We start from the raw sequence: 272293 nt of genomic DNA, 5'->3' as shown, positions 1-272293 counted from the left end.
GGGAGCAGCAGGTGTTCCATGTTACAGGTGACTCCCGAGATGCCTACCCTAAGGGAGAGAGTATTTTCCTGTAGCAATGCAGACATGGGCTTTCCATCACAGAATGGTCTGACCTCTGCTCAGATCTTTACAGACCCAAGTATTAAATATTCTCTTAAATGAATATGTGACAAACTGAGATTTCATTTTCCTCTGCACGGTTACTCGAAGAGTAAAAATGAACAGTACCACACGTCTCCTCACTGATCTGCCTTCTCCACGACAGCAGAGTTACCGGTGCCATGATTCATCCTCTGTCACTCTGAAGTCTCCTGCTTCGAAATACGCAGCTGCGCATCCTTTTGTATTCTCGGTATAGCAGCGGTGTATATAAGCACGGAGTTGGTATTGTTAACCAAGATCAACGTACTAATGAAAAAGGAAGCAATTTTAAGTAATTGGGTTTTTTTAATCCCTATTATCCGTATTTCATTAATCTAGAGATAAAACTAAGAAAGCAGTTCTGCTTGTTGTGATGTCAGTTTTAATGTAACCTTTGTGATTAACAAAACGAGACAGCAATTAAACAGCGATCAAATTAGTCTTTATTGGTTCATTATATATAACACCTCTAAGGAAACTGCCTGGAAATGTAAGGGTTGGATCTTTTGTCCCACGGTACCACCAAACAAAACTAACAGCGAAAAGTGACAGGCTATTGCATGAATATTGATGTACACAGCAGAGGGGATAACATTCTAACAGAAACCCTTAAAAAAGGGTACTTTAGTTTTGTTTAACCAAAATTAGTATTTAACAACAAATACAGTTTTCTGCAAAAGTCTTACACTGCCACATGCAACCCCCCTGTTACTTAAGTACATCCTGTTTGGGCACTTTTAAGTTTTTCCAGCGTCTCAAGATTACTTTGTATTTTTCACTTTCAGTTTTGTTCAATACTTTTTTCAAGACTACTCGCATTACTACAGCGGCTCCTGTTTCTTTATCTTCACCTACTATGAGATCCAGCGTGTCACCAAGTTTCACCTGGAAACAGAAAGAGAAGATGAGTGACTATAAACATTCCCCGGGGAAAACAAATTCCTGCTGTTTATGTACTATTTAAATTTTGTTCCTTTCTTCCTATTTAATATTCTAATCTCACAGGAAAGGTGGAAGGCAGGCAGCACTAGACCCGTGATAGATCCTGCAGCTATGAACTTTTAGGAAAGCCCTGGCAATAAGCAAATGTCTCATGACTTTCTCTGCCAAGAGCTTTACCCTTCCTGTTCTACAACCAACACTTAACTCTGTGAAAAAGGTGTCATGTAGTACGTTTTTATTCCTGAAGGGTGTTTCCTGCCAATCTTTTCATATCTATACAGACACAAAACAGCAAAATGCAGAGTTCTCCCTCCTTCCTTTAAAACAGTTTGAAGCACTTTAAGAAACAGAGTGCTGGTCAGCTGCTTGCACTCCTTTCAAAAGCCACAAAAGCGGTATGCCTCTCAAAAACTAGCCTTAGCTTTAGGGGATCAGGAATTAAAACTTCTCTTCTTTTTGCCGTTTGCTGACAGTAACCACCACCTAGGATCACCCTCACATAAAGGGTGGGTGGAAGTACATTTGTCACCATTCTGGTGAGCTCTGTTGTGAAAGACTTCGGCCTGCAACCCTTCTGGCTCTGCCCCTACCTGTGTTCCTGCGTGCTCTGTCACAGATACAATAACCTTTCCTGAGCTCAGGAAACCTTTCTATCAAACTTTCTCTTTTTTCTTTAATCACGTGCCCACTCCACCAATATCTCAGATTTAATCATTCTTACTCCACCAACCTCGCATCTATCATCACTTCCTTCGGCAAGTCCTGTCCTTGCTGCCGTCTGCCTTCTCCTGACTTTCAGCCTTAGATTTTACTCTCCAACACCACAAGTCTCCTGTCTGCCTTCGGGAATAACACCTTACCCAGGGAATCGCAGCCACACACACACAAAGCTGGAAGTGGTGTTAGCAATGCTATTCATTCACCTTTGCAGAGCGATTTAGAGGGAAAAGAACAGGTCATGCCTTAGTTATTTTCTTGTACTGTATTAAAATATTTAAATTTTAAAAAGTCTTACAGTTCTACTTTTCTTCCATAGTTTTTCTCCATTCAGCCTGAGTTCATTATTGTAGAATGCATCTTCTACTTTACTGAAGAAAAACAAGGTTTTATTGCATTTACAGCATGCAGCAGACCAAATGCAATTGTTTCTTTGCAGATACACAAGAACACCACTCACGTGCAAGACACATTTCCACAACTCTAACTTGCGCATAAAAGGCACCTTTATTTAAGGTCAGGACAGACCTGAACTGGAAGTAAAGAAAAAGTCTTTCATAGACATTAAATGAAATAATAGAGTACAGTTGCTCTGTGCCACAGGTGCAAAGAACAAAAAGCTGTTTCTAAAGACCTGTCTCCTGAATATCTGGCAAATAATGTCCCCCCTCCTGCACCAGCCAGATTAATAACCTTTAATTGATCAAGTTACACTAATATTCTGTTCTAACAACAGTGCAATATGAGGCTTCCGCAGGTTGCATTAGCTCAAACATTACCAGATATTTATCAACTGCACATTTACCTGTTTGACCTAGTACCTTAGGCCTATACTTAACCTCACCTATTTCCACAGCCATTAAGTAGCATATTATTTTATTCCCTCAATCTCAAATTAGATCTTTCTGTATTACTTAGTACAGCATTTTGCATTTTCTTCATGTTAATAGTAATTGATAGAAAACGCCTCCTCAGCAATCTTAGAAATACTGTAGATAACAAAAAACAGAAAACAAGCTGTTTCAAAGGAGGTAAGATGAAACACACAAGAATACTCAAACATCCAAAACGTATTTTAAACAGGTAAAATAGCTACACCAAAACCCCCTCAAATACTGAGTTATTCCAGCAATAAAAAGGTATAAAAACTAAAATTTTAGATGCATGACATCTTTCTCATCAGCAGGTTGGTTCTTTCTTTCATACTTACTTTCTTGCAACGTCTAGACCAGCTTTCATGACCACATCATATCGAAGAGACTGCACTACTTTTTCAAGGTCCTTGTAATCTTTTACTACGTTGGGGTCATTTTCAAATTCATTTTCCAAATCACTTTCCTCTTCATCTTCATCCTCTTCTTCTTCTTCTACAGTTTGTCTGCTCCTTTTAGAACTTTTGTTACTTTTGTTCCGCAGAGAAAGTACTGAGATATACTCTGGAGAAAGTCTTAGTGCACAGAGTTTTACTGGGGAAAAGCTTAAACATCTTCTGTAGTTTACTGTGCTTGCTTGACAGCTACAGAATACATTTCTCCTCCAAGAGAGATACAGTTTATTAGAGGGAAATTTCTCCCACAGTCCAAACCAGATATTTAGTTTTCTAAAAGTAGTGACGGGGAGTCTGAAGCCAGTCATAGCATACCCTAAAATAAAATAAACATTCATATGTAAAAATTAGCAACTGCTTTGACATTGGAAGGATTTTTCTAAGTACAGCACAACAGTTACTACAAAAATATGATTATCTACTTCCCTATAGAGCAATGCATCATCTAAAAGCACAAGGCTCTACTGGCTTTATGATCTTTCTCATCGCTGTCCACGATTACAAAAAGCTGAAACACCAGAAGAAAAACAAACACTAAAAACTCCAGTGGAACACTCTGTTCTCAATTCCTTTTCTGTTGTTTCATATTAACCATCCAAACACACTTGTGGCATTTTCCTCCCTACATCAGAAATACAATTCAGAAAAGATACAGAAACAAACTTAACTATGCCATAAAAAGCATAGAGAATAAGCATTATCATGACTTATTTTCAATAAAAGCAACTTGCTCAATAACGCAAGTGAGTAAACCCCCAGAAGAGTCAAAAGCTGCTTCGCTTCAGTCTCCGCTCAGGCCACAGCACTCCTGCGTGGCAGCATGCTGCCCAACATTCCCGTTTTTCTGAACGGCAAACGGCAGAGAGAAATTCTGGAGAAATAACGCTGCTCTGTGTACTGCAACAGGACTGATGCCAGCAACAGCTGCCTCCTCTGCAAGCTCCCCAGTCCTGCTCCTTTCTGGGGCCATCTCTAACCTGGGACAGGTGGGTGGAAACACTCCCCCAAAACCCAGATGTCCTTCAACACTCTTAGAAATCGATTTACAGTCCTTCCTAGCTAGGTGGAGCGCTGGCTTTTATTGTGGCCTTATGCATGCGGAAACACGTGCTGACTTCAGGAGACTGGAGTTTGTTTCCCCTGCACCCAAGTGAACTCTGCCAAAACCTGAATGCGGAGGGTTGGGGGGGGGGGGGGGGGGGGTTTGGAAGAAGGCCAATTAGTGGCCATAGGAAAATAACCACAACTCCCTTGGCTTTTTTTTTTTAAGTTTAAATTATGTGAACTTAAAATATACGACATACAGTTTAAAATTTCGGATGGTGCAAAACCCACATAAGACTTACGCCTCTCCTCAGTCTGGAGGCAAATTCCTAGAACGGTTATTTGAATGTGTACACAATTATTATTGCTTATTTTTAGTGCTCGACCTTACTCTGCTCTCCAGCGGGCAGAAGCGGCGGCGGAGCCAGCCCCCGCCAGCACGGCCCACGGCACGGCCCGAAGGCGAAGGGAGGCCTCTGCCCCTCACGAAACCGGAGCGCGGACAGGGACTCACCCACCCACCCCCCGCCCGCCCGGGGGGACACGGGGCTGACCGCCGCGGAAGCCCGCGGAAGCCCGCAGCCCCGCCGACGCCAGCTTTCGCGGCGGGGGCCCGCAGGCCGCCCCGGGGCCGGTCCCTGCCCCCCCGTCACGGCCCTGGCTGGCGGGGCCGGGCCGGGCCAGCCCCGGCTGCTCCGGCCGCTGCCCGAGCGGAGGCCGCGGCCCGCAGGCCTGGCCGACGCCCGGCCCCCCGCAGCTCCCCCGACCTTGGAGGCGCGGCGGTGCCCGCCGCTGCCCCGCCCTTGCCAGAGGGGAGGCCCGGGGCGCGGCGAGGCGCGGCGCCGTTACCTGGGTCCCGCGGGCGCCTCGGGCCCCGGCCTGCCGCTGCCGTCCCCGTGCCGCCGCTCGCAGGCCGGAGGCGGAGCCGCCTCAGCCCGGGCTCGGCGCCCTCTGGCGGGGCCGGGGCCCGGCGGACTGGCGGCGGGCGGGACCCGCGCCTCGGGGCGGGAGGGTGAGGGCGGGGAGCCGAGCTGCAGCTGCCTCTGCCTTTCTCCCGTGCCCGCCGGCGCCCGGGGAAATGCCTCCAGCAGGTGGTGAAACTTCCTGACCGCTAATTAATTGGAAAGGCTTGGCCGTGACCGTCTAATCCGAATCCCTCTGTGGCCTGGGTTTCCCCTCTCTTTTATCTTTGTTACTTTCCTGCACCTCGCTCTGTGCCTCTGAATGCTCTGCTCAACATTTGGGAAATTCTCTACATCCATTAAAAAAAAAAAAAGGCGGGGGGGGGGGGGAACAAAACGCAATTCCATCAGATTGGCAGCGCCTTGCCCTGATGGAAATGGCTGTGCAAGGCTCAGGATGATTTTGGCAGATGGGAGAGCTCTTCAGCTTCGAAGTTCTGCTTTAAAACGCCCATCACCTCACCTGACAGACCAGTCCTCCCCTGGAAAATCATCCGCAAATGGGCAAGCCGTGTAACTGTGGAGCCACTGCTGCACAGCAGCTGCGCAATTAGCCCCGGCATTATAAGTGATTGCTTAATTTTACACCTGTATAAACTTTGCCATAAAACACTTGAATGAGAGGTTTTTATGTCAGAGATATTTTGTAATGGAGCAGTTCCTTGGCAAGGCTATTTCTCCTCCTCAGAAACCTTACTGGGAAGGAAGCTGCAAACATCTTTACATATTTTTGAATGTTCCCGTGCCCGGTTCTGTGAGATTCTGACCAATTTCAGTTGGGAATGTAGCTGTTAGCTTTTTATCACTTTTCTTAAAATATATACACATTCTTACTGAGGAAAAAAAATGTTGGTAAGAATAACTTTCTTGAATTCATAGTGGCACATACTGAGTCAGAACAGAAATTAATGTCTGAACAGCGGGGATTCCCTGAGCAGAAATGCCACCTCATTTATGGGGGGAAAAACCCACACCCAAAACCCAATAAAAAACCCCCAAACCTAGCTTTCCATACACTCGATTTTCTTCAGAGCTCTTAGAATTTGATTTGTCTCACATAGGATTAAAGACATGCTCTAACTTTGCTAAGAGTGAAGATAACTTACCCTTAGTAAACCAAGTTGTAAGTGCTAGTGCCTTTCTAGGTTAGTCGGGCATTACACATCGTTATTGCACCTTCATATTGACAGGTGAGCTAAAGAACGTGCCTGAAGTCGCTCTGTCTTTTATATTCTTTAAATATGATGATATGGTGGCATCTGACAAAACCAAAAAGTAATCACTTCATCATTCAGTGTCCTTTCTTGTGGGCCTTACAGTTTGCAGAAGGTGAGTAGCGTGGCACTCAAACAGGCCCGTCTCCAGGCACAGAGGAAATGTAGCTCGGACATCACAAACAGGCATTGTGCATCTGATTTATCTCATCATTGCGCAGCTCCAAACAGAGGCATCACCTCTGTCACACTTGCTTCGTTTTCTAGTCCAGCTACGTGGTACTAGGAAGAAGGTACAGCGTGTCACTACTACATCTCAGTCACAAAAGCAGATGCTTACCAAGGTTTTTGTTAGGATTCCTTCAGCCCTGGACTGTAGAGGAACTTCAGTGTCACACGGGGTCTCCTTGTCATCAGATTCCTTCCATGGCACAGAGTGAGAGGGGCCAGGAAAGCACTTGTCTTTAAGAATTGTACTCTAGTGGTGTGAGGTCTTGGCAACTCCCAACCTGGGTCATTAAGTGCATTTTTTCATATTAAATGAAGTTAATATTCACCAGTCCTACTTCAGTTATATCTGAACTGTAATTATAACCAAAACATTCTGATGGGGTGGAGACCACAGTCTCATTTTCCTCTTCTTCCAGTTTACCATCAGATGGCAGCGAATAGCTCCCTCTCAAAGCTGCCACAAGCTCGGGCTGTGCTCTGGAGAGGCGTTGCTCAGACACAGGCTGGTCACACGTGTATCTGACGAAGGTGCTCTTTACGCTGCTTCCAGGTGCTTTGAAGCTCTTCTTGGTTGCAATCATATGACAGCTCAGCAACATACAGTCAAAAGTTTCAGCTTTGGTAAGAAACAGTGATCACTCATTTCTGGCAGATTAGTGGTGGGCTCTGCATCCTTTTGAAGTTAGGGTGAGAAATTAGTCTGACCAAGACGTATTTTTTCCTCCCATGGCTATTCTCATAGAGTCGCTGCATTTTTTTTTCAGTGGAGTTATCTCCTGTCTAGGAAAAGTAATTTCTCTCTTTTATGGTTTATGGTTTTCGTATTGTCTGTTTCAATTTACTCCCTATGATAGTCACTCACAAGGAGATTAGTCTTTTAGTTTGGATAGCTCAGAGAGAAAAATTCTTAATAGCTTTTGACTTGTATGTTGAAATCTGTGATCGGAAATTCCCCCCCTCACTCCCCACCTCCACTGCCTACGTTTTTTTGTTACCTTTATTTCCCTGTGGGGTCAGTCAAGTGGCAGCAGTAGATCTGCTGACACTCATTGCATCTCAAAATAAAGTCAAGAGCACCATGTTGCCATTCCAGCCCATTCCAGCGAGTAGCTCTGACTAACACTGCAACGCCATCTCACCAGATTACTTGTCACTGCAGCATTACCTTGTTGGAACCACACACCTTTTAAATTACACTGCTTGTTTCAAGGTGCGCTGAGGAGGTGACTGGACAGTGTCCCATGCATCTTTATGCAGCCTGAGAAAACAGAGCGTCCCTGTGTGAGCACCATCATTATGTTTGCCCATGTTCATTTGAATAATGAGCTAAATCTCCCTGACTGCTAATTTATCTCTTCCAGTGTTCCACACCTATTGTAACTGCTTAGATGTTCTCTTTTCTTAGTCCATAGTCTGGAGACAATGCCTCTAGCTTGTTGTTTGCATTCATTCTGTGACCAAATAATCCTGCCATCTCTTCCTCTAAAGCACATCTCTGGAAACTAATCTCTCATCCAGCAGAAGCTCTTCTCCTGACCCTTCCACTGCTGCCTTTTCAGTTGGCACACTGCTCTAAACAGGTTTCCCTTTCTTACACACTTACCCATATCATCCACTGTGCCATTTTTACTGTAAAACATTGATTTAATTCTCTTCAGGATACCTTTAATGTCTCCAACGCCCATGTGCACTGAAACTTGGCTCTTTCTCTCTCCCCATACGAACTTTTTGTGTTGCTATTTCATTTCTTGCAGTAACAACCACATTATGAACTTCTGTCCACTTTTTCCTGCAGTCACGTTGGTGTCCTGCACAGAGAATCCCTTTCCAGAAGTGAGCGAAGTCTTTGCTTGCAGCCTACTTTTTCCTTGAAAACTCATCCTGGACATTACAGATGGATAATTAGATGAGTAAGGTAAGGTGGATGAGTTTCAGGTATTGTTTTGTATTTCTTTAAGTGATGGAGATATAGGCACTTGCTAAAGTAACATTGGGGTCTTTTCCCCCACTGTTTTCACTAGCTGACTAATTTGGCTTTTGTTTGCCTATCCTCTTTTACAGTAGAAGGCCACATTGAACCATAATGAGAAAGAAAATGGAGGTGGGCCGTGTGGACTGATCTGACCAGTGCTGAAGCAGCTGATAGAGGCCACTCTAATAACTCAGAGCATGGCGACCCACCTAAACCAGAAATACACACCTTCCTTGCCAGTGAAAATCGGTGTTACATCAGTGGTTAAGCAAATGGGAGGAAACCAGCGAGTAACTTCCGTCAGTCAGCCTGGTATTCAATATGGCTACTCGGAGATTAAAGGCTCTTCAGCTCGCCCAATCTGGGGCAATGAGATTTGTTTGTTTGTTTTTCCCTGACTTTCTTGTTTGCCAATTATCTAAAACATGATTTTTTTTTTCTGTAGGAAAAGTTAATGTGCTGTTTTCGAAGCTGGGCTCTCAGACTATCATTCATTCTGCAGTGAACATGCTCAGGTCCTGCTGGTTTTGGTTGCTGCTCTAGGATTTATCTAGGTACCACTAACAGTGGGTGGTGAATGCAATAAAAAGGAAAAGCAATCAATTAAGCATTTGTTATTTGAACCTTACTTATTAGCCATAAAGCTACACATTCCATGAGCAAATGTTAATTAGTTTGAATTATTTGTTTACTTCTGTGTTTCCTCTGTGTTCTCCTCAGATTAATGACTTTACTATTCAGAATATAATGTTCTTTCTCTAATTGAAAGTAGCTAATTCAAGATACATGCATGCAAATCTAATGTAATTATTTTCCAATGAGGAAATTTAGATTGTTCCTCCATCTGTGTACAATGAAAGTTTTCTTGGTTTTAAATTATGCTTTGTGTCATGTTTGCTTTTAAAAGCAGAAAAAAGGGCTGTTCTAAGTACTTCAGCTTCCATTGTGGCTAAAGGACAAAGTTGCCTCATCAGCATTTATAAACATGACTGCATTAGGAAAGCAAAATGTATCTGTAGGTTTCAATACACCTTTGGTACTAAAAAAAAATAATATAAACAAAGGGTGGAATAGGGAGGGATAGAATGTCAGAATAATCATCACATCGTAGGAAGATACAGGATGATCTGTCTCCCAGGCAAGTGTGTCCTTGCAACACTTGCTATTTAAGCTCTGGGTGTTCTCATCACTAGGTGACCACTCCTTCTCTGCACCTTGCCTAATGATACCCTGTGACAAAGAGTTCACCATCTAAAAGATACATGAAGTCTTAGCACTCTTAGTGATACACGATACCTGTTTCCTATCAGCAGTTAATCTTTTCAAATCCTAGACTAGTCCCTTTTCCCATTATGAAGCAGGAAGAAGAGCTGCTCTACCTTCTAGAACTTGACCATTTATGCACCTTTTAATCCTATTAGTTCTTATTTTATCTTCTAAAATAAACAGCTCCAACTTTCTCTGTTCCTATTTATCAGATTTCTCCATGGTTCATTTTTGTTACCTTGTTATCGCTCCCTGTCCAGTACTCAAACTAGAAATTACCCAGAAAAGGTTACAAAAGAATAAGTACTTCAGGATGCCGTGCAGCAGCCAGCATTCCATGACTAGGAATGAATTCTGAAGCTCCCTTTTTGTATAGGCTATCTTTTTGACAACTGTGGATAAAAATCTGCCCTGTCTAGTGGCAAAAAAGAAGGCAGTAAGTAAAAATAAAAAATAAGCAAACAATAACAAACAAAAAGGGGAAACAGAAGAATATTAGATTCAAATTGCAAGATACAGATTTTCGATGCTTCTCAAGAGAAGATAAAGACTTCCACTGTTATCAGAAAAAATGCTTGGCAGGCAGGACTAAAAACACAGATCTTGAAATGTGTCAGGGACAGAAGAAATCCCAACAGTCATAAACTAATGATGATGGTTAAAATGATTAATAAGGATGCCGAGATTTTCAGTGAACACTTTTTCATATGTTTGGAAAAAAGCAGGATGAAGTAGTAGTATAATATCAGGATAACTGACTAGCTTTTCATCCACTAGCAGGAGAGGTAATGCAGAACATCACACCCAATGGGAGAAATCACAGTCTTACAGAGCTAGCACTCATGCTAATGGTAAGAAGAACTTGGTTACACTAATTGCAATTCGTAATAAGTCTTATCATGGAAGGAAACTTCAAGGAGATGGTAAAAGTGCTAACATTGCACTGTTGTTCAAGAAATTGAGTGAGATATCTCCAAATTGCATCAGACCACAAACATTATGAAGCTGCTGCTGCAAAAAAAAAAGAGACAAATTTCTTCATCAGCTGATCAACAGAATTGTTGAATGCTGAACTCTCAGCACAAGTAGAGCATGCTACATTGGACAACATGATCTAATGAAGACAGATTTCAGAGAGTACAAAGGGAAGTGACAAAAATGCATAGAAATCCTCTGAAGAAAGGTTGAAGGAACTGAACCTGTTCCTCAAAATATGGGAAAACATAGTGGCAAATGTCTGAGCTAATCATCTACACTCTTTTGATAGTCAGTGAAGAGATGTAGGCATCTCCAGGGTGTGATTAATCTGTTTCAGATATCTATGTTGAAACAAGACAAACTACATCGTAGAAGCACTCGTTTCCCTTCATCATCTATCAAGCGTTTCCAGGGAGACTCACTTAGATGTAGACGGCTGCTGTCATGTGATCCTTCCTTCCTCCTCTCAATGTGAAGCGCTTGATACGTTTTCAACCAGTAAACACTTTGTTAGAAATCTGGCCATCATTATTATCAGTGTGCTTTACTACGGTGATGTAATAAATCATTACTTTAAATTTGCAGCAAAGAAGACTTTGTATTAAGAGAAATGTTCTGCAAAGATAGTTTGGCAAAGAAGCAGAAGGCCTATGGGCTGTGGAATACCCTTCACTGTTTTTTTTTTTTTCTGAGAATGATGTTTAAACCTGCCTCAAATCAGAAGATGGACAAAACTACCTTTGATCATTTTTGCTTCTTCATGTCCATAGACCTGTTCTCCAACAGGTTCTCATGAGTTGAAGGAAAGCTCTGTCTTGGTTTTGTCCCATACCAAGTAGCATGATCCCAAACAATTCCTGAGCATGATTCAGAGGTTGGCCCAAGCCAGGGACAACTACTTACCGACAGGCAGTTTAGATTCAACCACCCTTTTCTGGAGGCTGGGAGAGTTTAATAGTATAGACGTGGCTAGACACATCAGTTGGCCTCAGGGCCAAAGAACAGGCTGTGCTACCATTTAATTTGTTTGTATTGATGTCACCCTAGAGTTTGGTTGACTTAGAGAGAAAGGTGTGCTTTCAAGCAGATCTGAAACCACACCTAATTGTGTAAGCTGACACCATCCCTTGAAGTCTAGCCAGAAGTGAAAAGATCCATGGATATTAGGGCAGCAACTCTTAAACATTTCTTCTTGAGACTGTTTCTGGAATCACAATTTCACTTCTGCTCAAACATCCAGGCTAATGATTCCAGGGCTGGAAAACATGGTTTTGTTTACTCCCATAACTATATACCTCTAATTATGTAGCCTGATGCTTTTTGCCTCTGATCGACACAGAAGGGAAACAGTGGCACTGATGGAATCCTGGTGTAATGAGAGTCTGGACCGTGGCAGCAAGGCCCACGTCTGGAGACGTGTATAGCTGAATCCAATCGAGTGGAGATTTACAGTGCCACCAGTCACACCTTCCATTAAAAGGCCTACTAACATAATATTAATATAAACCCTCCACTGGAAGAGGGAAGGTAATCCTCGATATATATTTCAAGTTCTTACCCAAGACACATGCTAAACAGCTTTGTCCAGTTGTCTAAAATCAGTTTCAACCAGCCAGCTCCCATCAGCTTTTCAGTCTTGTTCTGCAATGATACTGAATGTGCACCCCTAAGGAAGGGTGCTTCAAAAAAGCTGGCAAGTTCTGATTATATGGCTGGAGCTCTGATGCTGCTGCAAGATAGGTCCTTTCTGCTAAACAAGCAGCAAGAGAAGAGCCAGCCTAGCGTATGAAAAGACAGTGTTCCTATACAGTAGAAAATATTGACCTGAGTTTCTCAAGGCAAAATCCATATGGCAAAAAAGGACATGAAAGAAACTTACCACCAGATGGTGTCAGCATAGCTCAGCATGTACAGGCTAGTCTATCGCGCTGGAAAGCTGGATTTCTCTCTTCAAAGTTCTCCTTTGAAAAAAGATGGAGTTCTAACACATACATGCATAACATGGTCACAGATGGGGGTTAACCAAAATAAACCATAATATAGGTCATACCTACAATCTAGGTATAACCCAGGTGAGTACTGAGGGCTGCAGTGCACTCTAGCATGAGCTTAAAATGGGTGAAGAGCCTGGAATGGGCAATAAGTTCCAGTCTATGTACAGCCAAGGAGAGTGAAGAGCTGGATGGGAGCACAGGATCCAGCGATTCTCATTGGTAGTTGATGCTCCTAAAATATTTAAGCTCAGACGGATCAAGACTGGCAGCAAACAGTAACAGTTTACAAGAGTAAATTAATGGTTAAGTCAAAATGAGTTCTCATGAATTCCACTCAATTCCCTTATTTTGCTAAAGCTTGTCCAAGTTTAAACACATTACTTACACATCTCAGAGATTACTTCTCTGCTTCTTTTTATAGATGACTATTTTTTTTTATTTTCTGCCAGTCATTTTAGCTGATCTTGTTTGCTAATGCATTATACAAAGCAGCACACGTTTTGCTTATGATTGCTAGATTGGAAGTTATGACTGTTGCAAAGTTCAACCAACTTAAAAGTCACTGGTGGAATATACAGATGAACTTACATTTAACCTGAAAGATCAAAGTAGTTTTCTCCCTTCTCTTTGTCAAGCTTTCTCATCAAGTATTATGTATTTAACGGGGAGAGGTGCTGAGTAGTATTCTGACCTAGAAAAAAATAAAGGAAGCAGAACAATGAGGAGTTAACAATAATATTTAAGAATGTATCTCAGCATCGTGAAAGCTCTTAGAGCACACTGCTGTCAAGGGATACTTAATTGAGAGAGTATATTGTCTTTTCTGACAGAAAAAAAATCAGAAGTGCCTTTTGGCCACCAGATAGCAGTGCTTCACTTTGTACAGTTCTCAACTCAATTACAGTGTTTCTCATCTCGTAGAAAAATCCATATATTGGGTTCTGGTCTCTTGCTCAGATACATCTTTCACAGACTTCATCATAGACTTCAGCTGAAAAAAAAGTAAAGATTTTGGAATTAAGTGTGCTGATGATTTATGTCTTCAAGAGGAATCAATAATATTGCAGCTTTCCTGAATGGTGAGAGTGGGTTGTAGAAATATAGTGGAATGTAGGCATTATAATTATAATTTCCACTGACAAAAGTTTCAAATAAAATCTTGGGCTTAAAATATTTTTAGCGCTTCTTCCCTGCTGCCAGTACATTTCCTTATTTGCATTAGTATTTCAGGAATATTTCAGAAAGGCATGTTTTTTGGCCTCAGAACATAAACTTAACATAGTTTTATTATTTCAGTAATTTATCATCTCTGCCAAATGTTTTAAAACTTCTGCATTTTTCTTTATTTAAAAGGAACAGACTTTATAATATTATTAGCAAAAGTAAAGATACCCCCATTTTCAATGAAACTCGTTAAAATGCTAAAAGTGCAATATTCTATATAATGATAATTAGCAGTTGTATAATGCTGTGTTGGCTCATGTCACCTTACAAGAACTGTGGATCATCCTTATTTTTTATGTAGTTCCAGACCTCAGATAAGATAAGGTGCACTGGGTAGAGAGAATGGGAAAGGCCATCTGATATGAGTTATTCTCTCATTCTCATCTGTCCCTGCTTTGACATTAACTTATCTCAGCTGCTGCTTTAACCAGCAACAGCCAGTTAAGATCCCTATGGGATCATGCAACAGCTGTATCACTTCCTTTCCTCCCAAAAAAGGCGGGAGAGATTATAATGGAAACCATTTCTGTCAGCTTTGAGGTAGGATATCTTCACTTTGGCTATCGTAGAGCCCTGACTGGATTCCCTTCCTTTTGCATCTCCTCCAGGGGATCTGGTGTTGGAACAGCCTGAGCCCTCACTTTATCGCCATGATTCACGTGACCTCTCACAGGGAGCTTCGCCTTTTTGCAGAGTTAGGCATGTCTCCTGAGCGAAAAGGTGACCTTCCCTCCCGTTTGCAATTTCATTTTAACTGTGACAACTAAAGCAAACTATTTGCAAGGAACAGTAGAAACAGGAAAATTTTCAGCTTTCTCACCTCTCTTTTAAGTCAATCACAGTTTCAAAGAATCATAGAATGGTTAGAGTTGGAAGGGACCTTCAAGAGTCATCTAGTCCAACCCCCCTGCAAGAAGCAGGGACATCCCCAACTAGATCAGGTTGCTCAGAGCCTCATCCAACCTGGCCTTGAATGTTTCCAGGGATGGGACATCCACCACCTCTCTGGGCAACCTGTTCCAATCTTCTACAACCTTCATTGTAAAAAAAATCTTTCCTAATATCTAATCTAAATCTACCTCCCTCTATTTTAAAACCATTACCCCTTGTCCTATCGCAACAGGCCCTGCTGAACAGTCTCTCCCCATCTTTTTTATAGGTCCCCTTGAGGTACTGGAAGACCGCTATAAGGTCTCCCTGGAGCCTCCTTTTCTCCAGGCTGAACAGCCCCAACTCTCCTTTTCTCTCTTCTTATATTGCTATAATAATGAAAACCTATCTTCTGCTAACCAGCTTTCAGCAGACAACGAGAGGATGTTCAGAGACATAAGACCCTCCATTTGATGACTATTCCCATAGTTGCTCTATAGATGGACTATGCCTCTAATAGTTAGGAACTGGACTCTAACTATGACCAGGGATTTATAAAAAAAAAAAAAACAGGGAAATGTTACTTCAAGAGTCCTTCAGGCTTCATGTAGCTCTCAGATCTCTCATCTCGGTACAGAATAAAGATTGATATTTTGGGTGGCACAGCTTGCAAAATGCCTTTATTCCTGGAAAAACAAAGTAATTGTAGCTCTGTCAGGCATTCTGAAGCAATTAGTGTGGGACTTGGTTTAAAATTACATATTTCGCCTAACACAAGTCCCAGCATTCAGTTCAGTGGTGCATCATTGACTGTGCTTTGGGACCGAGTTGTAGCAATGCCCTCGGAAACTTCTGGAGAGCAGTCCTGCCCCTGCAGAGGGCAAATGGGCTACGTAGAGCTGAACGTGGATATCTCCTCCTCACACTTAGTTCTGAGATAAACATGAACGTGTGCAATCTTGAAGTCCATTGATTAGTCTGAGCTAACAGGACATCTTCCTCTTCTTTTAAATGGAAATAACCACTTTGTCACAATAAAATCAGCACGTCAGTGTCTCTTTTTGCAGTTTATAAAGTGGACAGGGAGTATTTTTATTAATCTGTCTGTACACTGAGACACCTGACTGATTTGTTGAGGCACTGAGAGAGTCTATTTTCAGTCTCCTAAGGGAGGAGATACAATAGTTCCTGTGCCAGAAGCTAGAATCTTACACAGGCAGAGGCTACAGCTGGGAGAACCTTCTGTTCCACTTGTTTACCCAGGTTCCCTACTCTTTAAGAATAATAATAATAAAATATTTAGATCCAAAGAGTGCTTGAAATGGCAACCTGTGGTCTGAAGTCTGAGCAGGAGTGGTATGGCAGCTCTGAACAAGATGGGATCTTATCTCCCTCGCCTTTTCACCCACTGTTGGCATCATTTGGAAATACTTACAGCCTTCTTTGCCTTTCTTTACCCGCTTGTAAGCCCTCAACGAGGGGGAAACCGAGCTCCCGTGCCCGTCGAAGAGAGGCGATCAGGGCTCCCGGAGCAGCGGAGCCCTCCGGGCGGCGGGGCCAGGGGCGGAGGGGGAGGCGGTGGACATGGAAGGGCGGGAGCAGAGGTGTTACGGGGAGGAGGAGGAGGATGAGGAGGAGGGGGAAGGCGGCGGCGGGGCGTCACGTCACGGGAGCCCGCGCTGCCATAAAAAGGCCGGGCGCGGCGGAGCGGTGCATCCCTCTCGCCCGTGGCCACGGCGGCAGGAATAGCAGCGGGAGCAGCGCGGTGGGACAGCAGCGGACGGGCAATGGGGACGGTGCTGGTGGCGCGGCTCGGCCTGGGGCTCCTGCTCCTCGCCCTCCTCCTACCCACGCAGGTGAGCCTCGGGGAGCGGCTCGGCGTTTCCCCGCCGCCCACTCCCTCTCACGAGTGTGAGGAACGGGAGAGCGGCCGCTCCGAGACCCTCCCTTGGCCTCCCCACCCGCGGCGGCGCCCCTCGGTCTCCTGAGAGGCGAGGGGCGGGTTTCTCCTGTGGGGAGCCGTTGGGCGCGCGCCCGTTGGGGCTGCTGCCACCATCTCGTCGCCCGGAGCCCGCCGTGGCGACCCGCCCGGGGCGGCCGTGGGTGGCAGGCAGCTCCTCAGCCTCCGCCCCGGAGCGGCGGAGGGGGCGAGAGAAACGAGCCCGGGCCGCCGTGACTGGGCAGGGGCCGCGCCGCCCGCGGGTGAGCTCGGCCCGCGGCGAGGGAGGGAGGTGGGCTCGTCCCCGCCGGCCGCCCGAGCCCAGCTCCCCGGGACGGCGGTGCCGTAATTACCCCAGTCAAATTGAAAAATAATGGAATTGGAGTTCGCCGCCTTTCCTCCCGTGGGATCCTCGAGGGAAAGCTGTGGGGTGAGCGGCGGCAGAGAAGCGTTCATTGTTCCCCTCGCTGAAAAGAAGGAGAACGATCCCTCCAAACCCGGCTTAGCTCTGGGTTTTCCAGCGGGAGGACAACGAGACCCTGATCTGAATCCTTCCTGGAGCGCGGGGTGCTTTGGGTCCGGCCCGAGGGCTGGGGGCACGGCAGGAGTGGGGGGGTTTCGGGAGACTGGAGGCAAAGGGGTCAGTCTCTTGCTGCTGTGCTGGCCGGCCCTCCCCCGTAGTGCCAAGGTGATGAGCGCTGTGGTGGTTTGCTTTTCTGTAAGCAGGGGAGCCGAGCGGGGCTCCCATATACCGGATTCTAGAGACCACCTTTTGAAAAGGGTCAGTAATATAACATCGTAAAAATAAACAGCAGAGGGATCGCTGGAGATCGTTTTAAATATTTTTCCCCCTCTGCTTTGTCTGTAAGGAGGGGCGTTATCCCTTCTCCCTTGCGCTCAGTGGAGTCTTGCCCTTGGCAGTGATGAGAGCAGGATTGGATCCTTTGGGTGACCGGTATTTGCCGTACGCTCGTGAAGATCTATCTGGGGTCCCATCTACCGTGATGTTGTGGAACTTGGCTCTAAGCCCTTCCTCTTCCACAAAATAATTACCTAGAAACTAGGCTTTCTGTTTAAGAAAGCTTTGAAAATACATAACCAAGTGTGAAACAGCGATGGAGACTTTGTATGAAGACTGAAAAAATTTCAGGGTGGGTTGAGACTTGCCTCAGCTCTAGCTTGTGGGTTATTAACTCTGCAATTCATTATTGATCACTTTTGGACTGGTTTCAACAGAAACTCCCACACAGCGGTTTTTATCCTGCAGTCCTAAATTGCTTCCAGCATGTTGCTGGTTGCCAAAAACCCTAGCTACCAGAAGCTTTACACTATCCTAATATTTTTCTATTATATACTTTTTTTTTTTTCCAGTAGAAAATAATTAAAGAAAATGCTCATGCAATTTTCTAAAACTTAACATTGACTTCATGGCTTCAGCATTGGGGGACTATAATAATTGTTTCTGCTGAAGAAAACTAATTTTCACAGCAACACTAGAAATATGATACAACAAGGACACCTTTTATGGAGAGAATTCTTTATTAAACTAACTGCTCTTCTTTTTAAAAAGAGATATTTGTTTTTACTTCAGCTAACTCTCAGATCTTACCAGAAGGCTCTGGTGTAATACAAGTTTGCTGCCACAGAGCTGAAGCCAAGCTTACTAAACTATGCTCATTTTTGGGGAGCGGAGGATGTGTGATTCTCGCCCTTGTTTTTCATCCTTGTGTATCACGTACTTTTTTTTTTTTTTTCATGGGAGGAAAAGAATACATTAGCTTTGGAAGTTGTTTGTTTGTTTTACCTCTGTGTGTGTAGGAAATAGCTTGATACTGAAGTTACATAGAGTGCACACTTTTGTTCTATTGCTGTCATCCACAGTTATGGGAGAAAAAATTATTTTTTTTGATTTTTTTGCTTTCTGTCAGCATTTTTAAAAATTGCTAATAGTCTTTCCACTGCGTTTCCTATTTGTGTGCTCTAGCAGGCCGATAGGTTATGATTTAATCAGTATAGTTCCCTTGTGTGAAGTTCTGTGGTTCAGTACTACCACAGCAAAATAGAAGACAAGAGAGGCTGAAATATTAAGTCCGCTCACATAAGCCCCACAATTGCTTGAAAGGAATCTCCAAGCCAGCCACAGAAGCAGTATCAATAGTTTCTTCATATTTTTGTTTGTGGTTTAGTCTGCAAAGTCAGTGAATTCATGCAGTTGTCTGAAAGTTTGTGTTTCTTTCTTTTTATTTTTTTTTTATTTTAAGGTTTGTCTTTGCATAGCTTTACATTTGCATTTCTTCTAGTGTGAGGTTTTTTTGAAACCTACTTCTTTATTCTGTCCTTTGTTTTGGTAAAGTGATAGTTATGTAAGAACAGAAAAACACTTAGGAAAATGTTAGATTTATTTGTTTAACAAATCCCTTTCTCTTTGTCCTTAACTGCACAATGAGAGGCATGAGCAATTGTGTGTATCGTATCTGAGTGCTGTGACTGAGTGGTGCTACACATTGTTCATTACTACTAATTTGTCTTCTGTTTAAAAAAAAAAGCAAAATAACAAAAAACCACCTACAAAACCTCATTTTTGTTATTCCCCCCACTGCATTCTAGATCTACTGCAATGCCAATGGAACCAGTCCAACACCTTCAAACAATTCTTCAGCGAGTTCCATTTCTCTGTCAACTGTCACAAATTCAGTGAACAATACCACCACTCAGGGACATGGAAATTCCCTCCACTCAACCACAAGTCTTTTCATTCTCTCAGTTTCTCTTCTGTATTTTTGCTGTTAAGAGACTCTGGCATGGAAATGGCTACCACTCCCCGCCCAGTTTCCTGAACCATCTGAGATGGCAAGATCTCCGACCCAGCATGAAAATAAATCGGTCCAAACTCTACATCAAACCAGCTTGGTTCCACTCCATACTCAAATTAGTACCAGTCTGACCTAGAGAAGCACTCAGTATTCTGACTTTCCAAAGCTAACCAGTGTGAAAAGACTGACTTCAGCAAGGAGGTAAAACAACGAGCTCTTTCACCAAATGAGTTGGAATTTGAAAAACGAGATGGAAGCAAAAAGAGACAGTATTGACAACCCCTGATTTAAAGCTGAGAAGAAATGCAGTATCTGGTAGTAAGGATGGATGATAACACTCCACCAGGAAAAAGGCTAGAGGGTTTACCTAGCATTTAGAATAAGGACTTGAAGATATTTGATTTTTCCATTTAAATTTGTTAAAGTCAACAGGCTCATGGAACCACTAAAAAACACAGAAAAGCTCAAGTGGTTCTGTTTCTCACACAGCCTATACAGTTACAGCCTATGGGTAGTAAGATGTATATACAAGAATCAAGATATCAGTGAAAAAGGTTTCTTCTAGATTTCATTTGTATAAAATTGTTACAAGGCTAAAATAGAATACTAAATTTTTGTATGAATCCTCTTATTTAACTTCTGAGTCCTAACCAAATGGCTAGCCAGGCAAGGGTAGTTTTGAAATGGCTGAAAAACAGTTTTCAGAAGAGTTGAGTTATTTACAGTGGGAATTTGGCATTTTATTTAAATTGTTTGTATATTAAACCATATGTGCCAGAGGATGGAGGTGTGGAAACATTGGGAAAAGTACCAGGAGCTTTTTGTAAATGACGTTCAGACAAAAAAAGTCAAGGGATAAATGTCTCCTCTTTCCCCTGTTTCTCCTCCCAAGTTCTACAAGTTGTATAAATTCTCTTTGCTCCTGGAACTTTCCTTGATTATGAAGGATATTTATGGAATCTTCTGAGTAATATTCTAGTGCTGCTTTTTTTTTTTTTTTGGCACAAGGTGAATAACTTACTGGGGTTTTTTTTGTTTGGTTTTTTTTAAGTATTTTAATTGTGATAGTTTACTTTAAACATGGGCTAATATTTACGGTGGGGAGAAGGAATGGGGAGAGGAGAGCAAAACGCCAAAAATAAAAAATTAATTGATTGGGTGTTTGGAATATGAAGACTGGAGTCTTAATTTAATTGCTGAATTTAAAAGTTACCTTTGTAAATACTACTTTTTAAAAATTTTCTGAATCAAAATTGCTACACTTGCACAGATGGTTTCTGTATCATCCAATACTCTAGATAATAGTTTCTGGTACTTGATCAAAACAAGCTTTGTTGAGGAGGTTCAACTACCTTGATGATAATACCTTGTCAAAAAAAAAAAAAATTGATATGATCACATGTGAGTATACATGATCATATCACTGTGTATAGTTATGTATCTCAGTATAAGATCATGTCAAACATGAGTGGCTCTCTAATTTTTTTTTTAAATACACATCTGTCTTTCAGTTACATTACCAGCAATACAGAGTATCGTATATTAATAGCAAACTAACACAAATTCATGTTGGTGAGTGTACATGGACATTTCCTTTGCTTATCATTTGTATCCAGTAAAATGTTAATGATTGTATTTTTGTGTTTGTGTAATTATGCTTTGATTTATTAGCTACTGATTTTCATTGGAAAAAAAAAAAAAAACAAACCTGTAAATAAAACAGTGGACAGGCAATGCATTCTGGATGCACTTCCAGACACTTCTATGAAAATTTGTAACTTGCCTGCATAAAGTGAATGAACTGTTAAGCAAGACAGTATACGTGATTAAAAACCTCAAGGTCTAGAAATGCTGAAGTGTAATTAGTTTTATTTCTCTGGAAGGTTTATTGACTCTGGGAGTCTGGATTCCACTCGGAAATCAATGAGTGAGATTTAGTTAACATCCCTAGTAACTGTAGTAAGTTTTCTATACTCACTACAGTCCCTTCCCTTTCAAAGTATTATTATGCTTTTGTTTTAGACAAATGGTTCTTAAACAGAGTTCTCCTTTGTTTCTTACTGTGGCAATGAGTTATTTTCCTTACAATGGCTAAAGCTGGTTTTCAGCTTCTGGTTATCAAGTATGTGAATTAACTGCTTGAGGCTTCTGACTCCCACAGACTCTAATACAATAAGAATATCCTAATAATTCCAGTTTCACTATGCATGATGAAGGACAGAGGCTGGAAGAGGTAGGAATTTGTGCAATATTTTGCTGAAAAACAAAGATTAACTGGGTGAGAATTCAAAACCAAATAGTGGCAGTTTGTGACATTCCACAGCTGTGTCTTCATTATTTTTTAGGTGTACTCCTTTCCAGTAACCTGTAAAGGCCCAGCGATATTCTGAGTGGTTATCTTTGCTCCCTGGACGTGGAGAAATGTATTTAAAAATGCCCAGCTACTTAGGCGTGCCACACCACAGTCTGCATTTTTCAGTGGGGGAGAGGCCCCTGGAGAGGCCTCCGGAGGGAACGCCGCGCGGCCGGCCTCTCATTGTGTTCCTTTTCCAGGAGGCTGAACAAACCCGAGGAGCAGGGTGGATTTATCAAAGCTCCCTGTTTGAATATATCTTGGAAGCTGCAGGGAGTATGGGAGCACATTGTTCCTTTGTTTAGCTTCTCTCTGAATGCTCCAGAAGAAAGCATGGAGTTAAAATATTAACCAACCATTACCTGGCTGTGTATTTTTTATTTCTTTTTATTTCTTTTTTTTAAAAAAAAAAAAAACAAAAACCAACAGAAACAGAATGGAAAATAGACTCTCTCCAAAGAGAGAGAGAGAACAAGAAAGGCTGCAACAGTGGACCTTAAATCCATGGTATACCAGTAAAATAAATGAAGTATAGGAATATGTTTGAAGTTTAAGTTTTTGCAAAATATTCAAATAGCTTGTGATGGTTGGCTTATTTGGTGGCATGCCTTTTTTCCTCTTTTTTTTTTTTTTTTCTTTTTTTTTTTTTTTGCTCCCCCTCCCCCCCCCTTTTTTTTTTTTGATGAGATAGGGCCAGATTGCTTTTTAATAGCATCTAAGCATATTTAAACTCTCTTGAGTTTCCCCCAGCCCAGATGAGTGATTTAGAAAAATGATCTGGTAACCTTTGTTCCATTCCATCACAGAACAATTGAGTCAGTGATGAAGAAATCCACTCAGGGAAAGAGGACATGATGGATTTATTTAACAAAATGGGAAGGCGGGAGGGAAGGGAGGAGAACGGAGCCTACGCACTTCACAACTATTTAATTTTTTAAAATGACACCTATAATAACTGGAACCAGCTCTTACCTATGCCTCTCACTTTCATGAATCTGCCCAGCTGGCATGTGTCTGGATAATGTATATTGCAATGACCCTGAAACAATTCAGCTTCTGTTTAATGCATGGCACTGCTTTCCTTGTAAACATATGCTGGCCACATATGTCCTGAATAAAGTACGGTGTTATCATTTGAATGAAATACCCTAAAATGAGCACTTACAGTTTGTGTGCAGCCTACTGTGCATTCCCTCACAACATCATATTCTGAATAGCCCTTAAGGGTTTTTTTAAATTGCAGTTTCAGTTGGTTTAGAAATCTGCAGGGACTTTGAATGAACAACTTTCATTCAGCAAAAATCTCCACAAGGTGAAGTATTTTGGGCCAGATCCAATGCTGTTATACCCATAAGCTTCTGCTAGTGGCTTCCTTGTTCTCAGCAAAATGAAATCCCTCGGCCACTTAGCATTTGCCTGCACAATGCATATACTCTCGAGCTAGCTGGAGACAGTAGTGTAGTCCCAGATGTCGTTAGTACGGTATTCCTTAGGAAGTCATTTCTCCCGAGAGCAGTCCTTACGCAGCCCTTGGCCTGTGGAAGGATTCATGAGCAGGAGCGCTTGCAGGGCCTGGCTCTTTGTCACGCACCTTTCCAAGCCAGTGTTTCCCTGCGCTCAGGTTACACCAGGCTCTGCAGCAGAGCTCACAATGACACCTTGTATATGAAAGCCAGGACATACATAAACACGCATATATTAGAGGCAGTTTGGAGCGATTTGCACTTTGTGTGCCTTTGGGTTTCGTAGGGATTTGGTTTCCCATACATGACTGAAATGATTTAGGTAGCAGGCTTTATCATCCAGCAACTTTATTTTAATAGATACAATTCCTGGTTTTGCATTAAAGATAACTTTGAAATAGTATCTGGCAGCTCTCCCTCTTAGGAGCACAAAGCTCTTCATTATAGAACACATATTACATTTTGTGCACTGTACAGGTCTACCGTGCCCTGGCAGATGAAGAGGCTAGTTGCTTTAAATCCATCATTTTACCTGCAGCAGTTTAAAGAACAGCACTAGGCTTTCTGCAATACATGCTCCAAGAGACGATGTTTTCATCCTTATGCAGTAGCCTTGGGAAAGACACTTGATCCTTACTTTGGTTATCAGCCTTCAGTGTTCCAAGTGAAGCCCTCAGCATCCTGCTGATGACTGCATAATTGCCCTGGCTTAGTCTCAGCAAAATGTTTGGAATGAATGACCTGGAGCTGAAGAAAAATCATGATCAATTTTATACAGCCCTACCAAAATCCTAAACTAACAAAATCTCATCTATGAGGGGTCACTCAATTCTCTCTTGAATCCAGCAATGCACCCTGCAATGTATGTGCTACAAGTACGTGAACAAAACATTTGGAAGCTTTTCAGAAGCGACCCGGGACTCTTTCTGTTATGTTTTCAGCTTAGCAGGAGCTGTGTTTTAACAACTGATGGGTGTACAATATAAAAATTGAGCATGCAGCAGAATTAAATCGTGGTCGCTTGGTTTTGCTGCATAAACTGAATGATCACATTCCACCAAAATCTCTCTTGAATGACCTAGTGTGAAAAGTATTCTTTATGTGGCACAACGGTTAAAGGAAGCAATGCCTCTAAAGCAATTGTTCTGTTTCCCTCTTTTCAACAACTCTCACTGAGAACACAGCCTGGACTTTTTTCAGATCGCTTAGTGTGCATAGTTTAGATTTAAAGTTTGTGTTCATTATACTGAAATATGTAAACTGCACATGACAAAACCTGTGTATTTTTTCTGCTGAGTTGTATAAAACACAAATGTTTTTGAGGGGTAAGATGAACTTTGACACTGGAGGAGTATATGTACCAGACTATAGTAACAAATGCATAGTCTGATTGATTAGACTGGTAGGATTTGAGGCTGATTGAGTACATCCAGCTAATTATAGCATTCAGAGCCATAATAGCAAGGATTAAAACAATTTTAAGAAAAGTAGAAACCATGTTTTGAGGGCCCTCATTGTTTTAAGCGTCCCAGAGAATTTCCTCTGCAGCAGATTGCCTGGTGGCTGTTCAGTTACGAAGCCATTCTGAGCCCTGTTAATAGCATGAAAATGGACTTGATGGCATCTTTGCTCTAACATGGCAGTTTCAGTGTCTTAATGCTTAACTACAAAGAAGTTTTTGAATACTGAGCAAGAAAAGTCCTTTGGCAAGACTGTGAGAGTAATGCAAAGCCCTGATGGCATTATTAACCTGAGACATGATGATGATGTTTGCTGATGACATTTGCTGTCCTGTATCTACTATCTACAATTTTTTTTTTATGTCTTCTAAAACTTGCTGGCATTTAATATCTTTTTGTAAGTTTCCAGTAGCATCTTCAAATTCCTTTTTAAGGCTGTTCTCACGACTCTGATTTTGTTATCTTTCCTGTTTCAGGAAACTAGCAGAGAACTACATGCAACGCAGCAGATTTCTTCAACATGGAATTAGTCATTGCCTCCATTCCAAAATTCTCAGGCTTCCGTAAGGTGTGCCCTCTTGCAAAGTGCTACCAGTAAATGAGCCAATGTGAAGCATTACTGGGATGACAGACTTCTTTTTTTCCCTGCTGCTCTGTGTTTTTACTGAAAATAAATTATCAAAACAACACTCAGTCATTTTCAGGACACAATGCAAACTCTGCACTAATTTAGCCCTGTTAATCTGGTGCTGATCGAAGCCCTTTGCCACAGTATGACAGTGAGCAAAAGCACATTGCTGACATGGTGGAGGAACTGGATGACAGGTAAAGCATCTGCACCGACTCCGGTGACCTGACCGACATGTCAGCTTTGATCCCAAAATGTGGGATCTAATCTGCTAGGGATTTGTGGATCTCGCCAGGTAGCTGATAGGGGTCTGTCACTTTAGTTGGCATTTCGATGTATTTCAGCGTTACAGGTCTGTTTGTACTCAGCAATGCAGGCTGATGTTGTTCAACTTCTGCTTCACTCTTTTTTTTCCTCCAGTCTTTATACCATGTGTGCCTCAGAGCAGAGGCAGTCATTGCTGAGCGTCTGCAAAACTCCTACTGGGCATTAGCTATTCGTCAGCAGGTTTTACACTGCTTGCCGTAACAGCAGTAATTAAAGCCCAGGTCTTCAAAGGTAATTTGGTGCCTGACTTCCAATTCCTATTGAAATCAGTGTCCTTGTGGGTTGTAGTCTGACTACTTTCTATGTAAAATTAGTGTCTGCTACTGAAAGCTTTCACAGACCTCATAGGAGCTCTGCTTATTTTTCCGGGAAAAAACAGCTAAGCCGTGCTCTTTTTTTTTGCTTTACTTGCCTGCTTCTTTCTAGAACCTGTGATTGCTATAGCAGGAGTGTTTGGAAATATCCTTCCATTAAGGTGGTGATATTCATCCTTGCTATAGCAGGATGGAAGTTTTTTCAGAGTTCACCTTTGCTTGGTCTCTGCAGCCTTCCTGCACTCCTTCCATGGGGAAAGGCCTGTCCCAGAGTCTCACATGTTGGGGTCAGCACCGTCCCAGAGCAGCCACGCTCCTTTGGTGGTTCAGCCCAGGGACAGCCAGGGGCCTCAGTCAAGCCCCAAGTTTGGGCTTGAGCCAGTCATTGTGCTGAAGACCCGAATGATGGGTTTATACTGATTTCTGAGAAGAGAGAAGGAGGGGCTGAGCGAGAGGCTGATGAACTGGGAATCTGGTAAATGGCATTCTCTTCCATCTGGACTTTTAACATTTTATTTCCAGTAACACTGAAATACTTGTACTTACTCTTACTTATCTTTTATATTTTTGTAACACTATAGCCAAGTGCCTTGAGATGGTCTCAGCTCTGAAAAGCCTGCAGTTTGTCTTCAAAAAAAGATACAGCAGATGTGTAGACAAGGAAAAATGTGATTCCTCATACACTCAGCACACCCCAGCCCTGGGGATGTGAAGGTGATGGGTGCCCTCTCCCCTCCTCACCTCCTGTTTGGAGCAGACAGGTCTCCCTTGCCATGCAAGCCACCCTGAGGCGAGAGGGAGCTGCTGGCTGCAGAGAAGGAGCAGGGCAAACACCCAGGGTGGGGATCACAGCAGCAGCGGAAGCTGAAGCCAAGGGCAGGGAGTGCCCAGGTTGCGCGCCCACAGGGAAGCCAAGGCCCATGGTCATGGCATGCACTTCTGAACTCATCGCTGTTCTTTACTCGCCTCCCATGCGACCACATTTGCAATAGAGTGTGCAGTTTGGGGACCCCCCGGTACAAGAGCAGACGGGGAGAGGCCAGAGGAAAGGCGCAGCAGTGGTCTTGGCTCTGCAGTGTGTAACGTAGGAGGAGAGGCTTGGGGAGCTGGGATTGTTCCGCCTGGGAAAGGGCGGAAGAACTGGGATTTAATTGCTGTCTCGCACGACTTAATGGTGGGGTGGCGGTTGTGGATGTTGGGAAGAGGACAGGGCTGGGATGGCAGGTAGTGTGAAAGGGCAGGGTCATGGAAGGACTGAAAAAGAAAGGTCTGAAAAAATGCTTATAGCAAACTCATCAACAGAAATCTTACAAGCCCCAAAGAAGGCCTGTGTCCAGTTTTGGACATTGCAATAAGCAGATAAGAACTGGTAATTAATTTTACCAGTTGAATTGAGTAGAGCAATGAAGTTGTATTGTAGATACGAAAGTAGAAAAAGTGGAGCACTTTCAATTGCTAAAAGAGAAGTGGGAAGCATAAAGAAACCTGCACGTAAAAGACATTTAGATAGGGACCAGCCTGTCCCTCCTGTGTGCTCTGAAGTCACACACTGAAGCATTGAGCTAAATTGCTGGGGGAGCATGTGGGTGTTTCTGAAAGCAGGTCAGATAAACATCATAGTTTAGATCTGGCTGATGGTACCTTTGGGCAAGGGGAGGGCTGGATGGCCTCTCACAGCCCTTTCCCCCTCTCTGATTCTAGGATAATAGTGTAGATGCAATTCTAGAGCATGAAGAGCACTTGTTACGAATCCCTCCTTTTCTCTCAACAGAAATTTTATTCTGTGTAAAATGTCCCTTTAAACCAAAAAATTTGAATGGAAAATGCAGAGTCACTCTGGTTTCCCACTTTTTCAACTGCTGCATCCCTGAATCAGTTGCTTGGGTGTTGAAGTTCAGATGGATCCTCTGAAGTTTCGTAAAGGTCTTGTCAAGTGGATAACACAAACCAGCTTACATGTGGAAAGATGGGGAAAAACTCTTCAGTAGGGCCTGTTGTGATAGGATGAAGGGTAATGGTTTCAAAATAGAAGGAGGTAGATTTATGTTAGATATTAGGAAAAAATTTTTTACAGTGAGGTTTTAGAACATTGGCACAGGTTGCCCAGAGAGGTGGCAGATGCCCCATCCCTGGAAACGTTCAAGGCCAGGTTGGATGAGGCTCTGAGCATCCTGATCTGGTTGGAGATGTCCCTGGTCCTTGCAAGGGGGTTGGAGTAGATGACCTTTAAAGGTCCCTTCCAACCCTAACGATTCTATGATTCTATGATTCTATAGTGTCTGAGTGAGACTTTATCTGTCTGTGTGTCCAGCATAGAGACAGGCTCTTTTTCTCCACTGTGTTAATGTAATAAATACAGCCACAGGTTCCTGCAGGTTTGTGGTTTCATCATGTCGTTTTGTCCCCTTTGGTGTCAGTTGTCAGCAGTCAAGGGAGGTTTGGAAGTACCTCTCCTCAGCTGGTGATAGCAAGACTTGTGGATATCTCCAACTCCAACCCATGCCTCCAGTTAGCAAACCCTAATAACTAGATTGTCCATCCAAGTGCTTGGAGTAGCGCTATACTGGGTGTGTTTGAAAAAGGGCTAACACAGCTCCACTGCAACCCTAACCACCGGAGGTGCTGGGCATATAGCCATGCATCTCTTGCACAAGCAGATGCTGGTCTTACAAGACAGGAGGATAAACTTCACCTTGCACAGGATTCCTTGGAGTTGGAGCTCTGCAAAGTGTATGTCGAGGAGGCTGGTGTCTCCATAGCTGATGGTAAATGGATTCCGTCTTTACCTTGGGTCTGAGGTGAAGCTAGTGTAGTGGGAGACAAAAGGGCAGAGCAGCCAAGGATTTGGGGGCTATGGAGAAGGGTTTCAGCAAATAACATGGTCATGTGGGACTGGCAGAGTTGTTACAAGGACAAGGGGAAACAAAAGATAGCGTGCACGGGTAAAAGTCAGATAATTTTAATGGCGCTGCAGAGGGGGGATAAGGAATTGTTATCAAATTACAATTTCACTGCTTTTGAAGTTAACTTCATTGCCCTCTGATAAACAACTCCATGAACACTGAAGGTAAGGGAATTCTGGTGCCTAAGACACCTTGCGTGTGAGCTGAACCCTCAGAAAGGCTCACTGTCTCTCGCATGAAACAAGCGTATGTTGTTCTCAATTTCTTAATTGGCATTTTCAGAGGACGTTTCTCTTTTCCCCAGACCTCTGTTTTCATGAGGTGAGTGGGAACTTAATTCTGTTTGGGACTTTGACCATGCTGTTAAAGCCTGTTGAGATGGACCAGTGGGTTTCAACATATGAATTAAAGAAATGTGAAGATGTATGTGCACCGCATAGTCACGTACGCTAAAAGTCAGTTAGCCGGGCTGGAATTTATGGGAGTTTTAAACAATAAAAAAACTATAATCCATTTGATGGCATGGGGAGAGGTAAGGAACAGAAAAACAAGTTCAAAGAAGTTGTTTCTCAATGCAGCTCTCCTTGAAATATGCTTCTGTAAGTGGCAACACTTAAATAAAATGGTGATAAGGCATTTGTCAAACGGCCCAAATTCACTGTGCTTGAAATTGGAAGAGGAGTTACTGAAATTTTAGTAAATGCGCAGGAGACCTGGAGATCATAATATACTATTAAAGATTTGTTTGTTTTGTCTAATTTACATCTTTCAACCTTTCATTTTCTGTGGAAGGAGATAGAGTATGAATTACTTTTTTAATGCAGCAAAGATTCTCTAAAGGTTACTACAGTCTCTGTAGTCCATTCAGCATATTCAGAATGCAAATGAGTTCCACATCAGAGTCTTTTTGAGAGGCTTTTCATTACAGGGGGACAAGGAAAGCACTTAAATGTCTTTTTTAATTTTAGAGAAAGGTGGATCAAAATGTGGATAGATCTCTTTATTTGTATTTGTAAGAGCCTTTTTAATATTTTTTCCTATCAAACATGAAAAGGAAAATAGTTATATTTCTAGGTATTTGGGGACCCCTTTGAAGCAGTGAGCAAAGGAATGCTTAATACTTTGAAACTATCTATTATTGAAACTATCAGTTATTTTAACATTTTTTCAAAGGCAAAACAGGATCCTCACCAGACCAGCTCTGTGTCTCATTTTTCTTGTCCTGACAGATTGTCTATGTGAAGTGTAATGAGAAGATGGTCAGACCAGCTTTATGTTTAGCACATGATACTTTTCATCTTCAAAACACTTTGTGAACATCAAGCAAGCATATCAGCTTCTGTTTCTCTAGTGAATACTTGTGTTGAATACAAGCACCAGATCACAACTTTTTGTAAAATCTTGTGGGAGTCTTATATAGTGTGTATAACTAGTGTTAATTTAAAAACCTTTCAAATATTAAGTAGGGCAGAATTAGACTTTTTTTTTTTTGGCAAACTAGACTAAGACCTGTTGGATGTCTAGTGATTTGTAACTTTGTCTGCTGAAGGTTTAGTATTACTGAGGTCTGGTTTTGTAATTTTAACTCAGGTTTTTGCTGAAGTAAAAGATTGCAGCACTGAATTCCGATCAAAGCAATTGTTTTATTATTGTAATGTGAAGGAGTTGATTAAAGCTTTTGTGATTCTTCTTCTTGTTCTTGGTTACATTTTACTACCATTTTCAGGATGCATCAACAGGGGTGAAAAATCTACCTAGAATATCTGCTGGGCCCTGACAAGAAAGGCAGGGAATATGCCATGAAAACCTTGTGTCTTTGAGGTGGGTTGTGAGAAAACTGTGTTGGAAGGTTGCTTGTTCTTTAAAGAGCTCTAATTTATCAGGGATTATGTAAATGTTGTGGTGCCAGGAAAGGTGATAGAGAAGAAGAAATGGACCAGTTAATTCTTCAGATACTCCTAGATGCTTATTTAATAAGACTTGAGTCATGATGTGTGCAGTGGTTAGAAAAATGAAAACCTCTTCATCTCAAAGGAAGAAATAGCTTGGAAAAGTAAAGGAAACTGCACTTGGCAGATTTCTAAGGAGGAACAACACCCTTGCATGAGTTCATATTGTTGAACGTTCAACAAACATGTTTGGTTTTGACTCTTTTGGAGCTAGCTGTAATGCCCTCTGCACCCCCCCCACCCGCCTCCCATCTTAAACTCCGCATATTTCTGAGAGGCTTTTTTATTAGCTAGAAATTGGTGCCATAGCTTAAAGATTTGTTCCTCTTTCTTTTTGCCTCACTCCCAGGACTTGTTTTTTTTTTTCCTAGGAGAAATTCTTACTTTTAAAATAATCATGTAGAATTGATCCCTCTTACAGATTTCTGTAAAAATTATATTATCTTTCTCTGTTTTAAAATCATAAACTGATAATGCAGACATTGAAATATTCTCAAGTTATTGAATCATTACAAAAGCTCTGTAATTACATTTATTATTAATGGTTTTCATTAGTAAACTCTTTGAGTTTACATTGGTCCTTTCTCCAAAAAGGCTTATGGCACTGTATTGTAAAACGTCCATTACATCTTAAAATATCCCTGGAAGACAAATGAGTCCTCAAACTTGTCTAGAGGTGTGAGAGAGGACCTGAGGCAAAGACTGCTTACAAGACAGGAGAGGTGAGCTGGTGTCAGAAGGAAGAATAATTCTCATGAGGCCTGACTTCTCCCCTTACGTGTCAACCACCTGAATTTCTTTGTGCAATTTTGAAAGAGCTGTATCTACACCTCCTAATGTTCACAAGCATTGCTGCAAAGGGAGCAGCCTCCTTCTGCCCAGGAGAGAATGAGACAGCTGGAGAGCAAGAAAACTGAGGATGTTTCTGGTCAGACCCTGAACAACGGGGCCTGCGGTCACAGAAGCTTGCGCTTAACAGTGTGGTCGTGTGCATCTCCTTTTGCTCAGCTCCTGGTAGACCAAATTGTCAGAAGCTAGAGGCAGTGTTACTTGAATATGCACCTGAATTTCGTTCTGAGTTTAAGCTCATGATACAGCTCTGCTTTGGCAGCACTCTCTGACCCCTTTCAATGGAGAAACACACATTGTGGTACTAACATCAGATATCCCTAACCTGTGACTAGAAAAAAGAGGCAGAAATGAAGTAATCAGAATTAATTGTGTCAGCTATCCTTGAGGTGCATTTTTTTCTTTCAATAAGAGAGAGAAAAGGTGTTCACAAGACCTTGTTTGGTGCTTTCTACTCACCTTGGCACTGGAATTCTGAATAGCTTCCAGCTAATCACTAATTTGCTGGAGCTAGAGCAAAAATCAACATCTACTGTTCTGGGGAAGTCAAATGCCTCAGCTGTTTGTCATGAATGGTTTTTGCTAATGGCATGGTCTTTAATCTTACAAATAACAGAAGTGTGCATTGATCCATGGGAGTAAGAGGGAAGGACAAGTTACATATTATCATAGAATCATAGAATAGTTTTGGTTGGAAGAGACTTTAAAGGCCACCTAGTCGAACCCCCATGCAACGAGCAGGGACATCAACTAGATCAGGTTGCTCAGAGCCCCATCCAGCCTGGCCTTGAATGTTTCCAGGGATGGGGCATCTACCACAACCCAGGTGCAGGACCTTGCACTTGGCCTTGTTGAATTTCATGAGGTTCACACAGGCCTACCTCTCAAGCCTGTCAAGGTCCCTAGATGACACCCCTTCCCTCTAGCATATTGACCGCGCCACACAGCTTGGTATTGTCTGCAACCTTGCTGAGGGTGCACTCAATCCCACTCTACATGTCACCAACAAAGATATTGAACAGCACCGGTCCCAATACCGACCCCTGAGAAACACCAATCACCAGTCTCCACTTGGACATTGACTTGTTGACTGCAACTCTTTGAGTTTGACTATCTACCACTGAGCGGTCTGTCCATCAATTCCACGTCTCTCCAGTTTAGAGAGAAGAATGTTATGCTTTGCACAAGTTCAGGTAGATGACTTTCGTTGCTCTTCTCTTATCCACCAATGCTGTAACCCTTCTTTGGGTGCACAGTTGCTTTTTTCACCTGGACTGGAAGCTTCTGTTTCTTTTTTCAATTCATCATGTTAGAGCAGCTTGCCTCTGATGTTGGAGCTAAAACAAAGGAGATAACACAGCCTTTGAGCTGCTTTCCTTCCAGGAATCTCACTTTGCATCTGCTCATGGAAGAAGAGAAATTTCACTGTTGCTAATGGAGTCACTCCACTTCAGGTGGGGGTAGAATTATTCACCTGTTATTTCCTCCTGAAAGCAAGATCCTTTGATCAGGCGAAATAATAGCAGCATTTCTCATGGGCTTGGAAGTAGTGTTCTACAGCAGTTGGACTATCTTCTACTGAACCTAACAATTTATTTGACTTTCCAGACATGCTGATGTTAGGCTGCAGCCATGCTGCTTAACCAGTTCTGTTACTAGTCAAGGTGGCACTAGGAGCACTACAAGTGGATTATAACCCTGCTACCTGTTGTGTAAACATCAAAGAAATGCACCTGCTGTAAAGATGTTACCCTTGAAGAAGCTGCCTTTTGTTGTTGCTGGTTTGGGGCAGACACCTGCCTTTTTGTACCTCGCTGCTCGTTTTAATTTTTAAATTTTAATCTCAGTCTCTCATATCTTATGGATTTTTCTATCAAAATTCATAGAATCATAGAATTATAGAATGGTTTGAGTTGGAAGGAACTTTAAAGATCATCTGTTTCCAATCCCCTTGCCATGGGCAGGGACACCTTCTACTAGACCAGGTTGCTCAGAGGCCCGTCCAACACTTCCGGGGATGGGGCATCCACAGTTTCTCCGGGCAACCTGTTCCAGTGCCTCACCACCCTCACAGTAAAGAATTCTTCCTTATATCTGATCTAAATCTAATCTTTTTCAGTTTAAAGCACTTAGGCCTTGTCCTATCACTACATAATCTGATGGGAGTTCTTGATTTTTTCCCCTTTCAGGCTGACCATATTCTACCAAAGAGGTGGTCTTGTGAATGGGTATTATCCCTTCACTTTAAAAACTATGACATATTGGGGTAGCCATGTAAGTTATGGGCAACAAGAAAATCCTCAAAAACTTTCAGCAGCTTTGCACTTGCTGTCTTCTTGTACTTCACTGCTAGAAATGAGCCCTTCAATCGATGACATCCATCCATTTCTTTGTTTTAATGCAAATTGTTTGAGGATACTAAAAATGGTGAAGCCTTTATCTGACAGCTCTTCTTGGACATTTATTGAGCGTCATTCACTGTAATCCTTTTTGGTTGTGAGCACATGTTTTAATATGCAGTGCTATCTGAACTGAAAGGGGGTGTAGAAATCATTCTGGAATATTTCTTCTGCAGTGCTCCCGCCTGGGACAGCTTCAGGCGTTCTCAAGGAACGTTGTTTGGCTTTAATTGCTTTGATAGAGTAATTTCTTATCAATTTCTTCCCCTCAATTTGTTTTGCTATTCTCAATCCAAAATACAACTAACTCACTACTTCAAGTGGAAAATCTCTGTAGAATAAATCAACAATACAGGAGATACAAAATAATCTACTTGTGCATCATCTTTGACTCAAAACTATAAATGATTTCCTTTTGGAATCTAGCTTCACCCTTCTGGGCTGAAATAATCCAACGTGCCATTCATTCCCATTAGAGGATCACTTGGCTACAAGCAAGCACAAAGCCATTGATGACTCAGTAGATTAATAAGTTCAGGAGACTTGAAATAAAACACTTTTGTTATATTGACTGTAATTTCATATGACCACATGAACTGGCTGCAATGTAATGAGGAACTGGGAGAGTAACACAAGGGCCCACCTGGCAGAAGAAGAACGTGGTATCTGTTTAAAAGGAAAAAAATTGTGGCATCCACTTACACTCTGTCCTGATTTCAAATGCAAAAGGCTGAAAGGTAGATAGAAAATGGAAATTCTTTTTTTTGTTCCTGAAAGTGCACGTCATGCAAAAGCAACATTTTCTGAGTCTTATTCACACTTTTGACTCTAATCATATCAGTTTCCAAGGGAAATAATTTATTTTTCAGAACAGTCTATAGTTCTTGTGATGGATAAAACAGACACCTAAAGTGGTGGGAATCATCATTCAGCAGAGGGACTGTGAGATATTATTAGTCTGAAAAGTTCCCATCCAGTAAGAGACTAAATTATGTGAACTAGATTGACCGTAAGGAAAACTGAGCCCTGACAGTAAATGTCAGGAAAGATACATCAATGTAGAGTAATGGAGTTAGAAGATAGCAGGTTTTTTTTCTTCTATTGCAGCTTCAATAATTACTTGCACAAAATGTCTACTAAGTGTCTTTCAAAAAGACATAAACTAAGCTAGACTATTCCTTATATAAAACCTTGAAGTAAACTATTTAAAGACTATTTGGACACGTGTAGGAAGAGAAACTGATACAAGAGTTTCCTGAACACTTTGTAATCATGAAACATGTTTTAATACAGTGATTATTATTTTTTTCTTTTGGCTTTTTAGGAGAATTAGGCAAAATATTCAGTAAGTTCTTACCTTACTTTATTGCAAATTTTTGAAGGAAAACAAGGAGGATGACATGCATCATGCTTCCAGTCACCAGTTGAATGACCAACATGGTTGACGTGAACGCACCCTCCTGAGCCCCTCTCCTGTGAAGTGTTAGAACAGAACTGGATGAAGAACAGCCATTCCCTCCCATGGCAAGTTCTCAAGATTTTTGAAGTATCTCTGTATCTTTTGTGGGAACAAAATACAAAGCAGCGCCTCTCAAACGCCTTTGTGCAAGAGGGCTGCGTTGAAGTGCCTGGTTTGAGATCAAAGGCATCAGGTATCCAATTGGAGGTCTTCATTTTGGTCACAAGCAGAACTCTTGAAATGTTCATGTTCCTCTGAGATGTTTCATCTTTGGTGTCGTGGGATATTTGACTAAGTATCACTTTGAAAATGTTCTGACCAGGTCTAAAGCTTTGGCACCTTTGAGCTGGGAGGAGAAGAACTTAAAGAGAGGAGAGCTGACAGATGAGGAGCTACGAAAGGCCTGGAAAAGGAGCATGAACACTTAATAAGGTGTTAGGTCTGTGCAGGATCCAGCCTGCTTAAACTGAGACTTAGGTGCCTAAAGCCTAAGGCTCAAAGATTAATCTAGTCTGTCTGCTTCTTGCGCTGCAAGGTGTCTCTATACTGCACTTGAAAATATCCTGGGCACTTACTGTAGTCACTTATTCATGCCTAAAAGCATCTGTTAGACAAGAGGCAGGCACCTCTCACTCCCCAAAGCTGTCACAGTTCAGGCAGGCCGGCACATGGATGGCGCAACTGCTCTGGGGTGGCCCGAAGGCCCGGATGTGGCTGGGGGTGTGACTCCCTCTCGCCAGCTTAGCGTGGTGGAGGGATGGGACAACCTGTTCCTGAGGAAGAGTCAGGCTTGGCTGCGGTGCCCAAGTCCTCATACTGCATGCCTGCACGCAGTGACCCACACAGGGAGTGGTGAAGGCTTTCTAAGGCCCAGGGGTCAAAAAGCGTGTAGAAAGCCTAAATTCAGCCTTTTTTGGGCTAAGCAGGGGTTAGCCTTATCTTTTGCCTTATCATCGTGAGGGGATGGAGACACCTAGCACTTCCCATCCGGTCTCGCCACTCGCAGCAGAAAGGAGCAGCTTCGTACACAGAAAACCTCTCCGCACATCTCCAGAGACCATGCTGGGAATTTACGCGGTGTAGGGCAGGCGGACTGACCGGTGTCCTGCTGAGGGATCTAAAGCACATGGGATTCTTGCAAGGCAGTGTGTAAAACAAGCGCTGAGGTCAGGTCTGGGTAACAGCTCTGTGTTTGTATTCTCCAGCCTTCAGCATCAGTGGTGGTGTTCAGACCAGGCTTTTCATATGCAGCTGCCATGCATGTGTGTTCATAATTGTAGGTGATGTGATACGCAGTGCGAGTGACACCTCATCCTGCTGCAGGTGGTGAGTGTCGAAAGCAGTGATTGTTTTGAAAGATATCTGCATTTGTGCAGATTATATTAGTTTTGTATTATACAGGTAAGTGGAATGGAGAAAGTACAGTCTTGTGGAAATGGAGGTAAAAATCATATTAAATGCTGAATGGGAGACTTTTCATGTTCTGATCTAGTGCAATTACAATACCTGCTCAGTGTTAGGGAGAAGAAAAAAAGAAGTGGCAAAGGTGGTAAGGTTTGGAAAGTCATGGCTCTGTTTTCCCGGGTACAGTAACCTGGATCAAAAAGCATCTCTCTATGAATCACACCTTCAGGCACCAATAATAAGAGGAAATCAGGAACGTAGAAATAAGCTTATTTGAGATGTTGCACCACACACACACACAAATGGAGCATCTGGATGTGAACGCCACTGTCTATGGTGCATCCTCCCCCACAGAGGCTAAAAATATTTAACTTTCCTCAAATGGACAGACAGATATAAAAGCTCAATTACTCTTGGAGATTCATGTGTAGTGAACGAGGAAATTAGAAACTGCTCTTCAGAAAGAATCATACATAGAGATGGAATTTGTGGATCCTGTACATCCTCACAAAATCTTTCAGTTTTGTCCCAGGGTTTGTCTTAGAAAGACGTCGTGCCAAAGCTACTGGCAAGTATTTGTGGTGACTTGGTTCCCGCTCTACCCCACACACTTTTCATTAGGTCTTTAGCTGAATGGTTATTTCTGTGTTCCATTCCTCATCTGTAGAAGAGATGTCATCTCTCTTTTTCCTCCTAGAATGTAAGTTTCTTTGCTCTGGTACTGTTTTTTTATGATGAGTATGGAGGAGGCAATCTCGTTTTGTGCCTCTGAGCTTCCACGCTATGCAATTGTCAATGTTAATGTCCTCAAATTGAAGTAGTGATTTGATCTAGCAGACTGCTTTGTTGTTTGTGTGTTGGGTAATTATCAGCATTCATCATAAACAGGTATGTCTAATTTTTCCAGCTCTCAGCAAGCTGACTACAATGATGGGATTATGGGTTGGGTTAAACTGACTGGAACTGGTGAGTGAAATGGCTGCCCTTCTGCTATGAATAAATGCAACAAACACAGAGGTAGGCAGATTTTTAAAAAAGGGAGGAAAAAAAGACTTGTTCAGTGTGTGAGCTGTGGATTTGGACTGCTCACAGAGGAGTTGAAAGCACGGAGCTTTGGTGGGATTTCCCAGGGTATTGTTTAACCATGTGCACACAGCTCTCTTCAGTGAGCAAACAGTAGATGAGAGAGAGGCACAGAAACCAGCAAAATTGAAAATATGGTCTAAGAAAATGTCTGCAAGAGCAAAAGCTTTTAAGCAGCGTTGCTAGAAACCGAGAGCAAGGAGCAAAAAAGCACCTGCAGTGCCCAGAGATAGTGGGGTTTGGCCCACCTGTATGAATACAAGGGGGTTGTTTCAAAGAGTTTGTCCTCAGCTCAAGTGCTCCAGCAGTTTTATTTCATTGGGAAGCATTCTTGTTCGAGCACGCTGCTGTGTATCTTCTCTGTGGTGCAAATGAGAGGCTGAAGCTGTGCCGCCAGTCCACCTGTCAAACTGCTCACAAGCAAGTTTATAGTCAGTGAGAAACAATACCTAGTGAGGAAACATTTTGTAAAAATGAAACCCCCCTCATACCTAGACATATCTAGGGATGTTAATGTTTAGAAGAGAGGAATATAATCATTCAAGAGGATGCCTGGCCATTGGTTCACCTTTTCCTGTATTTTTCCTGCTTTGCTTTGGCAGAGGTGTCACAGCTTGCCAAGGAAATGAGATGTGCTTACAAGCCCAAAATCACAGCCTGTGTTTTCAGTCATGCAGGCAAATCACCTGGATACAGAGCAGCTCATACCATGTTGGGTAGCCACCAGTTTACAAAAAGTCACCATGACCCCGTGGTGGGAGGCCCTGGGAACGCGGGGAGGGAAATGGGCCGTGCGTGCCTCAGGTGCCAGGAGGGGACTGGGTGCATTCCGCAGGAGACTGACAGCTTGAAAACAAGTCTTGCTGCTCGGTGCAGGCACAATCGTGCCTTTGTTTGCTGTGGTGGGAAGGAAGGTAGCTCCATGCGGAGGATGCCGAGGGGAGGGCTGGCAGGTGGCAGGCATGGCCACTGTGATGCCTTGCCCAGCACAGAGCTGCTACCATCACTGAGCATAGGAAAGAGAGAAAAAAAATCAGAATTGAAAAGCTCTTTTGAAAGAAATTCTCCAGGAAAATGTGCGTAAACAGGCACTGGCACTGTTTTGAAATCCGGGGCAATGTTTCACTCGGTCTCGATAGTAACAGGAGAAAGCAGAAAGTGATAGTTCTTCATTCATACGCTGAGGGTGGCTCGGCTATGGGGGAGGTAGAGCCCTGCTCTCTGCAAGTTTATGTAGGTTACTGTGCCAAGACAAATTACAAGGTGTCGCAGAAGGGCAGTTAGGAGAAATGTAATACTCCTGTTAATAAAGGTAGATGTTACTCATGTGTCACTACAGGTATTTCTCACATGCCATTTTGCACCTCAGAAGAAGATAAAGCTCAGCCAGCAAAAGTATTATCCGGGAATATACAGAAAGATAATCTTTGTTGCGCAGTTATTCAGCTGAAATGGGTTTAAGCCCTTCACATGGAGTAGACACCAGTCTTTGTATTTGCACACAAAGAAAACACTTCTAGTTCACACACATCCTGAGTATGGTATAAGAAAAATGACATTGCAACTATGGATTGTTCATGCAGCTCAAGGTCTGAAATGCAGGAAATAACATCACATTTTCAAATGGCCACCAGTGATGCAGAGTAGCCATCCAAAAGCACATGTGAGAATGAATTTCAAAGTTTCCTTGTTTGCAAAAAGAATAACTAAATTGTGGAGAGTTTGAGGAACTATTTGGTGTTGGACTTAGTTGGGCCCCACTAATGTGTTGTTTGGTCACCGCAGTCATTTCAAAAATTGTATCCTAGGCACAGGGCAGGTGACAGAGAGAAGAATGACCCAGTTAATCCTATATAAACGTTGCCAAGGCTGCAGCAACGGTGCTGAGACAGGTGTTTGACTGTTAGAAAATGTCAGAAGGGGTATTTCCCCTGCAGGTTTTGTTCTGCCATTCATTTCTGCTTCTGTGTGCCGTTAGTGCTGACGAGCACTGGCCATACTGGGATGTTACAAACCACTCCCCACTTCACCGCAAAGAGTGTCTGTAAGTCTGGTTGGGACTCTGAGGCCGGCTTCTCAGCTCTGTTGCGATGAAGGAAATGTGGGAAGCATTTACTGGACTGCCCAGGGCTTGCTCCTGCACATACAAAAGGAGGAGTGGGCAGAGCAGAGGGCCAAAGAAACAGCTCATGAGGGGGACAGTTGAAAGAAAAAAAAAGAGAAGAAGTACAGCAATAGTTCTTTTTATGCATAATGTTTTATTTAAGTCTCTTGATGATGATTTGTGGGTGCTTTCTTTCATTCTTATTTTTAGTCTATTATCATAAGAGCAGGTTGTGTAAGGTTTTCAGGTCTCTCTGTCACAGGCTCTGCTTAAAAAGATGACAGATTATTTTACCCTGTGCTTCTGTATATTTTGCTTCTGTGCATACACTTTGCTCTGCAGACAGTAGTTAAAATTCTAGTGGGCTGCCCTCCTATTAAAATACCTTTAATGTTTTTATTGGAATTAGCACATAAAGGTGCTTTGCTCATTTCGGGAGAAAAATTAAACTACATTTTTAGCGCAGAGGCAAAATTGTTTGGGCACCTCTCCTGTAGATTGCTCTTTATGTAAATGGTGCCTTGGGAACGGGCAGATGAAAGTATTTCAGGTTGGGATGGCGATGCAAATGTTTCATCTACCTGCCTGGGAGTGCTCTGCTGCAAGAAGAGAAACAAGCTCTCCTGCACATTGCTGACTCACATCTTTCTGTCTGAAAGTTCAGTGTCTGCCTTAGAAAATAATTATTAGTTCAAAGTAAGGAAGGAAAGTCCAGCGTGCCTGTTTCTGAGCACTTTGCCTTACGAAGACAAATTCAAAAGTCTGAATCAGTGTCTCACTGAGGATGGAGAGAGGAAGAAAAGACATAAAACTGGAAAGGGTGATGTGAACTAAAAACCAAGAAAGCAAGTGAAATGCTGAATGTCAAGAAAATGTAAATCTCCACAGGCTAGCTGTCTTGAATGACTAGAACAAAGTTTTCTACGACTAGGAAAACACACGGAGTAGTTGCTCGTTAAAAAGAGCATTCTCCAAGCCAGTCTAAGCAAAAAGAAAGCTCTACTTTGGTAAAGGGAGAAGAGACCAGACCATCCAGGCTGGGAGCAGAGAGGAGCAAATAGTTCAGCTCCAAATCTTCTGATTAAACGCTTTTCCAAGGATCAGCCTTGGCTGCCTTGGCTGAGCTTGCTCAACCCTCATTTTAACACAGTTCTTGATTGTCTGCAAAAATCTTTCTCTAAGTGTTCCTCTTTTTTTTTTTTTTTTTTTTTTAATAAAGCCTATAGATACTGAAAAAAAATGTTTTGTGTGTTCAAAGTGCTGCACACACATAACGCTGATGTCAGTGTGTAACTGCTGACAGAACTGTGGTGGGACATTTGGCTGCCTGGGCTATTCCCGCCATGGCTACTTCCAGCCCTCGGAGTCTCCTCCAAGCTCCTGCCTGGACGTAGAGCTGCTTGTCTTGGGAGGCAACATGGCCTCCTCAAAGGGACAGTGGAGTGTGCTCTGTGAATTCTGAACATCTCAGGGAGAACCAAAGACCCTGAAATCCACCTGACAAGTCTCTGACAGAGCTGGAAGATTTTTTGGGGTGAAATATAGTTAGCTCCAGCTCTGCTCCCTGCAGGGCAGGATTTTCAGCAGAGGCCTGATTTGGTACCAGGCTTCACGCCTCAAATCAGCACTGTTTATACTCCATGGAGATGTCTGCAAGGGGTTGACTGAAGGGCAAACTTTATTTTTCATGCCAGTATTTCAAGATGACAAAGGAGAGAATGGCACCTGGGGAGTCTGTGGATAATTCGAACACATGAGCGTGTGTAGAAAAACCTTGTTGTAGCTACCAGTAACCATGGCATGAATTTTCTGTTTGCCATCTTTACACAGCATTTTCTTTGTCACTGAATCGGTCTCCAAACAACTTGTTTTTATCCTGGTTGTCAGTGCAGCAGGAGATTAAGGGAGGCACTGTGAAAGACTGAGACACCACAGGTATTGCAAAGAGCTAATGAGACTTTCTTCATTGGGAAGAAAATCCTTCTACTGCCCCACAGAAATGGCTAAAACCTTTTATTCAGCCTCTCTGCGAGGAGTAAGATGTTGGCAGTATCACTTCTGACTGTATTATCCCAAATGGTGTCTGTAAACCAGACCTCTGCCACTACTATTTTGGGATGTCTGTGTAATAAATATCTTTCCAGCTGTATAATTGAAATATTATTGCTGTATTTCTCACGACCTTAGTTAACAGTCTGCTGTAAAACCAGAGTAAACTTGCAATTCCAGCACTATGGTACAGACCTGCTATGTACACTTAATTTAATAAAAATGTCTGGAAAACAGTCAGTATCTGGAGAACAAAATGCCTTTTGCTGTTGTGCACTGACTGTTACTGGAATCTCTTTAAGCGCTACTGAAAGAGAGCAGACACTCACGTCTTCCATTTCCCCTCCCTCTCATCCATCCAGAGGAGGAGAGTCCATTTCCTCTACTGATTCAATTAAGGACTGAAAATGCAATTTGAAAAGGAAGAGTGGAGCTGAACATTTATTTTGATACACAAAAATCTGGGGGTTTGCTTATTGGTTGTGATTTTTTTAAATTATTTTTCTGCTCATGACTGGATGAGGAGGGTCCTCTGAGGGGGTGATGGCTACTTGGAGCAAGATTTGGCAGATACATACTGCCCATTTTCCAGACTGGAGTGCTGACAAGGCAGACAGGGAATACGATGGCTTGAGTGCTGTGAAGGGGGTAAAAGTAATTGTGCCAAGGATGAACAAGCCATCAGTCCCAAACAGAAATAGATCTCCATATTTTCTGCAAAGCACTGTTCAGAAAAGTAAATGGAAAAAATAAGAGGGAAGGGAACACTGCTCATACTAACAGTGAATTCCACTGTCAGTACACATTTTCGACTTGAATTAAATTTTCAGGGCAGGAAAATGAGAGGGGAGAAAAAAATTATGGAAGTATGGCATATTATATTAGCTACATCAGAAATAATGAGTGATCAAATCTGAGCTGTTGAGGAAAGTTAAAGGAGAAAGTTATTAGCAGAACACCAAGGGAAGTGTCTTTAAACCAAAATTTTCAGGCCTTGCTGAAAGGTGTTATACAGGTTATTAAGTACAAGTAGATGTGCTCAGTAATGAAGTATTGAAGTGGAAGTATTTAGTGTGAGAACACTCTGGAAGCTGAGTAAGATGATTGTGTCATTCCTTCCCAGCCTTCATATTTCAGAGATCGCCTTTTTCATAATTAAGAACTGAAGGCACGGAAAAGGCAGCTGGTAGCTCACTGTAGTCATGCGGGGGTGAAAAGCCAGTTGTAAGGAGGAGGAAGAAATCCAGGTGCCTGGGGCAGGTGGACACACCAGTCGGTCTGCTCTTTTGGTGGCAAACGAAGTTGCAGCAGTGACTTTCATGCCACATCTCAAATGCTGCCAAAAGCACTGCAGTCCTAGTTCAGCCTACGGTAAACAGCGTTTGAAAGGGGCTTCCATTTAGGAAGGAAAGAATCCTAAACACAGATGCGTCCTGTGGCCAGCAGACATCTCACAATGACTGAAGGTGTTAGTGACTTCTCCAAAGGAGAGAGGGTGACAAGCTGAAATTAAGCAGTACATTCATGGCCATCCTGCAGGCTGGCAGGTGCCCTGGCACCAAACATCACCTGCAGCACCGCTTAGGACTGGGATTTCTGAATGGGGAATTTACAAGCCATCTCAGCTGTCAATTTAAAACTAAACAAAATGAAGCTGCTGCCTGTGAAAATGGCCAAAAAAGCACATTCTGAAAGATGGGAATAAAAAACTATTGCTAAAATTTTGAAAGGTTATTTGTTTTGTGTTTGGTTTTTTGTTGTTGTGGTTTGTTTGGGATTTTTGTTTGATTGAGTTTTTTTTTGCTAGTATTAAACAAGAAAGCAACTACAAGAGCTAATTTCTTTTTCTTCTGCTGCTTAAAACTGTTGCTGCTTGCACTGGCCATGTTCTTGTTACCTGAAAGCCCAGCTTGGACGAGACTTCACACAGAAGACGGCTACAGAAATGACTCCAAAGGTGGCAGCATGCTTTAGGCTGCAGGGAGAGCAGGTAATGCTTACACCTTCTTTGTACCTGGCTCATATGTCGGTGATCAGGGAAGCCTGGAACAGTGTTTCTTATTAGGTTTCTGTAATATGATGCACACTCAGATAAGTAAGCCACTCCTTTTTTTTTTTTTTTTCGGCATCGGTTGTGAGAAAGGAAGGGGGGGAAGTCTGGGTGAGTCTGGCGGGATTTCTGTCCTCCCTTTTTTTAAGGTTAGGGGCTAAGAAGAGAAGACTGTGATGGCTACAGGGAGGCAGTGATCAAGAGCAGTCAAAGGTACTTCTGTAAGCAGTGGTTCTGCCATGTCTGCTACCTTAGAGTGAGTTTCTGACACGCTGTGCTTACTGATAAGATTCAGCCTTCTTCATGTCTTGAAAGGGAAGATCAGGGGATTAGGGATGCTGCTGAAGGCAAGGGCGGAGTGCAGATGCAAATGTGTAGATATTTTGAAGGAGAGGGAAGAGCAGCTGCATAGGTGGCTCAAAATTTGCCCGGCAAGAATACCTACAACATGAACAGTTTCACAAGGAGGGTGGCCATCCAAGAAAGAGGAAGATATTATCTAGTGGAGTAGATTGATCTTGAAATATAGACTATCACCAAAAAAAAAAAAAAAAAAAAAAAAAAAAGAGAAATGGCGGTGAAGGAGGGAAGACACTATGCACATGAAAAAGATATGTAATTCCTATCGAAGGTCCAAAGTTGTGCAGGGCTTGTGAAGAGAAGGCGGCTAACCATGAAGGTTGCTAGACCAAACTGAGCATCTCTTAAAAAAACCACCCAAAAGCCCCAGGCAGAAGGTGGAGAGCTTTTGAAGAGTGAACCAGTGGCTGTTCAGCAAAGAGAAGTTCCATTTTGCAAATTCAAAATTGTAGTGATGAATTGAGACTTTCTGAAAATCAAGCCAAGACTTGCAAAGGATGTTAGAAATAAACCATGAAGGATCGCAGCCATACAAGTAGAGGGGAGGCAAAAGAAGTTAAGCATTCACCTTAGCATAATATTAGGAATGTGCTGATGAAACTTTTTTATGATGTGAAGGAGAATGAGAATGTAATCTGTTAAACCTTAGATGACTGTAAGAACTAAAGAAACATAAATATAATGAAATTCGCTAGGATGAGGTAAAATTAGTGAACAGTGACTGCTAATAGCAGTCTATGCTATACGATAGGGTTGTACAAAATGAAAGAAAGAAAAAGATTGGTTGTCTGAGTGGTACAGTTATGAAAGAAAGAGTAAGGGCATCCCAAATTTGTCAGAGGCAATATTTTCCCTTTCATGTAGAAAATATTCATATTGTTGTAGAAAGTACTTGCAATGCCTCCTTCGCATAGTATCTGGAATTCTGGATGCTCAGAAATAGGCTGAAATAGATATCAGAGGAGTAAACTTATCATAACTAGATTTGTTTATTTGTAATCAGTAAGTAATCATTTATAAACAACAATAATGTTTTTAACACTTATGCCGTGAATAGACTAAAGATAGGATTACAAGTTTATAACTGTCTGAGGGGGGAGAGTCTGGATGCACCCCAGAATCCAATGAGAGCAGCGAGGACAGAAAATGTTACTAGTTCTCTGAAGGAGACTGGACATCTTACAGAAGAGTATTAAATGATATCATGCTCTGGGAAAACTGGATTTAATAGCCCTTACAGTCTTCTGTTTCTGGGAAAGAAGATAAAAAAGAGGTAGAGGGAAGCAAAATGCCGATGTCAAAGCACAACAGAGAACTACTCAGGAACTAGGAATCCTGGTGGTTTCTCAAAGTGAGGGTCATGTCTGGAGTCCAAACTGAGATAACTGTGTGCTTGGGAGCCAGTAATGAGTGGGATGATAGTGGATTTCCTTGGTACCTGCTTTTCCCTTTTCATTGCCACTTGACTACAGAAAGGCTTTCAGCTTCATAACTGTACCATATTTGGTACTTTTTTATCTCTGGAGAACAGCAAATATTGTATCTTTGAAATTGTAGAGGTGGATAAGGGTGGCATTGGAAATGTAAGCCAAAATCTTGGTAAGTGGAATGTGAGAACCTTCATGGGCTACTTCACCTGGGCTGCTCCAATGGCTCAGGTGTTCATGGTTGACCTGAAAGAGGAAAGGGGACCCTGCTGATACACAGGGAGAGTGAGTGACTGTGTGTGTGAGAAAGAGCTTTCATGCATAGAAACTCTCCCTGGGGAAGAGTTTTCATGCCTAGAAAAGAGGGCCACATCCTGGAGACGCTGGGAGAGGCAGCATAGTTTGATAAAGCGTGTGATGTCACATGGAGGTTTCAGGTGTGGGTGCTGGGCAGGTGGTGGGGCAATTCATGCTGACCAGGAGATGTGGTTGCAATGAGGAGCCAGTGGAGTTCAAGAGGTCTGTACTTTGACACATGCTGAGTAGCATTCCTGTGCTGTACACAGCAGTGGTCTAAAGGCTATCTGTAGGCTCTTCTCCTTTTGTAACAGAAATAACCATCTCCTCCTTTATCACACTCCTGCTGCCTGCCTAGAGTGGTGTTTTGGTGCTGGCCAGAAATTATATTCTGATTCTTGAAAACATCTAGAAGGACTGCAAGGTTTGCTCACTCATAAATAACAATTTTGTTAGTGTAGTTTCTTCTTTTTGTCACTTGAAAGATGAACTTGAACTCTTTAGTGTGTTCATAACAACACTGATGCCAAATTCAGGTATGCTAGATTACATGGGAGACTGAGGCACGATTCTGACTGGTCACGATTTATCTCAGCCGGTCCCTCTCTGTTATCCCAGGGAACAAAAGGATGAGGGAGAAGTGAGATAACTTGGCTAAAGCAAAATCAAGGATAATGCAAGACCTTTGTATATTAACAAAATATTTACTTGGGTTCTGCTGACTATGTTCGTACTTCTCAGATTCATGTTCTGCCTATCTGAACTAGGTTAAACAAGGGTTAAAATCTGCTTCTGCTCTGGAGCCACTGTTTGGGGCATCCCAGGAATGCTGGATCTCATTTGTGTTTGTACCACAGCTGGCCACAACTCAGTGCAGTCAGATGAAAGTCTCTAGATGGTATGTGATAGACCCGACGGCTGTGGTGTGATACTCACACAGAATATTTCCATCCTTGAGGCAGAGGTAGCGTGGAAATGAAGGAAACTATCCCTTCCCATAACGTGCCCTGGTGTTCCTCTGGTATAAATGTAAAATATTTCCATTTAGAAAATATAACCTTGGCATTGAAATAAGATGTTAATTTAGCAAAACATTAGCTTCCAAGTTTCCCATGGGCAAGCACTGGGCAAAAGTGGTTGTCAACGTGGTACAACCTTCCATTTGACTGTGGATCTCCTTCTGTGTGCTGGAGCTCTGCTCCTGGGAGGCCCTGTACCCACCACCCTGGCTTGTTTTGGGACAGGCTGAGGGAAGGCTGGAGGCTAGTGAGAGCCCGCTGAATACACAGGGCCTCTCTCCTCCCTCTAGCTGGTGGCTGGCAATGCATTCTCACAAGAAAGGTTTAATTAGAAACTTTTTGCCTCAGGAGTGAGTATATATGGAGCTAAACTTACTTCCTGGCTTCAGTGAAGTTTCGCTTTCTTCCCTAATTGTTATTTTCTTTCTTCAAACAGGTGCTAGATGCACTCCCTTTTTGTACATCTAAATTGTCATGGAAGAATTAATTGCCTGTAGTGCACAGTCCAGTGCTACAATGCCTTTTCAATGTGCTAATTGGGCTGGTGAAATTTTTGGGAGTGTAGGGGAGGTTTTCTGTACCTGCTTTTGTACAATACAGTACATTCCTCTCAGATTAAACATTTACTGGAGAAAAAACTGGGTTACTGTTGCATGGATCAGCACACTCGCTACGCTTGGCAAACTGCAGTAAGGGCAGGCCTGGCAAGCGTCACCTCTTGATGAGAACCGGGAGCCACACAATTGTGTTCAAACCCGTGGATTTCTGTGACCCGAGCACAGCTTCTTCACAGTTCTTCAGGGATGTAATTCTATTTTTGTTGATGGTTTTACTGCAGTGTTAAAGTGCAGGGATTCCTCTGGCATACAGAGCTAATTAGGCAGAAATGTAAAAAAATCAGGGACAAAGCCTCTTTTCCCTGAAACCCAACAGTCCAACGAATGACATATAATCAACTGGTATTTAGAAAGCCTTAGATGGAAAGGAGAAGCTAGCTGAATGGCTGTCACATTTGCCATCTGTATTTCAGGCCACATTGAAGAGAAATTTGGCAAAAAAAAATCTGGACTGTGCATATTTAGTTTCTTTCTTTTGACAGAAAATTTGCAGGTACCAGCTTTTCACATAGCTAATGGCAGTGTTATTGATACACACTGAGACTGGAACCTTATTTATGCTATTTCTTTTTTCTTAAAGCCTAGTATTTATGAAGATTAACTGCAACACATATAGCTCATAAATAATCAGCATTGTACATTCATGTATTGCCAAGCGTCTGCATACAGAGAGAAACTGCAGTTGATTGACTGCTGTCCCTTCCCAAACAATGGAACTGCTTCATCTAATAAAAGAGAAAAATTAAACCTGCCATCTAGTGAAATGGGGTTTTTGTTAAAATTACAAGAGAGAAAATTAGAGATCCAGACATCACCTCATTTGTGAACATACAGACATTGCTGGCTGTTTAATAAGTGATGCAATGTTTGTTCTTTCAATAAAGTACTTTAAATGGGTTGTTAAGCCGTAGTTGTAATTCATATGAACTACAGGGAAAATCAGAATGGCTGCAGCACCTCTTCAGTACCAGGGCTTTTAATTGTGCCTAAGCTCTGCAGGGCACCCAGCTCACACCAGTGCTCGTGTGTTGCACAACACGGGGAGGAGAAACGATGCGATGATTTTCAGATCACTGCAACGCCTAACTTGGAGTGATTTGCAAGTCTGCCTGTCGAAACCTGCAAATGCCGCATCCCTCGGGGTGCTGCAGGCCAAACACACGCTGTGTGTATCTAAGTGATAACAGCACGGACTCCCTGGCTCGTCGTGCTGATGGCCGTGGCTCACTCTGCCATGGGACCGAACACAGACCTCTTGCTCTGCTTTCCAAGGCTTCTTCACAACTTCAGCTGTTCCTACATTGTAAAACTGGAAGAGCTGTCCCAGGCAAGCTCTAAGCAGGGCACACTAACATAGAAGCGACTTAATTTTTTACCAGAGAAATAAACTGTTCTTCGGGAGCACACTAATTATTTTGGAAAATAAATGAATATTTTCTTCCAGAATCTTTCACCCACCCAGAGAAATCCTCGTCTCTGTGCCACTGGCTTCAGGTAGCGCTCCTGGTTCTCCCCAGGCAACCTTCTCCCCTCCAAGCTGGATAGTCCTTGCCATTCAAGGGGCTGCTTGTGACCTGGCAGTTCCTTCTCTCCCCCTTCTGAAGGTTTTTTCCCAATGGTTTATTCTCATGTGGAGGGGTAAGCTATTTTTTTCCCATGCAAAAGAGAAGAGCCTCTGCGTGGGCTGCTGCGTGTGTCACGGCGGAGCAGCTGGCAGGTGGTAACTTGTTTCTCCACAAGAAGGACAGCCACTCCCGAACCTTCCCTGCCTACCCAGCTACATCTAGGCTGGAACTTGCCTGTGGAAACAGGGTGGGAGTCAGAGTTTTGGGAATTGGAGGCTCTAAGGGGAGAGAGGTAGTGTGGGCAAGGGTGGATCAGGGCTGTGATTGGGCACTTGGGACGTGCAGGACTACGAGGATTTGTGGGAGAGATAAAAAGGGGAGTTGAAATGATGTGCGTTGGTTTGGGTAAACCAGCGTAGAGAGACTGTGAGGGAACAGAGGACAGCCAAACTCCTTACTCTTCAGAATAACGCTGCAGCCCATGCTGCCTTGTTTCCCACTCAAATGTGGGGAAGAGCTGGGCCCTTCATGTCCACCTAGGGACAGATGCGTATTTATACCCTGACTGTGGCTGTCCATTACAGCGGGAGTTTCCTGGGGCGGAAGACATACCCCCACTGCCCCTCTGGTCTATTTGGGGGAATAAGGTCCCAACTTTATTTCTGGGGTCTTTATGAGAGTACTGTGTTTTTCCTACTGCCAATAGTGACTGGAAGATTGCAGTTGCTGTTAAAATCAGTGAGTCAAAATCTTTTAGAGACTATGAGTTTGGCAAGATTTACTTCTGATCTTTCATTGTAAAGGAAGGCCAGCCTCACAGCTCAGGTGTGAGCCGCATTAAACTGCTTCTGGTGTTTTCTGGGAGGTGACCCCCACTTTGGCTTCCTTAGTTGCACAAAGCCCTACCAGTTCTTTTAGATTACAGGAGCAGAGGTTTTTTTGATGTTGCTACTTGAGGCTCTTGTGGGTTTGGTTTGCTCAAAGTTTTTAATTCTTCTAGAAGGCTCCAGCGAGTTTTTTACAAGAGCTGGGATTTCCTCAGCAACCTCTGCTCTCCGACAAGGAAACACTCTTAACAGATCCTGCCTTCTTCAGGCAGGAAAGACAATAGGTTTGCTTGTGTTTGAATGTTTATCGGGTATTCTAAGTTCATTAAATAAAATGGAATGGGGTTTTTAGCAATATTATTAGCAAGCTGAATATAATTTAAGAGAGTAGGAGAGTGCTTCATTTCCTACCTTTAGCAATAAACGGAAAATAAAATGTAAATGCCAAGTGGTAATGTGGTAGTGTGCTTAGCAACCAGATGATCAAATGTTATGAAAATGCCAACAGCGGTAAGTCAGAGCTGCATGCTTGTGTGTGTGTAAATAATCTTCCTTCCCTTCCTAGGACCTCAGTGTTGGCAAAGGTTATTTTGTTCCTTTCCGCCTCTCCGTTTGAGCGAAAATTAGCCTAATGAGATTAAAAGACAGCAGAGAGCCAATGTAACTGATAGAAAGGCAGGCACGAAATCTCCAGATACAATAATATGCTTTTACATTAGCATGGCAATCAAAGTGGTATTATGCTGTATAGAAATGTGGCAGACTTTTCAGGCTCTCCACAGGCTGAAGTTGGTATGAAGAGTGGATATCTGATAAGCGTGACATTATAAGAGGTGCCCTCAGGCTTTGAGATAAAGGTCAGCTATGTTTATGGGGATTTAGATAAAAAAAAAAAGTATGTAAAGGGACAGCCTCCTACCTTAGGATGTTTATGGCCCCTTCATTTCCATCGGAAAATCTTGAGAGACAAAGAGAAGGCATTCCTAGGCTTTGGGAAAAACTTGTTTGACCCATCCCGAGGAAACAAGGGAATGGCTTCACAAGCTCTCCAAGCTTTTGTGTGAGGCATTAGTATGGACTCGCTGACCACCATTCCCCTGCCTTAATGTTTTCCTGATTATACCATATTACATTTCTTTACTTTCTCAAATATTTGTAGAGTGTGACCTACAAATGTGCTCTTAAGAGTTTTTCTTGCTTTTTCTATTAAAACAGTCCCTCTAGGGCATTATGCATTTTTTGGTGCTTTTCACTGAACTACTGTATTTTATCAAAACCTTCTTGGCAATAAAGCCAGGTCTCACTGTGCTATCTGAAGAGTGATCTCACGAGAGCAGTAACTATAGCTCCGGAACAGCTGCATTTTATAAAGCAAAGAGGTTTTTTTTTTTTCCTCCTTCAAGCCATTTCAAGCAGCCTACAAACACCAAAGGACTGAGCTGCTCCACAAGAAATCTCTTCCTGTAGCCTTGGCGATGTGCAAGTTTTGTCCATGAGCATGCAGCTAGATGTGGTGATAGCAAAATGTGAACATCTCTGGGCATTGCTAGCAGAAAAGGGCACTGAGCTTTTTCCCAGGTAGCACGGAGGTTTTTGGAAAACCTGTTATAAATGTAAGGTTGATGGAGTGCCTGCTACTGTACAGCTTCCTGTTGCAACTGCTCACTGGTTTGGAGGGTTTGTAGACTGAAAAACAGGTCCTGGATAAACACAGTGCCTTGTTTAGCTCTTTGTAACAGTTGATTTGATTAAATTTTACTCAGCACAGTCTGCCTCTCCCTGGTCATCCTCCTATATGGATTTTCCTGGTGTGGGGTAGGAAAGCTGTGTCCACCTGAGAGCGACAGCCCTGGCCTGCTGCTGTCCTGCCCGCCTTGGCTCGCAGCCCGGGCGCTGCCTGACTCCTTCCCGTTTCGGTCCCTCTTCCTCCAAAAAAAGCCACGGGCTGACCAATGTTTTGTGCTGTTAATCATCACCAAAATAAAAAAAAGCCAAAGCTCTCGCTGACTTCACTGAGCACAGAAATTCATGTTACTTTAGGGCTGGAATATTTTCCCTCCTTTTTTAATAGAAAATATATTATTGGATATATTGTGCCACCTGTGTTGTCTATACATCCAGTTGGATCGAAACGAAGCTTTGGGTCTTGAAAGTGCAGTTATCATCTCTTAACATAAAAGGGAGGCTGGGACCATGAGTATCTAACATCTTTTTTAGTCTTTCATCTCCCCTGTGCCTAGGCTCCAGGGATGTACTCTTTGGTAATGACTAGATCTAGGCAGGAGCTGGGTTATTCCTCTTGTGAGAAATTCCAGGGGTTCCCAAACGTTTTCTTTGTTATAAAATTGAGGGGGTTTTTTTGGTTTTTTTTTTTTAATCCTTTGCCAATGGAAAAAAAAAATCTGAAAGCAATCAACAGGAAACTAAAATGAAACTGTTCTGATTTCCATAGTTGTCTTAAAGATTTTGCATGTTCAATTTTTAAAAGAGTGGAAAGTTTTACAAGTGTTTTTGCCATGGTAAATGAAAGAGTTGTGTTCCAAAAAGGTGAAAGAGCATATACTGTAAAAAAAAAAAAAAAAGTAGATGCAACTTCTAAAGACAATACTTACCTTACAACTTTCTTGGCATGGTCCTCACTGAAAATGCAGTGCGTTGGCTCGCTTGCTAGAAACCAGAGAGGAATGGATTTTTAATGAATATTACTACTAAAAACATCAGACCTTTACAGAAAAAGGTAGTTTCTGAAACCTAATTGACTTCTTCCACTGAGTTAATGAAGGGAAAATAGCTGTAGCCCTCTTCTTTCGCTGTCGTTGCTGTTTAACACCACATCAGCAGTGACAGAGGACTCTGGTGAAATTCTGCTTTCCTGTATTGACTTCCATTTAAATATCCATCCCATATCAATATAATGACGAATTTATGTTACAATGATCTGAAAATAGCAAATATAGCTGACTAGCAGAATTACTATCTGAGCGAAAAGAGATCTGTTGGCAGCGCTTAAAAACTCCCCTCAAGTCTTTGACTTTGGCAGCGTAACTATAAATTGCCATTAGCCTTGCTTTTGGGGCCTTCTGTGCATAAGGGTTGGTAACCAGTGCAGTATACATACAGTTTGGCGTAGTGCTGTGGTTTCTGCTGCCTTATGTTAAGTGACGTTTTGGCCCCGTTGATACCCATCCAAATCTGCTCTGAGCTATAATGCTGCAATTCCATCGCCTTCACAAAGTTGCACTGGGCGCAGACCTGGATCCACAGCCCAGGTAGTTTTATTCCGTGTAATTGATTTGTTAAATACCAGCGAGGCACAGATTACTGCATAGTCTCCAATTTGCTGGAAAAACTCGGATCCAAGGAGGAAAAGTGAGCTAAACAGGGAGCTTGGAAATTTTGCCCAGACATCAAAGTTGGGAAGAAGTTAAAGCATCAAAATATCTGGACAGCAGACATAAGAGAAATTCCTGGAGGCCTGAACACCGCTGCTTTCTGTAACAGTGCAAATTACTTTTGCTGGCATTTTTGCTGCTTAACACCACTTGTACTCAATTAATAGTGCCTACGTGCATAATATAAGTTAAATTGCAGTAGGCAAAACCATAATAATGAGTCTGCTTGCTCTTTCCACTCCCAACAAAGAAATGATGCAAGCCATTAATTTCTCCTTGATGATTTGAAAGCCCAAATAGTGCATTTGTACACTCTATGTGTGTTTGTGTGTATTAAATTATAAAATTTGCATTAGATGGATGTTTATGAAATTGTATTTTAAGGATTCATGACTAATCTTGTCATTTTTTTCCCCAAATCTCTGTAGCTTTGCTTATATTCTTTTTGAATATAGGAAGACTCTTTTAGAGATTAGATTCAGCCTCACAGCCTGGGGATTTTTTTAATGTGCTTGCTGGCTCATGTTTCACAGCTCCGGTTTGTTGGTTTTGTTTTTTTTTTTCTGAGAAGATTTAAAGTGAGTACAACTCATACCAGACTTCTGAGTGGCAATAAATTAGTTCAGTGCAGTTGTTTTCTATCATTAATTTTAGCCTGTAATATCTTTACCAAGACCTCTCTTCACTGCTTTCTAAATTGCAATTACTCTCCTGACCAGAAATAAATGTTACCTACCCAAATTCTTCTGTATGGTTTTATGTAGACTTAATTTAACATATTGATCTCATCTCACTCTAGGCGAGAAGCAGAGCAACTCACATGTTCTCACATTTTTAAATTAGTTCTACCAGATTCACTGTGATTAATTTTTCAAGAGAATTTGACTTTCAGAAATAGGGGAACTATCAGAGGGTTTGTCTTAATGAAGCTGTTTCCATTCTGCTCCTCCATGACTGATAGGTTTTATTTTAACTAGTTAAACAAAAACGCTGTGATGAAAAAGGAACTTTAGGGAGAAATAATCTCTTAAGATACTCAGTGTACCAGAATTAGGTCTCTTCTTGAGAAGGCTGCATATGTGAATATATATATATAATATTTTTCAGTGGGTTTTTTGTCTTATTGCAATGTTTTGCACAGAACATTTCAACTGTCATTTAATCAGCTTGATATACTTTCTTAGGAAGATTAATAGATTTACAAAGTTCCTAAGAAGATTTAGATACATTGCTAATCACAAAGCTAGGAGACTGGCAGTAGTTACTTTTTAAAAACCTAATTTAGCAATTGAATGAGACTGCGAACATCGTGCTGGAGAGTTTGCTCTCTGTTGTATGTGTGTGTGTGAGGAGAGAAAGAAAACATTTTCTGCCAAAATCTCTGTGAAACAGTGCTTGCTGTGTACATGGTACATGGGCTGCATCTAGGCTGTCATGTTCAATGTCTGGCCCTATGGTCTTTCTAACGGGATGGGGTACATATGATGGGTGCTGTGAACCCAGGGCCAGCAATGGGCAATTCACAGCGAGAGCCCACAGCAAGTTATAGAACGTTTTCCAATCTGTTTGGTCAACTCTTTGAAAAAACAAACAAACAAACCCCAACATTATGAAATAGAAGAGGTGTAAAATTAAATGTCAAAAAAAAGTCACTCTTTTCTCTTGGTTCCTTTGATTGCAATGATACATCCAGACAGGTTGGAGTGTTAATGGCTTCTCTGCTGGCACCCACCTCATAGGCAGGTGGGCTTATGGGGAAGGAGGGTGAAGAAAGGAATTTTTTAGGATTACAGCTGGAGGTACTTCTAGAGCCAAAGCGTTAAAAAGAGGTGGAATCCTCTACAGAAAGTTAAATACTTATCAAACTCCAAAAAGCTTTTGCATTCGCCTACTCTGGCCTTACAGTTGGACTTTCCTTAATTCCCATTTGGAGTCAAGCACATTTTTAGATGGAAATAATTATAGCTCAATATTTAAAAAAAAGTGTTGAGTGATAGAGATGCTACCAGAAAACTCCATATCCGACAGCAGGTACAACTAAAACCTTGCACCTTTTTATTTTATCTATCTTTGGGTTCCCGCCTGTTATACTGAATGGCTCTGTATCTCTAGTCTTGTTCTGTATGTCTGGTATTTATAGACAACTACACATTATGTAGATATGTAGCAACCTGGGACTTGATCAAGATGCAGAAATCCAGATATCTGTGTTTAAAGTGTATTTTCCAGTCCTTCAGTTGTTCTTATGGCTTTCTTCTAAATCTCGTCTTGTCTATTAACCTCTGTCAACCTCTTTCCACAATTACGGGCACTAGAATTAGTCAAAGTTCTCTAATAGCACTCATATCCCATTAAAAATGCAGATGTAAAATAGCATCTTTGATGCTGCCCCGTACTCCTCTGTTGCTCAGCATGGGATTGTGCTGTCTCTTTCAGCTGGTTGCATCTGACATCCAGCTCAGCCAATGGTCCCCAGCAATACCCAATTTCTTATCAAAGCTGCTCTTTCCTAGAAGAAAGGCTCTTAGGCCATGAGTCTGGCTTGCTGACTTTGTTTCTAGATGTTTGACTTCACGTTTTTTGTGCCTTTATGTTCAGTTTTCCAAATATCTCTGGCATTGTGCCCTGTCTTCTCAATTGCTCCCCTTCTGGGTTCTTCAGATTACTTGCATACTTGGGTCAGTATCAGTTTTAATACCTCCATTTCATGGGTAAAAATGTTGCAGAATGAATGCACACATGAACTTGTCAGAAACCCACCTCTTCAGTTATGATTTCTTGCTTATAGGACCAGTGCTTGTAATTTTGAATCTGGTGTTCAGTGTTGATTCTTATCATAGAATCATAGAATAGTTTGGGTTGGAAGGGACATTCAAAGGTCATCTAGTCCAACCCCCCTGCAAGGAGCAGGGACATCTCCAACCAGATCAGGTTGCTCAGAGCCTTGTCCAACCTGGCCTTGAACCTTTCCATGGATGGGGCATCCACCACCTCTCTGGGCAATCTGTTCTTTCCTCTAATTTTTTTTTACTGTATTAAAATACCTTATACATACCAGAAGTCATTATAGCAGTGCTACTACTTTAACAACCAAACCTGTAATATCACAAAAAGGTCATCAAATTTATTGGGCAAAATTGATTTTCTGTAAATCTGTATGACTAGCATTAGTTGTGTCATCTACTTTTAAATCCTATTAATTTTTTCTCCTTTCAGCTGTTCAGTTATATTGACTAGGATTGTTGCCCAACTGATGATCCGACATTTATTTATTTTAACTTCCTTTAGAAAGTCTTGGCACAATATTAGGTCTCTTTTGATCCTTTGGAACTTCTCTAATATTCAATCAGTTATTGAAAATTGACATATTGTCTGGTTTGTGTAACTCTTGGCCAACTCTTTTTGATATTTGGATACAATTTTTCAGGATTAGATTTTTTTTTAATTTATTTTGTTTAGATTTAATTATTCATCGTCCTTCTCACTTACAGATCTAATAAAAAACTTCTTACTAGCCTCTGATTTAACTATGCCATCTGGCTTTTTTTGCAAATTGAAACTCGGCAAGGAACTTTTGGACTATAACTTCCTATATAAAAGATGCAAAAATGTTCTAAAACCAAGTTAGAAAATGGAGCTGTAAGTCAAATACAGTTAACTAATTAGAAGATATAAACAGAATATTTGGATAATGCCACAGAGGGATAACGAGTCTCCAGAAGTCCTGTAGAAGTCATGTGGCTGAAATCTGCTTGTATGTCCTTGGAAAGACGTAAATGTACCCTTTTATTTCAGAAATGTCTTCATCAGGTTAGTGGAAATACAAAATGCCCAATTTGCTTCATGACAGATATCATGAGATTCTCTGCTCTCAGGCAGTGTTTTCAACAAGAGAGAGAAAGAAGTGCCAGCAGGAGGGAAGGGTGGAAGTGGTGGCACTTGGTTTGAGATGTTGCAGTATCTCCTGCCTGCAAGGGAGAGGACGCCTGAGGTCCCTACCCAGCAACCATGACAGGCACGAGAGGAGCTTAGGAAATACCCCAACCTCGTGGCTGACCTCCCACCGAGAAGCTGGTGATGTGAACAACCGGACTTGCAAGGAAAGGTGAACGACGGTATTGCGAGCACTGAGAAGCCCTCAGGGAGTGTTGCAGCCTGCAATTCTTTGGATCAGCAGGGTGGGAACTGTGCTACTGCCACGTAGCCGTGGTGGTAAATGAACCTATCTAAAAATGAAATCAGGCAGTACTTGGAGGGGAAGTATGAGACCCTGCATGTCTCTTTCCCAAGCCCTTGGATGTGCTTCTTGCAGGCCAGGTGTATAGCGTAGAGGAATACACAGGTGGCGAGGCAGAGAAACAGAGCATCATTTATGGCTCACTCTCTTCTCCATATGGCATTTCCTCACCTTCCTCACCCAGACCAGGCAACAAAGGAGAGAACTTACTAAAAGCCTTGTTTTCCAGAGTAGTTTTGTGTTTTCTGCCTAGTATCAGCACCCTAGTGGAATAAAACTTCTGCAGCCGAAGGTAAATTTGCTTTTGTGATAAAAATGGTTTTACAGAGAAATTCAGAAATCAGGAAATTAGACTCCTCCTGTCAATTAGTCCTTTTTTCCTCTTGCCCCAGATAACTTTTGAACATATTGGCCAATTCCACCTGACAGAAAGACATGAGATATTAGACTCCTACTGACTTTGTCAAAAGAGATGCTGCAGAGTACTGAGGAACCACCCCAGGTTTGATGGAAGCTGCAGCACGAGCTCAACCCTTGTTAGCCATCAGAGAGTCCATACTGTTGCTTACCTTCAGGCTGTGAACCACAGGACATCAGGTTTCCATGTAGCTCACAGAACTGCTGCCTGTTGCTCTGTTTGTTTACTCCACATCCCTGTAATTCTTAATCAAAAACATAAATGACAGAACGATTTCCTGTTTATACCTTTATTTATATAATTTCCTGGACCTGAAAATAAACCTGCACTTACTCTTTTTCAGTAAAACAGAATTTTTTTTTATTGATAAAGATTCCTGGAAGTGTGTAGCTCAGTTTGTCTGTAAACATTTTTGGTGCTTGTTGATGTTTATGCTTCAGCACTCTACCCTCAAATGCCCTGGGTGAGGTGGGTTGGTCTCTTGTCTGCTCCATCAGTAACACTTTTTGGGATAAAGCGGGGGGATTGGTTTTACTAATCAAAAGCTAATCTACCATCTTCCAGATTTCAGAAAAAAAAATTATGTTCTGCAGTGTTACAGATCTGTTACAGATCTCTTTTTAGGACCCATTTTTATCCCCAAAAAGATGAAAAGAGAAAGAAGTTTAGACTACATGAATCACAGTCCCAAACACCTTTATGAAGACAAGATTATTCAGTTTGTTTTCCAGGAAAAATGTTTATCTAGGATTATTTCTTCAATTATGCTGAAACTCCAATTTGTAATGTATCTCAGCCGAGCAGTTATAGAAGTCCTGTGAGCAAACACAAGCCACCCTTTGTCCAGGCGCAGTGTTAAAAATGACAGCAGTGTTGACCGGGCACCTTTTTAGAGGCAGTGAATTGGTGTGAATTACCTATATCATAGGCACACCTTCTCTTTCCAGCTGTGGAGATGAGAGGACAAAAGAGGGGGCTGAAGGGGCCCTCCGTAATGGCTGTGCCCCTCTCAGGGCTGAGCCCGAGCCCGCTGCAATCCTGCACCTGCCACAGACGCTGCCACTTTGGAAGAGCATCATCTTTGGTCACACTGTGTTCGTCGCATCTCAAATGCTACTGAAGTTCATATGCAAATAGCTAAGTTAGTTAACCAAGAGCCCCACTAAAAGTATTTTCTTACTCTCTGTATAACTTATTTATTTAAGGGAAAGTGACATTTCTTTTTATTTTGATGTAATGGTTTCGCTTAAACCCTTGGGTACATTGATCCCAATTTACTGAAATATTCTTCATATGCCTAACATATTCTTTCAAGGACAACTTTTTCAAAGTGTAGAAGTCAGCTTAGTTACCATCAAAGCAGTAAAATCCAGTATTTCAATTTTCCTGTTAAGGCTTTATTAAGTCGTTAATTGTGCTGCTGCCAGCAGGGTATCCTTGCAAATTTAAAGAACAAAGGCAGTTATTTTGTAATATGCACATTCCAGGACATTTAAATTATTGACCAGGTATGTAAATAATTGATGGCTCACAAGCATATCAGTGTAAGAGCCCTGGAAAGCGCTGCATTCATTTACCAGGGAGATGGTGAGGTCAGGACTTGTGTAGCAAATAATGATTCATTCTTTCCTTCCTGACTCGAATGCCATTATCCTGCTCAGCTGCGTGAACAATACATTTAGGCTTGAAACAAGGAATAAACCCTTGATGCATGCACGAAGTACAAGGAACATTGTGTAAAGGTGCCTTTTAGTGATAAACACGTGAGGCTGTTTTCTTTTCTGTCCTGGTCCCAAGCTAAAGTGGCCTTGGAAATGAGGGAGCCCTGCGAATTTCTCAAAGTACGAGCTGGCAAAAAGAAAACAACTGTTTCTGTTAAGGAAACCTGACCTCTATGTGTCATTTCGCTGCCAGTGCTCTGTGCCATGCCTCCCGTGGACATGGCAGCTCTGCCCTGGCACAGCCATCATGGGCAAGATCCCACTATGGGCAGTGCCACAGCTGCTTGGGGCGCCACGGAGACGTCAGCTCCTGGGCGAGGGTGTGGGAACATGCCCCATATCCAGCCTGCGTGGACTACGGGAACCAAGGTGTTCTTGGCTGTGGATTACACACAACAGTGCAGTCACTGTTGGCCAGCTGCAATGCCAGGCTCTCCCATCAAGGGACACCAAACCATTGGTGGCACAGGAGCAAGCAGTGGTCCTTAGGCAGTGCCCGGCACTGACAGGCTGAGTTCCCATCCCCACACTGAGTCTGTAGCACAGGGCTTGCCAGGGCTGTGTGTGTGGCTGCCGTCTGGTTGTCCTTTGGAGCCAGCCAAGGGAGGATCTCGGCTGTGAGCCAGCACCTAGGGTGGTCCCCCCTGAGGTGTGGGGGGACATGGTGCAGGAAGCAGTGTCAATGAGCTATGGATGCACAGTGCCATAAGTGAGCAAAATCCATGCTGCACAGTTTAGAAACATGCAAGTACTTATGAACTTGAGCAGCAGGATGTAATATCCAAAAGCATATATGTCACTTGAGAGGCAAAAGCCCTCTGTCCAGCCTCTGGAGTGGGAAATTAATCCCTTTCCTAAAAGCTCATAGCTGCTGTTGGAACCATGCCCACATAAATACTGAAACATTTTAAAAATTCAGTTTAAGTCATCAGTCTTTGAGGCTGATGCTTTTCCTCACCTGGCTTTTGCCACAGACTTGCTGACTGTTTTTTCATACACCAGCTGTAGCCTGATGCCTAAGATGGAAGAAGGGGGGCACTGAAACATGAGAGGTGATGGGTGACCTAGAAGCAGAGGTGCAAGAGCATGATGAAAGGTGACCTGAGCTCACTCTGGGCAGGTAAGTGCTCCAGCAAAGGGTCAGAAGAGTGAAAACAGACAGTGGGAAACTCAGAGGAGAAAACATCAAATGAAGTTAGAAATCCTTCATTAGGAGAAAGTCATAGTGTGTCCTTCCTCAACAAATGAGAAAAAGGAACAATTTAAAGGTCAGGAGCGATGTGGGAAGGTGAAAGGTAAAGAAAGAGCCTGAGACTCTAGTGGAAGGAGACAGCACCTGAGGGGACCAGCAGCCGCAGCAGCCTCAGTCAGTGCTTACCCAGAGCAAAGAAGCCTCGCCATGCACTTTTCTCACAGGTCAGATTTTCCCAGAACTAGTTATTCCCCTCTAAATCTCTCCAGATTGGCCTCCCCTTTGTCTTCTCAGTGCATCACTCCAGAAGGTGCTTCATACAGTAATTTAGAGTTGAAGAGAGTGAAGTTGTGCCTTCTGGCTCTCACAAATGGTATCCCTCTCAGTGTGCCCCAGGCTTACACATCTTCATGTTGCTGATATTTGAGTGCGTTTGGACCCATTTTACCTCCCAGGTCTCTTGCTAGTCAGGTGCTCCTCAGTTTGTACTTGTTTTTTTCCTCCTTATTCATCTTTGTTGAATTTCTTTGTAATGATTTCAGACTCACCGTCCCTCCAGTTTATTATGGATTACTTTTAGCTGTAACTCTATCTGCCAAAGCATTTACAACTTACAGTTTGGTGTCATCAACTCTGTGTGCCATAATTTAGTTGTTAGTGAAAATATTGAGCAAAAGAGAGCAAATACCACCAGGACTCTGCCTGACAGTCTCTCTCCCCATCTGACAGTGACTTATCAATAACCCCTGTGCTAAACACAGATTTTCAACTCCTTGTGCCCATGCCTAATGCTGGTTACAGCCAGACTGTGTTTCTAAAGCTTGTTTACAAGGATGTCACATGAGATGATTGTGAGTCGTGTATATAGCTTCCCCTTAGTCCAGAAGGCTGGTTACTTTGCCAGTCAAGGACACTAGATTTGTCTGGCATAAGTTTTTGATAAAACCAAACTATTTGGGCTGTTTGCTTAATCCCTTTGTCATTTTCTGGGTACATGCAGACTGATAGTTCCCTTGTTTTCCTGGGACCACAGTCAATCTGTTCTGTAATTCTCACATCCTCCTTGATATTGAATTTGTCTCTCCAGACCTCTCCCCTCTTCCACACAGTATCAAAAATAACGAGTAGTGATTCGAAGGTTTTGCTGGCATGGCATTATTGTAATGACGAACTTCCATGCACACCCGCCCACCTGGGCTGAGTGATTTCTCAGCCTGAGTCCCATGAGAGTTTCGACAATTGCCAGATCTTCCCCAGCTCTGGGAAGGTCAGTGATTGCTGTAATCCAGTTATAGATGAGAAATAACCTCAGGCAGATGTATGTGAGAATAGGGGAGGGAAGAATAAGGGCTCTTAATGACAACAGTGGTTTTGGCTAGCTGATGATGGCACAATATACAGAAAAATTGTTCTAAAAACAAACCTGCTGTTGTGAGAAGGTGGGTCTTCCTAGTAGCCTTTCTTTTTTTTGCTAATAGCTGTTTGCAGACACAAAATGAGAAGTAGGATTCAAACCTTCCTTTCCAGAGATGTTTTGTTTAGGATGATCCTGAATCTTTCAGTTCCTCAGAGGGTTATTTTCTCAGTCCTGGTTACAGATGATGTCCAGAAATTCCTCAAAGTCAGGGAAAGTGACGGTGGTTTTCTTCCCTTTGCGACTCCAATTCCTCCTAGATGTAGGGATTTTGCTGGGAGCAGATGTTACTGCAAGGGTATCAGCAGGGAAGACAATAATATACTTACAGTACTTAAAGAGACTGAGGTAATGAGTAAATTTGAAGTCAGACAACCCTCCTCTGCTTCTGAAGGTCTTTTCTTAATATGAAGTGCTCTGATAGATCTATCATACATATTTTCAGAAAAAAAAAAAAGGAAAGTAGATGTCACCAAATGTGTATATTTGAACATCACCTTGCTAAGTCTAAGCAGGTCTCCCTAAGCTTTATTTACATCAGTGGAGAGAAATAGACCCCTCTAGAAGGTAACTAATCAGATCCACTTTATTTACATCTCATCATGAGTCATTCTCTTGAAGTACCTGCAGCTCTCTATTGAGTATAAGCAGAGCCCAGAAAAACTTGAATGACTTCAAGATCTTCGTGTTAGATGAAACAACTCTTCATCAAGGATGCCTGAACTTGTTTTAAGAAATACTAAGAGGTTTTGTGTTATTTCAGTCTTTGCTTTAAAAAAAATCCAGTAATGGCACTAATAGAAAAGCCTTAGAAAGCAAGTTAACACGCTTTAGTTGGAGGCTGTTGAGCCCAGGAGGATTCAGGAATATTCAAATTTCATTCTTCTGAAAGGCAAACTAATTACCATCATCAATTTTAATGTTACAAAGCTTCAAGCAAATGCAAAAGCATTCAAAGATCAGCCATTTACGCTTTGCGTTCAGTACAGAAGTAGCTGAACATTTGTTTTCCTAATCTTCTATGCCTACTTTATTGTCATATGTTGTTTGACATTCAGGAAATAACACAATGTTTTAATCAACAGTGTAGGATTGCATTAAAACTTGATGGCCCATGCCTTAATGGCAAAAATGAGTAATTAAAGCTGTGGCGTAAGTAATAGTTGGAGGCAAGTTCTGGTAAGATTTCTTCTGCAAACAAGGGAACTTCCAGGACTTACCCACCCACATCCAGGGACACAGAGACAGAGGAGCCACCTGTATTGCTTTCGTCTGTCTGGGCTGTGTAGTGAGTCCACCAGTAACTAGACCTCCAAGTAGTCATGCATAATGTAGTACAGCGCTCTTTCTGAGGTGCAGCCCATGGTGACGATAGTAGCAAGGCTCTTCCCTAGCTTGCGAGACACGCTAGCCGTTGGGCTGATAGACCTGTAGTTGGAAGAAAAAACAGTGAGAACACTGTTATTGCTAAATATCAAAGCTGCTTCTGGTGCAAGCAGAGGAGGAAAACTCTGCCCTGACCAGTCCCGCATAGATACCATGTGTCTGACAAGTTAATGGGAGGGTTTTGATTACAACCAAGAAGAAAATCCATACTGAAACAGTGTGGTATGAGATGGTTTTCCTGTTGTGTCCTGGAGCCCTCTTCCTCCTCTATCACTGTCAAAGGTCATCTAATATGTCAGATATGAAAGACACCTTAAACTTTAGCTTTGCTCTCATGTCTGATGTAAAGCATGTTTTAAAACTCATGTCACATTTGTAACACCTTCCAGACATACGTAATAAAGTAAAAAACAGTTCTGGTACCTTGGAAGAACATTGCCTTCCCAGAAATGTTTGTCATCCATATGCTCACACCCTGTAGGTCTCTTGGGTTTGCCTCTGGTATGTAGTGGTTAGAAAAGAGAGCATCGTGGGAAGGAAGAAGGTGACACCATGTTCTCTCTGCTGGCTCTGCTTTTCGTAATGCTATCATCTCATAGGTTTGGAAGTGTTTGGAAATGAAGGCCGTGGAACAAATGCCCACGTGGCAAAGCCCTTTGAAGGAGTCAGGGAGTGAGATGGCATAAACATGGCTCTCTGAGGACAGTGTGTTACAGAGCCGTGAAACTTGGCCAGCTCTTAGGAAGAAGAAGGAGAAGCGAGGCTACACCAGCCGTGTGCTGAACGATGCCTCGCACATCTCTGGGGCTGCATTTCCACCAGCAAATTGAACAGCATGCTTAGAGCTCTTCCTTTGTGAAATGTAATTGCATTACTTAATAGAAAAGCTTTCTCTGTAATGTTTTTAATCTCCCCATAGAATTCAATATACATTCACTTTGCTTCTGAAAAATGAATTTTAAAACCCATAAAGATAAGACACGCTTTTGGTTTGTAGCACAGTGGCTGTAGCATCCTGTGAGTTCTGTCCCTCTTCCATGGGGCATTTCCTCAGGGCAGTTTCTGAAAGACTTCACTAATTTCTGTTGTTTTGCAGAATTATTTGGATTTGAGTATGGATCTCAGGGATTGTTAAATAAAAAAATAAAATCCTGAGCAACGTGCACTCATGTTCACAGTGTTTCCTTCCAGTCACACCTTCCTCCTATAGCCTGAATTAAGTTTTTGGGTTTTTAAAATGAATACTCTGATTGCAGTAGCAGTACAATGGCAGGCAAAAAGAAACCTGCAATCCACATCCCTTTTGTAGTTCAGTGTAGAATGATTAAGAGCAGAGGAGCAGGTATTTATCACTGCGCCCAAACTTGACCTTATGTTACTTGATTTGGGAATTAGAAAAATTTCCTGAAAGTCTTGTTTAAGATATTGTATTGTTCTTGATCCAGAGACAAATTAAGTGAATTTAGGTCTTACATGGTACTTCTCAGTTGTCTTGTAAATATGGTATTTTCCTACATTACAGTGTAATAACTATTCTAAGTAGTAATAATAATGTAATCCCTCTTCTTCCGACTTCTTCTTTTCTTTGTGGGATGTAGCTTTGCCCTCTGTCTGTCTGACTATTTCTGCTGGTTAATAAATAGGGAAGGAGGAACCACATCCTTGATCTTTATGGCCTTTCTCTTAGAGGCTCAGCCCTGAACACAGGATCCTTCTGTCCCTCAGAAAAGAAGCTTAATTGTCATTCTCTTCACATATGCATTAGAGATACTCCACAGTCAGTCTTCAATTTCTGTACATCTGAGATGGACAGAAGAGATAAAGTAACTATGCACTGAAATTTCAAGTGCAGTTCACCTCATCAGTCTGTAGCAGCAGAGATGAGAAGCAGCCCACCCTTACCTGAATAAAAAGATTGCCCTGGCTGTAACAGCATTCATTTGTTCATTCATGTTGCTCCTTGTACAGAAAGATCATCCAGGAAAGAAAAACTGATCTAGAAGATAAAAATAAATGCATTTACTGAGCAACTAACTGGATGTATTCCAGTACTTGCTGAACCCTCTTTGGAGCAATTCTTACTGATTTGTAATGGAACCTTTTCCACTGTGGATGTGCTGTTGTGAGACTGAAACTGGTGAACTGTATTGTATTCTGCTCATGGAAAACTTTCTGCTCCTAAGATCAAAAGAAAAATTGAAGTATTTTACTATTCTCCTGTCCTTTTCATATGCTAATATCTCATAGCTCAAATGATTTAGATGCTTCTCAAGTGGAGTTGGCAAAGGATTCAGAGTGAGAGAAATTATTTACTTGTGCATGCAGGTTTGCTACTAGGCCATGTTCCAAAAAATAACCATGCTAATTATGGGCTGAGATAAGGTCTACATAGTCTGGCTTATGTTAATAATAAACTGGGTTCTATTGAGTTGATTTCTGACTTTCACAACACTATTAAAAAAAAAAACCAACAACCAACCCCCTCCCCCACCAACCAACCTCTTTTGTAGTTCAGACGAACCTTTCAACAGGAAAGGAAGAAAGGTCCTTGTACTGAGAATGGCTGTACCATTGACTGCTTCTGTGGATGCAGAACTGTGGTCAGGTTTTGCTTAATGATCTCAGAAGGCCATCTTGTAATGGCCTGATAGCATCAATTTTTTGGTCTGAGACCATTTAGATGTCCATAGTGATAAGTAGGCAGGTTCCAGGAAAGGCAACCCCTCCTCCTCCACCACGGTAGTATTTGGAGAGTTATTCAACCAAGAATGGGAAAAAACACACTGAGAGCATCTTATAGAAGAATATTGAGTGATCTAATTGATGGAGAGAGAGTGAGCGGTAAAATTGATGTAACAGAAATGATGGGAATAGACATGTCTGAAAATACTTGAAATTTATGGTGTTCTCACTTTTTTTTTAAAATACTCTAGAGCATCATGATTTACATTCACAAAGCCTGGTAGGTTTAAATTTTAGATGAAGCTGGCTTAGAATTATGAATAAGGCCATTAAGTATTGGCTTAATAACCTTTTATTGCATGGAAAAACTTCTATAATTGCAGAGGGGAAAAGAACTTCAAGCATTTGCATTGAGTAATTGATGGGCAATTTACAATGTTTGTTTTCTATTTTCTGGGGAGAAATGAAAGGGCTCTATTTCTGTTGTTGACATTTGTTTTTTCTCTAATGGGATTTTCAGAATGCAGTCCCATTGATTTGGAGTAGTGTGCACGGCTTCTGGAAGTAGCCAGCCAGACTGAACCTCGGAAGAGGGAGATGGCAGAATTTTGTGGAATGAGAAGTGTGGCTGTAGTTCAGGCTAAGTAGCTTACTGCTGCTCTGTAGGGTTGTCAGCTCCACCGGTCTTACTAGAGTTGCATCTTGCAACAACCCAGCCACAGAGTCTGAATACTAGATATTTCCCTGAGGCTTAGGAAATAAGAAATAGGACTGTGAAGGAGTTCTTTAGAAAAACATGCTGCAATACCTGTCCTTTACATGGGGAAATACACAGTCCCACTGGTAAGTGTGAATCAGAGCTGAATCAGAGCAAGTACCACACAGAATAGGAGGGTCAAATTGGTTGGCATCATTGTGGCATTGCAAAGTGGCATTCAAATGCATCCATGAAGATTAAAAGATTGCAGTGAATCAGAACCTCAGTTGACCTGAGTTGTGCTAGAAGTTTGACTTCATCCTTATAATGCTGCCTTTAAACATCTCTTCGTGGATTTTACATTCCTTTCCAGGTTCCTTCAGGTCAAGGCTAAGTTGTGTTTTACTGGTGCTGCCCATGCAGTCCTTGTTTGTGGATAAATATTATGAGTGTTCTTAGCCTGGCAGTTTTCACAAGCACTAAATAGTTCCTAATGTTTTAATTGATCTTGGCCAACAAACGAGGAAAGCAGAAAAGAAACTAGCATGAGGCAGCGCAAGACAGAAGTACCAGTATTCAGATTCCTCTAATGCAGATGAATTTCTTAGGAAAAAAAAGTACTCTGGTTGAATAGCAGCTTGAAATAGTTCAATGTGGAAGTTGCAGAACGTGAGTAACACCTAATCAAAGGCATCTACAGTGACAGAAATGACATTTGATAAGGCACAAAACAGAAACTTCAAATTCCTCTGAAATGTCCAAATGTCAGGAGTTCGGGAGCTTACTTTTATTAATAGCACATTATGTTTTCTAAAGGAGCTCAGAAATGAATTAACTGTGATGCATGACCTCTTATTTATATCCTCATCAGTATTTGAAGAAGTGATGGTTTTGATTATTACACCAATTTTTGAAGGTTTTTCAAAGGAGATTTGGGAAACTGCGGATAACTACATCTGTGTCTGTACCAGGTAAATCACTAGAAACTGCAATAAAGAAAACTGTTAGTGTACACATGGGTATGTATGATTTATAGAGGAAGAGTAAACAATGCAAAAGCTTATTCCTTAGAAATGTATCAGAGCTTTTTTTTTCTTAAAAAATAATCAGCAAAGGTGTCGATATAGGAGATCCAGCTGCTTAGATTACCAAAAGGTGTTCGATAAAGCTTTAAACTAGGTTGCTATGAACATTCATTGCTGCAGTTAAATGAAGAAGGAAGAGAAGTTAGAAATCTTGGATAGTTTTTGTACTGAAGGTCAGTTAGCGGAGGCTTATATTACTTTATGCTGGGGCAGAGTGGGGTTCAAGTTCAGTGAAGGGTCTGAACAGGCAAAGTCACCAAACTAGCAGTAAGATATTCAGGATAGTAAAGGCAAGGGCTAAATGTGAAGGATCTCTTAACAGTGTGTGATAAAATAGCAGGTGAGATTCGACATAGTGGCTACAAACACTTCTAATTTTGCAGTGTTGGAACCTGAGCTGCCCTTTTTCATGCAGACATGAGACATTGGGGTTATTGCAGAAATTGCTAGGAAACTTTGGAAAGAGGAACTAAACAGATTTTTTGTTGTTGTTGTTTTTGTTCATTATGTTGTTGCATCCTCCTGTTGTACTCCAACAACCCTGTTCCAGCTCCCAGAAAGTGTATAACAGAACTGGGAAAGGCAGAGAAGAGGGAGTGAAGGGCTGAAACAAAATAATGAATGACTAAATAGCCATGGACTTTTCAGCCTGGAAACCAGATGACTGAGGGAGGGTCTGGCAGATACCTAGAATATTGCTAGCGGGTATGAGGAAGAAGGCTGAGGAAAAACTGCTTGTTGTATCTTGCGGCACAATAGCTAGGAGTCCTCAAACGAAACTTATAGGCAGCATGTTCCAGACAGACAAACCAAATAATTTTTAGGAAATGCACAAATAAACCGGGGAACTTCTGACACAGGATGTTGTGGAAGTCAGAGGTTTATATTTGTTAAAAATACAGCTGGATAAATTCTGGGGAAAAAATATGCAAAGATGCCAGCTTTGACCCCAGAAGCCCTTGAGTGGGGGACTGGGGCATGTACCAAGGAAGTATCCAGGTACAAATACAGCTGCTCAGGGCATCAGTGTGGGCCAGCAATGGAGATGGAGCAATGGGGACTTATGAACCTGTGAGGTCCCCAAGTATGACTGTTCTGCTCCTAGATCAATGTTCTTCTGCTCTTCAGACAATGAAAAATGTAAAAACAATGAATGTGTTTTGCCTCTGATTCTCACTGGAGATTAGACCTGATGGAAAACAAACTTTGGACACAAGAGTGCATCCAGACCATGTGACCTCTGGTTATGACTTGCTGGGACTGGATTCACTCTAGCAGACCTTACACAGCATGCTGTTAAAAAGAAAATTTTCCTCTGATTGCCATGACATTCTCTTTGGCAAGTACTGCACAGGGTGTCTCTGGCAATGAAATTTTAATATATTCACTTTAGATGTCCAACAGTTTTCACAGACTGAGCCTAAGAAAGCTCAGCACTTTTGTTTTTTCCCTGCTAAAGCTAAGAGGTTATAGCACATAAATTCAGATGACAAGTAGCTTCTGGGAAAGTGTACAAGAAGGTAAGATGTGAAGCTGAATAAAGAAACAGAATTTTAAATGGCTTTTGTTTTTCCTCTTACCAATCTGTAGTGAGTTGCCTTTTTATACCTTCAGGTGTGGAAGAACAAAAAATTCATCCGTCCTTTAAAAAGATAACCTCAGACTTGTGTTTTAACACTGAAACAATTTTGAGTTACGGTAACCAATACTCAAGCTAGACTTGCTATTTACATGCCACCATACTACATGTCTGAGTGCTTCTTGTGGAGCAGCCTGCTACAACTGAGGCAATTCTTTCCAAGTTCTAGACTTAAATGTGCATTTCTCTTTCAGCAGATGCTATCTGAGCGCAGCAGCACGAAGTTCAGCCTGCACTGATTGTAGCCTGTGCTTGCCGGTGAGTCCCTGTACGCACAAGCTACACCAAGTCAAACTCTACACCCATGCTGCTTCTGATACATAAACCAGCTAATTTAAAGCTTCCTTGGGCATCTCTATTTCCTGGAAGCCTTAAATGTAAGTGTAATGTCAACTGAAAAAAAACCCCTGTAACTTGAAATGAAAGCCATGTCCTGGGGAAAACTGCAGGCTTTCTCCTTTAGTGTCCTTATTCACAGCCAAACATTGCTGCAGGAATAGCACTCTGTGATTAAAGTCCTGGTTCATGAGTAGGGCCACAATTTTCAGTGGCTGTGGCAGATGGATCAGACATGTTGTGTAGACCATCACTGCAGAGGGAAAGAGGAGGATGCTCCGTGCTGTACGGCAGGCCCAGAGATTGAGAAGGTGATCACCTTCCTGTTGGAGCGACAAAAGAGAGGCAGTCCTGGCTAGGAATTAAGTGCAGTTTTCCTTGTAAAAACATGTTTATGTAACTTCCAGCAATCCAGGAAGATCGCAGAAAACAGCTGAGAATGGGTATTTTGGAGCTGCCATCTGCAGATGACAGTCACAGGCTGTGCTGGAACAGCAGCTTGTGTTACAGATCCACTTGTGACACATTTTTGCCTTTCTTCCTGTGCTTCTTTCTTATTTTTCAGTGTTTCATATGAGATCATTGTTACCCTGAAATGCCTGCTAAGATCCTCTATAGGTCTTATTTTATAAAGGAGTATAAGTTTAGATTTTATAGTTGGTTTGTGGTTTTTTTCCTCCCCTCCCCCTATTTCTACATAAAAAAGAAGCTGTGGCACAAAGGTTGCACACAGCAAGAAATAGGAACAGGTCTGGTTTTGCTCATTTCCCCCTACCTTGGCATCCTATCTGATGACTTGCATTTGCTCTCACACAATAAACAACATAGCCAATGCCAAAATCAGCTCTGTGCATCAAGGCTTGCCATGGGATACTGCGCTCTTCATACCCGCTAGCCACTTCATTCGAACCTCTTACCCATCTGTCATTTCCTAGAGTCCAGTTCTTGTGTTTGCTGTACAAAAACTGACATATTTGTTATTTACTTTCAGAGTTGGATATTCATAGCTTTGATGTGTTATTCCAGTCACTTTCTGGATATCTGTTCAGGTAGAATGAAGGAGCCTTCTTCAATGTCATTGCCATCATCAGGACCAGCAAAGACAGGGACAGGGCAGGATATGCTGTGCGACTGTGTCTTTTTCTTTTTCCTTAATGATGCAAAAACACTTACAATATTTTTTTTTACTCCACATTGGAAAATTCCTGTCAAGCAATCTCTTCAGAGTAACAGTAAATGCTCACTTAGAATGTGTACCTCATGTTGCAACTGGTTGGAAGGATGGCTTGGTGTCCAGTGTGTGTGACTGAAAATATCTTCTGATGCCTCCCCTCCCCTTATTCCCCTACCCATTTTAGTAATAAATAAGTCACAAACTGAGCACAGAAATATTTTCCTACTATTTGGCTCCCCTCTGTTCATAGCAGTGCTACTCTATACACCTCACTCTATGCCTTCCCATGACTACAGAAGGTTTTTTTTTCAATAAAATATGCTCAAGCTAAAACCAAGTCAATGCATCATGGGCCTTAAAAAAATATTAATAACATTAGTGGAAGCAAATTGCTTCCTACCATCACTTCCTACATTCTAAATTGCATCTTAAGAACACACCATTGATACTGCTCTTTTTTCATCTCGGCACTGGCAGATGTCACTGGAATAAATGCCTTGACAAGCAGTTGTCATAACTTTTTTTCCTCCTCCTTTAGATAGTAACTGACTAGAGAAATGCCAGTTTTCCCACACACTCTGTCATATGTTTAGAATGCATTATGTATTAAATTACTTTGAAATAGTTGGTACAAACTACACTAGTTATCTCTGATAACTCCTGAGGAAGCCAAACATAATGTGCATGCACTTTTAAATTATCTATAAGCAGTTCTGTTCTGTTTTCAAGGATGAATGCTCAGCTGTGTTTCACTTCCAATACATTTTTGTTTAAAGCTCATATTTAAATGTGAATGTAATAGTACATGGGGGGAAAAAGGAAACTAATGTATATTGTTAGCGTTTCCACAAATTTGAATAGTTTCAGTTTTTATACTTCAAGTAAGAAAATGGAGCACAGAGCTAATTAAAATAACAACAACAAATTTTGAAGGGATTTTAAAGTAAGAACTAAAACAATATAGTTTTAAAACAACACTCTCTTGAAAGTGAATGTGAATTCTAACTTTTAATGGCTTTTTGCCGCTTTGTCTTTAAGCACTGTTTTTTCTCTATCAACACCCAAAAGACTTTGGTAGGAAAGGAGAAATGGAGAAGCTGTCACTGCAGTCAGAGCTCTGCTTTCTAATAATGAATTGCCCCTGGGTCCATGGATAAAAGGTGGTAAGATTTTCTTGAATTTGAAAATGACACTACTTACTGAGTTTTGAGTTTTTTTATTAAAGTGAGAGTTTAAAAAGACCTAAATGACTAGCTATGATAAAGCTTACAGTGAAGCTGGGGAAATACTTTTGCATGAAAGAAGATCCTAACATGACTGCACAGGCCAAAGAAAAATATGAATATGGGACCCAAAGTGTGGCCCTGCAGAAATGCTCCACACTGATGTGAGGAGACCAGCTGTTGTGCTTACCCAAACATCTGTCCATGGAGACATTGCAGGGTGTGTGATTAGGAAACTATCCAGTAATGATGTCCCTCACTATGACTGCCACATTTATGTCTTTAGAAAGGCTGTAGGTGTCTGTTTCTCTGATTTTCACCCAGGCCAGATCTTGGGAGACACATTAGCAAAGATACCTCTTGAATAAGCTGCAGATTAGCATGATTCAAGAGCAAGGGGAAGATTCGCAAAGAGTTTCAGAGAAACCCCAAGAAAGGACCTGGTAATTGAAAAGAAAAGAAATAACAGGATCAATAAGACTGAGACTCTCTCCTGAGCTTGTGTCTTGAGGGATGCAAGAAAACAGCGAATACTCATATATAGCTGGTCTGATAGATACATTGAGAATAGTTCAGTAGATTAAAAGTGTTTCTTTCATTTCTGTATTTAAAAAGCTTTTGAACTGTCGTATTATTTTCAGCTTCTCCAAATAAATGTAAAAGCAAATGAAAGTATTTATCCTGGCTTGTACTAAGAGTGATTTTGGGGTATTAGTTAACATCAGGTTATCCCTTGGTTATCATGATAATCTCTGGAATACAGAGAGACCCTGGAACTTTAGTGCTTTACCCCAAAGCAGGGAAACTGAAACACGGCGCATTCACTGAAGATGTTGCAAAGCCTATTTGAAAGATGATTGCATGGAGTGTTAGTAGGTGTCTCTTCAGATGGCAACATGAAATAAAGAGAATCTGCTGAACCCCAAGCAAATCTGTAATCAGGACTTGCCTTGAAAACTGTAATCAATACATTGTAAATAAATGATTGGGAAACTCTGCCTTGGAGAAAGTAAGAACCTGCTACCTCAATACTTGCTCTAAATAAAAATGCTTGTTGTCATGACCTGATTGTGGTAATTTAATTTCCATCATACACAGAATAAAATAGATAAGTGATTTGCCAATGGGTCTTGGGCATGAAGAAAAATACCAGTCATTCTAAATAACTAGTGTAACCCCTTACTGTACTTAGACTTTACTCTAAAGATATCTCACAGTCTATGCAAAATGGCTGACAACCAGGAGGATGCTTCACAGCAACTCTGGCTGAGGGCTACTTCCCATACAGTGTTCAGACTCCGTTTATAGAAGAGAAGCAGGATTTCCCTCTGTAGCCCAAACCTTTGTCAGTCGCTTATATCAGGGCTTTTTCCTCTCCTCACTTCCACGTCGCCATTCACTGCCCCATAGAAGAAGTGCCCCGGCACTTCTCACCTATCACTGTTTGCTGACACACAGCTCCAGAAAGGTCTGGCATCCTTCAGCATCATACAAACTCTAGGTAGAAATACTCTTTTTTTTTTCTTCCTTTATGTTCCTCTATATTTGCTCCTACAAACTGTTCATCTCTGTTGCTTGTCTGGATTTTGTAAAGAGATGCTTTTATTTGCTTTTAATTTAACCTTGCTTGCCTTAAAGAGATTTTAAAGTAATTATCTGAACTCTTATAATACCTCTGCAATCTTAAAAAATAAGACACTAGCTGCTTCTCAGGTTCATAAGCTCTGTAATATGTTCCATGGGTTATCTGAATTCAAAGAGCCTATGTCTCTCTACCTGTCTTCGGAGGACATTTTGAGAGTTGGGTAAAGAGGGTTTGGGAAGAAGAAATGTTTCCCACCTGCCTTTGTCAGCCAGGAGGGATCTCTAGCATGTAGCAAACAAGGAAAAGTACACCTCATGTCCAAGGGCACTTTCAGTTTCTCCTTAATAGATTGATTTATCTTCTGAAGGGAACATCATGTGTGTTTTGAATATAGGACAGCAGTTCCTCGTTAAGTATTGGCCATGATTTAAAAGTGCATGAACAGTTCCATTCTTTTAGGTCATCTTTTCTTCATTTAATACATTAAAGTAGGAAAAAAGAGACGAGGAGGCTGTGATAGAAAAGCAGAAATTACATAAATACAGCTTTAGGCTAGCTAATTGAGTATAGCTGACAGTATAACTGTGGCAGCATGGCATTGAAGAGCATTTACCCCTGGTCTGAGGAGGGTTTGCAGCGTATTACTTCACGTACTTCACCTGTAGCAGCTGAGCCAGACAGCCAAGGCCATTTACTCAAGCTGCACTGTAGCAACTCACATAGTGATAGCTCTCATTTAACAGGTAGTGTTTTGAAAAATTCATATGGAGCTAATTCTACTTCCTGGAAAATAAATGGGGTGTGACTCTCGGCTCCATTGACAGGCAATCACTCACCTTCCTTTGAATATTCAGTAAGATCGTATAGCTTGGAGTGTTGTATATGGCAATTTTAACAGAATATTTGGAGGGGGGTGTGGATTTTTAATTGGTAGCAAAGTAAGCAAAAAGCTGTGGTAGGGCACTAAAAAAAAAAAGTAAAAATACAGTTGGTTAGCTTGTCATTCACAGACAAACTACATGCCTGTGGTAGTACAGAACTGAACTATCACCACATTACGTATACTTATTACTGGGAATCAGCCTCCTGACTGGTCCACGGCAAATGATTAGGCACCAAGTTTCTACTTAGAAACCATTCGCTCTCACAACTGCATATCCCATAATCAGACACTGTGGAAGGAGGGGTGATCAGAGCTCCCCCCATTCATTGTACTGAATCTCATTGTTTAATCAACCACGGCTGGGAAAGGATAAGTACTAAAAAGAAATGTTTCTCCCTTTCTAAGTATCAACTGAGAAGCCCTGATTGTGGTGTTGCAGATGGCTCTTTTCAGCTAAGTAATTAAGTATAATATGTAAGAAGTCGGTATTATATACAGCAGTTGACTAAACCCTAGTGAAGAGCAGAGGAACATTTTTTCAGTTCCCAAGAGCTGGACTAATTGCTTTGAAGCATTCCTCAAAGGTGACTTTATGAAACGTAGCCACTCCTGATAGTGGTGATTTTCCAGTTTCCTTCTTCTGGTTCTTGTGAGGTGGGAGGAAAGCGATCCCAGGCTCATATACTATAAATTGCTCTTGCTCTGTTGAGTCTCAGCCTCACTAGGCCAGTCTTTGCCACCTGACCAGCGGACCTAAATGAATTTTGTAATTATTACGAACATTTAATTGGACTGGATTCTCCTGTTTCACAGATGGATTTAATTCTGAAGCAGAGATAATAAAAAAAAAATTGTCTTAGAATAGATAGAAGAAATTTGATGTTATGTTATGCCCTTGAAAATCCTTTTCATGAAGCTATAAATCATAATGCCATAAAGGCAGCATGTATGGAAATTTGCTGATTATTCAAGATATTGATCTTGCAGGTTAGTAAGCAAGTTTAAAAGATTTATCTGACTAAATGTAGATGTCTACATCTGAGCTACTCACCTTCAGCTTTATAGTGACAGAGATATAGTTGAAGATGAAAAAGATTCATGATTAATATGATTCATGTCATCTGAGAGTAGACTTCCAAAATTAATTCAGAGGAATTGCTCCTTCAAATTACCCATTTCCCTCTGTCAGATATAAAGGAATTCCGGAGTGTCTAGACATCTGCAGTATCATTATCCACATCTGACCTAAAGTGAAATGTCCCCCACTGTCAGTGACTTCAAGTTTCTGGCTGCAATCACAGTAACAAAAATGACTGGGCATCCATATGGGTGCAAATACCAAAACTACCTAAACTGTGATACTGCTGAGATGCCCTGTGTCTATACTGTCTGTATTTGCATTGCAAACTCATGAAAAGCAAAATCATTTTGTGAAACCCTGTAACATCCCTTTTCCCTCAAACGCCAAGTCAAGGTTAACCACGTTTAAGTGCAAAAGACCCTTCCAGTAGGCAGCTGTGTTGACTTTTGCTTGCTTGGACATGACTTCTGTTTCCTCAACACTCCCCATAAGGAACCTAAGTTATTTTCCAGGAAGCCTCATTTGGAGCATGCGTTTTGTGAGGGCTGTCTGACTACGGTAATGTTAATACTGGGTTTGAGTTTCTAAAATACGAAATACTGAATACTCAGCTTCATTGCTTACCCTGCAAAACTCACTGGCTTATGGCTGAAGGTGATGCTGAAGCAGAAACAGAGATTTATGCTTTGTTTTGGTGCAGGTTGGAATCTGCTGGCTTCCTTCATCTAGTTTATAGCATCTTCATAATAAAAAAATACTGCCAGTCAAGACTCTGTATGTCTGTAGCAAAATAGTTTCTTTCAACCAATAGACTCTGCAAGGCTTACAGTGATGCACCTAGAGTTCTAGGTTCTAGGAGGCAGCAGATATTAAAAACTCTTCTGAAGACACTAGCAGTCACTGAGTTTTATTTGGTGCCAGGGCTGGAAATAAGAGCAGGATATAGGTTTGGAAGATGAGTATTGACAGGGCAATTTTATTACTAGGCCTGGCCAGATACTCATGTTTAAAACTGAGGTATGGTGCCTGAAAAGACGGATTAATAATGTAGAGTGTTCTGTGGGGTAGGGTTCACTTGGGGTGTAGTTAAGATTATGCTTTGGCTTCATTTACTGTTCAGATCAGTCAGAGCTACAAATGCTAGATATTTCTGGACGACAAAAATGACTTTTGGAGGGAAGCTGGAGTGGGACTCTGATGGCAATTTCAGGGGTTAAAGTTAAGTTTGGGGTCAGTGCTTTGCCTCTCCTTAAGGTGATGGACAGCTGGGTTGGACCGCTAGGCTTTTAGTTGTAGAAGGAATATTGCTCTGGCCTAGGTTATGTGCTGGTTTCGTAAGAGAAGATTATTTTTTGTCTTTCTGTGGCCTGCAGCTAAGGCAGAGGTTATGGTTAGCAGGGCCTGATGGAAAGGAGATATCTATGTGGCAGTTCAGGGTTGGGACTGGTAGTCAGAGGAGAAGAGCTCATTTGTTTTTCAAGCTATGATAAGTATCTTGGGACTCTAACTATGTCCAGACATTAGGTTAGTGCAATAGACAGCAGGGCCAGAAGAGTGAAGTTTAAAGGTGCAATACAGAAGACACTGTGAACTAAGATATGGGCTTGTGCCAGGAGGCAATACTTGGTTCTTCTCTTTAGCCTGCATAAGGGTTTCGAAGATACAATCAATTTTAAGGTTGGAAACAGCAGAGCCTGAAATACTAGTTTGACTATTTGGATCCTTAAAGGTGCCATATCTAGGAATCACGCAGGTATAGATTTAGTAGACTAATAATCAAGTCTAATTATACCAACAGGAGCTTAGATTTTTGAGTACCAGGCCCCCATGAGTTTGGCTTAATCCAAGAAGATGCAGACCCTGTCTAGGATGAAAAGCTGTGCAGGAGGTGCAGAATGATCTTCATATTACTTCAGCCTCCTCCAGAAGGCTATACACACATTATAAATGATGTGTGTGTGCATGTACTTTATTTATTTTCTGTGTTTGGGTAAAGGGCTAAGAATCTGCCTTGTGTTAGGGCTGGTAGAGTTACTAAGCTGAAGACATATGCCTATGACTATGATCTTCAAGGCTTGACCTTTTACAATGTGGACCATTGCTAGAAGGGAAGAAGAGTTTACAGATTGCTTTTTTTTTTTCTAGCTAGGCTTCTTTGTGTTAAGACTAAAACCTAAATTTATAAGTGAGAATGAAGTTCAAGTTTTAGTGTGTAGAACTATATACATTCAGTATATAGGACTAGTCTAAGGCCAAGTCTTGTTGATGAGTCTTCTAAAACACTCAAATATAGAATGAATAGTAGAGAGGAATTGTTTCCCCACCACTGTTGTCCAGTAGCCACACGATAACTCCTAATGCTAATTGTACCAAGAGACATGTCCCAGTAGCAGATGCATTCATAAGGAGTTTGCTTCCTTTTGGTACCAGTCCTCATCCTAATCTGCTAGGCCTAGCAAGATCCAAGTCCTGCAGTCTCTGCTCTCTATAACCCAACCTTAACTGTAAACATAACCACAACCCTAGCCACAGGCATAATTATAATAAACAACTTATCCAAACAAGAAGAAAGATCATGCTTTCTTATTGGTAACAGTCCAGTCCACAGGCATTTCAGTATCTGTAAATCAAACTAGCTCATCAGTTGAATCCTGGCTTAATCTTATAGACAGAGCTGCCTCTTCTCTTTAGTTCTCCCTTGAACTTAAGCTAACAAAGAAACCATTCTTGCACATGGCCCCACATCTCATCTTCTGTCATTGAACCTTGCAGCACTAAATTGAGATCTTCAGTCCTTTTTCCAACCCTCATCCTCTCTCCAGTCTTAATCTTAGGTGTAAATAGTTGTTGAAGAGACATAAAAATCAGTTTAGCTCCTGAGATAACTTGTCATGGCTAGCCAGTTTCTCTCTTCAGCACGAATCTCCATCCCACTCCTTTGCAAATGACAAATCCATGACAAAGCTGCTCCTGCTTTCAGTATTTGTAACCCTAAGGAGTACCCTAACCTTTCTTCACAAGCATTCCAGAAGTCTGAAACTAAAGGAAAAACAAGCAAGACTCTGCAAATGTCTTAGCAATTTGATCCTTGCCATCCACAGCCTCACATCTAAGCCCATCCTGAATTTAGACTTGCCTAGGGCTGGGGAGATCTCTGTTACAGTAAGAATAATTTAATTTCAGCATTGACCCTTATTCTGGCTCAGAGTGCCTTGTACTTTACTTTGACCTTCAGTTGCTTGCTCTTTGCAGCCCTATCTCCAGCACCAGTTCTAGCTGTAAAATTAACAATAGCCCAGAAATATCTACCTGGACAAGAAAAGAAAAAAAATGTCCTTCTCTTGACCACATTTGCTTTCCATACCAGTGACCCATGCAGAAATGAGCCTTGCCTCCACCACTGCATATGTTTATGCCTTATCTCTGTTCCAGCTCATTCTCTTCCTGGCACCAGAGGTGACACCACAGTTGCTACCCTACCTTTGAGTTTGGTCTTTGGCCAAAGACACTGTGTGGGAGAATGGTGGGCTTAATCTTACAAGCACAGCAGGTGCTCCAGGAAATCACCCCAGATGAACTGCTTGCAGACCTCCTGGACATCCTTTTGTTTCAGGAAAAAGACGTGGACAATGAGTTCCTGGGAGTGTTTGTGCCCATGGCTGCTTTGCTGCTGGCCAGCTGGAGGATCTGGGCCGAGGAGAGAAGTTTGGTCTGGTGGGATCACATTGTCCTTGAGACTAGGTATGATCAGCAAGGGATGCAAAACTGCAAAGGTCATAGGCAAGGGTCCATGCTGGTGATACAATTTCATTATTACTGGATAAAGACTTGAGATCTGCTTCTGTGCTCCAGAGAGTGGCTGTTTCCCCATGAAACTTCATGGCCACTGGCTGTTACAGAGGGTGTCTGCTGAGCAGGCAGGAGCAGGCAAATCCACTTTGGACAGAGTTGTGTTAAAGATCTCTGAAGGTATTGTCCAAACTCTACTTTTGGGTAACGAGAGTGGGAAATGACTATGAACTCATCCAGGCACTAGCTTTCCTTGAATTCTCAGAAAATACTGGTGCTTTTCATGGGATCCAGTCCAGCCGGTGCCTGACTGGGAGCAGGCAGAGCTGCATCAGCCTCCATATCTGCTACAGCCTCTGTGGCTCACCAGCCGAATGAGGACAGAGCTGCCAGCTCTTTGTGGAAGGTGCAAGCGAATCCCTACAGTGGAGGAATAGCTGTTGTGGCCTACAATCAGGCTTCAAAGTGCAAATATGGTGACACAGAGTCACCAGTCAGCTAGGGTGTAACTTTCTTATCAACAACTACGGACATGTGACATCAGCTTTGTATCTGTTACAAAAAGGCAAAACTGTAGTTAAGTGAGAGCTGATCAGATTTTACCCATCACCATAGAGCATCCCAGATTCTTGTGTTGTTTCCTGGCAATGCTTCTTGATGCTGGATCCTGATCTTCTTTCTTTAGTTTTCTTCTCCACTCATCTCTCCTCATCATTCACTCTTTACAAGCTCCTATGTGCTACTCCAAACTGTTTTTTACATCCAGTCAGAGGTTTTATCACATCTACTATGGATATCTTACTCTCACTTGGCATTTCTTTTAACTTGCTACAGTCTCTGAACTGCCTCCATCCAGTTTATGTTCTTAGTGAGATAGGTTAAATACAAGCAAGGCTTTTTCTGTTCCAAGGTCAGCTTTTTGTCAGGTCCTTGCATAGTAGTTTATCCCACCAGGTTGTTTTGGGACCCACAATACTATCTGAATAACAATGCCTCCCATTGCAGCTTGTGATTTGCTGCTAAAACTTGTTTAGGAATCTCCAGGAACAGACTGTCATGCAGACCTTGGTGCATTGGCAAGACAGAATTACAGACCCACATGTCTGCTTTAAGGGTGGGACCACACTTGTTTTATACCAGAAGGGGACCTTTCAGGTTCATTTTGTCTGAAAGGAGTCATGCACCAAAGCTGTGTGTAGTACAGCCCGGACAGTGGGAATGGTGAGAGGCTTAACTTTAAAGTACGTTATAGCTTCGGTTAAAAAGCTATTTTAGACTCACATGGTAACATCCTTAGACCTACTCCAGTAAGCCTCACCTGGACCAACTCAGATATAAGCCATTCTCCATCCCAATAATGCTGCTGCTTTGGTCCAGCAGGCAGCACACTTACCTCCTCCATCTTCCATGCCCTACATTTGAACCTTCCCTAATTCATTAGCAAGAGGGGAGCAGCAGTCCTCTCATCCCTCTTGCAAACAGCAACAGTTTTCTCCTGCTTCTCATCCAAACTGTCCATGTCCCTGATGTCCAACCCCTGTTACCTCACATCAGCCCACAGGCAAATTAGCCTATAGGCTTTAGCCCTCATGTACCTTGTGTTTTTCAGGATCTGGCTGCAAACTTGGGACCCTGCTGTCAATAATCTTAACCCCTGCTCAACTTAAAAGCTAAAGTTAAATCTCCCACCCTTCAGGCTATTCATATCACTTTCTCCTTACCATAAACCAAACTCTTCACTCTCTGCTTTCCTAAATACAAAGTCTAAACCAAGCCCTAACCCCAGTGCAAGCAGTAATCCTGTTACCCTGGCATGATCTGGTGCTTGTTTTATGCCAAATAGCTGTGAATCTTTTTGGAGAGCTGAAAGGTTTGTCTTTAACATTGGTTGTACAGATGTCTCTGGGCTGTAGGCAGTGCTCAGAGTATCCCAAAGTTTGGATTTGAAGTTAGACCCTCATGTACTGCAGAGATTGGTTTGCTGCTGGATCCAGTAGAGCCTGCATGGGTGGTCCAGAAAAGGTTGTCCCTGTGAAGATATTGCCCACACCAGCACCCAGTGCTCTGCTGTGAGTAATGAAGGGACTTTGTGATTCCTTTCTTGGGTCTAGCTTGGGGGGCAGTTTGGTCAGAGCCATGCTGTCCCTGGCATAGCCCAGGGCACCCAGGTGGACTACTGGGAGTGGTGGCAGTGGGCAGTGCATGGATTGAGAACTATACGCTACAAATCCCTCTGGAGTGTTTTTACTGCAGAAACTTGTCTGAGAGCAGACGAGGTGAACCCCTCCTTCAAGAGACACGTTAACTGAGATTTTAACTCACAGAGAATTAATGTTTACACCATGGTAGGGCCACCAGTGAAATGCAGGCTCTAGCAGTCTTGTTCCCACAAGGGCAGGAGAGAGTTAAGGTACAAGTGCCTCCTTCATCATCTCTGTTAATTTAAATGAGCACCTGAAACTCACATACCATGCAGGCAGGCCTGAGCCAGCATAACAGGTTCTGCTTAAGAGTTGCCCTAGCATCTCGTTTAACCCAAAAAACAACAGAGCTTGAAATTTTCTTGATGTGGCAAGAGGCTAATTTTGCTGAGACAAAAGGCTGGCAGATAAGCAGGGATCCCATGACAAAGATAAAGTGACATTTGCAATAATGGAGGTCTTTAAAATGGTCCTATAATAAAAAAAAAAAAATATACGAACGTATTAACAGGGTACCTTTAAAAACTGAATGTAAGTCTTGTTGAAACATGTCATATTGGCAAGCCTAGAAAATGAATTCACCGGTTATGTAGGGCTAGCAGCAATTTATTTACCAGAATTTACAACGCAGTCCTGTGTGAAGGCTGGATTCATCGTGGTGGGCTTAAAGGGAGACTACATACATCTGATGAGCAGTTGGATTTTTCTGAGTGGTGACGAAATCGAGGATTTAAAAGGCAACTTCCGTTCACATTTAAAAAAAAATATTTGTATTTCAGAACCTCTCAGTTGCTGATGGAGAGAGGGCAGAAGGGCTATGCTGTGTGGCTGGGTTTCAGCCATGCGCGGGGTGTGTGGCTGCGTCTCCGCCTGAGACATTACATACAGTGTCTAATCCTGTAAACCATAAAATCTCACGTGAATAGTGCCATTGACGAAGCTTGCAGGTAAGGTCTGCTTGTGTGAACGGCTGCTTGAAGGACCCAGCCCTCTAATTTCATTCCATAGGAAACTTTCCTAGCTGTGTTTTGTGTAAAAACACCTAAAACTCAGATCCTAATAGCATTCCTGGCAGACCTGCCACTGTGGTGTAGAAGGTATTGCTGATATTTCGCTGACTGCTGTGACTGTGAAAAACGATGAACGGATTAAGGCCCTGGCCAGGCTCCCAGCGGAGCCGATTGGTTGCAGCAGGAGCAGAAGCCGCTCCTAAATGTTGATGAGGCTGAACTCTGGAACTGGGGATAGAAGACAGAGGCATCTCTGAAAACACTCTGAGATTAAGTGAAGCTGACCTTCCAGTCTTAGCTTTATGCCCGAAGGAGAAGAAAGTGGGAGGCAGGGAAGGGGAAAGACTGTAGTTAATAAACTTGTGTTAATAATGTGAGTAATTTCTCCAGTGTCTGCAAAGAAGCAGTTAATTTATCTGCCGGGAATAAATTAACACTGTAACTGCTTTGCCAGTCTAATTACATTGCAAGCTGAAAGGAAATGAGGGCTTGTTGTTCCTTAATAGCTTTTTCTTCAATGAACTGCTTCAAACATTTGCACTAAAAATAATGGAGATGAGGAGGTGTGCGTGGAGCGTGTTTTGCTGTTAAGCAGCAGGGCTTGCTCATCCTTACGGAAACTGGAGGGAGGAAAGTTTTATGCCCTAAGCTAAACAGATACATTAGATATATAGAATCATAGAATGGTGGCAGACAACTGTCTCAGGGTAAGATACCTGGAGAAAGAGTCTTCTTCCTTGCCAAGGCTGCTCTGTTCCATACAATGAAGATTTCATTCTCCTAAATATTTCACACGAATATGAACTGTTGATCATTCAAGCCAGCAGATACATAGACTGTTGTTTTTTGTTTTTGTTTTTGTTTTTTTTTTTTACCATTCTATATCCTCCTCTGTGCAAGGTATAAATGGAGAGGTAACTCACTTCACATAATCGTTTGGACTTATATTCCTACATTTTTTGTCATTAAACACTTTTTTTCCAGTGCATCCAAGGAAGGAAATATGAAAAGAAATATTCTTAGGAAACTGAATTTGAAGGTTCTAGGTATCCAAGGCTCAAATTCTGTGTCTATTTGCTCTTCTCAGGAAATTTCAAACGATGCCAAAGTCTGGTTGTGGACCCTAGCTGTGGAATATGTCACTGGCTACAGAATATGCAATTGGATTTGAGGAAAGTCAACACGTAGTCATTTATCACACAATAACTTTGTTCCTATAGGTTTCTCTGGGCAGAATCAAACACTTCAATATGATTATAAAGACCTATGAATGATGAATTATGATAAAGACCTCTGCAGGCAAGTATTGTGGGATTTAATATTTCAGGCTGAAAATCTCACAGGATGAAAATGTCACAGAACTAAAATGTTGCAGTGTACATAAAGGAGAGATGAGCTTATGTGGAGACAATAGTAGAAGAAGCAAGAATCAAGAAACACACACTGGGAATATTTGTCCCTGCAGCTCCCCACTCAAAACCAGTATTTACTGTGAACAGGCTGTCAGAGACCGTCTAATGTGACAGTTGGTTGGATTAAGTGCCAATTATTCATTACTTAGTCACCGAAATGTCTGACAGTGCATCAGTTTCTTAGCAATTGTACAGCTGGTTAGAAAAAAAAAAATCAATAGAACACCTACTCAGCAGAATTTATTGATTTTTGTCAAAATTAAAAAGTTATGTGGAGATGGTTCTGGTTCAGTGAAAGCCACAAACAGGTGTTTTCTCCCAGGACCACTGTGCTTGATGAAAGGGGTTGTTGCAGCTCCTCTGCTACTGGCTGCTCCCCAGGTGAGCTTCTGGCCAAGTGCTCCCTGATGCCTGTCCTGCAAAATCAATCAAAGGGGTGGATGGGGAATAATGGGGTGGATGAGGAATAACGGGCTTGATTGTTGAAATTTGGTTTAAATGAATGAGGCAGTGCTGAGCCAGGAAAATCCTGGGAAGCAGTAACCTTTTCCACCTGTATGGGTGGGTCTGGTGAGGACACCTAGAAGCCTGAGTGGCTGTGAAACGTGGGTCCCTGTAAACCAGGTTTCCTCTTGTCCTTTTGACTCCAGACAGCTTGTTTTCCTGGTTCCTCTGGCAGGTACCCAGCAGTAGGGCTTGGGGATGTCCAGGTGCCACAGCTCTGGGGCACTTGGCCAAGCAGAGGCTCTTTGGTGGTATTAGGTGGAGATACTAAGTATTTTAATAATGGCAGAGAGTTTTGAACTCTGCTGGTAACTCTTCAGGGAGCAATAATTTCAGTAAGCTTTTGAAAATTTTATGGGCAATTTAGAATAGCCTCTATCACCAGTCTCTTCTTCCTTTGTTATGTCTCCAAAATAGAAATAATAGGATAGAAGAAGGTTCAGTATGAAGTAATCTTCACAAAACCTGCATGAAAAATGTACTTTGGGGCAAATAATTGAATGGAAGCAATAGAAAACTAGTTTGCCACAAAATGGCTGGAAATATAGTTACGGTACTTCTCTGAATTTCTTTCTTCCTGAAGAGCCTGTTTGAAATATAGAACCTTCCTGTGTTACTACAGTAAGGCAATGAGTCTCCCACATTTCAGTCATATAGGGTGGAGATGCTGCTTGGGAAAGTTGCTCAGTTTTTTGTATGTCTATGAAGTGCATGGTTTCTATATGAAGACAGCAGCATATCACAAATAAGGTATTCTGTAGATCTTAAACTTTTGTCAGAAATGTAATAAGAGCAACGGAAGATCGTTTAATCATCAAGTCTTTTATTGGTGGCACTAATTCAGAAGATTAGATACTCAAATTTTGAAATTCAGATTTAACTGACTGGAAAATTTGTGAGTTTTGGGATAAAATTACTTGAACCTTGTAAAGAACTGCAGAAAGAAGAATGTAACTGAGTCTTTGTTTAAGACTGTGCTTTCAACCTGTATTTAAAAACATTAAATGCTGCCACCTAAGAAAACCCATTAGTCTCATGATTGTATATTTTCAATTAAATAGTGGTCTTATTTAACATGTTTTGCTTTCATTAAATTCTCTTTCCAATTCTTGATGTATGTTCCTATTAAATACTTTCTAAAACAATATTGATTTTTGAAGGAGTTGGCCAAGGAGAGAGTAAGGAATCATAGGAAAAGTAGTGAAGAAGAAATTTGTTTGCTGTGTTTTCTATAAGATAACTAAAATTGCCCAAAAAAGCAGAGGATTAAAACTTTACTTTGTAGGTAGAATTTCAACAACAATGTTCTTGTGCATTGATTTTGTTTCCTGGCAAATCCTACATTGGCTAGATGTGACCCAAATTCTCTCCTGTTGATTTTGAATTTGCAGAGATTTTTATAACCAACCCTACGTTGAGGGAGGAAGAAGAAGGAGTGCTAAAGAATTAAATTATAGCCGAGTATGGTTGATTATATCTGTAATTTTTTCTCTTTGTTTATAATGTATTTTTCTCTTAGAATAATTTCCCTTACATGCCAAGATGTCAGTAAGATGTTTGTATAGTAGTTATAAATCTTATTTTAAAGCTAGAGAAGGAAATGAATAAGTAATACCAAATATATCTTAACTTTTTATATGCCCTCTCAGTTACTGAGGACTTCCATGCAAGGTTAGATCTGCTTATATCTCCAAGATACATTGGCATGTTATACTTTTAACCTTGTTATCTCTCTCTAGTATGGGAGTAGATGTTCAGTAGTTCAAACCATGCATAAACATCTTGAACATTGCTCTGCAAGTATTAGAGCATTGTACTAATCTGTGGAGCTGCTTTTTGTGTGTACTCAGAACCTTGTTTCTCAAAAGACAGGAATAGTCACAGACTTGAAAGTGTAACAGGAGAAGCACTGAACTGACTGCTAAGTGTCACTGATATCCAGGGTTTCTTGGTCAAAGGTTTTGCCTCTGAATGCAAGCAGGAATGAACATATAGCTGCATGCGTGTGTGGTTGTGTTGTTTTTTTTTTTTTAATTACTAGAATCCAAAGATCTCTGGATAGATATACTGGGTTTATAAGGTGGTGTATTTATGGAGTCAATTGTTAAATTTCAGATGCTGGAAAAAAATTATTTCCTCAGCTGCAGCTTCACATAAGTTAAAATGAATATATAGGCTTGAATGAGAGCAAAGACCTCCAAAATTTATCATGGTTGCATGCAGGCAGAATTCTGTCACCAAGAGACATTTGCCACTAAACCAGGGCAAGAAAGCTCTGGAGAACCTCATCTGGGTGTTGTGCTGGGAGCTGAGAGACTTCTCCTCATCTTTCTTGGAAGAGGAGGTTGTCCTCCAGGCAACAGCAAGGGATCTCCATGGGGACCTCTGCAGTAGCTCCCTTCCATCAGGAGCAACTGCATGGGGACATATTTGCATCCACTCAAACATAAGGGCCAAGAAGTGCATCAGCTGATCAGCCAGCACTCTTGGGGGAATGGGGGGAGTTAAACAAAAATTTAATGAAAGTAGAAGATAAAATTAGTAAAGTCAAAACTCAGTAATTCATTACTACTGTCTACAGTATTGGTGGTGTTGCACCTAGCACACTGGTTTTAACAAGTGTGCTGTCGAGAAACTCTCATTACCTCATGGAGACAAGTGTTGTTATAATAGAGAGTTCTTCAGCCTAGAAGGTGATCATAAGAAAGTTTAGTGCTGAAACTAGAAGAATTATACCAGAAATAAAATGCACAAGGTCGTTGAAAATGCTTACATAAGCATAGAGTGGTTATTCAGTTATTAAAAGCCTTTAATTTAGTAAAATATCTGCTATTTAGGAAAGACTGGAATTCATATAAAGGTTGCTCTGGGATTTAAAATCTGTTAAAAAGAATTGTGAATAATTACTTGCAGTAAATGTTACTGACCTCAGCTCATAAGGCCTGATGTACATTGGTTTAATGTTCCTAATAACAGGTCTTAAAATCCAGATTCTTCTACTTCCAAATGTCCATAATATCCTGAGAAATTAAGTTTTAGATTAAGACTTTGTTGGATTAAAATAATCCAATATGTGCTTTAGAATCTGCATGACTCTTAGAATAAGAGGTTGGTGATTTTTTTTTCCAGAAAATCACTACAGAAATAATTTTAAAATGTTGCAATGTAATGATGCATTTTGGAAGTCTGAAACAATCTGGAGTCTCACTTTCTCGTGACATCTGAGAAATGGATTCGTTTTTCTTCTTTTAGCTTTTCCTTTCTTCTTGTAGCATCATTGCATCTTTGCTCACAGAACCAATGCTGCTGTGCAAAGACAAGCATAGGGTATTTGTCTGTCTTTAGCTCAGGACATGGGTAGAAGTTGTTGCAGTCCATGGAGACAGTAGAGCAGGAGAAACCTGACTGGAAGGGCTCAGACATACCTTGGAATGGAGGCCTGCTACTGCCAGCAGTATGAGAGTTGACCAACTCTTGTACATGCAGCTGAACAAAAGACAGAGCTGCATGACAAGAGGGCTTGCAGAGTCTGTTAGGGCTGATCTGGGCTCAGTAGGAGAAAGTACTTCTGTGTACTGAGGATGTGTGGTCAGCCACTGCTTATTTTCAAGGGCACTCCTTGCTCCACTTCTTTGTGGATGAAAGTGGACCAAATCGGCCTGTTAAGCTCTGTCTAAGGCATGCTGTGGTTACAGGTTAAGGATCTATCTTCAGTGTGATCTATCTTCTCTGAAGGCACTTGTGTTTAGTGTGAGGAGCCTCAGTCTTTGGATAAGACCAAGAAAATCTGTCTTCTAAAGAAAAAGCTCTTAAATCATAGCTGAGGATGACAGATTTACCCATGAAATGACTGTATTACACTATGCATCAAGTGTTTTACCCATACCCCAGGTAAAGAAATCTTCTGTGAGAACTTCTGAAGTTTTGTTAGTTACTATGTAAATGTTAAATATAATATGCGTTATTGCAAAAGTCAGCTCAGCATTTCATGAAGTGTGTTGTGCTAGAGTGTGATGACATGCCAACTCACTCATGCATGGCATGGAAACTTCTGCGCAGAAGTCATAACATGACCCTCTGGAAATGTTTGTCTCACAGCCTATAAACAGGTGAGGCCCCTCAGCCCATAAAGAGTTACTACGTTACTGGCACTCTCTGAGCAGGGAGGGAAGTCATAAAATGAGGATTTGACGACTCAGTCGTGGAACTAGAAAGAGAAAAACATTACTTTCAGAGCTGGGGAGAAGAACTGAGCGAGGACTCAGAAAAGATGTGAGAGGGAGGATGCCTTCAGAAGACCTGGAGAGGAGGCTCCATGGACAGAAGGCTTGTGCTTGAAGGCTGAAGAGCATGACTGGGTGAAAGACAGAGAGGGTTTTACTTCTCCAGAAAGGTTATCTGACTTTCTGTCACAGACAGTGCCAGAAGGTTGAGTGTCCACTACTTGTTGTAGTAGTCACCAAGTAGACACCAAGTCTTTAAAATTTGATCTAATGACAGTTTACATTGCAAAGGATTTGAAACGTTATTTCACACCAAATGTAATTCCACACCAAAAAAAGTGTTTTAAATTAACTTTTGTCTCCAAAATAGCTATAGCTTATGTAAAAGACTAGAACTTGTGATTATGCTTAAATGCTTGAGTTTCCAGAATCTAGAGGTCACTTTAATCCCATTTCTCATGACTTAATATTGAGCAAATAGAGTACATCCATGTCCTGCAGGCTGATTATGAAACAAGATCAGTTTGAAACACTAGTGATGTATCATTGGTTTGACTGGTCTGCATGGATTGTGACTGTAAGTACAACGGTAGTGTTTCCCCCAATGTGTTCACTCTTGCTTGTGGTGGATGAAATGCTCTGCATTGCCTTGCTGAGCGGTGGAATGACTTTGCACAGATCAGTTCAGGTGCATCGACATGAGGCTTATCAGCAGATGCAGAAAATATTTCTTAATGACTGGTGGGGTACTGTTGGATGTAAGAGAGCAGGAAAACAGAATAGATTAGAAAAAAATAATGTAATATAGCTTCTACAAATGAAACTCAATAGATTTGTATAGAGAACACAAAAATTAGTATTGTAAAAGTGCCAAACAACAATCATGCTCTCTGCAGCCCTTCACAAAAATCTCGACTATGACAGCAAATTCAATAACATTTTCTACTCATTTCTGAAGCAGCCTAGCTTTTTAGAGTGAGAGCTTCATTTACTATGAGTAACAGGATCCTTTTTCAATTTAGAAAACAATCAAAGATTGTGGCTACTGATAACTCAAAACCCTGGAAATATCCAAATGTCTCCAACATTTATTGTTGGGTAGGTAGAAAAGAAGAGCGTGCTCTCTAAACGAGTATTTTCAAGACCTCAGTGAAATAGCATTATGAATGTCTAAAAATGTAACAAATGCACTACAAACAGATTATTTGGGCTTTACTGATGTACCTCTGCTTGCAGTTGCTACAGCTAATGTTACTATTAGAATAACGCCATTTCGTCTGCAAATTAGCAGACAATAAGAAGCAATACTTGCTTCCAGCTACTTTTCTAGATCGTAGACAGCTTAAATGAGGGGACAAATGTAATCCTGAAGTTGATACAGCAAACTCTTTTGATTACTTTTCTGCAGGTCCAAGAAAAAAAAAAAAAGGGAATAATTCTGTCAGCTCTCAAAGCATGGAAATGTTGAGGTACACGCTAGTAAGATGTTTGTCTCTCTAACTTACAGTGAACAGGATCTTAAAACATTTTACGGCTCCTTTAAGTTATTTCTGTGCATTAGGTAAGTCTACAATAATTAAACTTTGTTTAGCAAGGATGATGAAGAGACTCTTTCAGTGATTGCATAATGCTTCCCTTTAAGAGCACACCAAATGTTTTATGATAGCCTTAAAATCAAAATAGTCACATTTTGACTGGGGTATGGCGGAAGAACTGCTATAAATACATTAGATCATTAAAGAACTGATGATAAATATTTTGGGTATAAGTGTACCCTTGCAAAAACACATTATTGCCCAGTAAGATACAAACACATTTTGCCTGATAGTCTGTACTAACTCTGAAATACCTGACTTCCTTCTGATTTCAGAAAATAATTGTCTTTTAGTTTAATCCAATCACTTTCTCCAGAAAAAAAATAACATAGAGTTCAGGCAATTCTACTGCTCGTTAATGATTACGGATTTGACAGAAGGCTGGACACTGTGTGAGTGTGAGGGGTATTATGTACGGAGAGATCCAGAGGTATGTGTTTACATGCTATGGGAGTATTGATTTCAGAAATGGTATCATTTTCTGTCTATCTGTAAAAGCTCATTTTCTTGGTTACTCAATAAAATCTATAAATACTACATTCATATCTACTCCTGATGTAATAGCTGAAAGAATATTTCCCTTGGGTAAACTGACTTGGAGATACTGTGGAAAACAGATAAATAATCGTGGTACTGAGGCTAACTTTGAACTAATTTATATTGAAAATATAAGAAATGGATTTTCAAAAAATCTAAAATGGATAAATGTTACTTCAAGTAACAGATAATTGTATTTGAGTGCATAAAATGTACACTTGCTAGGAAAGTACCTGATCTGTTGAGAAACATTTTCCTAAAATCCCTCTTAAATTAAACTTTGTCAATGAAAAACACTTTTGCAAAGAGGAATGAATAGTTTGTTCTGTCTGGCGGCAGACATGACAAGAAAGACACCTCACCTTACAGCAAGGTTAGGCAATGGGAAAAGCTTTCCAATGGTAAAACTAGGGAAGTAGTGAGGCAGATTACCTGAGAAGTCCATCAAAATTTCTAGACTTCCAGCTGTGTAGAGCAGATTAGACAAGTATCAGGAATTAAATACAGGTACTGGGTTTAACTCTGGAGGAAGGCTGGTAAATTAGTTCCTGGGATTGTTTTAGCTTTGTTTTCTCTTTTGTCCTCCCCGCCCCCCCCCCCGCCCCAGGTTGGTCTTTAGTCCTTTTCAGAAAAGGAGCGAGCTTTCACAGACATTCCTGAAAAATCTCTGCCACCTGGATTATAGTCCTGAGGTTTCTGTATTGCTAACAATGAGTCAACTATTAAACCACGTGCCGAGGCACCTCATGGAGCCGATGCTTGTTCATGGGCCTACTTTCCTCTCGCTCTCAGATTGTGTGTGAAAATCCCCAAATGCAGGCTCCATGGCCCAACTGCGGAGTCAAAGCAACTTTCAAAGTGGCCTTCACTCTCTGGAGGAGAATTGAGCAACCACTATTGGCTTATTCCCAGGGAAAGCAGATTCATACAACCAGCCTTTAATGGCCATCTGGATTAGAGATGGGCCAGAATAACCAGGATGAATTCAGCTACCTCTCAAATATTAAAAGAAATATGTATGCCATAGAGTTACGTGGAGTCTCACGTGCCCTTCTTAAAGCAACTTGTCTTCGTGTGATTTTCATTTCAAGCAGAGAAGTGCTCACAGCTGACAGTCAATGTCTCATGTTGAGATGTTCACTGTCTTTGGCAGGATGTCATTCTCAGAGTCACGATCTCCCATCTCAGGATCAGATTTTAATCTATTTGTTTCTCTGTTTCAAAGAGCATGCAAAAAAAAAAAAAAAGATGAGGTAACTGGGTCAAGCATATTAATTTTAAAATACAGTCTAAAGCATTTTTATGTTATTCATAGTAATAGATCTTGTGCTTCACCCACACTTCAGCGGGTGGCATCTAGCTGTACTGATCGTGTTCTGCCAACTTCCAGTTATCTTGTGATTTGCTGGACACTTCAGATTTTGAAATTATGCTGAGTGGCCTGTAACTTTCTCAGCTCATACATAGTAGCCTTCTTTGGCAATTAAGCAATTAACTCACTGACTTTGTTTTAGGGCTCAGTGCAATCTTGTTGTATTTCTGTTGTGTTTAACTAGGGACAATTGCAAGATCATCGTTGTTCCTTTATACTGTACGCTAATTCGCAATAACACTAGTTATAAGAGTAACTAGCTTAGAATCATAGAATCATAGAATCATAGAATGGTTAGGGTTGGAAGGGACCTTCAAAGGTCATCTAGTCCAACCCCCCTGCAAGGAGAAGGGACATCCCCGGCTAGATCAGGTTGCTCAGAGCCTCATCCAGCCTGGCCTTGAACATTTCCAGAGATGGGGCCTCCACCACCTTTCTGGGCAACCTGTTCCAGTGTTCTTTAACTCGCATCGTAAAAAATTTTTTCCTAATTTCTAATCTAAATCTACCCCCCTCTATTTTAAAACCACTACTCCTTGTCCTATCGCAACAGGCCCTACTGAACAGCCTTTCCCCATCTTTCTTGTAGGCCCCTTTGAGGTACTGGAAGGTAGGTACCCTTGAGGTACTTGCTTGCAAAGAGAGCAAAAGAACAATCTCTTTGAAAACATCAGAATGAGTGAGAATGAATGAAAATTTACTGATTGATTTATAAATGGGGAAATTAAAATTAATTTATAATGGTTTATTTAATCTCTAACTGAATGTAGGCAGTAACTTTTTAATGAGAACAAATATTCATATTAATATAAAATTTAAAAAATACAGTACAGATGTTTAGGGATTGGTTGGTCAACCAGTTTGGCTTTTTTAAGCAGTGACTCGAAACTAATAACAAAATAAGCATGTTCTACAGTGTTACAGCTATAGGACTTTTAATGCTGGCAGGGGAGTGCTTAAAGGGAAGGGAGAAGTTGCTTTTGCCTTCAGACCGGCTGCAGGCTGTAGTGTGGGTAACACAAGGACCTTGGCAACTGCTGCTAGTGCAGTCTTAACGGGAGGCTATGCTGAAGCAGAAATCCAGTTCAGTTTGGATTTATATTGTATTTTCTCTCCCTCCTGAACATTCATCCTGGAATCTGGCACTGCATCGGAGAGGGCAGACTCTGTCTGAAGGACTCAAGATACATATAGGGATCAATCAGATAAAATATAGGATGCAGAAACAATTCACTGAAAATTAGTTACTTGAACCACAGCCACATCAAGCCTTTCTCCTTCTCATAGGCAACAGTACATCTATAAAAATTAAACTATCCTTCCCATCTCAAATCTTGCCAAGAAGTTACACAAAACTTCCTGATCAGCATTTTTCTCAATGCTTTTCGCAAGGCTTGGTGTTATAACTCATCTTTATTTAAGCCTGGGACAGTGCCAGGAGTGGTACTGAGGAATTGCACCTCGGGTGTTGCCCAGAGCAACAGAAAAGCTTCCAAAAAAATGTAGTTGCAATGACGAGATCACTCCTTGTGACTGCAGCCGTGGCACCAGAGAGTATGGAGCCTGCTTTGGGAGGGCACGCCATCCCAAAGGTGCAGGGAGGAGTTGGAGCTGAGGTGGCACTGCCTCCCTCAGCATTAACCCAGGGTGTTGGCTGGCCTTCAAAGGACAGAATAACATATTACCAAAGCAGATGGCAAAGCCCAGCTTTTCCTTCTCCCCTCCTCTGCACCTCCTGCATGCGTACCTGCATCCTTTGATACCCTTCAGATCAAAGGGAGCTGCTGAAAAGTCTGCCTAGGACTTTCTAAAATCCTCATCAGCAGTCCTTGCAGGTCAGGAAAGATTGACAGCTGGGTATGCCCCTGGTTTCATCTTTTTTTTATCAATACAGTTACATCAGAGGCTGCTCATGCCCAGAGGTAGGGAGCTGGGTGAGCTACAGCCCACGCCCTCGCATCTAGATGAGCTGTGCCACCAGAAGACAATGGTGCGGTGTGTTTGGGATACACAAACCCTTAGAAACAAAGACTAACAGTACTGAGAAAGGATCTCGTTGTTGAGAAGAACCAGCCAAACAGCTCTGCAGGTTTTCGGAGGTTATGTTTTCAAGCCCTTATGTTTTATGAGCGATGCTTAGGCACGGTAGAAGTGGCCAGGATGTGAAAGGAACAAACAGTTCAATGTCAAGAGCAAATCATGTGGCCGCGAGTCAGCGTGCTTGCTCACTGCACTAAAAGCACAGCCAGGTTATGGCTGGAAATTCCCAGTCAGGACATTACATTGAAAACTGTTTTGCACTGAAAACAGCGGGGGCGTGGGGGGAGACAACCATCCACTACAACAGGGAAAATCCCATGTTCTCGAGAGGGTTTCGAGATGGAAAATTGGATTTTGGGATGAAGGTGAAGCAACAAAGCTACCTTGAGACATCATGGCAGTCCACTGAAAACCTTGAGCTGGAGCCAGCTATTGACTATGCCACTCTGCCGCCCTGCCCATGCCTGCCTCCAGGCTTCCTCCAGCAGCCACTGCCCTCCTATTTGGGCAGCCCGGTCCCACCGGCTGTGCCCACTGCTCTGCCGCCTCCAGGCAGCCACTGGCACACAGCGGGTGGTCACAGTGTGGCCCAGTCAGGCAAAGTCAGTGGGGACGTGCTGCCAAAGCCTGATTCACACAGGCACATGCTAGCAGAAGGCAGCCAAAAAGGCCTGAGGAGGTTTTTTTCCTGTAGAAATACTCTTGCCTTTCTTGCTTATTTTTGGCAAAGATATCCCCTATGCTCTCTTTAGCAGAGGATTGGCGATATGCAACAATCCCTTTATGATGTTATGCTGCTCTCAGGGCAGCGGGACTCAGTTCTGCTTTCTCTCCCTGTTTAACAGTTAATGATCTGGAAAAAGAAACGAGGGGTAAGGTGACATTGGCAGCGCTGCAGCTCCCTGAGGAGATGGGCTCTCTGTGGGAGCTCGTGCCCTGTTTGGATGTTGGTGGCCAGTCATGCCAGACGTGGTGCTTGTGCTGGGGAGGCCTGTCTCTCCTTAGGGCCACCTAACCCAGGGTCTGCACTGGCCACACAGCGCCCTGGCAGCTCGACTGGGGGACAGCTAAAGGCTGGTGGGGTGCTGGTGCAATCCAACTGGCAGGGCATGGGCTGGACATCCTGGGCAAAAGGGGTTGCAGCCAGAGAAGGTGGCAGAGGGACCTCTACGAGTGGGTAGCAAATTGGAAACAGAGTTTGGGTGGTGGCAAATGTGGCGCTGTTTGCCCTTCAGCAGGGCTCCGAGTGCAGGGCTCCTCCAGGAGCCCCCCCGGGAGGAAGCTGCAACCCAAAGAGGGCTCAGTCCTGGCATTTTTTGTCTTTGTAAGAAACGACAGTAACAGCAGCAAGGAAGAAAGGGGGCTGCACAAGCTGGTTTTGGCAGTGGGCATCTCTGCACATTGCCAGCCTTTGCTGCATGAGCTTTAGCATTTCTTGCTTGATGGAGCATCACTGCTGTTTGCTATGAAGGTACGGATTTCCACCAACAGCATGTCTGCATGCGCCAGCCTGCCACTCAAGCCGCAAGACAGGCAGACAAAGATTTTGAAGGTTGAAACAGTGATGGAGAGCGCAGCCCTCGTGTAGGACGCAGGCAGAGGCTGCTCTCCTGTGAAAATGGCCTCTTTCTGCTGACAATGTGGCAAGGAAGATGTAGAGGACTGCAAGAAAGTAGCTAATGGTGACTATTGAGCTTTCTGCTGCAGCTAATAATTACCGATGAAGTGCCAATTCAAATGAAATTAACATACACTTGAGGTAGTTACTTGGTGAAGTTGCTGTCCCCTTCATGGAGAGTCAAAGCTGCTTCGATACCTGTGGGAAGACTTGACAGAAGCGCACTGGGTCTTGCAGTGAAACCCAAATCTGGACAGGGCCTGAGATGAGAAAGGAAAGTATTACAGTGTAGTAACAGAGATTCAAGACGGCATCTCTCTTGCCCGAAACAAATGTCAAAACTTTCAAACTCAGGAGCCTAAGCCTGAGGTCCTAAATCCAAGCTTTAGCATGTAAAAAGGGATCTGAATTTTAAGGTAATGTTGAATAGCTAGTAACTCCAAATGAATTTATTTAATTACTAATTTCTCACATCTATGCTATCACCTTAAAGTAGCTGCTAGTGTTCCCAAAAAGCATCTGGTTCGCATTACATCTCTTATTGTTGAGACTGGGATGGCAAGGCAGTACCAGGAACTGCAGAATATCTGCTGTGAATACCATTTCTGGGCCAGGCTTGACTTCATTGGCCACCCGGGACTTTCAGAAGACGCATTTTCAGAGAGACACCTGCGCGTGTTTGTGCGATATAAACAGCCAGCTGCTGTTGTAAAATTGGCAACACGTCACGGCTGCTGAGGTGTCAAGAATGTCAGCAAAACAGCAGGGCAGTGGGAGCAAGGGACTTTGCCTCCTGGCCTGGATAAAAATAGCATCATCATACTCACAATATCCAGATTCTTCAGTTTATAGCTGAGAACAGAATCAGAGGTGCCAAGGAAGCATATTTCAGTTTTATGCTCTCAAAAATATTTCAAGTACATTTATGTTTTTCAGTTGGGTGAATTGCTGGAAGATTAAAGGCTTTATCTCTTCCCTGAATCCAAGTAAATGTGAAGCATTGATTTAAGAATAAATAAGCATTAATCCCTTTAGTCATTGTCACTTTAAAACTCACAGTGGCAGTGCTGCTTGGAGAAGGTGAACGATGTACTTTGTTAGCTTTTAAGTTGCACAGCAGAGAAGACTGCTCAAATTCTTGATGGTGCGCTGCAAAATGATATGATAGTTACATCACACCGAGTGCGTGTTCACAAAGTCAGCAGCTCAGTTTTGCTTAGCTTGCAGCACGCAGTGGGCGCTTAGGGGATGCTTTTCCATTCGCCAGTGGGATGGGATGTTTTGCACCGGCGGTACAGCTTTGGGACTTCGGAGATAATCAGAAGGTATCTGCGTGGTATTTTCAGTTAGACCTTTTCCTTCTGCTCCTTCAGCCAAATCATACATGTATGCTCTCAACACTAATTATTTCTGCTTTGGGGTCAGTCTTTTTTGTTCTCAGCCTTTTTCTGTGAAAAAGAGTCCTACTGCATTTTTGCAGAGCGATGATCAAAAAATGCAGGTCCCCAGGCTTCAGAAGCATAAAAATGTCGTTGGTTCAGGTGCTTCACTTCAGAAAGGTGAAACCATAGCAATTCAGACTTCTCAATTTCCCTGCATCCCATCATGTGAGACACCTCAGGTCAGGTTATTTGATCTGGAAGGGCAAAACGCTTGTGCAACCGATCACATGCGGGAGAATGCGATGAGGACTGCTGGGGCACAAGGACGCACGGGCTGGTATGTGTGCACCCCTGCACCCCCAGGGAAGGGCCTGAGGCTTGGAGATTGACGATGCTGCAATGGGGCCATGGCTGCACCCAGCGTGTGCGGCCTGGGAACAAAGGGAGGCTGCGACACAGCGCTGCTGCCAGTGGTACCAGCGGTGCTGGAAGTGGAGTACAGAGCTGTGGCCATCAGGCAGGTCTGATGTCTGAACATGGAGCTGAGTGGGCCATGATCCCAGTTCAGGAATGGCATCCATGGGGTGGGGGCTGCTGGGGACTGGCTGCATCCTCACTACCAGTGCCAGCAGGTTTCCTCATGTGAGCAGTCCCCAGGAACTTTGGTGAAGGATGTGGGTGGGCAAGGCAGGCTGATGGGAGCAGCTCTTTGGAAATCATTAAAAGCTTTAGGAAAAAAAAATCACCCTGTCTGTGAGCTGGCCATGGAGGAGGCAAGGAGTAACTGTTGCTTAAAATGCAACTCCAAAATGCAGGAACCTGTTCTAGTTCACCTTTTATGCTGCTTAGGACATACCTACAGCTTATTCTGCTACGGCCTGTTAGGGAAGATAAAGTGGTACAAGCTCATTAATGTGACTACAGTGTAAAGCAAGCAAGGTTTGCAAGGGAAAGTATTAACTCTTGTTAGAGCAACAGATGCACTGGAAAAAAAAACCAGAGACAATTTCAGGCACTTGGGCCTTTTTGCAGATTGTCTGCTCCTTACACAACCACAGATACAGACATGGTTACCACAACACTGTGTAAGTGCTCTGTAACACATAACTGTTCCCACGCGGAAAAGGAAATACACACAAATTCAGGTAAAACAGGTAACGAGCCCTGCAGTGGATTGCTGTATTAAAACAATCCAACAAAATAAAAACAAATGAACCATTCCCAATTCTGTTTGGCTTTAAATCAAGCTTTAAAACCTTTCAGTTCATCCTGCCACATATTACAAGCACAGGACTTTGCAAACAAGTCCAGATTCTCCATCTACGCTCCTGCACAGCATACAAAAGCAGAAGCCTTTTTATTAAAATGTAAAGCTGATAGTTTCTTTTGAAACTCACAGACCAGTTTACACAAGGCAGGTACACCTGGGTGCCTGGTGACAAGCAGGATCTGAAGGTTCCTTCAAGGCTCCCAATGGCCACAACATGAGGTCAGGGCAGGCTGGAAAGCCCAGGCAGCTGCTCAAAAATTGATGAGTTTCTGCACAGTTGTGAAAAATATGTTTGGGCATTTGCTTTCCTGATGCTTCTTGTATATTCAGTCTTTTATGCCGTGTCTGGATTCCATATTGTCTAAAAGATTCATATTGCCTGTTCATCGATATGCCATAGGAATTGCGAAGGATGAACCCAACGGGTTTTGACCCCTGGCTGGAAAGCAACTGGTGTACAGAGAGGAATACGTTTTCTCAGTGGTTTTGGTAGCACAATCGGTGATGAAATAGCTAAAAAACTCATTATCCAAACGGTTGTCCGAAGCTTGATCACCAGGCAACCCATTGAAATGCATGAGGCAGTTCGCGCTTTCCGAAGACCATTGATTTAGTCTGGCTGCCAACTTTGAGAATTAATGCTGTAGTGATTTGCACTTCTTTAATGTTTTGATAGCCATAGATCTGGAGACATAGATCCAAAAACAAAACCAAGCCCTTAAATTTGGGAGGACTGGAGGATCCTGAGCTCCACGGAGCTCTTGAAGAAAGAGTATAAAATCCTGGATGTCATTCAGCCACGCTTGTTAATGCAGCCTTTACCTTTGTTCTTGGTGGCTTTTTTATACTCTTTTTTTTCTAGTTTTTTCTTAATATATTTCTTTTTCTTTCTTCCAACAGACTTGCAAGGAAATCTTTTAGGCCCACAATATCCTTGCAGTGGTATTGGTTCTGAATTGAATCAAGTTTCTCTACGCATTTGAAATAATAATGAGGTCATTAAATGTGAGTTTTGTATTGGGCTAAGCAAACTGAGTAAGAAGCCGTTACAGAGAATGCAATAAACATCTCCTAAGCAAGAAAATGCTTCAGATGTGGGAGGAAATAAGTCCTGGCTTTTCAAGTGGCTATATAGACAATAGTTCCTTTAGGACACTCAACTGAAAAGTCGCTTATTTGATCTCCCAAGATGATGTAAGATCTCTCAGCACAAAATGCTGAGCCATTAGGCGATTTGGATTAGGAAGGAATAATTTCTGAGAGTAAGGGAGTACTGCAGCTGAGAGTTTTCTTCTACAAAGACATATAAAGGGCTAGCAGCAGAACATTGTGCTACTGTATTGGCAACATGACAAGATTTGAAAGTGGCAAACATTAAATAAATAGGTGGATGTGCAATTACTTTGAATAAATTGCTTTTCCTCTTTTTCTTTCACTTTTTTTTTCTCACTTCCTTTCATTATTGCTGCTAAGTACTAATTATGCTACGATTTGTATTACAATCTGTAAGAATAATTGGTCCTGTTTTATAGGACATCCTGTAAAAGGACCATTTTGCAAGGCATTGACAGGCAATTGCTAAAGCTGTTCTCATTTGGCATCCAATACATCTCTGATAGGACGCGGCACTGATTTCAAGAATGAGCTGCTTGATTATTTGTGCAGGATAACCATCCTGATGAAATTTTGTATAATACTAAAAAAAAATTAAGGACATGACTGCATCATTAATGCCTTAATTTATGTGCAATAAAACAACTTCAACCTTTAATTGACCTCTGATATTTTTAATGCCACATTTCCTATAAAACAATGAAAGCTAAGAGCAAGGATATGGATACACACAAAGAATGATTTTTGCCTTAAAGATTAATTCCTGACTATCTTCCTTTGAGGTGCAAAACTACTCATGGGGAAATGTATTGGGGTTTTTTAAGGGGGGAGGGAGAGGCAAAGCCACACATGGTCAAGTATTAACTAGAGTAATGACAGACACGGCTTGTGCATGCCAAAGAAAGGCTGCAGGCGTAAATACATTTAATGTCTCCTGCCCTTAGCCCAGGGGGAGAAGGGAGGCTCCTCTCGAGGGTTTCTGGTGAGTGGGCAGCCCCTGAGCCGGCTGGGGAAAATCCACTGCTCTTGCCCTTTGTGAGAAGGGGACAGACAGCGGAAAGCGTGGGACCTCTGGCAGCCCTGGCATTAGGAAAAAGTGAAAAGGAGAAACAAATTTAACCCCAAACTGTGCCATGGTGAATAAAACCAACTCAAATGCCCAAGGACGTGATAAGGAGAAATTATTTAGCTGCTTAAACCAATGTGAGGGCCCTAGATAATAAACAGAGGAAGTGCAATTGCTCATTTGTGAGTATAAATTCAATAGAGATGGCATTGCTGGAAGTTGATGGGAAATTTCTGGTGACAGAAATCTTTAAATCACTAGTTATAATCTCTTAAGAAAGGTTTACTGGACAGAAGGGGATAAAAAATGGCACACTATGACAAAAAAAATAGTATAATTTATTTACTAGTGACAAATGAGAAAGAAATGATCTCATGGATTGATTTCCCACCACAAAAAGTGCAAAATGGAGTATGAGTTGCTGTCTGTGAGAAAGCAGCCATTTTTACGGAGGAACAGATGATTGGCTTCTTCAGCTACGGTCTGTAATCTATAGGAGGAAAAAGAAAGTTGCATTTTTGTGGGAGATGTTAACTCAAATGACATATGCTGGCAGTCTCCTGCTGCCAGCATTGAAGCATCTACAGAATCACTAAATAACATTCTTAATTTTCTTGCTTCAAAAGTATTGCACTGGAGAGCAGGGAAACTCTAGACTAGACTTTTGCCTCAGCAGGGGGGAGGAACCACAGTACTAAAAATTTAGCAGTACAATAAATAAATAAAAATGTTCATAACTTGATTACATTTGTTGAAGGCAGACAAAATGCAAATCAGTAGCTTTAGCTGAGACAATTTCACAAAGTGGAAAACAATTCTGAACTAAGTCAGCTGGGGGGGAAACATGTAAATGGTAATTGGAAAACATTTAAGAGTATTTTACAGGTTGCCTAATAAGCCATAACTGGGAAAAAAATAAGAGTACATTAGTTTCAAGAAAAACAATAACATCCTGACTGAGAGGGAGCTGTTAAAATAATAATCCTCCTTTCTGTGAATACATAGTAAGTAGAAGAATGGGGAAGCTGAGCGACAAATAGAAGATGGAAACTTCTAATTGGAAAAGCTTATACAGCTCTTTCCATAGGATGAGATGCTAAACACTTGAGATAAGGTAAGATATTAAATACTTGAGCCCTAGCTTCTTATGAACAAAAATGGACCTTCCCTTCTCAGCCCAGCTGTGCTCCTCGTCATCTACCAGTGCCATTGGCAAAACTAAAGCTTTGACGCTAACAGCAGAGAAATGACTGAAAGATATTTATAGATACAAATCAGACATGTTACAGCCATGCCATACAACCATATGATATCTTCCCCTCCACTAATAATTTGGGAGAATGCTAAATTGCAGCTACACGTTGGAAAATGCGTAACTTCCCGCCAGGAAACTGAGGGGAGGTGAGGGGCTGTGGTGAGCATTGGCATGGCCACTGAGGAAGCCCCAAGGAAGGAGAGGAGGAAGCTCAGGTGTTGAACCTGTTAGCATTTCCATGGACACAGCCAAGCATAGTTCTGCTGGGTCTTAGTCACAGGAAAAATAATAGAAACCGTGATGGGGGGACTGGACCGGCAACACTTTGAAACCAGTATAATGAGTGTCAATAGGCTGATAGAAAAATGCTTCCCATCAAACTGACCTGAGAAATTTGTAATGTCATCGTAAGACGTGGCTGATAAAAATAATGGTGCTATGATATATTTAGAGCTGTAGAGGGATTTTATTTTTTTTCTTGGATGATATTTGACACTTGTGTAAAAAGTGGGAGTGATACAAAATCGGAATAGCACACTAAAGCAAATATGAGCATATTTACTGCTTCAGCAGAATAGTAAGAAGTATTTATCACAAAGTGATGCAGGTATGGCTTCTGAGTATTTGCCTTGTCCTTGTAAACTTTCATTGGGCTCCTGAAAGGCAACATCAAGTCTGATGGCTGATCAAGCTTTCAGAAAGGGTGCCATGAGTACAGAGCTAAGTCGTTTCTGAAAAAGTTCAGTTTGAAAATGCTGTCTTCAATTTCTCTATGCAGCTGCTCTTCCTCAGTAAAGCAGAGAAAACCAGTGCCTCCTACCTGGTAAAGATTAATATATTGAGAAATAGAGAAACATAACAGATGTTATAAAAGTGGCATATGGGTAGGGACCTGACAACATCAACATTATAGAAAGGGTTAGATAGCTCCAAAGGCTACTCATGAATAACAAAACTCATTGTCAGATTTCATCTTCATGTTCAGGGAGTTCATAATTTTTCAGGACTGTTTCTTGTCAATGTTCCTTAATGGTAATTACAGATAAAGGTTAGTGCTTGCCACAGGTCCTAGAAAAAAGACTTTAAAATGTAATAGGTCAACAGAATAATTAAGCAATATTTAGTCTTCCTGTTCCCCACCCATTGACTGTGCTAACTGATTCTTAAGGCTATGACAGCCATTTCTGACTGTGAGAACTGGAGTTTGGGATTACTTAAATTCTCATCACTTGAATAAGGTTGAAATCTGTTCTAAAGTGGCTTCAAAGTGTTCTTAATCCATTAGCACTTTTGCTCTGCTATTACTAGACTGCATGGAAATGTGATGTTTGCTTAGCGAGTTTGCTTGTGAAAGCCACAGGCGATGGTTTAGGGAATGTCTGTGCTTTCAGAGTGAAGAATGGCCAGAGAAGGAAGTTTTGGACACCTTTGTTAGGTCAGCACACACATTACTATGTTTATTGATGTCTCTTCTTGACAACAGCACATCCATTCCCTTTATAGCAAGCAGAATCAGTTTTCTTCTCACTTTTAAAAGATTTCTTCCACTATCTCCAGTCTATCAATGAATTCCATGTTTACTGGCCAAATTAATTAGGAAATCTTGTTTTTAAATGGAATAAATTTAGTGCCAATTGAGTGTCAGACTGGAACTGCAGGAGTCAGAGATGCTCTACACATAAAGTGGGAAGGTTGCATAGAGCAGAGCAATAGTTCCTTGAAGTTCCTCTATGCCATAACTTGTCTTAAGTGTCACTTTTAAGAAAGAAAGAGAAATAAGTATCTTCTTCATTTTCAGTTGGGTTGCAGTTTAGTGTGGGTTCCACTGAAGTCTGTTTTTCACCAGGTTCAAAGCATGTTAGATCAATTCCTAATCCTTCAGCTCTCCACTTTGATCTCGCTGGGATGATGGAAGTGGAGGAAGGCATCTCCCTTTCATCAGGCTGTTGGCAAATACAACTGTGCTTGAAGAGTAAATGCATTGGAATATTTTGCTGACTTCTTGCAAAAATCATTTTGTTCTTTGCTATCCCATTTCATCTCCTCTTATTTTTTAAGACATGCTACAGGTTCTCCCCCTCGCCCCACCATTTCGTCTTGTAGCATGTACCAGAAAAGGGGAATCTGATTGTCAAGAAAAACATGCTGGATGGGAGAAATACACTTGGCATCTGCAATGTCTCAGTATATATTCTGGGGACAAAACAAAGAGTATTTTTGTCTAAGAGTAGTCTTTCACTGAGTTCCTCCTCTGGGAGAGATACTAGGAGGTGCGGTCTCCTCTCCCTTGGCTGAAGATCAGTATGGCCTCTTTGCTCACTGTGTGAGGGAGTCCCTCCTGCCAGGAGGTGCTGCGGTCCTGCTGGGCTGCCCACAAGTGAGAAGGTCTGATAGCAAATGTGTGCAGCAGAGGTAGCTACAACATCAATTGAATGTTTTCTGGCTTTCAAGCTGGTTGTAGAACTAGCCTTTTGAGGTGACTCTGGTTAACTGAATGCTGTAAAGTCCCTAAATCAAGTGGATGTGGGCAGAGTTGAGTCCTTATTCCTCCCTGAGGACGTTTAGGCACATTCCTCAGGGCAGATCTCATGCCTTGGGATGTGTTATTGCCTCAACTGCATAGTTAGTGTTTCACATAGACCTCATGGCTTTTACATGTTCCTCACACTCGCCACGAGCATGCTTCGAGCCACATGATTAAGTCAAGATTCAAGGCTTCAAGGAAATGAAGAAACACAAATTTAGCATTGAGTCCTTGGAAGCTAAGAAGCCTAATAACTATTATCATCACTTTGCTTGAAAACTGTAAGTACAGATCTATTTAAAAATTGAGCTGAGAAATGCCCTTCTCCCAAACTTGATATTCGCTCTCCTATGGGCCAAGACTTCTGCAGAGGCACCAGGTCTGCCCTCATGTCTCCCCAAAGACAGTAGTGGGAGTAGTAGTGGGCACCCCTCTCAGTTACAGGTTTTCCTCCTAAATATCTTCTCTGACTTGTTGTCGTGTGGCCAAGTTGACCGTGCCTAGCACCTTCCCACCACTGCTCATCTGCACAGCAGGCAAGTTGGTGTCCCCGGGAGTTGGCAGATTGACTCAGAGCCAATGCCTCTCTCTGAAAGTCTTTTGCAGCATTTTGTGCTCTCCTGAGCCAGGCTGTATGAGCAAGGTCTGCATTGTCAGCATGGCTGTGTAGCACAGGGAACTGACACAAATATGACCTAAAATCAAAACCCCAAAATGAAGTGTAGCTTACAGCTCAGTACAACACGGACACACCCCTGCCTGTCACATTCCTGACTGGGGCTGCAATAAAGGATTTTGTTGCTTGTCTGTTTAAATAGACTCATAGAATGGTTAGGGTTGGAAGGGACCTTAAAGATCACCTAGTTCCAACCCCCCTGCAGTAGGCAGGGACACCTTCCACTGGACCAGGTTGCTCAAAGCCCCATCCAACCTGGCCTTAAACACTTCCAGGGATGAGGCATTCACAGCTTCTCTGGGCAACCTGTTACAGTGCCCCACCACCCTCATAGTAAATAATTGCTTCCTTTTATCTAATTTAAACCTACTCTCTTCCAGTTTAAAGGCATTATCCATTGTCCTATCACTACTTGTCCTTGCCAAAGTCCCCCTCCAGCTTTCTTGTAGGCCCCCTTTAGGTACTGGAAGGATGTTTTCTTCTACAGAAGAAATGGCATTGTTTTACAAGCCATATGAAAAAAAGCACAAGGTTTGCAACACAATTTTACTTTTCCCCTGTTTTTTGAGTTAGTAACTACCGAAGTGCTATGACTACAACGTATTTTTAAATTAGTAACATCTTCCCTGTTCAAGTGATGTCATTTTCCTTCGTGGTTTATCCTGTCCACTCCTCTAGGGCTAGGTCTTAATTTTAAGCATTAAACAAAATTCTACACTTTGTGTATGAAAAATAAAGTACCATAATGGCCCCACCTTCTAGCCCCAGTTGCAGTGACCATCTGGAGACTTCCCTGTTCAACTTTGGATGAACTTCAGCTGAAGTATGAGAGCCAGTTTGGCTCCACACAAACTGTTCCAAGCCTCATTGTTGCTATTAGCAGTTTGTCTTCATGACAAGGCTGCATTTTGCCTATTGAAGGTTTGGTTTTAGTGATTCAGCGTGTTTCCATTGTTCACAGTTGAGAGTAGATCATTCAGGCTCTTATGTTTCCAGTGCTGTGGATACAAAGCGAAAAGGCAGCTCTTGTTCACAACAGCTTATTATCCTGGGGTGGTTTTTGTGTTGCTGTTTTTATGGGGGGTTTTGGATGGATGCACAATAGATGCAAGTTCTTTTGAGGGGAAGGTTCTTTTCTTGATAGCCTTGCACAGTGTTTGTAGCAACGGGGTTCTGTTTGCTTGTAGCCTTCCAAGCAAGCCAGTTATGGAATAGGGCGAGGACCGAACGCCCAGTTTTTTGTTAAGGGTGGCTCTGCAGCTCCTCAGCCTCTATCTAGCTGTTGTCAACAGGCAGTGCATTGTCACAATTCATCAGGGCACAGTGACACTTACAGAGGCCACATAGGAGGAGCTGGGTTTTATTGTCCTCTAAGTCCATTGGCAACAATGGCTTTGAAAATGATTGCAATGAGGGTAAAGTTATGGCGATAAGTAAAGTTATTCAAAGGACACATTCTTTGCTTCTGATGACATGAAGCTGAGAGTTACTGTCAAAACAGCAGAGAGTGGGGCTCTACAGGAAAAACTGGAAAACATCAATAATTTGAATAGCAGTAACGAGAAGGAGTGCAGGGTCATGAACGTAGAAGCTTAATAGTGAGCTCTCAGCTCATACCAGAAATGCTTGCCCATTGAAAGCAATGGAGAAGGATAAAGTCCTGAGTGCACTGGTTAATCATCAGTTGGCTTTGAGCTACCGGTGTGTTCTAACGTGGCTGAGTAAAAGTGAGATTCCAGAGTGTACTGGGGAGGAATTTTTCAAGAGCAACAGGGAAATATTAACACAGTTGTGCTGGTAAAACTGCACCTGTAGTTGTCTTTACAATATTCGTCACCCGTGTTAGAAGGCAGATGAATTCAGCTGGAGCAGGTGCAGCGAACGGCCACAGGGATTAGGACTGCACCCTCTTAATATACAGGAGTAAGCTGGAAAAGCTCCACTTATTCATCATAGCAGAATAAAGGCTAAGGAAGAATGGAACTGTGCTCTATAAATACAAGAGTGAATTAACCACAAGGAGTGAGAAGGCATATTTAAACAAAAGAACAATATTGCCTTGAGCAAACAGGTGTGTGTGGCTTGGCTGTGATCAAAGTTCCTAACAAAAGGTTGTGGAATACTAATACCAGAAAGAAACCAAAATACTCTTTAGATAGATTTTAATAAATTTATGGATATGACTGTATGAAATAGTTACCTATAAAGAGAAATAAAGCCCACAAGGTCCCTTTTGCAATGTGTTCCTAGTACACATTGTTAATAACGTTTTCATTTTTATTTTTGCTACACATGTATTATGTGTGCCTGAATAGCACTCACTTTGGGACTAAAAGCTTGCAAATGCAAGTCTTAAATACTCTGGTCTTGGACTAGATCAAGCAGACCCTCTGGTTCAGAGAGGTACAATTCACAAAATTCACCTTCAAAGATTTCAACTTGGGACCATGAAGTCGGGGCCACTCCTTCACCAGAATACTTCTGTTTCCTCATCCCCATGTCCTTCTTCCTCTCTTCAGTCTTCCTCTCCTAAGTCTCTGGCTTCTCAAATGAGTTACCAGTTCCTATGACAATTAATCCTTCCCCTCTTCTGTGTGTTTTCTACCTCCTGATGTTTCCCCATCTGCCTAGACAACCTTTCTGTGCTTCTCTGTGTTTCTTCCAAAGCTGAAACATCCCCTCCTGGGTAGCACAACAAGGTGCCTCCTGTTTTTACTCCACACTGCAGTGCAGGACCTTGTCACCCCACTGGGACTGATGTCAGCCAACAGCAGTTGCAACCCAGCAGCGGTCCCAGTTGACAGGACAGTGCTGGCGGGTGCCTGGCTGCAGCCAGCTGCTACTCACCACCTCCCCACCTTTGCTCCTGCTCCCTTATCGCTGCATCTTTTGCACCCGCCTTTCAGCAGCCTTTCAGCCAGTCGCTCCTCTGCTGGTAACTCCAAGCCCTTTTTCTCTCCCACCACCATGCACGCTCCCCTGAAGAGGGGCACCTAACCCAGGAGTCTCCTTTGCCACCCCAGCTGTCTTGAGTTGGCGCAGGTGACAGCAACCTGTCCATCACATGCCATGAGCAGCACGGCGAGGCAGGCCACACAAATCTGTTCACCAACCAACACAGCGATGTGCAAGAGCAGTCCCTCTAGCTTAACAGATTTCGGTTCCCAGCGCTTTGAAGTCCATTTCGTCACATATTGTGCCACAGCATTTGCTTGCGACTCTCAACAGCACTTACGCCCTACTTGTACGGGCCTCAGACCGTGGTCCAGGCTATAAAACTGCACGCAGAACCAGGCAAAGCCCCCTGGCTGGGTTCCTGCTGCTTTCCCCGAATGCCCTGCACCGCTGAGCTAAAGACACCTTTTATTGCTGTTCAACAGTGAGCACAGGATGGATGCCCATTCTGGGTGGGAAAAAATCTCTTCTGTTTACAAAAAAAAAAAAACGGTTAGCTTGGAATCCGTTAATTGCATCTGGACATTAGTCAAGCAAAGGTGTGGTAAGCTAATTAAGATGATTGTGAGTGTTTTTCATTTCCTGCCTCTAACATTCCTGTAATTGGATACTTTCCTCTTTAGTTGAGAGACAAACTGAAAAATAGCAAACTTAGACGATAAGCTTTTTTGCTCCTCTGACTTCTTTGCTTATTTCCCTGGCCTCTCTGGTGGCATCGTGGGCACCAGTTTAATATGAAGTATGACTGCCATGTAACCCTAGCAGAGATTTTTAGACAGGCTGTGCATACCTCTTCATCCTTTTTCAGTTGCCCATCTCCTGTATGAGAGTTCAGTGGCATTGTTTTCAGTATTCTGAGGGGCGGAGCTGAAGGGGGGTGCCCCTGGGACACCCCAGGTAGGCTACAAAGGCCATTCCCCATTGCAGCTTTCCAGACAAATCAGTTCCTAGGTGAATCATAAAAGTGATGGAGATGTGACTAGCACTATGTAAGAGGAAGCTACAATGAAGTCGCAGTAACTGTTGAGTGCCTGACGCCTGAAAACTGAGAAATGCGGGAATAGAGAAGTAGCAGCAGTCAGGTTAAATTTTGCTTTGAATTTCTCCTTACTATGAGACAGTTAAGGAGGGTGAGGGAAAAACAAATATATGGGAACCGCATAAACTGCAACATCAGATTGCAGTTGTATTTAAAACCATCTTACAGTAAAAGCTCTTAACAATTTTCTTCTCAGAAATAACTTTTCCATTATACAGTTTCTCATTACCTGAAGAAAAAAATTTTGCACCCACAAACATTTAAGCAGATTGCTTGTTTGCTAAAGCTCTCGCTTTTGTTTCCTTCAGGAAACACTGGAATTATTTGGCCTCACTGTGTGCTAAGGTTACATCTACCCCCTGCTGTGGCTCTGCTGCAATGCCATAAAACTTTCAACTCTGTCATTTCAGTGAATTGTTTTTAAGCAGCTTAACAAAATGTTTGTATAGGCAGGGTCTTTTTTTCCTTTTTTTTTTTTTTCACCCCCCAAACCTTCCTGCTCTCTGAAGTTCCTCTACTTCTGTAACAAGGGGTTTTAAGAGTCTAATTATCCATCACAGAAACTTTACTTTTTATAACTCTGGAGTCATGACTTGGCAGTGGTAGCAGCTCCACAAAGCTCAGCTCTCTCTCAACTGCTAAATCTACAGGTAAGCCAGGTGTTAAGCTACTTCAGGAACTGCTGAAGGGCTCAGAGTCAACGACTTCAGAATAGAATAGAATAGAATAGAATAGAATAGAATAAAATAAAATAGAATAGACTAGACTATTTCAGCTGGAAGGGACCTACAATGATGATCTAGTCCAACTGCCTGACCAAAATTCAAAGCACGTTATTAAGAGCATTGTCCAAATGCCTCTTGAACACTGACAGGCTTGGGACATTGGCCACCTCTCTAAAAACCCTGTTCCAGTATTTGATCACTCTCTTGGTAAATAAATGCTTCATAACATCCAGTCTAAACCTCCGCTGGCACAACTTTGAACCATTCCCACACATCCTATCACTGGATACCAGGGGAAGAGATCAGCACCTCCCTCTCCACTTGCCCTCCTCAGGAAGCTGTAGTGAGCAATGAGGTCACCCCTCAGCCTCCTTTTCTCCATACTAGACACCACAGTCCTCAGCTGCTTCTCATAGGACATGCCTTTCAGCAGCTTTGTTGCCCTCCTCTGGACACATTCAAGGACCTTAACATCCTTGTTTTCTAATACGAAGCCAGCAGAAGTCTCTTAGATACCTGCTTGCAGAACTTGAGGAACTCTCACTTACATCCTGAAGCTGCTAAACCAACCTAGTTCCCAAACTCACACCTCTGGCGTGACAAAATTCCAGCATTAGACAGGAGAGGGCAGAAAGAGCACCAAGTATATGGTCCCCAAAAATGCAGAATAGCTGTGAGTGGGAGCAAGGTGGGAGCCTTGTTGGGGCTGCCTTGATTCTAATAGCACAGAAATTTAAGTATCTACCCAGAAGTTTTGTTTTCAAGTCTTTACAATGTCTAATTTGAAGATAAGTCTATTGAGTTGTGGGACAGATGTCCACTTGTCTCATTTGTACCTTCTCTACTGAGTATTTCACTGCATAGTTATTCTGCACTCAGAAATCTACTAACAGAAGAAACTCTGAAGGACATGTGTCAGAACAGTCAATTGCCCTGGTCATGTGGATGCTCATTCAGAGGATGCTAGGGACTGGAATCAGAGCCCTGCTTTAAAAAAAGAAAGTAGTGTAGGTATGAGAACTCTTTCCCTTCACCTACCCCTCCTCTAGCTGCTTGGGAAACACGGAGTGGGGATCTTTCAGTTTTTCCATTAGATTCCCCTTAACATCAGGGAAAGTTTCAAAAGAAAGAGTGCCAAACATAAGCAGACATTTTCCACTAGGCCCAGAAGTCAGTTCAGACTTTATTTCCAAGGGAGAGTACAATTCTGCTTGTTCTATTCTGTGAGTAACACTCCAAGGCTCTTCATGTCCCTCCAGGAATGCTCTCCACAGTCAGGATTTTATCTCAAATTCTGGCCTTGGGACGTGACTGCACATCAAAAAGCAACTTGGATATGGGTAACCCCCCTGACAGCTCTGGCCAGTAAGCTGCTATGAGACACGATGCGCATGCACAGTGACAGTATGATCAGAGTGTATCTAAATTATTGAACAACAGTGAATATAATCTGTTGGCACTCTCACTTCATAATCACCCACTGACCGAAAAAAACAAGTTCCCTGAAGACTCTTCTATGAAAAGAAGCCAGATGGCATCAGACTAGGAAAAAAAAAGTGTACTTTGTTTTTTTAATATTTAAATTAAAATTTCCATTTTACTTTTAGAACTTCAATCTTGTGGGATTTTTAACCATGTACCATTTTATTTGTGTGGGAAAGGTACTGGAGTAGCTTACGTTGGGGTGTGGAAAATTCACCAGTTCATCAGCAGTTTTTAGAAATAAGGTGATTTTTTAATATAGGTGACAGTACAGTCTAAGACAAGATGTAATTCCGGAAGATTCTGATGTTACTGTATTGTTTTCTCCACTCTACACTTTTTACATCTGTGCAAGCTGTAAACTACGACTGAAAGCACATCTGATGCAAAAACAAATCTACAAACTTAATCCTTTGTACTTTTCTGACTTTTGAAAAACGGAAACTACAACATTCACAACAGGTTATTAATTGTAATAGTAGGTCTTCCAGTCTACCAACATTATGGCTTGGAAATTTGTTTCAAATTACTCTTGTGTTGAATGACTGTCCATGAAGGAATAGGTGGTATTACTCTTATGGAGAATTACACTGAAGAAGATAAAATGAATCCTTACTGAGAAAGAAATTAAGTGCTGATTGTGATGAAGGAAGAAGAGAATAACTACTCAAGGTCTACTAGGTATCTTTCCCCAGAAGAAATCTGGAATTCATCACAACAGATGTAACCAGACTAATCTGCATGATTTGTAAACCTAGAAGTTATTTAACTTCCTTCATGAGTTTGCTAGAAGTAGGTTTTAGGGTTGGGTTTTTTTGGGGGGGGAAGGGGTGGGAGGAGGGTTTTGTTGTTGGGTTTGGTTTTGGGGTTTTTTTTGGTTGCTTGGTTGGTTGTTTTTTTTTAAATACAATGAACTATCTATATGTTGCTCCCTTGTTTCCTTTTGTATTTACCTGCTGGTGAACAGATTCTTGATAGTTTTGTTCCACTGCAGCTCGTCTGGTTGCTTCCACTACAAAAGCCTATGCTCTAGAAGGAAATCAAGACCTTTGGCAACAATGCCATTTTCACAGAAAAGTTCAGGTTAGTTCTGTAATAGGCCAGATACCTTACACACCCTTTGGGGATGAAAAAAAAAAAAAAAACAAAAAAGGACAGCTCCACAGGCATAAGACTCATAATTCAATTTGGTGTTTTTAGTATCAGTTAGAAATGGTTCTTAATAACACAGATGTGTTTACTTAATGACTCACTTTGCCTTAATTACACAGTAACAAGCTATGATGGTTTCATCTCTACATTACTGCATATGGTCTTCTCAAAATGGATTATTATTTCTGCAAAAGAGAATTAACTGCAGGAATACATGTTAGACCATCCCCACAGCTTTCTTGCTTTAGCTGACTAGCAAGCCAGTGTTACGAAAAAGAAGCAGATTTCTGATGCTGAAAGACATCATGATCATGCCTCTTCACTTCTTCTAGCTGGATCACTGGGAACTTTACTTGTTTTTCAAACCATTTAGCAACACTGAGAAGCTGCTTCTCCTGGAATGAACGTCCAATGAACTGAAGCCCTATTGGTAAGCCTCTCTCTGAAAGAGCTGTAGGAACATTTATGGCTGGTAGTCCTGAAAGAAAAAAAGATACACATGCAAAGACTTACTGTTAAACAAATCCGGTTGGGAGTAACTTTTGTAACTAAGAGAACCAGAAAAAAAAAATATGTAGAGGAAGACGACTACTTAAAATAACTTGAGTCAATGAACTAAGGATACTGCTAGGTGATCACAAGAAACTAATCAGAGTGATTTAAGGAGTCAGTATTTTGGCCTCTGGAAGTTGAAAGGATTAATCTTATCTACAGCCCATACTCAGCTCCAAGGTGCCCCACTTTAAAATGTAGTTTTACATTTTAAAGCATTTAATAAATAAACTATCCTTACACCCGGTTATCATTGTAAGACTTACAACACAGAGTGAAATATTCTAAAGAAAAGGTCAAATAGCTGAAGGGAATGGACATTAAAAACGACTAGGCAGGGGAAAACATAGTTGAATTCCTATCCCTACTCACCAGCCATGTTCGCAGCCTGTGTTAGGATGTCATCTTGTGTGCTGCGGGTTCTATTGTCTTCTTTGATAAATTCCATATATGGTGCTGCATCACTCAGCGTGGTAGGAGTGAGTAAAATTTCAACACCACTCTGGAAAACCTTCACAAAGTCATTGGCAATGAGACGTCTGACTTTCTGTGCCTTGATAAAGTAATTCTCATAGTTCCTTGAAAGAAATATGGACATGAGAGCCTGATACTTTAATTAAAAAAATACAGAACTTTATTTCTTAGTTACTGTAGAAAAGACAAGGCCAGTATTCCTTCTGGTTAAAAGACTAACACTGGTACTTGAGTGAAGCTTTGTCATCAAACAGTGTTTATGCTCTCAAAACAATGAAGCTGTCAGAGAAGGAAGAGATGAGGGTATACTGCTGAAGAAATGTGAAGGGAAACCAAAAACCCTGGTTTACAGTAACTAACTAAACATTAAACAACACTTATGACCATTCTGAAGCTAAACTGTGTATTGAATTTCACCGCAGGGCAGCACAGCAAAGCCTAGAAACAATACAGAACTAAGCAGGCCTGGACACAGGCATCAATCACTCACAGGATTCAATTCAGCAAGATACTTAAAGCATGTGAAAAAGTCCCATCATCTACAAAGGACTCCAAATGGACGTAACAGTATATCAGAATACTATAAAGAACTTATCTTTCTCTCACACTTTTTTCTCATGTAAACATGTAGTCTACAGATTTCTAAACTGTCTTTGCACAGCTCTGAATCAGAAACAAATTAGTCAGCTTTATGTCTATTGTTCCTTTTAACTTCATACGCAGAACTGGTAAATGTGGAATCCTTAAATTCAGATAAATTCAGTTTCAAAAGTACTTGCCATCTAAAACCACACCTATTTTAAAAAAAAAAAAAAAAAAAAGGGCAGGAAGGTATTAACAACTGCTACATGCCAGAGTGTTTGTAGATCAAACAACTGAAACTGACCAAAAGCCTCTTTGCTAGAGTAATCTAAAGATTTATGTTTCTGAAAAACTGCAGTGAAAATGGTTATAACCAATAATAGGCAGCAGATTAAAGTGAAGAAGTTACATCATGGGAATTATCCCTTTTTTTTTACAATAATTTCTGAAATAATCCTAGCTGTTAACTTCAGGAACAACAGTAAAAAGAAAAAGGACCTAAAACAATATTTTAAACTAGAAAGACTATTTTGGGTTTGAAAAAAAAAATAGTTCTAAAATACCATTAAATCAAACATGTACTCTCTGTTAATTCTGACACAATGCTGACAAGCTTCCATTGCTTCCTGAACAATCACCTAGTTATTTTACAGGTTTCAAAAGCAAAATAAAAATAACCTGTAAAATGCAACATTTCCAGGAGACACAGATGTTTTTTTCTCCTCTATTTATTCTAAGAATGCTTTCTGAACCCTGGGTTCTCTTCTTCAAAAGTAATTTACTGTGCACAGGAACAGGACTCTCCTGTTCAATCTTGATGGAAACTGATTGTATATTCCCTCACAGAAGAGTCAACTACATCAATTTTAAAGCAGCCTTAGGAAAGCTGATCTGGACACTTGTAACGAGAAGGAGCACACTTGGCAGGAATATCGGCACTCCATAAAAACTGGTTGTTAAATACTGACTGACAGCATTCCTGTCCCTGAGAGCAACTAGAAGTCACATCTGATGACTACTCTTGCTGACAGAGCTCTTTCTGTAGTGCACTTGCTTTGAGACTGATTACACAACTAATATTTCTGTTAGTATCTGAACAAATTAAGATAGAGAAAAATAGCAGTTTTACTAACATAAATTAAGACTGCTGAATAAGGAGTGAAAACTAAGAAAAAAAAGTAAAATTGAATGATGCACCAGCTTCTCTATATGAGCTGGATAAAAACCTGTCTTCTGTAAAGAGTCAGTTCAGTATCTTTGCCAGAGCTTTCCTTTCCCTGTATACTGAGGCAGCGAGCTACAGTTAATCTAATTGCGGTATCTTCTCTAGGAAGAGCTCACTAGACTGTACCAGCAGTTTTTCTACGTGGTTTTAATTAGCTACAGAATGTTTAACACCACGACAGTAATGGCTTCAGTATGATTTCAATATCATACCATTGGATAGATTTTTGCTTACTTTTAACTAATGAGTGCTAATAATAATCTGGTGGGTGGGTGGGGGAAGAAATCATAAAGTTGTTTTACTTATTTAATTCAGGAGGCTGACTGGTAAGACTAAGGAAAAACATTTTCATTCATTATTAACAGTTCACTACATATTACATAGGTAAAGCAATAATACCAGTAGCTCCCAGTGTAGGGATGAATTTTTTTTCATGTCATGATGAACTACTAATCACCATTTGCTTAACAAATTGTTGTCAAATTTGAGTTTCAAGATGTTCTGCTTACTGTTTCAACAAGAAATAGTTTCCTGATAGAATTCTTCCTCTTACAACATCATTAAAGCCTTCTCGTCGTGTTGCAGCATACATACTTTCTGTGGATTTGTTCATGTTAGAACGGTGCCCTGAAAAGAAAAAGCAATTTGGAAATTAATACTTTTTGTAATCCTTGAGATTTAACAACATAAGGTAACATTACACATCGTAATACAATAGCCCACTGTTTGCTGCAGGCTGACATGCTACTATTCTGGAAAAACAAAGCATATTCCTGTTCTATTACATAAATTTTAAGCTCAGACTCTCACACATCTAGAAGTGAAATACATCAAAATAACTATTTATTTACTTATTTTTATTTGGACAGGGTTTTTACTCTATTCTACCTTGGAGAAATAACACCAAACATTCAATCATGAAAAGTCTATCTATTAAAACCAATATTTTTAATGGCATCCAGAAATGTTTCTATTTTCTGAGAAAAAAGTGAAGGCCTTACCATATTCCAGTCCATCAAACCTGGCCATATTTGATGCCACTTCTGCTGTGCACAGGACATGATAGCAGACAATTGAGTAACGAGTGTGTGGTAGACTCACTTCAATTACTTTAGCACCTGCATTCTTAAAGAGGTCAGCAGCCCTTGACCAGAGAGCCAGAATTTCACTAGAGAGCCCTGGTGCATTATATTCCTTAGAGAAAAACAAGAAGGGAGTGATTTTACACACTGATTTACCAAAATGGCAACCAAAATGCAAATACTCCTTGCTAAAAATGTATTGAAATAATTACCTCACCACTATATGATTTAAAGAACTGATTAAAGCTTCTTGCTTCTACTAAATATTATACAATCAATTTATACATTGATTGCATCACTACACAGTATTCAATATACAGATAGCAATATACAGTATTAAATTAACAGGACTCAGTCTTCTTAATACTATGCTCATCTCAGTAGGATCAACCCACATTCCACAGACCATGGAATTTCAGCAGTTTCTTCTGAAGAAAAAATTGCCCAGTTATCCACTTATTTGCCTTCTCTGCAGTTTGGGGGTAGAAACTCTTCAGGTTTAAATCCTAATACTAGGGCTACTGTGAGTAGGAAAAATAAAAAGAAATTACAGCCACAGTGTATCAGTGGCAACTGGCATGAAACAAACAAAACAACCCACCAAAGAAAAACTATAATCAAGAGGTTGGGAGAAGACTTAGAAAAGTTATGTTCCTGTTTAAGAGCTAAGTTAAAAGATATTCTGTTAAAATGCTCTACTTTTGAAGATACTTGCTTTAGTTCTAACCCACAATATCAGGGTCATAACATTGTCTGATTTCTGAGAGCTATGACCCATGTTAAACATATGCTTGTATCTGCTTAGGATGATCCGTAGCAGTAGAAAACATCTGTCCAAAGGATAAGAATAATTAACTGATACCACTGTTTTAGATTTATCACAATCTAAACAGTATGTTGATAATTAATTTTCTAGGCATACATTTTTTACATTTCACAGATCCTGAATAATGAATTTGTCAGTGGACATCTCTGTTCACGGAATTAAATCTTTTTGTATACTTGTTCCAGGACAAATTCAAATACCGAGAATCAAACCAATAAATGTTATTCACATTGTGCCTTTGAAGGCAGAGTCTTTACTAAATTATAATAGGCAATGAAAAATAGGCTGAAGTTCCAAACGTTGTGCCTTACAGATACAAACACAATTAAATCGCAGATTATGGCTGTCTTTCAATCCCTATTAGAGCTCTCCAGATCACAGCTCCTTGTGCCACTCAAGTGCCTTTAAAATCCTACTTCGTATGAACACAGTGTCATTTTTAGACAAGTATCTCAAAGCACTGGACAAACCAGCACTAACCTCACTGTATGAGAAGGCACTAAGAGCAACTTGTTTGAGGTTATGCAGCCGACTCATGAAAGGGCAACAGAGAGAACCAAGAACTGAAGCTCCCCATTTCCCTTGGAACTTCCCAACAGTACTTCCCATGACGATGACAAAATGTTTTAGATGAAGCATTAGTATATGCTCACTCTGAGTCACCTGGACAGGCAACAGAGCACATACTGCTCTTTTCCAGAGCACTGTTTTAAATCACGAGAGACTGGGAAGTGGTGGGCAACACACAAGTATTTTTTTTTTTTAGGTGTCCTATTTGCTGTTCCTATCCACAGCTGTTGACAGGATTTAAACGTTACCTTTGGAATTCCTATAGAGAGTTTGCTGATATCAGTCAAATTGGGTAGTTCAAATGGCTTAAAGTTGTCCTGAATCGTGGTAGAGTCCTTAGGGTCATGTCCAGCAAGTGAACCTGAAATATGACATGACAAATGAAGAACAGGAAAATGTACACTGGGTAGCCAGAATTCAATTTGTTTTGGGACAATGCCGTAAACGAAGATACGTTGCATAAAAAGGCACGTGAAGTAGCAATACCTAACACAACTGCTGCGTCATCCACACATCTGGTTAGGATTCCTGGCACATCCATGGAGTTCACTAGAGGAATGAGACCATGGCGAGAGATCAGTCCATATGTTGGCTTTAAACCTACTACACCACAGTGAGCAGCAGGGTTTCTGGTAGATCCTCCTGTGTCTGACCCTAAGGCTCTACGATTTCAAAAGGATTATCATTAGTAAAATAATTCAGAATATTTCCAAATAATAAAAATGTATGGCTTTAAGATGCACAGATTTAAAAACATGTGAATTCTTCCAAATTAGAAGTCATAAACACACAGCCTAAATTCCAGTCTGCTCCCTACATTTGCTATTTTTCATCTGTTCTCTTATTTTCTTTAGGGCCTCTGAATTAGTCATCAGGAGAGCCCAGTTCTCTCCACAAAGCAGAGGTAGACAGGCAGAATTTAGGCCATCTGAACATAAATATCTACATCCGCCTTCTCTGTTGGTCTGTTCCAATTCTGTGGACTCCAAAAGATACGTCTCATATGACTCAGTGTACAATTTTCTGACACCGATATCTTATTTATTCAGTAGCTGATACACTAGGAAGCAGCATTTTCCAGTATACAAATAAACACCAACATGATACACTTTTTGCTCCTAAATAATAGGCCATACTTCTCAAAATCTAGGATGTTTTTCCTGTTTCCAAATCTACAAAGCATAGCATTAGAACTCCCAGTTTAGAGTAGCTTAGGTGTATTTTTAGAACATAGTATTATTTTTTCTTTTTTTTTTTTTTACGTTGACTTTTTTGGTTCTTTCACAGGTGAAACCTTGTTTTCTCTAAACCAAAATTTTTACTTCAAAAATTGCAATAGAACTGGAAATTCATATTGAAATGAAACCCGCTCTTCTCTTGTTTTTAATAATTTTAACTCATGCACCATTTAAAAAATAATACAGCTTTCATCCAGATCTTTGCCAAAAATAAATTAAACTTCAGAAGGAGGCATAATTTTATTGAAGTGGGTATGTGACTTTTTCGGAGATGGCTGAACCAATTCAATTGACTTTGCTGAAGTGGGATTTTTTTCAAAGCTTTTGTGTAGATATAAAACATCCTCAATTTTGTAGCATTTCTGTACATCCAAATCTCAGATTGAAAAGACAAAGACTGGCAGCATTCCTGATACTTGAGTGGATACACAATAGGTTATAGGCAATAAAATAGCTGGACAAAGAAGCTCCCTGATCTGACAAAGTGCTGAGCAGTGCAAAACTGGAGTTCGGCACATCCAGCAACTTAAGAGAAGGTGCCAGATCATATCAGGATCAGGCCCTTCTAGCTCAGGACAAGGACCAGTAATCCTTGGGAATGGCTGTACTGAGTTCAGTTTCAACAGTATTAAAATGTTGAGTACGCTACATCCTAGCAAAGGGCAATGAGATGAAGAGAGGTACCATTAAAAAAAAAAATCAAAATAAATTGGGTTTTGTACATAAAAACATAAATTTTTTTAAAACTGTAATCGACATTAGCAAAAAATATTTTAACAATAAAAAGACAGATAATATAGTCTATGCGTAAACAAGAACATAGTAACTAAAGAGCATTCTTAACCACCTTCCAGTTAAGAGCACAACTGAAATAATCTTCTATAAAGTATGCTGCACTATGGAGCTCTAAAAACTCCATAAAATGAAAGGTGTAAAGTTTTAACGAACGGATTTCTTTCAACAGTTGGATGGAGAAGATAGTACAGACAACTGATTTGTTAAATAATGTGTTGCTATTTCATGCAGATAATTTTTGTAAAAAAAAAAAATCCAACTTGTTTAAATTCCTTTAAAAAAAAAAAAAAAACAACAGCAGATCAAAACTCAAAAAACTAAAACTGTCTTCTAACTTTTTAAACCAGAGAAGATTGTAAGTATATGTGTAATAAGTATCTGTGTAACCTTTTGTTAAGTCAGGGATTTGAAAGCTTTTACATCCCAACTCTCATGTAGTATTAGATAACCCTGCTATAAAAACAAAGGAGGGGAGGAAAGATTACCATACTGTTACAAATTAAGGGATCTCCTCATCTGCTGAATTACATTTTCAGCATATATTTGTCACACATTTACTGATGAAGAGCATGTGTGAGAATAACAATAAAACAATAACAATAAAACTGTTCCTTTACTGCCATTATAATTTTATTTCATGCAGTGCAAAGCGGTCATATCAGTACGCTGAATAACACTCAAAATGAATATGCATGAATTGGCTTACATGGATTCACTCTGGCTTTGTGATATGCCACAAATAAACCAGGGATGCTGAAATAACTTCTTGCATGCCAGTACAAATAACCCTCCCATTTCAAACTAGATTATGAGAAAATTATAAAATTAAAATTTTGTAACATATTTTGAGACATTTAATAAAAAACAATTTTTAAAAGCCTCTTACGCAAAACATGTGAAAGATGACACAGCAGCTGCGCTGCCTCCTGAGCTCCCTCCTGATATTACCCAGTTAGACTCTTCGTCCTCAGACTGGGATTTTAGGACAGATTTTTCCTTGTACTGTCTTGAATAACTCCAGGGATTTCTGACTGGTCCAAATACCCCATCCGTACTCCCAGACCTAAGATAGTCAGACAGGATAAATACAGACAGAAGTGACAGGTGACACACTGCATTCACCAAGTTTTTTTTTTTTCTTTATCCAATTCCTCATGCTTCATCCTAGCAAATTCAATTTTAACACAAAAAGACTGGTGTACATAAATCCTTGTGCAGTTAGCTTCAATGTTATGCAGAACTATAAAGCTTATAGATCTCCATCCCTTTCTGATGCAGAACCTGAACTTGTACCTCTTTAACTTCTGCTAATGCTACTGAAAATAATGTCATCACAAAAATATAAAACTGATTTAAACTACATAACAGTAAAGCTGCATGTCTGCTTCAAAATGAAGGTCTTCTGGTTTCCTAACCCTGCATTTGAAAAAGGCAAGAGAAAATGACCACAGTCTTGTGGAAAACCAGGCTGCTAGCAGAATGGGGGGTGGAGGAGGAGGGTGTGGAGAAAGCCCAGCAATAGCAGGAACAAGCATTTCTCTGTAAGTAACATGCTATTACTCACCCTGTAGCCCTCACCTGAGGCCACAGTTCACTGGTTGGTTCAGAGTGCTAGACTGGCTTCTCAGAAACTGGTTTCAGTCAGCTTGTGGTCAGCTAAGTGTGAGCTGCCACCAGCAGTGGTGGCGGGGGTACTTTCCTCCTTCCTCACAACCTCCACCTCATGTTCCACTGGCTCCAGGGTGCCAGTGTTATCAGCCAAATCATCAGACAAAGGAAGCAGTTGACACAGCCTCCTTTGGTTGAAAACCAACCTTACTGAGACATCATTACCTTTCAGCTGGATCAGCTCCCTGATCAAGCTTATGGTGCAGCCATGCTGCTACTAGCATAAGAGACCACACAAACACACAGGCTAGAGATGAGAGGCCCACCGTGGGCTAAGCCTTTTAGGAGTATCCTGTGCTTTGATGAGCTTAGACCAACTGTAATACCATATAATAAGTTTTTTTCTGTGCTTTTTCCCTGTTCTTCCTCTGAAGAGTGTCTCTGACACAGAAATAACTTTATCCAGAACAATGCAGTCAAAGTATTTCCACTCCATCCATGTGAATTCCCAATCAAACCTCTGTCTTTCGTTTACATAAAAACAAAACACAACATTTACTATTTCTCATAGGTAACTAAAGTTCCAGACATTCCTTTCCAGACCCAGCAGTCGTGGTGACTGAGTTCCCATCCCTAACGGCCCAATGCTTTTCATATATACAGCTTGGCTGCCTTCACTGATTTGCTGGGGAATCAATTTGTGAGAGCGTTTTCCAATGTGCTCCTGACAAAAAGTGACCAACATTAACTTGAAGTGTTGCTATAAATTAGCCTGTTCGCAGCAAATCCAGGAGTACTCATGCAAATTACTCCAGTGGCTGATCAGCAGAGTCAGTGACTGCCATCGGGGGCATGATAATAATTAGCTAACGGCAAAACCCACCAGGAAAGGGAGAGAAAAAGGCAGCAATTAACTGCTGGTGTAACAAATTCTACTAACACACTACTGGATTTGGAAGAAGTCTGCTTGTCCTTGGCCTTATGTAAAGACCCTTCTTCCCTCTCAAACACAGCTATAGTCGAACACTATGTTCATAAAACTCAACCTTTATATCATTTACACAACAGTATAAATGCTCAGGGAGAAATTCACGCAGCTCTATACACTCTTACAGAATCATAAAATCATAGAATGGTTTGGGTTGGAAGGGACCTTTAAAGGCCATGTAGTCCAACCCCCCTGCAAGGAGCAGGGACATCTCCAACCAGACCAGGTTGCTCAGAGCCCCATCCAACCTGGCCTTGAACGTTTCCAGGGATGGGGAATCCACCAACTCTCTGGGCAACCTGTTCCAGTGTTCTACAACCCTCACTGTAAAAAAATTTTTCCTAATATCTAATCTAAGTCTACCTCCTTCTATCTTGAAACCGTTACCTCTAGTCCTGTCACAACAGGCCCTACTGAATAGTTTCTTCCCGTCTTTTCTGTAGGCCCCCTTGAAGTACTGGAAGACTGCTATAAGATCTCCCCAGAGCCTCCTCTTCTCCAGGCTGAACAGCCCAAACTCTTCACAGGTAAGGATTCATTATTTTCTAACCTTACAGAAAGAGGAATTAAGGATTACAGGCAGATCAGGACAGATGGCGTGTATTCTATTTAATGTACAATCACACATTAAAAATAATAAACATCACTCACCCCATTGCAAATTCATCTAGGTTTGTTTTTCCTAAAAGCACAGCTCCCCGATCCAGTAATTTCTGAACTACTGTAGCATTGTAAGGAGAAATATAACCTGAAAACAACCAGAATAATTAAGACCAATTGGTGAGAAACAGCTCATTTTTAGAAGCAGCTACTCTGAACACTTCAAAATTGTCATTATTTGCGCATAAGCATTGTTAGTTCACAGTGCCAAAATTTTGCTTCAAAATAATGTGAGTAATTTCCAAAATTTAGCAAAAGTAAACCAAATGCTGTTTTGTGTGCAGTGTCTTTTTTTCTTCTCCCAACTTGCAACCAGTAATTCCGGATTATATATCTCTAGAGCGTGGAGCATAGGCTTCACATAAACAAGTTATCACAAACAAATCACTACATTCAGCTAATTTGCAGGAACTGTCTAAAACTAGAAAAAATGAGAAAACGCTCTTTACAGAAAAGTGCTAAGCTGTCTTGAATTATCTCCCACTACCATGGGATAAAGGAGCATATGGTTAACCACAAGCTGAAATACTAACTGGCTACCCTGTGATCAAATGCGCGCACCCTTGACCACTTACATAAACTAGGATGAGAACTGCGATGCTTACATGAGATCATCTTGGGTAGCAACCAATTCTTTTTGAGAATATTGACAGGGGATTCTCCACCCCCACCCTCAAAGGGAACAAAAAGGACATCAGTCCTAATACTCTCAGCTATGACACTGCAATCAAGCACAATGGGTCTGAGAATGTGCTTTAAGGAAAAAGCACCTCAGGTAATATAACACTTTTTAAAAAGGTAAAAATCATATTTTGTTTCTTCTGCTATTAAAAAAAACCCTCTATAATCAGATTAGGGTTCTGCTACTTTACTTGAGCCATCTTCCACAAAACTGTTCACTTTTACATTGTGCAGAACAAAACAGATGTAAGAAATATTTTCTCCTTTTGCTTTTACTACTTTTCTAATGCTTTGAAAAGTTTCATGACATGTTAATAGAAACCATAAACTTAGGAAATTAAAAAAAAATTAAAAAGCCTTACAGAATGTGTTTGTATATCAGGAATATATAGAAAAGAATTGTTTATGCCTACTCTTCCTACAGCAGCATGAAAAAACTACTAAAGTTAAAAATTATCAACAAATCAAACAAAAAAAAAAAGACTGTCTTTGGATTTTGCTAGACAGAACAGCAGCAAACAGCGCTGACTGCTCTGTTGTAGACCTAGAAGTAACATGAAGCAAAATGCGAACTATAGAACAATTCTAGTTTAGTATAAGGGCTATAATAAACACTGTGTTGTCAAAAGCATGTAACTATAGGAATAAAGGAGATCACAGGCTTAGACAAGAAAAAGATGCGTCTGTAATACCAAATGAGCTTGGCAGAAGAAATTAGATAAACATATTTTCTGAAATGAGTTCAGCTCATTTTTTGAAAATATTTAGATTTCTGGAAGACTCTACTCCACAAACACTCTAAAGAGAAGACCAAGAGCTCTGAAATGAGATTTAATTTTACTTTAAAAGCTCTACTGTACCTTTTAGCATGTTTGATGCACATGTTGTCTCAATGCCAGCTGTATTAAAGTTGTCCTTTACTGCAACAGGAATTCCATCTAAAACACCCAGTGGCTGACCTACATTAAGAATTATTGCAAAGACAATACAGATTAATGCAAAGTGTGCTATATGTATAGTCTACTCATCGATTACAATTTATTTCACATGTCCCTTTGGGTGTTTTTTGGAAGCAAGAACACTATTCACTTAGCATTTGTCTGTTACATTTTCAGGAACCACCTTCCATTCTAACATTGAGCATTCTGCCCAGACCAGACCTGACCCTGCAAAGCAAGCGTGCCTAAGCCTACAATACAGACAGCTGCTTTAGCTGTCCTAAAGGAGTGCTTACCTCTTCAAACGTGACCATGTAATGCTTATTTCAGCCACAGGTGCTGCCTAAACCTACTCCATTCTTAGGCTGGGAGCCATAAATTCTGCCTACCTGATATCCACAGTAGATATGATCTAAAAAAATAATTTTTTTTTTTAGTAGTGAAAAAAGTAGAGAAAAATCTTCCCTACATGACCGATTATCCACCACCCAGCAAAAAAATAATTTAGAATGCCTATGTCAGGATGCAAAACATTCTAGCTGGCAATTTTCTTAAGCTGTCAGAGGACAGCAAGTGTCACCCAGGAAGGAAAACAAGTACCCTGTTAGGTGAAAATTTCGCTTTTCTGTCTTCCAGGAAATGTAAAGGAAAATGAGGATGGTCAGCCTCTAAATTCTGCAGATGACAGGACTTAATGCCATTCTATCCACCAACTCATAACTGCAATTAACAAAGTTGCCTTATTTTCACTTGCTGTCTTAATTCAAAACCTGTTAGGCTGAGCCAGATGTTTGTCCACCTCATCAACAGGCCTGCAAAAGACCTCTGCATCTTCCTGTTGATGGCAACTGTCGGCTACCAATTTAAAATAAACTGCTGAGGGAAAGAAGAGAGAACAAGTAGCAGTGCTGTTCAGGAAGCACTGAGCCCGTTTAATCTGCAGCACTCACCTGGTTTGGTCCAGGTTTTGCCTTTGATTTCAAAACTGAATACAGTAGCGGGTGCCAAGCATGCACCCACGACTATATACCCACAGAAGCCTCAACTGCCAGCCTCATCCCCTAACAGTCAAACGAGTGCACCTCCTTTAAAAAGAAAAGTTGCTTCATCTAATACATAGAGCTCCTCCACGACAGCATTTTAAGGACAAACACCAAGGAGGCGCAAACATACCTGTTCTGTATCTTTTCTCTGATTCTTCAGCCTGCTTCAAAGCAGTTTCTTCCGCTACGGTAATGTAAGCGTTGAGAAACTTGGTGCTTTTGATGAGAGAAAGGCATCTCTGGCAGAGCTCCGTCGGGGTGACGCGTCCTTCCTTCAACGCCGCCGACACCTGAAAGCGCCATCCCCCTTCTGAAGGCAGCCGGGTGACAGAGCCCGCTCCGCGCCGTCAAGGGGATAAAGCGAGATCCCCACTGCCGTTTCAAGAAGGAGATGGCGGGAAGAGCCCCTCCACCCCGGGCCTGTCACCGCCCCAGGCTCCGGGGAGGGGGGACGCCGCGGCGGGCCCGCTCGTCCCGGTCACCTTGCGAGCGAGCCCGCCCCGCCGCCCCCCGCCCCGCTCCTCGGCGGGCCCTCCCCGCACCGCGACGGCTCGCAGGGCGGGCTGGCGCCACTCACCTCGCGGAGGGAGGCGCGCAGCATGGCGGGCCGCTCCCCGCCGCCTCACGCCCGCCGGCCCACCGCTGCCACCCTTCTCCCGGCGCAGCTGCTGGGCGCCGCCATCTTGCCGCAACATCGAGCGGCACCATTGGCAGGGCCGACAAGAAGACGGCCACCCATTGGCCGTGGGTACTGGCAGGGAGAAGGAGGAGGGCAGGCCGGGTGTGCGGGGCTGAGTGCTGAGGCGTGCGGGGAGCACCGCGTCCCGGCCCGATCCCGCGGGGCGCCGGCTGCGGGGCCTGGCCCGGCCCGGCTCGGCTTCCCCAGCCATGTTGTCGCGGGGGGCGGCGGGCGGGAGAGCGCTGCTCGGGGCGGCGCGGGCGGCCGGGCAGCCGCCGGTCCGCAGCCTCCGCGCCTCTCCGCAGGCGCGGTCCGCCATGCCCTCCTGGGTCATAGACCGGTACGGCCGCAACGAGGTGCTGCGCTTCACCAGGGAAATGATGTTCCCCATCATACACTTCCCCAACGAGGTCATCATTAAGGTTCACGCCGCAAGCCTGAACCCCATCGACCTCAGCATGAGAAGTAAGTGCCGGGGCCAGGCTGGCGTGCTGGCAGGGGCTGCGCTTGGACTGGGGTTTCCACGTGTTCCCCGGCGTCCAAAACCCTACAGATGTTGTCACCTGCCTGCCCCAGTGGGCACCTGTCTCGGCGGTGCCCAGGCCTCGAAGCACATGTCGCCCCCGGACCTGTGGGAAACCACCTCTTGGAAACTTATTTTTTCCAAGTTCTTGGGGAAGAATGGTACCAAGAGCCATTGCCCTTCAGAAGAAAATGTGTATGTGTGTTGTGGGGGGGGTAAGCTTTTAATGTAAATGACCAATTGCTGTCCTCCACAGGCTTGCAGCTCGCAAGTCAGCTTCATTTTCTAAGTAGCATAACCACGGTGGGGTTTATTTCCTGGCCGCCCCCCCCATCCCCACCATCTGGGCGGTGGTAGTCTCTTGGTCAAGAGAGTAGTCCTTCCAAGGAGCAGTGTTTTCCCGTCTCGTTGAGGTGAATGGGGCTGAAGGTCATTTACCTCAAAGTCAGCACCTGCGAGCTAATCCGAACCATGTTGTTTGTTGCCATGCCTCTTCCTGAACTGGCACCTGAGTACCTGCTATCACCTGGCTCAGGAAATCTTGCACTGACCAGCTCTTTGTATTTGACACGTTTAGTCTGATTTTCTTCCTCAGTTTCAAAGTTTGAAACAGAAGGAGGAAGTTGTGGTCGTAGAAGACCTTGTACTTCATGCTGAGAACTGACCTTGCGTATCAAATCAGATTCAGTAGCACGTGCAGAGATACCTGCAGGAAGCCTACTGACAGAGCTGTAATTTGTGGTTTGGGTGTCTAATAAATTAATTTGGAAAAAATCTTTGTATGTAATTGTAAGTTTGGTTGTGGGACATTTACTGTCTGAGGATTCCAGTTGAACGACCCACTTGAACTGCAGGGCTGCTACTAGTATTTTGAGTCAGTATGAGTATTTCAAAGAAACAACATTTTCATTCTGCTTTCAAGGTGCTTGTTTTTCTGTCCATTTCTCTTCAGTATAAAACCACTTTCTAGCATAATAGGGTACCTTGGCATATGTACCTGAACGCAGACTTTTTTAGGCTGAGCGGAATTATTAGGTAGGTAATTTGTAGCATTTAGTTATTGCTTACTGAATAGAAGTTCAGGTTACTCATCTTAAGATATGCGCTTAATAATTTTTACAGTTATTTTCATGTTGCTTTGTTCGCAGTACTTAATTTGAAAAGGCAAATGGAAGGCTCGGAGTTCTTTTGCATTCCTAGCTACATGATGCTGTTGGAAAATGGAGCGTTTCTAGCAGACTTCTTAGAATTTCTGACAGTGTTATCACATACTAAATATTTTTATAGTGGAGAGCCCATTTTGTGGGCAAATAAGCCAGAACTGAGATTTGCACTTTATTTGTAAAATCTGTAAAAGTATCAAATATTGCGGTTTTTTTGCATGCTGAAGTTATAACAGAAATGAGGCACATTAGGTACAGACAGTGCTTTCTAACTGGAATTGTTCTGTTAATAAATGAACAATCAGTACAGTATGTCATGGTTAATTTCATGTTTTGCAGGTGGTTATGGTGCAACTGCGTTAAATATGAAACGTGATCCCCTGAAACTCAAAAGTGCGGAAACTGAATTTCCACTAACACTTGGTCGAGATGTCTCTGGTGTTGTTATGGAATGTGGACTGAGTGTGTCTTACTTCAAACCTGGAGATGAGGTGATGCCACCAATCTCTTTTTTTTTTCCTAAAATGTATAGTTAAAATATGAGATGTTCAGGTTTCATTTTCATCTTAAGAAAATTCTTTTTTTTTGTTTTTTAATATGTTGTTGCACTGTGAATGAGGACTATCTGGCAGTAAATGTCTAGAATGCTTTCTTCCCTGCCCTTTTTCTCTGGAAAACATGGTATTTCCCAGGCTTGCTTCTGCAAGTTAATTTATTTTTAATTTTTGGTCCATTTTAGTGGTAGCGAGAGAGGAATGTGTTTGTTTATAAGTGCACACTCAAGATGCTGCTTCATTTTTAACTGAAGATAGACTTCTAATAGGAAGGCATTAGTTGGTTGTTTTGTTTTGTTTTGTTTTTTCTTGAGCAACTTATTTAGGATAGGAACTCCGGCATAACCCAAGAACCATTTTGTGAGTTCCCACATAGATACTGGTATTGTTTGCTTTCACCTTCATCAGTTACTTTCATATTTTACCAGCTTCAGTATAGCAAATTCTGATTCCTCCCTGCCCCATGCCCTCCAATCTAGGCTTTCCTGGCATGGAAGTAGTTGAGTTTTTTTGAAAATTTATGTCTTATAGACAGTGTGTTACAATTTATTTACATAGCTCTGCAGTGCTTCATTTAGTCAGTCTTGTGATGATTTTTTTTCTGTAAAGAGAAAGCTAAACTGGATTCTGATAAGTAATGGTGAAGACATTTTGCAAATTGGAAAACAGATTAATGAAGAAAACTTCTGTGTAGGTACAATCGTGTACAAAGTCACAAAAACTGACAGAAAATTGACAAAAATTGTTTTCTGTTTGGTTTTAGGTGTGGGCAGCAATTCCTCCATGGAAACAGGGCACTCTGTCAGAGTTTGTGGTAGCTAGTGGAAATGAGGTAAACCTTCAAAAATGTTGTTAACAGACAAACCCCCCAAACTGTAAAGACTGGCTTTTTTATTTTTCTTCAATGCCTGAGTAACTGTCTGTTTCTTGGTGCTTCGATTGATTTAGACCCCTGTTAGCTGTGAAGATAGTTGAAAATGTGGAATACACCATCTGCAACTCAGTAAAGCTTGTTTAAATATTTCAGTGTTACGTAGGATCTGCTGTGTAACTTACGATTGATTTTATTTCAGGTTTCTTTTAAGCCGAAGCGTCTCAGTCACACAGAAGCTGCCTCCTTACCATACGTAGGTCTCACAGCTTGGTCTGCAGTTAACCAAGTCGGAGGGCTGAACCAAAGTAACTGTACTGGGAAAAGGTAAGTAAATAGTTCTGGTGCTAAAACTTAGTGCTTCATTTTTATACTGATTAGCTGTTTCTAAGACATGTCCGACACTGATGAAGACTCTTATACCATGGCATTCACAAAGACCAGCTGGACTGGAGATGCTGGGTTCAATCTACACAATTGCTGAGAGGCTTCTTTAGAGGGAGACTTGGGGAAGGACCCTGACTGAAGTGTACCTAGCCACTTGCTACTTGCTTCCTCTCTGTAGTGACTATATAGAGGTAGTCCAATGTGTATCTAATCTATAGGACTATACTGAGGATTTAAGGATGGTACCTCTAGGAATTCGTAGGGATTTTGTCTTTCTGCCTGCTAGGACAGCTATCCAAATGTAATATCTTATATCTGAATTATTTTGGCAACTCACAAAAAGCCCTTTCAACCACAGAAGTGTGGTTCACTCAGTTCCTGCATGCATGGGCCATTTGGAGCAGACTCGTTTTCCAGCTTTTTTAAAAAAAATGAGCAGGTGACTGGGTCTTATTTGACCTCTAGGCTAGAACTTTGACGAGGTCAGGAATACAGAAGAGAAGAGGAAAACGTGCAAGACAAGCAGCCAAATGAAATAGAAAAATTGGCTTTATTTATCAGTCTCTTAATCTGACAATGGCAGATGGAGGACAAAAGAGGAAAAATGCATTGAAAGATTGGAGCGGGTACCGTTTTTCTCCTGATAATTGAAATTTGCAGTTATTTTGGCCTTTGGATGTTTGTATAAATAGATAGCAGACTGTTCAGAGTGGAAAGAAGGGCAGAAGTAAAAATACTGGAATTGAAAAATAAAAATAAAAATTACTATGCTGCACCAAAAATTTAGGTCATAAAGTAGTTATTGGACAGTAGGAGTCTAGATACCTGACCTCCTCTTATCTTGGAAGTTACTGTTATAATACAACACATTGCAAAGGGCAGTAGATTTATTGAAATTCCTCACCCACATCTTTAGAACACAATTGAGGTGGTGGTGGTTAATATGTAAATTTCATCTTGAAAATATCAAGTAATTGTTTATTCTAAAGATAAAATGTTTTGAGAAAATGAAACTGCGAAATTTAAAGCTATTTCAAGGAGACTTCATTTTCATGAACTTCCAGCTAGTGATAAACTTTTAGATATGTTGCTTTCCTTTTTGTTTTTTACTACTTAGACTTTTTAAAATTATATTAACTTTCACATGTTAAAGTCTCTTTACAATTTTTAAGTAAGTGTTTAGAGTGTTAAAAGTTGAATTCAATCTGCATTTCTCTCTTTGCATTTAATATTTACTTTTATGTTCCCAATAAATATTTAGTTACTCTGTCAGCAAAAACCATTTTAATGTACGTACAAAATTCTGATGTTTCCCATCTAGAAGTTTTGAATTATAAAAAAAAAAAAGCATAGAATAACTTATGTGGTGGTAGCTTTTTTTTGCCCTGAAAAATTTCTTGTAGGAAAATGAATAAAATGCATTGAAGGGGCTGTGCAAAAGTATATTCCATGAACTTTACATTACTCTCTCAAGGCAATAATTTTAAAAGACAGGGATTTATATGTTTCTTGCTTTCTTGAAATAATTTAATTTGTTTGCCAAGAAGTTACCTACATATGTGATTTTATGTTGGTCTTTTTGTCTCCTGTAGGTGTATGTAAATAGCTATATAGAAGGGTGTATATACACACAAGAGTGTGTCTTATTTTGAAAGAGCAGCGGTATTCCTTGATGAAAGCTACTTCACTGATACTTTATTGCAGTGTTAAGACATCTTAGAAACAGCGAGATTTTTCTATTGGTGTGTATTGTTTTCTTTGCCTCTTTGTGGTTGAAGGGTGGGCTAACCAGAAATAGTAACAGTCCAACATCTGACTGGATGTTGATCTGACAGGAGTATCTGCTGCATCTGCACACAGTTTCACAAATTTTGTTTTTACAAGTTACCTGAAGTGTGCTCACATTGTTTATGATGTCTCCTGCTTCACTATAACTCCAGTTGTTTCTGCATAACCTCTATTCTATACCACTGTAATTTATGTCAATATTCTTGCACAGGCTAAAAGTGAATGTTCTTGTTATCCAAAATGTTCAGGACTCCGTTGTTTTGAAGTTCTCTGTGGGTAGTACCTGGAGAGCTTCTCATATGTGCCACTGTCCTGTTTCAGTAGAAAGAGGATGTGCATGTTAAGCAATAGCTGTTAAGTATGTTGCTTGCTGTATTCACAAAAAGTATGATAAAACCAAACCTGACAATTTGAGAAGTTCTTGAAAATGTTTACATTAGTATTAAGTAAAGGTCTTTTATATAAATACGGAGTCAATATTTTATATGTTTAAGTATGCAGGGTAGAGACATGGGACTCTGTTACTCTAAGCTATTAAACATACACTTCTGGTTTATATTGTTACAATGAAAATTTGAATGATATAATACCCAAGAAAATGTTTGTTTTTTTTTTTCAAAGTCTGTGTGTTATATCATAATTTTATCTGCTGAGAAATACGAAGTGAGTATAGGTTGTAAAACTTCTTGACAGGGTAAATGCTTCTTGATGCAAGAATAAATCTCGTAGGGACATTTTGTTGGCATAATCAAATGTAATTTCATTTTATATATATAAAATTGATATATTTATTTAGTTAAAATGTGTGTATTATTTGGCTTGTAGCTGAGTCATAGAAAATTATTAGTTGTTTATAATCTTGAGAAAATGCTAGTCCTTGTTTTGTACACCCACTCCCCACCCCCTAACTTGTGTCTTTGGTGGAGGGCACAGCTGAAACAAGTCCTAGCTCTCTGGTGCTCATTTCTGACCACATCATAGTTCAGAGCAGGGCCCAGGGAGAAGGGCTGAACTCTCAAATCCTGTGGTATGCTCATCTGGAGAGATCTGCTGACTGCAATCATTTGAACTGCGAAAGCCTCCTATGGGGCTTGGTGAATGCTGTCTTGAATTATGTACCTCTCTCAGAACCAAGCAGAGCCTGGGGTATGAACATTTGTTTTGTTCTTTTGAGATGATTGATTCTTGTGGATCTCTGTTCAGGTCAAGTAATGCGTTAGTTTGTTCTCCCACGCACATGCTTGTATGTTAGTTTACTCCTGAGCTCACCTTTGCAGTGAAAGTGGTGGTTTGTCTGATATGTTTTCTTCTGTCTGTGTTTTCCCAAGGCAATGCAAACAAAACTGTGCCTGCTTCGGCACTTTCCACCATCTGTGGTCCTTCAGTACTGTCCTAACAGGTCCTGCACCTTCAAATGCTTCCTGACTTCCTTGTGGTATGCCAAACAACGTGCCTTGCTGTCCTCAGTGCTGTAAAAATGCTGTGGCACGTGGATCTCCTGTGCACCTTGAGCTGTGGCACGTAGATCTCCTGTGCAGACATAGTTCGCCTCTGAAGCAAAGAGCTTTCTTAAAGTCACAGTGTATGGGGAGAGTTTTAATAATTAGAAGGTTTGGTAGAAAGTAGCCCATGTAACATAGGAAGAAAGCAGATCTGGAAAGTATTTCTACCTGAAGAATCTTAAGGGCTTTTATTGAAGGGGAAAATGAAAAAAAAGATTCCTAGCACAGCAGCTCCCCCAAACTGAAAATGGCACCAAAATCCTTATGCAAAATGTACATTTAAACATGACAGCTTTCTCCAAAATTTGTAGTGGGAGAAATGCCTTTTAAGCAAGGAATAAAATTGGAAAGGCAGTTTGACAAGGTTTTTTTTGAAAGATTTAATTGTGACTCTCCTTTGTAAGGATAAAGATGAGCTTAACCCAGTATCTTCAGGATAGCATCCCTGGGCCTTTTCAAGTGTAATATAATCTAAATATGAATGTTGCTTCAGGCATCTGTCGTTAGAAGCATGGTTCTGAGGATAAGTACTTTTTGGCAGATTTAAAAGCTGCAGGCATTGTGGTTTCAAATTCTTAATCTGAATTTTGCAGCTTGGATCAGTGAAACAGGAGGGAACAGAATTTGATCAGTTACAGAAGAGGAAGTATTTTAAAATAGATACTGTGACCAAAGCCAAGTCTCTTAGGTTACTTCAAAGAATTTTTTTGTAAGCTGAGACTCCAGATTGTGTAGTACAGTTTTGCACTGTAAAAAGCAATTTCCTTCAACATACAACAGAGTGAGATTTAAAACAGGAACATAACCAGCTTCTGAAGGTACTGTAATTTTTCTGGCAAACAAGTTCTGAAAAACATGATGTTCCTCAGTCCTGTGCCAAGATTTCGTCTTGGATCTTCCTTTTGTCCCAGAACTGGAAAATGGGTCCAAAGTCAAAGCACTGTTTGTAGCTTCAGCAGCAAGGCTTTTTTACTAATTGCCTTTCTGAAGTTCAGTTATTTAATAAAATATCCAGATTAAATTTTTGAACAGTGATTAGGCTGCTAGCAGTAAGGTTCTCACACAACTGAATTTGCGTTGATTTTTATTAAATTTAGGGTAGTGTGTTCAGTTAAAATGAATGCTGACTTGCTGATAATTTGGTAATAAACTCTAATTTTCTTGCTTGTGCACCAGTTTCCACAACCTGGCATTTACAGGGTCTTGTTGAGATGCACTGAACTGGAAAAATTCTACTGCCTTTTTTCTAAAGAAAAAGGCGAGTATCTTAATTTAGCAGAACTCAAACTTGTTTATGGTAAGGCTACTTCGTTGTATTTTTGTATTTCTTTGAGATAAATATTATGCAATATGGGAAAATTATGTTCCATATATTCCGAAGTTCCCAGTCTCCCTAGATAATGTGATACTAAATGACTTTTTCTCTTAGATCACCAACATTTTACACAAATTTGTGTTAATCAGATTTTTTTCTTTAGGAAATACTACAGTGGAGTCTGAGAGACAGAAGGGCTCTTAACCGATTTTATCCTAAACTGAACAATTGTGTTTGGGAAAGTGAGCGAAAGGACAGGATTTTGGGGTGATAAACCTTACTGCCTGGATTTAGTGGAAAGCACATAGGAGGGAGACTCTTTGGTTGTGCTGAGATCATGCTCTTGGCACAGGAAACACGATCAGCAATGTGAAGTCACATTATTGGCTATCTGAAGAGTTAATCACTAAGTAACACTGAGTGACAAATACAGTCTTTTGCTTAAAATAATTTGGTGCCAGATATGTAGAAGAAGCATTAGAATACATAGTTACTATAGAGTTTATTTAAAGAACTATTTAATGTATTTTAATTTTCTCTTACAGAGTATTAATATTAGGAGCTTCAGGAGGAGTTGGTACATTTGCTGTACAGGTAATATAAACCAGCATGCCCAGGATGCATCTTCAAACTATTCAATATGAAAAAAAAATATTAATGGAAGGGAATTGAGGGAAGGAATAGTGAAATAGCAAGCTACTGATCGATCTGGCTGATCTGATCGATATTTCCAAAAGTGAAATATTTTCAAATTTATTGCTTTCCATTTGTTACATTGTATTAGTACAATGCAGGGACTTTCAAAGAAAGGAGCTGTGAGTGTAGGTAGTGAAAGATCACATTTCAGTTTGGGTAGAGGAAATCTCTAATTGGTGTAGCTTGAAACATGTAGCCTGTTTTCATTATCTTTCACTCAGCTCTGCTCCATAAACATGAAAAGAACTTATTAGAAAAACTGATGAAGAATGTATGATCTACCATAACTGTTGTGGGTGGTCAAATGATATGAGAGGCACAAGGCTTCTATGTGCAGTGTGTATAAAGCACAGTGGCTTAGATTAACTTTCCCTCACTGTCTTTGCTCTGCTGCCCTTTTGTCTGTAGCTCTAGTAGCTCTAAACTTTGGAGAGTCAACATGCTCTTTTATTGATCCATCAGTTGTGGAACATCCTCTTTTCATGCTCTCATTTAATTCGGAGATTTTGATTCTGATCTGTGTCATCTCATGCTGAAAGATCTTTCTCTTGAGAATATGAAAAAAAAAAACCCATAGAAGTTGGGTGATTGCATCACTATCTTCCATGTTACCAGACTGTAAACATATAATTTTGAAGAGGCTTACAGGAGCATTTTTAGCGGTAGGCCATGATAAAGCGGGCAGCTAAATTAGATTGGTACGAAAGGCTGATTAACCACTGACCATGTGCAATTTCTACCTGATTAATCCTGAATAAATTACATTAATTAATCCAGAATAAACGTAAAAAAAAGACTACTGTGAATGAAAAATGAGATTACAAAAGAGATAAGTAAGTAGCAAAAATCCTTTACTGTAGCTTTTGGAGTAGAAGATACCAGGTTATCTCCCCTGGGGTAAATCAGAGATTATTTCTTTTTTCCTCTCCTTATTAATATTTAAACTGTTTACAGTGAGATAGATCTATTAAATACTTAATAAGCAGGTAGGAATAGAAAATATTTTAATTTTAAATATTTAAACATTTTTAAAGGTTGATCTGGTGACAGTTTTGTAAATTGGTAACTTGGACAATACCTCTTGGTGTATATTTAACTAGCAGATTCAGATGGCAATCTGAGTATTTTATTTGGAGCCTATTATATATCCTGAGACTGGATATCTGTAAGTGGCATTAAAAAACCACTCTGTTTCCTCCACACCAACTCCTCCCTCCTCAAAACCTCCTTAAATATTGATGAATTCTAAGCATTGTTTGTCTATGGGATATGTGACAAGTTATCATGTGTTGGAGCATGGTCTCCCCACTCCCTGATAAAGGTGCTCATTTATTATATAAATACAGTGAGACTTTGTCTTTTTAAGTTATTCTCAATGTTTCATTAGATTTTAAACATTGAACTTTTTTTTTATACATGTTTTTAGCTATTGAAAGCCTGGGGTGCACACGTGACAGCAGTTTGTTCTTATGATGCTAGCATGCTGATGAAAAAGCTTGGAGCGGATGATGTGGTTGATTACAAATCTGGAAATCTGGAACAGCAACTGAAAACATTACCCTTGTACGTGTTTGTGCTGCTTGATACTGAGATGAAGGAGATGGTGGTCAGACGTTGTTCCTTTTGATTGCTTGACTCCTATCTGTCAGAACTCCCTCTTTTTTTTTTTGTTTTTGTCTTTTTTTTTTTTGTTTTGCCTGCCCCCCCCTTTCTAAGGTGCTACTTTGTAAAGCAAATTCATTTCAGCCTGTTTTGAATGCAGTTTGCCAAGAGAGTATCCCAAGCACAGGTTTCATTGTAGGATTAAGCCAGTTAATTTGGCTTGTGGAGGCAAGCTCACTTTCACATGCTTTTCTTCAATGCCTGTGATTTGAACAGTTTTGTCAGCTTCCATGCGTTTACAAAGCATGAATAAATTAAAATAAATCTCAGAAATCCTACATGAGGTTAGTAAATAGTAAAATTGATCTTCTAGAGGGAAGAACTGTATCATGAAGCAGTTAACTGACTTGCCTGAAGGTTTTTAGCTGCTATGCAACTCAACTGGGAATAAATTTATCTTCTATAACAGCTGCCTCTGATAAACAGTCACACTTATCTTGTCACAGCAGTTATGTTTAAACTAGCTTGGGAGTTTTCTCTAGAACTGAAGTCTTTTTTTGCTTTTGTAATCTTTCCATCTGTTTAAACTTCATCTACTGTGACTTGTATTTGAATATGGTATCTATACTACTTTTTTTTTAGCTAGATTGAGTTAACTTTCTGGGAGGGGAAATAGAAGCTGTTCAGTCTGTGAAAGAATCTTACTGATAACTGTGCTAAGAAGGCATGTGCCGTTTAACTATGATGTGATTGTCAGCAGGTCTGAGGTCAACTGTGAGGGTACTGGCACTGTCTGTATGGGCAGAACGTGCAGCAACTAACTTAGCTGTTTGCAAGCAGTGCTAAATTTGCCTTTTGGCAGTTCAGCTTCTTAAATGCTAAACATCCATTCTAGCAAGTGACCCTTTTTTAGGAGATATCAACAGCACTGTCCTAGGGTGCAGTTTTAGCTGATCATTCAGGTATACTGAGAGGGATGTTCATACTTCCCTCCCCTTTTCAGTTGCACGGACTCTTCAGACCCTGTAGTGAGGTCTGCTCCAGTTTTCCCTGGAGCAATTAATTTTCATGATTTTAATTTCTCTTGTTGGCAGCTAACTGTTAGGTTGACCGCATTTTAACGTGAAGTCACATCCTTTAAGACAGGCAGGAAAACTGTCTTTCCAGAGATAAGAACTTTTCTGTTTAATTTGCATAAAGTATTTCCCCTCTTATTTGTAGGTTATTTAGATTAGATGAATGTGTATATATGTATCTATTGCTATCTGGAGATTGCTGGAGATTTACAGATGAGAATGAGCTGTGCGTCTAACAGAATAGGTGCATAGCTCCCTGTTGCCCTGTTCAGCCTTTACAGGCTCACATGCTGGGATAATGAGAAGGAACGCTGAAACTGTGGCTTGTTGCCAGAGGCTGTGTATACCCATTCCATGGGGGGAAGGTTTAGATCCTTTGCATTATTAGGTTCTACGTCAAATAGGTAGTTGCGAAGAAAAGAGCTGTCAGTAGAGGTAAAATGGCCCCAAAACAACTAAGGACGTCAAAAAAGACTTTTAGAAGTGAAGGTGAGAATTGGGTCACAGAAAAGATGTGAGGAGGTAAGGGTTAGCAGAGTAATTTGTTCACGTGAATTTGGCCACTGGAACTGACTTTCACGTGAGTACAGCATGTGCAGGAGACGTTCCTAGTCAGGATGTGAGTCTCGACTAGCTTTTACATGTACAGACCGTGTTGCTCAATGCTAGAACCAGATTTCAAGACTGTTCCAGTAGTCTCAGTGGGAAGGCTGAAGAGATGGAGCTCTAGAAGACTTTAAGCAAGTATAGAATGTAGTTGTGCATCTAAGAGTCTGGTTTTTGGAGTTTAAGTGAAATTTAAGTTATCTAAATAGCTTGTGTCTGCTGTGCAGTGAATGGGGAATAAGCTGTAAATTTAACTCCCATTGTACAGTAAAGCTGGGATTTAGCTGAAGTCTTGGGACTTTCTTGCCTCTGTCTGGCAGGTGGAGTATTTTACTGTGTTGCAGTGACATGTAAAAATGTAAACTGTAGCAAATTTCTGACATGAATTATCTTAATTATGATGAAATTATTTTTCCTATATCATGATTTTAAACCTGTTTTTCACATGTCTGCAGATTTGATTTCATCCTAGATAATGTTGGTGGATCCACTGAGAAGTGGGCTCTAGATCTCCTGAAGAAATGGTCAGGAGCAACATATGTTACCTTGGTGACACCTTTCCTGATCAATATGGACAAACTTGGAGTGGCCGATGGCATGTTACAAACAGGAGTCACTGTTGGTTCCAAAACTGTGAAGGTATTTGACAAAATCCTATGAACTTTAATATTATGTAGTACTCTAGTGGCTTCCTTTGTGGCTTGGCTGCTAGTCATATGGCTCGTCTAGAGACATCTGTTGTATTTTCCAAATCTATCATTTTCATTTAAAACCATTACCCCTTGACCTGTTGCTGCTGGCCTTGTTAAAAAGTTTGTCCCCATCTCTCTTACAAGCCCCCTTGAGGTACTGAAGGGCCACTGTGAGGTCTCCCTGGAGCCTCCTTTTCTCCAGGCTGAACAGCCCCAACTCTCTCAGCCTGTCCTCATAGAGAGGTGCTCCAGCCCTCTGATCATCTTTGTGGCCCTCCTCTGGACCTGCTGCAACAGGTCATGTCTTTTCTGTGCTGAGGGCTCCAGAGGAAGCCTTAATTGTGGCCTTTTCCCTGTGGCCTCCCTGGTGAGTCCTGCTGACAGTTAGTGTTTCATAGTAAACAGAGCAAATCCCTGCCGCATTGAAGTGAGGTTAATTTTGCTACCCTCTTTAGGCTGGTCAGGCTTTCTCTCAAACCATTGTTCCATGACTGATTCTCTTCATCCTATTCCAGCACCAGAGAGTAATAAATGGTTGAGGGTGGCTAGAAAGTCTTTCATCTCTTTCATGTTCACGTGTTTGGATGGTGGTACTGATTTTTCTAGTTTTCATAAGTGGATCTTAAAACTTTCCGCCAGTGGCCAGATCAGTGAGGCTTTTTAGAACTTTTCTTTCTTCTCTCAACATGTGTACTTGCTCTCCAAATGAATGCTTTTCAAGCAGTTACTATGGTGTTCCTGTGATGGCATGGCTGAATGAGATTCTGAGTCCTGCACCGATACTTTCAAAGGAAAACTCAAAAACAGAATGAAAAGGCTGGGAAGAAATAAAGTAACATTATTTCTCAGGGTGCATGTTTCCCTGATGAGGAGCATTGTATGCCATGTATTGAAGATAATCTCTCTTTGGCAGATGATGACTCTTATTCCTGTAATAACTAACTCAGAGGAGGTGCTCCTGACTTGTGCTTGTGAGATCTTCCCAAAATGCTTTTCATGTGCGCTGCCATCTGTCGTTGGACAGTGATGACTTTGGCAGATGTGATCGTGGAAAATTTATCACTGACACTGAGGTAGAAGGTTCTAAATGTCACATTGCTGGGTTTATTTCACTCCCTTTGTGAATGTGTACAAACATATAGTATCATTTCTCTCTTACGTAACAGATAATGCCGTTTCTAGCTGCAGAGACAAGGTGGTTGTTTTTCTCAACTAGCTGACTTGTGCAATTGCACACAAAATTCACCCTAATCCTATTGTGATAATACAACATCCCTGTCTGTACATTTAATCCACATGCTTAGGTGACTTTTTTTTCAAACACTAGTGTATAATTTCCATGTCTCTTCCTTAAGTTACTTCTGCAGTGCTTCTGTCATTAATTTTTGATTCCCATTTCGGTTTCCTGACATGATTTTTTAATATATTTGTGATCTTTCTTGCAGCATCTCTTTAAAGGAGTCCATTATCGGTGGGCATTTTTTATGCCAAGTGGCCCAAGTTTGGATGAAATAGCAGAACTAGTTGATTCTGGAAAGGTATGTCACTAAAGGTTATGTGGGTATTTGTGCTCAAAGAGGTGCTGCTTTGACTCAAAAATGGTGTAGTTTACAATCAGTGAATAAAATTTTGTGAGAGTCACAGTGAGGCAAACTAGTTAAGAATTGACTTGCTTCAGTTTCTAACTTCTGCCTTTTGCATGGAATTCAGGAGTTCGTAGTCCTTAAGACTGTTTTGCCTTCTCCCTCTCCACCCTACCTGTTTTTAAAACACAAAGCTTGCTAAGTTATGAGGAAAGAATGTCCAGTGGGATTTTTTTGCCAGTGAGAATCATTTACCATGAACTCTAGTGTTGAAAATTATGTTTTAAGACACCTCATTTAGTCAGAATGAGTGTGACTGTGTGTATCTGCATATGCAAAATTGCCTAGCCTGGATCGTCAGGATTCCTGCCCATAATGTGCACAGAACTGGAATATTCAGATTATTGTAGGTCATAGATGATCTGCACTGGCATAGTGGTGACAAGAATCTTGTGTTTCATTATTTCAGTGCTTCAGAGTATAATGTTAGTGCTAATTTAGCACAATGACTTGGAATATTTTGAGCGTTCACAAGCTTTTGGGAGATCTTAGTGGACTTGGGGGAAAGGCATGAAGTGGCAGATAGATGACTGCTTTTCTGATCTTCCCAGGTTTATGAGCTTGTTACAAAATGTGTGTGAGTGTGAGCAGTTGGTTGCCTGTTTATTGGGCTGTGTGGTGCTGTAGGTCCTGGCAGTGTCTTTTTTGGATAATTTCATGTTGCCAAAATTCCAAAAGTACAGAATATAGACAACTGCTGTTAATTTTTCTGTGTGGTACCTAAGCAGAAGAGGAAGCAGAGTCTGCCATGACTGCTGGTTATTCCAGTACGTGACCTGTCAGGCCATCTTGTGCTCAGAATTTGTGCATATTAGTAAAATTTAGATGTCTCAAAATTTGAGTGTTGATCTCCTTTTTCACTATGCATTACTATGTTCCAGAGTTTGGAGGAGTAAACAAATTGCTGTCATGCTGAAGTCCTTATTGCTTCTATTTGCCACCTCAGTGCTGCTGATCAGGATAAAAATCTTTCTGAATTCAGCCACTCCTGTTCCTCTGTCGTGACCAGTGTACTGCTGACACAGCCAGTGGAAAGTTTGTGTTTCCTACCTACTCGTAAACAGAGGCTGTAGCTGCAAATAAGCTGTGGTGAAGTTGTTCCTGGTTGCAGCTTTGCACCACTCTGCTTTGCATTATGCCCCGTGCGGTAGGGATTATCCTATGGTCAAGAAAGAAACCCTAGAAGATGCTCCTTGTCCTGTGATCGCATCCAATCACACTGCTAAGAAACAGAAATGCCCTTGACTTTGTTTTTACCGTTTGTCCTCTTTCTTAGCCAGTCACCACTTGTTTTGTGTTCTTCTCCTACCTTGTATGCATAACAAATGCAGAATATGCCCATGAAAGCCTCTTGGGAAACACCTGTTTATGCAATAGAGATAGGGCTTAATCAGTGTTCTCCGCTTAATAATCTGGACAGGTGAATTGTAAAGCCATTTAAAATGCGCGTCATACATATATGAATGTCTTGATGTACTTTTTGTTCTAAGATGATCATGAGGACAAAGATGTTTGCTTGGTCTTTTATGCTCTGTCTGCAAAAACAGGTTATAATGTCAGACTGTTTATCTGCATAGTCATTATTCTAACAGCATTTTACTCTGTTTTGTAAAATGTTATAAACACCTATGCTGTCATCAGTATTTTATAAGACCTGGGTGTGTTCCATTTAGACAGATGTTAATAGGACTGTGACCTTTACTGTTTAGACACAAACATTCTCTTAAATGGACAGATCATCCATTCAGAAGAGTAGGGGCTTTGGAAAAAAGGCAGGAGAAAACTACTGGAGGAAGTGTACCGTAATTTCCCATAACTAAATGAAAATAAATGTTTATATTTGAATAGGAGAGAATAAATTAGAAATGAAAAAAAAAACCCACAAAGCAATAAGAGTGTAGCAGGAAGACTTGGGGAAGCCAGCAAAGCGAGCTCATGTGGTTGAGCTTAGTTTTGAGTTAATGCAGTTTTGAGTAATACAGATTTAGTTGTTTTGACACTTCAGTGAATTGTCTTTTCTGTTACAGACGTCTTAATTCTGGGATTGTATGAAGTGTGAATAGGAGAGCAATTGAAGAGCTCCTGAAAATAGGATTTTTTCAAGAAAGTATAAATCATGAGGGTGGATTTAAATGAAGGAAATTAAATGAATTGATGGTTTAAAGAGATGACGTTACAGTATGTGAAGCTTTGAAGAGCATACCCCTGAAGGAGTTACAGATCACAATGATTTGTCCGTGTTTTTTCTTTTAGTCCTTTTACACCAACACTGATTTTTAGTTCTGATGAGTTCATCATCTTCCTTTGCAGAAGCAAAAGGATTCTCAATCCTTCAGTGGATGAAGAATAAGAAAAAGGGCATTTTGTTTAAAGATACTTGGTTTTCACACAGATAATCTTTGCAGCAAGAAATAGAGATTTGCAAAATGTCAGCTATGAGCAGGAGTTCTTTTAAAAGCCTTTTTAATGGAGAGGAGAAGAAGAGGATTTGATGAGCTAGTACAAGGAAGAAGAATAATTTTCCTTTTGTAATTTACCTGCACATCAGCTCAGTTCTGGGGATTGTAAAACCATTTTCAGTTTATGAGTTGTCGCCTTGCAGCTGGACATCTTGCAAAGAGACTTGTGAGAAATAGGGTCTGGGAGGCTGCTTCAACAGTAGTGGGCACGGAGGAAATAAAGTATTTCCTTATCAGATTTTAGAGATACTGGCTACTTTCTAAACTGCTGGGAAGTCCCTGCTGTGGATTGAATTTCACCAGTTAATTATGAGCCAGTAGGGACTGGCTTAACATGGGCTCCACCAAATGAGTTGATAAAGCACATGTCAGAAGCTGGGGATGTAGGGATCTCTTTCCATGGCAGAATGTTCCTGGTGAATTACAAGGTTCTTATCTAAAGACAACTGAAATCAACAGAGTCTTTAGTTCAGGACACAGATCTGCTGGCACACTGTTTGCTGAAGCATTGTCACTGAAAGGCTTCTTAGGAATTAGAAGAGGGTGGAAGCAGAGACAGGTAGCCTAGGAGGTCTACAAAGAGGCTGTGCGAATGGCCAGGGATCAGGTGAGGAAGGCCAAAGCCCTGACAGAACTGAATCTGGCCAGGGATATAAAATGCAACAAGAAGAGCTTCTACAGGTATGTAGGGGACAAAAGAAAGTCCAAGGAGAATGTAGGCCCCCTCCGGAAGGAAACCGGTGTCCTGGTTACCCAGGACATGGAGAAGGCTGAGGTACTCAATGACTTTTTTGCCTCAGTCTTCACCAATAAGGGCTCTTGTCCCGCCACCCAAGCTGTAGAAGGTGCAAGCAGGGACTGTGAGGATGAAGAACCGCCCACTGTACTCGAAGAGCAGGTTCGGGATCATCTGAGGAACTTGAAGGTGCACAAGTCCATGGGACCTGATGAGATCCATCCGCGGGTCCTGAGGGAACTGGCAGATGAAGTTGCCAAGCCACTGGCCGTCATATTTGAGAAATTGTGGCGGTCTGGTGAGGTCCCCGATGATGGGAAGAGAGGGAACATAACCTCAATTTTTAAAAAGGGGAACAAGGAGGACCCGGGCAACTACAGGCTGGTCAGCCTCACCTCTGTGCCTGGCAAGGTCATGGAGCAGATTCTCCTGGAAACCATGCTAAGGCACATGGAGAGCAAGGAGGTGGTTGGTGACAGCCAACATGGCTTCACCAAGGGCAGATCATGCCTGACCAATTTGGTGGCCTTCTATGACGGGGTAACAGCATCGGTGGACAAGGGACGAGCAACGGATATTGTCTACCTGGAATTGTGCAAAGCTTTTGACACTATCCCATGTGACATCCTTCTCTCTAAACTAGAGAGACATGGGTTTGATGGACGGACCACTCAGTGGATAAGGAGTTGGCTGGATGGCTGCACTCAGAGAGTGGTGGTTAACGGCTCGATGTCCAAGTGGAGACCAGTCACGAGTGGTGTCCCTCAGGGGTCCTTATTGGGCCCGGCCCTGTTCAACATCTTTGTCGGCGACATGGACAGTGGGATAGAGTGCACCCTCAGCAAGTTCGCCGACGACACCAAGTTGTGTGGTGCTGTCGACACGCTGGAAGGGAGGGATGCCATCCAGAGGGACCTGGACAGGCTGGAGAGGTGGGCCCCTGCCAACCTCATGAAGTTCAACCAGGCAAAGTGCAAGGTCCTGCACCTGGGTCATGGCAATCCCAGGCACAAATACAGGCTGGGCGGGGAATGGATTGAAAGCAGCCCTGAGGAGAAGGACTTGGGAGTGCTGGTGGATGAGAAGCTCAACATGAGCAGGCAGTGCGCCCTTGCGGCCCAGAAGGCCAACCACATCCTGGGCTGCATCAAGAGAAGCGTGGCCAGCAGGTCGAGGGAGGTGGTTCTCCCCCTCTACTCTGCCCTGGTGAGACCCCACCCGGAGTACTGTGTCCAGTTCTGGAGCCCCCAACACAAGAAGGACATGGACCAGTTGGAGAAGGTCCAGAGGAGGGCCACGAAGATTATAAAAGGGCTGGAGCACCTCTCTTAGGAGGACAGGCTGGGACAGTTGGGGCTGTTCAGCTTGGAGAAGAGGAGGCTCCGGGGAGACCTGATAGCGGTCTTCCAGTACCTCAAGGGGGCCTACAAGAAAGACGGGGAGAGGCTGTTCAGTAGGGCCTGTTGCGATAGGACAAGGAGTAATGGTTTTAAAATAGAGGGGGGTAGATTTAGATTGGATATTAGGAAAAAAATTTTTTACGATGCGGGTTGTAGAACACTGGAACAGGTTGCCCAGAGAGGTGGTGGAAGCCCCATCCCTGGACACGTTCAAGGCCAGGCTGGATGAGGCTCTGAGCAACCTGATCTAGCCGGGGATGTCCCTGCTCCTTGCAGGGGGGTTGGACAAGATGACCTTTGAAGGTCCCTTCCAACTCTAACCATTCTATGATTCTATGAATTAGTTTGATGTATCTGCAGTCAGCGTTGTGGATTTAACGCGGACAGTCTTGGGTTTTGTTGCTTGCTTAACTTCTTGCTCCTTTCTACGGATGTGCTACTTAGTCCTTGGTGAAAATATACCAGACTCATTTAACTGAGTAAGTTTGTAGAAAGCCTCTAACTTATAATTGAGCACTTTCTTTGCCTTTTATAAAGCCTGATGGAGGAAGGCGGGCTCAAAAGGCTCCTTGGTGTTGTAAATGGGAGCACTTATGTGTGTATGTTCCTGCAGGACTATGATAGGATGGGGGTCAACATGCAACCCTACAGAAATTTGAAATTTTTATTTTAACTTGGTGCCATCTAAATGCAGTGCAGGTGTGTATGTGCAGTATTTCTGGTGGCTTAATACTCTTTCCTTCAGAGCAGAGTTGCATTAGATGGGTGATGGGGGAAGGTTAGTATATTTTTTTTTTTTTTGCATAAGGAAAGCTAAAGGACAAGCAGAGTCTCTGATCATGAAATTAATAGATCATTCTCTGTGTAGTTTGCTTTCTGGATAAATGTTATAGGACAGACACACACAAGAAAAACAATTGCATGCCTATATTAATGTAATTTGTGTGTAGTGTTGATTATACATTTTGCTGAAGACAGTAGATGCTTTGGACATAGCACCTGCTGTTGTGGTTTGGAGGACAGAATGCTGACCGTTCTTTGGCCTTGCTGCTGGCTTCCTGTGCAATGCTGTACAAATCACATAATCCTTTGCTACCACAATTTCTCTATCTCCTAATGAGGGCTAATGCCCTATATCCATCTTTGGTGAGTTCCTCTGAGGTACTGTTAAAATGTGGAATTCAATTGTTTTCTATTGATAGTCTTTGGTGTTCTGGAAGTAAATAACACAAATTGATATGGTCATCTACTTTGACATTACTTGGGGTTTGAGATGTTTGGATGGCCGTGATTTAAGATGGCTCATATTCCTCCTGCTAGCTGAGGTTGTCACAGCTTCTTGACTGTATCCTAACCCCTGTCTATTAATTTGTTTCCAATTCATCTTGTTACAGTTCTGCAAGTAACTTTCCCTGGCCCTTGTTGCACAATTGTTGCAGATTTCTCTCATCTGTATGAATACCAAACAGCTGATGTTAACGTACTGAGTCCTTGAATGTTCTCCAAATCTGGCATCTCTAGATGTGGCCTTCTCTGCAGTAATTCCAGTCTTTGTCTTTATGGCTGTGCTAAGGTACCTTAAGGTACCCGAGGTGACTTGCCCTTGGGTGATGCCTGCTTTACTCTCCCTATCTGAAAAAGGACAGTAGGGCAGCAATTCTGTACTTAAATGTCTGTATTGACTGAGATCAGTCCTTCCCCCCACCCTCTTTAGTCACTCACACTCATTCTGACAACCATCTTTCTCCATGCTAAATTGCAAAGCTTGCACTTCCCCCCCCCCCCCCTTTTTTTTTTTAATTTTGTTTTCTTGTTGCAGTGCTTTTGCTTGCCAGGTTGGTTGGCTAGAGCCCAGAGATGTTGATCAAGGAGAGGATGCCAAAAGCTCTGTTCAGTCCTTTCTCTTCCAAAAGGAACCTCTCTCTGCATTTTGTCATGGCCACCAAAAAGCCACTGTGATATTAAAACACATCTGCTCCTCTTCCCCCAGGGCATGGTACCTTGCTTGTGCTCTTTATGAAAGTGCTGTGTGATTATATCATAAAATGTCTGTGAAAGAAAACTAATGGAAAATTTGCATACTGTGGAGAGATAGGGTTTGAATATGTAAATTAACATAAACCACAAATGAGGTCTGGAAAAATTTCATCATATACCAGGTATTTAATCAAATGTTTTGCCTCAGCCTGATTAATTGCATATTCTGTAGAAATTCAGTACTAGCGTTCCGAGCTCTATTCCCCTCATGGAGGAAGGCACTATGTCCAGCACAGCAGTGAAATGTGGGGTCGACAAGACAGCTCTTGTCAGTTCTGAGTTTAATTTGCAGGTCATGCAGGTCTATTACTCTAATATATATACAAAACATAATATGCTTTCATTTATAAATATATTTATACTCATATATATAATTGGACTAATGTTTGTTCTGTCTTTATATGGTAGCGTTGTCACAGATTGCTTTAATTACCACGGCCATCCTTTACAAACCTGGGGGAGAGTCAATGCACTGTCATTGCCCTTGGAGTAAGGGGACTTTTTTTTTTTTTTTTTTTCCTGCTTTGAGCTAGGCTTGCTCTGATGGCCCCTGGGGTTCTGTTGTTCCTCTCCCGAGACTGTCAAGGCTCTAGCTCTCCCTCCAGCGGCAGAAAGCAGCTCCACACTCAACTGGAGCGACTTCTTGCTAATCTAAGGGTCAAAACCATCTTCATTCCCTTCATGTTTTCTCACTTGTCCCCTCCTGATAAATTCAGACTGTGTCCTTGCTGCCGCACAAATGAGGACCTCCAAGGGTGGGCTTGAATTCGCCATTAGCAGGAGTGTGTTCCTGCTGACCAGTCAACTCCAGCCAGTGCCTGTTTTCTGCCTGCTGCGTTCAGAGCTGGATTGGCTGGGATACCACTTCTGTGCTGTATGTAGGGTAGCCTTTATCAGCAATTACTCTTTTTATTTTTCCAAACACGTGAGTTCATTTCAAGAGATCTGAGATTCATTTCTATAGTATGCCCTGCATCGGAGAGAATGAAGAGGAAGAAAATACCTTTTGGGTCCAGTCTGTTTTCAGATAAACATTTCAATGCGTGTGTGTGTAATCCTTTCTCTCCCAGATTTTAGTTTAATCCCTTTTCCCTGAATAAATAGGTGTCCTCTGGCAAGGAACTGATGTGTGGCTGTAAATAGGCGGTGTTTTTATTATCCAGTTAATCTCCATTTATTATCACACATTCAACAAACAGCAGACGCTCCCCTACTTGTTTGTCTGTTCACAGGAAGAAATTTTATCTTAGTCAGTGGATTATGGTAAAGGCTGAGTGAATCACTGTGCCGCAACACGGTCAGCCCTTTCAGGGTTATTCAGACAATGGGACTGACCAGCCAGCCAGATAAAATGTTTAATGCTCTAGATTGTCAGGATCATCAATTTAGTATTCATGTCTCTCTATAGCACTGCCTAAAGCCAGTGTTTAAATGGAGCTAGAGGTTACATCAACGTAGCAGAGGGGCTTTGAGTGTGTGGTGGCTGCAATACTCATGGTGTTTTGAACTGTGAGGCTGAATTCAGGGTTCCTCTGAATCCCTGTGTCACCACTTTTCAAATGCCATGCTTTGAACTTTACCCAATAGGCTGAGGACGGAACATACCTTGTTCTGTCAGGGTTATAAGCTGCAGCCTACAATAAATGACTGCAGGTAGCAGAACACTGAAGCAGCTTGTTCATTTTCTCTCAGTTGCTGCACGTGTCTGAGAGTAACTCTTGCCGTCCCTGGAATCCCTTGCGTTTCACATCCCTTCCCCGAATACCTTTCCCCTCCTCCCAGCCTTTTGCCCTGCTAGGGTCATCTGGGTCCATGCTCCAGCAGGCTGAGTTTCTGTATTTTTTTTTTCTTAACTGAAGCACAGCTTTGTATGTAACTGCTACAACAATAAGGACTTGTACAAGTGCTGCACTTGTGCTTGGCTCAACAAGGTTATTGAATTGGTTTTTTTGCAAAGCTTCAGCTATGAAAGCAAGGGTTGGGCTTCCTTAAAACAGTCACTGCTGATCAGCAGCACGTTCCTCCTGCTGATAGTCACAGCAGCTGCAGTTCACTCGGATGCTCAGTTTACCCAAAGCCATTATCTCATTCAGTGTTTTTGCTGCCCTGAGTCCATGACCTTGACTTTGCTGATGCCTGAGACAACATTTCCATTTTGTGCTGGTTGCTGACCAAAGGTGATTCTGTCTTAATCATCTGTGCCCCACATTTCTTCCCCAGTTGAGCAGCAGAAAGTGTTACATGGTGTCTTTGTGGCTCTTTTCTGCTGTGTTACTACTCACTTTGCTAGAGGTTTGTTTAGAGAGGTTGTCCTGGCAGAACAAGGGAAAGAAATTACCCAGCCTTGTACCCTGCAGCATAGCAAGTTTGAGGCACTTAGTGAACGTATTTATTTGCCCAGTTGCTCTCATAGTGATTTGGCTGCTAATTCTTTTTCTTTGGAGGGGGGGGTCACTCATTCCTGCTTTTCTGCCATGTAAAGTTTCACAATACTGCTAAGCTTGCCTTGACAAAATAAAAAGGAAAATCCTAGTAGCAAGAGTAGGAGACACTGCAGTGTAGTAATTTGGTTATTGATGTCTTGGATTACTGGTATTGTATAAGCAAAAATAGTATTTATTTTAGTGTAAAGAATGAATTTCAAGGTAAGGCATTGCGTATGAATAAAGAGAAAATTAAGAGAGTTGTGAAAAGGACCTACATGAACAACTACCCTTTGTTGTGCATTTTGGGAGGGTGCTGGGTGGTCAGAACCCTGCTTGGAAAATGTGTGCGTACAACAACCTTTCCTTAGTCGTGCTGCCTGTTCACTGTCTAAGCAGCATGTCTGAGTATGTACCTCCTGCCTTCTGGTAAAAGTAAGCAAGCCTTTTGAAAGACAGCACTGTTCTGATGGTGGCAAATTGTTTGTCTCCTTATAGCTGTTGCATTCCTTTTCTATTTAGTGAGATGCATATCCTACCAGGAGAGGGCAGTTACCAGTTCTGGAGTATTCAACAAGATAGTGTGCCTGCTAGTAGCTGTGAGGAAAAAGCCTGAAGATATTTCTCATTGTCAAAAGCAACAAATTTTTTTCTAGCGCAGTAAATAGGGTATTTGGGTCTTTGTTACTTAAAGTCTTCAGCACTGCAAGAGCTAGCTGCAGACTCACCTAGTGTTAATGTTTTCCTCTGACAAGAGGATTAGGATCAGTTCATCAATGCAAGATCATGCATAGGGCTGGTGTTAGGAGATTCAAGGTAAGAGACCAGCCTCAGGGTACATAGGATCTTTGGAAGGATGTGCACAGATCTTGTTTTGGCCTTTGGAAAGATGACTCAGAATTTGATGGTAGAAAAAAATCTCCTCCCTTGGCCCAGCAGCAACAAATATTTTTCAGAAGATGCTGGGACAACTTCTTCCTCTGTTGGTACACTATGATGTCTAAAGAAAAAGCTTGTAGGGTTTTTGGGCTCCTTAGTTAATAATGGGGACAGTGAATAGGGTAGTTTCACCTTCATTATTAGAAATGAGTGTAAAACAATCCAGAAGGCTACTCTACAAAATTAATGCCAAAATAGCAGTTGATGCAAGCTGAGCTTAATGGTGTATGCCTGTTGGAATACACAGTGGCTGAGTTTTCAAGTGTACCTAAATGACTCAGCAACAAATGTTTGTGGACTCTTTTTTTGTACTTTGTTTGTGGCCAAGTCTTTTAAGGGTGCTGAGGCATGTGCCGATGCAGATTTGCACTAGATTCATAGGTATCTTTAAAACATCTGACCATCAGAAAAATTATTGGGTTTAACAAGAAAACTAGTAGAGAAATATGAGAAAAAAACATTCTTCCTTTTCCTCATACTATCATTGTGGACAACAAAAAAGTGGAACCATGGTGCCAGCTTTTAAAGGGATTTAGAAGTTAGAACCTCACGTGGGGACTTTTAACAATAAAGTCCCAGGTGAGGGCTCCAAACTGTGCTAGTAGGGATGTTTCAAAACTTGGGCAAAGAGCAGCAGAAAGCCTCCTCCTGCCTTGCAGAGGGATCCCTGACAAAAGTTAAAATCTAGAAACTACATCTTTTGTCAACTTCTCCCAAAAATACTGTAAAGAAACATCCCATTCCTTTCTCTATACACTTTTGAAGTGTGAAGGTGATGATACATTATTTTATTCCTAATATAGTGACACTTTTTCTTTATTCTGTAGATTCAGCCAGTTATTGATGAAGTCTTCTCTTTTTCTGAAGTTCCAAAGGCCTTTCTGAAATTGGAAGGAGGACATGCACGTGGGAAAACAGTGATTGATGTAATTAGTAAAAAATAAAGTATATCTAATCATTATTCTGCCTGCAGTCAGTTCTTTACTGGTAAATTACACTTGAAGATGAATTGGTATGTAGCAACTGTTTGGTTTTGTTTTGTTTTGGTTGTTGTTTTTTTTTTTTGCTTTAAAAGCTCACATAGGATATGTAATTTAAAAAAAAAGTCTTATGTTAGAAGAGCCTCTTTGACTCCTTCATACTCTGCCTGTTAATACGCAGACAAGAAAACTAGTGTCCCTTAGTTATTTCTACATGAAAACCATGTTAAGAATGTCGTTGTGACTTTTCCAGGACACTCCTCACTCTTGGGACAAGAGGACCAGCTGGCAGCATTTCCAGTTTGTAGGTCCTGGAGTTTTTATTTTATTTTCCAGATGTTTTAGCTAAGTACTGAAATGGTGAGGCACTCTTTTATCCAGTTGTCTATATGAAATTTGTACTGTCTCTGTTCACCCTTATTAATATCTATTATGACTCAAGCTAGTTCATTCTCAGAACTTGTAAGCTTTTCCTATATTAAGTGGTCACATTGCTGTCTTAAGACCAGTACTTTAATCTTGATATACTTTGACCAAATCTCTCAGAGTAGAAACACGGAACAAAATCAATCTGTAATTGATAATTATTCTAATTGCCTAACTCCTGGCACAGATTCAGCCAACTACAGTGTTCATGCATGGGGGATAGACATGATTTTGTCAGTAATCAAGAGACCCTGTTCGTGCCATGCCCCCTTGTCACTGCTGCTGGGGGTGAAGTGCTTGAGGGGTATGTGTCTGTTGGTCTCGTTTTAAACTTACCATTTTGCCATGGATGGGCTACGGAGCGACATCCCCTGCAGTTATGCAGGTAGATCAAAGGAAAGTGGTAACTCCTTAATTGAGAGCTGCACACTAACTGTGGTGCAGCTAGGGTGATGGAAAAACCGTGTCATGTAAAGCTTCCACCGCAGGACAGAAGCAGCAGCCATGTGCACTGTGGACCCATGTCCAATTGCGCTGAACGTGTGCTTGTACAGGGGAAGCATCCATTCCTCAGAGCCTGCAGCTATTCCACATGTATTCACTCCTCATTAGCTAGCTGTTGCAGAGGAATTATAGAAAAACTAACCATCCAAGAGCAGCTTTCTACCTTTAAAAATAACGTCAATAAAACGTTACCTAACTGAAATTTAATTGTAAAATGCTATATTATATATAGCAGAGAGCACATCAATATGACAAAGTACCACCGTTTGGAACCGATAACAACACGTTTTCTATGAAGAACTAAAAGCAGCACATTTCAGAGCAATAAAACTTCAGTATGTCTGTACAAAAGGAGGAAAATTAGTAAGGCACTTCCTCTAGGGTTGTAACAATACAAGCACCAGTATCCTTTGAGGCAATACAATAGTAATAAAAATGTTAACTTTAAACAGACTTACTATGCAAGACAAAGGCCTGGATGATCCTAGGAGCAGCTTGTAAAAACACTGGCCTAAGCCAGAACAAAACACAGCAGCATAGTACAAGACTTGGTTTGTATTTTACCTTTTTGCCAATATTATTAAGGAAAACTAACAAAACCAGGTTAAGAGCAGGGCAACAGAAGAACCTCCTGCAACCATTCATACGTCTTACTTGTCACAAGCTCTTTACTACATCAGTAACCCTTGCTTTGAATGGGGACAGCCCTTGTCACTGGCACATACCCAGGTTTGGCTATGCCCCTTACCAGAGCAGTCTGACACGTCTTCCCAGCAGCAACTGGGAGCCAGCAGCCCACCAAAGACATTGCTATCCAACATCACCAGAAATACTTGGGAATCTGGCATTCTCTATCGTAAGCCCAACAGGCAACGGCTGAAAAGCTTAGTAACCATGGTGCTTAGGTGGTGTTGCAGTCATGTAGAGTGATACTTTCCCTAAAAATTCCTGTTTGCTGTACGATTTTGGAGTTCCGGAAAACTGTATTTACCGGAACTGTTTTAAAAGGCAAAATTTTGACTTGGCAAAGAAGTAAAATACCCATAACTCAAAAAGTTAGGCAGCCTAGAAAATGGGCAAGTTCTTCACATTCTGATGCATCCTTTTGCCAGCCCTCTCTTTTTCTAACAAACATATACTAATTTACATTGTCTCTCTATATGAGAAAATCTACAATTTTTTCTTAACTTAGGACTTACTATGTTAGCATACTAACTAGATTTGAAACCACATGTTAAAAATTCTTTGGATGTGCTGTGTGCTAGCAGTCTTTAAGCAAATGTAAGTTTGTTCTAGTGAAACAAATATATTAATTTCCAGTAGTGACTATTTCTTTATACTACAGCCCATAGGTCCAAGTTACTATAACCCACACACACATTGCACTCCTGTCCTTTATAAAATAAGCTTCAATTATTTTTAGCCCTTCTCTCAGTTTAAGAAAAAAAAAACCTTTAAAAATAATTTTAAATTATGCTTATTGACTATTCTGGATTAACTACTTACTGACACAACTGTAACTCCATGGGGTCTCTCCCACCTTTAGTTCTTCCACTCTAGCTTGAGGCATACTACCACTCTCACTCTCTCACATTGAGTTGTGATGATTAAAAGAAAAAAAAAAAAGGTTGAGAGATACTCAAGCTTTTATAGGGATAATAATCTTAGAGAGGTAAAATCATTCTGTTGCTTGTTCTTTTTAAAATTGCAAAGAAAAGACAAAACTCTCATTGTTGATCCTGTATCCTTCAGAGATGGCAGTGCTGATTCCAGCGTCCAGAACAGTGGCCAATTCAAATGTCATCTTTGCTTGCTTGGGTTTATACAACAAGCGGTTCCCAAATCTGTGTTAACTTTTCTTCGTTGACTGTGTTGACAACAACATGGTCGCAATCATATTGTGTGCCCCCTGTAAAGAAAAATTTCAAAGAGTGTGGATTATCTTTGAAATAGAGACATCTACTCTTAGTTTCAGGGCAACTCTGAAAGTGCTGGCGTAGACAGTTTCTCCTCTCCCCACAGCACTGAAAAGACGAGCTCATTTTCAGCACTGCCTGCTTTTGGAATTAATTTTGAAACAAGGGAGCCTTGTGCCTCCAAGGGAGTCTGCTACACTCCACCCCTTCAGTAATTCAGTACCCTGGCTTTTTCAGCCTGGATGGGAAAGGAAGGAAACGCTGCAGTACAGTCAGATGTAGCTCCTTTAAGTCACTTCCCAAAAGTCAAATTTAGCTGTTCAGTTTCCCCTCACAGTGTCAATTGTCCCTCCGCTCTTAAGATGATGTTTACACGCTGAATTAAGTCCTGCTGCTAACAGATAATATCAGCATGACCACACCAGGGCCAAGGTCTGGTACTCATTTACTCTCAGCCATTATAATCCTGTATTTTGGCTCTCCGTATCACAAGTCACCATACAAAGAATATCCCCCAGTGTTCAGCTGTTTCAACCGGCAGCTGATCATACCTGAATGAAAAATACAACCCTTTCCTAGAGGGCCTTAATTTACTCGCATGATGCAATGCCAAACGTGTTCCCACAGAAAAGCACCATTAGTATTCTGACTTAAGAAACATTCAGCTGGAGCTAAAAGTCAGTGCACGCTGCAGAAGCGTAAGACACCTGCATCTCATACTGCCTGCAACAGCCACTGGAAGAAGCCATCTGAGCCAACCAGAACTACCAACACTGTCTTTCACTCTGCACTCCTATAGCCTCACTCTCCCTGAATGAGCAGAAGTCAGCTGAAAGCTGAAAAGCTGAAAGCTGAAAGCTTACGACAAGCGTAACAAATATGGATTCCAGCAGATCTCAGAAAAATATGCTGGGACCTAGAGTCCTGCATGGGCAGGCACATTTAAGAGCAGCTCTTTTGTACTAAGGAAATGCCAGCTCAAGCACCTTAGCTGATCTCCACTTCAGGAGTTTGGGGAAGGCTTTCTGTTGCCACTGTCACAAATCAGAAAGGTCTCAGAGAAGGTTAACACCAACATGATTTCTCTCCTTCCCATCACCAGGCAGTTACTAAAAAGCAGTAGAAATACACAGCAGAAATATTTGCAAAGTTCTTCAGAAAGAGGAGAAAAAGAAGGGAATACCAGATCAAATACTACTGCAGGAAAAAAAAATCCTACCCGGCAGCTACAAAAAATAACATTAGCTGCATAGCTCAGTTATCACTGCAAGGGCAAAAAATATTTTGTAAACGGTGTCTGATAGAATGTAAACGTTATAACGGGAAAAGGTGGTATTTCTTTCAGCAGAAGGAGAGACGATTTACTTCGGTAGAGCGGTGCTCTGGGGAAGGCGTTGCGCTATGCTGGCACATCCACAGGGTGGCATTGGTAACCGCACAGTTCAACAACCCCATTCATTTGCTGAGGAATTCATCAATGCTCCGTTTGTGGTCAAGAATGGATCAGCAGAATTGGCAGAGGCAGGTAATGTTCCTACTAGACTTTCTCAAATAAAAGCTAAATGTACCTACTCTTTCGTATTTACAGTACAGAAGTATTTTTTTAAAGCTAAGAGTGCATCTATACTTTCATCACCAAACCTATCCATTGTGAAGTTCTTCAGTCATAACTGGAGAATACATGATTAACTGAAGACGAGTCAGCATAACAGTACTTCTGCTTGTTTGGTGCCACTCGGAACTGACTTTAGAAAAAGGTATGCAGTCATTGTGGCTGAAGACTCTCCCTTGAACTGGAATCTTTTTGGTAAGTTTATAATCTTCAGTGAGAATTTGTGAGTATTTGTGCCATCACAGAACTTTCTCACAATTCTGCCAGTCTTATCCTTCTTAGCTCCAAAGTGCTGACTTGTTCACTCTGATATTTTTTCTATTTTTTTTTTTTGAATTGCTGTAGTTAATGTCACAGCATCAATCCAAAATTAATGAACAGCTATAGGAAATTATTACTCCCTTCACCTCCACCCAATGCAGAGTTATGTAAGAACATCTGATTATGCTAATTCTGCTAATCACCCCATTTGCGGCTTTTATAGACCTTCTATGAAACTATTAAAACAAAGTTCAGAAACAGTATCTACATGAATCAAATTGCTGTGCCAAAAGCAACTGTAAAACACACATCAAGTGCACACAGACCTTAGGCTGCTACAGCAGAATCTTGTGTTTTCAATAAAGGTATAGCCGTTAATAAACAAATACAAAACTTTTGCATCTAATCACATCAGTGTACAGCTTTCCCAATATCCTTTGGCTACTGCATCTGCAACTACTATATAAGAAAATTTGCTCTATACAAATTAAAGTTAATGAAAAGCTAGGTTTTTCTTGCTTCAGCATTTTTAAATAATTGTATTCACAGCACACAGTGCCATGTAGAATTAATTGAGGATATCTACAATGACTGGACACTGGGAATACAAGATAAGCAAGTACTGTGAGTTACTAAACTCTATGTAGAAAAAATGAAATGAAGTCCTAGGGCCTGTATAATTCAGGAGGTCAGACTAGCCAATCGGGTCTTTTTTGGTTCTAGATTAAAGTAACTATAACACCATTGTTAATTTATAGGCACGTTTAGTGCCTATCCCACTGTAAATACCATGTAATTAAGACACAATGTAATGAGATAACACATTTGCTTACCTTTGATATCTAAAACCAGCTTGGGTTTCATCTTGCTATATATCCTGCCATCTGGACTAATATGCCAATATTGTTTGTCTTCATTCCGCTCAAATGACAGACCGAGTTTAGAGCCAGGAGTTATGAGATTTCCAACAATTGTCAAGCAGCAATCCTCTGCCATCTGTATCATCAGAAAGGCAAGAGCAATTATTCAAAAGGCCTTACCTCTAGAATCCACAGTTTTTTGACCAGATAGGAGAGATGTCAGCAGGTGAGAATGGAATCTAGGAACTACTTTCCCTAAAGGAATGTATTTTTGCCCCAAACTCAAGACTATTTATTTTTCTTTTGTTCCTGTTTCTGCTGACATTCTCCACTACAGAAGAACATTAAAATAACCGTGCTGTATCAGATCAAAAGGTGCAATTAGCACCTGCCTCTAGCAGTGGCCAGTCGCACATGCTATGGAAGATTACATTCACTCTGCTCTTGTATGCAGTACATTCCTGGTAAACTCTCCCAGCCTACAACAATTTCCAGCACAGAGACTTCTCCATGCAGAGCTGGTACCTTTAATATCTGGATGGTTTCTGTCCCATATGTGACTTTGTTAGCTACTTCTCACTGAGATCAATGTAACCCTTTTACATGTACACCCTTCTGTATCATAACCCTTCTGTGGCAAGCAGTTCCAAATGTTAACTAGTACTACTTTAAAAAAAGAAAAAAAAATTAAAAATAATTTGATAAACAACTACTAGTTTTATTTTATGCTCTCCTCACGCCCCTTCTCCTCCCTTATTTTAAAAGATGTTTTGTCCACACTATGTTTGCAGAGACGTCAATCATATCAACCCTCAGAGTGCCCCCTTTGCAAGCTAAAAAGTCCTAGCTATTTTGTCTCTTCCTTGCATGGAAGCCCTCCAATCTCATCTGCTTATCCTTTTTTTGTTCTTTAATTATTTCTCATCCTGCAATAACCTTTTGAGATAAAGGACATAACTGCACAGTATCGAGTGTATGAACTTCACGGTGTATCATTATAATATTTTCTTCTTTGTTCTATATTCTTTTCCTAGTCATTTATATTACTTGATTTCAAAACTCTGCAAATGCCTTTATGGTTAAAAAAAAGAACTAGCAAAAATCAGGCTTACTTGAAAAGAATATTAAGGCTGTATTAGTAGTAAATTACAGTTAATTATTCTATGTGAACAGTGATTTTCAATAGATCACCATAAGCTGCCTTGTAATTTCTGCATGGACTTCAGTGGCAGATTAAACAAACACCCATCTGCCATTGTTGATACGCCCCTAAATTATTTAATATACATTTTTGAAAAAGTGGTACTTCTTACTATTTCGACCTAGAACTGAAGTAATTTAGTTTCGCAGTTCCAAAATTCTCATCTCTATCTAACAATGTTCTCTAGTGGGACTTAGAAGACTCAGAGCTTGGACATTAGGTCCACTAGGCCACTACTTCACCCATCTCCAAGGAACTCAAGAAAAGTAAGGAGACCTGAATTCGTATCTGCTATTCATATCTGTTTCTGACAAAATGAGCAGAATGACTTTCATAACCTGCTTACCGGTTATCCCACCTACCTAAAACAGCTCTTCCTTGAAAACCTCAGGCATACCTCAAGATACTGTGACTCAGTCAATGAGATGACCTAAGCTTACAGGAAGAAAGGCACAAGTTCTTCCACTGACCTGTCTCTGCCTACGTGCACGTACCTACCCACCTAATGAGCTTAATTTTCTTTTTAAAATGTGGTGAAAAACATTTTTTGGTGCAAAATACATTTACTGCCATTCAACAGAAAGATGGCAGAGGTCTTTAAGAGTTCAGTCGTTTAAGATCAATGTTGCCAGCCTGTACTCCGCACTAAGCTACCCAATTGCTATCCAGCATGAGCTGTGTATTTTCTGTGCACAGAAAAACTGCTTTATCAGATAGAGATGGGGACAAAAGCCAAGAGCACTTATCCAAAGCCATATAATACCACACTGTCTTGATATGAATGCTTTCAGTGAAAAGTTTGAGAGGCATTGTCAAGAGAGAAGTCTTTTGTATGTGATATTAAAGCTTTTAGCTTACTTTGCATCATTTTGCTGTCTGCATAAATCTCTTTTACTACTGCCTATGTCCTGTAAACATGTCCAAACAATGCCTTAGCTTATTAACAGTAAGATTCTTCCCTCCAGCATAGATGACATAGTTATAAATGGCTCCTTTGAAGTTATACAATCCTATAGAAAAAGTTCGCATGAATTTTTGCAGTCAAGTTGTTTAACAGTATTAAAGTAACTTAATTTTCTTTGGCCGGCATCCCTACCTAAGACTGTTCATGCTTAAACATTATGAACTGCACACACCTCTGCTCACCTCAATGCCAATTAGCACATGATTAGTTTTATGGACTGTGAGAAAAGTAGGACTTCATTTGGAAACTTGTACAGAGGAATGGAAAAGGGACAAATTAGACAAATACGGGGATAACCAGAAACAAACCAACCAACCAACCTACTCCCCCAAAACCCAAAGGAGTAGGATTTTGTCTTTAAGCTTGTCTGAATGCAGAAGAGGATATAACCTACATTACACTAATCGACCTACCACAAGGTATGCATAGTACAAAGTATTATCAAGAAGGGTCTGCATTTTAAAAGGTCTCCCCTCTCTTTGACACTTTTGTGGTATTTTCACTGTGGAGAAAGATGGTATGAAAGTGGAAGGAGCTCAGTAAGAGCAAGACAACAATCTTCTGGTGTTAACTGTACTTACGAGGCTACTATTCTTTAGGGGAAAAGTAAATAATAACTAAAACATCTCAAAATTTCAATTACATCCAAAAATCTATCATACAACTAGTTTGTATCACCTGAAAAAGGCACAGTTCAATTAAAAAAAAAAAACCTACAAAAAGATTACATTGCAGCTGAAACAGAGTAAGCCAATAAAATAAATTAAGAGGATACAGTAGGAATTTAATTCAGAAAGCCCTACTATTGGAGAGGAAAAGAGAAAATTCACATTGAACTTGAACCTCACCCGGCACCTTATGAATCCATCCTGGTAAACCCATATTTGATCATCTGAGTCTGTATCTTCTGCAACTTGTATTCTGAGAAGATTCAGGTTGTCTAAGTTTCCATCAGCTGACATGAATTTTCCTGTTTCCTTGTTTCGAAGCCTGAAGTACACGCGTTTCTGCAGAAAACAACACAACTCTTTAACCACAGTCTCAGTGCAGAACACATCCTGCTCTGGTTATCTTCAGAGCAATTACTGCTCAGTGCTGAAACCCATGCTTCCATCTTTCTTTCAGAAAGCTTTTCTATTTTAGAAATTTAATTCCAAAGTCTATAAATGCCTAGGACAAGCCAGGCTTTGAAAACTCGCCATTCATTCTGCATGGAGATTTGTAGGTTTTCCTATGCACTGAGACCAGCACACAGTGGAAAGCTAAGAATTTTTAATTCAGAGCAGCGCTGACTTCTCTCTGCTAGCTTTTTGTATAGATGCTCTTAGCTTTCGTTAAGGATGCACTTCTGCAGTGCTGCTTATTTCACTGGCAGCAAGTATTACACTGCACATTCATGCTGCAGCTTGTTATACATTAACGTTTCTGTTTAAACAAGCTCTCTGCCAGGGCAGTCAAAATGCATTATTCCTAGCTCTGCTTAAGGCTATACAAAGACACCGCTATGACAGCAAGCAAATCCATTCGGTTACAGGTACAAGTAATCTGTGAATTAGAAAAAGTTGTTTCCTCAATAAAACATGGCTCAGCAAGAACTTCAAATGTTAAAGCTCACAGGACTGCGGCAGCATTGGACCAAATCACATGGCCCTTAGTTAGAGAACAAAATGAAAAGGACACCTAAGTTTTGCATTAGATTTGCAAATTATTCTGCCATGTAACAGCAGGGAAGGACCTTCACCCCTTAATCAACATAAAATCACTACTAATTGAAGCATCCAATTTTGTTGATCAATTTTCTTGTTTCAAAAATAATGCAAATAGTACACCAGTGACCAGTCTGGCCAGTAATTATAAAACAACTTAAAATAATGGTTATATAGTAGTTATAGCCATTATTTGTTAAAATAATTTAGTCCATCCTTATGTGCTGTCTTCTATACTTTGGTCTAAAGTATGCTTAACGAACAGTGTAAACAGTAGAACTGCAAAGACATGCAGCATAATCAAATAGCTATTATTATAAGTGAAACTATCTTTACACTGCTTGTTGTCACTGCTGCAGCTTGTGACGTGCATCAAGACCGTAACATTGCTTTCAACGGTATAATATCCCCCCACCTCATTACAAAATATAAATTAGTATTTGATAATCTCATATCAGAGCCTACTCACCTGCAGTAAAGGTCTCAGAGAACCTATCTGACAATAGCCACTCACTTCATACCAATCTGGAATTTCATTTGGTGATAACAACATCTGACGCCCTCTGTAATTACTATGCTCATAAATTATCCATCTACAAGGAAAAGAAAAAAAAAAAAAAGACAGAATGCCTTTACTGCCAAATCCTGCTTTGTAATGAATAAATGGGTTTAACAGAAATCTGGCCCACAAAGTAGTAGTGTTTGGCTTTGGAAAGCCAATGACCTTATTTCTAACAGGTCTTCCAAAACAGTAAAATCACATCCTGATTTAAATCAATAGCATTAAGACGAATACACTGGAGCTCACGTTTTAAAGCCCTGTTATATAAAAATTACAAGTTGGATGAAACAAAGCATTTTCTTGTCTTAAAGGAAGAACCCAACTTTTAAAGATCATGTGTTTTAAGGAGGTTCTGTGACTCCTCAAGGAGCACATATGTGTATGTTACATACACGGTATACGCAGAACCAGTAGTTCTGTGTATCTTAATTTGGACAGGCCTGACCCATGTGGGAAATAACTACTGCAACAAGTAAATACTGGAACTGCAACAGGGTGAAATTCTCTAGGCTATTTTAACAGAGGTTTTATTTCAGAACACCTTTCTTCTTTCTAAATACCTGAAAGGGAAAAAAAAAAAAAAAAGGAAAAAAATAGAGAAAAAAAGCATATATAAAAATTTTGTTTAGCTTTTGCTAGCACACATCCAACCACATTTACAATCACATCGACAGCAAGCTGTCAAAACCTGACTTGTGCTTTTCTACTATTGGCACGGGGAGTGAATTACAACTAGACTTTGAAATACGCTGCAATACAGTGCAATTTGTTGAGTTTTCACACTGATTTATTGTGACTGTCCAATAGCCATAGGTTTTTCAGTACACAAACACTGAATGTGCACATTTTCCTGTTACCTCCTTTCCTCTGACCGATTTTGTCAGTAGACCTCTATATCCAGAAGCACACTCACCTTAATTTTGGTGCTTTTTCACAGCCTAATACGCTTCTATCCCCAGGTATGAAATTAAAAGAATCATAAACAGATAGAATCAGAGAATCATTTGGGTTGGAAGGGACCTTTAAAGGTCACCTAGTCCAACCCCCCTGCAAGGAGCAGGGACATCTCCAACCAGACCAGGTTGCTCAGAGCCCTGTCCAACCTGGCCTTGAATGTTTCCAGGGATGGGGCATCCACCACCTCTCTGGGCAACCTGTTCCAGTGTTCCACCACCCTCATTGTAAAAAATTTATTCCTTATGTCCCGTCTGAATCTACCTCCTTCTATTTTAAAACCATTATCCCTTGTCTTATTGCAACAGGCCCTGTTAAAGAGTTTCTCCCCATCTCTCTTATAAGCCTTCCTACCTACCCTTATAAGCCTACTTGCCCTTTAGGAAGGCTGCTGTAAGGTCCCCCTGGATGTCTCTTAGCAAAAGAAGAGAAGATGAAAACTCTTTCAATAAGGGAGGCAGTAGGGGCAATGACACTCCAAAACCTGTATTCTGACACATTTCAGCAGCTGATACTGCTATAATGAAATCAGAATTTTCCTATCATACTCTATAGGCTTTCAGTGATCAACCAGAAAAAAACACATATATTCATTGCACAGGAAACACACACAATTTGTTATTCCGTTACCTGGAATCATAGTAACCATGTTCTTGTTTGACTTAATGTTATTTCATGTTACGGAAAGTGAAAATCAACTATATTGTGAAAGGTACTGAAAGGTGAAAGATACTGAAATCTCAGGTAACTTAAGAATATGAAGCATGTACCTTTTCTTATGACCTTTATGTTTCAAGTAGTTCAATGTGCTAAGGAAACCCTTTGACCAGCTTATCCAGATGGGGAAAATGGTTTGCTCTACAGATCTGGTATTAGCTATCCACTTGAGGGCAGTCTTAAGCTATCCAACAGCATCTCTTAGCACATACCTTGGAAATTCACTTCTTCAAAAGAGCGTATTTAAATGCAAAGCAACAGTAACAGGGATCGATCGTTAAAAAAATGTCACATTCTTAAAGTTAGAACAAAACTGAATATATACTTGGGGCAAGTATCTTAGAGGTAGAGGTTAACAACAGGAAGAACACAAAAAGAGAAATCTAACACATCTGCTGAAACACTGGAAGAAGATAGCACGGTAGTTTTCAAAACGCTTCCAGACAGTTTTTAACTTCATCACAGACTACTTTTTTACATGATCTTCAAAAGTAAATTTAGAGAACACACTTGCTTAAAAATATCTAACAAATTTAACTGCTAGACTTACAACCAAGAGTCTGACCCAATTCCTGAAGTAAAAGGGATTATTACTAATGCCAAGAGGGGCCAGATCATGATCTGATTGTACCACCGTGTCCATAACATCTAAGTAAAAGGATGAATGTGAAGACTTATTTAAACATTCTGAACTTATGACACATGACACGGTTTGGTTTTTTTTTTATGTCTGAGACCTAAACCAAGAGCACAGAAGCTGCTTTTAAGGATGCTATGCAAGCTGGCTTTTACAATATGACATGAGCTTTATTGTGAGCTTTATTCAAATTCATTTCAACTTCTAGCACGGGGCACCAGTCAGTGATAACATGTTGTTGAAACAGGATTGTGAAAAGGTTTTGTAAGAAGAAAATGCATTAAATGCACTACACACATTATGATATTCTAATGTTATACTCCCTGGTTTCTAACATCTGTAATTTTTCTATTGAATAGCACATAATTCTAAAGAACAAAAAAATTATTTTAAACTTACATGCCCCCAAGGACTTGAACTGAAGCTATTCGAGGATTGTATCCCAGGAACTGGAGATTTAATATTTCTGTACTGAGTTCAATTTTCTTTCCTTGGAAACACACCTTTTCAAAAAGAGCTATGCATGGCTCAGACAGCTCCTGCGAAAGGAAGATGGGCACTTTTATAGGATGTTAGAACTCCAGATGGTGACTGTGAACTTATTCAACACAACCCTTTTATTTCAGAAGTTTCTTCTTGATTGTTTAAGATCAAAGACCTTGAATAAAGTTTTTGCTCTGCAGCAGATTACTTAAAGGAAAATTTTAAAAGTAATTAAAAGCCCTTATACAAAACACACAAGAGATCTTCCATGGAACATAGAACTTCCTTATCTTAAGGCACACACAAATGTCTCTGCAGTTGATTCTTACACGGTATCTTTAATTAATGCCATATCCCTCTTCCATTGCACTAAACTCCACTCACTGTAGGAATTTTCACCTTCAGACTTGAACACACAGTAAGATAATATTGATTTCTACAGCTTCAGATTATGACAGCCTTGTCAGCACTGCTTATCACTTAGTGCTCTCAAGTAGGTTATGGCAGCATCAATCTCTGACTAGACAAGAGCTTCAAGATTCATATTTCTGAGGTTAAATTCATGACTCAAGCAAAAACTGTAATATCTGAATCCTCCAAATTGCTGTGGGGAGATGATCCTTCTCCCTCTGTCAAAATGCTTATGGTCTCCACGGTATTCCACCCACACGAAGCTCCCTGCATCACTGAATCCATTTTAAATGTCTTCTGGTTAACAAACCTCGGACTCTTTATCATGTGGCAAGGTATCTAGAGTGGACTGGAATAAAGCCCTCACACTTAAGGCTCTCCCCTGGAAGCTGGGAGGTCAAGGTTTGAAATCCCTCAGGGTAAAGTCAATTAAGTCTGAGCGCCTTGGTGTTACAGTTTGCACTCATAGAGAGAAATGACCCTGCCACTCCCTTTCTCACAAATCTTCCAGCAGCAACTGCATAAAACTAATGCCATAGCCAGAAGAGCTCCTTCCTGCTGGCATGTGTTTGGCATGCTCGTCACACATCAACTGCATTGGGAACACCCAACATGACACGAAGTCTCGACAGACTCGCATCTGGCCTCAGGCATGGAAACAGGCCCTCCAAGGCAGAGGTGGCTCCGTACATGCACGGCACCAGATATCTGTGCTTCCGTGTGAGTTTGTTAGGCAAGACCTCATGCCTACCAATTTCTAGACAGTGCTTAAATTCCTCTTTAATCTCCTTTAGATGTTTAACAGCCTGGATGACAATGTTGCATGAGCATCAGCATTATCGCTGCAGCAGTCCAGGTTATCAGACAGTAGCTGAGCTACGCTTCCTGATCACACACCTCATGCTAGGCTGTAGAAAATGCCAGCAGAGGCCTTTCGGCTTACTCCAAAATCAGAGTACGCTCATCCCCACCATGAAAGGTTAACACCAGTTAGACTGTCGTATGTCATTGTGGGCAAAGAGCCCAACAGGAACAGTCACACCATGATGATGTCTCAGACCCTCTGACCCCTCAGCCATGCTGAGACCATCAGACCTGCACTCTGAGCCATGCAACTGGTCAGGCAGTAGCTCTTGAGCCACATGCAACGCTGCAGAAATAATCTACTTACAAAGAAAACACAGACAAAAAAGGAAATCCTCCAATTTTCTGCCACACCTTCCACTCTAGGCATTTTTTAGATTCAGCAGCAACACTGTTACATAAAAAGTTCTCTATAGAAAGAAGTGCAAGGTCAGCTCATGAGTTTTCTTTCAATACTCCCCATGTACTGCGCTCTACCAAGCTGGTGCTCCTGTGTATCCATATTTAGTTATTTTTAGTGAGCAACTCTTTGAAATAAGTATTTTCAGCATAACTGTTCAAGCATAAATCATATTCACAGTTGTTTTTATATACTATGTTCAGGAAAAAGAACATGCAGCAAATCAAAGAAGGAAAAATGCTATTTTCTATCTGCAGCACAACTATGTGGAGCACGTAGCCAGCACAGTCAAGCAGATACAGTGGTATGAAAAAAAACAAAAACCTCGAGCTTATGAACAAAAGCCCTTTTAACTTTCATGTCCAAGTTTATCAAATATCCCTTTCATTTCCTTTTTTTATGGCCCCTTAGAAATGGATCCCTGCAAAAGGGAGTTAAACTGGTTAAGCACAGTAACGTGACACACTAAAATAGCAAAGGAGCTTCTTGTACACGAATGTCACAGAAAAATTAGGGGAAAGTTATGGGAATGACGGATGGTGGGGAGGAATTAAGATTGGCACTGCAAAAAAAACCAGTCCCAAAATAAATCTGACAGGTGAAACCAGTATCTCGAATAATAAGGTTCAGGCTTTTGTAAAAATTATGAAAAACTAACAGTGTAATATGATCATTTCCATCTAACTTCTTGCTCTCTGTATTCTGGTTTGCTGATAAACCACTGAGCAAAGCAACCCATTTTCCTCTTCTCCGAAGGTAGGAAGCCTCTGAAGAAGGAAGCAGCAGCATGTGACTTGCAGCCACATGCAGCTCCATGCTAATCTCTGAAGTGTGATGAATTGTGGGGCTAGAAAAAGTTTCAAAAATTATAAGAACTTAAAGATGCACAGAACTGGCATTTGGCTGTTTTAACACAACAGTCTCTGTTGCAAATAATAAATCTTACAAAAGTAAACTGATTCTTCCAGCTTGAAACAAGCATTTTAAACCCAAGAACTCAATACTGACATGTACCAAAGAGCCTATTTTAATGCATGGTGATCACCCACCAAGCTTGGGTAGAAACACTTCTACTGTTTTTAATAGGATCAGCCTACTGGACAGCCAAAGAGTTCAGAAGGCAGACGTACTCGCTGCAGATGTTTGTTTATACTGTACATCAAAACGCTCCAGAGACATGAAAGAGGATGACACATTCTAGTTCTCCTTCGTTAACTGCTACATCACTGACAGGTTACCAGAATTACAGTGGAGTGCAATAAAATTGCCAAATTCAAAGAAGAGAGTCAATAGTGTACTCCTTTTTTTACCATCTCTTTACATCACCCTAAGTTCCTGGATTCTTGACCACATTTTGCTAGTAATTACTTCGATCTTAAAAGATACTTGCAGATTCCATAAGTAATCCATCATCATGATTGGTTATAGGCTTGAGAAAACTCGTTCCTTGCCACTGATGAGTTACAAAATATGTAAATGTTGTTTAGTTTGCATCCACCACACATAACAACAGCGCTGTCTGATTTTGCCAAGTGGCATTGGGTGTTGCTTTACTTTATCTAGAAGGGTGCATTATTTCGTGATTAACCCAAATTGCATTTCCCTAATGATAGCAACGGTGTTTTATAATTACATGTATTTCATGCAAAGTTGCTTGGTTAAGTCCACTTTTTAATATGCACAAAAAACAAGGTCCGCAGTACAGATATTTCTTAACACTGTCCTACTGACATTTCTCAACACACTTCAAATGGTCCCTCCTACTGGGAAATAAAGAGTCTATCTGACGCATCCTTGATTCTTTTTACAGAAGTCCTTTTATATGTTGTTATTAAGAACAGTGATGCCAGGCAGCTGCCTCTGTGATGTCCTCTCCTTTGCAAAACCAGCACAGAGGTCAAAAAAACTGACCGCAGCTAGGACATTTAACTGCTACTGAACAGGAAAAAAAACTCAACAACACTCTGTTGTCTGTGTGTCCCTAGCATTTTTGCTGTTGCAAAAAAATAGGGAGGTCAGAGTCATCAGTATACTTATCTTTACTTTACAATATTTCTAATAGCTTTACTTACAATATTTATAATCCGTAAAGATTTTAGAACTGCTTGAGGTGGACAACCCATCGCTGTCAGATCAGGATAAATTCCTTCTTCTAACACATACTGGTTACCAGAGAATTCTTCCTGGTCATACAATATGCAGCTGCAGGAAGAAGGAGAAGAAATTGCCTCTTAAGAATTCTGTGCAAGTAAAATGATGCTAGTGTTTCTCAGTCTTTAGCAAGAGCTACTGACAGAAAAATTATTTACGATGTTTTGTCCTGACAAGCTAAAGATTGATGCATAAACTGCAAAGCATTGTTCTCTGTAAGTCCCCATATGCGAAACCACTTCAGGTGTTAGAAAGCTGGTTGCTTTTACCATTTTAGTGATTTTGCAATGTTCATTCAATATAACTTACCTGCCATCTAAAATTTTTGAAGACTTCACAGCAAATGAATCAATACATCTTGTGTTTTTTTCAAATATTTGGCAGTTACCCTTAAATTCAGGCTCTGAAAATAACTGGACCTTTAAAAAGTTAGAAACATATTTTAAAATAATTCATTCATCAACCTTCAGTAACATGTCTCTTCCATTACCTCCATAAGTAGACTAAAACTTACTTAAAGCACCCACGCTTCCTCAGTTACACAGATTTTTTGTTGCCTCTTCAGTGTTGCAATCCTTGTTCAGGACAGCAAGGTAACAATACTAAAAATTACTTATGGCTGTAAATCACTCAGTAACATACAAAATAAATAAAACAACACTAACAAAGATAGCTCCTTGGACTATCTGCTGGAGAAGATTTTTTAACTCCCACAGAACGGCCAGAATAGGCGTATCTTTAGTAAAGGGACATAAACAGTTCTGTTTTAGATTATTAATCCATTTAATCTCCAAATTACATACTCTTCCCACTAAATGAAAACCATCTGTCTCTCAGAACATAGATGGTGCATAATCTTGGCAAAGCACTCAGACAGCATGCCAGCAGGCATGGTTATATTCCCAGGGTAGACGGGCTTTATGTGCCTGTTACAGCTCTAGTTACAGTCATGTCAATTCTTTCTCTGCTCAGAGGATAAGAGAGGATACGTCACCCAGTCTCTTTTGTCCTTGTTAAAAAGAAAAAAAATTCGAAGCGGCAAACCTGCTAATTTGGTTAGAGGATAATTAACCCTGATCACACGGAAGTCATTCACATTATCACATGCTTACCAGCTTTATTCACTCTTAACAAAGATACAAGTGTGGGCATGTACAGCGTTCTCCAAAGAGGAACATGCTGACAAGGGATGCAGTCTGTTGACTACAAGCCATTACTTCTTTGTTTCCTTAGGATAAAGTCTTAACAGGCACAAAATATATAGATGCAAATATTTTTTTTTATGCACATAGCTGAAAATAAGCAGCCTTGAGATTTCTATCCCGATAGTTTACACTTTATCCCTATGCAGGAGATTCCTGTGAGGCATGCTACTAATCAAGAATGCAAAATGAGACAGGTAAAACTTTTTTCCCCTAGTTTTTAGTTCCTTGACATACTCATCATTTTGATCAAAATTAAAATAAAAGTAACTTTGTCCAGGGACAAACATGAAAAGGTTCAGAATTACAAAAGGATGAAAAAAGCTGCCCATTAGCCTCACCGTCAAAATTACACATTAGTACTTGCACACAGGTGACAGTCCAATGTAAAAATATGTTAACTCACTGAACAGACAAGTTCTCCCTGCCATTTCCTGCTCTTAATTATTGACAAAGATGACATTAACTTTTAAGCACAACTCAGCAGTATTTGTTAGTGAAGAAGATTCCCTTAAAGTGCAACCACCATTAGCAGAACTGTTAATGAAAGAACTGGGTTCAAAAGGAATTAAGTCGCAACTGTACCATGCACAACATCTAACTTGCAGAGCCCTTGCCTCAGCAACAGACTCCAGATACCTGCTCCTCTACATAGAGGGCTGCAGGCTCCAGCTCCTCAGAACAACCACTGATACCCCAAAACAGCTCACTTGCTGAACCAAAACATTGCCTGTGACCTGAGAAAGTTCTGGTGGTAGCTGTGTATTAAATCCCACCTTTGCTGGGCCTTAATGTGCCTCACTGAAGAGGTTTGGAAAGCAGTCTTCCTTCACCTGCACTTCTCACTCTTTGTCTGACTAGTCAACGATCTGTGCAAATACCAAATTTTGCAACCATCAGTCGCAAAAGACCACTTCTTTATTTATACATATTACTGACACTACACAGTATGTTTCACGCACTTTGAGAAGCATCTTACCTTGATTTTACCCCTTTCGCTTCCAACAACATCCTGCAAAAGTTCAGAGGAAAAAAAATATTTAAACAGTGACAAAATGACATACAAAAGTTTACTATTAATTACTGTTTAAAGAATGTAAATAAACTGAATTTGATAGAAAAATTATATTCCAAATACTTCAGAGAATCTTGCAAAATGAGTATAAAATGAACTCCTTACCATCATAATGGGTTGAACTGAAGATATTTTGCAATTCTTTCCCCCCCATGCTTCAGTGCTGGGATACAGCCCTTTAGCCAATATATACTGCTCCCCGGTAAACTCAGGATTCTCATAAGCCACCCACCTAAGAGAGACAGAAGAGGGTGAGGGGTAGAAGCCACGCTACTTTTCCAAAATACAAATGTGTATATTCATTACTGCCTTACAATGTAAGAACAAATAAAATATTTCTCCCCTCAAGTCTCGAATTGTGATGCTACTAAAACCCTCAACAAACCTGCGTATCTGATACTCCAAAACCCATGCAAATTTTACTTCCCTTCACCCCACTACATCGATATGAATCAGAGTGAATTAGCTAAAGCAGACTGCAAGTTCAAATACGTCATCTGCTAGATATCCTAAAAGCTCTCTCCAGCAAGAATGTTTCAAGATGTTTCTCAATTCTATTATTTATCTAGATGAAGTTTGTTCCTAGAAAAATAGACAGGTATCAGAATACAATTTTTGAGATAAAACTAACTTTCAGAGTCGTCTGGGCAGTAAAGATAGCAATATTGATTTTTAATGTTGCCTGTACCTACAGTTCAGTTGTGTTCAAACACACACACACCCCAACAGAAAGCTGAGTTGCAAGAGGCATACATGCTAATAAGAGCAGGCTGTTCCCTACTACAAACCACAGACATCAGCGGGAAGAACATCCTTGAAAGCTGAGCATTGAAACCATCACAGATTTGACCAGATTAACGTATTTAAATTCAAAGCCATTATTATGACGACTCAGTCAGATCTCATGCCTGACACAGGCCACCACAAACTCAGACTTCTGCATAAAGCCTGTAACTCCTGTATCAGTTAGAACAAGCCTTTTTGAAAGAAACTGAACTTGTAAGACACAAACTTGAAGTATTAGAAAAGCAACCAAATCCCTACATATATCTTTCCGATGTTCAATCACCCCCTCAGTGCTTTATTTCTAATCTGAAGTATCCACTATCAGCTAGTCTTGCTATCCGTAGTCTTCCACATTCAATAAGCCTTGTATTATGGCATTCTTCTCACCCTAGCTCCATACTGAAAGCCCAGATAAAGCATTCCTGGATCGGCACTACCTTTGGTTTTGTAATAACCTGCGTAACTCCTATTGCCTTTCACTGCTAGACTTCCCAAACTTCCTCATCATTACACTGTGGCTCTTTTTTAAATGCATCCTTTTTTTTGTTTGAGTTTTTTTGAGTGCCAATATTAGAACTGGCCACAGTAACAGCTGATTTTCATTCACTGTATTTATGCAGGTATCAGGACATCTTGCTGGTTCCTAGTTCTACGAGATAATTTTCTACTCGTAGTCAACCAGCTTTTAATTTTAGCCCGTGTGCTGCATAACAAGTGTACGCTAGGTTATGCCAAAATCCACTTTCAGTGCAGTCTTCTTGCAGAGTTTCAACACTAACCAAAAAAATCACATCATAAAGCAGTAAGGTGATAAGGAACTTATCATTTGCAGTGGAGGCTAACTCTCACCATCTAAATTCACCATAAAATTATCTGTGTGTCCAGCAATTGAATTGTATTAAGCTGCAGTTTTATTCCAAGAACAAATGTCACAGCCTCTGCAGATACAAGAAGTGGGATAACTTCAAACTGAAATAAAGCTGCATCAACACATATGTGCTGAGAGTATGAACTTTGTATTATTTGTTCATAGCAAACACTCATATAGTGATTCACATTTACCACTGTTCACATCTCTTGGTTTGCCTCAGATATAATCCATTATTCTAACTTGTTATGCACTAATTACTTAAGGCATATTTCAAGGCACATTTCAAAATCACCTCATAGTAATTCATCAAAGAGACACTGGTATGTACAATAAACTGAGCAGACAGTTCAGATGTCTCAGCTGTGTCTATACCTGTATGTCACATATACCAAAAGCTGTGAAAATGAGGTTTCCTTAACCAATTTCTTCAGCAGACATTCATTAGATTTTTCAGTGCACAAACGCCAGGGTACAACTACAGCGCATGACAGTTTAAAGTGATTGACTTCTATGCAAATAAGTGTTTCTGATATTAAGTGAATGATAAAATATGCCAGGTGCCTCCTAAGAATCTCTTTACAGCAGTTACTTTGTTTTCCCCCATCTAAAAAGAAGTCTGAATACAGAAGTAATTGATGTATCTCACTTTAAGCACATGTTTTATGTTGAAATCAACAGGATTTAAATAAATAAGTAAGTACCACTCTCCCATGCAAGTCAGCACATGCAGTTAGAGAGTTTCTAGAGTCAGGGCTTACTGGTGAAATATTTGCACTTTTCCACTTCATTCAGAACCCCATACAAGCTGCTGAGAGAAGTAATAACAACATCAAGGACAGGCAGCTGAATTCAGTACCAGCTAAACCTGTCAGACATCAAGACTGTTCCTAGGAAGGAGCACTGCCTCAATCCAACTTCTGACTAACAGAAAGGCCTGGAGAGCAAGACATCACCTCTGTATCTCAGCAAGAGAGTCACATCCCAGCTGCCAGGCACCACAAAAACTGAAGTACTGCTCTGCAGCACGGCAACAACAACCCTGCCCCAGAGGGAGTGAGTTCTCCTAAACACAACAGTTTTTGTAACCCCTAGCCCTACAAATTGCCTTCGTTAGGATGAGCAGCAGCCTCATCCCAGGTTGCTGGCATGGTGGTGCTCAAGATCTTCACTCCTCTGCACCATCCATGCCCCTGGAACCAAAGAAGTAGAGAAAAGCATCGTTTATATATTGTTAGTACTATTACACACACAGTATTTTTCCCCAAAGCCTTCCATATATGATGTCGAGGAAGCACAGCTCCAAAAATGGTCTGGAAGAATAGCCAAGAAAAGAACCCAGAGATAGATAACTTGCCAAAAATCAGCTTTGGCTATTTCTCATCATGTATGCTCTTTCTAACATTAGCTGAGAGGGGCAATCCCTCTTTTTGCACTGCTCAGTCTCATCTTAGGTTAGGATAGATTACCCAAGTTCTAGAAGGACCTTCTCTCTCAGCTACAGAAGAAATGGCAACCAACACCTTCATTACACTAAATGCCATAGCTGTAAAAAGTGAGCGTTCAGGCACAGCAACACTCTTTCAGGTCTGAAACAGCATCCACAATGTTTAAAGCTCAAATACTATCTGAAGAAATGGGTTTAAATTGGCCTGTACATGCTAGTCAGATAGACCACGAGGGGTCAGGCAGTTAGCTGGCACTTGCAGATTCGTAGCATGATTAATAGAGAGGAAGAGGTAACAAAATTCTGTTTATAGGAAAGAGAGAAAACAGGTGCCTCATCCTATTCCTTCGTGCTTGTGATTCCTAGTATCCCAGGGATTTGCAAACTTTAGTTTTGTGACTCCTTGAAAGGTTCTCTTGAGTGTCAATTCAGTTCAGTTCAGAGATGGAGGGAAGTGGAAGCTTTGTTTGAAATGTTCTCCCACAGGTAGCCAAGGGCTCTTGTCCTTTTCAGCTCGCAGTAGAGGTTTGTTCATGTACCTCGCGTCTCTTCAGTTTCACCCATGTTACCTTCTCGAGTGCATTTAGATTAAATTTACTACATTCTGGCTCCTGTTTATGAAGTAATCATCACCTAATGATTTCCTTAATATCACTATCCATATGTATACTAGAAGCAGCCAGACCTGCACTGTCGACTAATTACTTGAAAATTAGGGGAAAACCAGGCTTATTACAGGACCACAGTAAAACAAACGCCTACATAAAGAAAACAAATCTGGAAAAGTTCTTCCACCAAGTTCAAAAAGGATCAATTAAAGGACAGGGGCTTTTCCAGTATTTTTGGCAAAGATTTGGTGTGTTTACGGATAAAGAAAAGGCACATTTCAAATACGCAACTCTTGTGATTTTGATCACTATTAAATACAAGCTTGAGGAGTTTTTAAGCAGAGAGGAAATCAAAATTGTACAACAGTTGATTTTAGTACTTGCTTAAACTTGTAAAGGGTGTTAGCTGTTGCTAGTAAACACTCCAATTTTCCGCCACCTAAAATTCTGCCAATTTGGAAGATCAAACCCTACTTAAAAGAAGAAAGGCCTCTCCTATTTTCAGGCAGTCTGGATTGCTTTCTCCTGCCCCAACGGCAGAAGAATAAAATATCCTGGATTTTATGCTTGGCCTATCTCTGAAGAATGGTCAAGAGCAAAACATTTTAATTTTTAAAGAAGTCAATCCTCATGACCTTAGGATATTTTTTTTCGGAATGTCTTTACAATGAGTTTAGCAAAGACATTAAAAATATTGCTTGGAAATATTATTCATAAACACAATACCTGAAAATTTTAATGCAGCTAGTGCTAAATTATCCCAAAATGAAATATTCACTGCCCAAATGCAGACCTGGGCTGTCTTCAGCATACAGTTTAGAGAAGCAGTTTAGCTTAGAACTTGTTCAGTAGTATCTCTGCACTGCAGTGTCAGGCTTTCTTTTCGTTGATATGCCCTTTAAATTACACAGCAATCAAATTAATTATGTGGGAAATACAGATCATCTGTTATCTGCTATAACTGCTCACCCTACATACTTTTAGTTAAAAAATTGCTGTGAAAAGTTTAGGGTTTCTTACATTTTTTAATTTTTTTTTTTTTTAAAGAAGCATTTTCAATATGATACCAGGAAGGTTACTTTGAAATACTATGACAAGCTTTTACTGAATCTGTCAGAGTTCACTATGACATCACGTACATTACAATCTAAACAGCTCAGGAAATTGCTCAATGGATTATTCACTGCTCTATGACTGATTTCTTGGAAGGAAAGATATAAAAACTTTCTACCAGAACTTTCTACCTAGTTATTGCTTAAAATAAAACATTTTATTACTGAGCATGACTTAACATGATTCATTCAGCCTTTCTGACACACTAGCATTTAGTAAGAACACCACCACAAAACCCCCAAACACTCACAACCTCTTTGGAAAGAAAAGGGTTGTACAAGACTGTTAAAAGTTGAGTGCTAGTCACCTGTTACGAACAATGCACCTAGATTTTTAAAAAGCTCACTGCTACAAATTACATCTTCAAGCGACTACAAGGTGAGACGACAGGAGCAGCAGAAGAGTTTATGGGACAAGAGTTTTGTTTGCAATGACTTCTAGCTACCTTTACCATCAGAGTATCAGAGTCACTCCTAATTACTAGAATACTCAAACTCAAGTACGATTCCTATCTCAGCTGCAACAGACATTTACTAGAACAACTACACAAACAGCATGACAGGTAACCCACAATTTGTTTCCCAACCTTCAGAGGTGACTCTTTCCCATTAATCTCCCTTGCATATTACAGAAGACAAGAAGGACATGGTGGCTTCAAAGGTCACCAAGCCGAAAAAATCCTGCTGGCACACCACATTCATATACAAATTAGAAGCATTCCTCTGGAATGTACTGAGCTTGATTCTGCAATCTTTATCCAGATAAAACTTGCAGAGATATCACACAGATAACACACAGAAGGATTTAGGGTGTGGCTGGGTAAGGCAGAGCTTTCAGCAAGTCACCTGCATACCAGGCAGGGAGAGAGATTGTATGTTTCATATTTCTTTGGTTCTACTACTTTAAGTAATTTTGTATATTTGGAGACACAATTGCTAATACTTGTTTCTATTTCCAAAACACTTTGATACAGTCTGCAAAGCTGTGAAACTCAATCTGCAATTGATGTACTGAAAAAATCCAACAGCAAAGTCTGTGGCACAAGCAGTAAGAGTTGTTAATGGCTATGCCAATAGAAAGTTTTGGGAATGACTGTGTTAAAAAAAATAGTAAAAAACAATGCCATGGTACTAAAACACTATTAACCTATAGGATTCACTATAAAAGCAACATTACTTTTCAGAACAGTTAAATTCTCCTTAATATCAGACCATATTAGTGAGCATGGTAAGAGTTATTTCAATTTTACAAACAACTGAAAGAAAGAGCAAGGAATTTGCCTCTGGTGAAACGCAAGAAGTCTGGAAATTAGTTTTAAAATTCGAAATCAGTTCTGTAACAATTTTGCTGTTGAAATGCTTTCTAAAAATACAGCCATGAGAACAAGCTATTTCTACGTCTCTGATGAAATGTCATCTCATATACTCGCATACTTTGTGTATCAGTAAGTCAACATTTCCTGAGACCATGTAATCTTGTAGTGAGAAGAAAACTGATTTACTGCATATACTCCCAAAAACAATCAGCTTTACTTCTCACACTCCGCAGTCAAGGGCAAAAAATTTTATCTGAAGACTCCACATCGACATTAGAAGTCAGAGTGCTAAAAAACCACCTACAAATACTATCAAATTCTAAAAAGAACAGCACATGTAAAACTAAATAGCGATTAAAAATATCACTTACACGCCACTTAGCACATTTATAGACTGTGTCCTCAGCCCATATCCAGTGTCTTTCAAATTGGAAATAATTCCTAACACATTAATATTGGAACCCTTTGATCCAAAGTCTTTTTCACTGTACATTATCATATGGGAGCTTGTGAAGTCCTGTTAAAACAAAGAGAAGCATCATAAGGAAAATGCAAGATGACATCTCAGTGCACTCAGGAGATACCTAACACATGTTCTTGGAACTTACGCCAACAATCGGTCGCAGTGACTGCAACTTTTCATCATAGCCACCCCAGTCTGTCCAATCCCGATATGCTCCTTCTTCCAGCAAGTACTGATGGCCTTCAAACCCAGGCTTCTCATAAGCGACCCAACTAAACAACAACAACAGAATCTGCGTGTGAAAATGGACAACTGCCACTCCATGCTGTTACGGAGCAGACACAGATGTGTGAAATTTGTTCTTTTGCTGTGAGTATTTGCAAATTTAGCCTAGACATATATCTAAACCCCAAAACTAGGAAAACAGAGAAAATAAATGGGTACTGAATTTGTCCACTGCAATTTCCAGCCTATGGAGTTACTACTTCAGCTGAAAGGGAAATATGGCTGGTGTTTTCCCACACTTACATTCCTCCTAGTACTTTCATGGATCCTACTGATGTAAGTGGAAGTCTTGGCTTTTCTTCCGATTCCTTGTCATCAAACATAAAGACCTCTGATTCTATTTCCATACATCTTCCTTCAAACAAAGGCTTCTCATAAATGATCACCTGTAGCGGAAATTAAGTAAAAGAAAAGTTGCAGAGAGCATGATAAATTCTGACAACAGACAGTTTCTTTTTCATGGGCACATAGAGGGAGAAAGTAGGATTATGAAACTAATTAGTGGGATCTCTCTATTCTCTTCAAGAAGTCTTTCCCTTCGAGACGCAACATGAGGGCTTGAGTGTTTGTTACCCACCTGCGTTATCCAGATAGCTGTTAATACTCCTATACGTATGTGATGGATGCATAAACATGACAGAAATTGCAGTTTCATGGTGCGCTCACATACAGTAGGACCAGCCACTAAACCATCAGTAGTTGGTACACAACTGCCATGGTTTAGCCCAACAACAATCAAGATATATTTATCTACCCATGTGTAGTTCATGTGCTATAAAATACCTTTGGACAATCAGAAAAACATTGACTTTTACCTTTGGCTCTCCACTGAATTCAACTTTGCGACCACCCTGTTAAAAAAAAAAAAAAAAAGAAAAAAAAGAAAAAAAAATAAGTTGTCTGTACTACTACAACTTACAGGCCACTGTAAGAGTCATCAACTCCTCACAGAAAAGACATAATTAATGTGAAACCTTCCTTGAAGAACACAGTGAAAATAAGAAGGCAGATTAAAGGCAGAAATGGATGCAATCAAATGTTGAAAGTTCAAGAATTTTATAGACTAAAAAATCTGGTTTTTAAAGAGCTACATTTTTGTGAGTCTTGAAAAATCTAGCTGCCTTAACACATTATTTCTAACACATAAATACAGGTCATGCAACTTGCAAGTAATAACAGCATTTTACCATTTTCAAGGGCCTCATGGACCTAATGTAGGCTTCCTTCTTCTCCCAGAACGCTAAATTAGGATATTCACCAGGCTCCAACATTAAAGGGACTCCCTGGAAACCAGGTTCTTCATAAATTAGCCATCTAAGGGAGGAGGGGAGGGAAGAAGGAAAGCAAAAGATAAAAACCCCAGAACATTTCTGAACAGTAATGAACAAGGCAATATCTTATTTTAGACAAGACATCATTGTAGTCCTAATAAAACTTTTTTTCTTTACCATCCAAAATGCTAACTACAAGCTGGCATAGTGGCAAACTTCTGTGCCTGTGCAGGAACCACCAATAATGCATGTGTTTTGTTTGAATAGGCTAAAAAAAAAAAATCAGTACAATGAACAAACAGTTAAGAATTTGACTGTGTCTTATCTGACAGCAACCCAAGTTTCAGACTGAAGTTTCAAGGCTTAAGGTTACTCTGTATTATTTTTAGAATAGTTTTAAAATATGTAGAATCCATTTTAAAGAAGCTGAAAGATCTCTACTAACTTAGACTTGGATTTGTTGCAAAATCTGATCAATACAGAATACTAAGCTTGTGTTATTTACTAATATGTAGAAAAACCTGGCAACTCCTTAGAAATCTACTTCTTCGGGGTTTTCATCTTCTAATAAATCTGCTTTGAAACATGTAACTTTCAAAATACCTGATTGGGACAGCAACAGTAGTTTTTCAAAGCTTTTCCAAAAAAAACCTTAGCCAGCAATAACTTACTGGAAACAAAGAAACATATTGCTGATCTCTGCATAAGGATGACAATTTATTTCTTCTCATTAAAGTTACTGATCTCTCAGAAGTGCAGCATGGAGCAGTATAAAACACATACTAAACAAGACCACTTCATGCAGTCAACCCTTTAACCATGTAAGGATCATAACGGATAAATCTAGTGGTATCAGAAAGATGTTAAAATAATCAATCACTCTGTCAAGCTTAAAAGGCAGATTTGAAGCAGATGTAAACTGGCACAAGTTGGTATAGTTTCATTACAGACACATGGTTCCAAGAAACAAACAAGGAGCTTTAGTTTTATTGCTGTCTGTGTCCTATAGTCACACCACTCATTAAGCCCTCAACTTCACTGCAAGAATTTAAATACACAGAAGACCAAGGAGTGAATACAATCAAAAGATAAAGGCGCACTGACTCTTTTTTGTTGGCAGTTTTTAGTAAACAACAATTAAGCATGAACACTGGGAACCCTTAAGAAGATACAACCACACCTAATGGCAAGGTGACTCAGATCAGAATCCTCAACTGTCAATACAGTGAACTATGTCAGCCTGTAAACTAAAGGAAAGAAAAACCCCTGCAACATGAAAAAAAGCAGCAACAATTTACTGAATTTCTCATGCAAACAATTGGCAGAAGCAACTTCTTTTTACACTGGACTAACGCACTGACATCTGAGAAAGATTATTTTTCAACTGTCTCTTTTGCTTCCTGGTGCAAATACCAGTCTACTTTCCCTTAAGCGATCCAAATGCAGCAGAGAGACATTAAGACTGTAAGAGTTTACACAGATTTAGTGCAAAAAATGCCGTCACACTGATGCAAAATAAGGACCAGTCTGCTGTCTGAGAGATGTGCACAGGCTCTACTTCCTTTAAAAAAAATTTTGTAATTTCACTATTCACAGAATGCTTTTAAGTGAGGGACAGAAATAAAGTGGAGAGGTAGATGAAGTCAATTAATCATCAACCTCCAAATAACATATCCGATTTCATTACTCTTGGCAGACATGTAATTTGGATTAAGCTTGCAGTTCAACAGAAATGACCTCCTGTCAGAGAACGAACTACTTAAACACCTTATTTCCCTGTCTACCCATGTGCTTCATTTTTTCCCTAAATTAAGGGGTAAAGACTTAATCAGGCAAAATACTGTGCTGGTTTGGGGTAGTGGGTGGGGCTACAGTGGCAGCTTCTCTGAGAAAGTGCTACAAGTTTCCCCTTTGTCTGGTGGACTCAGCTGGGTCTAGTAGGGATCTGCTCCCAGCCAGGGTCAAGCTAATTAGTGACAGTGATAAGGTCTCTGTGATAACGTATTTAAGAACTGAGGTGAGGGAGAGGGAAGAAAAAAAAAAAAATAAACCAAAGAAGCAGAAGTGTGAGCCTTGTGGACCTTGCAGGCTTCACCCTCTGGCCTCCTGCCGGCCCAGCCCGGCCACAAAAAGTGAAGAGATGTGAAGAGAACCTGACAGGCATCTGCCTGAGCCGATTGTGAAGAATTTCTTGCGAGAGGAAAAGCTGCAGACACCAAGGTCAGTGAAGAAGGAGGGGGAGGAGTAATGTGGCTCCTGGCCAAGATTCCCCTGCAGCCTGTGGTGATGACCATGGTGGAGCAGGTTGTCCCCCTGCAGTCCATGGAGGAGCAGAGATCCACCTGCAGCCTGTGGAGGACCCCACACTGGGGCAGGTGGAGGCCTGAAGGAGGCTGTGGCCCGTGAAGGGCCCGCACTGGGGCAGCTGTTCTGGAGGGACTGCACCCCGTGGACTCACACCAGAGCAGTTCACAAAGGACTGCAGCCTGTGGGAGGGAACCGACGATGGAGCAGGGGAGGAATGTGAGGAGTTCTTCCCCTGAGGAGGAAGGTACAGCAGAAACAATGCGTGATGAACTGACCGCAACCCCCATTCTCTATTCCCCCCTGTGCCACTCGAGGAGGAAGGAGGTACTGGTAATTTGAAATGAAGTTAAGCCTGGGAAGACGGGAGGGGTGGGGTAAGTTGTTTTTCTTCTCTCCCATTATCCTGCTTTGGTTTTATTAATAATAAATTGAAACAGTTTTCCCCAAGTCGAGTCTGTTTTGCCCATAACAGTAACTTGAATGATCTCTCCCTGTCCTTATCTCAAACCTTGAGCTTTTTGTTATATTATCACTCCCCCAGCAACAGGGTGGGGGGAGCGAGTGAGAGATTTCAAAGCTTGGTCCCAAGCGTGTCTAAACTACGACAAATACCCTTTACCTAACAACTACAATGCCCCATCCATCATATGGCATATTTGAATAAATCTTTGCAGTGGTATGTAATACTTGTCTTTAGCTGGGCAGTTTTTGACAGTTAAATAGACCATTTGCAGCAAGGCAAATGCTATGCCCAAACACAACACAGCCAACAGGTAACAACCAAGGTCTGTACACCCTGTAAAATGTTCTGTGGGACCCAACGTCATTGAAAGTGGTTCCACTCTCTCACTTTTTTTGAAAGCAGCCTCTCTTCTGCATACTTTTCCCAGTACCACTGTGAGGTATATTTTCAGTACCGATTTACAAATTTGTTTATTAAGTTATCAAAACTACCATTAGTACAGTGTCTGGATTGTCTCTTAGAGGTCTCTTTTTTTTTTTTTTCTCATAAAAGCTTGCTTAGTTCATGACGCACATTACAATCCTAACTCAGATGGCTAGATATTTTCAGGTGACATAACATACATGTCCTAAACATCACCACAAAAACACTAATTAAAATGCACTGTGAAATACAAGAATGCTTTTCAGAGTCCACACATAATACTAAATCCTATTTTGTAACACAAGGACTTGAAAATTTTCTTATTTTAGAATAACGATTTCAAGTTCAGAGGAAAGCAAGTAGGAAATGTAGTTTTATCATAACAGTTCATCCACCCCCCCAGTCTCACTTACAATATTGTAAGTTTGCTTGAATGAGAGAGAGCAGGAGAGGCAAACTTCTTCCTTTGCTACAAATACACAAGGGTTACTTTGTCTTTACTACATGCAAGCAGAAGGAAAAACTGGCTCTAACAAAGCATTTTAGGAGGTCAGCCTCTCCAAGGGTGAAGCATTATAATGATGTACTAATGCTACCTGTCAACAAATACTACCAAAATATAGGACTAGAATAAATATAGCCTGCTTGCATGCCTGAGAGGTGTAACCGATGATTTAAAACAAGTTCCTTTCATAGCAGTACACGTTCATACAGAACTACACACTTACATGCCCCAGTGTACTTTGATTGAACAAGTCTTCTGAGTGGAGCCGAACACTCCTGTTTCTTCAGTGTCGTCAAAAAAGGAAGTCACAATTCCTAACCCTTCAGGTTCTGTATACAAATCAATTTGGCAAACCCTGTAATCCTGAAAAATGAAAATTGCCATAATCACTTCATTTGTGCTGCAAGTTCTGTAATTAATGTGGATAACTAAATCAGTTTTGAAACACCTGCTTATTTTAAATTGTTCCCCCCCTTGTCAATTACTACTGCTATTAAGATTCCTATAACAAAAGTATAAGTAGGCCAGTTCACCTGTCTCTGTTTGGACCAAGACAGTCAGTCAATCTCTAATCAGCATTTACATTGTTTACTTTCTGATATCTAGGCAGGAATGCATCTTCCTTCATCAGTTAACATCTCCTCTAGCAAACTAAATCCTAAGATAACACCAAGCAAGCCATTCTTGAAGAGAACTGCAATTCAAACAAAAATTGTAGTTACCAGCGATATATATTCCTCCTTCTTCCTTTCCTAGTTAAATAACGTTATAGCTTAAGCTTGTTTTGGCAACCTGCAAAGGTTAATACTTAATAGGAGGTTGAAAGTGCATGTAGGAAGGCTCTTCCACCACGTGTGAAACTTCCTGATAAGTTTGCACATACAGGGCTATTTTTTGAGTATCAAATAAGGTTTGGTGTTTGACTCTAAAGTTCATGTCGAGTATAAATCTGGTTTATATTAAAAAAACACAAAAAAAAAAATTTCCAGAAATCTTTTGAAAATATGAGTCTGTGGAATTACTGATGGTTTTCTGGGATGTTTTTCCCAAGAGATTGACCAGGCTAGAAAGGGCATGCTGTACATAGCATTTTGGAGGCTAGTCTAATAAAAAACACAAAGTTGTCTTCCTGTCCTATCTGTCCAGTGGATGTTACCATAATCCCCATTATGCAAAAGCCCCCACATTTATTTTGTGATTAAACAAGAAATTCAACATGGAAGATTGTTTCATGCATTTACAATTCATGTTACACTTGTGTCCTAATCATACTTTGTATCAGTATAAAACATCACCAAACATTAAGATCTATACAAAATTTTCTTTACTTCTACTACTTGCCTTAACAACGTGTCTTATTGAACCAATCACTGCAGGCTTTAGAGATTTGCATTCATTTTCCTCGTCAGAAGTACCTGCACCCCAAATATCCGGGAGTTCCAGCTCTCCTTCTTCCAGAGGAATAGAGGGGCCTTCAAAATTTGGTTTCTCATAGAGTATCCAGCTTAAAATAAAAGCGTCTCATTTTTAATGGTGCATTATTAAGTGTGATTTGCAAAAATCATGCTCCCATTTAAAAAATGCTTTCACAAGAAGTATTATTTCCAGATCCTTCCCAATACAGCTTATCTGCCCAACACTGCTTATGCAAGCCATTTCCCATTTCTGGTCTCTACAATACTTTTGAAAGCAATGATAAAAACAAAGATGCCTACTGCTGACTTTATAATTTCATCAAAAACTCCTCCACCTTTTTAAATTGATGATTTGGGGCAGCAAGACTACTGTCTATGAATACCAGACTTTTGCATGAGATACTAATCAGAACGAATCTGTAGGTCAGAAAACGTTGACACTGCAGAGTGCTGCATCATGTATAAACAGACAAGCTACTTGGATCCTGTGAACAGCAGTCTGGAGTTCCACAGGGGCTGATATGGATGTGCCAAAGGATAAGAAGATTGCTCAGAAGACAAGCAAAACTTTATTTTTAACGGCAGGTTTTAATATATGACTAGATAAAAACTAAATCCATCTGCAAATACAAAACCCTCCCCTGGATCTCTCAGCTAAAGCAGGAAAAAGAAAAAAAAAACAAGAGTCTTCTAATCTATGCTAGAAAAGACAACCTGGTTCATATAGATGAGAAGATTTTCATTCCAGTTTTCTGAAGCTAAACAGCAATCAGTGTGCTTTCCCAGTACCTCCTACTGCAGCTAGCCCTTGTTGCTGCAGTTTACTATCAGATCATTACTTTTGAAAACCTGCTATTTGACTGTATTATAGCCCTGCCACAACTTAACTTCCCATGCTATCCAGACTAATAATGACTGTTCTGTTAATGCTAGAAAGAACGTACGAGATGAACTTGTTTTGAGTTACTCTTAGGCAATCTTGCTTTTAGAGAAAAATGCCCTCTGGACTTGTCAGAGAAACAGTCAATTATCTCTACAGCACCACCTCCTTTGGACATGGAATTAATCTTCTGCATCCAAACCCATGTCAGACCTGGCTTTAAAATTCTTTGCTAGCCTTTTAGCCCAATCCAAATACTATGCAAGAACTGATAAAAGGGAGAGGAATCAAAGGGCAGCATAGCTGGACAGAATCTGTCATTTCATCCCATGCCTATGCCTGGTGAAATGCTGCACCCCTCCAGACAGTAACACTCAATTTGTCAGCAAACTAAGTTTCCCAGCCCAGAACTTCCTCCTTTGCAGAGGTAAAATGTCACATTTCTTGCTCATAGGTCTTGACATTACATTGCCATTTGAAAGGCAGACTTACTGTGAATTACATGCTGGTTCAGTTTCAAAAGATTTTTGGATAGACCAATGACCAAGAATAAAAATTAATCTCTTACCATCCTCTGACGACTTTAACTAAAATTGTTGGTGACAGAACCCAAGAACTGCAATCCAGAACATCATGGAAAACCTCAATACCATTTTTTTGATAGTCTGAGTCACAGTATATCACCAGCTGTGTTAAAAAAGAAACAAACACCAACAACATGTAATTCTATCTTGCTATGCTTTAAATATAGAGAGGAACAATAAAGATAATAATATTGACCTTACCTTGCCAGGTCTGGGATTTATTTTACTTTGCCCATTTCTTGAAAGTGCCTAATAGACAGTGGGGAGAGAAAAGTCACCAAAAAAAAACCCAAACAAAAAACATATTCAACAAAGATACTCAGCTATAAAAAAAAAAAGAACTAGTGAAACAAAATTAAAATTAGTCTCAATAGTAAAAAGCTGATAACACTTCAACTACACCTACTTACTGCTTTAATTCTTTTTTCCACAAATGAACAAATTTACACTTTATTTTTTTAAACTCTGAATGATCATCTCACTGAGCCAACTAACCTCAGACTTGAAATTCTTTAAAACTCTTCTGAATCAGCTTCCTGTACATTCCAGGAGTTTCATACCAAGACACTCCTTAAAAAACTGGCATTAATAAAGTACATGTTCTACAATGATAAAGATATTAATGAAAGTTTAAATGTCTAGTAACCATAAAGCACAAAATAATTTTGAAGGAATATATGAAAAGACTGAGGAGGCATGATGTTATATATGTGTATGAACTAATTAGCATAATCAATTTTGTGACAAACTCCTTGTAACAAGATAGGTTTCTTCAAAAAGCGTGAGACACTGTGCAATAAGTGATAGACTAGAAGTGCCGGGAACAAATAAAACACATTAAGGTACACAAAATCTAAACCAATGTTGAAGTCAGTCGTAAATTATAGGTTATAGAATATATGGGAAAGTTGTGGTTGCATCACGTCATCTTAAAACAAATAAAGAAAGCGTTGCAATTATGCATTTGGTTTCCTAGCAAAGACAGGAGTGCTCATGCTGGGACAGGGTCCCAGTCTTCTAGGAACTAGGAATACAAGCAAAAAAAAAACCAAACAGATCCTGCCCCTAAATAAGTTGCAGCCTAAGATAACCAGCAACACGTGCAAGGAACTAACGAGAACATATTAGTCAGCACACAGGGCAGGCAGTGGTCTCAGGACAGAGTTCCTAACCACCACGAGATTTTTCTGTAGGCATCATCGAAACATGTTGAAGCATGACTGTTTTTTTAGCCTGTGCTTCAATTCCAGTCAGAACTTGCTCTGTGTTTTAAGGAATGCCAAAGTTGTCATTTCGGGCTGCCCTTACTCCTTTCCTTCACATTACCCATTGCATCATCATTTTCTTAGTCAGTGGAAGATGCACAGTACGTAGAAATCATACAAACATTTTTGGGTCCTGTCTAACTCGAGCAAGACACTTCAGAGTCAGCAACAGTGCTGTACGTGTCCTGGAATCCTACAGAGCCTAATGGGCTTCTCTAAAGAGCAATCTTATGTGTGTACATACCCTCTTGCCACATCAGGCCTCCACACTCTACTGAAAAATTGAAACTCACTCAGGGACAACAGTTTAAGTAGCAAAAAACACCACTAGTAGTAATCTAGCTTTAAACTCAGGTTTTAAAGTCCAAGCAGGACCATTCAGAGTAAGAAAGCCTCTTTAACTGGCAGCATAAGTCTGCACCACTGCAAATAACCCCCCTAATTTTCATCCCCACACTAATTAATAAACTTCCTATGAGAGAAGAATCTAGATCCTCAGGATTGCCATGCAGCATGGATGATTTCCTTCTGCAAGGTGAAGAAGAAAGGAGTTATTTCTACTACTCCTCCATCCCTTTTAATGGAACTGTAACAGCAGATAATCATCAGCTTTGGAAAAGTATTTCTTGAATTTCTTATATGCTTCAATTCCACAGATCACAGTAATGCAGCTATTAAACTTTGGAGAACATATTTCTTCCCATGGTTCTTAGATCTCCTATTACAGTTTTCCTCTCAGGTAACAGTAAGGGCCCACATCAACAGAAACAGCAATACTATAGGACATTGGTTCATAATTTTGAAAATAGAAATTCTCCCACAGTAGGGTAAAATTGCCTCAAAGAAAATGCAAGTCTGCCTTCACTCATGATGAACAGATACTCATAATCAAAGGAACAGCCCTCCACTGTAGCAGCACTTTCAATAATCACTACTATCCACTTCTTAAAGTGTTCTTACAGAATGCATACTTTCTATCAAACGCATGGGAATGCTGGGAACAAAAACAAAGTTTGCTCTGTTACTCATTTCACAGTGCAATGGCCAAATGTCTTGCTGGAAGACGAGAAAGATTATTGTCAACAAGAAGCAGGCACATGTTTTCTAAAGTTCTCAAAAAGCATTCTCCTAGTTTACAACAACAACAATAAAGTTAGCATGAGATTTGTTTCAAAATAATACAAAATCAATTACAAAGACATATTCACCCTCTATGTCAATGACCAGCTGGAGTGCATGGAGTTCTGCCTGGGGACAGATAAGGAGCTGACAGAGAGCTTATGCATCAGGATTGAAGGGAGGGCAGGGACAGGTGACATTGCGGTGGAGGTTTGCTACAGGCCGTTTGGCTAGGAGGACCAAGCAGATTAAGCCCTCTATAGACCGACAGGAGCAGCCTCACGGTCACAAGCCCTGGTCCTCATGGGGGACTTCAGTTACCCCGATATCTGTTGGAAGAACAACACAGCAGAGCACAAGCAATCCAGGAGGTTCCTGGAATGCGTGGATGACAACTTCCTACTGCAAGTGGTAGAGGAGCTGACAAGGAGAGGGCTTATGGGGAATGTGGAACTCAAGGGCAGCCTTGGCTGCAGTGACCATGAGATGGTGGAGATGGCAGAATTAAGAACCACCCACTGCAGGAGAAGAGCAGGTTTGGCACCATCTAAGGAACCTGAAGGTGCACAAATCCATGGGACGTGATGAGATGCATCCACAGTCCTGAGGGAACTGGTGGATGAAGTTGCGAAGCCACTGTCCATCATATTTGAGCAGTTGTGGCAGTCTGGTGAGGTTCCTGCTGACTGGGAAAGGGGAAACATAACCCCCATTGTCAAAAAGGGAAAAAAGGAAGACCGGGGGAACTACAGGCCAGTCAGTCTCACCTCTGTGCCTGGCAAGATCATGGAGCAGACGCTCCTGGAAACCATGCTCAGGCACATGGAAAATAAGGAGGTGACTGGTGACAGCCAATATGCCTTCACAAAGGGCAAATCATGCCTGGCTAATTTGGTAGCCTTCTACGAGAGGGTTACAGCATTGCTGAACAAGGGAAGAGCAACTGATGTCATCTACCTGGACTTGTGCAAAGCATTTGACACTGTCCCACATGACATCCTTCTCTCTAAACTGGAGAGACATAGGTTTGATGGATGGACCACTCAATGGATAAGGAATTGCCTGGGTGGCTGCACTCAAAGAGTTGTGGTCAACAAGTCAATGTCCAAGTGGAGATGGGTGACGACTGGTGTTCCTTAGGGGTCGGTATTGGGACTGGTTCTGTTTAACATCTTTGTCGGTGACATGGACAGTGGGATAGAGTGCACCCTCAGCAATTTCAGCAACACCACCGAGCTCTGTGGTGTAGTCAATACGCTGGAGGAAAGGGATGCCATCCAGAGGGACCTTGACAGGCTGGAGAGGTGGGCCCGTCAGAAACTCATACAGTTCAACAAGGTGTTGTGGTTTTGTTTAGTGAGGGGGGCCCTAAGGTGGCAGCTTCTGTAGGAAACTGCTAGAAGTCGCTCCCCTTTGTTCAGTGGACTCGGCCGGGCCTAGGGCGGACCCGCTGCTGGCCAAGGCCGAGCCAATTGGTAGCAGAATGTTCCGTTGATAACGCCTCTGCGATAACGTATTTAAGAAGGGGAAAACAGGAAAGAAAAAAAAAAGAGATGATGAGAAGCAGCTGAGTGGGAGCAGAGAGGGGGAGGCACGAGCCTTGTGGGCCTTGCAGGCCTCACCCTCTGGCCTCCCACCGGGCAGCCGACTGGGCCCAACTCAGCCTGGCCTTGCTGCAAGAAGTGGAGAGGAGATGAGATGTGAATGAGATGTAAAAAGATCCTGAGAGACATCTGCCAGCCTGTTGTGAAGAATTTTTCTTCTGAGAGGAACGGCTGCAGACGCCAAGGTCAATTCAGAAGGAGGGGGAGGAGTAACGCGGCTCCTGGCCAAGATTCCCCTGCAGCCTGTGGTGATGGCCATGGTGGAGCAGGTTGTCCCCCTGCAGCCCATGGAGTCCATGGAGGAGCAGAGATCCACCTGCAGCCTGTGGAGGACCCCACGCTGGGGCAGGTGGATACCTGAAGGAGGCTGTGGCCCGTGGAGGGCCTGCACTGGGGCAGCTGTTCTGGAGGGACTGCACCCCGTGGAAGAGATGACCCACGCCGGAGCAGTTTCACGGAGGACTGTGGCCCGTGGGAGGGACCCCACGAAGGAGCAGGGGAGGAATACGAGGTGTTCTTCCCCCAATAAAGAAGCAGCGGCATAGAACAACGCGTGATGAACTGACCATGACCCCCATTCCCTCTTCCCCACTGTGCCGCTTGGTGGGGAAGGTAGTAGAGATAAGGTTAAGCCCGGGAAGAGGGAGGGGTCGGGGGAGGCTATCTTGTTCCCTGTCTCATTCTCCTGCTAGTTTTAGAAATAAATTAATAGTTTTCCCCAAGTCAAGTCTGTTTGGCCCGTGACAGTAACTTTACGGATTTCTCCCCGTTCTTATCTCAAACCTTGAGCCGTTTTTCTTATATTATCTCCCCCTATTCTCTCAGAGGGTGGGGGGAGTGAGAGAGAGACTGCATAGTCTGGTCCCGATCCAGGCTGAACTATGACACAAGGCCAAGTGCAAGGTCCTGCACATGGGGTGGGGCAATCCCAGGCACAGAATGGATCAAGAATAGCCCTGAGAATGACTTGGGGGTGCTGGCAGATGAGAAGCTCAACATGAGCCGACAATGCACGCCTGCAGCACAGTAAGCCAGCCGCATCCTGGGCTGCATCAAGAGGAGCGTGGCCAGCAGGTCAAGGGAGGTGATTCTGCCCCTCTGCTCCACTCTCGTGAGACCCCACCTGGAGTACTGCATCCAGTTCTGGAGCCCTCAAAATATGAAGAACATGGACCTATTGGAGAGAGTCCAGAGGAGGGCCATGAAAACGATCAGAGGGCTGGAGCACCTCTCCTATGAGGACAGGCTGAGAGAGTTGGGGCTGTTCAGCCTGGAGAAGTGAAGCTCTGGGGAGACCTTATAATGGCCTTCCAGTACCTAAAGGGGACTTTTAAGAGAGACAGGGAGAAACTCTTTAGCAGGGCCTCTTGTGACAGGGCAAGGCGTAACGGTTTTAATATAGAGGAAGGTAGATTCATACTTGATATAAGGAATAAATTTTCTACAATGAGAGCGGTGAAGCAATGGAACAAGTTGCCCAGAGAGGTGGTGGATGCCCCATCCCTGGAAACATTCAAGGCCAGGTTGGACGGGGCTCTGAGCAACCTGATCTGGTTGGAGATGTCCCTGCTCCTTGCAGGGGGGTTGGACTAGATGACCTTTAAAAGTCTTTCCAAGCTAAACTATCCTGAGTCTATATTTGTGAAGAGTCTCAAAATAAGGGCACCATGACAAAACAAAATCATGTTAGTAGATGTCATCTCATTTTCATGCGTAGACAGCATCAGATGAAACTTGTGCCATACCTACGTTCACCTCTATGTATTTGTAATCTATGCACATCCTTAAGAGGGGAAACAAAACAAAACAATGTATGCACATCATCTGTAGAATATGCAAAAGCTGGATAACTTTCCAGGCAGGTTTTAAACAACACAATACTTACATCCACATCTAATAACCCAGTGGGGACATTTGATTCATATCTGTTTGTCCCTAACCAGCTGGAAAAACTTTTCTCAGGGTTCCCATAGTTGGGCATTTGTAAACTTAGTTCTTTTTTGGCACTATCTGCTTGCACGTACTTCTCCACAAAACTTGGAAACTTCATATCTGAAAGAGACTGAATTGCAAAATCAAAATTAACAGTCATTCAGCAGGTAGGCAAAATTTTACATGGTTACATTTCATTAATTATTGTTATTACCTCAGATTTTTGAGACATGCCAAATGGCCCAGGAGCATCCTGTTGTAAAGCAGGCATCCCCGAGGAATCAGTTGTAAAAGCTGTTGTAGTGTTATTTACTGAGGTGATAGAAGGATTAAAAAATTTTTCTTTAGATGTAGAAGACAGCAAGCTTGAGAAGAGGGAGCTTTTTTCAAGACGAGATCTCTTAATTTCACCATCTGTACCATCAGTGTTCTCTTTCCCATTTATTTCCTGAGTAAAGACGGGTTCTTCTCTATTAGATGACTGCAGGGCTTTGAATATGATACTTTGCTCTGTTGAGGCACGCTTGGGCCTGACTCTGGCTATTGTTTCCAGGCTTTGCATTTTAATTTGTTGGGCTGGTAAGAGATCTTGTGTTTTTTCCCTTCTCAGTCCCAAACCAAAAGTAAATACACTAGGATCAAATACTTTCTCCAAGTTGTCTTCATGAATGGGAGGCATTGCAAAGTGAGGCGCCGGGGACTTGGGAAGCTTTGACCTTTTCTTTTTCTGGGGTAAGCAAACTGAGGTGTCCAAGTTTTTTATTGTTTCAGCAAACTTCTTCATGTCAGACGGGGAATCAAAAATGCTGTCATCTTCAGCAGATCCATTGCAAGTTTTGTCCGGGCTTTTTTGTGTACTGATGTCATGCTCTGATATCAATACAGTGTCTTGACTGCTGTCATCATCCTGAAATGCTGCAAAGCTCAAATCTCCCAGCTTTGCCTTTTTATCTTCATTTTCTGTCTTACATTCTGATCTAGAAACCTGATGAGATGGTAGAGGATATTTATCATCATTGCAAGGTGATAAAACCTCTGTGTTTGGCAGCATCTTTTCTTCATTTCTGTGTAATTCTGAACTTGTGTTATTTCTTTGGTAGGAAGTATCCTGAGCACTTTCACTTTTAGTGGGTGAGTGCAAAGATAGTTTAAAAGGTAAACTTTCTTTTTTAGCTGTGGTTAATTCTGAATCAGGTTGCTTCAGAGAGACACTACTAGCATCAATTTTGCTGCTTTGGTTAAAAAGGGATATTGCAGCTTTTACTTTAAGTTCTGTTGTCTTCCCAATATCCTCATAAGAGGCAGAGCCTTCTTCATGTTTGCCTTTTAATTCTGCAGTGCTTTCTTTCTCTGATGTGCCATTCTCAAATAACTTCTGCCGACTGTTCTGCTTATTTAACGTTTTATCAGGCTGTTCGTTTTCATTAGGTTGTTTTCCAAATTTCAGCTTTGCTCTGCCAACAAATGTGCTTGGTACAGTAGTATTTTTTGAAGGAGGGATGTCAGTAGACCTCTGGCTCTGGTTAGCACATTTATTTTCAAACAAGGAAATTTTGTTGGCAATGTTGCTGTTAGTCTTATTAACTGGTTTTTCAAGAGTATCTTGCTCATTTTCTAAACTGTCTTGATTTGCAGGTGTTTTAAAATTCAGTTCTACATTCTTTGGTTTGGCTGGACTAGGGGAAGCAAAGTGACACAGAGTTACATCTTTGAATAATCTTGAAAAGACTTGTAACAATTTTGAAAACAATCAAATGTAGCATTAAAATTAAACTTTCCGTAGTCCTATTCAGTTTACATTCTGGTATCTCAAAAGGAATTAACTAAGAAAAGGAGTAACTATACAAACAACAACAAAAAAATAGACACTAAATAAGGAGACTACATTTCAAACATGTACGTAGTTCTTTAATGCTCAGTAAAACAAAATACAGCAGCCTACAGCATGTGCAATTGAAGCAGAGGACTTAACTACTTATGACTGACAGACATTAAAATTTATTAGTGAATAGGCAGAATAAATTATACGCATGCAATTCCCTACAGAGTTTAGGAAACAAATCCCAATTCATTAAGGTGATAATGAGTTGGTTAACATTTGAATATACCTCTTCAACAAGTTTTGAAGACATCTGTCCAGATTCTTTGAAGCCCTTACATTGCAGAAGCAACCTTACACAGAGTAAAAGACCTTCTGGCCTCCTTGGTGCTGATGGAAACGGTAACCATCCCAAATCACTGCATCACTACTTGGCTAAGCAAACACCACGTGTGATGACTCTCCCATTTCCTTTAGGTAGAGTCAGCTAATAATTTAAATAGTGTAAACTAACGCTGCTAATTTTACAAGAATTGAACTAGGAAACACAGAAACTTCTCCATCAGAGTCGATAGAGAAGTGTGTACAAGTACACAGCACATAGTACTCATGCACTATGGCAGAAGGCTGATGATATGAAGCTGTGGGTTTTAAGCCTCCTTCATCTGAATACCCACATCCAGGAAATCTCCAGGGCCTCAAATGCACTATTAAACAACGCATGATTCTGATATTTAAGTGCTTTCTTCTTTTTTACCTCCATAAACTGCATTCACTGAGCTCTCAGACAGCTCCTTAGCCCAAGAAAGAAGTGAATTAACATGAAGAACCCAAAAACTGAGACCAATCCTTTCTCCTCTTCCACAAGAAATCCCTCTTAAGAAAATAAACCCTACTAAAGCAAGACTCTCCATTGTACAAGCTTCTTCTCTCGGGAAAGGCATGAGGAGCAAACACTGAAATAACAGAAGGAACTCAAAATCAGCTGCCTAAGAATCTATATAGAAAGCAACTGTTAAAATCACCATGTCTTTTCAGAGAAGACTTCCCAACAGTGCTCACTCAAAATGACAGCCTGCTTACATTGATTCACAACTGGAAGGTTCTTATGAAGAACACATGATCAATAAAAAAGAAAATAGTAAACTTAAAAACAACTGGCCATACTTCAGAGAGAAGCTAATAAAACACACTTGGAAAATTTAAATCTAGAAACAGAAAAAAAAATAAATCATTCCTGAAAGGGGGAAGGCAGGGAGGGAACTATCACACAGCATACAATTAAATATATTTAGACCCTACTCTTCATTGCAGTACGATTGTTTTTCCTAAACTTTTCAAAGTTAAATTATCCTATTATTTTTCTGTTTGGAAAATGAAGATAAGTTGCAAGGGATCTCTGAAGGTCAACTACTCCAACTTTCTGCTCCAAACAGGGACAACTTCAAAGTTAGATCAAATTGCTGAAGGCTGTGTTTGATGAAGTTCTGACTGTCTCCAAAGGTCAAGATTTCACAGCCTTACTAGAGAAGCATTGCAGCAAGTCCGCCACTGTCACTGTAAATTATTTTTGCCTTATATCGTATCGAAACTTCACTGCTGCAACTTGTAACCATGGCCACTGTCCCTTCACTGCACACCCTAGGGACAAATTTGGCTCTGCCTTCTCTGTAATACCTCTATAGGTAGTGAGAGGTGACTGAAGTCTACTCATATCCTTCTCTCCTCCCAGCTGACCAAATCAAGCTGCTTCAGCTTCTCCTCATACATTATATGCTCCAGAGCCATCACCTTCTTAATGTCTCACCACTGGACTCATTCTGATTTGTGAATTGGAGAAGAGAATTGGAAGAGGAGGGAGGGGTACAACTTGACATAATGCCCTATATGCAACCCCATGAGCACCAAATATCTTCTCCGTTGACCTGTTGGCGACGCTTCTGCCAGTGCAGCACAGTACAGGCTTAGCCTTCACCTGCTACAAAGATGCACTGCTGACACACGCTGGATATGCTGTTCACCAGGACCCTTCATGTCCTTTTCTGATCAGAAACAGGTACTTATCCTTTCCTTCTACCTGTATTTTCAGGTAACGGCCTATTCATCTTAACAGACTCATTTCCACACCATTATTTTGTCAGCCTGTCACTTGCGCTACTACATGCATTTCAATGTAACGTGTCTCTTCCTAATAAAAATCTGTCTTTCTCTGTAAGCCTTGACACAAGCAAGTGTAATGGTTAACACTGATGGTTATCAGCCACGCCTAAAACCTGTTTTAAATGAACGGCTAAGACCTCAAAGGTATGGTTTGAAGCTTTGCAAATTTACACAGAAACAACCACTTCAGCACTTTGTATTTTACATTCTGCAGTATTTCTGCACCGCTGCAGCAGAAAAACAGCTGAGACCGAAGAGCAATAGAAAGCTCAACCCTAGAGCTCCATCCACTACTGCTGGCTTCCTCTCACTAATCTTTTCATTACACCTTTTTCCACACTAAGAAACACTGATTTTAAATACAGCCAAAGGATGCATCTTATTGCAAGAACTGAATTTCTAAGCTTGTTTAAAAGGAGGAGATGTTTGAGTATCCTTTAAGCCTACCCTCCGGTATGGGGGAAAAACACTGAAAGAGGGATTCACTTAACAGTACAAATACTTCCTTACAAACAGCCCAGTGTGGCTGATTCCTGCCACCCACTGCTGATCTGCAATGCCAGGAACAAGCAGGCACAAGAGGAATACTGATGTCCTTTCTCTTTGGCTACATCTTGCAGCTAACCTGTGGAAGCAAGCAGTTAAACCTCTCCCAGTACAGTCATAAACGGAAGGTGAGTCACACAATTGAAGCATCCTGTCCAAAGGACCATTTCAAGCACGTAACTGATGCCAAAAAACGTTGATGCCAAAACATCAGACTGAGGTGAGCAAAGAGAAATGGCATGTTAACAGAGCAGAATAATTCGGCAAGTGGGCATAAATGCAAAGGCAACTACAAAACCATGTCTGAACATCAAATATGACAACTGAAGCCAAGATTTCCACTAAGCACATCAAAGTAACTACTGCCTGAGGTTTTATTTGCCAATGAGGATATACCATCAACCTCAGTTTAGTCTCAAACCTGATAGGTTTCTCTTTCAAAAGCTAGAAGCAAAGTATCCTGTGACTTCCAAGTTGCCCAGTACACAGACATAAAAGGAGAAAAGAGAGAAAATGTTATCGTTACTCACAGGGAATCAGCAAAATCGACTTCTTTTAAAATTGTTTTTAAAGAAACTTGATTCCCAGAACTGGCACAACATCACTAGTAAGAGACATTATGCATTTTTAAGTGAAAATTACTTTGATTATACAAAATCCATCTTATAGGAGACAAACGAGTCTGTGAGTAAATGAGTATTTTTCAACCTGAAAGGAATTCATGTGAAGTATTAACAATAATTTTTTAACCTTTGAAAATGAAAAAGTTATCTGTTCTCTAGTTCAAAGCATTAACAAGAGAACAAAAACACACCATCTTCTAGTAATGGCAGTATCTTTTTCTTTCCAATTTTACAGCAGCTTAATCCACATCCAGATTTATTGTTCACATGTTCTGGTGAATGGCTACAAATTATACCAGGTAATCTGACTGTACCAATTTGTCTGGCTAGAAGAAACTGTCTGGTACTGCGCAATGACAGCTATCAGATGCACCAGGAAACTTGCATGCAACACAATGGTCCCCACCCAGGGCTAAAGTTCCTATAGCAGCAGATAAGGCCAAGACACAGAGTGCCACACACCCCACAAAATTAGGTGACACAGAATAGGCTGTTTCTTCATTAAAATTAAATCTGTCAGAAAGGATACTTGTCTATAACTTTATGAGTAGAGTAGAAGATAATTCACTGTGCAGCAAGCCAAGGAGATACCAAATGAAATCAAGCTATGCAAGCATTTATAACTTCAGCATCACTAATGATGGTGACACAAAGAGAAAAATATGAAAGCTACCTTTTCCCTTTGAAGCTGCGAAGACACAAAACTTTAGAGTTTAAGATTTGCGATCTATACTGCCAAATGGCAAAGCATCACCATGTACAAAAATACCACAATTTAACTTTCAGTACTAGATGCTTTTAATTCAGTTATGAATGAACAAATCAGATGTAGAATATTACAGATCACGCAAAGGAAATTGTTCCTAATGCTCCCATGCTTCTCAGATGTAGGAAGCATAATTGGGAACCTGTGTGTTCCTTAAGCCATAATGTTGAACCTTCACGTCCCTCTAACAGAACTGAATGACAATTCTGAACACTCGGTGTAGACCTACAGGACTCAATGTACTCTGACAGAACCTATACATGAATGTACCAGAATGAGGAAAGCAATAGCGCATAGCCCACGGTCGTGACAATCAAACAACAGAAATGACGAATGCAATGAAATTATTCACTGTAGAAGAGAATGTAATAGAACCCAGGAAATCAGTCGCTGGACTCATACTAGTGATAACAGTGAAAGTTATAGATACACCCATTTCTTTATAATCCCAAGGAAAGCACCGATCACCTGTTTGACAGATGACAATTTTGTGAGGGTAAAACCAAATCCTGCAAATTAATATATACATAATTCTGCAAATGCCTGATGTCATTCACATGCATAAAAATCTACATAACTCCTCCTGCAAATACTTATGAAAGCAACTATATGTATTCAAACTTCTGGACTGTGCTTTATTATATCATTTGAAGGATGAAGTTCTACATTGCATTCCTCATTTCTTCATAAAATAATAGCAGAACTTTTGTTGTTTCAAAGTATAACTTCAACACATTCCTCATTCTATGATTTTCACACACAAAATCTCCAGCCACATCCTCAATTGGTTACAGATGGGAAAACTACATTAAGGTGAATGACAGTCGAGCTAATTTGAGCAACGACAGGGGCTGATAACAGAGCAGCTTTTATGTATGTTGAATTACCCCGTATAATGGAATTGCCATACAAAGAAATTCCCTATCCATAAAAAAAACCCAGAAAATACAATTCTAACACATGTAAACTACAGTGCTTGTTAAGTGGTAACTAATTATGATTTTTTTTTTTTTTTTAAAAAAAAAGGACAGTTCTTAATTGAAGATAATCTAGATAGCTAACAGATACATAGTTAGTGTTCCTATAGAATCCTAAACACAGAGACAGGCAAAATCACAACTACAGGGATAAGGTAAACTAATTTATGTTACTTACAGGCTAATCTTTGTCGTGACCATTCTGGAAGCATCCAAACTCTTCAGCTTCGAGCTGTCTGAATCAGAATTTGTCTGTCTTTCAGCTGACATACACAGGTCTCCATTTTTAATCCCATCAGTACGCAAGAAAGCTCTCCCATCTGAACCATTACCATGCTTTACTGCCTTGGTTTCATTTTTGCCTTCAGCAAACACCAAGGCAGTGTCTTCGGTCTTACTTGCCAAAGAAACTTTGGATAACTCCAAGCTGTCTTCCCCAAAAGCCACAGGTGTAGTTCCCTTTTCCGCTGAAGTTCTTTTTGTTATTGGGTTACTCTCTGGTGATGCTAAAGGTTGCCTTTTTGAGGAGCAATCTTTTACCTGACCCTTCAAACCAGTAGGGGAAACGGGGACAGCGTCCGACTGATTCTTTTTATATGATCTTCTCCTTGCAGGGGTTGTGTTTGAGATCTGCTGTTTGCCTTTGTCAGCTTCAGTTTTAGATGCCCCTTTGTGAGCAAATCCAACTTTTAGGTCCTGATTATTACCTGGGGAAAAGGAATTCCTTTCAGGAGTCTGTTGAGGAGACTTTGCTTTTCTTTCTGAGTTTATTATCTTCTCTGAAAACACTTCAGAAGGGATATCATCCTCAAAACCAGATTCTTCTCTTGCAGTACTCTCAGTCTGGTTTCTCTCTCCATTTGGAATGTCACTGGATGACTGAGATTTTCTCCTTTTTCCAGATCTTTTATTAGCAGATTTTTTATCCATTGTGTCCGAGTCACTACAATTTTCTTCTGATGTAACAGTCACAGGTTCATTAAGGAGTTCGTCTGTTTTTCTTAGATAGATATCAACTGTTAACACTCTAGCAGAATGTGTGTGTTCACTCGCCGCAGATTCCGACTCGTATGGCAAATCCTTTGGTTTTGCATGCCCAGGCTCCTCAGACACCCACGTGTTCACGAGCTGCTTGTGACTTAAGATACTCTTTTCTAAGTCTTCACTAGACAAATTTCTCAAGCTTTTTATGAAATCTGGAGTTGTGGAATTATTTATATCTGTGATGGATTCTTTCTCCAGTTCCAGGGTTTCAACACTCAGGCTACTCTCAAAGAAAGATTTTTTGATGGTTTCACTGCTGCTGCTCCAATCTGCTGACCACTCACTGTCAGAAGAGACTCCCCTACTACTCCATTCTGAAACGGTATCGCGATATAGCGGTCCTACTTCTCCACTGAAATTATATTCCTGCGACTCAGAAACAGCATTCACGTTTCTCACTTGCTTCTGTACTTGAGGAGCTTCGTGTCCTTCCTTTATGTGCCTACAGTATACCGTCTGTGCTCTGTGAGGAGAAACTGACCTCTCCCCTTTCTGATGCAAAGTGTGTTCTAGTGAACTTTTGACATTTTTCCTTTTCCCCGTACCAAAGAAATTTCCAAGTCTTTCCAAAACTGGTTTCTTTCTATTCTCTTCTCTGGAAGAATCTGGAAATTGTGAGGTGGACTATAAAAACAAACAAACACACAAACATTTTATTAACATCAAAATTGTTTCTATAATACATTTGTTTGTATTAGTACCACCTATAAATTAGAAAAACATAGCAAATGGGAACAAAACAACTTACCGAACAATACCAGCTCTCAAAAAAGAACAAAAAAACCAAAACCCTCAAAAACCAATTACAATCCCAAGATCCTTCTGTATGTTTTTGCCTGTGTTTGTTTACAAGTACGCTCATCTTGCCTTACAATACCAGCATTATATGTCCCAAATCTCAAACTTTCACACAATTAGTTTATGTCACCCAGAATAATAATACAGAAAAACATCCTGGTGTCTGCAAGACTGGGGACAAACTGCCTGGTCAAATTTTTCCTTACAAAAACAAGAGTGGCGAGTTTAACTTTCCTCTCCATACTGGCTGAGTTAGTTTTGACACCTGTGCTGGTAGAGAACAGTTTCAAAGGCGTGAGGTGTGTTACAATTCACACATTTCTCATTAATGAAGTCCAACAAATACTTGGCTTGTGTTTTGGGCTAGAAAACCCAGAACTATAAAAGCCACTGCATCATTCAATGAGCATTACTGGGTCAAACACTGCCCTGGATTACTCCTGGTGAAGTTTTCCCTTCCAACTTCTAATTAACATGGTAAACAGGAAACACGCAACAGCATTGCCGAGCACACATGCATATTTGCATTTTAATACATTAGCACTTCTACATGCCGGTACGGTGAATACTTGTTTTGAGATGCCGATGTCAAAACACCGCCAGTATTTCCTACTTGTTAAGGGCCCAGACCTCCCGGGGACAGCCGGTCTCCTTTGGCTGGTTTTAAACTTGGGTTGTTTGGGGGGTTTTTTTGGCGCAGAAGCCACGACCGCCTGCCCGCGCCCCGGCGCCCCTTCCACCGCCGAACCACCCGCGCCCTCCGCGCAGCCCCGCGGCTGCACAGTGCCCCCGCCGCTTCCTTCCCCGCAGTGACAGCTACAGAGAACCGGCCCGGTACCACCCCACCGCCCGCCGCCCCCGGTTCGGGAGAAGCCCCCCCGCGAGGCTGCCGCCGTCCCAGAACGGGAGCAGGGGGGAAAGAGCCGCGGCGGACTTTACCCGCCCCCAGCCGCGCCGCGCATCCTCGCCCGGCTCCGCAGGTGCGTTCGCTTCGCCTCGCCTCCCCGCCGAGCCCCGACACTCACCGCCCGGCTCGGCCCGGCGGCCCCCGCACGGAGCTGTCCCCCCACGCACACTCACACTCACGCACACCGCGCCGCTACCCGCGCGGCTGCCCCGGCGCCAGCGGTCTGGGCGCTCCGCCTCGGCCCGCCCCCGCAGCGCGCCCCGGCCCGCCCCGAGCCACCACCCCCGCCGCCGGCAGCGGCTCTACCTGGCCGGGCCGCCGCCCTCGGCCGCGGAGGGAGGGGTGGCGGCGGGGGCGTTGGCGTTGTGGTACCGGCCCCCGGCAAGGGCGAAGGCTGCGGGGCAGCGGAAAAGTGCGGGAAAGCAGCCGCCCTGGGCCACGGGGCGAGACCTTCGAGGGGGTGGCGGAGCGCGAGTGGGCGCCGCATCCCGTACGTGCCTCAGCCGCCCGCCCGTGCTGCGGCGGCTTCCTCGTTAATGGAGGGCAAAACGCCGCCCCGGGCGAAACCGACGGACTTTTGATGTTGAGGGACAAGCGCCAAGGGTGGAGGGCAGGCAGCCCACGCCGCCCCGGCGGCTGGCTGCAGCGAGGGCTGCTCGGCGTGAACCGGCGCCCGGCCCGGGAGTAGGGGAACCAGCACCGCGGGGAGGGGAAGGGGCGGCGCGGCCCAGGGGCACCGGTTCGTCCCCGGCCGCCATGAGAGCGGGCGCAGCGGAGGTGCCGAACTCCCAGGAAGGGCGCGGGAGTAGGCGTCGCTCTCCCCAGCCCCGCGGCAGGCCCTGCCCGGGTAGGCATGCTGGGGCCGGCCCCGCCCGGCGGCTGGGGCCGTCCTGGGAGATCTCGGTTCAAAGCCCTGCGGGGAGATGAACCCGCATTTTCCACCTGGCAGCGGCGGGTGCGGCTCACGATCGTCTGCGCCTGCCGCCTCGGCCTGCCCCGGGCGCGCCGCCCGCCCGACCCGCCTGGGCCTCGGCTGCAGGGGGCCTCGGCGGCTCCCCCCGCGCCGCTGCCCCGTCCCCGGTCGTGAGAATGACTCCGCGGCTTAATGGTGCCGGCGCTCTCCCCGGGCGCTCAATTAGTATTTAATGTTTAATGACTGCTAAACGAGTCCTCTTCTAATTAACGCTTAATTACTTAGATGAAGTGGAACAGCTTCAACAGGAAGGGCCACGCAAGTCTCTGAGGGCCCTGCGTGGAGGCGGGAGGGACACCAGGTCAACCCGCCTGTAGCTGGCCGGACGGCCCGGCCTGCAGAGTGTCTGGCCCTCTGGCTACTGAAGAAAATAAGGGCCTTTTTAATATGGTCACGTCCCCCTCCTGGTGAAAAAGTATTAAGTTTGTTATTTTCGCATAACTTATCACACCACAACCAAACAGAAATCCACGGGAACCATTGTCTTTCCTGACGTTCCTTAGGTGCGTTACACAACTGATATAAAATTGTACCACCAACGAAGTCCTGTCTCTGCACGCATAGTGCAGCTTTCAAATAGGCAAGTCTATGATCATGACCTTGAGCTTCAATTTCTGACTTGTTGGGGGGTTTTCTGAGATAGTGAAATAGCTTGCAAATGAGAAAATTTTATGTCTGTTGTTTCCCTCCCTTCACTGACTTCTTTCAACCAGTAAAACCAAAACACTCAATTAAATAAGAGAGCAACATTGAGGGCCGTGTTGAGTTCATACAGCTCAGGCAGTTAGAAGTGGTTTAGTGATAACTAAAACAACTACATTTCCTTATCAGATGAAACAGTCATGAGTAATGCAGCCCAATTACTATCTAATTTCTTGATTCTACATATGTATTGCCAGTACTAACTAATTATAAGGAAGGGATAAGGAGACATTAATGAACATTGCTAACTAAAAAAAAAAGTTTAAAAATGACATTTTCAGGAAAACATAAAGCAAGGCAATAAGCAATGAGTGACACTAATTTATCTGAAAATTCATAACAACTACAAGTGCGAGGAGGATGCTTATATTGTTCATATTAAAGACCAGTGAAACACCAGAATAGGGAAAATTAATTTCATTATCGTGTCAATCTGCATATTAATATTTGGATGCATAATAGCTGTCAGTCCTCTAAATTAGTTGGGATTACATTATCAACCTGACAGTCGTTATTACACTTCCAGTCAACCTTTGGGTTTGCAAGATTATGCTTGGAAAAAAAAAATAGTTATTTGCACTGTGAATCTGGATTTCTCTCTTCCCAGCAGCTGATTTTCCTAAGATCCATGGGAACTTAATTATCTTTGAGACGTCTCCCCCTTTAAAATGTAGTTTAAACTGTCCAACAAGTTCAAAAGGTGTTGGATGGAAGGGAGGAGGGACAGTCAGCCAGTCCAGTCACATAAGCCTTGTTTCCTCAGGGAACGAGGCTAAAGATTTTTTCTTGATCTTGAAATAGCTGCCCTATGTAAACTGTTTTGAAATAATTTCTTCATACAAAGTACCTTAATTATATACAGCTCTTTCAAAACACATAAAAGGCCAGGTACTTGCCCTGAAGAGCTTGTATTTTAACTCAGATAATGTAGGTGAGCCAGTATTGCCAGTGCAAGAGGGCACAGAGACTGAGCTGCTCAAGAGGCTCCAAAGTGGGGCCCAGCCTGACAGAGCACAGCACAGGAATGCTTTCTTTCCAGACCACAGCACTGAAATGTTTGATTTTCAGAAGGCAAGACATATCCTGAAATGTTTGATTTTTCAGAAGGCAAAACGTATCCTTTGCTCTGCAGATCAGGCTTCTTCAACTTATTTCTGCTCAAGCATTCTTACCCTTGAGACATTAGTCATTTCAGAAATTCCTAATCAAAGGCGTCGGCAACTGAAAAAAACAGAGGACTTGCCTATCCGTTCCTCGGACAGCATGGAGGAAGCCATGCACAAATCTTCAAAGCACTGTTCTAATCTGAAAGCAAAACGCCGCCTTCTTAACCAAGAAATGTAAATCTTGTTTGTATTTATATTCATACCTGTTTAGGTTAGTATTAAAATATTTCCTCTGTTTTCGGCTGGGTTTTTTTTTTCATTAGCTAATGTAAGTTGCCACAGCCAAACCCCTAATTTAACAATGTAATTAAACATGTGCTTTGCTGGTCTCCAGTGGAGAGAATGCATGAACTACTATGATTTGTTGAATCAGAACTTCAGGCTGTGTCTCAAGGGATCAACTGGATGTTATTTTCTTAGGTTAGTTCATCTGAGTCAGTTGAACATGACTGAAAACACTTCTTAGAGCACACATTATAGAAAAAAACTGTATTTTTACCAGTCATTAGCAACTTTGTGGTAACTAACAGGTGGTAATACCTAGTGTGGACAGTTCTGTAATTTAAACATTTATTTGCTAGTGTATGTTCCCCTTCAGAGGGGAAAAAATGCAACAAACAATATTTAGTGAAGAGTAAGTTTGAGCTTTATAATTCACTAGAAGGTCATAAATAACTGGATTTCAAGTAACATGAAAACCTCTGAGACATTCTATCTTGAGCAATTCTAAGAATGTAGGACTCTTCTAAGTTTAAACTGGAATGTCAGTAACTTTGGGTATCTTTAAATCACAGTATCTTAATTCTCACAATCATGAGAAACAGAAAGCCTCGGAGTTCTAGCAGTCACGTGATATCCCCAAAAGTGCATTAGCCAAAAAGATTTAAATAAACTACTGCTCTTCAGGTTCTAACATTCTGCAGTGACTGGGACTCAAATATTCAACTCTAGTAGTGCCAGGTTTTGTTACGCTGAAAATTCATCTGGAGTATTGCTGGCACAATGTGCTGTAAAAATATTAGTAGGAAAACTAGAAGGAAGGATGTACAAATCAAAGTTAAGAGAGAAAAGTCTGAGAAGTACAAGACCCACTCGAGTCCCTGTTTCAAGTCCTACAGAGAGAAGATCTCCTACAGGTGAGTGCCCTAACTGCTGACAGAGAGAGAGTGAGCGAGCTGTGGACAGAAATAAAGGCTTGCTGCTTTTGCTTGTGTTCTTATTTTAAAAGCATGGGGAAAAAAATATACTTAACAAAATATTTGACCTGAAACAAATTTTTTTTTGGTGATTCACTGAGGAGGAAAAAGCAATTATATTTTAAGTTAACCTAAACGATTTCTAAACTTTGCCAGTTACCTTGCCATCAGTCAACTAGATCTGAATTACTTCAATTCACTGCAATAATTTTTCCTTGTTTATGCTGACCCTTCACAAAGCCACAGAAATGAGCTTACTACTATGAAAGGAAGGACTTAGGTTATTTTAACCCACACACTGCCTTCTTCCAAATACCAAGAGTTTGGCATATACGCATTAAACTTTTTTAGCATTTCTTTTAAATACATCAGATTCCAAGTCTACAGTATCCTCTTCAGAGGCAGAGAAAGAAATACACTTTAAATTTAACAAGTCCACTCTGCACAGAATTTACTCCCTTCCTCTTCCAGCCCTTTGCCTGCTACACTTACAGAGGATATAAACAGCAGTAGCTGGATTTTGAACAATTTCAGCTTTACCTGAGCTCTCTGTATGCAGGGAATGTAGTTATCTAGATTTGGGAACTTAGCTGAATAACCAAGGAGCTATAAATGTGAGACTGTTGAGCAGAGTGAAGTGAAACAAACATAAGTTTTCTTAATAGTCATATTTTCCCCAAAGTATTTCTATTTTCTGGTTTCTACTAAGTCAGGATATTTTAGCAAAGCAGTTCCTGTCTATCAGGAGAACAGGAGCTATCTGCTTCCAATTTATTTTTTCACTGTAAAACTAAATTTTTAGTTCAAATGTACACTGAAATTTGAACATTCTGCAACAGCATATAGACTAATGAGAATACTAAGCCTGCATGTTTAACTGATTTTTTGAAAGGAAATAATCAGTTCTAGGAGCATAGATGTAAGAATAAATCCCATATTATTTCTTAGGTGTCAAACACAGAGATTTAGATATCAGATGTATCAAAAAACCTCAGCAAAACATAAAGAAGCAAATCATGCAAAATCAAATAAATAGAAATCTGTTGAAAAAGCTCAGGAAAGACAAAGAAGCATGAATAAAAATTGCACAGATCCTTACAGGAGTATTTAGGAAAGGAGGTTGATAAAAAAGAACAGGCATGTCAGAAAAGGCATGCCTGCTCATCTCCTCTTCCCCAGAGCTAGTTATTTCCATATACTAAAACCTTTACCCCATCACCTTCTGTCAACAGTAGCATCTGTCAGTTAAAGAGACGCTCTATTAAACTAATGGAGATCAGTTGATTTTATGATTTTAAAAAATTATTCATGGATTAACCCAAAGATTTCTGGTGGAGTTTAAAGAGGGGGAAAAAAGAGAGTACTGTTTGCCTTACCATGATGATGATAATTCTTTTTGCTGTTTACAGAAGAATAAACAAACTATGGTGTGTGAGATGCAGTCCTGTGTGTCATTAACCAAACCCTTTTTCTTAGCAATCCTCCCACGCTTTAACCCCTTCTTTCTTCTGGCAGCACTCAGTTAAAAACAAGCAAAAAAGGAAGTAGTATCTGACTTGAGCCTTTCCAACTGATAAGTCATTTGGCAGACAAATTACAACTATGAAAGGGACTCAATTAGAGGATAGGAGAAAGAGCTGCAGAAGGGTGGCAGCAAGTCCTTCAGTAAGCACCTCTACAGAAGCAGAGAACCTGTTGCAAAGAACTATGAAGTTAGCATTGGGCAAATGCCTTACATGCATTAATTAACATGCAATACTAGAACGGAGATATGCAACAGTAGGAAAAAATATACCACACACGTTGGTTCTCACAAACTTGATTACTGTTTTCTGATCCACATTTAAGATGACTAAAGAAAAAAAATCACTTGTGCCTTTATTCAGCAAAAGATTGATTTATGCAGGCATCCTCGGTTCTTCAGTTTCCTGAGTTGGTATATTAAATCCGTATTTTTCTAGCAACTTGTGGAAAAATGATTCTAAAAAGGGATTTGAAAAAGCAGAAAACAAGCAGCACCAAAACCAGGAGCAGGAATCATTCAACACTGAAGAACTGAGAGAATATTTAAACTCTTCTGAACTTGGAAGAGTTCCAGAAATAAAATATATGCAAAAAACAGTATGAACATAAATTATTGTACTTGTAACTCTTTGTGTTCAATGTAAGAGAAGGTGAGAAAAGTTTGATATGAATTAGCCTCACACTTTGCTGTCAGGTTTTTGAGTCTTACTGCTGGGTCAGATAACTAGATAATCTACTCAGTGTAAAGATTCAGCAAGATACCACCTGTTTTGAAGTAAAGACTGAAAATAAACATATATTATCTGTGTTTTGTCCTAAGAGACAGGAACTTGAAAGTACTGATTCTGTTGAGCAATGGAGGATAAATAACAAAAGCATTTCGGAGAGGAAGAGAGGGGCTTGGGAGTCTTTTAGGTCTCCCCAGCCAGAAGACACAACTAATAACTGTAACCCCTTTCCTTTTTTCAATTCTGAATGCACTTCAGAATGAGAAAGAATCTGTTACATATGTGGTTTTGCATTTACTATGTCTCTTTCTTCCAGGTTTGTAGATGTCTCTTCTGTTTTCTGAGAGCATGCAGTGTCCTGTCACTAAGTCTAAATGGTATATATTGGTAAGCATAGATTTAACATAAGTTACTTAATTTAGATCTATAGATCACAGTAACACTTCCGAATTCTTTTTGATTAAGTATTTATGTATAATTACAGCAGATAGGAAATTGGATTCTTTTGCTGCGAATCTAAGAGTGTCTGTATCAAAGACTAAGCTATAAATATCTGGAAATCACCTCTTTCTTAGGCACCATCAATCTTGATCTCTTCCCCTTGCTTTCATGCAAAATTGTTGCTCTCAATAGGAGCTCCACAGTCTTGAAGGTATATGACATTTGAAAAAGTCTTGCAGCATTTCAGAGCACATGCAAGAACTTAATAAAAGCATCAGTGAATTCCCTGAGCAATCCAAAGTCAAGTACGATGACAAAGACTGATAGTTTTCACTAACACAGTTGAGCTTACAGTCAAACAAAAACTGCTGGTTTGGTCAGCTAAAAATGCACAAGTGACAACTCACTATGTTTTCCATTCTGAATTGTTCTCATCTAAGAAAAAGCATTTTAAGTAGCAATCTGAATTTATTTCTTTGCTAAGCACTTAGATACAGTAGAACGGATACATTTTCCCAGAAGATAAGTTATCCACACTGAAAATGCCTTTGAAATCCGACTGTGGAAACTGTATTAAAACTGTCGGACTCATTGTAATCCTTGAATTTCATTCTGGATACTCTAATCTGTATTCTCAAGACTGTTTATATATTTTTACATTAAATGATTATGGGACAAAGGAAATAATCCTAAGGAACCACATATATTATTAGCCTTTGCCAAACATGGCACTGATGTGGCTACTCTGAGCTGGCTGACTGAGCTGGCTCCTCCTTGGGCATCTCTGCATGATTCTGCATGTAGCTTAAGAACAAGGCAGGATTTCTAAAATGCTCCCGTGTCCAGTCTTTCCTGTTCGCTAGCTCTAAGTGCTCAGCAGATGAAGGATAGAGATTGTCTCCCTCTCTGCCTGCAGTAGGTAGGAAACCTAGGTCCTTACCTGCAGTTTTAATTCAATCTAAGGAAAATATGCCTAGGAGTTAGTTTAACTAACTAAACATCTCAGAGTTTTAGTCCTTCAGCGGCTCTAGTTCGAGATGCCTGGAAGTAACTTGTTATGTCATTTGAAATTTAGAAACCTGGGGTTCTTTTGATTCAGACTGCTAGTCTGAAACTATAAAGGGAAAACTAACAGCCTTTTGCTAGAAACACGAGGATTCTCCCCAGGTCAGGCACAGTAGACAACAAGCTGTCACAGGCATCTAGGGCAAGAGGCAAAAAGCCATCCTTCTGAGCACTGTGCTATTAATGTGAGACTGTAAAATTGCAGAAGTAATCAAGGTGCAAACTGAACTGCTAATCTGACCACAGCCAAATTTCATAAACAACAAAGTGAACTGCATGTTTGACAAGCTTGCTTTGGGAAGTTGATGTGATGGTCCTGAAAAAGGAAAAAAATACTGTGTGTTTACGACTACGAAAGCCATTCAGTAGGATGAAAAATGACAATATTTATTCAAAGTGTATTTAAATATGAAATTAATAGAACCTCTCTTCTCCATTAATGTTCTTATTAAATAGATAAAAATCACACAACGTAACTTCTATTACACATTATGCCAGGGTACCATTTGGTACCTTTAAACAAACAGAACCTTTCAACTGAAATGTGTCTCAAGTCAACCCCCCAGTTCGAAGGCACCCAACACAGTAGCTGCTTTGGAAAATTTGAGCTTGATAATCTATGTGCTTCAAAGAGCTGTTTTGTAAAATGTATAAAGTGTTTACACTCCTTGATAACTTCTTTGATGTACAGATTTTTCATCATGTACAGATGTATTAAGTATTATATTAAGTACAAGGAACTATTACTACTAAAATACCTATCCTGACTTTATAAAAATGGCTGGACATCTCATTTTACATTTGAATTACAATGTTGTAATTTAGCATTTATTCTAAATAACAGTGTTCACTTAAGGCTCCCAGAATTCCCTCAAACTAATTATTATAATAATTATTACAGAGAATTACCTTATTATTAATTAGCATAAACTTTATAAAAACAGTACAGAGAAGATAGGAATGTCTCAAGATCCACAGGTTCCCTGCAGTGCAGTGGGCTAAAATTAAATCAAGTGGAACAGTCCTGCAGACTGTTTGCTCTTAATCCCACGATTACATCAGTATCACCTACTATCCACCATTAAGCAAGAGAAACTTCTAAGAGAAAATTAATGAAATGCATTTATGTTCTTAGGTGTGTTTATTTTAGGCTCCGAACAGAACTAATTAGTATATAAAACATTAAAATAAACAACATGTGTCTGTCCAGAAAACAGATACATTATTACTTCTGAAGAAAAAGGGAGATGTGTGTTTTTCTGCTATTACAGATATATTAATACAGACTGGTTGCATTATTCTACTATGCACCCAAACTACTAAATGTGAACTGCTAAGGAGATGCAATAGCATTTAAATCTCACTCCTGTTACTACTGGATAATTGGATGAAAGTACGAATTCCTACCTGGTATTCTTAAAAAAAATTCAAGTCTTACCTCTAAAAATATATTTTATTGATTAACAATAATGCAACAGGGAATTGGATCAAACTGGATGAAGCTATACTGTTCAGAAATACCAGCATTTCCAGGAAATGTCAAGAAATACACAGGATTATTGATTCTGCGCTTGAATTTCTGAATAAGACGTAAGTTTGGGCACAGGCAAATCCAACATACTCTAAGATTGGCTTTGGTTTCTGTGGCTTAGAACAAGAGACATTACAAAGCTACTGTTAAAGTTAACCCTTAAAAGCATCATGATTAACCAAACACATTTTTAACTACAACAGTTCTAGTGTTGGGCTCAAACTATTTTAGATCCTTTCTAAATAAAATATGGTAAAAACACTCCATTAGGAACTCTGCATAAGCTTACTCCATTATTTGCCAGTACTTGAGAAGACAGGAGGGAGCTGGTTGTCTACCATTAAAACCTGGCAGGTGACAACTGCTTCCCATAGGTAGAAGGCAGGCGTGTGTCTTCTCTCCTGTTCCTACTCTACCGCTCCCTTCCCACGCTTTCCTGGCACCTGGTAGGAAGAGGGTGGGAAGACAAATCTCAGCTGCTCTGTATGGTTTTCCTCTAGCTACCTACCCTTTTCATCTGCAAGTGCCTCCATCTTTTGTCTCTGGTGCAACTCAGGCTTTCCCAGCCAGCTGCATGATGAACAAGTCTCTTCAGTTTCCCAGCTCCACACAAGGCTCTGAACAGCAGCCAGCAACAAGCAGGGTGAGCTGCTGTTTCGCTGGGCGGCCACTTAGGGAAAAAAAAAAAAAACCCCACGAACTGTCTATACCTTTCTCATATTTGGAAAGGCTTTTTTTTTTTCCCAATTCCAAGAGTCAGAAATTTATCTGATAAAAATTAAGCCTTACATGCCAAATTAAAAACAAACCCTCAGCATTCCCAGAAGCAAAACAATCAAAACTCCCCTGGAGAAGAGGGAAGGGGAATATCCAAAATTACCACTGATAAGCCTCCTAAAATCACAAGTTTATCTAGATGAAATACAAACAAGTAAACAGATCTTGATGTTCTTTTTACCTAAATACTAGTTTCTAGACATTTACAGTGTAGTTTGTTCAGATTTTTCAATAGCTAAACTTTTAAATCCCTGTTGTCCTCCTAGACAATTATTCTCTTTTCCAGCAAATATACCCTAGAAATCAAATAAGTAAAATGAAAAAGAAAAAAAAAAAGGGGAGAGGGATTGTAAAGATGGGAGGGGAAAAGAGGTTATATTGTATTTCTATGTCATAAGCTATAATTTAGAGGAAGTTACAATGTGATGTTCCACTGTAAAAAGCAATGTTTGTACAACAAAACATTGTGTTTTATTTAAATCTTCAGATATTGTTTGCAGCCATAACAAACTCAAAGCTTATCTGTTGAAATGTTACCCACTGTGATTTTGAAAACTATCAGACAAAACTAGCTTGTAGGAATGGTAGATTTCTTTCATAATCTCTAAATCTCACTCAAACAGTAGTTTAGATAATTCTTTAATATAAAGTGGATCATACTTTGCTTTTGCAGATCTTGAGCTATGGCAGATCAAGTGCTTGTTTTAAAAGGGTACGTAAAGGAGCATTCCATTTCATTCACTATAGTTCAGTTCTCAAGAGAATAAAACCAAAAAGATGAAGTTTTTCATTACTACCCTTTGCAAACCCATTATTATGCTGCAGCTGGAACTACAGAGCAATAAATTATATATGTATATATATATACACGCACATTCCTAATTGTCGTATGCATTATGTAGCATATAAAGTGGCAGAAGCCTGGTCAGGAGGAATGAACTATTAGTAAAAGCTTTGTATCGCAACCTTCTCAGATCTGAGGGTGCACAGGTGTACTGTGCATATGCTGAGCCACCTGGTCACGTAGCATGGCAAAATGGAAATAAGGGCACACCCAAGGAGAGAGCACAGCTAGCTGCCAAGGTCCTGAAAACCATTCCAACACATTGCACAAGGGTGGAAGTGGTACAAGAAAAGCATGACGCAAAACAGTCTGCAGCTCTCCACGCAGATCACTGCGCCGCAGCCCAGCGTGGAGGCCAGAGACAAACCCCTGGTGATTCAAAGAGCAACTTCACAGGACTGTACTCACCAAGGGAAAGAGAAGGGAGGAGTATGCCCTTTGGGAAGAAGGCAGTGAAGTGCCTGGTGTCATCCTAAGAAGGAGTTACATGGTAGTATGAGCAACACCAGTGAAACGTTGAAATGCTATGTAGTGAGGTGTTTGGCATGAGGATGCACAAAGGTGGGGCAGATAAAGGATGGCCACTGATAACACTGGGCTGCCTGGTGCACATTCCTGTGTCACCATTACCAGACTCGTTATGTGCTCTCCATGCTTAACCGTTGACAACAGACCTCCTTAATGGTCTCCAATGCATGAACGGCTGTTGCCTCCCCTGGGCAATGCCACACAAGGTATGTGGCTATCCACATTATCTCACTCCTGCACTGCACGATTCTGTGCCAGTTTGATAGACCTTTTATTTCATCACTACTTGGGGGACCATAGGTTATTCATCAATCTAGCCCTGAAGACCTCAGCACTATCACACATCCTGGATCATTGCTCATGTGACTGTATTTTAAGCCATCACTAACCCGCTCAAACAGAAACACAGTTTCACGCATTGCACCCTCTAAATTTTTTCACAGTATTACATGGAGCATGCAATAACTAAGACGAAATTCAATTCCAAACATGGTTCAACACGAAGACTATGCAGGATGCAAGTAAAGGTGGACACAGCCTTTTTATAATTCTCCTGTATCAAAGTGGATGTGTTGAACTGCTTAGAAGGAGAGTTCTCCAATTGACATTTGTCTTAAGTTGCCAGCCAAGAGTAAATAAATGTAAGCTGTTTGCTATATGTTACAGTTTGGGTTTCTTTAAACTGCATGTAAAAAAACCCAACAATCTCCTCAATAAACTTTGTGAATACCTGAAATGTGTCTATCAGAATAAAAAATTACTGGTATTCCTACTCTGCCTTCAAATTTATTTATATTCTAAAGGGGTGAAGGGAACCTTCTTGCCCCAGTACATCCATTGCCATCTTGAATGCCACAGTGTTAGACTACAAGACAGATTCCTCTTGCACTAATATTCCAGGAGCTGTGTTCCTTCTATGAAAATGCTAAGTAACTCCACACCATCTTCATTCCTGTCTTTTGCACTTCTCCAAGGCCTGTATCAGCTGTCAGCTGTAGTCCTGTACACCTGCAATCAACCATAGTTTAAATGCTCTTGTGCTAAATGCTTCACCAAAAAGCAGCAGAAATGCAAGAGAGAAAGATGTTTTCAAGGTCTCTCTGAACCTAAAATAAGAACTGGACATAGCCTAGATGTTATCTTTAGGAAGTAAGGGAGTTAGTGTCTTAAGTCAGGTTGGAAATAGCAAAATGAAAACCTTTTTAAGTTAATACTGAAATGAATTTGTGGTTCAAATGGGGATAAGAGGAATAATGAGCTGGGAATATGGAAAAAAGTGGACCAACAAGGAAATTGCAATGATGCCATCAGTCTAGTCAGCAGAGTGGTATTTTATTAAGCAGAGAAGTAATTTTGTTGAGCAATACTCAGAGAGGTTCTGTCATGGATAGCTGAGAACCTCTCTTGTGCTGTAATTAGCCATACATTTCCAGACTTTTTGGAAGATAAAAGGATGAGCAGGTCTTTAGTGAGGTGTGTTAGAAAGCCAAATCATAATTATCAGATAGTTTTATAGTGGACCTGATGTCCAAGCTTTTTGACATTGGGACTTCTCAGAATTTTGGTCTCTGCCTACACAGTAAGTATGACTGTGCATGTATTACTAGCTGCTGGATTCTTCTGTCTTCATTATTAACAAATGAGGTTCAATTGAGGGCACTTGGCATTTTCTTCTACGAAAGAATCATAGTTTTGTATCCAGAGCATCTCTGCTGCAATGCTATGGATGCTTGCTGTGTCCTGGGAAATCTAGGCAGAATGATGCTTAACCAAAGGTACATATCATTATAGATACTCTTAACTCAGGAATTCTGAATTCTGTTGTGTGCCTCTGATAGATCGATCATGTTAGAAAGAAAGTTCTATTATGAATGGCTTACTTTTCTGGGGATGCAATTACCGTAGTTCTTTAACCAGAGACATAAAATAAACCAGACTTACAGTAGAGTCCTAGAAAAGCATAAACCTGATATCAGATAACTGAAAGCACTTAAATGACATAAAAGAGCTTATTCTATCTTCTGAACACTCCTGCTTACATTTTTGGGTTTGCTTTCTTTCCTATCTGCTGTGAATTTAATCTATAAAAAAATAATTGTTCTTGCTTTGGTGTTTTGGCTTGCTTTGGTTTTTTTTGGCTTGCTCTGGTGCAATCTTTTCAGTCTCTCCTCTCTGGTATCCCTCTCGTCCCCTCCTCCTCCTCCTATCAAAGTCTTGACAAAGAACAGATATAGATAAAGCAATGGACATGCAATTATCGCAGCCCAAAAGCAAAAGCACTTGATGTATGCAAATTCGTATCACATTTACCATTATTTTTTTCTTTAAAGCAGACATGATATCTAAGTTCTGTCAGCCCAAGAAGCATTGCCAGTGGTGACTTACAACTACAGATGGGTGTCCCAGTATCCTGATTCAGCATTCCTACAGGTACAACAGTCCCCATGCACTACTAAATGTAAATTGCTTGTATAGGAGCTCTGCTACTTCTATAGTTTCTAGTGTCAATGTTGAGAAATATTTACATTAAAAGACAGCACCGTAGGTTATTAAAACTGAAAGACTTAACAAAAACGTAGTTCAGTCCTCCACTGTTACTTAGTACTGTTCTTTAGGAAGAGCTGGCCTATAGGTGGGTTCTTGCTAGCAGGTGGTATTGCAGAAAGATTATCTGTACGTGCTGGGGCGAGATTTGCTTTTTTTCCTTGATTCTAAGAATCCCTTTCTGTCAAATGCACTTCTAGTAGTCACCACTGCCATTATGTTTCTGTGGACCATGCTCTTAAATATTTTCTCAATGGAAAGCATTTCAATAGAAGCTTTCTTCAAGTTATTCCCCTTGTACTTTGTGGGTTTTAACATTTTACTGTATAATTTCAGGTTACTGGTTTATAACACTACTCACCAAATACTGTGCACAAGTACTTCAAGATACAGTGGCTTCTTAGAGCACAAGTGTTTGTGAGAGAGATCACTGTTCCGTAAATGGTCAGCATTTAAATTCTGTCCCAGTTTTGTATTTTCAGGCTTCCATGATGATTTCAGTACTATTTAAATTTTGTTTGCTTTTTACTGGTTGTGGTGGTTGTGTGTTTTTAATTATGAATTGCATATTTATCAACTAAAGAATCCTGAAAGAATATTTCAGTATTAATAATCTCAAACTATTGCAAAACATAGCATGACTCGGAGCTAAGCATCCTATAAAAACTTTTAAAGTTTAAAGGACAGAGCAAATTAGATATTTGCTAAGTGTAGTATAAATCCTTGGTCAACCACGTAAGAAATGCTGGCATAGCCAGGACAAAATGAGGCATTCTTTTTCCCACATCTCTCCACCCTACTCAACTGGTTTGGTTTGAAAATTTGATTACTTCCCTCCCCCCACCCCCCCGCCCCATGAATTTCAAAGTAAAGACAGTGTTCTTCTCCTGTTAACATCACTTTCTTGTCCAAACCACAGCATGGTTGCAGCCCAAGAATAGGAACAAATTGCATAGATAGGATAAAAGGAAAAAAAAAAAAAAAACAAAAACTTAGATAAACTATTATAACATTCTCATGTTTTCCTAGACGTTTTAAACCACAATAAGAAATTACTGTGCTGGCCAGCACAATAACATCCTATTAAAATCCATTAGAAGCCATATGCACAATGAATAATGTAGCTATTCTGAATGTTGCCAAAGAGCTCTCATGTGATCCATGCTTCATCACATTTGATCTTTTTCCATTCTCTCTATATACTGTTCTCTTCAATTCACACAAACACATCACGACAGCAATCCCAAATCCATGGCTTATGGATAACATCCCCCAAACTTTCCTCAATTCATATGTACATTTAAATACACATCCATACACGTATATGTATAAACATGAATACAGGGTAGAATAAATATAGGAATTTTTAAAATCTCCATTGCTGTATTTTTTATTCATCTAAACCAAATAAATTTATTTCTCCAGATTTCCCATAAATTAGTGCATTAGAGGCACATAACATGCTGGTGGCTGTCACAGACAGATCTGGCTATTTTAAAGAGGTTAAAAAACATGGGAGGCTACTCTCTCCTCTGTAGGAATGACAATAGGGAGCAACGTGATGAAAGAAGTAGTCCTACCAGAGCAAGCACAAGCATGACTAACTGAAAAGGGAGTAAGTAAATGTTGGTTTTTTGTGGGGATTATCAAGGAATTCTGAGTCTATCCGTCGAGTAACAAGGGAGAATTCCTGGTAGAAAAAAAAAGAAAGAAAAGAAAGAAAAAAGGAAAGGAAAATGATTCAACTTCTTAAGCCCGGGAGGGAAGTAGAAAATGTGACCATTATATTTCAGGGAAACAAGTTACACTTGGGGGAGGAGGGTGACTGGAAGCGGCATACAGTAGCCATGAACTGTCTGCTCTGAACACGCGCAATCACTGAGGCCTACAACCCAGCTTGAGTGACCCTTCCTATATTTCCCACATGAGGAATGGCAGTAATTTTACTAGGTAAAGAATAGAATAGCTATACTGAAGAAGAGGAAAAAAAAAAACAAAACAAAAACCCAACAGATCAAAGTGCATTATTTTATACAAAAGTTGAGCCTAACTGTAGTTAACCAGACAAAAACTCTGGCAAGAATCTGGCTGCCTGGCATAGCACTGAGCAAGCTTTTTTCCATGTTCTTTTTTTTCAGGCAATACAATAAAACTTTGTCTTGCTGCAACATTTAATTAGCTGGAAAGGTATAACCTATTCCAAACAGTTGAGGACCTATCCAGATTTTAAAAGAAAACAAAACAAAACAAGAACAAGCCCCTGGCCCACCTAGGCCCCTCTTAGGTGACTGCTTTGCCATACCTGCTCTTCACCTCAAAAGAAACAAATCCTATAGCATCATATAATTTCCCCTTCCTTTTTCCCCTTCAGTCTTTCACAAGGCAGATTAGTGCTCTCCTGAAATTGTGGGTTTTTTTTCTCCTTTGAGCAAATATTCTCAGCCTCTGTTCATAGAACTTTGGGTACAAGGTTTTGTTTAGCTTTTTAATTCTAAGCTGGGGAAGGATGCCTTCTCTTTTTGGGTCTCAAGTTTTACGAGGAGATCGGTTAACCACTGAAGGGCCTTATCTATTAAAAATTGCGGTGAACCTTAAGGCAAAGACTTGTTCTACTCAGAGCAGGCTGCTCTCACCTATCCACAAACTGATAATTTTCTTTTCTGTTACTTTGGAAAGTGGCTCACCTGTTTTCTCACTTACTTGGTACTGGAAGTTTATCAAATGGCAATATAAAATGCTTTGTTTCTACCGTTTAAACATCACTTTGGGATGTCATTTTGTAACCCCATGGGATCCCAAATAAACTTTAGGTTTTGTTATTTTTTGAGCAAATAAAGCACTGTAAGGAGAAGCAGTATAAGGACCTGGGCTGAATGTCTTGCTAACATTTCTCTGAGCAAGGCAGAAATTAAATTGAAGAAGCAGATGAGGAATCCTAAGCTGAAAATATCCTAGACCTTGAGAAGCTATCATCTTGAAAGATGAGTTAAAAGAAAAGGAGGAATTAGGGATCTGCATATCTGCTGTCTCAGGAATATGGCAAAAGCAGTGATAGAATAAACTCATTTAATCCAGTAATTTGACACAGAATCAAAATGGGCTTCTACAGCCACACCTGGGTGTTAGAAGTACTCCACCCAGTTTCCTTCGTTAAATATTCATGTCACAGGACTGAATCCTTGTGTGAAAGGCAGTGGCAGTGTTCAGGTAGCAAGTAGGTGTGAGAACTCTTATCTAGATTGAGAATCCTGAGAAATCTTTAGACAGGTACCTGGTTATGGGTCTGAAAAGATGACTAATCAACACCTGAATATAAGAGAAGAGATAGCATTAGAGCATATAGATGTGAGTTAGAAAAAAAAAACCAACTGTTTAGACCTAAGTAACTCACATGGAATTTTAAAGTCTACATTTTTTGTGATCATTATTCCTAGTGCACAGGAAAGATACAAATAATAAAGGATTAAGAACTCTCTTCATCCACTCATTTTACTATCAGCAGAAGCCAATCTAAATTTGAATTTGGTCTCCACAAGAATAAATGCCTTTCAGCCTAACTATACAGAAACCTATCAGTTTAAAGGCTACTAGTCTTTAACTATATAATTTAAGGTCATATGAGCTTGCCATATCACAGGTAGGACTCCTTCTCAATTGGTGTTAGTATTTTGTCACTATTCAAGCTGTATGACTGCAAAATATACATTTATCTGTGATGTGATCCTCAAATGGAATTATTATTTATTCAAAGCGAACAGAATGAATCAAACATTCAGGAAGCTGTTTCTTCGTTCATAGTGAGAACACCAGCCACATTGTTTTATTAATTAAATGGTCTTAAAGATATTTTTTAAAGTCATAAAATTATTGCCACAGTTATCTACTTCATGTAGTACAGGTTATATGACAGTTTAAATAATATTCATTGTGGATCTGCATCGACATTCTAAATATAAACAGGAATCTAATCAAGCTATTTTGCCATCATTTGCAAACAAACTTAAAGACACCAAATACTCCTCCTATTTAGCTCTGCTGAGCAAAACTAGATCGTGCAAATGTAACCAGGGATGCAATGCATTATTTGGGAAAAGAAAAAGGAATAAGCTGAGTTTCAGGAATCTAGAATTGACATCTAGAAATTATTTCTGTGAGGGTTTTTTGAGTATTTAATAGTGTGTTACCAAACTTCTATTTGCCAAAATACCAAAAGAGAAACTGCTAACTTTCATTTCCATGAAACAAATGTTTTGCACATTAAATAGTACAGGACTAGAAGAGTCAAGAAAATTAAATGTATATTTATATTTGTATGTTTTATTAATTTCTCACAGATCTACTTATCTCCAGTGATTTAATAAACATATGCTATTTATGTATTTGATAACAGTACTTTAAAATCTCTCTTTCATTGTTATATAGCTGACATTTTCAGTTGTTCAAATCAGAAGCTTATAGTAAAGCAAAGTGATAAATTCCAGACAGCCTTGCAAAGGGAAAAAAAAAGTGGAAATCTTTGTACAGAACTAGAAGTATATCTGAATCAGCATCAGAGGTATTTGATGAGAAAGCAATATTGATATAGAAGGATGTAGTGAGAGGAAATATTTTTACCTTGTAATGTGTGCAATACAACAAAAACAAAGAGAAACAAAGTTGCACTGTATATCAAGAAAGAACATTTGCTGTGAAGTACAGGAATAGGTAAGATGAAGATTTGTTAAACAGCTCTGAAAGAAGATGAAAGGGGAAAAACAGGGTATTATGACAGAAGTTTACTATACACTAGTTAATTGGGTGGAGAGAAGACTTTTTTGATCAAGCAAGGGAAGCATCCAAAAGGACAAAACCTGACAGCTTTAATTACTTCTCGGAATTAATTTTTTTCTCTGTTGGAAAAGAAATACAAGACAGAGACAGTCCAACAAGTTCTTGGAATATGCTGGGGACAGCTTTTTCTTCAGAAGGTGAAGAAAACCATTAAGGGAGTGGCTATTTTAGATCTTCTGCTGACTAGTAGGCACAAACTGGCTGAGAGTGGAAGGGAATTTAGGTGAAAGTGAACTCCATCATTTAATGATCACTACTGCAAAAAGCAAAGGGAAAGCAGCAATTTTTTTTTTTTTCCAGAAAACAAACCCAAATGTTAACAAGCTCCAGAGATTCATAAGCAAGGTTTCTTAGGAAGACTGTTTAATTAATAAAAGAATGCAGGAGAGCTTGTCTGTTTTAGTCATTGCTGGAGTCAGGTCTTAACTATCCAAGGTAAAGGGAATAACCTAAATTAGGCAAAAACAGAGGATAATACAAATTAGGCTGTGTAAATTAGTCTGCAAGACTCTACTTAGTACATTCACCTTTGAAAGGCTTATGAACAGATTTCTTTAGAGAGAACAGCAACAGAGAGGAGCCTGGTGCAAACAGCTTAAGTTCTGTGTCATGCAGTGTCTTCTACTGCTCTCCCACAAGAAACGCTGAGGGAAGGCAGGGTTTCATTAACTTCCAATCCCCATAAACCATCTGTCATCAGCAGGTGACTCTACATTATTACACACATTAGCAGATTATCCCAATAGAGAAGAAACTGCTGAATTCACACAGACACACACCCCCACACACCATTTCCTTTATTTTTATGATTTATCTCACCATCAGACCTTTGTGTTATGCATCAAAGTATAAAATTATATAGCCTGCTCTGATACTCTTTTAGATGCTTCATTTAAAGGCTTTTAAATGTTCTTAGTACAAATGGTTCCAGGTTCCAGGTTAGAGGAATGACACCCCAACCGTTTAACTTAGCTGTAAGTATGAACAATTTATTCCAGAAGAACAAAATACCAATTCAGAGCTCACTAAATAACAGCTGAATTCTGCCACTCTTAAATTTCTACTGAAAAAAAATCAAACATCAACTTGCTTTTCTGGGAGAAGTCATTGCAAGGAGTTAATATACAAGTCCATCCAAGTCAGCAATAGGGTGACTAGCATTTTTTTCTGTTGGAAAGGTAATTCCCCAGCAGTAGCAATAGAAATGGCATGCCATCACAGTACTGCACCATTTTGCTGTTTTGTAATTGTGAAGAACTGAGCTCTTTTTGCAGGCATATTCTACAGTATCAATAGAATTACGATGCTGAATGAGACCACAAGGGATGTCTAAAGTTTATACAATTTGTGTGTTCAGCTAAAGACCAATGAGCCTTTTCCAAAGGCTTCCTATAGAAATTAGTGGTTGAGATTTGCTGGCTTAACAAGACTAGATAATAAATTTATTTGTTTTAAAGACAGAATATTTTAAGCCTTCATGAAATACATTCAGACGAATATTAGTTCCACAACCAAGAAAAAAAGCGCAACTTTTTCAATTACTGGCCTGCTTTGTACTTTTGTTAATGTGGAAAAAAAAAGTAATTCTCTCTCCATGGAAAGATTACAATAAAGACAAGAATGGCATTGCACAACCTTGTCTGCAATCTGAAATTAAGTTCTCACATTAGAAGAGAAGTAATTAGCATTTTCCCTAGCTTGCTTCCATGCAGTAATACTGCTGCCAAGCAAATGAGTAACACTATATGAGCTAAATGAACACTAGAAAACAAATGTTTAGTCATTTCTTCTTCTCTGGAATAAAACTTAACACAGAAAACAGTACAGATTAAGTGAGAAACTGTAAAAGTGTAGGTGCTATTCCTTTATTATTTTGGCTTATAGATATTTTATGAACAAAAGGAAAAAGCCATATGGTTTGTGAGAGCATGTGGAAGATCTCCTCGAGCCATTTCCTTTGTTGGCTCTTCATGCCAGCTATAGTCATTATGTGCCTTCCTTATTTCCGTACATGATATTAATTTGAAATTTTTCCAGTACTTCAAACACAGGTCTTTTAAAGGAAGATTACAATTATACTTAGTGTTAAATTCTGTTTTCAGAATAGTAATCTTCTTTACAACATATGTAAGTGTATGTGAATATATATAATGTAAACACGCATATTTAGTTTTCTCTTACCTTTTTCAGTGCTGCTGGTAATGAGGCAGTAGACATGGATATCGCTGGAAGAACATAAGAGTGTGGACAGGTTGCAGATGGTACTTGGTTTTCTTGAACAGTACAGTGTCTGCCTGATATATCATAGTACCTGAAAGGAGAGTAAACATTGTTCAGTTAATACATCCTCGTGAAATAACGTCTGAGCTAATACCTGCTGTATTTCTCGACAAAACACACTAAGCTGTTTTTCCCCTGCTGTAGCGGTTCCAGGCCCCCAGTACTTCTAAAGTTTACGGCTTTATTTTAGCCCAACTACTTGCTCCTCTTATTAGACATTAATTCATCCCACCTGCTTTAGCTATCGGAAACTCTTAACTTGTCAGCTTTTTCCTGATAACAGAACAACCAAAAACCAAATACAATATTCAGGAGGATAACCACATCAGAGCCACAAGGCAGAAAAATTAGTCATCTTATCTCATGTCACTCCACCTCTACAGACACAGCAGATTACAACATTTGGGGTTTATAGTTTCACGTTACATCACGCGTTCTGTTCACCTTCCTTCTGGAAGCTGTCTCGGTAAAGAATTAGTTGAATTCTCAAAACAAAAGGTCACTTATTGGGAAGATGCTGTCACAATAAAAATGTATATAATATTTTTTAAAAATACACTAATTTTTAGCAAGGCAGTCCTAAAGCCTAACAGACCTGATTTTGCTTATGTTTATTCTGCAGTGTCAATTTTGAAATTCTGAATCCAAAGAATGTGGAAAACCTCACTTAGTCTCCTCTTCAGAGAGAAATAAAATAGTAAAAACTGATCAACTTATATAATCTCTTTCATTTCACTGTCTGAAAAATCAAAGTAGCAAGAATATAGAATTCTCTAAAGATACGGTTTCATTAAAAAGGCTGATAAAAAAGAGATATTTTATATCTTTAGTTCTTTAGATGATTCAGCAGTTAGTTAAAATCCAGCTTTTTTAATTTATGTATTTTGATATTTTTATTGCAAAATTGGACTGTATTTTTCCTAGGATCATAGGACAATTCAAGTTGGAAGGGAGCCCAGGAGGCCTCTGGTCCAATATCCTGCCCGAAGCAAAGTCAGCAATGGGATCAGACCATGTTGCTCAGAGCTTTAACCAGTCAGTCACCTCTTGAAAACATGCAAGGACAAAGACATAATAACCTTTCTGGGAAACAGTGAAAATGTTTTCCCTCCCATGCAGTCTGATTCCCTCCTTTCTCAATTTTTGCCTGTTGTCTCTTGTCCTTCTGCCATGTACCACTGTGAAAACTCTGAGTCCATCTTCTCTTAGTGACCTCCTCACACTTCTGGGGAGCCTCTACGCCACTCATCAGCCCCCAAAGCTGCCTCTTCCCCTGGACGGAACAAGCCCCAATTCTCCATCCTCTCCTCACAGGACAAGTGCAGCCTCACAGGCAACCTCTGACGGTAGTGGTGGCCAACTGATGAACTCATCCCAGTTTGAAACACTGAGAGATCTTTAGGCAGGAAATACCCTCACCAAATATTTTGCTTTCAGCAAAAAAAAGGGTCTTGAAATGTTTGTGTTTTGTTTTGTTCTTAAAACATGCATATATTTCATTTCAGTTGGATCAAAACTCCCTTTCCCATAGGCTTATTTTCCAGGCTCAACACAAAGTCCCAAATCCCGCTCTGTTTATGCAGCTTTAGTTGCAAATCTAGTTTTATAACTGACTGCCATATAGAGTTTTCAAAGAGTAAATAAGGGAGCAGAAAAGCCTCAGGCGTATTTATAGAGAAGTTCAGTTTACTGCATAATTGTGGTGAAAATGTTTTGACATTTTAACACATATCCCAATAAATATGTGCAATTATTTTGTTTATTTACCTGTTTCTAAGGAAGAAACAGCATCACACCCAATAGCTGTTTACCTTCTCCAAGCCATAGCTGACTTTGAGCTGTCCATCTCGATTTTAATTTTCTGTCTCCACCAATGGAGGTTTCTTTTGGGGTGGTCCCACACACATTGTACGTGAGATAATTCAAATGTCATGTCAACCAGCCGAAAGATCCTGTTGCAACCTACCCTGTCTAATGTATATGCTGGAGGCCTCGGCAAGACCACTCAAGGTGAGCAACAGTAGACTGAGGACTATCAACCCAGTGACTCAGAGCAGTGAAACAAGTGACATAGTATGGGCAGGAGATTGGGAAGGCGCTTGGTTGAAGTCCAAGTAAGAAGGAGGAAAATAGCGGCACACCATGGGAAGTGGACAGAAGAGCTGTCAAGTGTGGAGGTGACACCAGCACTCCAGCACTCTGCGAGAGGCCACCATTCACAATGGTGCTGCTGGGCTGGTGCCAAGCGTCTGCACCCTGAGTGTATGTATTTCAGGAAAACAACACGCCACTGATCCCACATGTCGAAGTGCCAAGAGGAGGAAGCTCTGGGAGCAAGCACTTCCTAGGTAGGAAGTAATGACGTTTCCCCAGGATCCCCCATGTCCTGCTGCAGAAGGGGACTGTGCTTGTCCCCAGGCGAGCCACCAACATCCACCTGGGAGGCAGCTGCTGGCTTCCCTTCAGCAAGGGAGGCAGGGCCCCTGCCGTGAGCATCCCTCACACCTTGCCCTTAACAGGCCCACTCCTGGCCACAGTGGAGGACCACCAGTCCTTGAGACACCATTAGACCTCAGGGCGCTGGCAGGTCAGCGTTGCGGCGGCTGGGAAGCCTCTGCTTTCAGACTATGGCAAAGCAGCACTGTTTCCTTCAGACACCTTTTTTTAAAGGACGCAATTTCACACCAAAAGCTGGAGCTGACAGAAGTGGCATTAAAAGTTTCAACCTGAAGATGGCACAGTGGAAAACAGCAAACTTCAGATTTCCAGATGGATGAGAAGAGGCACTCTTACGAATTTCCTCACAGTTTAAGGTCTATCCTCCCAACAATCTGCTGATGAGCTGAGCTCACCAGAGCCTCCCAAAAGCTTTACTTTATGGCATCGGGCAGTCTTCCAGGAAAACGCTGCAGTACGCTTCCCACCTGAGGGCATGGGCACACACGCAAGCTCCCGGGGGCAAGCCATGGTGTGAAGGCATAGCGCTGCGCCTCCTCCACCCTAAACTGCCCAGCCAAATTCTCTCCTTCCAGCCCAAATGTGCAGCAAATCGTCCCAACCCACTGCGGAGAAACTCAGCATGGGGCAAGGGCAGGCGAGTGGACAGTTACCGTAGAGGAGCTGACGCACCATGAACCCACACCCTTTGCTTTCCTCACCTGGGCTTGTTTGTGTAACCATACCCACTCTCTGAGAGCCCTGAGGGCCCAGGGGGAAAAGGGTGCTTGCAACATGCTAGGCATGTTATGAAACCCAGACGTTTTGCAAGGCCCATCAATTGTCGGAGGCACTTGGAGAGGAGCTTTGTCTGTGGAGGTAAGAATTTTTAAATCAGGAAAAATGGTGGGGTGAATATTTATGATAGACTGAGTAGTTTATTATTTGTTACAGGTCTGGCTACTAAATAGTACAACTAATTACGTCAAAAATGCTCAGAGTATGTTTACCTGGTCTACAGCAATGTGTGTCTGGCATGTTTTCATACAGCTAATGAAAATAATAACTAATTTTACAGTGAAGCAAAGGAAGAGCAGGTAGGAGGCCTTGGAAATTACCAAGCTTTTGAAGAGAGCATGAGGCACTACAAGGAGGAAGGAGAAGTTCTGCAGGTACATACACCTTCAGTTTACCAGTACAGGGATACTGGTTCACTTCACAGTCAGAAGAAGTACTGACTGGAAAAGGAAAACATCATAGAATCATAGAATGGTCAGGGTTGGAAGAGACCTTCAAAGGTCATCTAGTCCAACCCCCCTGCAAGGAGCAGGGACATCCCTGACTAGATCAGGTTGCTCAGAGCCTCATCCATCCTGGCCTGGAATCAGATAGGAATTAAACTGGGGAGTGCTCTCTTTATGATGCAGACCACACACCTTGGCCCCATCGCTCGTACCTCTCCATGCCCGAGTCCCTAGCAGCGACACAATGCTATCCTATTAACTGTCTTAAGATATTAATTGTCTTAAAATGTCACAACAATTACAAATCATTTTGAAGGGAATTAACCTGAAGACACAAATATATGAAAACACTAAAATAGGACCAATAAGGGAACAACTCACAAAGAAAAAGAAGAAAAGAGGAGATTGCCATACTTTTTAAACTAATAAGGCTTACTAAACCAGCATCCTTATAATTTTACAGCCATAGCTTCTGTCATAATCCATCACATTCAGCCCTGATATCCATCTCCAGTCTGCTATTTTTTTACAACAGTCTTCAGTCTGTATCCAGTAGATGGTTCTTGTATATTCATTCTCTTTTTCAATCAACACTTTTACACAGGATGAGATCATTTTTTAAAAAAGAGAGAGCATGTATGAGCAAGAACAACTTGATTAAAACGGAAAGACATTTTGTTTGTTTATTCAGATCCTCTGCCCAGTCTCCCCCCCTCCCACGCCATATCAGCACCCTTAATTTTTCCCTGCGACCAGCAAATATCAATTTGATCAGCAAAGTGTCTGTGCTGAAGATCTACTGCAAAACATAGAACAATGTTAAGAGCAGTAGTGGACTTTTCCCCAGCTCGCCCATCACCTTCGTGCTCATGACTATGATGGGGGCACCTACACTGTCAAATCATTTACCTCCTGGGTTCATTCCCTGGTCCTGGTCCCCTTGTCCGCCATACTGCACATGCATCACTGTGCTTGGACACTCCTCTGGAGGAAACCAACTGCTCCTCTCTGAGGAAAAGCCGAGGCACAGCTCTCTCTGTGGACGGACTGCCCTACGGATGGCAGAGTAAGGATGGGACTAGACCAGCTTTGGCTCCTCCTGCCCTACGCTATCCCAGCGAGCCTCCTGCCCTCAGACACCCCTCGTATGCCCCACACCACACCCCACAGCATGCAGCATACCTTCGGCGTAATGCTGTGAAAACACCAGTCTTGCAGGCAGCAAAGCAGCCCTCACATTACCTCAGACACTTTGAACTGAAGCCACAAAAATATAATTATGGTCTTAGAGCCACGGGGGCATCAGGCCCAGGTCAAGCGCTAGGCAGCACAAACACAGCCAATTCGCTCTAGAGCTGTGTAATCTTGAGAGGTGTGGATGCATATATAAGAATCACTCCCTGGGGCAGATCCTTTAGCAGTGCAGACTCTATTTTAAACAAGTTTTGTTGTTGGGTTTTTTTTTATTGTGCATTATTTGAGTTGCTGTAGTTACAGTCTTAATATATTTTGAGTGTTTCAAACAGCCTGCATTGGGCTGAAGTGTTCCACACAAAGCTACTGTTTGCTAGGCCTTCTGTCATCCCTTCCACAAAACCAGTATGTGGACTTCCTGAGCAGTCTGCAGCAAGCTGCATACTGCATTTACATCACCTCTTCCCACTGCCTCAGCTCTCCCATTACTGTATCCCTGGTTTTAGAAGAGAAGAGCTTCCACTCTTCCCTTCAGAGCATTGTTCCGACTTGAACCAACTTCAGCTTCTATACAAAGTAGTTTGTTACACTGGCATAATTAAATGCCTCTTGTACCCACCCACCTACCTACCCATAGAGGGTTTCAAGGAGTGAAAACATTCAAGGCCAGGTTGGATGGGGCTCTGAGCAACCTGATCTGGTTGGAGACGTCCCTGCTCCTTGCAGGGGGGTTGGACTAGATGGCCTTGAAAGGTCCCTTCCAACCCAAACCATTCTATGATTCTATGAGTGAAAAGCCGGAGCAGACGCACGTGCCCTTGAAGGGACACATGCTTGGGACACAGCTGTTGTATAACTTTTTGCCATGGGAGTGAGAAGGTGCGTGTGTGTGATTTTTATAGGAAAACTGAGCATCTCAAACTTCTCTCAGGCACTGGGACTGACGAGTGGCTCTGAGCTACTCCTGGGGCATGGCATCCAGAAGTGGTGGGGAGGCATGCATCCTCTTGTGCCAGCACTCTGCCATCTAATGGCCGGGCTTCGGATTCACAGGTGAATCCAGTTTTGCCTTTCTGCCTCCACCTTTCTAGATCCTAGAGATAGAAAAGGCTGTTTAAACTACCTTAGGTCACATCTTGTCAGAGCAGATGTATTCCTACTGGCTTACTTCGAAGAGTTTTGTCATACATCCTAATAACAGGGTTAATACCTCACCTAAAAGTACCCTTTGTTATAGTTACTCCACTCTGCCTTACTATGTCAGCCTAAATAATTCCTTTCTTTGTTTGGCAAATTCACACCATTTGAATATTTGCAGGCTTCAGCTGTATCTCCCACTCAGCCATTATTTAGCATAATCCCTTTTGTAAATGAATTCCCATGTTCTCCTCTCTGTTTCCTTCTGACAACATCTCTCCAGCAAAGATGTGTCCAGAGCTGGACAAAACGTTCCTGATCCAGTCACGCCAAAAATCACAAAGAGCAGGTCTGCTGCCTCGTTGCTTTGTTCCACGATACATTTGCACACACAAAGACAGCACAGAGCTTTTTCTGAGCCACTGTAACACCACAAACTTGTCATACTTGTTGTCCACTGCCATACCTACACGTATTTGTTTTTTCAGCCCTCCTGCCTTCCTAGTACAATATATTAATTTCAGGTTATTAAATGTATTCGTTTGCATCTGGCAGTTTGCTGAAGGTCTGAGCAACTGCTCATGAGATGAAATGGTTTGAAGCTTCTGGCTCTCTTGCGCTTCAAACAGCATGCAATTGGAAATACTACAGTCATTAGTGCTTCAAAATACGTTTTCCAAGTCCTAACACAGATACATGGTCTTGCTCTGTAGCCAAATCTTTAATACAGTGAATCCAAGCAGCTTCTCGGTTCTTATTCCAAGCGGCCCTTTTCCATTTTGCAAAATCAAAAAGCCCTGCTGTCACAGAAATTATTGCAGTTATTCGTTATGTTTAAATTTAACTTCTTCAGCACCTCTACTAATTGGGAAATAAATCTAATGCAGACACTTCAGACTGAGAATATCTATATTTGGATTATGAGGTTATCACGTAGATAATCTGGAAATTTAGTGAATAATGTTTTTATCTGCACCAGAAGCCCAGCTGTTCGTTATAGAGCTAGTTAAAATCTTCATGAATAGTAGTGTAGAGCTTGATCTACGTCAGGGCTGCACCAGATGCTCATCACCGTTTCACTCCTGATAATCTCAACTAAGGAATTTAATGACTGTAATAGATTAAATTTTGTATCTTGCTGGCATCATAAATATCTTCTCAGCAACTCCACTTTTTCCTTTTCAATGTCTACGAGCCAGATTATCATTCTGTATTAATGTTGCTATGAGGACATGTATCATAAATTTCAGTTAACACCTACCACAGACAATCACTTCTCTCTAGTTGTACTTCTAGCTCCTGTTTGCATAGGAAAAAAAAGCACAATCTAACAAAAACAACAAAAATAGCACCTTGGTTTGGTACAAAACAAACTGAACATATACTGATACACTTCCAAAAACCTGGTTTCAAAGGTGGAATTTTGTCATTTCATTACTTGGAGACTATTTGAATTAACTGAAGCTCTTTTTTATTCTGTGATTTGAAGACCATTAACAAACTTTGTAATTTTCTACTCTTTGAGAAACTGAACCCCATGTGCTGACCACAATGTCTTAATAAATAAATAAATAAATAAAATATTGTAAGATGCCTTCCTTTGATGGTGCTTCCCCCCCTCCCCCCACCTTTAATTAGTCAGAAAAACTCATTATTAGCAGCTGGCCACTGGGTGGCACCTCTACATAGATGCCGTACGTGCCCCAATAAACCCACATTGCCTGTGATAACCACTCCATTCCTCCCACAGCCAAGTGTAAACGTATCATCAGCTCTGTGTATGCAGCCATGCTTAGGAGCCTGATGAAGTTTATTACTAAAATTGACTTTGCGGAATATTCCTGAAATTTTCCATTGTAAGTTTTTGACTCCCAATTTTGGGGAAAAGTGAAGCTGTATAAAGTAATTTGTCAATGGAAATCTGATTCTTTGAATATGTGTAAGTACTTTTGACAGCATCTGACAGTTAGTTGTCAGATGTGATGGAGGAGATACATAACAACCTTTGTTGCTTTGCATTAATATAAAATAAATTACGTCTGACATTGCAGTAGCATCCAGTGAATTCCAGTTTGGGTGGGCAATGAACAAGTACCAACCGCTAACATCCTTGCCCCCAGAGATTATTTGTAACTATGCTGCACTGGAGTATCTCACTGAGTGTAGAGCTGATCTTTATATTTATATTCTGGCCTAGCTTTAAAGCATTGTATAAACAGTAATCATCACATTGACTTAACCGAACAAAGGTAGTATCTCATTTTATACAGTACAAAGCTGAAAGAACCAGATGAAGCAGTTTGACTGTGGAGACAGAAAGCCAGCATCACTCATTTCTTTAAACACATGACGCTTTTCTTCCTTTGTTCATATTGACTCACCATGACTTGATGAACAGAAATATCATGTTACCACATAATTTTGCCACTTTCTGTAGCTACATCGAGAAATACAAAAAGGCGTTTACAAATTCAGGGTCATGAAAATACTTCTGAACACACAGACTCACACTTGCAACATTCCCCCCCTCCCCGCTCTTTTATGCAAGTATTAGCATTTTGTTCAAAGTGACAGTTGGAAAAACTTTAGCAACATTTGTGCTCTCTGCTTTTTGAACTTCGTTGTGAGCATCTAGCAATCTGCCTTAGACTAAAGTTCCACTTTGAAAAAGTCCAGTTCATCTGGGCATCTCTAAATACAGTTCAGTTCCAGTGGCAAATAGGAGAGTCTTTGATTCTTAGAAAAAAAGTATCTGCCCAGGAGAAGGGATGAGACAGGTTCACATGACAGGCCGCCCAAGTTCCCACTGGCCAAACACGAGAAAGCCGGTGCAGGACGGGTGCAGAGGCAGCAGGGAGGGATGCACTAGCTAAACGCACCCCAACACTAGGTCTTGTGGCTGGGCCACATCTTGTCATACAGAAATAAGTGACCACAGCGCCAGACTGTGGCTGACTGCAGCTTCCAGCAAGGTCCCATTCAGCATGAGATCCCAGAAGATTACACAGCCTTTCACCAGCCTAATGCTCTGACTCTCCCCAGCTCCAGCCTCTCCTGCACCCATCGGGACAGTGAGGAGACCCCCGAGCAGGTCCTGTGAGCCAACTGGCACACAGCAGGGTGAACCCCCAGCCCCACAGCCCGAGTGAATGAGGAACAGGCCAAATGAATGAGATGCACACAGGACTTATGAGGTTTGGCTGGTGCTGCATAAACTCATCAATTTATCTATTAATCAGAATCTTCATAAACCACACCCTGCAATTACAGCAAAGGAACTTGCCTAAAATTAGTTGATTTCATGAGCTAAATTAGCCTACTGTCTAGAACAAAGACAACCAACTAGTGTAGTACCAGCCATTTTACATTCACATCAATTATGCCAAGCCTAATTGAAACTCAGGCTTTTGGCAATAAAGCACTGAGTTGCCTTTTGCTCAGAAAATAACACAGTGGCTTATATTCAATTGAGATTTGTGATTACAAATTGTGTTAATATAAGAGTTTATTATGCTATTTCTGAGTATCAACAACCTAAATACCTAGGAAACCTATAAAACAGTTCCAAATAAGCTACAGAAGAAAGCAAATATATTTTTTAAAAAGTGGGACTATAAAGGCACCAGTTAAGAATGTAGACTAGGAAATTTAGCTTTCAAAAACTGGCCATTAAAATTTTACTGAGCTTTAAGTAGAAAGGAAGAACAATTTATTGCAATGGTTAAGCAACTGTTTTTGACACTAGGAATGGAAAATTTAATTAAAATTATATATTCAGTAAGAAGTAACAGGAAAACATGAAGTTATACTTAGATAAGTCAGCTCATGTAATGTGAGACTTTTTGTTGCCTCCAGACTTAACAATGGACTGTATTATTTCAGATTTCAAATAATGATAACTTCATTGCAAAAGATACTAATATGGATTTTCTCTTTTGCCTAAAAATATGCACCTGCAGAGATTCTAATATAAATCCTAACATTTTATTTGTTTAGTTTAAGAAATCACTAATTACTCTCATTCAAATTCTCTGTAGATTTCTGTATGGAACAACTGAGTGAAATCTGAATCATGTCTTAAAGCAAGAGCATGACAATCACTATTTATAAATGTGTTCAACAGGCCAGGTCCATGGCAGTCATGTCTTAAAGCAAATAATCTTCATGTTATATGCGTATTTACAGTTATATTTCTGAGAAAAAAAAACACTAAAAATGCTGTAACACAGACATATTTCAAGATACAACTTTGAAAAATCTATTTTCCTACTTCTATAGGTTTTAAAGCCATGAGTACAGCAGAAAAAGTAGTTCAGGGATATCTGGGAATCATTAAGCCAGGATAACAATGCAGAAGGTGAAAAGGCGACTCACAAGCAATATGTATCAACTGCAGTCACAGATGCAGCATAAAAAGTGGTTTTGTCACAAACTCTAGCACAGCACCAACATGAGATACCATTTCACAGTACATCCTATAGCCCTACAGATGATCACCAGTGCTCTTCATTCTTATATTATTTTGAGAGCAATGAATACAGATATTTAAATTGTCAAAAGTTACACATCAAATTAAAGACATGGATGTGCTGCTGACATAGACTTGTTGGTGACGTGGACAGTGGGACAGACCACACCCACACCAAGTCCACCGATGACACCAAGCTGTGTGGTGCAGTCAACACACTGGAGGGAAGGAATGCCATCCAGAGGGACCTTGACAGGCTGCAGAGGTGGGCCCATGAGAACCTCATGAAGTTCAACAAAGCCAAGTGCAAGATTCTGCACATGGGGCGGGGCAATCCCAGGCACAAATACAGGCTGGGCAGAGAATGGATTGAGAGCAGCCCTGAGGAGAAGGACTTGGGGGTGCTGGCAGATGAGAAGCTCAACGTGAGCCAGCAATGCGCCCTTGCAGCCCAGAAAGCCAACCACATCCTGGGCTGCATCAAAAGAAGCATGGCCAGCAGGTTAAGGGAGGTGATTCTGCCCCTCTGCTCCGCTCTCATGAGACCCCACCTGGAGTACTACGTCCAGTTCTGGAGCCCCCAACACAAGAAGAACATGGACCAGTTGGAGAGAGCCCAGAGGAGGGCCACAAAGATGATCAGAGTTCTGGAGCACCTCTCCTATGAGGACAGGCTGAGAGAGTTGGGGCTGTTCAGTCTGGAGAAGAGAAGGCTCCGGGGAGACCTTATAGCGGCCTTCCAGGACCTAAAGGGGGCCTACAGGAAAGCTGGAGAGAAACTCTTTAGCAGGGCTCGTTGTGATAGGGCAGGGGATAATGGTTTTAAAATAGAGGGAGATAGATTCAGACTGGACATAAGGAATAAATTTTTTACAGTGAGGGTGGTAGAACACTGGAACAGGTTGCCCAGAGAGATGGTAGATGCCCTGATCCTGGAAACATTCAAGGCCAAGTTGGATGAGGCTCTGAGCAACCTGATCTGGTTGGAGATGTCCCTGCTCCTTGCAGGGGGGTTGAACTAGATGACCTTTAAGGGCCCTTTCCAACCCAAACTATTCCATGACTCTGTGTGGATGGGCTTTCTTCATACCTCCACAGAGGACAGGCTTTCTGCCAGCTCAAACAGACATCATAATATTGATTTACACTACGAAGTGCTTATTTGAAATCATACTGGCTTTTTAGGAAGGACTAACTCACAGAGTAAGTAGCAGCAGACTTCAGTATTCTTCCTAGATATGAGCTCACTGCAAGGCAGCCTGTTTGCATCTCTACATCTTAGCTCTAGAGAGCCAGAAGACCATGGGCTTCACTTTCAGAGTTTGTTTGGCTTCCCCTTTGGAGGACTGAGAAATTGTCTCCCGACAGTATTTTTGCCTCTTGTCAAAGCCATTTATCACTTCCCTCTTTCATCTCCTTCTCTTTGCCACAGTTATCAAAAGTGATCTGGCAGGCAGTGAGGGAAGGTAGAAGAAAAGATGTAAAAAAACAAAAGGGGGAAATGAAAAATGAACACGAGAGGATCCTGAGAAAGGAGGGGCAGACAAACTAGCGAGAATATTTTAACTGGGACACTGACAGCCCAGATAATTTTGTGTAAGGCTTTGTTATTTAAAATTATGAGCATTTTGTTACAATTCAGTACCTTTATCTAATGCTGCTTCCACTTTGCTCATTAACAGCTTTTTTTTCTGGATTACTGAACTACAAGGCCTTCAACTATTGGTTATGAGCAGCTCATCTTCCAGCCTCAATGCTTGTTCACCCTGCGATGCTTAAATATCTCCTGAGCAGGAAACACCTTCGAGTTAATTACATTAAATGTCTGAGATGGAAACTGCCAAGCGGTTCTGAACACAGGAAAGCAGGCGGAGTCTCTCTGTAATGAGTAAAAATAACGTGCTCCTACAATGAAATCACTATATCAAAAGAAAAATCCTGAGAAAAACTAAGTAAATTTTTAACTTTGAGGAAGCTGGTTAAGACAAACTCATTATTTCTATCTGTTGCAATGATCTGTGGCCACACCTCTATAAAAGAAATACATTTCTCTAGTCTCTTAGATTTAACAAACAGATAGCAGAGCAGAGGTGGTTAATCTCAATGCACATGCACTTCTGAGTGAAAACAAGTTTGATTTGTCCCCAATAAGCATTAACTTTCAGCCACATCTGCTCTTCTGATTGGGTCAAGTCTCTCATTAATGAAAGCTCTCTCTCCACAAGACAGGCAAATTTAGATATAGTCCTCCTTATCTTTGATTAAAGATGTAATCTATAAAATCACAAGGTTACTATGGTTGTGTTTGAAGCTGAATTAAGAAGAAAAACTTAAGGGAGTGAACTTGCTCTTACTAGCCTGCAGCTACAGCATCACATATTCTTACCATGTCTACCTGACCCGCTCTGCACCTAGCAGGAGGAACCTCCACGCTGCTTGCTGAAGGAAGTAATTTTTGTGTCTCAGTAAGTGTCATGCTTTAGTTCTTTGTCATCAAGAAATGAATTATTCTGGTACGGCACCGAGTGACAAACTATATTGGTCAAGTGTGCATGCATACTATCTCAGTATGTACTGACTCTGATGCTTTGTGTACTTCCAGTGTGTAAGCTCCTGAAAGCTTCTAGTCTTAAAAAGAACACGTTTAAAAACAAACGAAGATACAAAAGCACCACATGTGAAGTTTCTGGTGTTCGTTTGGAGACGAAGGAGTTTACACCATCCTAAGTTAGGTAGCTCAGTTTGGACCTGGGTCTTATGCAAGACATCTAATTGACAGCTGAGTACAAAAAGTAATTAAGTAAACATCTTAAATCACACAATTTCAATCACATTTTAATTTCAGAAAGGTTCACACATTAAACTTTATCCTAAAGCATCATCTGGTACAAATGTATGATGAGTCTTGGACTTTGCACATGAAATAAAAGTCGCTCTGGAGCCAGTTCAAAGACTGACTTAAGTCATCTAGGATGTCCTACTTACAACAGCTTACTACACAGTCATCTCCCAGCAACTCTGTAGTTACCTGCTAAAACCTTCTATTTTAATTTCTACATTTGCCTACTTTCAACCTTCTAAGGGCTAGAACCAGTTTAACAAGGCATTTATCTTGTCATTTGTGACCCAGATGGGGCAACTCCTTCATAAGGGACAAAGAAATTAGAATCTCCCACAGATAAACCCCCAGGCTTTGGGGGCAAAACATTTGTGGTACTGGGTTTTAGACTGCAGAATATTTTGTCTTGATGATTTTTCAAAGTATAACACAAACCTCTCCTTTCTTAAAAAAATTTCTCCTGACTAAAGGAGCATAGATTCCTTTCCAAAATCCTAAGTAATCTCCAAAAAAAAAAAGAGCAAGGGTAAACAACTAAAGTAATCAACGCTCTCGTACTAGAATTGGTTATGCAAGGAAAAAGAACGCAGTTGTGTTCTTGTTGTATTACATACACAGTGAAACAAGTGACAATTTCAGTATCTTTGTACTTGGTCTCCAAACTCAGACCTTCGAGCGTTCTGAGAGCCTGCTCCAGGCTGCTGTGTACAGTAAATGTACACTGGAAAATAAGTTAACCTGGCAGCAGAGCTTTAGGGCTGCAAAGCTTTTTCCTGCAAAGATACAGACTCTGAAGTTTCTGTCAAAAGATATTCATTACCCATCATGCAGAACTGCATTTTTTTTCTTTGCATGAGATAATACTCCAAAGAAGCCAAGGATCAGAAAGAGGAGAGCAAGGATGCAAATAATTGCCAAATACTTGACATTTATTTTCAAGATCAATCATAGTTTAAATGTTGTAAATTGCTAAATTATAGATGTAAAAATAAAATGGCATGATTTTGCTGAAGCATCATAAAGAAATTACCTTACTAAAAGATTTGATCTGAACTATGTTTTCATCAGAAGGCAACACTGTAGCTGGGTCTGTAAGTTTGTTAATTACAAATCTTTCACATAAAAAAGTAAATGAAACGTACCATCTTCTATTAATGTTTCCATTAATTAATGGGAAAAAACCAGGAGCTACAGAAACAAGAGGACACTGAGATCTTGGTTTCGCTAATTAAAGCTAGTTCAAAATCATTTTAGTAACTCAGGTCTCACTGATTCACAGATGCAATAACGTTTTTAGGAACTTCAGGACAATGGTGACCCCACCTGTAAGCAAGACCCTGTGATTCCCAAGGCAATGATCTCTGGGGTAAGTCCAGTTGCACAAAATAACTTACAGAAGCATGCCTAATAGTCTCCTCCCTTAAAGATGTGACACAAAACTGATGAAAATGGAGGCAACAAACACTAAACTGGCTTTAAAAATTTCAGCACAAAAATCTAGAATTAACAACTTTCATTTTACACAGCCACTCACTATCAAACCAGCTCATTCATTAAAAGTTTATTTTCTCACCACATAAGTCTGTATAATTTAAGTATTAGCCCAAATCCCTTTTTATCCTCTCAGTACTGACGTTTGATCAGAAGTCACCAAATATGTTAAAATGCAATGTCACTCCCCTAAAATAAAAGGTACAGCCAAGGTATAGCCAGTATAGCCAAACACCTATGTTAATTGTCATAATACAAACCAATAAAAGCAGTAAGTGTCAGTGATGTTGAAGAAGATGGAAGCCCTCAGCTAATCGATAAACAGAGGAACGGACAAAGCAAATTGATTATGTTACACTCTGTGCTGATTTTAGCTTAATTCCACGTCCTTAAATCACTCTTTTTTAATGCTCTACTAGGCAAATAGAGAGTTGGCTCAAAAAGTAGTTTTGCTATAGAAACCTTGGCAGGCACTTAGAAAACTATTTCTGTTAAAAGGCTCTGCTCATCCCTGGTAAAAAGGCGTGCAGTTTTCATGAAAGAAAAGCTTCAGTTCCCCTTTGTTTTTATAAGCTGTATACAGCGGTATTTCTGCGCCTCGCTCTGCACACAGGTCCAAGAAAACAAACAGGCACCCTGAAAAGCCTGAGCAGACTGAACCATAGACCGCAATAACAGAAGATGCAAAATGACTGAAGGGTTTTGTTTTACAGCTAACTCTTGAAACTAGAACCACCTCTCTCCCTCAACCGTCACCTTCATTATTAAATTGTAATTCGGGCTAGATTAAAGGACAGTGGAGCAGCATAAAAGGAGGGGTAGAAAGCCAACCAAAATAAGCACATTTGTAAAGAGACTTAAGGAGACAAAAGATTTCTGAGCAGATGAAAATAATGAGACTGTTCCAGGCATATGAGACATACAGAAATCCGAGTGGAAGAAGTGAAACACTTCTGAAAATATGAGGGATGAGAAAGGTACTTTAAGAAAGGAAAAAGACAGGAGGGCAAGCACCTCTTTAACAATTAACAGAAGAAGGTCTCCTCAAGCCATTTTTTTTAAACCATGTACTTCTTACTCTTAGAGGAAATGGAAAGTAGTTTTAGGAAAAATGAATTTGTATAAACATTAAAAAATTGTCTGTACTGATTCAAGCTTTTGCAATTTGTTGTCTTCGGTTGCATACATGCTTTGTAGGCACCACATAAAAACTCAGCCCCAAATATCAAGCAATACAATGTAATCAACAGGTCAACCATATTAAAGACAAAAACAGGGCATAAGAAGTAAAATCTAGTATTATTTGCACTGCAATTACACTGACAATCTTCAGAGCCTGACTGTGGTAGGGCTTGTCCCAAGAAGTGGGTATGGCCAATAAGTGGGAAGGGAGGAGACACAATTACGCTGAAACATCTGCAATTATCATAACAGTTTTAGAACAGCAGCTGCTTCACCAGATTCATCACCACCAAGATCCAGCATCTGACAGGGAAGACTTGTGGTGGGAGGCATCAACACCAGGTGACAGCAGGTGTGAACATCAAAGCCAATTGATACGATGTGAGCAAGCTCCTGGGAGTCACCCAAGATATTACACAATGTAAGTACCTCTGTGGTCTTTCAAATCAAGATCATGGGACAGTAGTGACAGTCACCCAAATCTGATGGCATTTCTAGTAACCTCCAGGACAACAGATGTATCAATGATAACACTTCGTTACTACTTAAGTAATGATGCAGGACAGCAGGGAATGTCACACTGTGGTAAGATATGTCCAGTGGTTGTTTGAACATGGATTTGTGTTCAAATTCATGTTTACATGGATTAACAAACACAACCAGATAAGTTCAATAACAAATCTTCCAAAAAAAAAAAAAAAAGTGTACAGAGTCTACAAGGAACAAAGAAAAATTACACAAGGTTAGAGAGTGAAATAATGTTAGATGTGCAAACCTGCATTTCACTAAAGCATTAAAAAGACCATATTAAATGTATTTTGTAAGTAAAGTGGGGAAAATTTTCCTCTAATTGTGCAACAGAGTAAATACTGGGCAAAAATAGTCTTTCCTGTCTTCCCTAGGCAATCTTATTAAACTCTGAAGTCTAGGATTCATTTTTTCTTACTGTAAGCTTACTAACTACAAATATTTTAATTTTAAGAATTAGCAAGGACTTATAAAACTAAGCAGCTGCATTTGACCTCTTGTGCAACCCAGGCAATTCATTTCAAGAGCTATCAAAATGCAATGTCATTTATTCTTCCTTAAAAAAAAAAAAAAAAAAAAAATCAGCCTTAAATTTCCTTGAATAATTTGGTGACTCTTTCATTATTCTGTGTGGGTTTTAAACATATATAAAACAATATTGTTCATTATATTTATAAAGAAGAGATTAATATATTTTCACCTGTTCTTTGGTAACTTGAGTGATTTCGTACAAACCTTTCTGATCTTCAAATCACAGCTATTTCTTTTTTCTCAGTCTTCCAGAGTTTGTATGTGCATAAAACTTATCACACATCTAACTACCATGGTTCTTGCATCAACCTTTCAGTCCGGTCATGCCTTTAGTAAGGCAATCCGCAAACTGATATAAGAAACACTTCAGTCAACAACAAATCACTTACTATGGATAAGCACCTCAGAGCATGTACTGGGTCTGGCTGGGATGGAGTTAATTTTCTTCATAGCATCTCGTATGGTGCTGTGGTTTAGGTCTGTGACCAAAACCAGTGTTGATAACCCATCGATGTTTTAGCTATTGCTGAACAGTGCTTGCACAGCACCAAGGCTTTGTCCATTTCTCATGTTGTCTCCCCAGCAAGTAGGCTGGGAGGGAACAGCTGACCCAAACTGACCAAAGGGATATTCCATACCATGCAACGTCATGCGCAGCAATAAAAACTATGTGCATGTGTGCTGGGGCGTGTCTTTCCAAAGTAGCTGCTGCTCAGAGGGTGGCTGGGCATCAGTCTGCTGGTGGTAGTTGGCGAGTGATTGATTGTGCATCACTTGGGGTTTTTTTCTCCTTCACTTGTTCATCTAGCCTTATGAGATCATCCTTATCATCTTCCCATGAGATTTTCTTGCTTTTGCTTTTCCAGTTCTCTTCCCTATCCCACCGTCAGGGGTGAGTGAGCGAGGGAGGGACTGGCGAGTCAACCCATCACAAATACTCAGACCCGATGAGCTTTTTGTAGATGCATTGGATGTTCCTCATACTGTTCTTTGCACCAATTTCATAAAGGGCAAAGCATGCCCAAACTTTCAGTTTCCTTATGAGCATGCCACCCTAGGTTGCCTGATCTGTAGAGAGAGTAGTTGCACAAGGTGACTATGGAAAACATATCTTCAGGAAAGCTACATATCACACTAAAAAAAAAAAAAAATCCTTTCCTTTATTTGTGATTGTCCACAGGAACACAAGTGAATAATTACAAAGGAATAATCAGTCAACTCAGAGGTGGGAAGTAAAGGGAGTTCAAGAACTGTTTTGCTGAATATACCATCAAATCTGGATGCCCTAAGAAACTGTGTAGTACTTTATGAATACGAAACTGTAAAACCATTGTTTGGAATGCTTAAATAAGATAAAGACAGCTTTTAACCATGCTGGAGGTTCTACTTTCAGAGCCCCAGCAGCCTTGGTCAGTTTGGCAAATCTGTTATCCAGAGGTCACTTGTTTATAGGCACAGGCTCTGCTCCCGAGGCTCTGCTACAACACTGGCTGGCTCTTTGATGTGGGGATATGTTGCCACTCCATCATATCTTAGACCTTAGCTCTGTGAAATCTTTTCACTTGTAGGGTGCTCATCTACAGACAAGCACTTCATCTTGAAAGGATGAGCTGGGAACAGGATCTTCAATGCCTGTGAACTCAGTTTATGTCTTACAAACATCTTCTTGCCCTGGGGACTGCTCCTGGGTGGATGCAGGGCTGAAGGGTCCCTCACTGGGGCCCTGTCCAACACAAACACTCTGCACCCCTAGACTGCCTCAGAAATCATCTTTTCTTTCCAGGACCCACCCACATTGTCAAAGACAGATAATATTTACATCCATCACATCCTTCTAGATGCCTGCAAATGGCCAGGAGTCATAGAGAAAGGCAACACCCTTCCTCCACAGCAATAGCCTTGGTGCCAAAGGCAGCAGGGCCATCATGGGAACTGAATGCTGTCAGCAATGCAGTTTCAGGTCCTGGAGCATTAGTCAGTGTTACCTGCTGCTCAGATGCCCTGATGGATCCTGGGTTCTCTCTCAAATATAACCTGGCACCCTGGGCTGTGCCAGCACTGGTACTGAATGCCACAGTGGCCAGCAAGGATGGGATAACAAGATGCCATAGGGATGATCAGTGTCCAAACTGTTTCCGTATGGCCATTTGCCTGTGAACCAGCCCTGGGAAACAGGCAGAAGACACCAGCAGTATCACAGCATCTATTCCTCACCCTGGCACTTTGGAAACAGGTCACCAACATCAGAAGCTGCATGAGCATCACTGGAAAATATTCACGCTTCCAGTTTTGGGAGGTGCTCGCTACTCCTCCAGATCCTCCTGATCACTGCCTTGTTTGTTCATGTGTCCTTCAGCTCTGTGAAATTTGTGAGGAGGGACCTAAACCAGTGGACCTAGGCTTATAAAAAACATTGAAAAATTAAGTTAAAAGTTCCCCGAGAACAAGAAGCTTGCACCAAGGCTGAGGAGTGACTGAAACACATGAAGATGTTTAGCCCTCTGTTCCTCTGATATGAAACAAAAGTGGCAGCAGCAGATCTATGGATACCTACTGTTTCTCTCTTTTAGACCAATTTCTAACATCTCCTGTAAAAAAACTGACCTTAAAGTTTAGAAAACAGAATAATCAAAAGACTCTCCAAAGCTTAGTGTTCACAGGGTAAAATTACAAGTAAAGGAGAGGCAAGCAAGGGCAACCCAGGGAAGAGAGAAAAAAAGCTCAATCAAGTAAATCTGTCCACATTTCAGTATCCACTTAGATAGGATTTAATTTAATGGCAGTCAATATACTTTATTTCACAGCTGTTTCCCTTACACCCTTTACATTATAAAATAAAGTTTAGTATTAAGAAGTAACTCAGTGTGGGAATTTTTTAGTTTTATGTGTGGCATCCAGAAAATCATATGAAGTAAGGGTTTTTTTAAAGCAATGTGACGAACAATACTACGATTTACTGAGAGAGATGAATATGCCCACAGAGAGTTCAAAAGGAGAGCTGGATGTTTTACTGCCTCAGAAATATAGAAAATGTGACTAGAGAGGTAAAGGCAACTGCATGTGTTCTTCCCACAAACTGAGTAAGATGCTACTTGGAAGAGGGCTCAAAACTCTTTTCAAAGGTAGAAACTGCTCAACCACTAGATGGAATATCCCATCATGAAACAAAAAAAAAAATCTGCCCTTGGAGAATTACACCCCAATTGCTTTTGAAAGGAACAAAAGCAAGCACGTGTATTTCACGCACGCCATGGCCTGCTACTGCCAACACGTGGCAGTCACGCCTGCTTCATTAGATGACAGGAACACCTAATTTGTCAGCAGCAAGATTTATTTATAGTCATCTTCAAGTGTCATAGACATCCTGCTAGTAAGAAAATGCAGTCAATAAATCAACATGTATATGTTAGAATTAAAACAAGTATTATGTGTTGTATATGAAATTAATTTTTATATTATTAATTTATATTCAGTAAATCTACCCTACACACCTACACTGCAATACAGGCTGTAAATCGGTGAATCCTCTAGAAGCAGACAAAAATATATTTCAAAATCATAAGACAAACAGATTAGATGGTGGACAGCCAGGGGAATATTATCTCCAGAAGAACTGAAGGAATTGCATGTTGGTAAAAAATGAGCAGTATTACTGACGGAAGATAAATCTGTCTGTCTTAGTTACAGAGAGGCACAACCGGGAAATAAATGTTAAACTCTATCAAACTCTTACGTTCTGTGGAACAAAGTCAGAAATGATACCTCTCAGTGTGGGAAGAAATGAATAGATGATAATAGCTCTTTGTTTTGGCAGCTCTCCCAGGGTAATGACTGGAGGGTTCAACTTCAACTGGAAAAGCATACCCAACCCATCATTGGAAGAGAAGGAATTCCATGGACCGTAATAAAGAATTATGGGAACAGAGAACTTCTGGACTTTAATAAATCTTATGAACCACAGAGAAACAAATTATCAAAACGTGAAGTCCTCAGAGCATAAATTGCTTGCTTTAAGATGGATACAGGACAAGCGCAACTTCTGCAGACAACAGCATGGGGCAAGGGGAACACAGTTTAACAGAATTACATGAAGGAAATATGCCAAAGGCTGGCAAATAACTCTGATCTAACTTAGAAGAGATTAGACATGTCCAAACCGGTATACAGAGGTTTCTTTTTCTTTTAAAACCAAACAAAAGCAAGCAAACCGAAATGGTAGAGTATGGCAAGTTAGACATTTACAACTGTAGTGATATTAAGGAATCACCCTGATCATATTTAGTAAAATCACCCCAAAAAAAATGAAAAAGATTGCAAAGAAAACAACTACTAAATAAACCTAGGATGACAAACTAGATAAACAGGCAAGCAGCAGTGAGAAGTGATTCAGATACCTTTCTAACAGTAATAAAAAACCCCTCATGGACCAATTGTATTTCATACTTTTAAAAGAAACTCATCAGAATATTAAAACATAAATAGTCATCACAAAAATCAGAATAAACCAGGCCACACTACAATGTCATAAAAAATACTGTTGTGCTCAATATTTCAACTTGCCAGAGCTCAATTAAACACAGAATTTGAGAATTTAAAGTTGCCAAGTTTTTTTGCCAGATACTTCCTGTTCAATTCCCCCTCAGCGAGCACCTCTGGAACGTGTAATCATCGCTCAAATACCGCCGTGTAAGCCCTGAACTATTATTATTCCCTTCAATGCTGCCCCACTGGTTTAGCAGCTAGTGGGACATTCTTCCGGCCCCAGCAGCTTGCCAGCTCCCAACAGGGTCACGCACAGCTTCTGAGTACTGTACTGCAAGGTGGGAAGAAAAGAGAAATATCCCACTTAAACAAGGTTCATTTGGGATGGAGAGCATTTGTGAAAATACTCAGGTCTAAATTACCACACAGTTTTACATACTAGTAAACATTTGTAACTGAGGTCACTTTTTGCTCCTGTTTTCGAATTATAAGTCTTACTGCCACATTGTATTTAGTATTTACAGAAAAAAGGTACTTTTCACATAACAAAAAAAAAATAAAGTTTGTCATCTGACTAGATTTACTTCTGACAAAGTTACATTATGAAGTATGTGCTGATTTTCTACTTTTTTCATTTATAAGACATTCTTAGCACATTGGCACACATGTAAAAGTTGTTTGGGATAAGACTCTTATTTGTTTCGAATTTCACTTCATAAAAGTTAAACATCTGCTAAACTATGCTTTGATCCAAACACAGTATGCTTGCACTAACAATCACTTCTTAAAAGTCAAGATGAGAAGCCAGGTATCTTGACAGAAAAAGCTGCATTTAGGCCTTAGAAATTTTTTTTGATCATTTTATTAAATGTAATGAGCCAGCAGAGAGTACTGTCATATCCCTACACATTTTTTTTTAATGAAAACATGAAATCCCATAATGAAAACATGAAATCTCTCCCATAGAATTTACCTTACTCATAAATTTCTCTCAGATAAAACACTAAAATCCTGCATTAAAACTATTAGCTTTACCTTACTTCAAAGGCTGTCTATAGTAAAGATTTCTATTTGTCACAAGCAAATAAGATCTAGATCTTATTACAGAGCTGGATAGTTCAATTACCAGTCGCTCCAAGCCACGGATACACGGCCTAAGATAGTGCAGCTCTGGCTGCCTTTGGATTTCTACTCTACCAACAGAGAGGACAGAAACCTCCATAATTCCAATTTGTTAGAACTTTAAAGATGAGCATTTTCCTGAAAACATCACCAGGTTTCATCCCAAATACCGAAGAGCCTCCATGAATCCCTAGCTATGCTCAATTTCCAACACGTGACAGAAATGGGTACCAAGCTATTCACTGGGAACCAATTTCACATGAATAGACTTACCACCTGCGGGACTGTCATCTGTATTGTATTTAAAATGCACCTCTGTGGAACGTTTATAGGCCTCTCAACCTCTTTTTCAATTCTTCACCTCATACACACCCTTTAAATTACACAAGGACTATAAAGCCTGATGAGTTCCACTCTGAGATTGTAAATGATATGTATTCATTCAGAGCTTTTGAAAGGTGCCAGCTTTTTTTTGGTCTTTTGTGCTGTATATATCTATTTGCATAGAGAAACCATAGTCAAAATCAATCTCCATTATTCTAGGCGTTTGATAAACACACAACCCAAACCACTACAGCCTGGGAGAGATTACTCAGTAAACAAACGACACAGACAAAAGGTGTGAGAAAAAGATTTCTTATTGCCTAAACTGAAGACAGACAAAGTTGCCTCCCACTGAATAATTTAAGGAACCCAGCCTCAAATCAGAAGCATCCCACAAAAGGTTAACTCGGAACATGTCTACATGGTGGGGTGAGGCAGATGTGTGTGCTCAATGTGCCCAGTTTTAAAAAAGGTTAAAAAGCAGTGCTGGTTTGCAAGTCGTGTCACCGTCTTAGTTAGGTGCTCTGTCTGCACATTTGTCCTATCAGGCTGAACATGTGAGCTTATTGCTCACATATTGTGAGCTGTAAAAACAACAATTAATCAGCCCAATCGATCAACAGTGTGAGCTATCTGTGTCTATGCTAGCTATATTAGCCCATCTATGTTGCTTCCATACAGAAAGTACCTTGCTTCTAGACAACTTCTAACCCAAGAAGACCAAACATGCATAAACCTACGCCTCTTCTTGCGACCTAGTCGCACAGGTAAGCATATAGAGCTAACACCAAAGGTAACATGAAGGTTGCCATTTCTGTTACTGTCAAACATATTTAGAAAAAAACAAGCTTGACAATTTCTTCCTCTTCATGAAGTACACAAATATTCTTCAAATAGAAAGAACATAAGGTAGATATCCTTCCATTTCCATTCCTATTTTCTCCCCTACTGCTTCAGCTTCTGCACCTAGCTAAGGGAGATAACAAAGATGCTTCAACAGAGGACAAGAGGTAAGTTTCAGCACGTATCTACAGGTGTCTTCCCTACACCACGGAGTATGAATTATTTGCACTTAATCTGCAAATTGGAAATCATGGGTGAATCATCAGAACACTTTCCTTGAAGACAGAGATGGCACTATAATGTTACAGACTCTTATTAGTAATCATACGGTGCGGTTTTATGCCAAACGTGCTTATACTGTCCCAAAATTCTAAACATACGTTCCATCACAACGGTGACAGAATTACCAGTTACTCACTAAATGATTCATAAATGACACGGGATTCCCAGCCAAGGGAATTCCACTGCCTGGCCATTGTGGAATGTCCACTGTGAAATCCCAACTGGTGGTTTCAAGGAATTCAAATTATGGAAACCAAAACAAACAGATCAGTAAAACCTACTGGAAGCCAAAGAATATGAAACTATAGACACTCCCCCCCCAAAAAATCCATAGGTTCACTATGATGGAATTACCTTGTACTTGTCAGTGCCAAGTCTCTGCAAGTCCTTGGTTCTCACATTATTCTACTAGCAGACATTATCAGGAACATGTCCTTGTGACAATGAAGGCTACCTGTACATCTCCAGTACAAGAAAAGTGTACAAAACGGCATGAGTACAGAAAAGGGCCACCAAGATGCTTAGGTGCTGGGGTATGATGTACAAGGAGCTCCTGGAGGAGTAAAATCTGGCTACCTAACAGGAGCCAGCCTCTCCTCAGAGGTGCGCAGGGATGACCCGAGAAGAGAAGGATACCAGTTGCAGCGTGAGAAACTCTGATTAGACCTAAGGACAAATTTTCACAGTCTTCACACAGAAGTTGTGGAGTCTCTGTCCATGCAGATATTCATCACTTGACTAGACAAAGACCTGAGCAACCCAATCTAACCTCAGGGCAGGATCTAACATTGCAGTCGGCCCTGCCTGCAGTGGGGAGTTGGCCAAAATGAGCTCCAGAGGTCTCTTCCAACCTAAATCAACCTATTTTATATCTATGGTATAATGAGGAGAGCATTCTGATGATTGTCTGCCAGGAAAAAACACACAACATCCTCACTTCCTCTCCTCACAAGTCCACTGATATTAGAGGTTCTCTCCTGCTCTCTTAGCGTTAATTAGAAGTCACCTGTGACTCTACATGAGCCCTGAGAGACTGTGTTGTAGCACCTGCTCCTGGCCACAGAAGAAGGACAAATGCAAAATGACAGTTTCCACCAGGTGGAACATTAACTTTTTCTGCTCAGCTGTTTAGAGCCCGATCAAGCTCTGCGAGCTTGGGCACAGGTCCTCGCCGATTCGAATGGCATCCAACAGCATTCCTGACCTACAGCCTTGCCTCAACAGCAGCACCACAACTGTGGCACCAGCGACAGCTGAAAATACTTGAGAGACAATATAATAGTACCTTACAAAGATGAAATGGCAACTATAGAGTAAAAGGACGCACTACGCCCCTCTGCGTACAGTTCTCGAAGTCCTTATGGAGTGACTCTAATGGTAGAAGGACCGCTGTAATCAACATAAGGTATCCCTAAAGAGGAAAACCAGATTTTTTTTTGTCAAAATAGCAGTTGTGCTTCTGGTGTCAGGCTTGACCTGAAACATGGGATTCGAGGAATTCAAACATGTCTGTTTTACAGATTTTCATAGTTCAGAACATTCTTTTAAAACTTAGTTTGGTTGGCTTTATAACTGTAAATTCTAGACAAATCAAGGATTCATGTAGTAAAAAGTACTGTTTTATCCAACTAATAGTCTTTCATTTTCATTTCAGAATTTCCAATTACAGTTCCAAAGTGAGGCTGATGAAAACTGACAGTGGTTTTGCACTCTTGAGAACAAAGGATATGGACAAGATGATAATTTATTTTCTTTAAATGAATACTATGCTTTTTTGCAGGGGGCACCAAAAGAGACAATTAATCACTTATATTGATCAGTCTTTGCCTACCTTTCCCTTCTTGTCTTCAAGGAGCACTTAATGATGAAATATTTCATGAGAGATTGTGCTAGCTCACAGTATTTTGCTGCATGAACAAACATGCACGAGAAGGTAAACTGTACAGCAGAAAGTTTGCTAGGTGTAAGATGTGACCAACGCATAGTATATACAAAGATATCATCGAATCATAGAATGGTTAGGGTTGGAAGGGACCTTCAAAGGTCATCTAGTCCAAGCCCCCTGCAAGAAGCAGGGACATCTCCAACCAGATCAGGTTGCTCAGAGCCCCATCCAGCCTGGCCTTGAACATTTCCAAGGATGGGGCATCCACCACCTCTCTGGGCAACCTGTGCCAGTGTTCTACAACCCTCATTGTAAAAAAATTTTTCCTAACATCCAATCTAAATCTACCTCCCTTTATTTTAAAACCATTACCCCTTGTCCTATCACAACAGGCCCTACTGAACAGTCTCTCCCCAAATACACTATTATTAGATACATTACATGCATGCAAACCATTGATTTTTTTTTTCTGTCTGTTTTGAAAGCTGGAGAAGGGATTTATCCCCTTGCACAGAAACATCTGATTATAGAACAGTTCCTCATGTTTCTACTCTATTTTACTAAAAGCTGCTAAAGGAAGAACTGCCTAGTGTTAACAGTTCCCCATGTTTCCTATTATAAAATTCCATTTCCAGCAGCCTTTAACTTTCCTAAGCATTGCCATTTCGGCTAAAATTCTGCAAATGAGACCTTGGTCAAGTAGTTTCCTCTCCCCTTCCTCCTGCTTCCCCTGTTTTCTCTCCATAACCACCTGTTTGCTTTCCACAACTTTCCCATGACTTGCCCAGCTTTCCCTGTGAAACACACCAGAAGTGGAGATGAATCCTAGTTCCCTAAAGAAACTTAAAATCTCTTAACCACAATGAACTGAATAACACAGAAATTCTGCAGAAAATGAGTCTTTAAAAGTAGATTGCTTGTGAATAAAGAAGGTGCCTTAAAGTTGCACATGAAAAATCAGAACATGGTTTTTGAAGCTCAGGACTGTTTGACTTTGCACTGTAGCATCTCCTGCACGGAAGTATCAGCCTGTGGACTCCTCTGTATCAGGTAACATGGATGGAATTCAGCTGCCAAAATTCAGATGTTGGAGGCGTTACCCTCAAGCGGCTTTTAAAGTCAATGAGGAGAAACTGGCACTTCTAAGACGCAATTCATTCAGCCTGGTTTAGACACTCACCTTAGGGTGAGATGAATTGCACACCAGACGTGCCTATTTGCCCTCCTTGATTATAAAGGGAATAACTAGTTCAGATGTAGGTATCTAAAATTAGAGGATATGGATCCCATCTTGTACTTGTATATGAAGTAAGTCAAACTAATTATATTCACCGTTTCAATAACAGATATTAATTTCTATCTAAACATTGTCCTGCCTACATCCTGAGGCCATCACAGATAAAATAAAGCATCACTCCTCTGTTTGCTCCATGCAACCCACTAGAGAACAAAGGCTGAACTGCTTGACGCAAACCTCAAGAGGATGAAAAGGGAGGGGAAAATTGGACAGAGAGTTATAGGATCAAGGGAACGTGACAAAAAGAAAAGGAAGACATGAGAAAGCAGTGTTAAAGAGTAGAGAGTGAAAACTGCTGTTTCACTGAATGGTACTCACTGAATTGGTATGCATTCAATCTTTAATATTGGTTTTAGCACTCCATGCTTTATTAAGTGCCAACTGTATGTACCTGCATTCAGTATGGGCTTTTTGTTTGTGCATCCTCCTGGGTGATTTCCACAATGATGTTTTATAACAATAATTTCTCAAAATACCTTTATATTTTTGTTTGTCGCTATTTCAAAGTGTGGATCTGACATGCTAAAACCAAAGGTGTCAAGACTAGGACCCAGCTTGAATAGGCAAGAACCTGCTTTTTCACAACAGTCCTTGTTTTAATAGACATTTAACTATTCAGTGCAGAAGTCCTATCACCTCAATGGTACTCAGCACTACTACGGATCAGATCCACCTGAATACAGTAGGGTACACCATCTTTCCAAATTAAACAGGCAACAAAGGCAGAAGCACCCCAAAAAATAAGGAAAAAATCCTTGATTGTGAATGGCATGAGTCCATTGACTCATTTTATTTTTTGAGATTTTTTTTTCTAATTTAAGGGAAAAAAAAAACATGAATAAAGAAAGTTATCAATTCTTCTGCATCACAGAAGTCAGAAATGAGATCCCACTCTTCCCTACCAGGATCTACCCTTCCACTGACATCCAGCCGGGCTGATCAGGAAGGCACCAGCAGCCTTATTGGTCCCAACTTTCTAGACTGTCATTTGATTTTTTAAAGGACAAAATGAAAAGGAGATTGCTCTTCGTACTGGTGTTTTCACAGCCACCAAACCTGCAAAATTAGCAGCACAGAAACAGCGGCTGATGTTAAACTCATGCAGGAGACACTGACTACTTTCATGCCACAGGTGTCATTATGTAGATTTTCACAGGACGGTATTTTTTAACTCTTAAGAATGCAAACAAAGTGAATGTTTTAGCATGCCATGCCTCTTCCTAGAAACATATTTTTTTAAAATAAGCACTGATTTCCTCATTAGGTCACAGTATGGATAAAATTTGAGCAAAAAAAAAACCATTCTGCATTTAATTATTTGACCATGATAGTTTAAGAGAACCTCTTTCCTCTGTAAACCAAAATTAAACTAATAAATCTCTATTCCTAAGGCATTATGCCTACATTACAGAGTACCAAGAATTATACTGCAAACATAATTACCCTTTCCCATTTACACTTCCCATAAAGTAAGTACAACCAGGATCAGCTGTAAACATCCTCATTCAATCTTGCAAAGAACACAGGTGAACAATTCCATTTTTACTTTCAACCAAACAATGCAGAAATGTGAAGTTACACATACAAAGTAAATTGAGTTGAGGGTTCGTATTTTACCATTTAACATGGCTGACTGTTTGACCTTTTTCTACATTTTATTCTTCTCAATCAGTCAAACTGCTCATGTTCTGTGTTATTATAAGCTCTGTTTTGCACAGGGTGAAACATTTGTTCCTCATCTTTCTGCAAAATGTAATGTTACCTGTGGGCTCTGAAGCACAGTTCCTTCAACTCTTCTAATACAGAAGTCAAAGAAGAGTAACTCAAAGAATATGAAAGTAGAGAAGAGACATCAGATCTTGGTCTCACCACCACTTTCTCCACACAACATTTATTCACATTCAACATGTCTCCTGAATGTGTGTGTTCCTCTCTGAGATAAGGTATAATTACTCCACAATCTAACTTTCCTTGGATGTAGCCTAATGCTGTTTCCCTTTGCTTATTTTTATGCTAATACTGAACCCTAATTCATTTTTGTTCCCTGCCAAATCATTGTAGAATAACAGTACATAGGTTTCCTTGCCTTCACGTATTTCATATGTTGAAGGCAAGCTGAGTCGAATTTAATCAGGGGAAAGAAAAGTAGTAAAAACAATGGGTGTTGCTGATGATAGCAGTTCTAGCATGCTCAATACCAAGGCCAACACCAAATTATCAGTGTTTCTTGAAACGGAGGAAGTAACAAGTAGGAAGAAAATGTCCTCTTCTTTCATGGTGATTACATTGACACATTATGGGCAAGAATCTAGCTACTGTCATTTATGTTTTAGCCAACTCATAACTGGACTGAAGTAACTTGTCTGGTCTTGACCATAAAATACCAAAAGCTCCAGATTCATAGAGTAGCATACATTGTGAGAAAGACTGCTAAACAATCACGCCCCAAAGATATACAATTTTCTTTGTCCTCCTGTAGTCAACTTCCTTCTCCAAAGTTCAAATTCAAGTCACCATCTTAATTTTTAAAGTTGCCCTTGGGTGGAGATCGGTCAATGAGGTGCTGGAGCACGTCCAAAGAAGAACAAGAAAGCTGGTGAAGGGTCTAGAACACAAGTCTCATAAGGAGCAGCTGAGGGAACTGGGGTTGTTTAGTCTGGAGAAGAGAAGGCTGAGGGGAGACCTTGCTGCTCTCTACAACTGCCTGAAAGGAGGTCACAGCAAGGTGGGTGTTGGTCTCTTCTCCCAAGTAACAAATGATACAATGAGAAGAAACAGCCTCAAGTTGTGCCAGGGGAGGTTTAGAGTGGATATTAGGAACAATTTCTTCACCAAAAGGGTTGTCAAGCACTGGAACAGGCTGCCCAGAGAAGTGGCGGAGTCACCATCCCTGGAGATATTTAAAACACGTGCAGATGTGGAGCTTAGGGACATGGTTTAGTGGTGGACTTGGCAGTGCTAGGTTAACAGTTGGACTTGATGATTTTAAAGGTCTTTTGCAACCTAAACGATTATATAATTCTATGATAATGTCCAAGACATGACAACTTTGTAGGGACATGACTTCGAAAGGATCAAGTAAAAACTGGTTTCTTAGTATGGCACGGTTTTCTACAGCATGATGACAATTATCATTCTTTTCATTCTTCTATTTCACTGCACCTTCTTCTGTGTAGAGGCTTTTGCTGGAAAAAAAGAGACTAGAGGAGTTCATCTGGCTTCCCTGATTTAACCCCAGACACCCATGAAGAGAGGCAGTACAACACAAACTTCATTGAGACCAGAAAAGCCATACCTGTAGCTTCAAGTCTAAAGGAGCTGGACTGCTTGTTTGGTTTTTATGTAAGATTTTTTATGCCATATTGGCTCTCTTCAAGGCAAGTAACTAACAGCAAGGAAAAGTATTTGCTACCTGAAAAAAATAACTTAAGAATAGCAAAACAGCTCATCAGATAATTTTTAACCCGGAGTATCACATGAATAGGTGTCTTCAAACTGCCAACTGTCATGCTAGTTATGTGCCAAACCATGTCTCTCTCATAGCAAAAGCCATGACCATTTATTAAACATCTCAAATTTTCAAAATTATCAGTGTTAAAAGCATACTTTTATTTGGCCTTTAAAGCATTCTTGCAACCATGCACTACAGCCTACCATTCATGTAATAAAAATACAATACTTCAAATAATGTCTTTTGAGAAATGTTATCATAACCTTCAACATATTAAAAAAATGTATTGAGTGGCTTTAGCTGTGTATTGAAGGCTTTGTTTATTCTATTTCTTAAAAAAATCAGGGTGGTAGAAAGCTACAGAAACAAAAGAAGTTTGTGCTCTCGGAAGATGACTGACTGCAGGTAGTGATGATGACATACCCGTGTATCTCCACATGCTGAAGCACAAGCTCAACCTGTTATCAATAGTAGAAGGATTGGTTCCCTGACCAAAAAAAAGAAAAAAAAAAACCCCAGTATTTTGTAACAGGAGTTACAACCCTATCATTTCAGAAGCCTTGCAATTATCAAACTTCACTTGTATTTTAGGGACAGAACTTGATAACAGCAAAAACATCCTCCAGCTTCTTCAGGTATGAGAACTGAACCCCACATCCCATACAACATTTCTGGTTTGCTTTGGCACTGTAGACTTAGCAAGGCACCTGAAAGAAAAAGGAACTCACACCTGGATTAAAGACTTATCTCACCTTCCTCGCCATTCATCTGGACTCATCAAGATACTCTGTTCAGTTTTGAGCCCCCCCAACATAAAACAGATGTCCATAAGCTGGGGTGAGTTGAGCATGGAGCCCCAAGATCCTCAGGGGCTGGTTCTCTTGCCCTGAAAGGAGAGGCTGGGAGAGTGGGGCTAGTTCAGCCCAGGGAAGAGGTGACCTCAGAGAGGACCCATCATCTGCCTACCAATATGCGTGCGAGGGTCACCAAGGAGAGCCAAGAGGCTCTTCAGTAGCACATGGCAGGAGCAGGACAGGCCAAAAATTGAAAGAAGAGATGTTCCAACTTTGTACTAGGAGAAACTTTCTCAGACGTAGGGAGGGATGTAGCTTGCCACAGAAGCTGTGTACTCACTGTTCTTGGAAGACTTCAAAACTCAACTGGACACAGTCCTGAGCAACTCAGGCCTGAACTCAGAGCCGACCATGCTTGGGGCTCCCTTCCAGCCTGACTTATGCTATGATTCCCTTCTGTTTTATCTGGCTTTTGGAAAGCAGAAGAGGGTCTGTTCCTGGTTGAGGTCACCTGCAGCATCAACCTCAGCTCGGCTACCCAACAAAATGAAATACAAAATTTCCTGGTTTAACAGTTCTGAAAAGCAGATTTCTTTTTCTTTTCCCTATACATATGTAAACATAAGCTCACTTTTTTTTTTCCTTTTACAAAAGAAGTTGGTGTTTAAAGTTTTCAATAATACATTTCAATACCAAATGCAAGCATCTTTACACTAGGGTCAAGTTCACACATATACATCATGTCTATTTTTAAGCAAGTGCTAGCCATTTTCTGTACAGCTAATATATATATTAACACACAGAACCACCTTCTGTAACCGACAGATTTCTCAGCCTGAACCAAACACCTGAGAGAGCAACAACTTAGAACATTAGTTGAGGTTTTTTTTTAAATCCAAGTAGCACTGACATCTTGTTGCACGGCTCACGCTGTTGAAACCTGAGCAGCATTAACCACGGCGGTTTTAGACGAAATCCCAGGTACCCCATACCCTGCTGTGACTGACCTTCACGTCGAAAGCCTCTACCGCTCACTGCTCACGGGGCCCTTCGAACCGCGCCGCGGAGCAGGAGCTGCGGGGTGGACCGCAGGAAAGCGGTGTCAACCCCTTCTCCCTTCTCTCCCTCCTTTACTACCGTCCGGGAAAAGCCGGCGCGGAGCCAACCCACCGCTACGGAAGAGTAAAAGCTGTTCGGGCACTCCATGAAGCTGTTTTGGGCCAGGAAGGTTGGGGACGGGGGTATGCGGAGGCGGCTGCGGAACACCCGCTCTCCTCCTCCGAAGGGACAAAAAAAACCCTCACACCACCCGGCCCGCAGCCGTGCCCTGCTCGCCGACCCCACGCACGGCGCCTCCCGCCCGCCCTCCCGCCTCCACCCCACGCCGGGGTCGCGCTTACCGCGGGGCCGGCGAGCCGAGAGGAGAAGCGGGCGGCGAGGTGCAGGCGGGAGCGGCACCGCCGCCTCCCCGGGGCTGCCGCTCCTTCTTCTTCGGGCGCCAGTGGGGGAACGCGGGGCGCCGCTTGGGCGCGGAGGAGGGCGGGCGGCGGCGGGGGGAGGCGGTGGCCGCCGACCCCCCCTCGGGCTCCGAGTCCTCCGACTCGCTGCGACCGAAGAGGCGCTGGAAGCGGCCGCGCCGCGCCATGCCGCGCTCCGCGGCGGCGGGGCGGGCGGCGGGGCTGTGCGCGGCGGCGGAGGAGCCGGTACCCTCCCGCCGGCAGCCGGGGCAGGAGCGGCAGTGGCAGCGCGGCGCGGCCGGCGGTTTCGGGCTCTCGGCGGGCATGGACGGGGCAGCGGTGGTAGCCGCCCGCCTCGGTGTATGCGTTTAATAAGGTGATTCCCTCCCTCCGTCCGTCCCTCCCTGCCCACCGCCGGTCGCGTCGGTCCCTCCCCGCCGCGGGAGCCGCGCCGCTGCAGGCTGCCCGCCGGTCGCACAGGAAGGGAGGGAGGCGGCCCGCCTGTGATCTGTGCCCAGGGTGCCCATTAAGGGGCCATTATCTTGTTATTGTTGTTGTTTTCGGCTAAGCCTCAGGTGTGCCCCGCGCCCCGGACACTTGTGCAAGCGGCGGGGAAAAGCTGCGCGCACGGCCGCCCGCACCGCGCTGGGGCAGCGCCGGGGGCTCCGCATCCTCCCCGCCGCCACCTTCGAACCGGACCGGACCGGACCGGAGCGGGCTGGCCTCCCGCTGCGCCCTCCCGGGGAGCCGAGGGGGCTCTTGAGGAGCCAGCGCAGCCCAAAGCCTGCAGCGCTGCTTTTTCGTCCCGGTGCCCGCCACATTAATTAATGAGCCGCTTATCCCTCTGCCTGGGAATGAGTTGGCTTGAACCGCCCTGCCGGTTCTTTATTCGGCCGAGCAAGCGATTTCGTGGGGAGGCAGAGAGCCGTTCCCCGCGGGAAGGGTCAGGCTGGGACGGGCACTTTTGATGGCTTGCAGCCGGAGGGGGAACATCTTAGGGCGCCCAGATAATAAATGAGATAGATAATAAAAATGTTGGAAGGCTGTGTGCTGGAAAAACTTTAAATTCGCGCTTACCAAACGGTCATAATCGGCTGACAATTGACAGACGCTACGTAAAATGAGATGGACATAAAATAATGCAGTGATTTTTAAGGCAGAAGGACATGGATGCGAACAAGGAAGGGGAAGATAAAATACAGAAGGGGTTTGGCGGAGCAGCTCAGCCCTACCGATCCCGCTGTTTTACCCAAAGCAACATGTACACATGATTGGGGGACTAATTCTGTTGTTTTCCTGCATTTTGTGTAATTTACTTGGCTAGTGATTAACTAAATACATTAACCTACGAATAAAGTGGGGTTTTTTTTCCAAAAATTAAAATAGATGATGAGTACTATGTAATATATCTCATGACAAAACTAGCCGGAACCAGAACAGTAGACGGTTGTACCCTCAGGAAATGCATAAGGGATCAAGAAAAAATGTCCGTTTCGGTCCAGCAGTTTATATAAGCCTGGAAGTCATGGAATTGCAGAATACTTGAGGTGGGAACGGACGTCTGAAGGTTGTCCAGTGCAGCCCCACTGCTCAGGCAGGGTCAGCAAGAGCAGGTTACTCAGGACCATGCCCAGCTGGGTTTGAAGTACCTCCAAGGGCAGAGACAGGAGACCTGGTGATGAAAGGTCACTATCCTTGATGGATGGTTAGGAGGAAAACAGGAGGCCCTCTTTCCTGTACCTGGATAGGATTTTTGGACACCGACTATACACTGTAAAGATCCAAATAGGTATACCTCTTCTCTTATTTAGCCTAAAATTACTCCCTTCTGTTTCCTTGAGTAAATATCCACAACTGGCATAACCATGGCATTTTATGACACTCGCTGATGAAGAAGCCAGTTAAATACATGATTAAGCATTTGCACTACATTTCCATTTAGGTCTCAGTTGTAATCAGGGTTCTGTCGTGGCAGAGCAAAGGTGAATAAATTGGTGTTGGTCAGCCACCTCAGCCAAAGAGCACTGGGGAGAAAGGAGCCTGGGCCACTGCAGTCCCGGTTTCTCCTCTCTCTGCCACTGTACCTACTACATGTACCCACAGTTCTCAGCAGGCCAGACAGCTGAGGGTATGTTCAGCAGACCCGTGCTACTTCATTCCACATGCACACACACAAGGACAGACATATATGGCCTGAAAATGCACAGTTTAAATCACAGAACAGAAAAAAGGAGCAGTGCAAGGCACATGCCATGTAAAATCCTTTTAGATTATCTCAGCAGGGTCTGGATCAGCATTAGCATCATTGACTACCTAGAAAACATGTAGAATTGTTTCTCTGGAGTGACAAATGTAAGAAATAAGCATGCAACATCAGCTTTGAGGTATCCAGCCTTTGTACTTCAGTGCTAACATATACTACAATATCCTGATACACAAAAGTAGGTGAAGGGGATTTGGTTGATAATATTTGTTTAAACTTTAGCCAAAATTAAAGTCTGGGTGTTAAATATGGCAGTATCAGAACAACCTGTGATCTCAATCCAAACGGATTTGTGGAGGTTCAGTACTTGTAGTAGTACTTATTCCTAGGCTTATTTAGAATATTTGGACCTCTTCTTTCAGGAAGGGCATTTTAAAAACCATTAGTTATGATAGAAAAATTCATTAGAATTAGCCAGCCATTTAGGAAACTTTAAATGATGGTCATGTTTATGTCAGCAGACCTGACACACGCAACAGAACAAGTCAGTCTAGCTTTTATCTGAACCAACGCAGTTTTGCAACAGTTTGTAGTAATTCATATCATAGAAAGATATTATGCAACAAATTATCTTTCTCCTGTTTGGTTTCATTCCAACATGGTGAAAAAGAAGATGATCGGATATCTATATTAGACTTAATCATATTCAGTATCCACCTAGCTTGATGGCACACTGTGTGTGAGATTTACAGAAAAGCCCAAAGCATGCTAATTTTGGAATTATGATGAGAATCAGACAAATGCAGACTCATAATCTGCAAAACTGTTGCAGAAACTAAATAACACTCCAGTTGAGATAATACTATTTATTCAAATTATTGATCTTCCCTTTATATTGTTTCAAAACAGAAACACTGTTCTAATATAAAACTGTTCCAATATGTGACACAACATATGTTAAAAAACACTCTAAAGGCCATAAGCAAATTATAGAAAAAGTAGGAATGGACTATCATCAGCGTTGTTGCCAAATATTTTATCTTCTGATACAACAGAGGTTTGAAATTTTCTCCAGAAACAGTACATGCAAGTGAACATTTGAGATTCAGACGATTCTCTCTCAGAATTATAGGAAGAGTGGTTTGGATTCCCACACTTTGGAGCCGGTGATAAAAGAGCAATACAGTATGCAGGGGTCAAAATCCTGCAAGACCCAAACTATCATCCTGAAATCCCACACTCATTTGACACCTAGCCCTACAGGCACCGAAATTCCAGGGGTGCCTCCTTGTTTGTCTTGAAATGCCCCAGGTACTTAGGGATTCACCTCTCCACATGCCCAGAACTGCCTCAGTCTTCACAGGATTGAGCATTGGGTGTCTGCTTCTTGCCTCAGTCTGACAAGGAGCTAAAAACTACATATTGCTTGGCCTAAATCTCTCTGGGACTCCCTGTGGTTGGCATATTTAGGTCTTGTTTGACACACATAGTAATGCCAGGCTCTGTACAAAATGCTGTACTGGCTTCTATTTTTATTTTTCCAAGAGTTCAAGGTACGATGTAGAAATAATGATGTGGAAATGGTAGCCTTAATTCAGGAATATCCTACCTACAAGGGGACATTCTACCTCACAGTCATATTACCACTAAAGTTTTATTTTTGGCCTAACAAGACTGGCTACACCTGAAAACAGAAGAAGCGAGTCCCACTCGCTTCCCACTTGAAAAGCCATAGTTACATATCCTCAGTAAATTCTCAGACATGGTGGGATGTGGGTGATTGTTCTTGGTGGTTAAAGTCAGTCTGGAATAAAAAATGGAAAATGCAACAAAATATTATGACTAGGGAAAGCCAAGGCTAGGAACTAAATTAGCTTAGGAACATCCTAGCCAGAATTGGAGCCACAGCAATAGGTAGGAAGCCAGAGAAGCCACGAGACCCTTAAAAAAAAAAAAGCGGGGCAAACCCCATAGAGGTCAGCAAGTCCATGTCACAGGGAGAGGCTTTGGAAAATAGCAACCAGAGATGGAATGAGACTAGGACTAAGGGATCTGGAAGCAAGAGCTGAGGATTTTGGTTTCAACCAAGAAGTACATTTGGAAGCCAAGAAAAATTAGTGGGATTGCCTTACGTACCTGGTAGGTGGGGCAAAACATCAGTCAGGCTCAAAGGGCAATCTTCACTTAGTCAACGCTATTGGCGTGCCAGTTGCCGTGAATTACCTGGGTCTGTCTGGCGGCCATGTGGCTGGATTGCCTGGGGACACACAGGTAAGCATGCAGGCACTGGAGCTGAAGGAGACGGAGGCACCTCAGGCGCCAAGGGACATTTTGGAGTGGGGATGAATTTACATATCTCGTGCTCTGAGTTTCTTCTTATACACACTGTGTGATTATTTCAGGCAGCACTTTAGCTTTGTGTGTTGGAGGCTTCCAGTCTCATTTCACGGTGTCTTGTTCCCCTCGTGGTCCAGTTTGGGATCTTTGGCATTTAACTCCATCTGCAAGCTGGTGCCTCTGTTGAAAACACGCCATGCCCATCTCTTACGTGCTAGTTATTGATCAGATCAAGCCAAAAACTCCTGTGACCCTTGACAGGGTCAAGATTTCACCTTTATTCTTCTGAGAGCTTTGACTTAATTTGTAATCTGATTATTCATGGATAGTTCTGTTGAACCCATTGATACTCAAAGTAAGATTTTTATTTCTTAAACTGTGTATTTCATAACAGATAGGAGTAGATAGAATTTCTAAAGGAAAATTAGCATATTTGATTATTCAATTCATTATTAGCATGTTTTCTTATTGGTGTTGTAAAATGCAAACTATTTATCTGAGCCTCTGAGTTGCATATATATTCACATAGATGGAAGCTGTCGTATAGATCTCCCTGCGACCCACACGCCTCCTGTCAGCTACTCAAACAAGGGTCCTGCAACTCATCTGTAGGTCTTTAAAGAGGCTTTGGCATTGGAATCCTACAGCTCAAGGGAAGGAAACAAAGTAGGTCAACACGTAGTTCATGGGGTTGTATAAGGTCAGTGCTTACCCATTAAAAGTGTCCCACAATGCGGCCAAGGTGTAGCATGGGATCTTTAACTATAACGTAGAGAGTTTTACTGTGCTATCCACAGCCATCCTGTGGTTTGGTTTTGGGTGGTTTTTTTTAATATAGACGTGAACTACTGTATTAGTTGCTACCTCCATATCCTACTCCCATCGTGGTGCTAACAGTGAGAGTGCTCTGTTTGATTTTAATGCCAGCTAGGTGCAGCCCATGAGCCCAGGCAGATAGCCAAATAGATTTCAGTTACGAAATGTTCTGGAGTTCCCAGTGTAGGACCTCACTTTTACTCTTGCTAATACAACCATGGTAGTAGTTTTCATTCCTTCCCCAATCAGTTCACAGAAAAAAAACACCTGTCTCATAGAAAACATTTCTTTCAAGGGTTTCCATCTCTGTTGCCTGCTAAGTACTTTTCTCATTCTTTTAATGACGATCCAATGTTGATTTTTCCTTAGTGGTAACTACCTTTCATGGAAGTGGTGTGTTTAGAACAAAGCCAAGACAACACCTATATCCCACTCCAGTCTTGCTCTGAGTATCCAAGTATCATGTTCTTCTGTCTCTCCATAAAAGATGAATTTTTCCTCTGTACATTTTTCATCTCATAGCTTCTTCAAAACTTTCTGTCTTTGGACTTGCCAGTTTGCATAGAGTTTACAGAGAGATTCTGTGCCTGGTCTTAAGCTGAATACTAAAATCTGTAAAACACTGTATATACACTATGTTTTTCATACCAGCTCCCTCAATGTCAACATTGGTCCACTATGGCATTTGTTTGGTACCTGAGGTTTTTCAATAAGTAGATTTTTCCTTCCTGAAACTGTAACAGGGGAAGACAAAACAGCTCTGAGAAAACAGGTTCTGTAACTAGACTGAAACAAATGCTGTGGATACTACTCAGAGGAAAGAACATGCCACATTGTGGCAAATTTTCTTTTTCTTTCCCATCTTGGTGGTTCTGTAGACTGATTCCGTGAAAGCAGGATGCCACTGATTGGCAGCATCATGCTACTCTGTGCATGGGGGGCTCCAGGGTCCTCTGGAGTTTGATTTTTTTTTTAAAGATTTTAAAACGTAATGTTATTTCTAGCACTCTGTTCTCCTGTAGTCACGCAAAGAGTCACTATTTAAAGGTACACTAATAAGGCCACAAATGTAAAAATACCAAAATTAACATAATAATGAGGCATTAGGAATATAATACTGGCAAATTGTTAATTTACTGCTTATTATCAAGATATGCTTATGTTTTCCTGAGTAGGTATAGCTTTGCTGAAATGTATGTATTTCCAGGGTAATATTTCATGGCTTTGGTTCTCTTTCTGCTTTCCAGTTTTCCATTAGTTACTGCACATAGTACTGCAACAGTTTTATGGTTGCTCAAAAGCTGTATCTCATGTTCTTATTTTGCATCATGATCTAAATTTTAATTATTCTCTAGGTTGAAATTAATTTGGAAACCTCTCACCTTAGAGAATAATTTTTAATTTAAGTTTGACTAACTCAGCAATACCATCTATTGTATTTTAATCATATTCTCACAGAAATCTATCAGCCAGCATGGCTTGAGTTAGGATAGGATCTCTTTTAGTTTTTAAGAAGGAAGGCAGAAGCTACCATTAAATTTAAAATTAATTCTTTTATAGAGATTTCAAGTATATTCCTTATCAGTAGCCCTGGAAATTAAAACCGTAGTTATTGGTTATTTATTATTATTTATACCGACTAAGAGATGAGCTGGGAAATGTGGAAGCATGCAGGAAGGCAGGTTTCTATCTGCAGCAATTTACAGTCTAAAACCAAAATGCTAAAGATTGAAGCATAAGCAGAGCTGATTAAATTTCTATGGGATATGAGTGTCCTGTGACAAATTCCAGAGCTATCCGGTCTTCTGTAACCTAGTTAGGTGCTAAAGAATCTGCAATTAAATATTAAGCTGACCAGATGTAATTAAAAGCATAACTGTTCCTATATATCTGCAGATAATACAGGAGCATTACTAGGAAATTAAAACTGTCTGTTCATAGTTATGTTTACCAGTCACTTCTTCCTCCTCTCTCCAGTGTATTACAAAGCCCTTTCGTCTGCTTGAAGACCCTGTGAAATCCCGTCAGCCGGCACCGCTCTGTGCAGCCGTCAGTTCTGTCCTCTTCTCAGGTGAATCTAAACCTTGCACCGTCCCATTGAAAGTGATCCAAAAGAGAAGGTGTTGAAACAGCCTGGTGAAGCAAACTGGTTATCGAGAGTCCCGGGGAGTAGGAGCATGAAGTGGCAGAGCTGTTCGTCAGCGTTTGGTTTTCCCATGATCATCAGTTGCGATCCCAGAGAATAAGGATGTAATATTTAAAACAAGCACAGAGAGTGACTGTGAGAATGCAGGTCAGTGAATTTCTACCATCAATAAACAATAATTAGGGAGTTATCTACTAGCTGGTCTACAAAAAAAGTAGATGAAGGAGGATGAGTAAGCTGAAATTTATTCAGTCTTTATAACTATGCCCTTCCCAATAGGTTATCAAGGAAACTATATACCTACGGGTTAAGAGAAAAGACGGCTGTCGTAGACCAACAGAAAGAGTAAGAATAATCAATATGAGATGAAACAAGCAATGGACTGCCTTAGACATCTCTAATCAGATTGTTCTTTCAAATATTTATCGATGAGCTATGGTATGTACCAAGACAGTAAAATTCATGTGGGACAGAAAGTTTTGGAAGACAGCTAAAATTAGAGAAGTTCATGGGGAATTCCAGGGGCATGCAAGGAAAATCTCAAACTGGCTGGAACCAGCACCTTAAGGATGAAGTAATGGGTAACAGTGGCTGAGACTCCCTTCCCTTGGGGCCAGAGCACACACCTGCAGGTCAGGCCTGCTGTCAGGAAGCTGATTGCTTGTCCTGGGCCCCAATGTGGGACACTGCAGAGGGACCAATGGGGTCTTTGGACCATTACTGTCTGTTACTGCCTTTGCACTATTACTGACTATTTCTTCTCACTCATCTGGCCACAAGCACTGCTGCCAAAAGAGACCTTGAGCAGATCAAAGATGAATGTTGTGCTCTAAGCTGTGGTAAAGGGGCCAAGGTTTTGTTCCTTTTTGATCTTACCTGTCAAGGAAATGGCTCAGTAGGAGAGGATGCATCTTGAAGATCAAAGCCACAGCGGCTGGTGTCACGGGCAGGGCCTTTGGCTTCTATGCCCATGGATCACCTTCTAGGAGCAAGGACTGGTGAGGAGTGAGGGCACCAGCATGAGAAAGAGAAGCAATAACATCTTTCCCAACAGTCTTGCTAATCTATGGAGAAAGGCTTTTAAGCAGGTTCATCCGGGTATGGAGATCAAAGCCTAAAAAGAAGTGGAGAAACAGGTTGATTTTAAGATGCTAAGGGAAGTGAGGAAGGTACGTTGCAGAGTAAAGACCTGGACTTCAGGAGAGTGGACTTCAGCTTAGTCAGGGAACAAGTAGGCAGGAATCCCTGGGGAGCCAAGAAATAAATAGATCTTATTAGAGCTGATCTTCAAATAAAATCTCCTTGAAGCACAAGAATGGCCCATCATGACTGCACAAGATAGGCAGATATGGCAGGAGGCCAGGTTGGCTGAAGAGGAAATTTCTAGCTGAGCTCAGACACAGAAAGGAAGTATGCAGAAAGTGGAAGCAGGGACAGGCTAACAGGAGGTCTGTCAGCATCACTCAGGCATGCACGAGTCAAATTAGGAAAGCCACACGGCTGGGTTTGAAACCACCAAGCAATTTGGAGGGCAACATGAAGGTAAGCAGGTAAGCTTACTTCTACAGGTGAGCAGCCTCAAAAGAAAGATGAAGGAAAACATAAGCTTGCTGCTAAATAGTGCAGGCAAGCTAGAAAGGACATAGTGATAAACTATGTGGAAAAGGCTAAAGTACTTAATGCCTTCTTTGCCTTGTTTTTTACTGGCAAGGCCAGGTCTCTGTGCCTAGTAGCAAACTGAGGGGAATGAGGAACTGCCTATTGTAAAGGAGGATCAAGTTAGGGATAATTTAAGTAGCTATGGCCTCTTTGTGAGGCTCTTTAGCATCTTGGAAAGGCTTTATCATCTTGGCAACTAAGGGAATTTCCCAGTTGCTGGTAAAAGGCAAATGTCACATCAATATTTTAAAAAGCCAGTAAGGAAGACCTATAACCTGGTCAGCTCCTGGGAAAATTAAGGAACAAGTTTTCCCCATTTCAGGCACATGAAGGACAGAAGGATGACTGGAAACAGCCAGCAGAGATTTATCAAGATCAAATCATCCTTGGCCAACCTGATTGCCTTCTATGATGAAATGGCTGCCTCTGTGGATGAAAGGAGAGTTACAGATGTAGCTTATCTGAAGCAAGACTTTCAACACAGTCTTTCATAGTATACTGGTAGCTAAACTGAGGAGATGTGGACTAGATGGGCAGACTGCAAGGTGCGTGAAAAACCGGCTGAGCTGCTGGGCTCAGAGAGCAGTGGTTAATGGTTCAAGGTCGAACTGGAAGCTGGTTACTAGTGGCTTTCCTCCAGCATCAATACTAGGGCCAGTGCAGTTCAACATTTTTATTATTGACCTGGATAGCGAGCTGGAACACACACTTGCCGGGTTTTTGGATGAAAAGAACTAGGGTCGGGGAGTGGTTGATACGCTAGAGGATTGGGCTGCCATTCAGGATCCCAGCAAATCAAGGAAAAATCATGGAGTTCAATGGAGGCAAACGTAAACTCTCATGCAGTGCAGTGGAGGCGGAGCAAATACTGGGCTGCACTGGCCACACTGCGGCCAGTAAGTCAAGGGAAGTTATTGTTTCCCCCCGGCTCAGCACTGGTAATTACACTTCCTATGGAATCAGATAGACTTTAGGATTTTTACTTTTTCCTCATCAACACTAACAAACATCCTCATATTTGATATGCATCGTGTGCTTACTTTTTTTCCCTGGGAAATCAGTGATTTAACAACTACCTTATAAAACAGTTGTGCAAATACGACAAAGACCAAAAAAAAACCAGAAAAACTTGCATCCGATATTGATTTTAAGTTCACCAAAAAGTCTTTGTAAATGTAAATTTCCTTATGTACTTCATTAGTGGAGAAACAAAGATATATCAGAGCTTCAGAACTGGAGTTGTCAAGACTTTATTCCTACGAAAGTATCAAAGTGACTTTGGAATCACTGAGAAAAATTATTTCCCTGGGTAAAACTATTGAAGATCATCCAGTCATTCCACACAAAATGATTTTGCCTGGAATAGAGAAATCCTGTATTTTATTACAAATCAACAATATTTCCTTCCAGAAAGCGAAGAGAGAAACCATGGTCTAGGCAGTTATGGTCAGATGTAATAGCCACAGACCATTAGGTTTACTGAGAATAGAAAATTACTTTTCTGAAGCCGTGGTGACTTGTATGGGCAGGGAATCTGGCCTGCTACACCTGCGCCACACTTAGCACTGTGTTATCCGTGAACCCATAGGATATTTGATACTTTATTTCGTAAGTTAGCCAATAGACTAGGTTGTAACAAATATGTGTAGATGACAGTGTCTTAACTCAGATGCTTGAAATTATGCAATGTAAAATAGAAAAAGGAATTAAATCCTTATTGAAAGGATTTTAATACAAAGCTGTACAGCAAGAAGTCTTCTTACCAAGGTATAAAATATTAGTGGTCGATAAACAGCAGTTAATGCTAGTTTCAGTTCTGAGAGTTACTAAGTACTGGGTGACACATGGGTGCTTAGCGTCTTCTTGTACTGAGGACTGGAATGCCCTTGTCTCAGAAGTTCACATTCCAACACTATTAACAGGATGTTTTTGTTCAGATTAAGGGTGAAACATATTCTTGCCTAAAAATAAACAGTCTAAAGGCTGTTCCAGTAGCCAACCAGCACAGGATTACTATATCATCCTCCTTATATTTTTGTTTAACTTCCTGGACATGTATGATTCAGCACTAAGACAGTGTTAATCCTCATAAACAGCTAAATTTATGTATCAAATATAGATGGAGCCAATCCTGTCACGTACCAAGACAGTGCTGACAAAGCCATTAACCTTTATTTGTTTCAGTATTCCCAAAAGAAAAATAAAAATCATTGGGAATCATCATCCAACTGCTTTTTGAATACAAGGTACTCTTCTTTGATAAGTGACAATATTTGATAGAATATGTATTACTTAGTTAACATGCAGAGGGGTGATAATCTCACTAAGTGAACAAATAAATGCCTGTTGGCACTATTAATATATGTTAAGAGAAAGCTTATGATCTGATTTATGTTCATAACGAATCTCCATACGTACATACAGATTGCAAAATCTTTAAAAATGCTATTTCCCCCCTTGTCACTAAGACCAAGATGTCTTAATGGGGCTACGACAAAGTAGCAAACACAAGAAATTTTGTTCAAGGTAAATAATAACCAGCAGACTTAGAACTAAGAGTTACTGGTGTCCACTCACTTGTTTTTTTACAATAAAAGACTATTCTGATAATCTGAAATATGACTTGGGAATTTTAAGTTAGAATTAAAATAGGAAACCAGCAAAGTAAAAGAGAGTTAACTACTGTGAGGGAGGGACAGCTGACTACAGCTGTCAGCACACTTCAGTTATTTAGACAAGAAAGAGTTTAAAAACAGTCTAGAATATTTCCAAACCTATTCACCTGTTATAGAAGGCAAATATTAGTAGGTGAAGAGGGCATGAAAGGAGAAGTATATCCAGGTAAGAGTGATTTTTTGCTTCTGCAAACATATAAATTAAAATTGTATCTGGAAAACATTAAGTGCCATCAGATGGTGCTTGTAGCTTGTAATATTTCCAGACAGGCCTTGGATGCATGAATCAGCTTCTCATGTAATTAATCAAATTAATTCTTCACTGTGAGTAGGCAACAATAAACTATTTAGCTAGATATAAATAGCAGCATTATGAGTTTCGTTTGACTCTTACTCACATGTTAAAAGGTGTATATTAATGATTCTCACAGTCTCTTTTTGTTTACATACTAAAAAGACAATATCTAAGAAATTAAAACAAAATATGTTTTGCTTTCTATTGAAAACTATTAGGAAAAGGAAGGGAAAACATGAATAGTGATTGCTGATCAGTTCCTAATAAAGCAACACTGGAATAAGTTAAGTTTCACAGATCTTTGTGTGTTTTGCCATTGATTTAATGGAGTCAGGATTTTATACAAAGAGGACTCAGACCTGAATAGAAGGAATTTTTTTTGTCCACCTGCCAGGGTTCTTCATTATACATACGAATGATTCTTATTTTGTGTTTCTGTGTGTTCCATAAAATGCCAATTCTATGAAAGCAACATTAAATTCATTCCATGTGAACAAAGCAAGGAATATCAGTTATCCCAGTTACAGCAAAATATACAGGGAAATACTATTTCACATTTTATTTCAGCTAACTTTTCAGCAACAAATTGTGGGCATTATTTGCCTTCACCGACATGATCTACCTTTGTAGCTGCTCCTGCTGTGAGAATGGGTGTTGGCCTAGAGGTCATGAAAGGAGTTAAAATGTCCCTTCCAACCCAAATTATACAGTGATTCTGTTTACAAATCCTCATCCCCACTACCATTACACAAAAACATAGCTGCCCACAAATATGTAAACCATCTGTTCCATTTCTCTTATTTCTGTTAAGAATTAATGCATCTTTAATTATAATCTTGCTCTTTACAAGCATCTTCACATTCCATGTGTACTCACTAACAGCTGTTTTGATTCAGGTGCCATTAGGCAATGACTCACTGTGTGTTGCCTGATGATGACGTTTAAAATGAGGGAATACTGCTTGAGGATCTTTGGAATTGGAACTATGAGCTCTTCCCCTTCCAGTTTAGACTCCATTCTGATGAGTGATGACGCACCTTAAAGCATGAGATAACAATGTGGGAAACAGTACGCCAATGAAGGTAATTCCTTTTTTTTATTGTAGCTATTTTGACATTCCGTCCTAGCAATTATTTTTAATATTTGGATTCATTATTTATATTCATATTAATAGCAAAGTTGGCATTCACTTCAGGTTTACTTTATTTCTTCAGTAGTTACACTTATCTCATTTATTTACTTACAACCAAGTTCATTTCAGTAGCAGAGCCCCCTTTGCCTATAGGACTACTGTCTATAATGTCACACTGATTTTACAATGCATCTTACTGCATCTATGGTCACTACTTCAGCAGTTTGCTAGGGTATTTAAATAGGAAGATACTCTAAATAGCAAGTTATCTCACTTTATAAATTACCATGTTTATTCTCTTCTTAGCATCTTGTATCTAGATCCAGCAAAAGACTTGGGCACTCCATGGTGTTGAATTTTCAGCCTATGGGGTGGAATCTGTATGCCTGAGTCAGGTGCCTGTGTTCCTTATGTTATACATGGGAGAATAATGCAAAAGTAAACGTTTAATCTGTTTGGTAGTTGTCATTAATAATCAACAGAATGCTGACTACCCAGTCCAGCTGGCCGATAGCGTGCCCCAAGAGCTGTAGCAGTAGAGGTTAATTGAGCTCCCAGGAGGAAGTACAGGCAGCGGAGAGAATGGGTCACATCCTCAGTACCTATCAGTGTTATTGCTAATAGCAATGCGGGCACTTCTTCCTGCTCAAGGGAAAAAAATGAGTGGGAGCAGTTGTGCCGATGGATATTTCTAGGCCATTTTCATTTCAATACAAGCTGGCATTACCTTTCGTGATGCTGTTACAATGACCAGTCAAACCCTTCAGCACTACCAAAACAACCCTTTCTGGTAGAAGTACTCTGAGGACTCATAGGTGGAAAGGGCAAAGAGTAAACACGTGGTTCTCCTTGATCTTCTGTAGGGAAATCCTTATGTGCAAAGCTTTCTGAAAGTGTGTATATCTTGTAACCAGGGCAAACTACTTTGTGCAGTGGTGCTGGCACCTCACAGCAGCTCCGCTAGTCACGAAGTCACGCGTCCTCATCAGGGCAGTTTCAACAGACCTGTAACAGCATTAATGGGGTTCCTTGCAGAAATCTGTAGAGAAGCCCGTAGCAATGACCAGTGCTTGTGGGATGGATGCCTTTGTAATTATGGGAATCAGTTCTGCGCAGGTGTCCATGGAAGTGGCCTTCTGCATCCAGAAGTTTCTGCTATTCCAGGTCCACAAGACAGTCATTTCCACACCATCCACGCTAGTTAAACTGTTGGGAGTGCACGGGAAATACTTCCGGAGGAACCCCTCCCCTTCCATCACCTCAGCGGCAGCATACCCTTTTAAGGTGCTGCCCAATACTTGCACCCAAGGCAAGTAGAAGTTGCCTGTATTTAGGAGCATAAGAGAACTGGTCGCTCGAGAGCCTAAAGCCCTTGCAATACAGCACGTGTTATGTGCCATCTTTCCCTATGCTTTGGGGTAGACCATACCAAATATGAAGTTTAATCCAGGCTTATAGCAATTTACCTCTTTTTTGAATTAATGTGTCACAAAAACCCTTGGAGAGAAGATAGGAAAAATTTCACTGTGTACATCCCAAATCACAGAAGTGCCACAGCTAAACTTTCTTGCTTACAGAGCATTAATTTCAAAAGTTTTTTTTTTCCTAATAATTTATAATAGAGCTCCTGTTCAGAATATTATGTTTTATCAGAATGAGGTTATCATGACCTTGCCCAGAAAGGTGGTGGAGGCCCCATCCCTGGAAACGTTCAAGGCCAGGCTGGATGAGGCTCTGAGCAACCTGACCTAGTCAGGGATGTCCCTGCTCCTTGCAGGGGGGTTGGACTAGATGACCTTTGAAGGTCCCTTCCAACCCTAACCATTCTATGATTCTATGATTCTATGACAAGTTCATTCAAACTGGAAAAAATAAAATAGGCTCTTCAGACCTCTCTAATCTTTCAGAAGACTGAAAAAAAAAATAGTAACATTTCCCAAATCATACAGTTGAATCAGCAACATACATTCTCATTAAAATGCCAGTCTTTGGGTGAAACCCACAAAAAGTCGGTATTAACTGTAATTAGTTCTTGAATTCCTTGACACCTTCAGCAGCGGTGGCCACTACGTGACATCTGGTGGCGACAAGCCAGCATAGCAAGAACATCGCACTACTGAAATTGCAGTGTGTGCCATCCACGTCGGATAAAACCACATTTTATCAGTTTTCTTTCAAATGTTAACTGCCAAAATACCATTTGTAATACATTTGCTACAGTTGTATGTCTTGCAGCAGAAGAACTCAGCTTTGACAACTGCTAGTGTGTGACGTACTAGCAAGGAAGCTCTGATAACAGATCTTCCTTGGAATGATGATATTCCCATCCACCTAAAAAGTGCTGTCCTTCCTGTTCACTCCTGCAGTTGTAGGACATCGAGATGGGGATTTGCAGAGCGACAGATGTTCTTTAAAATGTAGAAATTGAATTCACTACGGGCTTGTACCCATCGGGCCGGTAAGAACTGATCCAGAGTGGTGCTGTGGTACACGGGAGATGTCTCCGGGGGAAGCAGGTACTCCTCACTCTCCCGTGATCATGGTATAAAATCAGACTGTATAAAATCTACTACGGAAGAAACGGGAAAAGAGAACAATCGCGTAAGAGAGAACAGAGAGCTTAAGTGGTTTGATTGTCCTCAAAATCCTCAGAAGAGCATTTAAACCCGTGAGCACCCAAAGCTTGCGGCATTAAGCTTCACGGAGCGACTCCGCTGGCGCCTCAGGAGCGGGCCCGGGCCCGAGCCCAGGCCTGGG

General features: G+C 41.1%; 5 protein-coding genes across 5 annotated transcripts; 2 read left to right on the top strand and 3 right to left on the bottom strand.

The window, feature by feature from the left end:
• Positions 1 to 561: 561 nt before the first annotated feature.
• On the bottom strand, positions 562 to 5164 carry MTRES1 (mitochondrial transcription rescue factor 1). The gene is made up of 4 exons (XM_086745776.1): positions 5021 to 5164; positions 3011 to 3443; positions 2099 to 2171; positions 562 to 1026 (listed from the first exon to the last, which is right to left on the bottom strand). Exons 2-4 carry the CDS (start codon positions 3433 to 3435, stop codon positions 850 to 852), a joined length of 675 nt encoding a protein of 224 aa, XP_086601902.1. The 5' UTR covers positions 3436 to 3443; positions 5021 to 5164; the 3' UTR covers positions 562 to 849.
• Positions 5165 to 16626: 11462 nt separating this feature from the next.
• CD24 (CD24 molecule) lies at positions 16627 to 21483 on the top strand. Its single transcript, XM_086744503.1, has 2 exons — positions 16627 to 16738; positions 19429 to 21483. Exons 1-2 carry the CDS (start codon positions 16670 to 16672, stop codon positions 19609 to 19611), a joined length of 252 nt encoding a protein of 83 aa, XP_086600629.1. The 5' UTR covers positions 16627 to 16669; the 3' UTR covers positions 19612 to 21483.
• A 92165-nt stretch (positions 21484 to 113648) lies between these two features.
• On the bottom strand, positions 113649 to 127575 carry QRSL1 (glutaminyl-tRNA amidotransferase subunit QRSL1). Its single transcript, XM_086744974.1, has 11 exons — positions 127465 to 127575; positions 127018 to 127177; positions 125767 to 125865; positions 124217 to 124313; positions 121856 to 122032; positions 119423 to 119598; positions 119185 to 119297; positions 117460 to 117652; positions 116968 to 117085; positions 114550 to 114755; positions 113649 to 114103 (listed from the first exon to the last, which is right to left on the bottom strand). The coding sequence occupies exons 1-11, from the start codon at positions 127486 to 127488 to the stop codon at positions 113892 to 113894; spliced, it is 1575 nt and encodes a 524-aa protein (XP_086601100.1). The 5' UTR covers positions 127489 to 127575; the 3' UTR covers positions 113649 to 113891.
• Positions 127576 to 127663: 88 nt separating this feature from the next.
• On the top strand, positions 127664 to 152939 carry RTN4IP1 (reticulon 4 interacting protein 1). The gene is made up of 9 exons (XM_086744975.1): positions 127664 to 128031; positions 129592 to 129743; positions 130570 to 130638; positions 130880 to 131004; positions 136215 to 136263; positions 137792 to 137928; positions 140105 to 140288; positions 141787 to 141879; positions 152806 to 152939. Exons 1-9 carry the CDS (start codon positions 127776 to 127778, stop codon positions 152920 to 152922), a joined length of 1182 nt encoding a protein of 393 aa, XP_086601101.1. The 5' UTR covers positions 127664 to 127775; the 3' UTR covers positions 152923 to 152939.
• A 1190-nt stretch (positions 152940 to 154129) lies between these two features.
• Positions 154130 to 256599, bottom strand: CRYBG1 (crystallin beta-gamma domain containing 1). Its single transcript, XM_086744987.1, has 23 exons — positions 256217 to 256599; positions 223188 to 223317; positions 199587 to 201076; positions 192732 to 194193; positions 192471 to 192647; positions 186799 to 186846; positions 186582 to 186700; positions 185060 to 185222; positions 183942 to 184081; positions 179937 to 180063; positions 179565 to 179600; positions 178993 to 179135; positions 178610 to 178736; positions 178373 to 178518; positions 171970 to 172096; positions 171769 to 171801; positions 169897 to 170006; positions 169509 to 169638; positions 165678 to 165817; positions 162878 to 163001; positions 161551 to 161709; positions 158511 to 158673; positions 154130 to 155797 (listed from the first exon to the last, which is right to left on the bottom strand). Exons 1-23 carry the CDS (start codon positions 256597 to 256599, stop codon positions 155709 to 155711), a joined length of 5766 nt encoding a protein of 1921 aa, XP_086601113.1. The 3' UTR covers positions 154130 to 155708.
• Positions 256600 to 272293: the final 15694 nt, after the last annotated feature.

Source organism: Chlamydotis macqueenii, chromosome 3, assembly GCF_036417535.1.
Source record: "Chlamydotis macqueenii isolate bChlMac1 chromosome 3, bChlMac1.mat, whole genome shotgun sequence".
NCBI lineage: Eukaryota > Metazoa > Chordata > Aves > Otidiformes > Otididae > Chlamydotis > Chlamydotis macqueenii.
This window is presented reverse-complemented; position numbering and strand designations above follow the sequence as displayed.

Bases quoted from the DNA above. Each gene is read 5' to 3' on its own strand.
- RTN4IP1 (XM_086744975.1), top strand. From the start codon at position 127,776: ATGTTGTCGCGGGGGGCGGCGGGCGGGAGAGCGCTGCTCGGGGCGGCG. The intron at 128,032-129,591 runs GTAAGTGCCGGG...CATGTTTTGCAG, and splicing joins CATCGACCTCAGCATGAGAA to GTGGTTATGGTGCAACTGCG. The intron at 136,264-137,791 runs GTAATATAAACC...ACATGTTTTTAG, and splicing joins TTGGTACATTTGCTGTACAG to CTATTGAAAGCCTGGGGTGC.
- CRYBG1 (XM_086744987.1), bottom strand. From the start codon at position 256,599: ATGCCCGCCGAGAGCCCGAAACCGCCGGCCGCGCCGCGCTGCCACTGC. The intron at 223,318-256,216 runs GTAAGCGCGACC...CTCTCCTTTCAG, and splicing joins CTCGGCTCGCCGGCCCCGCG to GTACTATGATATATCAGGCA. The intron at 158,674-161,550 runs GTGAGGTTCAAG...CTGATGATACAG, and splicing joins ATGGATTCATAAGGTGCCGG to ATGGCAGAGGATTGCTGCTT.
- MTRES1 (XM_086745776.1), bottom strand. From the start codon at position 3,435: ATGACTGGCTTCAGACTCCCCGTCACTACTTTTAGAAAACTAAATATC. The intron at 2,172-3,010 runs GTAAGTATGAAA...GTTTTTCTTCAG, and splicing joins GGTCTAGACGTTGCAAGAAA to TAAAGTAGAAGATGCATTCT. The intron at 1,027-2,098 runs GTAAGACTTTTT...TTCTGTTTCCAG, and splicing joins TATGGAAGAAAAGTAGAACT to GTGAAACTTGGTGACACGCT.
- CD24 (XM_086744503.1), top strand. From the start codon at position 16,670: ATGGGGACGGTGCTGGTGGCGCGGCTCGGCCTGGGGCTCCTGCTCCTC. The intron at 16,739-19,428 runs GTGAGCCTCGGG...ACTGCATTCTAG, and splicing joins CCCTCCTCCTACCCACGCAG to ATCTACTGCAATGCCAATGG.
- QRSL1 (XM_086744974.1), bottom strand. From the start codon at position 127,488: ATGCTGCGCGCCTCCCTCCGCGAG. The intron at 122,033-124,216 runs GTGAGTGATGTT...TGACTATCTTAG, and splicing joins CTAGATGAATTTGCAATGGG to GTCTGGGAGTACGGATGGGG. The intron at 114,104-114,549 runs GTGAGTAGGGAT...TTTTTCTTTCAG, and splicing joins ACAGGCTGCGAACATGGCTG to GACTACCAGCCATAAATGTT.